Raw genomic sequence first — 288358 nt, forward strand, 5'->3', positions numbered from 1 at the left:
ATGGAGGAGATAGGAAGCACTTGACAGACTCATGGAATCAGCGTCTCTTGGCTCCAAAGTCAGCAGGGGGACAGAAAGGCAAAGTGTCTTTGCTTGGCAAAGCACCGTGCGAACCCCCCAGCGCCGATGGAGGATGTGGAGCTTGGCAGGGAGCTCCTGCAGGCACTTGAGCATCTAGGCCACTAGGAGTGTGACTGCACTTTAACAATGATGAAGGCATTTTTAGCACCTGCATTAGCTTTGTAGGCACTCGTACCAGTAGCTCCAACCCAAACTGTTGGTTCCACGTGACTGCAGTACAGGAACCGAGACCATAGCCCTTTAGAGGCTCAATGGGAGAAACTTTCGCCTGACAGATTACAGCAGCACGATTCTTGCCAGCCCATTATCTTTGCTGGCAAATACCATGGAATGGGCCGGTTGAGATTTTACTGCCAAACTATTTAATCTCTGAGCCTAAGGTCTCTAAGGCTCGTCTGGAAACTGTGAATATGGTCCAGAGGTTCTGCAAAGCTTTATAAAGGGTGGCCTAAGAAAACTTTCCTTCCTGTTTGGTGTACCTGAGCAACAGACTTTTTTCTAGAAAGGTGTCAGAAACAGACCAGAGTCAACAGTTACTGATGTAAAGCTGGTACTTGAGAACAGCTCTTGAGCTATTATGACAGAATCCAAACCTAAGAACCCAAGGTTCTCAAGCCTCTCTTCTTCCCACTGTCAGCAGGAATATAAAGGAAGACACATGAAGGAGTTAAACAATCCCATTACCTGGGTATATCTGGGTAGTTTTAAAGTCCTGTAGAAGTTAGTGGCCTTGCAGAAAGGAAGTGTTGCTGGTGAAGGGAACTGTCCACATCACTGGTGAGGAGCAAAGGCCTAGACTTAAGGATGATGAGGAAAAAAGGAACAATTCACAAGCAAAACTGCCTGTAAAGAGCCCCAAACCAGTCTCTCCTGGATGAAAGGGAGAGATTTCTACATAAGATCTGGCCAAGGATTGAGAGGGCAGAAGGGGGCACCTCGGGAGATCAGGGTGCAAAATCTTTCCATAAAGCGTAAGACTGAGAACAACATTTTGGTTTTTTTGTTGACAGCTGCTGAGGAAAAGCAATGAAGATGCTTCAAGAAAATCTGTGGAACTGAAGCGAAAAACACTGAGGCCGAAGTCGCAGGAACGGAGACCGTGTCCATGAAGGGTAAACGGCGTCAGGACCTCAGGGATCTATCCAGATACCCGCCTCCCCACCCTGCTAGGGTTTCAGTGTGTCTTGCTCTTCTATCCCATAGCAACGGACGCGTGGTTTTTGGTTTTCTCTCAAAGGCTTTAAACTCTGCTACTGTATTATTGATTCCTAGATACCCAACTAGCCAACACACCGAGGACGCGAAGAGCCCACGCCTCAGGCGCACCTGGCCTGGCAGCGCCTCCCCGCCCACCCACCCGAGAGCTCCTCCCACCCACCCAAGAGCTCCTCCCACACCAGGCATCACGTTTCCTCCCCTGGTTTCCGGGAGGCGAGGTGTCCGGCTTCTCGTGATGGCAGTGGAGCCGGAACAGCAGCTTCAGGTGTCCCCCCAGCAGACCCTCTCCCCATCCCGCTCCTTCCGGCTAAAGAAACTACAATTTTGAAATCCTATCTCTCGAGTTTCCTGTCTGGCTCTGGGGGACGCAGCAGCGTCTCAGTAGAAGGATCCCAAGGCCTCGGGCGCAGCCTGGGCTCCCGGCTGCCGATGGCGGGCGCCGGCTGCTGGGCGCGGGCTGCTCCTCCCGGGCCACGTGGCGCGCCCGGCTCTTGTCTGGGGGAGGCGCTGGCCGCGGCTCTGAGGTCCGGTGTGTCCTCTCCCTCACACAGGAACACGTGGTCCTTGGGTTCGTTGGGTGTGCCATGGGTGAAGCAGCAGCGACTGGGGAGCCAAAAATGTCACTGGTCTTCCCACCAGCGGGGTTCAGACGCTGTCGAGTCTGCACAGGCGTGGATTCGTCAAATATACCACTTCCTTTCCCCTCACGGGGCTTGGTCCCTTTGGGTATGTTCTGAGGTTCTTCAGCGGGTCCAAAAATATTAGATGCCATCCTGTTAGGTCTGCGTGGAGGGGCGGCTGCTTCTGGACGATCGCTCGGCTCTCCTCCCGGGGGCCTCATAGCCCTGGAGCCGGCCCCGCCTCTCTCGCTCTCCGGCGCCCGGAACGTGTCGCCCGCCACCGGAGCCTCCCGCCCCTGTGGTTTTCATTTTAATTTGTGTGTCCCTGATCGCAAATGATTTTGAGTGCCTTTTCATGTGCTTTTTGTTCACTTGAATATCTTTTTTTTGGAAATTGCCTGTTGTAATAATTTATCCATTAAAAAAAATTAGACTATTCATAATTTTATTGTTTATTGTAGGAGTTTTTATATAACCTGAATATGTGTTTTTGTCATATAAATGTCATGAATATTTTTCCTTGCATTTGGTTTATCTCTTCATTTTTAAGGGAAATCTTTTCATGAGCAGAAAATTTCCAATTAATCCATTTCACTTCTGTTAAAAGTTGCGTGGTTTTGTTTTTTTGTTTTTGTCCTTACCAAGAAATCTTTGCTTACTCTAAGGTTATTAGGATATTACAGTATGGATCCTTTTAGAAGTTTTACGGTTCTGAATTTTCAATTTAGGCCTATGACTTATCTCAAATTAATCTTTGTGTATGGTTTGAAATTGGGGTCTACTTTCATATTTCATATAGATATTTAGTTGTTTAATCAACATTTGTCAGAAGAACCTTTCCCAATTTATTTATCAAATGGCTAGATATGTGAGTCTGTTTCTAGACTCTATTCTGTTCATGAATCTCTCTATCTTACACCAAAATCACACTTAGTTATGTAAATTTTGAAATCAGTTCGTGTAATTTCTTCAACTCTATTTTTTTTTCAAGATATTTTCTAGGTTCTTTGCATTTCCATAAGAATTTTAGAATTTTCTCACCAATTTCTACTAGAAATCCTTTTAGGATTTTATTATGGATTGTGTTGAATCCATGGGGCAAATTAGAGAAGGAACATCTTAAAAATATTGAACCTTCCAATACATAAAATGGTAAATCTATCCCTTTGGGTCTTCATTAATTCCTTTGGGCAATGTATTCTATTTTTCAATATACAGGTTGTGCATATATTTCATTGGATTTAATAAAGTACGTTGAAATGTTACTTTTAATGGTATTGTTTATTGCTAGTAGATAAAAATACAAATCATTTTTATATATTTATTTTGAATCCTGTGATCCTGATCAATTCACATATGAATTTTAGCCATTTTTTTGTAGACTACATAGAGTTTTATACATAATCATGGCATTTTCACATAAGGACAGTTTTACTTATTTTTAGATTTTAGGTTTTTAATTTATTTTTAAATATTTTTACTTTATTGCACTGGCTTGGGCATTCAATACAGTGCTAAATAGAAGTGGTAAAAGTGAATATCTTGACCTTTTTTCCTATCTCAGGAGAAAAGGGCTCAATATTTTATTAAGTGCCATGTCAGCATTAGACTTTTCTTAAATTCCCCTTCTTGGATTAAGGGGAAGTTTCTTTCTATTCTTAGTTTGATGTGTTGTTTTTTTAAAATCATGAATGGGTGTTGAATTTTGCCTTTTTTGGTTTTTGGTGTTTTTTGTCCTCTTAAGAAAGTCATATGGCTTTCTCTTTTATTCTGTTAATGTATTGGGTTACACTGATTTTTGAATGAAACACTAGACTAGATTTCTGGACTAAATTACATTTGCCATAGCATATTATCCTTTTTATACATAGATTGATTGAATTCATTAATATTTTGTTATGAATTTTTGCATCTGTGTTTGTGAGAGATATTGGTCTGATTTTTTTCTTATATTTCACCACAAAGTTATTCTGGTTTTATAAAATGTATTGGGAAGTGTTCTCTCTTCCACTAATTTCTGAAAGTTTGTGTATAATAGGTATTATTTCTTCCTTAAATACTTGGTAGAGTTCAACAGTGAAGCTATCTGAGTCCACGGTTCTTTGTGGGAAAAAAAGGATATTAATTTCCTTTACAGTTATTGGTATTTTGTGCTGTCTATTTTTTGTGTGTATGTGTCTGATGAAATTGTCCATTTACCTAAGTTGTCAAATTTATTGGCATGAAGTTGTTCAAAATATTCACTTACAGTCATTTTAATGGTTACAGTGTCTCCATGATTTCTTCCTTTTTATTCCTGCTGTGGTTGTGTTTTCCTTTCATGAAACTACGGCAGGCCAACATTTTAGCTTGCAAGGAGGGAAAGCTCTCACAGTCCTTGACAGTAACCTGGACAAAGTTTTCAGCAGTCCAAGATTTGACTGATTTAAAGTTAATAATGATTCATTTGTTATTTTACCAGCTTTTTTCCCCCAGCTATCTCAATCCCTTAATACTTGTACAATATTTGTAAATTCCTTGGTGCAAAGTAGTCCTCCCAGCTAGTATTTAAAGAAGCAAATGTGTTCATTTCATTGATAACTAAAAATTAAATACACGATACACTGGGAGGTACTTCAGTATTTCCACGTTGAGATTACCTACCCCATTACTTAAAAGTAGATTTTAATTTATTGAGCTATTCAAGAATTATTGAGAGCCCTATTAAGCCAACTCTTGTGGAAGGTGCTGTAAATATAATGAGGAGTAAGACACAGTTCTTGCCCTGAAGGAGCTTACAATTGAGTATTGAGAAAGACGTGTTACCATGACATGATGGCTTAGTCTAACAAGTGATATGATAAAAGTGGGCACAAGAGACAGAAAGAGAGGACTTAACTCAGTCTTATCTAGGACAGGCTTCTAGGAGGAAATGTCATATAAATTCAATTCTGAGGAATGAGTAAGAGCTAGCTAAGCCATTCTCAGATTCCTGTCCCTCAGAGACTGCAAAAATACAATCTGTCTTCATTATTCACAGTTCTCTATTTGCAAATTCGCCTACTTGCTAAAATATGTTCATAACCACAAAATCAACATCATGGCATTTTTACAGTCATTCACCGCCATGTGCAGAGCAGTGAAAAATCTGAGTGGCCCAATGATTGTGCCTCTTCCCAGTTAAGATCAAACAAGGTGATCTCTGCCATCTTCTACAAGGTCTCATACTGTAAACAAGTGTCCTTTTCATTGTCTATTTGGTGCTGAATTTTTCACATTTTGGTGTTCTTTGATGGTGATTTCGTTGTTTACAATGGCCCCAAGCAAAGTGCCTCTAGTGTTCCTAAGTACAAGAAGGCTGTGATGTGCGTTTTGGAGAAAATATATGTGTTAGACAAACTTCTCTCAGGCATGAATTATAGAGCTGTTGGCCACGAGTTCAATATTAATGAATCAACAATATATATTAAACAAGGTGTTTTTAATGAGTAATACACATAAAACAAATTTATGTATTGAGTGGTTGATAAAAAGTCTGTGGCCAGAGGCTTGCAGGAGCCTAAGCCTGTGTTTCCCCAGGAGCAATGGTTCAGTATTCACTACTGTGTTTGCAGTGACTTTATAAAATATAACTACTGTAAATAGTGAGAAGCAACTCTAAATGTTTTCTGTTTTAAGCACTAAGTTTTGAGATAATTGGCTGTGCAGCAATAGATAACTAAAAGAATATATAAAGTCCAATGATGTAGCCTTTTTATAAGGCCTACATGATCTGACAACTAATACACCCTTCAGGAGTGTGTCTAATGTCTAGCCAAAAATATTTTAGTACAGAATGAATGTGTACATTTGTAGGTGAATATTCATTCTTTTTTGTTGGAATTGGCATAGCTCTGTAGACTATTTGGAGCTACTGTGTTCTGAGATATTCTGAATTGTTTTCTATTTGTAAGTAACTTAATGTATCAACAGTTGGTCACATCCAGTGCCTTCCCACTTAACTTTGTTTTCAGGATCTCTTTTAGCAATGTATTGTGAACAACATACCAGTATTAGAAAATACCAGTTTTGTGGCTTTTCCATTGTATAAATCAATTTTAAAAATCAACCAAACAAGGTTACACTGGCTATGTGTGAAAAGGAATGTCTTGACAACCTAAGATCCCTGCTTGGTTTGCATTCTCCATGATTATACTTGTTTCATACTTGGTAAGACAATGATTATTACTTAAGCTACAGAAGAACTTTGCCTAGCTCTGATGAACACACACAGGTGTAGGGTGAGCCACTAGAGAAAGATTAAATTGTTACCTCCTTATTAGAAAGTCCCGTTTATTTTGTTAAAAGGTACCAGATTATGTATAAAAATAGAAAATAGCTGAATTGGGCACAGGCATTCTGCTGGGATTAGATGAATGGCAGCTGCAAAACCATTGTGAGATGCAAAAGCACATTTTAGCTTTCGCTAAAAAGACTGTGGCTCTCACTTTCCTTGCAGCTCTGGCCCATGTCTTGCTGCCAGCTCAGCTGTTAAATTACTGCGATATTGGAAAACAGGCTGGAGCTGGCTGTGTTGATAAGGAAAATATTTAGGAAGTCCCTGTGCTCACTCCTAAGAATGGCGCCTTAAATGGATAAAGAATAATAATCATAATATTCAAGTATATGAGGTGCATAATCAATATCTTAAAAGATGTATGAAAAATAAAGTATCTTACCTGTGATATTCAATATTTACTGAAAATTTATAAAATGTTCATTTCATAGACAACACTGGTTCTGATGCTGGTTTTCTGTGGGGACAGGGATAATAGGAATCAAGTTGTTATTTGACCCAGAAGAGATATGAATACACAACATATATTCTTTTCAATCTAAGAGATAACTCAAAAATCTATACATCAGATCTTCTGGGATTCTTTTTGTGGGGTTCACTAATATTCAGAGATTTTAGAACTTGAACACAGCACCAGGAATCTCCACACTGACTCACATCCTTTGTAGTCTCCAATATTGCTCTGAGAATCACAAGAGATGTAACTTATTTGAAATTTAGTTCTGCTTAGACACAAAGTCACAATTCTTGCCTTCTTCTCCTGTGGAAATGGGAAGAAGGGCCGGAGAAGAAATTAATCAAGTACTTTACTTCTATTCCCTTCCTGGCCACCACCCCCCCCAACACCCCCCCCCCTCCCCCCCCGCTCCCTTAACTCAGGTTAATAATTCCCATTGGGGGTAAGGGGTTATGGCAAAGAGACATTCAGTTCATTAATTCAGAAAAATAAATGAACCAATGTTTATGAAAATAGTCAATTTTGGAATTGGGGAGGGGCAACTCTTAGGTGTACCCATTTCAAATTTCTATGTTTTAAGTTTCAATAATGTTCATATTTCTTTTAAGCATTGTACTTTTTTTTTTAAAATTATTTATTTATTTATTTATTTATTTATTTATTTATTTATGCTTTGTTGGGTCTTCGTTTCTGTGCGAGGGCTTTCTCTAGTTGCGGCAAGTGAGGGCCACTCTTCATCGCGGTGCGCGGGCCTCTCATTATCGCGGCCTCTCTTGTTGCGGAGCACAGGCTCCAGACGCGCAGGCTCAGTAATTGTGGCTCACGGGCCTAGATGCTCCATGGCATGTGGAATCTTCCCAGACCAGGGCTCGAACCCATGTCCCCTGCATTAGCAGGCAGATTCTCAACCACTGCGCCACCAGGGAAGCCCTAAGCATTGTACTTTTGAGCGCAAAATGGTTTAAATAAGATTTTAATTTCTCTAAATAATCCTCAAGGAGCCTAAAATAGAACGGTATTCTGTGCATTACAGTTTAATAGATGTGTTATTATTTAAACTGACTGCAGTTGTATTTGATTTTTTTCATATAATTAGATTCAATCTAGCCTTTTTGTCTAGCCTACTGGTAATTTTCTTCATTGAAAAATCTGTTAAAAACTTTGATCTCTTTTTGAACCTCCCCATTAATCAGTTCAGTTCACTGATCTGATTCTAAAATATAAGCATATGAAAAGACTGAAATAATTGGTTTGCTCTGAATTACACAAGTTCATCTGGATAGAATCTATGGAGACAATAGGAAAGCTGAAAAGAGTGTGAAAACATTTCCTTTAGTGGTTTCTTTATGCTGGAAAGAACGATACATTTATATTTATCTCTGAAACAAAAAGTCACCAACACAAGATTAGGAATTAATATTTTCTTATGAGAAAGATGTATAATTTACATATAGGTTAGTTTACCTTAACAAAAATGAATTTTAACTTTCACTTTTTAAAAGATGAGAAATATTTGGTGAAATGCCTTAAACTCCATTTTAATTTACTGTTATGACCAGATATATACATAAATAGTTCATTAAATACAGGGAAAAAAGAAAAAGAATTAATGATGTTAACAATTAATTATTTGTGTTTTAAGGATAAAATCCATTGACAGATTTTTTTAAATTAATAAGCTTAATTTTTTTAGAGTAGTTTTAAGTTCACAGCAAAATTGTGTGGAAAGTACAGAGAATTCCATGTATTTCCTATTTCCACACACCCACAACCTTCCCTGCTATGGACATCCCACACCATAGTGGTACATTTGTTACAATCAATGAACCTATATTGACACATGATTTTCAACCAAGGTTCATAGTTTACGTTACAGCAAGACAAACATTTTCCAACATATATAAATATATATATATAACATATACACCTTCATACATGCATTTCTTTATTCATGTGATATCCAAAATTTTAGAAGAATGTGCACAATTTATTATAAAATTGTAACAAAGACTGGAGAGTGTTTTGATCATTCTGGAAAGATGAAGCTCAGTATAAATACAACCTTGGAAATCGTCCAGAGATTGTGGCAATATCTTTCTTCTAAATAGTTAGATATCCTTTCATTAAAGATCCCAAGTACTCTTAAAGGGATCTTGTGACAAGTATAGTACAAATGGTAGACAGGGACCAGAGGGGGTATGTTTTTCCATATTGAAGTGGTCCTCACCCACTTTGACCTTATGTCTTGCAGGAAGCATAGCCTATGTGGTGGTAGTGTGGGGGAGGGTCTGGAAACTGTGCTGTACATGTGGTGAGACAGCCTGAAGCAACTGCTATTTGGCTGTGTCTTGAGTCCCTGCTCACATTATTTAAAGTTATGTAAACTGGTGTTGGGGAATATTGTGTGGCAGAAATCTTTTAGTTAATTCCTAACTTAGGACCAGTTGATACTGAGTCTATGTTGTGAAGCAGTCAGTCAGATCCCTGAGTCTAATTAACTCTGGTGGACCTGACAAAATAGTTCCATGAACCTTCCAATGAAGAGCCAGACCGTGGATCATTATGAGGTCTGACTCTGTTATGAACTGAATGTTTGTGTTTTTCCTAAATTCATGATGAAATCCCAATGCCCAGTGTGACAGTGTTAGGAGACCGGCATTTGGGAGATGATTAGGTCATGAGGGTGGAGCCCTCATGAATGGGATGAGTGCCCTTATACAAGAAACCCCAGAGGACTCTCCAGCACCTTCTGCCATGTGAGGACACAGTGAGAAGGTAGCCATCTGCAAATCAGAAAACAGGTCCTCACCAGACACTGAATCTGCTGGCACCTTGATCCTGGACTTCTCACCCTCCAGAACTGTGAGAAATAAATGTTTATTGTTTAAGTTTTCAGTCTATGGTATTTTTGTTATAGTACCCCAAAGGACTGAGACATTTCACCTACACAAACAACCAGTAATCCTAGATCAACTTTCTGTTTTTAAAATCTCAAGCTGCAACCTTAAACCAGGGCATATATAACTCCTCCAGTGCTCAATGGATGTTTCATAAATGTAGTAACATAATGTACACAAGTGGTTAAGCAAACAGGTTTGGAGTCATATACATCTGGGCTTTAATCAGAGCGCTTCTTTTATTAACTGCACAACCTGGGGAAAATTGCCTAAAATACTCTGGTTCTCAACTTATCTATAGGATAATTTCTACTTGATAGATTATAATGCAAATAAATTATTTGTATGTTAAATGAAAGAATGAATATTGCCCTTGATTAGTTAATATCAAAAAGTGGGCACTTTGTAAGAGTTATTTTCCCTTTAACCCATCTTTCAGGTTACTAGTTTATTTTGGAATAGTTATCTTTATGGCACAATGAAAGAGATCCCTGTGGGCAGTGCATTTCTGAACATTTCCTACATCATATCTACAAAATATAAATAATAATATAAAGTGGCCCAATATGACATCATGAGGAGGAGTCTTTTTATCTCGATATTACTACTGCAATTACCTCAGTCATTTGAAAAATTAATTCCTAAATTCAACAAGGCCCCTACTTCATGACAGATTTCAAGGCAGATTGCTCTTTAGGAGTGAATGGGGTGATTTTACTACCTTTCATGCTATTTCAACCATCGATATGAAGCACCATAATTTTTCAAACTTTATATATTTACTCTTGATGATACTTTCAAAAATTTCCAAGTTGCATTTCTATGTATTCAGTTCACGATGTGATTTTTAATATGGGACATAAATTCTTCCATTTTATCCCCCAGGATACTGAATATTGACAGGGATGACAAGTTGTTTTGCCAGTGACTTGATGAGTTCAAATAAAATAAAGGTTTTTTTGGCCAGTTGCCATTATACTGCACCATCACTATAACTGAATTAATCCCCCTAAAGGATTATAGGCTTGATTTTGCATGGAAAAATTTTAAAAAGTCAATAACTTTGTGCATAGCACTTCTTTCCATTTCATCTGTTTTTTAAATTTTTATTATAGAAATTTTAAGCATAAAAATGGGAGGGAATAGTATAAATGAATCCTTATGTTCCATCACCCACCTTCAACAAATATCGACACTTTACTAATCTCATTTTATCTCTCTTCTCTACTTTTTTTTCCTGGAATATTTTTTGAAATCCAAGATATTATATCTCATGTCATTTTCCAGTAAATACATTATCTCTAATAAGTAAGGACTTAAAAAAATCATGATGCCATTATCATGAACCTAGCAAAATTAAAATCATTTATATCATCTAGTATCCAGTCTGTGTTTACATTTTTTCTATTGTCCCCAGATTGCCTGTTTTATGGTTTTGTCCAAATCAATATCAAACAAGTTTCACACATCACATTTGTATCTATGTGTTAAGACTCATAAACTATAGCCCCCCCTTTTGTATTTTAATTTTTAATTTGTTTTTCTATCTTCAAATTGACTCTGTAGAAAGCAAGTGAAAAATCTTCAAAGGATTATATTTCCCATAAGACAGTGTAATTAGTTGGAGCACACAAATATTAGGATTTCTCTGTAAGATAAAGCTCTGAATACAGAAAACGCTCATTTATTCAAAAAGTAGTTTTGGGTGTTTACTATGTGCCAGGTAGTATGCATAACTGGGATAGAATGTTGAGCAAAACTGATACAGCTTGTGCTCTTCTGAACTTAAGTATCAAGCAGAGAGACATGGAATCAGACATGTAAAATGTGGAGTGTAATAGACTAGTGTGTAATGGTGTGTAGCAGGGCACTATGGGAGCATATAAGAGAGAACCTGACCCAGTCTAGAGCGGAGGAGTATTAGGACAGAATTGTGTCCCACTAACTTGATATGTTGAAGCTCTAACCCCCCCGTGTGACAATATTTGGATATAGGGCCTTTAAGGAAAGATAAAATGTGGTCATGTGGTTGGAGCCCTTATTGATAGGACTGGTGTCCTTACAATAAGAGGAAGAGACACAGAGCCCTCCTTCTGTGTGAGCCTGTGCAGAGAAAAGGTCATGTGAGGACACAGCAAGAAGATACTGTCTGCATACTGAGGGGAGATTTCTCACCAGAAGCCAACTCGGCTGGCACCTTGATCTTGGACTTCCACCCTCCAGAACTGTGAGAAAACGAATTCTCGTTGTTTAAGTCACCCAGGGTGTGGCATTCTTTCATGGCAGCCTGAGCAGAACAATGCAAGGAGTAACAGAAAGCAGCAGTGGGGCTCCTAGCTTACCTCTCAACCATAAAATGCATGAGATCTGAGAGAATTCCTTAATTCATTCACCAGTAAATCCTGATTACAAATCTACTATATCAAGGGCTATGCCGGGATGTGTGTTGGTGGAACAAACTGTACGTGGACTCTGCCCTCATGAGGTGCATCCTTCAGTAGCCATCTAGACATTAAACAAATGACGTCAGGTATAAATGCATCATTATGTTGAACCCGGGGAAGGGGAAGGGCAGAGTCCTAGAGGAAAAATTAATGGGTTGCTGTGTGGGTAGGAGGAGGTATGGAGGGGGAGGAGGCGAATATTCATAAGGCTGGGGAAAGCCTCCAAGAGGAAGGGGCATTTTAAACAGAGCTTGAGAAATGAGCAGGAATTTAGGTAAGATTCAGAAGAAGAGCATTCCAAGCAGAGGACAGAATAAGCTTTGATACATTCGAGAAACAGAAACAGGATCAGAATGCATGGAGGGTAATAACAAGAGAATAAAGAGCTGCGAGATGAGGCAACGGAGGGAGGATCCGGCTCCTGCAAGGCCCAGGGAGGCATGCTTGGAATATGGCACATGATGCAGCGGAGACCCTGAAGGGGAGAACGCAGGCAACTGCTGGTCCGAGAGAGGGATTAAGAAAATCACTCAGGCTGCTGAACGGAGAAGGATGCTCAACCATACAAAAGAAAGCACAAGATGAAAGGAATGAAAAGAGAGGGGAGGTTAAGTGACTAGAGCAGCTCACATCTTGGCAGAAACTAAGGATAAAAGAGGCATGTCTTTTTCAACATTTTCTTTAGCACAGGTACCTCTGCCCACAAGCACCTAGAACGTGATTAAAGAAAAACCACTCCATCCTGGCTAGTCCCACTTTATATTTATGATTATACCCTCAAAGCAGCCTTGAGAGCTTTCTGAAAACTCTATTGCATTTCTCTTGTCCATTCATTTTTTTTTTTCACTCTTCTAGATCAAGGGTCAGCAAGCTACCTTCTGTGAGCCAAATACATCTCTGCTTGCTTTTATAAATAAAATTTTATTGACACAGTCATGCTTATTTGTTTATGTATTGTCTGTGGCTGCTTTTACAATGTAACACAGAAGTTGTAGCTGTGACAGAGACTTTATCTTTCACAAAGCCTAACGTATTTGATATCTGGCTCTTTGGGACAAATGTTTGCTGACCTCTGTCTGAGATGGCTATTACATATATTTCTGTGTCTGCAAAACTTCAACCCTCCTTCCCCTCTTTACTCTCAGCTGAAAACCTTGCTTTTTATTTAAAAAAGAGAGTAGAAAAATGCATAGGAAAAATTTCACATTCTTCTAACACCAAGTATATATCTTCCTTTGGATACTATCCAATTTCCCCTTTTTCTGTTCCCTTTTGATCTTGTTGACCTTGATGAGAATCCCTTGAAAGAGTAATCTACATTTACTGTCTATATTTCTCCTTCTTCCATTTCATAATGAAGTCTTGCCATCACAATATTTTTGTCAAGCCCCATAATGACTTCCTTGCAACCCAATTCATTGGTCAATTGTAACTTGCCTTCTAAGCAGCATTTGACAAAATTCATCATTCTCTCTCTTGAAGCAATTTTTTTATGTACTTCTCAAAATCTGTCGATTATTCTCTTACTCCACTGTCTTCTGGCTTTTGTACTTTTCCAGGGTTTATTTTTCTTCCAACCTTTGCCCCAAAACATCATTGTCCCAAGACTTAGTTCTCTCACCTTCCCTTTTTACACACAATGTTATCAGTTTTATCTAGTCTCTTACAGTAAATGCTGTCTCTATATTGATTTTTCCCATGTTTACTCCTTGAAAGCCCAGATTTATATTTTCCTATAGGGCCGTCTAGTTGATATTGAAAAATTAAAATTTTTCCAAATGCAAATTCTTGATTTTTTTCCTAAAATCTACTCGTCTTTATTTTGGTGAAGACACTTCCATTCTTCAAGTTGCTCAGACCAAAAGCTCTGAAGTTTTGGAGGGGGGGGGGCTCTCTCTTTCTCTCATATCCTAAAATCAATCCATCAGAAAATCCTATCAGATTTGTTAAAAAATGTATCTAGTATTCAACCACTTCCCTACATCTACTTTGACCACTTCATGCGAGCCGCCATCATCTCGTATCTGGATTGTTATAATATCTACCTCGATGGTCTCTCTGCTACCAACTCTTTCTCTCTGTCATCTGTTCTCCATTCAGCTGCCAAAATGATACTATTTATATATTCGAACCTCTCTTAGAGGCTCCACGGGCATCCATATAAGAACCAAATCCTTACCTTGTAAAATACAACTACAACAGCAAACAAATAGCTTATTCAAATTAACAATTATTGGAAATAATCAAGGGTCTTTTACAAAGATAAAGGCAAGATAAAAAGGGAACTTCAGGAGATAGTGGAAATAGTGCAGGATCATGGGATTAGTGACAGCAGAGGTCATTACCATCCTTAAACCTGAAGGAATGAGGGAAGGAAATTATTATTGGCAGCTGGAGGCATAGGATTACCTGTCAGGAGCCGTGACCTGCAGTGTAGAGACAGAGCCAGCCTGAGGTAACCAAGCACAGAGAGGTCTGGGAGATTAAATACCTCACCTTCACTCTTCTCCTTTCCTCTGATTTTCTCTCATGCCTCTTACTGGCCAAATCCAACCTAAAGCCAAAGGGTAAGGCAGCCCACTGATATGATTCATAAAAGGGCATAGATAATGGAACAGAAGTGGTATATATGCTGAGATGAAATCTCTCTAAAAAATGTTAGTATACGAAAAAAGTAAGAAATAGAACAATGTACATGAGTGAGCTATTTCATAAAATTTGCTAAAGAAGATAATTACGTGGATATACATGGATATTCAGAGAGGTGTATGTGTGTATGTATGCAAGTATCAATATTTAGGATTTACATTTTATTTTTTTCTGGAGAGGCCTGTAGTAACTATTTAACGGTGGTAAATAGAAAAAAAAATGTTTGGAATTAGTATACGAGGTAAAAAGTATTTTATTTTTAATTTGACATCTCTAGGATTTTTAATTTACTAACCACATGCATATTTTTCTTTCTAAAAGCCATAAACTTTAATGATGTCCTCAAATATTATAAATGAGAAATGGATTCTATATTAACTTAATTTTTTAAGACTCTAGTTATGTGAATGACAATGTATGAATTTATATAGTTCTAGAGAGAGTTGCAGAATGACACATATAAATACTTTAAAATATATTTTTAAAAAACAAGCTTACAGTGACAGAACTTTCTAGAATAATTTAGAGAATTATAAGCAGGTGAGGAAATCATTATTAATATGCTCTTTTGAGAAAACCAATGGAAATTCTAAACTGCTGATTGTGGCACTTCAGCAGAGAGATTGGTGGGGAAATATCTAACTTACATTTAATTTTTGAAGAAAAACTTAAGAAATATATGCAACACTTGTGGCTACAACTGGCATTCACATTTGGAATACTGCAAAGTTCCATTATTTCAGCAGATTTCACCTCAGCCTATCACTGAAATCAACAAGACCTCATGTGCTACCAGGCAATAGAAGATTTAGTAATTAGTTAATATTTATAAGTGGAATACTGTCATGAAAAAGACAATACTCTTGGAAAATGATAAAAAAAAATAATTGGATGTTGCATAGTGGTGCAGAAAAATTGACACAATTTTTCTTGAGAACCCTAAGTAAGTATGCACCAAACTGCTGCAAATCTAGACCATTTTGGCCCTGATAAATGGGAAGGGAATTTGAAGTGGTCTTTAGGTTCAAACTGAGTAGTTTGTCTATGAGCTTATTGAACAATTTCAGTTCATTTTAGAGTGATGATGTAAGAGAAGAAGGAGAAAAAGCAATTCAAATGAAGAAGAATATTAACTCCAGAGGTAATCTCTAAAGACCCAGTCTTGGTTGGAGCTCCAACCTATTTCATGTGGAAGACTTACGGGTGATAGAGAAATACTGAACCCTTAAACTCTGGACACTTTCCTTTAAAGGTTTATTGAAGGGTCTATTCTTGTAGATATATATCTCTATATAGATATAGGTGCAGATAGAGATATGAAACATCCTTTTCATAAAGCACTATTACTCTGTGATCCTCCAAATTACCCCAAGTCAAATAATGCTTTTACGATGAAAAAACTGAGGGGGTTATTTTCATATATTTCTCTGCAGTGCAGAATTTTGTGTGAAGACATATTTTAAAGCAAGATGGGAAACATCAACATCAGCATGCAATAGGATATTTTTCTTTGTTGAATATGTATGTAGTATGAATCCTTGAAATGCTAAACCAGAAAACTATATTAATTATGTTAAATATCAAGTAGCAGTAAACTATTTGCTTTTATATTCATTTGTTTTCTGCTTATGAAATGAGTTGATTAAATAATCTGAGGTTATATGGTTTTGGTATAATCAAATTGATCTTGTAATGAACTGCTGTGCATTCAAAATTATACTCTATTGTTTCCCTGAGCACAAAGCAGAAGAAATCCCTCAAGCCCAAGGTTGGCTTGAGCTGAGAATTACCTGGCAAAAGTGTGAAATGGAATTTAGGCTACTGCATAAAAAATAAGTAAAAAATAAAAATAACAGTCTTAGTTACATTCTGTGTGAGTAAGCAAAACATATGATGAAACTTAATTATTTCTCCAAAGCTCAAAAAATTTGTAGAGGAAGGTAATTTCAGTTTTCAAATTGAATATATTTTCTTACCCTAATAAGACTGGATTTTAGTTCTGTGCCAGTGATTTCTATTTTACTCTTTGTTTACAACCCATCTTTTCCAAGTACTGTTGTGGCAGTCCACTAGAAATATCTTTTCATATTTAGAACTAGAAACCCTCCCTTTCTGGAAGTTAAGTTCTGAAAAATAAAATACAGCTCTAGAATTACAAGCATGTTCAATGCTATTTAATGAAATATAAGGAATAGATTTAAATAATGGATGTGCTTTTGTTTCCCTGAAGAACACATGCAAAGGTGAAAGCCATACTTATATTAAAATGCCTACATACTTTATACTTTATATTGAATTATGAAAAACTATCATATATACTAATATAATGAGATACAATAATTAATTGAGATAAAATAGTACTTACCCTAATATAATTTTTGGTTCTGTGAACACCCCCAAAAAGTAGAAAATATTGCAATTAAGTTAGATTAAAAAGTGTCTTACTTTTAAAAATTACATGCTTTTAAAATATATAATATTGCCAATAGCCTAAGAAATCTGTTATTTTGGTTCTGACACCAATACACATTCTGCTCTTTTGTTCCACTTTAATGAAAGGCAAGTGAACTTCTAAACACAAATTCACCCTAAGAATTCTTATACCATTTATGCTCTATTTGGTTTTGTCACTCAACTCAAGCGCCCATATTCTATCTGTCAAAGGATTGTCTCATGGGGCACTAAGTTTCCCACAGTTGTGTGTTGCATGTATGTGGGAACCCTGGATAGAAAGAAATGAGAAATGCGTTTTTAGTTTAGATTCCCATATCTTTATCCTTTTCAGTTTGTATTTCATAAACTACATTTAAAATAAATGAGGCAAAGTTTTTAATAAAAATAACATGTTGCAGAGAAAATCGAAAGAAGAGAAATGTATGTTTCTCCAACCAGTGATATCAATGGACCCAGAAGATCTTCCCACACAAACATGTGACTATAAACGAGATAATGTGTTGTTTGCCAGGGTGACGGCAGCATCCATAGCCTTCCTGATGGAGTGAAAATACTAACATTAGGTGTCAGTCATGCTGCTGAACATTAAACTTTATCAGAAGCCTATGTTAGAAGTATTGATACTATTTTAAGCTTCTTTTACAGAAGATAATGAGTCCAGGGAAGTTCATTAACTTGCTCAAAGTCATACAGCTAGTCTGGAGCCGAGTATGGGAAATAATAGAAAAAACTTATAAGCAACACCTTATCTACAAGACTCAATTCTCAAAACAACTTGAGTGTAGATGTCCACAGGTAACCGTGTAAGTGAAGGCTGACTGATACTCTCTGAGCTTCAGCACCTGGTCCAGGCCAGTACATGGTAAATTCCCAATGATTTGTGTTGAAGAAATGAAAAAAATAAATGTAATTGCATTTGACAGATCATGAGTGTTGTCTACTGATGATGTTCTAATTAAACCCTTATTTTCTATTTTTGTAAGCTTGAAACTCCATTTTTCTACTAAAAATATTTGATGTATCCTACGGAGATACAGAGTTGGATTAAGCCAAGTAAACCTTGCTTTTGCCTCATGTCTTCTTGAGACCTGGTGAGAAAGAAAGTTGAGGAGCTTCAGCTAAAGAGGGGGGTTAAAAGTGTCTATTTCTCATCACTCCAGGCTGGGTTTGGAATGAGCTGATGCAGGAGAAGGGTGGGCAAGATCATTCTGGTGACTAATGTCCTCAAGAAAACTGGATGCAACATTTTCTAGTCAGAAGAGGATCATACCCTTCATCAGAGGATCTCATCAGACACAACTGCCATAGTATGGGCACATGATGGACACATGACCTGTGCTTGCCTTTTTATCTTCTGCAGCTCTGGAGATGGTCATTGGTTCTTTCATTTTATAGGCCAGCTAGGGATACTCTGACTCTTAAGGCAGGTGGGCAGGTAACAGCAGTTGTGTGGCCTAATTCTTCAACAGTGACCAAGCAGAAAGTAAGCCACCAATTATTTTAAAACGTCTCACCTAATGGCCAATTGCTTTTTTATTTTAAACATGGCATTTGTACCTATATTCAAACTCATGATATAGTCGCATATCAGCCAGATTAGTACTTCAGAAGATCATTCTGTGACCAAAGAGATGAAACCTCATAATAAAGTGGTGATTCCATGGCACATTTTTATGCGCTACTTCGACTCTTATTATACTCATCTGTAAATTGTTCTTCCAGCTACAACAGCAGCTGCAACTTGACAATGCCTCACCTCAGCCCCTGCTGCATGCCTTTCACCTCCTGGTCTGTGGCTTTCCTGTTGACACTGAGGTGTGGGATGTCACACGTCCTCAATGGGTTCTCACATTTGAGCAACCCAGATATATGGGAGACTTAATGTCCCATGGGACAATCCTTTGACAAATGAGAGATGGGAGCTAGTATATAAATCTTTTTTCCCTTCCTTCATTCACACTCTACCCCCAAAAGGCTTCCTAAGATCAATGGATCTATCTATCTATCTATCTATCTATCTATCTATCTATCTATCTATATATCTATCTTGATAACACAGCTTTCTGTGCTGTGTTTCCCTCATCTCTCATTCCTTCTCCCTCAGCTTCTGTTACCTAATCAAACAGTAGTACCAAGCTCTTTGCCTCAAGTTTTATTTTCTGATGACCTGGGATAAAACAGTTGGTAACAGGATTGCAGTGTTAACATCTAGCATGTAGTGGCATTATCATTACTGAGGCTTTTACCTACTGACTGATGAGAATGAGATATGGGAAATAGGTGAAATGGTAGAATATATGTTGGCCATGGTTCTATTTAAGGATCATGTAGGGCTACGATACTTTTACGAATTGTAATGTGGAGGGGGTTGGCTTCTGTTAACTTCATCAGAAGACCTGGGAAACAAGTGATAGGCTCAGGCCAGCCAACTGCCAATGAAAGGTATGCTGTCTCCTGTAACTGCAAGGCAAATTGTTCTAATTATCAGGCCCAGAATCTAATTGTAAGGGCGGCAGAGCACTGAATGCACAGCTTCAAAGGAATTTGTATGTCAAAATCAGGGAACTGATAGAATAGAATGAGACCCTTAGACCAGGATGGTGACATTTCCGTAGGTGAACCTGAAAATCTTGAAGACTCAAATTTCCCTAATGACTCTAAGCTAGTAAAAGCAGCCCTCTCCCCTTTCCAGAGACGAGAAGCTTGGAGACCATGCCTCAGATCTAATCTGAAGCAAATGACTTGCAAGGTGACATCTATCCTCCTAAACATCTGCCCCTATCACTTCTCATTTCCACCAGGTTGATGATCACGATCAGGTCTCTGCAGAACCTGAGTGGGGAACTATAGTGCCTGCCCCAGGAGAGAATGGTTTATAGGAAAGAATTGTTGAACTTCACTAATATGTACCAGCAGGAAACAGGACGGTGTGTTGAGGTGGATCTTAAGGATGTTAGATCAGGTGGGAAAGACTACAAAGCTGGACAGGAGAAGATTTATTTTCACGAGAGTCCTCACTCATGAATCAGGTTTTAATATTTGGTAAGGACACCTGGAGATGGTCCTAACAGTTAGTATGGCTTCTTGAAGCATGATGACAGCCTACAGTAAATTGGGAGAAGACATCAGGATTTCCTTGGCATATTATTGAGGAAGGGATCTGCAAGTTCAAGGAGATGGAAATGTTAGAATAGATTTACTTAAAAATACCCAAAAACCACCATCTGACTGTTCATAAAGGTAATAAGGAATGCACTGGTGATAAGGGTATGCAACATCCATAGAAAGCCTGATAATAGTTTGTTGGAACTGCTGCCACGGAACAGAACTTCCTAGTGTCAATGGGGATGATGATTCTGGAATGGTAAAGGCCAGATGGTGGCACTTAATCATCAGAATTAAGGTCTTTATAATCACCAGAATGGGCAGTAAGTCTATAATGTGAATCTGGGTCCCTTGACCACTGTGGCAGTGACTATTGTTTCAGTGTTTCTAGAAGTAAGATAGAATACCACTAATTAGGGTATACTTAGGAACTGGCAGACCCTCATATTAGTTCCTGATCTGTGGAGTAAGAAACTATTATGGAAAAAAAATTTAGCCATTTCCCTTCCTCCCTTGCCCAACCACGATGGTAAATAAGAAGAAATACCATATACTGGGAGGAGTTTCAGAGATTACTGCTGTCCTCAAACACTAAAATGATGCAGGTGTATAGGTCCCCTTCCTATTCATTCCACCTGTGTGGTCACCATAAAATGAAATTGATTATGGTAATGATAGTGGATTACTGTAAAATTGGCCATGCAATAACCTCAGTTGTAGCTGCTATTTGAAGGTCTATCCTACACCTTAACTGAAATGTATTTACACACTTAGAATATAATTATTTATCTGATTTATACTAACATATGTTCTTCCTAATTACTAAGCAATTCACTTTTATATGATTCACTTTTATATGGCAGAGACAACGATATACACTTGCTGTCTTGCCTCTGGGATCATGTGAAAAATCTTACTCTCTAACACAGTATAGGCTTCAGAGACTTCAATTGCCTTCATTCTTCTGGAAAAGTTCTCTGAATATTCTCTATTAATGACATAATGTTGTATGCAACTGATAAGTAAGAAGTGAGAGTATCTCAAAAGTCCTACTATACAACAAAACACCCAGGAGCAGTTGTCCTACTAGAACAGGTGAATAACCTATTGGGACTCTAGCTAATGTTCCAACTTAGGGTCAACATCATGTTAGGATAGGGTGCTGTCCTTTAAGATGTGGTACAAATATGTAACAATGGCCTCGATATGGTACAGTGTTTCAATAGTTAAAATGCACAGGTCTGGAAATCAAGAACTAGAAGTATGATTGGCCCCCCTCACCATCACTTCAAGTGTTCCACTTACAGAATTTGTGTTTACTCGTCTGTCACATTAGAGATCCTGGTTTCCAAGGAGGAAATATTTCTTCCAGAGACACAAAAAAGGTCACCGTGTCCATAGAACAGGAAGCAGCAGCCTACCACTTTACTACTTTGAGTTCTTCATGTCAACAGTCCAAAGGGCAGAAAATAAATACTTGTGAAAGTAATCAACTCTGATCACCATGAAAATGTTGGGGTGCTGTTACACAGTATGGGGTAGGGTGAGTGTGTATGGGCCCCACAAGATTCTGGTGCTTTCATTCCCAATGATAGTGTCAAATGGGCACTTATAGCAATGATAACACAGCAAAGACAATATAACTAAGGGCATTTTAGTTATCCCTCTGGGCTAAAGGTCTGTGTCATCCTACTAGGCAGGTATCCAAGACCAGCTTGGCTGAAAGAGTGGGAAGTGGAGGAGGGAGATGGTGATGCAGTTAAGATCTCAAGGTCAATGGTTATAGTGAGTCTTGCAGCATGTTTCACTAACCCTCTGGAAATTAAGATTTTTCAAAGACTGTGGCTGGCTTCTACTTGGAAGGAAACTCTGACTTATTAAACTTGTATCACCTCTCTTTGGGAAAAAATTAAGATCACCATATTCTCACAGAATTGGAGGCCCCATCGTGTTTTTTGGAGCCAGTTAAAATGGAGGCTACAAGTTTACCTGAGGGGCAAATATGCAATCAATACTTGGTAAGAGCCAGCGAATTAATTCTTCTTTTCTTCTCAAAGATATTCTTACCTGAGATGAACTTTATATAGCTTCCAGGTGAATGTTCCCCAAAACTGATTGATTGCTGCTCTTAGCAGCCATCTCAATAATTACGGGATTTTGTAACGTGTCATCTTGGCGCAGCTCAACAATATTTTCCAAAATTCCCTTCCCTTTCTGTTTCTGGTTCGAGCTAGCCAAAAGAGAAATTTGGGCAAGAATTGTTCAGATGTTCTATATGCTTATAATTTATTTACTTATATATATATATACCTTTATGTATTCTATCCATTACTGAGGAGGCAGGGGTATTAAAATCCTCAACTATAATTATGACTTTATTTCACTTTAATTCTGTAAGATTCTGCTTTATCTATTTTAAAATCATTACTTGGTACATACACATTTATAATTGTTATGCATTTCTAATAAACTGCTTTTTAAAACATTTTAGCAATTCTGATAGGTATGTAGTCATATCACATTGTGCCTTTAATTTGTATTTTCGTAATGACTAATGATGTTGACCATCTTCTCATGTGTTTATTTGCCATCTGTATGTCCTCTTCAATGAAATATCTGTCATGCCTTTTGCACATTTCTAATTGGATTTTTTTTTTTTTTTCATTTTTAGTCTGACCCAGGTCTTAGTAAATGCCTTGTGATCCTGTCTGTAATATAGCAAGGCAGGTAGCCCTGTGAGGAACTGTCACAAGACTGTTTCTCATCCACCTCTCTACCTTTCAGGGGGCTCCCTGTCTAGCAGGAGGGGCTACCACAAGGCAGTTTCTCATTCATCTCCTTGCTTATGGTGAGACATGGGACCTCCCACCTCACCACCAGCTCCCCAACATAGGCTATAAAAACCACCACTTAACTGCAGTCTGGAGAGGGCTTCTCCACAGCAGAGTAATGCACTAATTGTGCTGTCATCTGGCACCTTAAGTCCTGTGTCATTCTGCAGAATTGGGGTCATAGGTAGCTGAAACCATGCTGATCTTGCTTCTGCTTTACTTTGTGTAAGTAATAAACTGTCAAAATCCATTCAGGTTCATTGTCTTTTGCTGACTGAACCTATGGAAACATAGCAAGCCAACCTAGCAGCTGCCACCATGCTGCTAGTCAGGAACTGCTTGACCACTTGACAATATTCATTAACCTTTTACTCAAACACCATTTCTTTGACCTATAACTTCATTTGCTTAACATATCTCCCTGCCAGTGTTCTGGCCTCCTGCAAATCTCTATCTTACATGAAACTACAGTAGCTTTTCTAAATGCAAATCTAATATTGTTTCCCCACTTAAAATCTTTCGACTGATAGGTAAAGTGAAACATTTTACCATGTCTTAGCCAATTCAGGCTGCTATAACAGAATATCATAGACTGGGTGGCTTATAAAAACAACAGAAATTTATGTCTTAGGTTTTGGAGGCTGGGAAGTCCAAGATTAAGATGCTGGCAGATCAACAGTGTCTGTTGAGGGCCCACTTCCTGGTTCAGTCTTCTTGCTTGGTCCCCAGTTGGCAAAAGGAATGAGAGAGTTCAATGGGGTCTTTGACGAGGGCACTAATCTCATTCATGAGGGCTCCAACCTCGTGACTTAATCACCTCTCAAAGGCCACATCTCCAAATACCATCACATTGGGCATTAGGATTGCAACATATGAATTTGTGGGGGGGACACATTCAGTCCATAATACTGTGGCTTACAGTGGCTTCCAGGATTTGCCTTTTGACTACCTCTGCCACCTCATATCTTCCTTTAACAGTGTAAGTTCTAGTGGGATTGAATATATTCTCAGTTTTGGAGGCAAGATACCCATGTCAGATTTTAGGCTTTGAACATGTTTAGTCCTGACCAATCCTGAGCACAGAATATGGCAGCAAGACATGAAGCTGAGGAGAAAGGCACAGCACTATTGGATTTGTGTGGAACACTGCAGTCTTGCCTTATTAATCTGACTTAATGAGGTGATTGTATATTTATAAAATATATCCAACAACTCATGATTTTCATGCAACAAATACCACACTTATCATGTATTAATGGGCTACAGGAGACTGCAAGTCCAGAGTCACATCTTATTCCCTGTATTCCTATATTTCCAGGAAAACAATGATGTTAATTTCTTCAATTTTATAAAATCTCAGGGGTGATTACAGGGAGCTGATTTAGAAACATTTTTGATTGAGTAGTATGTGCAACATTATGTAAATGGCTTTAGGATTAATTAGGACCTATTTGATCCAGCATTTTGCTGCAGTATTTGAAAAGCTAGCAAATGGCTCATGTTATGTGTCAGCATAAAATTTTAGACTGCAAAAAAGTGTCTCTTGGGCTTCCCTGGTGGCGCAGTGGTTGAGAATCTGCCTGCCAATGCAGGGGACACGGGTTCGAGCCCTGGTCTGGGAAGATCCCACATGCCGGGGAGCAACTGGGCCCGTGAGCCACAACTGCTGAGCCTGCGCGTCTGGAGCCTGTGCTCCGCAACAAGAGAGGCCCGCGCACCGCGATGAGGAGTGACCCCCGCTTGCCGCAACTAGGGAAAGCCCTCGCACAGAAATGAAGACCCAACACAGCTAAAATAAATAAATAAATTTATTTAAAAAAAAAAAAAAGTGTCTCTTTTGTCTTTGACACTATATTCTTTGCCTCCTCCACCTTCCTTAAACTCTAAGAAACTAAGTAGGCCTTTGTAAATATTTTCTAATTTTTTTCAATTCATGATATCCAAAAACAAAAATGGGTTTACCAACTAATTCCCCCCCCCCACCCCGATAGACTATCCCTCAGTAGGAAACTCACAAGGAAAGGAAGAATAATGTTCCATAAAAGTACAAAAGATCTTGAGGAGAGATGTTTAGAGGTTAAGATGTTATTTTAACACTTATGAGGGAAAATATGATCCTTCTCCTTAGTGATAAGGAAGACATTTGTGAATCACCCACTTTAATACCTTTAATGTGCATCTGGTACTTGGCAGCGTTGGTAGCAGTAAAAATAAGAGTTCACAGAGCATAAATGTGTAAGAATGAATGCAGTATGCTTTGAATTGCAAAAACCCCTTGATATGAAATGGAAATGCATTTGAATTATCACTTTAGAAATACTGCTTTCATGCTGGTGTTATTTGTTGCAAACAGATTCCCTTCAGGTAACAGAGTTATGTTAATGACTATTAAAATTCAGCAGATATTTCTGGGTACTCCTCTCACTGTATTCATGATGCTGAGTTATGGTTTAGTGATATCATATGTTTAGGGACAAAAAATGGGATTAGGAAAATTGCTCTCAGCCACCCTAGTAAATTTTCACCAGAACAATCAAGTAGGCAGCTATGGTAGATGATATTTACTTTGACTTCTGAATACATCATTAGAATGGAAATGACTTAATGTCATATCCCCAAATATATGTTCTGCTGATGAGATATGTTACCTAAGATTAGTATATCCTGTGCCAGTATATTACAGTTTAAAAAAGTCAAAACTTTTAACATTCTCTATTTTTAAATTTTGGGATTTAGTGACATTGGTACACAGGCAAATGCTTATTCATGAAATGACGTATTTAAATTGCCATTGTGTGGGAATAAAGGTGACATATAATTTTTAATCTCTATACTTAATTTTGCACGTTCTCTGCAGATTCCATATTTTTTTTTCAAATCCCCCAAACCACTCATCAACAGAAATTGTAGTTAAAAGTGACAGCTAACACTGTAAAGAAATAATTACATGACCACAAGGAAGTCCAGTTCAACTCTGTATAAAATATGGCACTAATTCCATGCATATATTTTATCCATTTAACTTTAGAGAAAATATTTGTAGGAAAAGTACATTGCTAATCGTCATGTCATAACCCAAACTGTAACAGTAATCAACTGGCTTGGAGCTTGTATTTTATAATACATGCCTCGTCTACAGTGAATGTTCCTGATTGCAATCTGCCATGAGGTTCATCAACTCAGGCTGTTGTCTGGGTTGCTTCTCTTAGAGGACCTGGCTGAATAATTGCACTTCAAATTTTATGGTAAAAATAATTTTGTCTTGTGGCCAGGTTTTAATGTCAAAGGCCAAAATATAGCTTAGAAAAACCATACTCATATTCTATAGAATTTTCTCTTGCAATATTATAATATTGTGCAATTCCTTTTCTATTATGGAAATTAGAAATGTGTGAGACTTTATTTCTCTTCCAGTAATTTTGCATTAAAATTTTGACATAGGGAAGTAAGAGATTGGTATGTCAGTTTTGACTTTGTCACTTTGTAAATTCGTTACTTTGGTCAAATCATATTAATGCTTCCAGACCTTTGTTTTCCCATTTATAATAGGAAGGAGCTGGATAAGATCATCAATAAGATTTATTTAGTTCTCAAAACTTGTAATATTATAATAAGGAACTTGCTTAGGTAGCAAATTTTAAAAAGTTGTACCATAAAATTCGGTATTACTTACCATGTGATTTTAAAGTGAGATTTCATAAAAATTTTGTTGATGTAATGAAATCAATGCTACTTTCTTAAATTTTAATTACAATTATCCCATATGCTATATTTTCATTAAATAATAATAAAACATTACTTTTTCTGTGGAAGTACATTTTAAGGAGAAATATATAATTTTTCTTTTTTTCTGAAAGACTTGATATGTCACAAAGATTTACCTTTTTGAATGGTATCTATCTAGAATTGTTATTTTGTAAAACAGAATAACGTCTTGGAATAAGGACAATAATGTCAACAATTGAATATGTCATTAGATTTGACATGTGTGGAATGTGACGCTCATTTTTGTCAACTTCAGGTCACTGTGACACAGGGTCAGGATGACACTAGGTCAGAAGAGAGATAAGATAAGCAATTTAATGCCCAAAGGGTTCTTTGTGCTCAATCAAACCTCTTTGTGCTAACTCAAATATAGAGCTTGATTTTACTCTAGAAAATGCAAAACCACCTAATCATCTAAAAGTAAAATGTCTTTAGAAGTGAAAGCATTCTTTAATCTGATAATTATAAAAATGCCAGTCACTGATTACTCCATATACTTTGAAGTATTCTTTGGCTCATGTAACGTGAAGTTTGTTTATTTTGCTATTTTTGTTCTATTTTGTTCACATTTTTATTTCAAACATCATTCAATGGAGGAATGATTTCAATGACCTCAGCTGTCTACATGGCAGAGCAATTTGCTTCTGCTTTTATCCATGTTGAGTTAGAGTGAGGACAGAGTTTCTCTTTGGATCTATGAGAGATTATTTATGTACAATCCTAGAAGAGGGGCATTATTAACTGCAAAAGAAATCCATGAAAGCCCCTAACATGGCGTTCCAGTCATTGTCAGATTTACTACACACTCAGGGTTTTTAAGTTTAATGAGCTTATTTCAAGAGTAAGTCTAAATATTTTTCAGAAAATGAAAGTGATTACACAGAGACTATTAACCTGTTTTCCATTATCTTTGGTGATTTTGTAGACAGTCTTATTTAGCATCATTTGAACCAAGACAAGTGGTTAATTTTCTATTGTTTCAAATCATGTTGAAATCATATACATGGGCATGCGTGTGCATATATATACATATAATAACTATTGAAACCGAGTGAGGCCCTTTTTTCCCCTGTTTCTTGTAAGCAAGGCTCCAGCCTCCATGACCTTCCCTGAGTTCCAAAGGGCAGATTCCAACAGTTGCTAATCAAGGGAGGAGCAGCCATGAAACCATCTGAGGCAAGATTAAAGGGACCAGAGAAGCTCATCAAGATTAAGAGACCACCTGAGATGAGATTAAGGCAGTGCAGGCCCTGCTCAACCCTAATCTTGTCAGAGACTCCACCTTTGAACCACTGTTATAAAACCCTCATCAAATCCTCCCGGGTTGGGACACATAGTTTCTCAAGGCAGGAGCCCTATGTGTTCCCCTTTGCCTGGCAAAGTAATAAAGCTATCCTTTTCTACTTCACCCAAAACTCTGTTTCCGAGATTTGATTTGGTACCAGTGTACAGAGAGGCCAAGCTTTTGGTAACACTATTAAACAATATTTTGATGACTATTAATCATTTAAAGATTGGAAGCAGAAAAGTTGATTTTATAGATTTATGAATATAGTTCCTTCTTAGGTTTAATTCTTATATTTAGATTCATATAATACTTTTCTTTAAGATTTAAAATCCTTGCAGAATTATTGTCCTTTCTTATTATAGATTTGCAGACTATTTTATAGAGTATCTATACTGTTAATCAAAAACAGTGTTTGATAGTATATATGTGTTTATCATGTAATTTCAGTTTCTCTATGTAATTTTATAAATGCAATGGGAGAGTGCAAATAAATAAATAAATAGAGATTGGAAGTAATTTCTAATTACAAAGTCTCAGAAGACATAACACTTAAAAAGCCAAAATTAACTTATTCTAGTGACCTTTGAGATCATATTAGAATAACAATTTAGCAAATCACATGCCTCTTAATTCTGACTGAAGATATGAAATCAAAAAGTAGAATAAAACATGTTGAAGTTGCGGAGAGTGCCAACTTTGGAAAATATTCTGTTTTATATCCTGATCATCCCTAATTTTGGCTTCAGGTCTCCGACTGTCTTCTAAATCATTTAAGATCAAAGAATCTGAGAAACAGCCACATTTATATTAGAGACCTCTGCTTCCAGTTTTCTGATTGACTGGATATTCTACAAACAAACAAACAAACAAAACGCTTCTTTCTTTGATATAACTTGATCCTGGGTAAATTTTAACAAGCTTATATTTAAATGAGTGACTGAGCTTGTGATGAAGTAAGAAAAATTAACAGGGATACCAAAATAAGAATAGCTTGCTAAAACCAAAGCAGTGAGTATTAAGTAATCAAAAGCTAGGGGATATTCCTAAAAAGCAGTGCATATATCAGGTACGTAGATCTTAAAAATAAATGATATAGTATACAACATTGTAAATCAACTATATTTCAATAAAAATTTAAAAAATAAATGATATAGCATGTAGGAAATTAGACATTATCCTTAGGCCCATTGAATTAGAGAGATAAAGGGACACAACTGCAGTAATGCTATGTATTAGTGAAATGGTAGGTTACCAACATTTTTCTTTTTTTTTAATTGAAGTATAGTTGATTTACAATATTGTACCAAAAATTTTATGAACAACAAAAGGAACATACAAGGATACCTGTCTGTCTCCATCTCAAAAAAGAGGAAAATATGATAAAAATAATGATGATCATCAAAATGATAGGCTTATCTGATAACTTACAAACATAAAGCTCTCTCAGGTGACTCTCGATTTCAAATTTTTACAACCCATGTCAATGGAGAGTATCAAGCCAAGAAATTAACTTAAATTGGTCCCAAGTTAGTAGTTCTCCTGATGACATATAAGTACTCTCAGGAGGAAAAAAAGACCCAAGAAAATGTCCTCAGGATTTCAACAGACTAAATCCTGTCAAATATTAACTCAGATTAAAAAATACTGGATATTTCAAGAAAGAAGCCATTATGTCTGAGGTCCAGCACAAACAACACAATAAAGACATACAAGAACTTCAGATACTGGAATTATAAGATTTAGAATATAAAATAATTATATCCTAATTGTTTAAAAAATGGGATAAAAAAATAGCAATGTGCAAGAAGTTATCAAAAACACCAGAAATATCTGATATTCAATTAAAAAAGAGAATTAAGAGCAAAAAAATATAATAAATTAAATTTAAAGTGAAGATTAAACTGCAGATTAAATAAATCTGTAGAGATTATTAATGAACTAAAGGAGACATTAAGAAATTATTTAGTCTGTAGCAGAGAGAAAAGAAGATGTACAGCATGAATGAGAGGTAAAAGATATGTAGGATAGATAAACATGGTCCATTAATATAATTAGAGTTCCAGAAATAAAGAAGAAAAATAATGACTAAGAATTAATGCTAGAAGAGATAATAATTAATAATTTTCAAGAACTTTATATGGTATGAAAATCTACATGAATACTAATAGAATAAATAAAAAGTTCACAACTCAATATTTTGTAGTGAAATAACTGTGACATAGTCAAACAAAAACAAACAAAAAACTACAGCAAATATTTTAAAAAGCCACAAATTATCTTCTCATGAACAGTAATTATACTGACCGCTGATATTTCAAGAGTAACACTGTAATCCTGACAATAATGGAAAATATCTTCTAAGTGTGAAGAGAATTTATGCACCCAGCAAAACTATTTTTTATGAGTGAGGGAATAGAAAAGTAATTTGCAAGTAAACAAAATGGAGTTTACTATCAACAGATCCTTATTTAAAGAACTTGCAAGTAATGCATATATCTCAAGAAGAAGGAAGGTGATCCTAGAAGAAAGTCTGAAATATAAGAAAAAATGGTGAGGAAATAAATTGGTAAATATGTGTATAAATACACACATAAATAAAACTATAAAATATATCTTCCAGATGGGAGGCATCCAAAAAATCAGAGTCTCCTTTCTAGGAAATTTCTATCTGTGGTTAACAGTTTAAGCAGACAATTTAAACAATTTCACATGCATGTTATTCTGAGTCATGTATAACCTAACACTGGCTTTACTGCCAATCAAAATGACAACTGCAAATTCATTCATGAACTTGATCTGAGAAGAGAAATCCCTACAAATGATTTAAGTAAAGGGAGAGTAGAGACGAAAATAAAATTTGTAGAAACTAGGTGTTATTGTCCATTATGGTTGCTAAAATTACTAGCAGGTCCTCAGAGAAGTGAGTGAAATGTTTCCCAAACACTGGCTAATAATTTGGAAGGATGTAAATTGAGATTAGAAAGAGAGTTTGAGGTCCATATGACAAATATGTGTGAGCTAGAGTGGCACATTTTCTCATCTAGAAACAAACAAATAAATAAAAAACACCTGAATAGAAATTTTAATAGAAAACCTTGAACTTTTGGAAAATTGGTCTGTCTGTCACACTTCATATATGATTTAAGGTAGGAGTATTTTGCTTGCCTCAGGGAGTAAAAGTGCTATTGGGTTTACCTAATGAGATTTCATGGAAATAGATGAATTCAAAGGAGAATAATTGCTCTAATATTTTTACCCTTTTCAATGCTTAAGATTAAGGAAATTACCTATCCATATATACATGTTCCTCAGTGTGGTCCTTTTAAAAATTTAGAATGCTAGTAAAAGACTGCACCTTCAAAGAAATGTATCCATTTCTGAAGCACAGTACTTGGAACCCAGTAAGGAGTGAGTCAATATATGCTGGAGTGAGGGAAAAAGAAGGAAAAGATGAAGGGGTATGAGGATAAGAGAAAATGAGGAGAGAAAGAAAATAGGAGACTCTCTTACGGTACCAGTTCTGAAGTTGCTAGATAATATATTACTGAATTTTAGGTTTAAATTTTAGCATTTGATACATCCAAAGGGATATAAAGAATATTATATCAAGTACCCATGTAATTACCAACTAGCTCAAGAAAATACTTGACAATACTGTTAAATCTCCTTCACAAACCTTTCCTGTACACAACCCAGCTATGCTCTAGAAGTAACCATTATCCTAACATTGTTATTTAGCATTATAATGAATTTCTTTATAGTTTTCTAAATATATATGTATGCCTAAGTAATACATAGCGTTGTTTTGAATACTTAAATCTTTGTATATAATTGGTTTCAATGTGCAACATCATTTTTCTTTCCTTTCAACATAGTTTGTGAGATTTATCTATATTCATTCCTTCCTGCATGGTATGAATATACCATCTATTTCTCCATTCTCCTGCTATAGACATTTAAATGGTTTTTCTCTCCCTTCCTTCCGCCCTTCCTTTCTTCTTTCCTTCCTTCCTTCCTTCGTTCCTTTGTTCCTTCCTTCCTTCCCTCCTTTCCTTCCTTCCTTCCTCCCTCCCTGTTTCCTTCCTTCCTTCCTTCCTTCCTTCCTTCCTTCCTTCCTTCCTTCAGAATGCTATTTTACGCATTATCCCAAGTGATGACACCAATTCCCAATTCCACTGTAATGTATAGACATTCCTGATGCTTCCCTACTTTTCCAATATTTGAAATATGGCAGCTTAATATAGCAGCTTTAAAAATTTTTGCCAACTTGATTATAATGAAATGGTATTTCATTGTGACCCTAATCTATTTTTTCTTAATTATTAGTAAAGTGGAGTATCTTTTCATGTGTTTATTGGCTTCTTTTTGTGAATCGTTAATGCATTGTTTTTACTTTTTACTGTTTTAGGAAGTTTAAAAATATATTTTAGATATATGTACAGTGTATTATACATATGTATGTGTGAATATAAAAAATAATTTTCCCCCGAATTTTCAGGCTCTTTTTCCACTTTTGTGATGTGCTTTAATGAAAATAATTTTACATTTTAATGCAATCAACATACAGATAAACTCATCACCCAGATTCTCATCCCTGTTATGCTCTGTACATCCTACTGAGATCTACAGTCTGTTCAATCTATAACATTTTTACTGTCTCTCCTTCTTATGCCTTGCCTACAGCTTTCATTGTCTTGCCCTTTAGAGTACAAGTCTGAAAAATCTGAACTCTAAATGAATTCAATTTTCTTTGTACTCAGCATTTATACTGGGACTCTTAACACAGTGGAGAAAAAAAGCACACAGCCATGATGCCTAACCCACTAGAACTCATAATTCTTTCCCTCTTCTGCTCTCCTACGTAGCTATTTCCTGCTGCTTCTTAAATTCAAAGCACTCTCTTATCCATCTTCACTCTCAGCCTATGGCCTTGCTTATTTCACCAAGAAAATAGAAAAAAATTGGAATAAAGATGCCACATACTTCCTCCAGCCCAGTACCCAGTTAACATAAACTATGTCCATAGAGCCTACATCACTCCTATAACTATGCCACTCCCCTATCTAAAGCTAAACCCTCCACTGGGTTCCCTCCCAGCTCATCTGCTCAGTTTTCTTCCCAGGATTCGTCCCGTTTTCCTTCTGTGCACAACAGTCTCCTCTCTCTATTGGATAATTACTATCATCGTACAAATAAGTAATAAGTTTTAGAAAGAAACCTCTCTGGCCTCCACTTCCTTTCCAGCTCACACCCCTGTAGCCCTCCATTTCTTATCTCCCTCTTCTAACTAAACACTCAGAAAAGTTGTGTACAATTGCTTCTCCGATTCTCTGCTTTTATTCTCCTCTTTTAAGACTTTTATTTTGAAAAATTCAAACACACAAATATATAGAGAATAGGATAATGAAATCCTATATTCTTATCACCCAGATTTAACAATTATTTGCCTTACTATCTACATCTACACTTTTCTCCTTCTTTCTTCCCTTCTTTCTTTCTTTTCTTTCTTCTTTCTTTCTTTCTTTCTTTCTTTCTTTCTTTCTTTCTTTCTTCCTTCCTTCCTTCCTTCCTTCCTTCCTTTCTTTCTTTCTCTCTCTCTCTTTCTTTCTTTCTTCTTTCCTTCCTTTCTTCCTTCCTTCCATCCTTCCTTCATTCATTCCTTCCTTCCTCGCTTCCTTCCTTCACTGAAGTATATAAAAGCAAATTTCAGACACCATGTTATTTTTCTTCTCTAGTCAGTCTTTGGAGTTCAATACTTCACCATATCAGCTATTGTCAAGGTCAACTATGACCTCTACTTGGCTAAGTCCAATGGTCCGTTCTCACTTCCTCTCATACTTGGCTCATCAGCACCATTTCGTAAACTTGATCACCTGCCTCATTGAAACATTTCCCTCACTTGCCCTGCAGTGTACCCTACTGCTTTGGTTTTTCTCCTATTACACTGAACACTTCTCTTCAGTTTCATTTGGTGGCCTCTCTATCTATAAATGGTAGAGGCCTTGAGATTTACTTTTTTGGCTTCTTTTGTTCTTTGCATAGATTCATTCCTGGGTAATCTAATCCAATATTCTGGGTTTAAGTGCTGTCTAAATATATAATGATTTTCATAGTTACATCCCCAGATGAGTCCTCTTCTAAGCCTGACTCATATATGTCCAACTACTTTCTTGCCGGTATCACTAAGGTGTCTAACAGGCATGTTGACTTTAATGTCCCGAACTGGACCTAGAATCTTTTCACCTCCTCTTAGCAAACCTCATCCTCTAAACTGGATCACTATAGCAGATAAAGTGATCCTAGAATATAAAAGAATATGTATATTCTCTCTATATAATCTATAAGCTGTATCACATCACTCTTTAGCTCTACATGTTTTTTTTTATTCCCATCAGAGTAAAAGACAAAGTCTTACAACGTTTATAAGTAACGTGAGCATATGTTTATCTTCCAAACCAGAACACTTTAAGGAGTGAAAGAGGATTAAAACTAATTAAGGTAATATGATTTTAAAATACTCACTTATGAGTAAACAAATTAATTTCATTTGTAGACATAAAATGATCATATTCAAGAATTATTTCAAAACAAAAATGTTCTCCCCAAACAGTATTTGTTAAAGCAATATTTAAAAACTAAATATCTCACTTAAAAATGAACATAATGTGAATAATTATTCTTGGTACATTTTCACATACTTTAGTCATGGTTTAGTCATAATTATCTCTAATATTATGTCACTGGTACTTTTTTAAGTATACATTTTACCATGGGTTTATTAACTTTATTTAAAAACTTTTTTTCAAATGTTCTTCTAATTTGCATTATATGGCTAATTTAAAAGTAATTAATCTTTCAATGTGTTCTAGTTTGCAAGCGGTCAATAATTTCAATTTGCTAAAATCTTTAGATATGAAATTTGGAAGGGACTCCATTTGTTGAATAATTTAACTATTTCTATTTTCTTGTTTTGAAAAAATACATCAACATTTAGAGGATTCTTTAAAAAAATGTTCAATACCATTGTAGCACATTTAGCTAGATTGACAAAGCAGTTGTTCAAAGAGCCAACATTTTCAAAATATTATTGACGTCGGCAGCAAAAGAATAAGTTAGTCTCAGAGAGAATGTATTTTTTTAAATTTAACATTAACTTAATCAGAAAAGGTTTTATAGTTAATCTATATACATGTATATGTTTGTAAATTTTGACAACTATAGCTATTGTTTTTATTTATAGGACAGTGCTGTTTGTTTAGATGCAAATGAAAATTATACATTCATGATAACCAATTTAAGAATATCTTTATATATTTTTAACTTATAAGAACACTGGTAGAATTATGTTGTTATTCTTCAATATTTGTATTTGTTTTATCACTGTAGTGCTAAACTTTCTAACTTAATTAAGAAAAGTGTTCATAAGAATGTCAGATATCTAACTTTTGACAGAATCAACTTTCAATAATTTTATTTTTACCCCACGAGTTGTACAAAAAATTCAAATCATTATTGGAGATAAATTAAAATTTTTTGAAACATCAGATGACACTAATATGAAACTGGGATCTTTTAACTATTTCTGAAATTCTTCTACTAAAGGAGGCAATATATCACTTCACTCTTCATATGTGCACAAGAGAAGTAAATAATTAAAAAAAAAACTTGGATCTAAAAGAAAAGCCACACTTAGAGTGACATGTAAATGTATCTTCTACAGTTACAAGCTCTAAGTCATCATCTTGTGTGAAGTTTTTTTAAAAAAAGAAAAACACTTATGTTTAAAGTAAAGGATCTCCAGCAGATTTTTCTTCTGATTTTCATGTGGTCAGTGATATTATGGCCCCATGGAAGATGGAAAATATTGACAAAGAGTAATAAGAGCAGGGTTGCTGTACAAATATTACAAATGTTTATAAATGTGGTAGCTTCAGAGATAGTGTAAGTCAGTCTATGAATGAATGCCCAAATGAAACTTTGTATTTAGGATCTAAAAATGTGGCTGTCATTGAATACCATGTTCTTCTATAAGGCCATCATTATAAGAAGAACCATTTTATTCTACTGGACTGAACATTAAAAAAAGAAAAGAAAAAGAAACCAGGGTCAAATCAAGGTTTCTGTATGTCCTGATAATTATAATTATAGCTCATTCTTATGCGGCATATGCTGTGTGTAAGGCACTGTTCAAAATAATTTAGATATATGAATACATGTAATTTTTACAGCAACCCTGTGAAGGGGGAGTTTTTATTATTACCATTTACAAAGAAGAAAACTGACAGCAGAGAAGTTAAATAACATGTCTAAGATTACATGGCTAAAAGGTGGAAGACTTGCATTAAACCTTGGTGCTATGGATTGAACTCTGGCTTCCCCAAATTCATATGTTGTAGCCCTAACCCCCAATGTGACCATATTTGGATGTACGGCCTTTAGGAGGTAATTAAGATTAAAGGAGGTCATAAGAATAGGGCTCTAATCTAATGGGATTGGTATCCTTATAAGAGGAGGAGATACCAGAGAGCATTCTCTCTCTCTTTCTCTGCCATGTGAGGACATAGCAAGAAGGTGGTCTTCTGCAAGACAGGAGGAGAGCTCTCACCAGGAACTGAATTGGCCAGCACCTTGATCTTAGATTTCTGAGCCTCCAGACTATGAGAAATACATTTCTGTTGTTTAAGCCACTCAGTCCGTATTATTTTGCTAGGGCAGCCTGAGCTGACGAGTCCACCAGACAACTTGGCACCAGAATCTGTACCTCTTAATGATTAAAACTCCAGGTGAAAAAATGACTTATCCAAGGCTTCTCAAACTTGTGTTCTGGTGTGCCCAGAGCAGCAGCATTAAATGAATATTCCCATACGTATTTGTTTCCTAGGGCTGCCATAACAAAGTATCACAGACTGGGTGGCTTAAAATAAAAGAAGTGTATTCTCTCACATTTTGGCGGGGCTAGAATTCTGAAATCAAGTTGTCACCAGGGCCATGATTCCTCTGAAAGCTCTAGGGAAGAATTCTTCCTTGTCTTTTCCAGTTTCTGTTTACCTTGACTTGTGGCAGTGTAACTCTAATTTCTGCCTCTGTCTTCACATGATCTTCTTATACGCTTTTCTGTGTGCCCTCTCCTCGTCTTACAAAGACACCAGTCACTGAGGTTAGGGCCCACCCTAATCCAGTATGACCTTATCTGAATTTAGTTACATCTGCAAAGACACTATTTCCAAAAAAGTTCATGTTATGAGGTTCTGGTTGGACATGAATTTGTGGGGACTCTAGTCAACCCATCACCAGATTTCTGGGAAGCCTAGATTTAGGTTAAAAAATCACTTGAAATCTTCTCTCTAGGAAACCAGGAAAGGGACAGCTGTAAACGAGCCATTTCCCTCTCTTTCTTCCTCCCTCTGGATTAGCCATTTTGAAGGATTAAGCTAAATTGTAGGCTCCCCGCCGTCCCCCCCACCCCCACCGCAAACAAGAAATTAACTTCTTTCAAATTTCCTGTCTTTTGAAGAAGGGGTTGTAGGATTTAGAGCTATGTATGTGGTCTGAAGAGAGCTCATTTCAGAGTTAATTTAGAATTCAAATTCCAGACTTAATTTAGAATCTAGTACATGTGAACCTCAGACTATTCTAACTCTTAAGCAATTAGTGTTGGAAAAGCTGACTAAGCTTTAGAAAACTGTAGTATTTAAGCTTGTTACTGAGTTTTTCTCTTCCTGATGAATAATTAAAACTGTAACTGTTATTTATGGGAAATCATTCTGAAAGAGTTGTCATCTATACTTTTCATAATTGGAGTGGAATAAACACATATATGTTGCTATGAAGGATAGTTTACACGTCTTTTATTTATTTTGTTAGTTCCTAGATATAGAAAGAGCAAAGTACAAGAAACTAACTTTAGAACAATTAAGAATTTTAAAAGATTTTGAAAAAATAAAGGATGCTTAGGGGCTGAGGGAAAAGATCTTCTGTAATTTATGGACATTGAATTATAGATTTGAACATAATACTTCAAAATATCTGTGTTGGTTAATATTCTGAATTTTGGAATGTGGTGAGGATGGATAAAAGTCACAATGGCAGACCAAAAAAATCTCAAAGCAAAATGTAATAGTAAATTGTTCCGGATGGGCAAGGCCAAGGCATAGGTCCATTAGTAGATGATGTTAGGTAATAGCCTTCTTTGAACAGCTTGCTTGGTAAAACTGGGAAGCACTTTCCACTGTACGGGGCTGTGGTTTACATGAAAGTTCAAAGAAGACTTCTGGAAGTGGAGCATGGAGAATTATTAGAACCTTGACCTCTTTTGCTCCACTGAAGTTTAGTATTAAAAGAAAAAAGCTTGATTTTCTACAGTGAATCCAGACAGTGACAGAATATTGGAAAGAAAGAGAGAAGGCTCTAAGAGGAGCCCAGTCTGAAGAGAGGAAGAGTGTGGACGGGTGGCCGGACAGCAGCAGTGCTGGCCCATCAGAGGGGAGTGCCAGGGTGGGGCACAGGGAGTAGCTGATGTGGGAGCCTCTTCAGATCCAGGTTTTTCTCCGGGGAAATGGACAGGTGTGTGAACTGAAAGTGCTGTGCCGCTGAAGAGTATAATTTCAGGTCCAGGTAGCTTTGTTGTGGTTAGTCTCTGATTGGATGTAAGTGAGGAGAGCACATCCTTCTCTTTGACCTATGAATCCTTGGAGACAGAACGTTTTGCATCTGGGAGGACTGCTGGCACTTTTAGATGGGCTCTCAAAGACTCTAAATATCTGGCTCCACTCTTAGCAATGACAGTCCACTGCGGGTAATGGTGGCAGGCTATGAGGCTGCAGGCAATCGAACCACCTGGGGGAGGGTGGGACGCCATCAATTATAAGTACATTGTGGAGTTCAGCCTTGAGTGATGCCATTGGCAACAGGGGAGCTCTGAAAGGGACTTATTTATGGACAGAATGTAAGCAGCTCTGAGGATTTGTGTAAATATTTATATGGAGAGTGAATTCTGGAAAAAATGGAAATTATTACAAGTAAAGGGATAGTGGCTTCAAGATACTATAATCTAAATATAACTATAAATGGCCTCTCACTTTTGCCATTGGGCTAGGGAGACATGGGGAGGTTCTCAGTGACAAAACTGCCCATATTAAGGGAATGCCAAGGTGGTTAAGAGCTCAGAAGTTGGAAATAGGTTTCTTGTGTTTTGAGCCTGTCTGTACTATATACTAGCTTTGTCTTTGTTACTTTAGAAAGGTAAATTAATCTCTCTATGCCTCATTTTCCTTATCTGCAAAAAGTAATGCCTCACTCAGCAGATTGTAAGTTTCAGGGTCCCAAATTATTTAAGTACTTAACACAGTGCCTGGCTCACATGCTATATGTGTAGTTAGATAAGAGTCAATCGAGGAAATGGAAGTGAACAAGGAGAGTTATATTTGTGTTTCTAAAAATAACAGGGTGAGAGGCTGAATTTGTTAGCATTTCAGGGGCACTGTTCATCTCAGTGAACATGATTGAATACCTCCCGTGGGTCAGACAATTGCTTAATTGTGGCCCTCAAGCAATAAGCTCCAGCAATGGATGAGCCAATCAAAGAGGGGCACTGGATATCTATTGTCTTCCATTAATCAGAAGGATTGTCACTGGACCTCAGGCAAGCCTGAATATTTATCCACCAAGGTAAAAACATGCAGTCTAACGGCTGTCCCAGACCCTCCTCTGAGGATGCTTAGGGCATTGCTAGATACTGAGAAGCAGTAGTGTAGTGATATTAGAAATCGGACATAGTGCCAGACAAAAGAAATGCCTGTGTTATAGGGTCATTGTGAGTATTAAGTAAAGAGACATGTGTACAAAGTCTAATAAATAGGCACATTGTGGGCTCCTGTTACTCGGAAGTTGCATTTCTCAAATAATTCTCTGCTGTTTCTCCAAGAACCTCAGCATCAATCCAATACACACCATCATCGACAAAGGCTTTGGGGATGCAGCAAAGCATGATGACTTGATATTAAGGCTCTGGACATATTCCTGTATTCAAATCCCAGCTCCTTTACTTACTAGCTGTGTGACTGAGGGCAGAGTCTGTGCTCCAGGTTCATCATCTGTAAGTGGGAACAATGACAGTTCTTACTCCACCGCATCATTGCAAAGATTCAATGTATTAAGACATGGGAAATCCCCAGGACATTACCTGGTACACAGTAAGTGACCTTAGTAGATATTAAGCACTGTCATTAATATAAGAGTGCAAAAAAAACACCGGAAAAAGAAATAGTATCAGGAAAAATTCCACAGAAGGAATAAGAAAGTGATGAAGTCAGATTTGCCTTTTCTGTAAAAGCATAGTTAGAAGAGTCTTTTCTCCACTGATCATCGCTACCAATGGCTCTAGTGCAACAAGATGCAGGAAAAGGCTAGAGTAAGGATTCTGATGGCAGCAGTAAAGTTAAAGCAGGAAGCTCGTGAAGGATCTCCTAAATATATGAGATTCTGTGTTAAGGGCAGCGAGCTCATTTAAAGCCCTCCTAGCTGGTGGGTCTAAAATCCAGCCTCCTTACCAAGGCCCATGATGTCCTATTTGATCTGCTGGCCTGCCCAGTCCTCCAACCTCATTTCCCACTCTCCCCACCCCCATTCCTCATTGCACTCCTGCCTTTTCTTTTCCTCAAATATCCCAAGTTCTCAACTCATTCCAGTCCCCGACTTTTGTATTTGAAATTGCCTCTGCCTAAAATGCTCTAGGCTCTCCTGACTGTCTTCAGATCACCACTCAGGTCAGCATTCCCTGGTCACTGACTTGAAGGTACCCAGCAGACTCTAGTCAGTTTTCATCTCCCCACTTGTTTTCTTCTTTGTACTTAGCACTGTATAAAATTATGCTGTGTACTTGCTTCCTTGTGTAGTAAGAGCATGGACTTGGTCTCAACCACTATTTTTTTTCCTGTTCCTGGAACAGTGCATGTCATACAGTAGGAGATCAATAACTATTTGTTCTGTATGAAAAATATTCTGGCTGCTCAGCAGAACGGGGCTGGAATTTAAAGACAGAATATCTTTAGAGCCTGTGGCTGAATGGGGCTGACAAAGTCAGGGAGAGGCATTTTCAGGTCTTCTCACTTCCAAAGAAGTTTCCTGTCTATTCATGAGGTTGTTTTGGTTCATCTTAAAATGTCAGTGCAAACCTGTAATCTTCCAGGTATACTTTGGACTGAACGTGGCAGGTTTATCTCCATTCTTTCTCTGCTTTCCATTCATATTTTAAAATTCAAGACTAAAGCAGCATTAATTAAGTAGGTGAATTAAAAAAATAAGAATTTGGAACCTGTCTGAGTTTTATGGATTTTTAGCATTTTTTTAATGCAGTATTTCAAATTCATGGATAGCAGATTGGCCTATTCAACAAATGATGCTGAGAAAACTAGTTAGCCTTTGGGGGTAAAATGTAATGAAAATCCATACCTCACTGAAATCAATTTCAGATAGAGCAATGCATGTAATATTAAAAAGTAAGATTTTGACAACAGTTGAAGAAAATAGAAGTGACTATTTCAGAGTTTCTGATAGAGGACAACTTTTCTATGCATGCCGTAAAGCCAGAAACTATAAAGGAAACAGTTGACCTACAAAACATTAAAAGTTTCTATAAGGAACAATAAGTCCTATAAACAAAATTAAGAGACATTTGACAAACTGGAAAGATTTACTATATTTCCTTAATGTATTTAGAGATGTATTTACACACACACACACACACACATCACTTACAAGGACACCTAATCTTCCTAAGGCAGATGGCACTGGTGGCCCCATCCATTAGTCATCTTTCTTCCCTCTCATTTCTTCTTTGCCAGTGTAGTCAAATTCTCACCATAGAGGCTGAACTGTCCCCCAAACCATGCTTTGAAGCATCCCTACAGCTAGGCCAGGATCATGTGAGCATGTGACTCAGTTATGGTTAGTGGGATTTGAGCTGACGTCTGCTGGCCTCCTAAGATGTACTTTTCTCTGTGAAAGAGGCTCAGGATAAGAAACTGTTCTTTTTAACTAGATATTGTTATGTCTACCTGGGAGCAGGATTTTGCTACATTTGAGGGATAAGCCAAAAGCTTCAAGTCTGAAGACCAACCTCATATGCTAAGAAATTTAGCTTCATATTTAATTTGAAAAGTAATTAATCATGCCAAAAGTTGAACATGATTTTATAATTTATCATTTTTTAAAATGTCCATATCATCTCTCTTTTCGAATCTAGAAGCCTAGGCAGGTTACATCTATCAATAGCCTTTGAAGTTTTTTTTTTTTAAATCATGAATCTGCCAAATATTTGAATTAACTCTCATTCTGAAGGCTTAGCAACTGAGTCAGCTGTCTGTGGATCCGTGCAGTGTGTGTATAGTTGACAGTCTTAGCATTTTGTAACAGCCAAGCCACATAATATGCAGTGTTCCAGGCATCTGGGGTCCCTACTAACCAGGGTAAATGATAAAATAAGACCCATTGTCTTCAGCAAGATTGTTGTTGTATCTAACTCTGCACACTTCTGGTCTCTGTTTTAATCAGTTAGAGATCCCAGTTGTCTGCTTCTGTGGCCCATCTGTGCTCTGATGGTCCATATTTTCTATAATACTCTGTACTACTTTGTCCTTGGGCTGCAGTTCTGCACCTTCTAAACCATCCATATCCTCTGGAGTTGCTCCTCTGTAATTGGCAACCCCTACCGTATCCTCAGTGGATATCTCAGTGTTCCCTCCATCGTCTTGTCTTAACAGAGAATGGCCTCCTTCCTGCGGACATTACTTCTGTCCTTTTCTGTTTACTCTCCCTCACCCATTATAACTCATGACCAGGAATTAGGCTTTGATATCCCCATTTATCTCCATTATTACTTCCAGTCCATTGTTCTTCTACTCTCTTGTAACGAAATTCTTTTTCCTCAAGTCAATGTATTGAAGACTGTGTTGCCTAGTTTACTGTCATCATTTTATGTATCTTTGCTGCTCACAGGATGAACCTTCAGTGTTCTGGCTTCTCAGTGTTCTGACCTCTTCAGCTCCAATGACTTTCTCTTTTACTTCACTTTAACAATCCACTCCAGGGGTTGTCCCTAACATCATGCCATCACCTCCGATTTCTTTTTCTCTAAAATAAATAATTCAAGCCTTACATTCTTTACCATGTCCTCTTATATGTTCAGCTTATTAATTCAACATTCCTTTTGTTAAACTATTCAATACCATCCGTATCACTTATCCATTCTTATCCATTCATTCCTTCATTTGTCAACAGCTACCTTTCATGCCTTGTCATCTGGGTTAAATTTTATGATTCATCATTTCAACAACACTCTTGCCAGTGTCTTAAACTTCTTTTTTCTCTGTTTTTTTTCCCCCTCATGATATTCACCTGGAAAAGCCCTCAATTCCAACCAGCTTGACTGTTTAACTTTTCCTGTTTTCACTGTATTAGCCATTAGCTGCTCCTAGTTTCATACCTTCTCTTACTTCCCATCTTAAAAGTTTATTATCCAAATTTCTCAACATAATCACCTAAAATTTCCCATTTACTTCCCTCCAATTTACTTATTTATTTAGTTCTGTCAGTATTCTGACCTCATCCTTCCACCAAAACGATACATATTAAGACCACAAATGATACCCATCTTCCTAAATTTTTCAGACAATTATCAGTAATTTACTTGAACTTCCATCAGGATCCTGTGCTTTAGACTCACCCTTCCTGAAATAACTCTCTTTTTTGGTTTCCATGTCACAATGTGTTTTCACTTCATTCTTCTCAGGTCACTTATCCTGTTTCTTTTTGGGGGTTCATTCTTCTCTACTTACCCAATGAACACTGACATTGCCAGGGTCAGTATTAAGTAATCTTCTCTTCTAATTTTACACTATACACCATAACCTATATCACTAAAACCTATGGATTGAATTTTTCTCAATATGCAAATGACTCAGAAATATATGTCTCTTACATATATTTAAGATTTACTTACCTCCCATAGTTGCTTACAAGTATATGCAACTGCTAGTTGATATTTCTTTCAGATGTGGTAAAAGCACCTTAAATGAAACATGGCTAAAACTAAACAAATGATTTCTACCCATCTCTCCAAGAAAACAAACAAAAATGCATACAACACAGGTCCTCGTCTAGTGACACAACCATCTGTTTAGTTGTATGCATTAGAAACTCTCCAAGTCCCATACATAATCAAATCCTATCAGTTTCAATTTCCACAAATCTAGGATACCAGCATTTCTCTCCAGGAATGTTATTCTGGTGTCATAACTACCTCCCTCCTTCTATCTTGCAACCATCCCACCCAACATAGTTTCCACATAAACCCAATTATGTAAACTCACTCTTTAAAGCAATGGCTTTCTCTTACTCTAATTAAAAAAATATTTAAGTGATCTACAATTATATTGTGTGTCTATCCAATATCTCCTTTTCAGCTTCATTGTACACCTGTCTTCCAAAAAGAATGAGTCAAGATTGACTGAAAGATTTGTCCTGAGAAAATTCTACGATGGCATTGACATTTCCTGAGATAGAGAAGAGGGTACAAAGGGCAGGGGTTATCATTATTATTTTTTGGTTGTTGTTATTGTTTGTAGTGGTGGAAAATTTTGGGGAAATACCTATTAAACATCAAAATGGAGTTGTTAGGCAATTTGATAGCGGATTTGGGCAATTAAGGAAGAAGGTGACAGTGGATATATTAATTTGGGAGTCATTTCATGAAATTACCTATGAAGTGAATATTAATAGAGGATAAGCTCAAAGACTGAGCTCTCAAACAGGGAAACAGTTTGGAATATGGATGAAAGGAAGGATCCAGCAAAGAATCAAAAATAAAGAGTGGTCAGTGTGATAGGAGAAAAAAAAGAGTGGTGGAGTCCCAGAAGCTAAGTGAAGAAAGAGTGAGTAACTGTGCCAAAAGATGCTGATTCAAGTAAGTTGAGGACTGGGTTTCCCAATATGAGGGTCACTGATGACCTCTATAATTGCAGTTTCAAGGGAATGGTAGCGGTAATACCTAGGTTAGATGGGTTCAAGAGAAGTGAGACGTGAGGATGTAAAATAAACATATAGTGAATTTCTACTAAAGAAGAGCTATGATTGACTTTTCTCAACCACCTATGTTCGTAATAACAAGATACAACAGAATCAATAATTATTTGTTGAAAAAATTAAGTGGACAAAATAAATGAAGAAAATGTTATTATAAACAAAATTATGTAAATTCATGGTTGTTTCTTATCAATGACTTAAGTCATAAATTTTAAATTCCAGTTTTCTTTATGTCTAGTACATAGGTAGATAGGATCCTTTTTTAAATTATTATAAAGGAAAATTGACTTTTTACTTTGGCTTACAGTTATATGAATTTTTAAGACATGTATAGTTTCCACCCATACCAGGATACAAAACAGGTACTTCATCCCAAACAACTCCATTGTGTTATCACATTGTAGTCACACCTTCCCTTCATCCATTTCCATTGGCAACTACTGATCTGTTCTCTATCACTATCATTTTGTTTCTTTAACAATGTTATTGTATAAGGAATCATTCAGTATGCAACCATTTAAGACTGGCTTCTCTCTTCAGTTATTGAGAGTCACCTGAATTATTGTGTGTAACAATAGTTTGCTCGTATTTGTGGCTGAGTAGTACTCCATTGTATAACCTCTGTACCATGGTTTGTTTACCCATTCACCAGTTGAGGACGTTTGGGTTATTTACAGATTTTGGCTTGTTAGTTAGTACAGAGTCTCTTTTGTATAACTTCTATAGCATTAAGTTCCATATAGTATCACTAAGAAATATTATTATAGGAAAGAATAATTAAAGGAAGGTTTTTTATACTTTAATAAATATTTTATAAAGCTATATAAAAATGGCACTGTTTTTCTCCTAAAAGAAAAGCTATTTTAAATTCTGTCAGTTTGCACCATGATCATAATTCACGATTTGCAACTCTGCAGGCACAAAATGATCTTGAGGTTAAGATAGTGTTTTAAGACCAATAGAGAGAAAACAATAAATATTCTGCATTACAGATGATACCTAAAATATTATTTCTTTACCTCCCTTCAAAGCCTTTAAGACTTTTTGCATGAGTACATATGTAATTCTTTTCACATAAAAAAATTGCTTCAAGAATCAGCTCATATTCAGAGTCCTAAAAACAGCGGGTTGTTTCTTCATGAATCTTACATTTTTTTTTGTAGTTGCGATAGCTTTTTATTTAATTGTATTTCATACACCTTAGAAAAGGTGTAAAATATAACTTATTGAAATACAAATAAAACCCAAACTATTTTGGAAGAATTTTTTCAATGTCAAGATAACACTGGAGGTTGAAAGCTGTTGGGATACAGCAGAGTGGAAATCAATCATTCATTCAACTCAATATAATAATATCCTCTTGTGATTTTGCTTACAAGTTGATATGGAGACTTAGTGATATCCACCTAGGATCCTCACTTTTCCAGTCAGTTTCAGAAATGACTATGGGAGAACTGGAGAGACATGCTACAGCTAGATGACATGGAAGAAAAGTAGGCTTTATCTATTAAAGTGGCTTTGTTTGTACCCAATGGATCATAAGGCTAGGCAAACATATATAATCACACTCTCACACACAATAAAGACCAGTGTTGTATAATGATAGAGATGTATAATGTAGGCACATCCACTGGGCATTAAACCACTGCTCTTACTTTCTCTAAAACCAGTTTGAATTGGTAATGGCTTGAAGTCCGTCTCCTTGTTCTTCATCCATAAAAGTTGAAGACAGGACAATCTGTTTTCATGAGGCGCATTAGTGGAAATATAATCCATTTTAATGCATGGCTAAAGCACATCAAGAAAACCATATCCCCACATTCCTATGTGTGATGTAAAAGCTGCTCAGGGCTACCGTGTCCTCAGGATGTGTGTGTGGAACCACCATTAGTATTTAATAGAAGCTGGGCATGTGCATCAAGAAGATAATATTATAGTATCTGAGAATGTGGTAAGAGCTATATAATATTAGGGCTTTTTTTGGACAATAGACATAAAAATGATTGAAATCCTGGTTTAAGGAAAAGAATGTATTCACTTTAACTGTCTTCTTTGGTGGTATTTATAGAAATAGCTTTTATTCTTCTCCAACAGCTTTCCTAACTGTGGAAAAAATAAGTCATTTCAGTATGATGCAGCCTAATCTATAAACCCTTAGCCTGTAACTCTTCCATGTACCATTGAAATACAAATAATCACCTGGCTGGAATTTGGAAGAGCAGTCAAGGGGGCCTACCTAAAATTTGCTTTAAATTGAGGACACAATTAAAAGATTCTTTCATGTGTCTTTGTGCATATGGTTGTGCATATATGTGTGGAATGATTCTATGGTACATTACAATATGGAAGTAAAACAATCAATGATCTAATTCAAATAAGAAATGTTTCATTTTCTAAGTGTTGATTGGCTCAAAGAGACTGCCTTTTCAAGGTTGTTGGCTTAAAAAAATTAAAACATTGCTTCAAGCCTCTCTTAAATTTCCTCTTTCCGGTCCTAGGGAGATAAAAATACTTTATTTTAAAAAACATCCTAATAAACCTGTGATTGATGAAAATGTGGAGATTTTTTAAAATTTGAATTATCTTTCCCCAATTATCGTTAAGCTTTGTGTGATGAGGCTTAGCGGCCTCCATTAAATTTTTTAAGTCAACTTTCCCAGATCCTAACATTCAAATTCAATAAGCACTTCTTGTTTGAAGTAGAGCTGTATTTCCCATGGACTGTTTCTTTAAATGAGATCTTTAAATAAAAAAGAGTGTTTTCCCTTGTTTTTTCTCTTAGGAAGTAGTGGGTGGGGAGTCCGGGCTGGAAGGCCTTATAAGCCGTAATGTCCTGACGCTGAACTGCTTATTGGAGAATTCATTATACTCAACTGAGAGGGCACGACCTTTCAGCAATCGTGTCTTTAGATACTCCACATGCTTTGTTAGCAGCTGTATTGTTAAATTTAGATAAATCATCCCTTGCTTGTACTGAGCATTGTGTCTTTGCAGTTTACTCTATATCAAGTTCAAGGTAATTAAATTTTTAAAATTTAATTTTCTTTCTTAAATACCATATGGGCTCTTTTTTTTAAAAATTTATTTTTATTTTTATTTAAAAAAAAAATTTTAACATCTTTATTGGAGTATAATTGCTTTACAATGGTGTGTTAGTTTCTGCTTTATAACAAAGTGAATCAGTTATACATATACATATGTCCCCATATCTCTGCCCTCTTGCATCTCCCTCCCTCCCACCCTCCCTATTCCACCCCTCTAGGTGGTCACAAAGCACCAAGCTGATCTCCCTGTGCTATGTGGCTGCTTCCCACTAGTTATCTATTTTACATTTAGTAGTGTATATATGTCCATGCCACTCTCTCACTTTGTCCCAGCTTACCCTTCCCCCCCCATGTCCTCAAGTCCATTCTCTAGTAGGTCTGCATTTTTATTCCCGTCTTGCCCCTAGGTTCTTCATGACCATTTTTTTGGTTTGTTTTTTAGATTCCATATATGTGTGTTAGCATACGGTATTTGTTTTTGTCTTTCTGACTTACTTCACTCTGTATGACAGACTCTAGGTCCATCCACCTCACTACAATTAACTCAATTTTGTTCCTTTTTATGGCTGAGCAATATTCCATTGTAGATATGTGCCACATCTTCTTTATCCATTCATCTGTTGATGGACACTTAGGTTGCTTCCATGTCCTGGCTATTGTAAATAGAGCTGCAATGAACACTGCAGTGCATTACTCTTTTTGAATTATGGTTTTCTCAGGGTATATGCCCAGTAGTGGGATTGCTGGGTCGTATGGTAGTTCTATTTTTAGTTTTTGAAGGACCCTCCATCCTGTTCTCCATAGTGGCTGTATCAATTTACATTCCCACCAACAGTGCAAGAGGGTTCCCTTTCCTCCACACCCTCCCCAGCATTTATTGTTTGTAGATTTTTTGATGATGGCCATTCTGATCGGTGTGAGGTGAAAACATGTCCATCAAAAATATGCTAAATTTTAAGTGTAACAACAACAACAGCAACAAAACCACATCTGCATCAGTCTCACATCTATTCATTCTTCCTATGGTTGGTTCCTTCCGATTTTGTTCTCCCTTTATCCTTACAAACAAACAACAAACAAAAACCTTTTTTTCTTTGACCGGCTCTCTTTTCTTCTTCTTCTTCTTCATTAAAAAAAGAAATTGTTTTATTTTCCTTTGTGACTATTAGTAGACTCCCTCAGCTAATTGTTTCTTGGCTTGGAAAACATAGGTTCCTTCGATTTCGGAATCTCTTGCTTTTAAAGATTTTCCCAGGAGGTGGCACTAAAACACTGTAAAAAGATTGTCACAACTCTCAGTTTTAAAATATCACCTGGAAAAAAATCTCTGATGGGTCGTGAGGTTGGTACATGTAAAGAGGGTATGGTTGCAAAAAAAGAACATTTTACACTTGAAAAATCTTAACACTGCATAGATTTAAACTACTACCAACAATTTAGCCAAGCCTCCTCATCTGTATGAAAGAAATCAATATTCATAAAGAAATAATAGGAGTTTGTATGAATGTGTTTGTCTCTTTTGGGGAGAATTAATTGAGACAATCTTTGTCTCCAAAGAGTCTGCTAAGTGTTGTATAAAATACTATGTTAAATCTGCATAAAATCAGAATTAAAAATTTATTTATTAGTATCCATATGATTATGTTCGCATTTCGACACAAGGGAATCCGTGCGCATACTCTAACGCCTATTAGTATTAATGCGAATTATATGTGTAAATCCCCAAGTCCCAGTGCATTGAGATGAAAATCTTCAGAAGGATTTTAAAATCTGTATTTGTATTGCTTTTGGTTGTGAAGAAACTCAAAGTGTGGAAGTTGGTCTTATATCTTTAAACTTAGTAGGGATAAGTTGCACCTGAAACAACAGACTGAAATGTTGTTTATTCCAGTTAAACATTCAGTTTTAGTGGGATGCTCAATTCAGAGCCAAAAACTAGAGAGGTTTCTCGGATTGCCAACCCGGAATTCTGGAACTCAGCCATCCCCAAAGAGCTACCACAGCTGTTCCCATAGTAGCAGAGGTTGCTCCTGGGTCTGGCTTCCAAGAAGAAATATCTTCCTTTCCATGCCAGTGCGAGCATGAAAAATAGCATCGCTTTCCTGTCCCGCCCAAAGCCTATCTCTGCAGTCCCTTCTGCCTCACCCAGGGGGGCTGCTCAGTCTCTCTGGCACCTGTGGCTCCCAGGATCTTCAGAACACCACCTGGATTTGTGCTGGTCCCCAGTGACCCTGTAGAAGTAGGTTCTCTCCAGAACGTTCCAGGTCCGGGCAGCCGAGGAGGAATGTCAGCTGCACTGCTGCAACCAAGCTCTGCCTGACTGACACTTCTGGTTTGGCACTGAACCAGGAAATTGAGGAGAGGGTTTTGACAGCTGGGAGATCTCCAGCCCTACAGATCTAGAAGATTCTTGTGCCCGGAAAGAAGCCCTTCCATGCAGGAATGCAAAGAGATAGCCAGTCTTTTTCTCAACTGACTGTCTTTCCCCGCTCTTCTTTTCTGAGCTTTGCCCCGCCTAGATGACTAATAATAAGACCAATCGCTTGAAGAATCTGTGTGGTCTGCACGCAGCTGCATTCTCTACCTCCCGTGGTCCCAGAGACTTTCTGGTCTTAGTAAAAAGCCCTTCTGTTCTTGAGAATATACTTCCAGTAGCGGAAGACTTCAGTTTTCCCTCACTGGATGAGTTGATTAGCCGATATTTAGTGAGTACTGACGAAGTGGCCAGCACTGTTTTATGCTGATTATGTGAGGGACAGGGGAAAAGATTCTTTTTCCATTTTTTCAACAGTCTTGCTTCTGACTACCTGTTCTTGAAGTAAAATAGCCTTTTCTTTTCCTTCCTTCTTCTAGGTTGGCTGTGTCTACCATTCCTAGCTCTGCTTGCTGTATTTGCCAAGGTGATAGCTGTCACAAATCTACTGGCCTTTTGTATTTAATGAGTGGGTTTTAAAAGGCATCATTAGAGACAGTGTATACTATAGACAGATAATTCCCTCTGGTTTTAGGAAAAGATGAAAATGAGTCTTTTATGTTAGCCTGAAAACTCACTCTCCTTTATATCTTGGTGGGTTTTAATTCCTAATGTAAAAGAAAATACGTTTTTTTCGTTTCCATTTTCTTGCTCAGGGCACGATGGAGAATTGTAACACGGGTACCTGGTGTTTAGTAATGATTTACTTCACTGATAGAGCAAATTGGTTGTTGACAATAGTTGACTGTTACTGCCTAATAAGGGAAAGAGGCATTTTATTGATTAAAAGACAGAAGTACCCAAACTGGGTTTTGTCCCTTTAAATGTATTGACTGTAAAATGAAGACCTTGCACTTTTTAAATTTGAATTTAGTCTGATATTACAATTACTTTTACTATCACTCTATTCATGTTTTCTGAAAGGGCATACACATTTACTCACAGGAAAAAAAATGCTACCACTTAGCAGATTCATTGTTGAGGAATACTTACACACACCCACATGCAAAGAAAAATTCAAAGCAAGAGATAAATGCACTCTAATTTTAAAGGGCATTCCGAGGTCATTGCTAAAAATATTAGATTTGAAGTCAGTTCTTCCAAGTTGACTATAACAATATTTCTTTAGCACAGGATCCTCCGTCCACATCTCATTTACAGTAGTTAAATCCCTAATCCTCTAACACCAATTCAAATAACTGTCCACTTACTAGCTTTAAGCTTTGGGTCACTATTCAGTGAGAAGTGAAAGGCAGTGAATCAGAGGGCTTAATGGCAGGTAGGTAATGGATGTCAAAGAAAGCCTGCATGACTTGTAAATAGCCAGAGTTTATAAATTATCTATTAAACAATTATTTTCTGAGCACTGTGCAAGGCAATGGGTGCAGTGGCTGAAATAATCACCATTCTCAAAAATTGTCACTGTTCTCAAGACACTCAGGGTCTGGCAACATAGGCTGATAGAGAGGAAAGTACAGGAGCTAATAACTGCCATAAACCAGGTGATTCTAAACATCCCATACCTACTAAACAGCTAATATACACCGTCTTGCTAATCTTCACAACCACCTTATGAAATATATATTATCTGAATTTTACCAAGGAGACAATTAAGGCTCAGGGAGATTACGTTAGCTGGCTAATGTGTATACTTATATTAAGTGACATCATTTGAACCCAGGATCGTCAGGCTCCTGAAACTGAGGCCTTTCTCCCCACCTTGCTATTTTCATCTCTTGGGAATACAAACGATCAAGTCAAATTTTCTGCCAGGAACACAGGTGAGCAGGCAAGACTTCACAGAGAAGGCATCTCCTGGGACTGGGGGATATATTTTCTTGGCACACTGAATTAGCTAATTAAAAAAAAAAGAAGTGTTGGAGAGTTGCTAGGTAGTTTATAGTTTATTCCAAGTTGGGAAAATGCCTTGTTTTGAGGCTTTGTTTTTGTATGTATTCTTTGTGGGGTGGACCACATTGTAGGCAATTTGGAGAAAATGTTTATAGCTATACAGGCTGAGAATCTGGCCCTTCCCCAACACATATTTTAATGTATAGCAAAACAGCCACCTTATAGTCCTGCTGTTCATGAAGCAAAGTTTGATTCTGGGACATAAACAGGAGTGTAACTGTAGGAAACATGAGTTAAGCCTCTCACAGTTTTCAGCATTTGTAAAGCTTTTTAAAGAGCCTCCTGTTTAGAGTTGACCAAAGCAATTTAAGCAGATACGTCGAACCTGGAGAGAATCCAGAGGAGGGAGTCTGGAATAATGTAAAGATTCTCCAGTCTGCCTCGTGTAAGAAAATAATTCAATTCAACAAACACTCATGGGCAAGGGACCCCAGAGGAAAAGCATAGCCCAAGAGGGCTGGATCCACATCTGTTGTATTAATTAATATGTCCACAGTTCTTTGCCCCGTTCTGGGTACATAGTAGCACCTCGGTCCATATGTGATGAATTGAATCAAAGGCCCTTTTTCTTGTTTTTAAAGTAAACATAATAATAGCTGTACCTATTTTGTATGGTCACTAGGAGGTGTACTATTCTGGACACTATTGGTTGCAAATGATAGAAACCCAACTCAGACAAACGGAAACTGCTCTCTCATTCCACTAAAATAAGAAAGGTGGACTTATTGGAAGGGTTATGAGGTGGTTCTCAGACGGAAAGAGCATCCCTCTTGATAAGGAGAGAAACCCAACTATCTCTGGGGATCCCAGCAATTCGAGTGTCATCAAATTCTTTTTCTGCTCGTCTCTCATCCCTACATTCATCAGCATATAAAATTTGTCCTCTCCTGCAGAAGAATGTCTCCCTCCATCCATTCAGTGGGGGAACACAGTATTTTGGACTTCTTGTGCTCTTCTCTGTCACCTTCATGAGTACAAACCCATGATTTGGCCCATGGATATTTCTCAAATCTTATTTCCTTCCAGTATACCGCTGGCTCCTCCAACCAGCCATACTAAGTCTCCTTGCTGTTCCTTGGACCTACCAAGCATGCTACCATTGCAAATCCTCTTCTGGAATTCTCCACCCCAAGATAGCAATAGTAATAGTCAATTATAGAGTAATTATTGTGTTTGGGTACGGTTCCGTGGACTTTACCTATAAATTAATACTCAGTGTCAAACCTCTGAGAAAGATACTATTTTTATCCCCATTATACAGGTGAAGGAAACTAATTCATGGAAAGGTTTCTTAATGTCACACAGTGAATCAATAGCACAGCCAAATTCGAGCCCTAGAAACTTGGCTTCAGAGTCTTTTTTCTTTTTTAAAAAAAATTTATTTATTTATTTATTTTTGGCTGTGTTGGGTCTTTGTTGCTGTGTGTGGGCTTTCTGTAGTTGCGGTGAGCGGGGGCTAGTCTTCGTTGCGGTGCGCGGGCTTCTCATTGTCGTGGCTTCTCTTGTTCTGGAGCACGGGCTCTAGGCGTGCAGGCTTCAGTAGTTGTGGCACATGGTTTCAGCAGTTGTGGCTTGCGGGCTCTAGAGCGCAGGCTCAGTAGTTGTGGTGCACGGGCTTAGTTGCTCTACGCATGTGGGATCTTCCCGGGCCAGGGCTTGCACCCGTGTCCCTTGCATTGGCAGGCAAATTCTTAACCACTGCGCCACCAGGGAAGCCCGACTTCAGAGTCTTTACATTTTCATTCTCTCACTTCCTTCAGGATTCTGCTCAAAGCCCATCTCAAAGACCTGACCACCCTCTCTAATATAGTACCCCTGGTATTCTCTCTCTTTTATGTTCTATTTTCTTGTAAGCATTTTATCAGCACTTGACATTATATTATGTATTTATTGGTTGTTACCTGTATTCATCACTATCATATGTGTTCCATGAGAACAGCGGCTTGATCTGTTTGCTTAACTACCTGGCACATAGAAACATTCCAATATTGGTTGGACAAATTAAATTATTGAATTATTATGTGCTTAGTGTGTGCCAAGCATTATTCTAGATACTTAAAATGCATCAAAGATCCTTGATTTTGTGGAATTCACATTAGATGAGGATTTAGAGGAAGAAAACAAATAATAATTATAATGTAAAAGGAAGCTATAAAGTATGAAAGCAAATTATAATATAAAAGTAAATTTTATAATATAAAAGTAAATTGTAAAAGCAAAATTTTTTACTATGTTTGACGGTGAGAAATTCTATGAAATGAGAGGGAAGTAGAGCAGGGAAAAAGGAGATGAATGCTCTCAAGATAGGCAGTTGCAAGTTCCAAATGAAGACTTGAAGGTGAGGGGGTGAACCATGTTAATATGGGAGGTAGAAAGAGTATTTGGGGCAGAGAATACAGTCAGTGCAAAGGCCCTGAGGCTGGAGTTGGACTGGAGAGTTGTCTCTGCTGTGGCTGAGTGGAGTGAGGTGGAAGTCAGAGCAGTTGAGGTGAAGGGACTCAGAGGCAGGAGAGAAGGAAATGGGCCAGGTCACCAAGAGACTTGAGGTTCACTGTCAGTATTTGGTATTTGAACAGAGAAGTGACATGAGTTTACTGGATGAATAAATAAATGAGTGATTATAAAAAAGGGAAAAATGTATTACACTAGCTCCACTTAAAAAAAAAAAAAGTCCTTGACATTACTGAACAGTTCTGCTTTGGGCTTGTGTCTATTTCTGAACAAATCCCATGACATTGACCATGAACCTCGGTCACAAGGTTAGCACAAATTCAGTTGCCCACTTAAAAAAAATTACTGTGGATAGAAAGGTAAGTTTATATGAGAAGGTGGTGATTTAGTTTTGTAACATTTAGTTTGGTTGGAAGAGAGGGAACAGTTCCCCCCAAAGTCAGAGTGGGATCCCAGATATGGCTTGGGACAGTAAATTTTAGTAGGGGAATAACCTGGCAAACAGTAGATTCTAATTTGTAATGTTCTTTTATCTCTTTCAGTCATTGGGAAACATTCTGTTTGCACTTGTGGCATCAACTTTAGATTATCTTTCATTAAACTTGCTGTTCCAGGCACTGGGGACGTAAAATTAATTGACCAAGACATGCCCTCAAGAAGCTCACACTCTAGTGAGACAAAATATAAACAAATCACAGTAATACGACGTGTTCCCTGACATAATGGAGGATGCACTGCCTACTATGGGGTCGTGCTGGATGGACCGCTTAGCACATTATTTTCACAATTCAGAGTTTCACAAAGCATTGTCCAAGGACTGCCTGTATCAGAACCACCTGGGGAGTATTCATTAAAATTCAGGTATCTGGGCCCCACCCCAGACCTAATGAATCAGAATCTCTAGGGATAGGGCTTAGGAATCTGCTTTTATATTATAACAAGCCTCCTAACAATTCTTACCCACACTGAAATTTGAGAGCGACTGCCATATATTTTTCCTTTCCTCCAATGCTCCCTGGTAACAGTGCTAAGCACAAACCCAGCTGCAATGAGCTGGTTTACAGCTCAGCAGAGTCACAGGGGAATTTGCATGGTAGTCACTCTGCCACAAGGTACACAGATCTGAAAATTCAGCACAGAAAATAGAAAAGCACATGCCCCCAAAATACTCTTCAGATTTTAAGCCATTGCTGTGGTTGCCTGTGTTTAGAACCCACGTATTACCGTGGGTGATACACTTCATTATTTTTTTTTTTTATTGTCCATTGTGAGTTACTTATTTTAAAAAACACTAGGCTTTTGAGAAAGCCATTCTTTGCTGATAAGCGACTGCTGTTTTCCTCAGGACAAACAGACACAGTTATCCAAGTTAATCTGATTGCCTGATTGAGGGCTGGTGGTTCAACCAATACATTCTTTACATTACAGAAAGAAAGGAAAGGGAAAAAAGAAGGAAGGGAGGGAGGGAGGGAGGGAGAAAGGAAATCAAAGGAGGAAACCAAAGAAAACTCTCTCTCTTGTTAAAATTTTGAACATAAGCCTTACTTATTATTCCCCCTACAAATTATTTATCTATGGAACTCAATTAGAGAATTGGCTCTGATGATGGTCAGATCATCACACATTTGCATTTCTTCATTCCCATGCTCATCTCCATGACTTCAGTCTCTAGCCCTCGTGTTCCCGAGTCCAGCTTGCTTACATGTTGCAATATATTCCTAGTGGTTCCCTTTGTTTTTCTGTTACCTAGCTTCAAGATTCAGCAGTGCTCCTTGATAAATATTCCTAAAGTATCACTTTCATGATGCCAATGTGTTAGTTAGGCTTCTAGAACCAAAGAATGGAGTTTTGCTCTGTTCACCTTACATACAAGGAGGTTATTGGAGGCAATTGTCTTCTCTCTTGGTCTCCCATATGGACTATATGGTTTCATGATATGCTTCTGACTACAAGTTTTGTCTTTCTAACTCTTTCTCTCCCCTGAACAGTCCTTTATGCAGTCAGTCTGATTGCCTTAACTAATAATAATTTTCATCATTCACAGTGGGCAGATTCTCTATCCCTGGGCTGCATACCCACTCTGACCCAGTTAGTTATCAGCTCAGTGCCAAGAATTGTCCATCTTTGCTTCCTGAGCCAGAGCCTCTGGTTGAGGGCACCTGTAACTTTCCAGCTCAAGAACCTAAAGTGACTCTCTGTTATGACCATAAAAATGTTTAAACTTTCTCTCTCTGGATTTCAGTTTCCCTGATAACAGGATGCTTCCTTAACTTTTCAATTTTACTGCTGACTCCTCTAATGTGTGCTCACTGCCATAGTGAGACCAGTTTCCTTCAAGTGTTTCCACATACTGTGCATGGCCCCACCTCTACACCCTAGTCCGTAATGCTTATTCCACAAAAGCCATGCACCTTCCTTCTATTGACACCTTACTCATTTAGCTACAGCTCACTCATTCTATAAGAATCATGTTCTATCACCTTTATCCAGCCTCTTCAAGGATTTTGTCCTATGTTGATCCTCCCTTTTTGTCATCTTTTTGAACATTATAAGTACTGTCCTATTATCTATGACTTATTATTCAGGTTCTTTATTTCATGTGTTTTTTACACAATACTTTGTTCTCTAATTGGCTTCTTTGTGTCATATTGGCTAGCGCTGTCCTCTGTGTGGTAGGACCATATACCACTGTGCTTGTGTGACATAGTGCCCAGCCCAGTTCCAGACACATAATCGGTGCTCATTGTTGTAAAGACAATGTGAAACAGAATAAGCAATCGTTAAACAGGAAATTCCCTAAATGATTGCTACAAGGGTGATGATTAGCAATATTACCCAGAAAATAGCACGTATTTGGTAAACGGGAAACTTCTTTTCTGTATGAATTAATCATTGAGTGATTCTTTTTAACTAAAGAAAGGGGATTTTAAAAATCTTTCTTCATAACCTCAAAAACAAACAAACAAAATCTCAATCTGATTCAAGTCCAGAAATTAGAGAGTTCTTTGAATGAAGTAGAGGACTTAGCTCATGGAAAAGAAATAGGGAGAAAAAGGCATTTAAGGCAGAGAAAATGGCTTAAATAGAAGCATGGAAACAAGGACATTCATGATGTGATCTGGAGTTCAGTTTTACTGAAGCAGTAAATTCAGCATAATTCCCACCTCTAGACTGGATGGTAAGGAATTTATCCTTCACAACTTTGCATCTTCAGTGTTTAACACAGTAGCTGGCATATGGTATGTCCTCACTAAACATTTGTTGAAAGATGACTCAGGTTAGAATGAAGAAGGATTAAAAAAATGAAGAGAAAATATTCTACAGAGCATCCTGAGAGAATGCAAAACATACATAGAAGTATAAAGGAATGTGTACATATTGTTCAATATTATAACCACCATTGACTCGTAATGAAAGTCAACTGATCATTTGAGAGCAAGCAATTAAAAAGACTTAGTAATGAAGGCACTAAAGCAAATATTGGTTCTTCTAGCACCAAATGCTATGGAGTGAGATTTCTACCAGGTATACAGAAAATGAACAGTGGATCTGTGACATGCGTAAGTAAAAAGTAACCCAGGTTTAATTGATTCAAAAAATTCAAAAATTTTATTTTGGCTTTCCTCTTGAAAAAAATTTTTTTTTTCTTACCAGTTTCTAAGTGAGCAAATTGACATTGTAATTCATGTTGTTGTACTCAAAGTTGCTTTGTTAATTTGTGCCTTGGTCATCTATATAAGAATTTCTTTTGTTCTATATGTTTCTTTTCACATTAACTTTTTCGATTGAATTTTATCCCTTGTTAAAGGTTTTCTTTCAAGTATTCTTATACATAGGTGACAGAGTAGGTGGACTTTACTCAAATCAGCAGGGCTTTTTCAGCACAGGTACTGGAAACTCAATTTAAATACCATGAGTAAAAAACTTGGGTAACCTGGAAGTCAAGGGTGGATCTAGATTCATGCACATTAAAATCTAGGGCTCTAATGACATTATCAGGCCTTTATCTTCACCCCGTGACTCTGCTTCTTGCTGTGTATCAGTTTGTATTTTTTCTACTCCAGATGAGCTTTTCACATGTGGTTGTAAGGAGGCTTCTAGTGGGTCCAATTCTCCATGTTTCCAGCTTAATAGAACTAGAGGACATAGATATTCTCTCTCTAATGTTTGTCTTCAGAAAAGACTGATTGGTCCAACAAGGCATGTAGTTCCCGTGAATGATTTGCAAAGTTGAGTTTTATGATTAGTTTGATTTTGGTCGTATCCCTTCCCTCCCTGACTCCCTCACCTTCAGTGACCAGGGTGTGCTGGGCACCCCATGTAATAGCACTGCAAGATTACAGGTATTGAAGAGAGAATTCTCAGAAAGAAAGTGATGTTGGCCATTCAACATATGAGTACAATTATGACCTAATAGTGGAGATTATGTTTTCTAGATTGGAAACAATGAGGTAAGCAGCACATATCTTGACATAAAACACCATCCTAACAAAATTTATTTTTGCCTTATGATCATTTTTAAGACTGTATTCTACAAAGATGACTGCAACAAATCTTCTATCCCATGTGTTTTCTTTTTTTTTTTTTTTTTTTTTTAAGGATTTTCTTATTTATTTATCTATTTATTTAATTTTGGCTGTGTTGGGTCTTTGGTTCGTGCGAGGGCTTTCTCCAGTTGCGGCAAGCGGGGGCCACTCTTCATCGCGGTGCGGGGACCGCCCTTCATCGCGGTGCGCGGGCCTTTCTCTATCGCGGCCCCTCCCGCTGCAGGGCACAGGCTCCAGACGCGCAAGCTCAGCAATTGTGGCTCACGGGCCCAGCTGCTCTGTGGCATGTGGGATCTTCCCAGACCAGGGCTCGAACCCGTGTCCCCTGCATTAGCAGGCAGATTCTCAACCACTGCGCCACCAGGGAAGCCCTTCCATGTGTTTTCTTCAATATGATCTTACCACTTTCTGATCAAGAGGTGAAGTCTAACTCCTTCCCTCTGCCCCCAAATCTGGACTGTAGCTAACAGAAGATGGCAGAAGTGATGCTGCAGGGCTTCTGAAGACAGGTTAAAAGCAGTATTGCAGTTTCTGCCATGGTCTCTTGGAATGCTTCTGCTTGGGATGGTCTATCTTAGAGCCCAGAAGCCACACTGGCTTGGTTGCAAGTAGATGTTCTGATCAGCAGTCCTAGCTAAGCTTGGCCTTTGAGTCATCCCAGCCCAGGCACCAGCCATGCAAGTAAATTAACTGTCTTGGAAGTGTATCCTATAGCCCAAGCTGTTTCAGCTCCCAGCCATTTGTGTCACTCACAGAGGAGACTCTAGACATAAAGGGGAAAAGATAAGCCACACCACTGTGTCCTGGTAGAATTTCTGACCCTAAATTAGGTGGCACAAAACAAACAAACAAACAAACACACCTCAGTTGTTTTATACTACTAAGTTTGGTTGGTTTGTTATGAAGCAATAAATAACTAGAGCATAATCCATGCTCTCAGTGCCCAGCCTGGGTTTTGGCAGAGGATGGAGAACATATTTTCCCCCTGACATCTGAAACACCATTACTCCAGATGAAAAACATAGTCTGAAAATAATACTATCAGAGAGGGATTTAACTGATAGTATAATGACGATCAGGTACATTCTTTAAAAGAGGTGGATTCTGAGATCTTAAAGTCACTGAAAGATATTAATTAAGGGAGAGAAATGTAAAATAAAATCCAGGGATAGAGAGTTTAGTGATCAGCACCTACTTGGGATAATAAGAAATTGATGACTGAAATGTATGGAAGGCAATACAGATGAATTTCAAAGCTGGGTAATTTATTGGGGTCTTGAATGTTCTGCTAAGTTTAGCTTTAGATAAGCACTAATAGGAGGGTGTTAAAATATATTCTGTTTGAAAATTACATACCCAAAATGGTAAACTTGTTATCATAACCGTGTTTCAGATGACTTAGAGTGAGTAACAATCCCATGATGTAGTAACGAGAGGGTCTGGTAGAAAACATGAAGAACATGTAGAAATGGTGGAAGATAAATAGGATAATTGTGTGACCAATTATAGTTAGGGGTTAATTATAAATTCTTGCTTCCTATAAATGATTAATCCCCCAAATAATTCCAGAACATGACTATAGTTTGTAGTGAGGGACAGCTGAGAAAAGAGGCTGATTTTGAGGGATTTTCAAGTGTTCGTGGTTAGTATAGAGATGTAGTTTTCAAAAATAGCAGTGGAAAAAATTTGTTTTCATTTGGCATATTTGTGATCTTAGATTTTTCACACTAGTCTTGTCAATCATAGGTCGTAAACCACACTAACAGAATGTGTTGTACCTGATGTGTGTACTTTTGGTTTAGTACTCAAAATCCCAGTCACTAGCTATGGGATTTAGAGCAAGTAACATTCCTAGAATTTACTTTTAACATTGGGAAACTGTTATTTGACTATTTCATTGAGTTTGTGGAAGAATCAGATGAATAAATATATGTGGAAGTGTTTTTGTACACTATCAAATCATATACACATAAAAATTCTTGAGATGAAACTAGAGTAGATTAAAATGTTTCAGCTGTATCAAAGGAGTATGTTATAGGGTAAAGTCCCCGAGAGGTATGTATACTGGGCTGGTGTCTTGGATTCTATGTGGGGCTACAAAGAGGAATGGTTTAGCCCAGACTGAAGACTGGGGAACACAACTCGATGTTGGATCAGAATAGACTCATACTGTAGGGCAAGGAGCCAGAAATGGGTGTGGAGGTAAGACCATCATAAGTCCAAAGGTGAGAAATGAGAAGTCAATGAGGTGAATCAGAGAAACAGATTTGAATAGACTGAAGGGAGGAAGTTAGAAAGATTTCGGTGGGTATCCGTAGGAGGGGCAGAGATACTGGTATGTCAGTTTCCTCTATCGACAGTTTCCTTTATTGATGGTCCTCTTGGTGTGGGGCTTCTTTGCCAAGGGTTTAATGGGGGCATTCTCACATAGGATTACTTAATTATTAAGGGCTTCATTCTTTCAGTTCTCAAAATAGCTATACCTGATACTTTAACTTAGACAATTCCTATTCCTGTCTCAAGCTTAGACTCTGAAAGCTAAGGAATATAAAAGCTGTTGTCCTAGTTGGCTCAGACTCCTCATCATTGATGGTGCCCTCCAAATACGAGGGCAGGTGACACTAAAGCACCCTGTATAAAGCCTCTATTTTGTATCATGACTCCCAAATGCAGCTACTATAATTTCCTTTTTTCCCTTTTGAAATCCTATTGCCTCAGAAGTTGTTCTACCACCTTGCCCTTCTTCTTTGGATTGTTCATTCTATCAGTTTGGGTCTTCACCCTTTTTCTGACCTTAGAAAATGTCCAGCATTTTTTGATTCCATGCTCCAGAGCCAGAGGCCACCCTTGCTGTACTCAAGCATTTTAATTTAGTGTTTGTTGTCAGGGTCAAAACCTTAAAGAGATTAGTCAGCCAGGGCAATTACATATGCTGTTAGGTAGGTGTTAATGTGGTCACTTTTATTTCAGGTCAAACATTGAGGTTATTTCCTGTTTTCATATGTTATTTGAGTGATGGTGCAGAACTTTATCAGTACCAAGTAACACTGTGTATTTGAAAGTAAACAGAGATTGCATGGTGGGTACAGCTTATAAATAAAGAATGCAAAACAAATCTTTTCCACTTGCAAATATAATTTCACTTTCTGACATGAGAATTGAATTATATTTCAAGGTGAATTTTTAAAAAAGATTAAATGTTTAAAATAATATTTTCTATTTTAGAAGAAAAATTTTAGATTTACAGAAAAATTGTGAAGCTAGTACAGAGTTCCTGTATACCCAAGCCTAGCACATTTGTCACAATCAATGAACAAACACTGGTGCATTATTATTAAGTAAAGTTTTTAATTTATTCAGATTTCCTTAGTTTTTATCTAATATCCTTTTTCTGTTCTAGAATTCCATTGAGGGCACCACACTATATTTAGTTATGGTCTCCTTAGCTCCAGTGACTATGATAATTTCTCAGATTTTTCCATGTTTTTGATGACTTAGTTTTGAGGAATTTTTGTAGAATGTCTTTCACTTGGGATGTGACTATATTTTTCTCATTATTAGACTGGGATTATGGCTTTGGGAGTCCCCATGGATGTGTTCTTTCAATAAGGGAGGAGATTCTTTAAATTTAGCTATCATTTCTCACTTATAAACTGGTATTATTTCTTGGTGTGTTTGTTTTTCAGTGATCAGATTACTGTATACAGGTCCCCTTATTGGTTTCCATTAGCATACAATACTTTTGGAGTGTCACCTCTTGAAAACGAATTTAACTAAAACCAAGATATCTGTCTTCATTTCAAGCATATTAGTGCCTGTAGTGCCACCAAAAGGCAATTATCACCCACTTTGAGATTTAGCTTATTAGAGACAGAGTGCTAAAGGAAGCAGGTTAATTTTTGGTCGTGGTTATTTTCCCTTTAAAAATGAGAGGTGTAGCCTGCGGCTAAGGCTTCGTAATGATGTGTTCAGTGTTCACAGGCTGTGTTGCTTGCGTGGTTTCAGAGAAAAACACTTTTTGAACATGGGATTTTTCACCCTTTCCCTATTATCTCAAGCTTCCCCTGCTGGGTCTATCGGGTGATTATGTCTGATTCAGTAGTCTGTAATACTCATTGCACTTGGAAGTGTTGCATACAAATCATCCATTAAAAGGGTAGACAAGAAGATATCATTGAATGCTGTTTTCAGATTTGGTAGATGCATTTTTAATTTTGTGTAGCTTCAGGGGAGGTATCCCTGCAAACTACTTTCCTTTAAAAATATCTTTAACTTCCTCACTAATTCATAAATTCATTTTTCCTTAAACACAACTTCATTATTTCCCTTTCTCTTTTGTACACTGTCATAGTAAATCAGAGACTCAAAATTTCTTTAATGCTATGGGTAGCACCATTTTATTTTTGAATCTGTCATTTTGTTGTGCAAAAGTTCCACAACTAGATCTGGGTGAGATGAAATAAAGTCTTAGTGTACAATATGTTTTAGGTCATAGCTTTTTGACTCAGGTTGTCACAGAAAGAGAAAATAGGATGTAGTTTAAGTTTGGTCTCACTAAATATACCAAACTTTTGAAATAAATTCCTTGTATATGTAAACTTGCTTCCTAATTTTTCTGATATTAAATATTTGTCTTCTCTTATTTCTAGTCAGAGCACTATGTAGAAATATTATTCTGTAAATAGTATCAACTTCCTAGAGCAGAGCCAGAACTGGATACCATTATATAACCTTAAAAATACTTGAATATGGATAAACAACAAGTTCCTACTGTATAGCACAGGGAACTATATTCATTATCCTATGATAAACCATAAAGGAAAAGAATATAAGAAAAGAATGCATATATATGTATAGCCGAATCACTTTGCTGTACAGCAGAAATTAACACACCATTGTAAATCAACTATACTTCAATAAAAAATTACTTGATTATGTATTCACTTACTAAATATTAGTGAATTCACATTTGTTTAGAAAATGCTACATTCTTACTAGTTACACAATGATTAAATATAGAATAATAATTGTAATACAAAATAATTTATGTGCCATTTTACAAAATGAAAATATGTTCATCTAAATTTTAGGATAATAGTTTTTTTTTGAGAGCTAAATATTTGCAAGTAGGTTCTAAACTTGAAGCTGCTTTGTAAGTTATCAAGTGAATGAAAGAAAAACAGTAGATTTTCACACTGACTTTGGATTTTACACTAATAACCTTGAAATTTAATATTAAGATCAATGTATTTGTAAAGTTCATTTAGCTTGATATTTGCCTGTATATTGGCCAGGGAGAACTTCAACTAAATTACTCTCATTATGCCACAGATCGGGAGTTGTCTGGGCTCTCCATCACCCAATCATTTGTTATGTTGTATGAGGGAGGTGTGCCCTTGGTTTGCTACTTAATAAAGCTACTGTGTCCTCTTTTGTTGTTGTTTTCACAGAAAAATTATTAACTACATTTCTGAATTAATTGAATGCAAAGGAGTTTCATTTCACAGCTGACAGGTACTTGACTTAGAGTTTATGGTCAAACAGAGTGCTACTCAATATTTCTGACCAACTCTACTGATGGAGTCAGTAATTATGGATGAGTGACAGTGGAAGGATGTGGAAACTCTGTACTGTATCACATCAGTACTTCCCAATCTATGTGCTGTGCGGTCTCTCAGATCTTGCTTAGTGTACTCAAGGGGAAGGAAGAAGGGTTCTGAGTTTAAAAAGGTATGGCAAAACTACGTTAAGTTAGCATCAATATTTTTGTGTGTTTTTTAAAACAGCAGTAATTCTTTTTTTTTAAAACATCTTTATTGGAGTATAATTGCTTTACAATGGTGTGCTAGTTTCTGCTTTATAACAAAGTGAGTCAGCTATACATATACATATATCCCCATATCTCCTCCCTCTTGCATCTCTCTCCCACCCTCCATATCCCACCCCTCTAGGTGGTCACAAACCACTGAGCTGATCAAAACAGCAGTAATTCTTAAAATATTTTATATACTAAAAGAATTGACAGGCTGACTCAGTCAGTGGTAGAATTGGGCAGTGGTTATGGGTAAACTATGCAGAATTTCTCAAAAACTTTTACTTATGGAATACCTATATTATTTTATTTTTTCAAATAGGCCCTATTAACTTTAATCAGAATACTGGTGTTTGGAATACTAGGATACAGTATGGGAAATACTGATATAGACATGGATTTTTAAAGCTACCTCTGGATTCAGATATAATAGCAAAACATAGTTACCTGGATCATATAATTTGGGGCTTTTATGGCTTTTATTGTTTTCACTGAATTGTTCTTTGGTGTGACTTCCTGGGACTATATTCAAGGACACTTCAGGAAACAGTCCTATTGACTGTCCTATTTGTCTAATGAAAGGATACGTAGACATTAGCAAGAGCATAAAACTTATGGCAGATTATGTTTTCCTAAAATTACCTCAATAATATTTCCCAATTCCATATGCTTTTATGCATGTGACTTTGCCACTCCATTAAAAGGTGGATCTATTTCTCCAACCCTATAAATCCGGGTGGGATTTGTGACTACTTTGGTAGAAGTAAACATTATGCCTTGAGAGGCCAGGTGGTAAGAAGCATTTCAGCCTCTACCAGGGTCTTTTGGAATGTTTGCTTTGGACATGCTCTCACAAAGACCCCAGAATCCATGCTGTGTGAAACCCAAATGACATGGAGAGACCATGAATGGTGTTTGGCTGGCAGCCCCTGTGAAGATGGTAGTGGATGGCCATCTCAGATGGCTGTAGACCCAGCGAACACCTGAGTGCAGTTTCACGAGAAACCCTGCGTGAGACATACCCTACTGCGTTCAATCAACCAACAACAATGTGAGAAACAATAATAAATTATTTTTCTAAGGCACTAGGTTTTGGAATGGTGTAGTTACACTGCAGCAGGTAACAGGACAGAACCTGAATGTATAAAGCACTCATGTTTTAACTCCATTTTATGGCTGTACCCTTATTTCCCCTTTGACTCAATTCTTGTATGTGTTTTGCATTAAAATATCTAGTTTATATTTTATCCATGTTTGCAAAGTGCCTTAAAGTTATTTTGTAAAAAGGTTGAATGTAGATAATGCTCCATGTATAAAATCACATCATCATGTCCAAGTCCAAAAATATATATTAATCCACTTACCTTTTCTGAGATTTAAAAAGAAAACAGAAGGATACTAAGAAACAGCATTATACTCTTGGTCTCAAGGAAATAGAGATTTGGTGAGCAAGAGTGAGCTCCTATTCTATTTGTCCCAACTAGTAGAAAAAAAAAAATATTTGGTTGTATAGAGTTATTCAGCTTATCCAAGCTATGCAAGCAAATCTACTTGAGAAAAAAAAAAATCACACAATGTTAAACAGGTCTTACACTTTAGCACATAAAAGAATAAAGAACTATGTTTCTGACCTCTGAGGCATTCTTTGTCAGAATGATGAGGTATCAGGTGACGGTGACAGATAAAGTAAAATGTCTGAATTCTTAAATTAGTAACTAATAGAATTCCTGGTTCATTTATCTCAAAAATTTGCAATATCTAGTTTACTAAATATGGAAACTAGAAATTGCCTTTATATAATAACAAAGACATCTTATTGTTCAGGAAACAATGCAGAAAATTTAAATAGCATAAAAATAGGTAAAAACAAATGCATTTTACGTATGACTACGAGGCATTTATTAAAGAATATTTCTTCCTTTCTACTGAAGATTCCTTTTTATTTTTTTCTCAAGTATTAAAATAGCTCATTTGCTTTTGCCTTTAAAGAAATCAAGACTATGTTTTAAAGGAGCATGGTTTCAGGTTTTGAATGGGGCAGGGTGGAGATGGAAAGGTAAGTTGGGAGGTGGTAGACAATAAAGTGAACCTACAATTTGACTTCATGGTGACTGATTTTTGTTTTTACTGTTTCCTCACCTCTTTCAGAAATAACTTGCTGATAAATCAACAATGTGGAAATCCTCACTTTATACAAGAAATGTATGTCTATTTTTTATTAATTTGCTTTTTACTAGTGAATTCCACCACATACCTATAACAGTCCCTGGCACTTAGTAGGTGCACAGTCAATATCTGTTCACCCAGGTTATAATAATCATAGCTAATCCTTCAATGTCAGTTGCTATGTGCTAAGCACTGTAATAATTATCTTCCATACATTAGTTGATTTAATTGTCACAACAACGTGATGAAGTAGGTCCTGTTGTTATCCCCATTTCCTAGATGAGAAACTGAGTCACAGGGCATAACTAACCTGAGATCCCATATCTCACTAGAGGTAGAAAAGGAATTCTAGCCCAGGCATTCTGACTGCAGAGAGACCCGCCACACCGCGTTGCCTTTCAGAAAGTAAAGTTCTAAGATGTGAGAGGTGGCTGTTTATTTACACATTCCTTTAGGAGAATTGGAGAGATTGATCTGAGTGGGAAGATCAAATTGGGGAGCATTTAGGTAGTTCTGCAGAGGAGTGGGGGGCACTTGAGAAACAAGAAGTGAGGTTGTTTTGAATAATTACTTTCCTTACTCGGGTCATAGAAGGTCTCTCACAAAAGCCTCCTGCATTAGATTGAGTGGAATATATAGTTGTCATGATTGCCGAGTGGGCTGAAGTGACAGAATAAATGACCTCACTGGAGCTGTGCCGCTCTCCAGGAGCCAGATGCACAGAAAACCAGGGGAATTTTAGGGTAATTTGAACAATATTTGCAGTGGTGGCAGCGCAAGGCTCTTTCTTCACAGCAGGCAGCAGTAGCGTGGGGTCTTTTTTAGGGCTCTGCTCATATCACCTAAAACTTACAAAGCCTAACTGACTGCCAGGATAATTAACCCCCCTGCATACTGGAGGTTCTTTTAGATCCACTTCCGATACATTAAGGAAAAGAAAGAAAATAATCATTTTCAGGTTGAGCAGCCTGGCCCTTGGATGCTGATATATGGCAAATTGCAACCCAATAGGAAATGAAACCACATTTCTTAAGAACAATTTTGCAAGAAGCCTATTATTTTTCCCCTTATTTTTGAGTGTATAAAATTGTAATATACTTTATAGATTTTATTATTTACAATGCCTCAAAGTGGGGGGTTGAAATTAGAATCGTGGTACATTGGCACCAGAAGAGATCCATTGCAGCTAAACTAAGCCTCTCATTTTATACTAATCATAACTACCATACAAACCTATGACGTATAATGTCTGAATGAAATACTAAGTAAACTGTTCTGTACTTTCAGATTGCCTACTGATCTTAATGCTTGCTCAAGCCTTCTATCTAGTGTAAGTAATTCAAATCCTTTTCACTTAAATGAAAATGCTCAAGGAGCTTTGTGGATCTCAAATCCATGGCATGATTTTCACTGAACAGTTACAAGAAATAACAAGCAACTTCTATATCAGTGAAAGGTTTATAGTGCTTTAGCTTATCAACATGGGTCCACATCCATCATAAGAAAAAAAATAACCGTTGGCATTGGGTATTTTTAACAACAAAACCAAGCCACATAGCATGGAGAACATTACTCCTGAAAGATACTGAAGTCTTCCAATGTATTATTGCATTAATCCAGATTGCATACCAGCTGTGCAATTTATGGTCCATCCTTATCATGGAATATTATTCAGTCACTTAAAAGGAATGCATGAAATATACCCATTAGCTTTCCACGTGATAATAAAGATGCTTTTAAAATATGATCTAATATTAATCATTTGAATATGGTGATATGAACAGGAAGAAAAAAATTGAAGAATATATACCAGCTAGTTAAAATAAATTGCCTGGTTGGGGATGTAAGTGGGCATGGGGGTTAGGAATAAATGTGCAGAGAAAGGGCAGCAAAGCAAAGAGAAAGAAGAAAAATACTTCACCTTAAAACATATGAAATACACATTTCAAATTGCATATGCGTGTAGAAGAGACATGTTAAAAAAGAACGTCATACTTCCTCTATACCCAAAAGAACATAATTGTAAACAGGAATATTATCCTTATATGATATGAGTTTATAGCTACGGAACAGTGGAATATGCTCTAGACTGAGAGGCAGAAATTTTGGATATGAATCCAGTCGCTTTAACTTCCTATCTGAGAGAGTCTGAGCAAGTTCCTCAGAGTTTCCATGGGGGAGCAGAAGGGGCTATGACTTTCAGTTTAAACACTGATTTTTCAATTTCCTAGCTGTGTGACACTGAGCACTTTTCACACTAAAAAATGAGGATAAAATTGCATATATTACTGTAAGAATTAAATGAGATCACACAATTTAACAATTGAAATCTGTATCAAATTTCAGGAAGAAGTCTTTTTTTTTCCCTTTAAATGCCATCTTCCAGTTATTTCTCTCATATCTGTAGTCTAAAACCTAAAAGTTTTAAGTTTGAACACTGCATGATGACTTAACAACCCCTATTAAGAGCTACGTTATTTCGTACACTTTGTAAGTGCTATAGTTGTAGTGACTGGGGAAATTAATATGCACCAAATTGATCTGAAAGGCTTCATACTAGGGGTCTTGAATCATGGGCAGAATTTGCACGGGAGAAGACATTCTAGGTAACAGAAAAATCTGAACAATAGGTACTCTTTCTGATCCATACTGAATCAATAATTCACGTTCTCCTCAAAGATTTCATGTTGGAAAAATTAGAGGATAATCTTGATACATAGAAAAGGCTCATATTTTATAAGTCATTGAAGATGGGTGCAATAACTTTAAATACATGGAAAATTAAGAAATGCAGGGTTATCATTTAATTGGGGGGGGCATTGAATTAAAAAGGACTGAAGAAATGATGCCATCATCAAATGAGTATATATAGACTGTTGGTTATGCCTAGCATGAAGATTGTGGAGTATTTGCTTAGAGACTTTCTCGTACGTTTTTAATTGCTATATTGTGTGTAAATATATTTTTCCTAACCACAGTGTAATCAATCAACTAACAGATTTTTTAATTAGGGGATTATAGTGCCTCCAGTTAATAACAAGTTTTTACACAGTAAGGGAATTTATCTTACACTTCTTTGGGGTCCATTCATCTCATTGTTTGAGACCCACCTTAAAGTATTAAGTTCTTTGATTGAATCCCTTGAAATACTATAACCCTTCTCCCAACCCCAGCTGCTCATGAAGAAGAGTTTGCAAATTAATATTTATTAATGAATTTGTGATACATTTTAGAGGTTGAGGCGACTGAATCTCAAATCCTAATATTTATTCCTCTCACTATCAAATGAAGAAGTGGTACGTGAGGAATAACAGCCAAGTGGAAAATAAAGCACTACTTTATTACTTCTTTGGCAACTTCCTTACAAATCCCCAAAGATCTTCCCTGGAAAAACTGAGTTGAAGCCATATGACAAGCTCAAGGCTACACTGGTAGCCTAATTCCTCTCCCTGTTCCACTTCATCAATTTGAGATTGCTGGGCCATCTCTTCTACCTAAACTGCATGACGATAGAGATAAGCATGGAGGGCTTTACCTGAGAAAACTGGCTCACTCAATACGCTTCCAGTATGGAGTACCTAAAGCAAAAGAGCAAAAGCCAGGCTGTTCAGAGGGTCCAGACTCTCTTATCACATCAACCACATGGTCACAAAACAGAAGAAGGCAGTGACATTGATTCACGAAGCAAAAAAGAAAAGGTATCTGCCTTAAAGGAAGAACGTAACTTGGTACCATGAATATCTTGAGCTCGGGATAAATAATTGCAATACAATGTGATAAATGTTAAAATAGGTAAGTACTGGATGGAATGATGACACAAAAGTAGAGCTGATTAATTCCTTGTGTGAAACCAGAAAGGCTTCATAGAGAAAGATACATTAGATATAAGCAGATGTTTGTCAGAGTAATGGTGATAACAAGGAGGAAGCTCCAGAAATAGGGGATTTGGTAAACCATAGAAAGTCTTGGGAAAGATCAACAGTTTAGCAGAACTGAAGAAACTCATAGGGCAAACGTGAGAACCAAGGGGGTAGGTTCTCTTTATCTCACAGACTTTGAGTGGCTTTAAACTTTTTTAATGTTAATTAAGTGTGTGGTGTGTGGGTGTTTGAAGGCGTGGGTGATGTCCACACCGTGGGGCAGTGTCACTTGGGGATGGGGTGAGCCCCCAGGCAGCGGGTCACCCTGGGTCCTGCTGAGGCAGAGCTGCGGGGCCTCTGGGGACACGGCTTCATTGCACTCCTCCACCTGAGGGCTCGGGACCCGCACATTGAAAGTGTGTTTCCAGCAGCTGTATGTACTTTTGTATGTACTTTTCAGTTCAGCATCTTAACACATTCCTGTCATCGTAATGTTCATTTTTGTATTTTTTAAACCGAGCCCAGTGAAAACCTTTTTTGAGCCCTTTTTCTTGTTGATTATAAAAACAGGGGGCAAGTGCTACGAGGCATTTATGCAATAAATATATATTTATACGTGTGCACACACCTGTTTTTTTCTTTTTTTAAAAAAAAGAGAGATCCTTACCTAACAAAAAGGTAAGTGAGCAGTTATGAGAAGGTCTGAAATCTCATACTAAAGAATACAGGTTTCACCCAATGATGTCTATGGGAGGGTTCGTGAAAACAAGATTCAGGATTTAAGGTTTTCCCTACTGATATGAATACTTGCTTATATCTAAAGATGTTATTATGTACATATTTCCATAGTATTAGTTCCTATAGTTGCTGTAACAAATTATCAAAAAATATCAATAATCTTGTGACAAATTAACAACAAACTTGGTGGCTTAAAACAATATACATTTATTGTTTTACAGTTTTAGAGGTTAGAAGTCCAAACTGGGTCTCCCTGGGCTAAAACAAAAGTACAGCAGGGCTGACTTCCTTCTAGGAGCTCTGCGGGAGAATCCATTTCCTTGCCTTTCTCAGCTTACAGGAGCTGCCCACGTTCCTTGGCTTGTGGACTGTTTCCATCTTCAAAGCCAGCAATGTGTGGTTGAGTATGCCTCGTATGGCACTGCTTTAACAGGCTCCCTCTTCTGCCTCCATCTTTTGTTTATAAGGAAACTTGTGATTACATGGGACCAACCTGAAAAATCCAGGATAAGTTCCTCACGTCAAAGTTAGCGGACTAGCTGTTAGCTGGTTAATTCTCCTCTCCACGTAACCTAACATATGCATGTGTTCTGAGGATTAGGGTGTGGGCATTTTGGGAAGACCATTATTCTGCCCACCACACATAATTTGTATACATTGATTGAACAGATTACTTTTTTAGTATCTTATTCCAATAGCACTGTCCTATAATGATAATGATAATAATAGGTCATATAAGAGAGCAAAAGATCAAATAAAAAGTTATCACAAATACTCTAAAATGTTTAAGACATTGGCAGGCAGCTCATCTTTCTTGAGAAATGCCTCAGCCAAGCAGTAGAAAGATTCATTTTATTTGTTAGAGTAAGATTTGACAGACTTCACTTGAACAGCTGGAGAAATTAAGTTAAAATCACAACATTTAGTGTATTGGCACACTTTTACAGGTATGTGTAGAACAATTACATATTTTTTGAAGTAAAATCACTGCTTCTACATTTTAATGAGAAAACTTGAAAATAGATAGAAGCCTTACATTTTAGCAGATATGCCTTAATAGAGGAAAACTGTCAGAAAATAGATCCAGTGGGAAAGTTTATACAGTTCTCAGTAATTTCTTTTTTATAAATAACATTTTTAAATGTGTACTTTTCTGAACAGAGAAAAATAGCAATTCACTTTATGAATACTTTCATATTTACAATGTCCTTTTAAAAATAGTAAGTTAAAAGAGAATATTGTGATGTGAACTACAATATTTCTAAAATTAAAAAAAATAAAGAACTCAGATATGCTAGTCTAATGAGATACAATATTTTTCACTACACTGAAAGGTTATGGAACAGAGTACTTCAGGTTTATATACACAATTTTTACATTTACAGGCATGAACAATATTATATTTTGACACATTTATATACTACTGAATAAGCATTTGAAGTCACAATCTGTGAAATAAGTATAGAAAGAGCATATACCTCATTCTGATGTTAACCTAAAAACAGAACAGAAATGTTTAGTTTTTTTTTTTTGTGAAGTTTTGTGTTTTTATAGAATATTAGAATAGAAAATGGATAAAACAAATACAGGTCTAAGTTGTTTCGGTAGAAATTTAAGTCCAGAACAATTCACAGAATGGTAAGATGTGTTTATTCAATTGTTTGTTTTATCTCTAATTTCCCATCTAGTTTACAAAACAATGAGCTTGCTCAAAATATGTCTCATTGTTACAACCGTCATTCCCTTTTTACTGTTTCATATTCTACCTCTTCATTCTCTTATGTTCCACTTTCTGTAACGGAGCTCATTACCAAGGTGATAGGGTACTAGTTTCAAAGGCAACATGAATCAAGAAAATATCAAGCCAGTGGTTTCCTTCAGGACATTCATATATTTTTTGTGTTAGAAAGAAAATCTTTCCTTGGGTGCAGTGATATCACTCTGAGAAACCAATTACTTTCCAAATATCTGCAATACTATTTTTGACATAGCTAACTAAGTCATGTAGGAAAGCTTACTATAGCTATATGGTACATAATTTTATCTCGTATTATCTACAGTTCTTACACAGTAAACAGAAAAATGGGCTTAAAATATTTGATTAGTATTAATAATTGGACAATTTGTTTGAGTCCTTTTTATACACTGGCCATCCACAGCTTGGCTTTTTTATTTCTGTGTAGCAATAATCATCCATAGTTCTCTCTGTTTACCTCAAACATCCGAAACAACAAGGGACATTTTTGAACAATCTATAATATTCTTCTTGGATCTAAAAAAAAAGAAAAAGAAGAAAGTAAGAAACGTGAAACATAATTGTAACAATCACATCAAATTATTTTCAAATCACAATAAACTGTTATATTTGGTTTTCTAAATTATTGTTGCTTTCTGATGATCTGTCAGAATACGCTCAAGTGAATATAAGCTGTATTTATACTCCTACTAGCAAGTTTTTTAAAAGCACATTTCCCTATGAACAGCTAAGCCTTCTGATTATTTTGACACGAAAATGTACTGCACTTAGGCAATAAAGGCACAAGTCATACATCTACGAGAATGAGAATTTTTATCAATTTGGTAACTGATGCTACATAAATATGCTCTAAGGTTGACAAAAGTAACAAGTTGCTTACCTTTCTAGATAAAACACACAGGAATAAGAAGATGAACATCCCCTGGAAGGCATTGCTGATGGTGAAGAGGTAAGCTGTCACCACCGATGCATGTACAACGTGGAGCACCCCAAAGATCCAGGTGGTGCCGAGGAGGAACAGGAGAGCAAGGGCTCCTCTGGCACAAGACCTAGAACAAGTTTGCAACGTTCCAGCTAAGAAAGCTATGCATACTTAACATATCCTCAAATTCCTCAAATTAGGTGGGAAGTCAGTTTTTGAATAACCAAGAAATCTTCGGTAAAGACCACCAACAATTTTGAAACTGACAAATTATGCTACAGTTGCATGGGATGGGCTAGGGTATACTAGTGCACCGTGGCTGGGATGTGCTTCCAAATTCAAGGCAGCATTTTTAAAATCTGGTATTTTTCAAGGAATCTCCTTAATCTTAAAATATTTTCATCTGTGTGTAGGCTTTGATCTCAAATCTAATGTTGCAGGAACTCCCAAAGGTAAGACAGATAGCTGTTAGGAAGTATTCTCCCTGAGAAACCTTGAAGAGTATACCATGTGGATTTAGGTCAGCACATGGGCAGGACATCAAAGGATACTTCTGCTTTCCTTTCAGGCTTAGTAGAGAACATGTAAAATATAAAACAAGATTTTTTTTTTTTTTTTTGCTTTTGCAATACAGTTACCTCAAAGTAAATTCATGTTAGAATGCTGATTTCTTAAAAAATACAGGCACATACTCACTTTTACACATTTTCAACTTATTGCCTGTGAGTTTGGTTAAAACAATATTCAATCCTGCTCACTGAGGACACTGCCTTGAAAATGAGGCAACTAATACTTATTTTCTCATTCATTCTTTTTTTTTTTTTAACATCTTTATTGGAGTATAATTGCTTTACAATGGTGTGTTAGTTTCTGCTTTATAACAAAGCGAGTCAGTTATACATATACATATGTTCCCATATCTCTTCCCTCTTGCGTCTCCCTCCCTCCCACCCTCCCTATCCCACCCCTCTAGGTGGTCACAGAGCACCGAGCTGATCTCCCTGTGCTATGCGGCTGCTTCCCACTAGCTATCCTCATTCATTCTTAGTGCAATCATTCTTTACTGCAGAAGATGTTTCTGCAGTGTACCACAGAAAATGAGTCATTCTCAACTTTATTAAAGCCAGCAAACTACATGTAACTATGAATGGTGAGGAGTAAAAGAAAGTAATCAATCAAACATTTGCTAAGTCCTAACTATAAATCTTGTGCAAGATATTGAAACTACAGGAGTGTTCCCAAGAGACTCAAACGTCAGTTGTTTCTAACGTTCCCTACAGTACACTTCAGTTTTTCCTGAACAAACCATTTTCAAGGTCTCAATAAATCAGTTTTAAAGGGAGGGAGCTGAGGAAAAATCATGGCAGAATGCAAACTAGAAATCACAAGGCAGAAACACAGTTGCTAAGCGCTGAGAAATGCTTTGCAAAAGAAGATCACTAAGGCCAACTTTTGTCTTAAAATGCAGTGATCATCTTTTCTTTCAAAGGGGAATATGTTCAAAAAGATTGCTTTACTTACCATTTAATCTGTGGTGATTATAGGCTTATTAAACATATTAAATACTACTTAGTATTTTAAATATGATGGGGGAAAGTGTGAAAAAATCATTTAAAAATTGTCCTTCCAAAAATTATTTCTACTTTAAGTTACTAAAGCTTTTAATCACTAAAGAAAATACAGTTGAAGAAATACTTACCTTATGTTCTCATAGCAACTAACTTCTGGTTTCAACCCCGCAGTGTGACGAAAAACTTTGTATATGATAACTCCAAATGCCAAGAGATTAACCTGAGAATATAAATTAATTTCAACAGAGATAATTTTCACAGTAAACTAGATACATATAAAGGAAATAAACAAATAGCAAAGATATCAAATAAATAGAAACCAGTAAATCATGGCATTTTTATGTATATTAAGAAGTACAAACCCTCCAGTAGACGTATGCAAACAAATATGTGGTTGATCTTTACAATATCACTGAAAATTGTCAGTACAAATCACAGTTAGTACAATTTGCCAGACTGTATTAAGCACCTGTTCAAGAACTTCTTCAGATGTTATAATCATGTCTACAGATTGATGAATTATCATCTTCTGCCAACAATATGGTTAATATACATATTAAGATAAATTTTGGTTTGAAAAACTTTATGAACACTTGAGAAATCAAATTTTTGTTCATGAAATTGTGTGCTGTTTCTTTGAAAAGAAGTTTTAGTGATACTTCTGTCAATCCTTTGAAAATTTAAACTGGAAAAGAGAAATTGAAAGGAAATTTGAAAACAACAAAACACCCTTAATTTCTACTGTTAGAAAATATTTGAATGTACTTTCTTTTTTTTTTTTTTTTTTAGATTTTTTTTTTTTAATTTTTATTTATTTATTTATTTATTTATTTATTTATTTTATTTTTGGCTGTGCTGGGTCCTTGGTTCGTGCGAGGGCTTTCTCCAGCTGCGGCAAGTGGGGGCCACTCTTCATCGCGGTGCGGGGACCGCTCTTCATCGCGGTGCGGGGACCGCTCTTCATCGCGGTGCGCGGGCCTTTCACTATCGCGGCCCCTCCCGTCGCGGGGCACAGGCTCCAGAAGCGCAGGCTCAGCAGCCGTGGCTCACGGGCCCAGCCGCTCCGCGGCATGTGGGATCCTCCCAGACCAGGGCTCGAACCCGTGTCTCCTGCATTAGCAGGCAGATTCTCAACCACTGCGCCACCAGGGAAGCCCTGAATGTACTTTCTTTTGTATGGTTCATCTAGCTATCTCTCCTAATATTATGTTGAGATTTCCTTTCCCTAAATTTAATGTCATAAACTTTCAAAATATTAATCAGTGAAATATATGTTTAAAGGCATATGCATTTTGATAAACATTTATATTCTATTATATATATTCCATAATATCGGTTATATAGAATGCACAGAATTTTTACCCCTTCTAAAATGACTGCATTACGAAAAACTTCCTCTTATTTTCTTTCCTTTTCTTATACTTTTGGAGACTTGTAAGTCATATGTGCAGTGTCAGAGGATTAATTGAGGGGTATATTTTAAATGTATATCTATTTTAACATAAGCAAACTAATAATTAAAAATATTACAATTATAGAAATAATTTGTAGGTTAATCCTTTATTGAATATATTTTATTAATCCAAATTTTTCAAAAGCCATTTTGTAACAACAGTAGCAAAGTGCAATATTTTAATTTTCAGCTAATTCTTATACTAGGATTTCAGAAATTTACAGAAAAATTCTGTTTTTTCTTCCATATTCTAAGGATTTTATATAGCTTCTAAAAATGAAATTTACTAGTTACTATTATAAAAAGCAGTATAAAATAATGGATCAGATAATTTCATGTTGTCATATCTCCATGGAGAGGTCCTTGAGAGAAACTCTTAGAGGAATATGGATCTAGTCCCTTCTTCCTGCTTCCAAATGGTTATTACTTCAATTATATGATTAATTAATTTTAATTACAGTAAGGTTTCTATACAAAGAAAGACTTCAGCAATTGCAGAGGGGAGATAAAATATATTTAAATTGATTCAGTTGACAAGTTTCACCCTATTGTATGCTCAAATAACTAACTGAAATGACAATTTAATAATATTTAATTTTATAAATAGTCTCTGCTACTTATGAAAGAGATGCATAGCATTTTCTAGGTTTCTACAGCTATAACTTCTTTAAATAAATTTGGTAACAACACTTGTATTTAATTTTATAAACATATATATGTTTTTTAAAATAATAAAAAGTATTAAAATTTGGTTAGTATAAATAATATAGTCAAAACATTATTGGTTTGAAAATCTTCAAAGAATTTTTATGAGGTGTTTATATTGAACTTGTTAACTCAACAGAAGAAGAGTTATAAGATAAAATAACTTTAAATGTTAAAATAATTGTTCACTAATGCATAAATTTTCTAAGTTAGTGATTTAAATTTATAATATTTATTAAATAAAGTTTCTTAAACTTCTGTTACTGATAAAACAAATTTGAAAAATAGTTGCTTATATTGTTATGGTTTCTCAGAAATGCATATACATTTTGGATATGCTTTTACATCATATGCTAAAATAGTGAAGAGTAAAAATGGAACATTCTTTATGGGTGATCTAGCTGTGGAAAGTACATGATTTCTACATAAAAGGGAAAATGTTTACAAACTTATAAAAACCAGGTGCTGCTAAACAAACAGGAGACAATTCTTAGTCCATAAACTTATATTTTCGCAATTGTTAGATAAAACAGATTAAAGCATTTTAATCAAAAGGTATTATGGTTTTATGCAATGAAAACAATCACAAATACATTGTATTATCAGTGACAATAATACAAATATATGGAGCTTTTTATTTGCATGTATTCAAAACATTTTATAAAGGGTCAACTAAGTGTCTGGTATATTGGTGAGGTCTGGGTATTAATGAACAAAACAGACACTGCCCTTTGTTCTCATAAACTTATTGAGAAAATAGATAGTAAAGAAAAATCATACAAATACTTACAATTCTACAAACTGTGAAAAATGCTATTAAGTCACAAATTTAGACTGTTAGGAGACGCAAAATGAAGGTGGGCTAGAATGAAGGTTTGGGAAGTATGTCTCTCAAGATTTAACATTTTAAACCAGACGTGACGACTGATAATGCATTAGCAGATCAAAAATGAGGGAGAAAAGCATTCTATGAAGCAAAATGGCATACAAAAAAGCCATGAGGCTTAAGAATATGGTATGCCTTTAAGGAATTACCAGCAGTGGCGGCTGAAGTGTAGTAAACATAGGGAAGGGTAGCGGGAGACAAGGGAGACAAAAGATGAAGAGTACTTAGATTTTATCTTAAATGCAAAGGTTTTTTCATTTATTCTTTCACTCAAGGATCACTTATGCACTATAGTCCTTTTCCTCAAGGAACTAACAGTACAGTGGAGGAGATGGCCAGTCAACAGGCAAGTACAACATTATTTAGGAAGTGTCATGCAGTTGCTTGCAGAGTAGAGTAGAAGGACACAGGTGATGATACCCTAATGCATGATTTCTAAGCCAGTCTTGAGTGACCAGTAGAGCCAAAGGAGTGAAACACAAAGAAAATAAGTGATTTGTCTGGATCTCAGTCACTGGACCTGTCTATATATACTCACTGACTCAGGCTCAGTGGCTCCAAATAATATCCTTAGGCTCCATCTAACTTTTCTGCTTGGAAATCTAATGGGCATCATGAGTTAAAATGTCAAAAATTAAACTGCTATTCTTCTCTTAAAGAACTTATTTTTGTTGTAACATATCCCACCTCACGAAAAAAAAGTTATCTCATTTTCTAGCAGATCAAGCTTATTCATCAGCAAAACTTTCATCTCTACCTTCAAAACATATTTGGAATATGACCACCACTTACCGTCTTCACAGCTCTTATCCTGGAAGAGGCCACCATCATGCCTCCCCTGGGTTATTGCAAAAGCCTCCTAATTGGTCTCTCTGCTTGCATCCTTGCCTTCCTACAATCTTTTCTCATTACAGCAGAAAGATTGAGCCTTTTAAAATGTAAATCAGATCACTTCTCTAGTCGGAACCCTCCAATGGTTTCCCATCTCAGAGTTAAACCTGAGGATGTCACAATAGATTCTAAGGTCTGAAATGATATACTTCTTCCCTCAAGTCCTACTTCTCTGTGCTTTGATCACTTCACTCCACTCACATTGGATTCTCTGTTCTTCCTCCAGCACACAAAGCATGACTTCAGGCCATTGCCCTTGCTGGACCTTTAGATATCCCCCTAGCTCATTCCCTCACCACCTCTGTTTAAATGCTCTTTACCTACCTACTGCCTCCCGGTGTACCTTTGTGAAAAACTGAAACCCAGATGATAAAATCAGACCCGAATTCAATTCCATGGAAATGCAGAGCATGATCGTACTCTTTACTGTTTTGGACAAAATGCAAATTCTGTATGTCAACATGTTCTTCCCTTGCCTTAGTCAGTAGGAAACTGACAAAGACTTTCCTTAATTAAACCGCAGTCAAGTTCCTCTGAGCCCTCTTCTCATCTAGGCCTCGACCCTGAGCTTCAGTGACATCCTTGCAGTGCTCAGTTTTAGCAAGAATCCTGCTGAATCAGCTTAGAGAGGATTTTTCCCACTCTTGATATGTGATCACTTTCAAATTCCTCATCTCCCATCCTTGATATCTGATCACCCTGGCCTGCCATTCAGTAACAAAGCTTTTAAAATAAGTTTAGCAAGAATCCTCCCTACACTTGATGTCTCCTCTTAGTAGTTTTTCATCTGCCATCCCCACCCACTCCCTCACACATAACCTGTTCCTTGGCTGTAAATCCCCAGTTGTCCTTATTGTATTCAGAGTTGAGCTCAGTCTCCCCTATTTTGATAGTTCTGACACCTCTCACAATAGTCTGGAATAAAGTCTTCCTTACCATTTTAACAAGTGTCAGAATAATTTTTTCCTTAACCAAACTCAGAGTCAAATCCAAGGTCATATTATAATATTCAGCAAATTTGGGATAACTGGAAAAACCTAAATTTACTCTTTTTACACTGCCTGCATTCTCTCTTTATCCATAAATATATAAGCTACTTTAAATTCTTTTTCTAATAGAGTAAAAAAAGAAAACAACTTAAACAAAGAATCAGTATCACCTAAAGGCACATGACTTTACTTAGAGGTGGAGATTAAGATGAAACTCTATGCATTTTACATAGTACAGAAAAGTATCTTTTGGGAGGAAATGTTTTATGAAGTAATCATGAACAATCTGAGATGAGATAAAAACAAAAGCTCAGAACAAGATTATGTAGAATTAAAAAGTATTTCTAATAATAAGAAATAGTTTGCAATTATTCCAGAAGTAATGACTTTGAGGACTGATAGAGAAATATCTGTATTTTAGGTTAAATAGTTGGGAAGATACTATTAACATTGTGTTTACAAGCAATGGCTACAGCAACAATAAAAAACTTGAATACTTCAGTAAGTCTTTAAAATATAATATAAATCATTAATATTAACCGTAATTAGGAAAATGTTGCCTTTAAAATGATTCACACTTTTGCTCATTAGTGCTTACTTATGTGTGCTGATTTTATAAGCTGTGGTTCCCTTATTACTTATCTCTAACGTTAGTGTCACAAAAAAGCACAGGGGCTAACTAATGACTTGTGAATCAACAAAGTCATTCATTATCATTTTTGTCTCAATTTTTAAAATACAGTTGTAGTTTGTCAACCAGGAGTCCATAATACTTTTCTAGGAATAAACAGGACAAGGACATTACATGGCAAACATAAGAACTCTGAAATTCATTGCTGTACTTTAGATTACAGAAGAGAATGAAAATAGCTGTCGAAAAAAAATCATTCAAAGTCCTGGAAGCTTAAAATCAGTTCCCTTGCTTCATCTTAAGGGATGTTTATCTATACAGAGATTTGTTTCTTCACTTCATTGATACATGCAGTTACTTCAAAGTTTGGCACACATGCTTGACAGAGTGCATTAAAAATTTTTAAGTGCCTTAGTTTTTTAAACTAGAAATTTAAATAGATGGGCTGGTGAAAGAGCGAGAGCTAATTCTGAAAGATTTAGACCTACAGGTACATTCAACCCAAGGGCTTCAAATTCAGACTTCAGAATAAAGCATCCCAATCAGTCATTTTTTTTCTTAGTCTTTTTCTCAATAATTGATGAAGCCATCTATATGCTGATGTCAGATCTCACCAGAAAGAATGAGAAAATTTCTCTTACAGCACTTTTAGTCTCATGCTTTAATTTTTCATATATATCAAACAGGATCTGGTTCATTTAAGAATGTGTCATGATCACAACTGCTATATCCTTTCAAATAGTTTTATTACCTTTAAATTAACTGGCCTAGAACAAAACTGCTTCTGCCATGGACAAAAGGTGGGTTTCTACTGGTTTACCAAGAGGCCATAAAAAAAGACCCATTCTCAATCCCTAGGCCACTGCAGAGATGGCTGAGTAGCTTTTAATTTAAGCTTTAAAGTGAAAAGATATAATCTATTAAATAAAAAAATTATCTACTAGCTAGATTGGAATTAAGTACTTAGAGTTTTGTCTTCTGTCTGATTTTTTAAAAATTATTTCCCAGTTGGAATCACTTCTTTACATGCCTTAGTTACAGTATATTCATATAGTATTGGGGTACATGGTAAGTGGAATAATATGCCCCTTCCAAAAAAAAATGTCTACACCCTAACATCTGGGATCCTGTGAATATAGCAAAAGGGATTTTACAGATAGAATTAAGGTTATAATTCTATCCTTAGGATAGAAAGACTTTAGGATAAGAAAGTTATCCTGGATAAAATAAGGGCTCAATGTAAATATGTGAGCCCTTAAAAATGAAAGAGGAAGGCAGAAAAGATTCAGCAGAGATGCCACAGAAGGCAGGAGAGATGAGGCATAAGTGAAGGTCTGAGAGACAGAAGACCAAGCGGACCATGTGTCAGGAAATGTGGGAGGCTTTACCGATTGAGACTGACCTCTGTCTAACAGTCAGCAAAGAAATCAATCACATGAAACTGAATTTGGCCAACAATCTGAATAAACACAGACACAAATTCTCCCCCAAAGCCTCCAGAAGAGCTGATGCCTTGATTTTAGCCCAGTGAGACTCTGAGAGGAGGAATCAGCTGAGCTGCACTGTACCCAAACCTCTGACCTACCGCACTGTGAACTCACAGAGTTGTGGTGTTTTAAGCCACTAAGTTTGCAATAATTTGTTATGACAGCATTAGAACACTAATACAGGGTGTTTCTATTGCTAATTATATAAGTATAGATATGAAACACCCTATAATTACAGTGTTTCTTATTTTTAAAATAAAAAATTTAAATCCAGCTTAAAATAAATATTAATTTATCAATAACTCATAAATATTATTGATGTTCCACATATTTGATGGGTAGTCAATTATATGAAAGCATTTATTATTTGTGGATTCTGCTTCTGTGTTTCCTAAAATAAAAAGATCAAGACAAGTTATAACTTGTAAAAGACCTCCTTTCCGGCAAGTCATAAATGCAGTTTGTACTTTCAGGTACCTGTCACATTTTCTTCATTATAATACTTGCCTTTATAGGCCTTTCTCATAGTGCTGCCAGATTAGTAAATAAAAATATAGGATGCCAGTTAAAGTTGAATTTCAGATAAACAACAAATTAATTTTTTAGTATAAGTATGTTCCATACAATATTGGGGACATGCTTATACTTAAAAAATAATTTGTTTTTTATCTGAAAGTCAAAGTATGTGGGCATTCGGAGGTTTGTTTGACAACTCTGACTTCTTAGCTTTCAAGTTATTTTCACATCTGATCTTTTTAATACTCTGAGGACACTGACTTCTTAGTAGAAAACCCCAAGGACATTATCTTCTCGATGAAGGCTGATCTATAACTGTTTGAAAAGAGATCTCAAAAGAAGAGGGGGTAAATTTTCAGAAGTTGCAACCATTGTGGAGCCTGAACATGTGTGTATGTGCTAAGACTGATAAAATACCCTTAAGGTATATAGTGGCTGAAAGCACATATAAACGGTTTGAGCCCGGTAAAGAATACACCCAGGCTCGGCAGAACTACCCCTGGAAAGCCCAAGATCTGCATGGTGAGGCTGTGCCAGGAAGCAATGGATTGGGTTGGCACCTGTTAAAAACCTTTTGCTAATAAATTAATATGTAGAAACTAAATTTCCAAAGTTTAGATGCGAAATTGCCTTAATATAAATTTAGGGAAAACCCACAGAAATTATGATGCCACCGTGTTTGTTGACCTTTTGTCAGAATTGTGGAGTGGAATAACTTTTCCCTTACATATACCTCCATGACACTGCTAGGAAGCATTTCTCTCCTAACATCACAAGCCTCATCGTGTTTAACATTCCCGAGGCTCAGAACTGAGCAGCTTGGGAATATCTACAGAGCTAAGAGATGCTCCTCTCCTGAAATTATTAGCACCTGGCTCAGGAGGGTGTAGACTACAGAGAAATGGGAATGTAGTCTACAAATTATATGAAAAAAAAGTAATCTGAAACATATTGAAACATCTGAAACAATCTGAAAACAACATATTTAAGTAGGTTCTAAATATCATGAGAGGAGAGTATCCCTCACAGATTACTCTGGGGTGTTAACAGTATTCCTGATACTTGACTAATCAATCTCTTGAGGTTTACACTTTAAAACACAGCAATACTCTCCTACCAGGCCTTGACTGCTCGGATATACAATTGGATGAATAGTTGTTCTGGTATAAAATAGCATTTTTCATGTACTCAATAACTACTATAAAACTGAGGCTCAAATCAATAACAAAAATAATAATAACTAATATTTATTGAGTGTTTTCTATGTGCCAGACACTATTCCAAGTTTTCCTTATTTATTCGTTTATTTAACCCTCACATGAACTTTATGGGGTAAGTTTTCTTAGTCTTCTTAATATTATCGTTACAGATGGTCCCTGATTTACGATGGTTTGATTTAGGATTTTTTGACTTTACGGTGGTGTGAAAGTGATATGCATTCAGTAGAAACCGTACTTCAAATTTTGAATTTTGGTTTTTCCCGGTCTTGTGATATATGGTATGATATTCTCTTGATGTTGGGCAGCAGCAGCGAGCCTCAGCTCCCAGTCAGCACCGCTGTCACCAGGGTAAACAACCAGTACACTGACAAATATCTGTACCCATACAACCACTGTTTTTCACTTTCAGTACAGTATTCAATAAATTACATGAGATATTCAACACTTTATTATAAAATAGGCTTTGTGTTAAAATATTTGCCCAATTGTAGGCTAATGTAATTGTTCTGAGCATGTTTAAGGTAGGCTAGGCTAAGCTATGATGTTCAAAGGGTTGGTTGTATTAGATGCATTTTGACTTAGGATGGGTTTACTGAGCCATAACCCCACTGTAAGTCGAGTAAGATCTGCATCATTACATTTATTTCACACTTATGGCAACAGAGGCATAGAGAAGTTAAATAATTGGCCCAAAGTGAAACAGTTAGGATGCAGCAGAGCCAAGATTCATACCTAGTAGATAAATTCTACAGTTTATGCTCCTAAGAACTCTGCAAAACTACCAAACTACAGATGAAGGATAGGTAAAGAGAAGTTAAATTGACATCTAAAAGTTTAAGAATTTGTTTGGACATTTATTTATTTTGACTACTAATAGTAACTTTATTTTAGAAACGGTTAAAAGTAGAAGAGGAAACCATTAATGAGTAGTGACTTGGTTAGCTATTAGGCGTTAGTGTTCATTGAACTTAGTCAAGAAACCAGTAACACTGAACAGGATGTAGTGTTTTATGCCAATGATCCCCTAATAGAGACACCTGCCTTCTGTTCTCTGTGGTCAAGGATCTAAGAAAGTGACAGTTTTTCCTGTGCTGGTCAATAACAAAGCTTTATATCCTTTAGAGTTCAAATATGGTTATTGGGTTCATGTCAGTGGTCTAAGTGGAATGCAAAATAATCTATTGTTGCACAGGAAAAACACATTCGAATTCCTATTGATATTTTTCCAAGGAAAAATTAAGGTTTACTACTTAAAATACAGAGGACACTGGTGCCCTCACTTTTTCTACATCACATGTCACGCGTCAGATATAAGCCATTGGGAGGGATAAGTGCTTGTTACCAAAGGTAGCAGAGTCCCCCCCTCCCCCGCCCCACCCTTTGTTACCGTTCAGCCTCCTGCAGTGTATGGTATGTGTACCTGCTAGGTGGATTTCCAGATCACATTATGTAGTTTAATAAAGTAACCCTAATAAAATGAAAAAAGTAAGATCTAATGTCTCCAAGTGCACCTTGGATTAAAATGAATACTGCTAAAGTATACACGAAGGAGAAAATGACACAACTGACTTTTTTCCTACTCCTAGAGTGAGTTATTTGCCAGACAAGTTGCAAGTCCATGTAAGTCAGTCAAGTTAAAATCCACAAATGGATTCAAATTCCAGCTCTGACATTTATTTACTTAATTCCTTGTATTGCACGTTCCTTGTCTGTAAAATATGGATAATATTAATACTTATTTCACAGGGTTTTTGCATGTATTAAATTACATAATTAATGTAAAGTACTTAGAATAGTGTTCAATATATACATTCCCAACAAACATCAATTATTATCACTAATAGTTATTAATTCATATGGAAAGATGTTATTCCAAATTGTCTCAAATATTTGAAGTGTCTAACAATAAATATAGTGAATATTTATTAACAATTGGATAAGCATTATTTTGTGTCATAGTCTCACTGGACCTATAAATAGCACCTTAAAAAAACAGAACTTTTATCTGTCAGTCTTTATTTTAGGCAATATGTCTTCAACAGAAAATTTAAGATCTTTTTTTCCACTTTCAGGATTTTCCTCTAAAATAATGTCAGGAAAATAAATACTTAGACATAATTCAACAATAAGTCAATTCTTTATTGTTCATGTAAACAATTTCTCATTTTTGTTAAAACTCCTCTAGGGTAGAATTGAAATTTCAGGGTCAAAATCTAGCTATCTTTAAGAATTTTATAGAAAAGGAAGGAGTAACTGTATTTCAAAGGGCAATCAATATATAAAATTATCAGATACCTTAATATAAGAAATATATTCTTAATAAATCCAATATGATATTCTAGGATATTTTATGGGCGAGGATAGTTATCTCTTCTTACATCACTCTAGTGTACAACAGGGATTAGCATACTTTTTCTGTAAAGGGCCAGATAGTAAATAGTTTAGATTTTGAGGGCCATATGGTCTCTATAATAACTACTCAATTCTTCCGACCATTAAAACAGCCTTACAAGAATATACAGTGAAGAAAAGACAGCCTCTTCAATAAATGGTGCTGGGAAAACTGGACAGCTACATGTAAAAGAATGAAATTAGAACACTCCCTAACATCATACACAAAAATAAACTCAAAATGGATTAAAGACCTAAATGTAAGGCCAGACACTATCAAACTCTTAGAGGAAAACATAGGCAGAACACTCTATGACATAAATCACAGCAAGATCCTTTTTGACCCACCTGCTAGAGAAATAAAAATAAAAACAAAAATAAACAAATGGGACCTAATAAAACTTAAAAGCTTTTGCACAGCAAAGAAAACCATAAACAAGACGAAAAGACAACCCTCAGAATGGGAGAAAATATTTGCAAATGAAGCAACTGACAAAGGATTAGCCTCCAAAATTTACAAGCAGCTCATGCAGTTCAATATCAAAAAAACAAAAAACCCAATCCAAAAATGGGCAGAAGACCTAAATAGACATTTCCCCAAAGAAGATATACAGATTGCCAACAAACACATGAAAGAATGCTCAACATCATTAATCATTAGAGAAATGCAAATCAAAACTACAATGAGATATCACCTCACACTGGTCAGAATGGCCATCATCAAAAAATCTAGAAACAATAAATGCTGGAGAGGGTGTGGAGAAAAGGGAACCCTCTTGTACTGTTGATGGGAATGTAAATTGATACAGCCACTATGGAGAACAGTATGGAGGGTCCTTCAAAAATTAAAAATAGAACTACCATATGACCCAGCAATCCCACTACTGGGCATATACCCTGAGAAAGCCATAATTCAAAAAGAGTCATGTATCACAGTGTTCATTGCAGCTCTATTTACAGTAATAGCCAGGACATGGAAGCAACCTAAGTGTCCATCAACAGATGAATAGATAAAGAAGATGTGGCACATATATACAATGGAATATTACTCAGCCATAAAAAGAAACGAAATTGAGTTATTTGTAGTGAGGTGGGTGGACCTAGAGTCTGTCATACAGAGTGAAGTAAGTCAGAAAGAGAAAAACAAATACCATATGCTAACACATATATATGGAATCTAAAAAACAAAAAAATGGCCATGAAGAACGTAGGGGCAAGACGACAATAAAGACACAGACCTACTAGAGAACGGACTTGAGGATATGGGGAGGGGGAAGGGTAAGCTGGGACAAAGTGAGAGAGTGGCATGGACATATATACACTACCAAATGTAAAATAGATAGCTAGTGGGAAGCAGCCGCATAGCACAGGGAGATCAGCTCAGTGCTTTGTGACCACCTAGAGGGGTGGGATAGGGAGGGTGGGAGGGAGGCAGACGCAAGAGGGAAGAGATATGGGGACATATGTATATGTATAACTGATTCACTTTGTTATAAAGCAGAAACTAACACACCATTGTAAAGTAATTATACTCCAATAAAGATGTTAAAAAAAAAAAAAACAGCCTTAGACAATACTGAAACAAATGAATGTGACTGTGTCCCCCAAAATCTTTATTTATTAAAACAGGCTATGGCTATTGTAGACTCCTGGTCTAGATTCCAAGATCCATAAGGGTAAGGACGTTTTAATATTTTATTCACTGATGTATTCCCAAGGTATAGCACAAAGTCTGACATATAAAAGATGCTCAATAAACATTTGTTGAATGAATAAGAGGATGAAGGGTGGTATACCCCAATCCCAGGTATCCTTAATGGCTTATGTAAAGGAACATTCAACCATTAATCTGACTAAACATTTAAAAAGTTATATTTTGTTACATCTTGCATCTTGCAGATTTTGACAAAACAATATCTCACTAGAAATCTATAATCTGTAGATAGATATACCAATGGAAACTGAGAGAAATAGTTACCAAAGTATAATGACCTTCTAGGAATAATTTTGAGAAAAGGGAAAGAATTAAGTTACATCTCCTTTATTTTATGAATGGATACCTTGGGATATATGCAACATTTTGCATCTAACAGAAACCACAGACCTATGGACTTTATGAGGTATATTCGTTAATCAGACTTGGGCACACAAAAGTCTTAATCAACAAGTGGGAAGAAAACTGCCTTATTAGGAAAATATCTCCCCACATCCCCCCTGAGGTAATAGTTAAATAATTGCTCTGTTTTATTATGGCTAAAATTCCATAGCAACATATAATCATCTTATGAATTAAAAAAAAAATTCACACTTCATATTTTTAACATGTTTCCATTAGGAATATTTTAATAGCTGGATATTTTCAATGTTTGAAAGAATAATTTACTAGTCTCCAAACAGAATTAAAAGGTGGAGAGAACTAGAAATTTATAAACACGAAGGGTAAAGTGGCCTCCATGGGTGTAAGTGAATTTCATGAGCTTGTTTTTATGGCTGGTTTCAACTGCAGATGGTTACAAGCCATAGAGAGATACTGGAAAACAAAGGTGAAGGAGAAAAACTATATGTGAAGAGTATTTACAACAATTGTTCGATTTAATATGACAATGAAAACTGAATAATGAAATTTAAGCTATAAGCAAGGAAAAATGTTCCTTGTATATGCTTGCTGTATAAAATGAGGATAGAGGTTAGTAACAGTTAAAAAAGTTTATACAAACATATAAATCATTAAGCTGTTACTTAGCATCTGATAGAACTTTAACAATTAAATTCAAAGATGTATCTAGTTATCACCAATATAAAAGATAAAAATAGAAGAAGGACATAAGACTGTCCCCCAAATTATTAAAAGTTTCCCCTTTTTAACTTTTAAAGGATGTTTTTATCTTTTTAATTTTGTTTCTTTTTTTTTAAACAGTAACTCTGTATATAGAGTTGGCATTGCTATCCTCATGTACATATTAGAAATCCAGGGCATAGAAAGGACTCCATAATATGTGCTTTTTACTAATCATACTACTTTTTAAAACCTCTGACATTATTTGGCTTGGACCTCATTTTATTCAGTTAAACCTAAAATGCCAATGAAGATAGATCTAGGTAGATAGATAGATATAGCCATTATTCCTAAGGTGAAAAGAAATAAAGTAAAAAAAGAATGAAATAATGCCATTTGCAGCAACATGGATGGACCTAGAGATTGTCATACTAAGCGAAGTAAGCCAGACAGAGAAAGACAAATATACGATATCGATTATATGTGGAACCTAAAAAAAATAAAAGATACAAATGAACTTATTTACAAAACAGAAAGAGACACACACACAGAAAACAAATTTCCGGGGTGGGGGGGATAAATTAGGAGATTGGGATTAACATATACACACTACTATATATAAAATAGATAATCAACAAGGACCTACTATATAGCACAGGGAACTATACTCAATGTTTTGTAACAACCTATAAAGGAAAAGAATCTGAGTATATACAAATATACATATATATATATGTATAACTGAATCACTGTGCTGTACACCTGAAACACGACATTGAAAATCAACTATATTTCAATTAAAAAAGTGATATGCTATAATGACTTCTTCACATGTTATCTCTTCTGAGAAGTCTTCCCAAAATAACCCCATTTCCACGATGATGATTTCTTTCTTTAAATTTCCTTTGGGGAAAAGAATTAACATTTTTGACTAACTACTGTACTTGGTGCATCATTTATTTATTCATCCAACAATATTACTTGAGTGATTACTACTCGGCAAACCTCAAGGATAATATACTGAGAGAAAATCCATAAGGTTTTACTCTTATAGAGCTTACAGTCTCCTGGGGGAGACAGATACGAATCAGTTATTGATCAGTCATTCAAACTAACACCCGTGTAATTATAAATGGAGGAAAGTCTTCAAAAAGAAAAAAAAAAAGGACTTCTTTGTAGGCATATAACAAAAAGATTCATTATAGACCAGTGAGTCAGGGATGACTTTCCTCAGAAAATGCTGTTTGAATTGATATCTGAAAGGAGTTAACTGGATGAAGGACAGACAGAGGAAAGCTACAAGGCGTGTTTTAGTGTGGAGGTGCTGAGATGAGCAGCTACATAGAACTTCTGAGAAGCTATAAAGCAGCCAATGTTATTGAAACACAAAAGCCTGTGGGAGGGTCATGAGAGATGAGGCTGATCAGCAGACAGGGGCCAGAGCATGCAGTGCCTGCAAGGGACAGCGTCCACTTTATCCCTGTTTGCTGAGGCCCAGTATTTGTTACTTCTGTTGCCCAGTGTTCTGCTCAGTTTAGAATTTACTTGAGCTTTTTATTTGTTTTCATCTTATTAAGATAAGCTCGGATATGTTTGGCAAGCTCCACCTCCAGCTTCTGCCACGGCTCCTGGGGTACCGTGTGAGAATCACGTGTGTAGTGACCATTCTAACTTCCAAATGTGCCTAAATATGGAAGATAACCAGCAATATGTCACCTCTTCCCGGACCTTATCCAGATATGATGCAAGCATCACCTTTCACCCAAATACGCTCAGGCACAAGTGGCTAGGGACAGCCACCTCCTTCGTGTATCGGGGTAGTGGATCAAAACGTCTATCATTGTGAATCTATTATTATCATTCAAAATGTCTATCAGGCACGTGGTGCTCTGTTCCAAATAAGTGTTACTCTGTAGAAAAAAAATTACTTTTGAAAATAGCTTTTTGAATAGAGCTGTTTTATAGGTCCACCAATACAGTGAAACCAATTTCGAGTATTTTTTTATTACCTACTTTTCACTTTCAGAAAGGTCCTGATTTTGATGATAAATAACCTAATAGGTCACTCTTATCCTCGGCTTTGTTAAAAGTTTTAGACTTGACCCCAGGAGCAATGTAAAGCCATGAAAGATGTAAACAGGGGGTGAAGAAATGTTCAGCTTTGCTTTTCCAAGATGTTACCTCAAGGTTACTGAAGTGTTGTCTTAGAGTTGTCTGTGTATACATGTCCACCTGATACACTGTTTGGGAGCCAGTTCTCTCCACTTATATCTCCTCAGTTTCTAGCACAGCCTTAACTGGGGCTTTAATATTTGATAAAATTTTGACCTATTCTGAAACATTCAAAGTATTGTACTTATTTTTTCCCAGGTTATTTTTTCTTTTCATACTCCCTGTACTTTTATTTTGATTTAATACTACCTATACTGATAGTGTTAGTTAAAAAAATCATATGGATTTTCCAAAGAATTCAAAAGAACAAATTATTTTTTCTAAAGAAAATAGATCTGCTAATTAGAAGTATGGAATTAAGGACAATTAAAAATGGCTGAAACACCAAATTTACCTGTCAGCTTTTTCTTGATGGGAGAAAACTGAAAAGGGAATTTGAGCAATTAGATGTCATACAGGACATTGAAAATTGCTTACTGATGAATATCAATTAAAAGAACAGTGAACATCCACACTATCTGTATTCCATATACTGATCTATAGTCTGATATAGTCAGGATTTCAGGTAGGATTTTTTGATTAGTTGTTAGATATGCTTGGCAAGTATTTAGATAAAGCAATACAAAATGGGGAAAGAGACATCTATAGTAGACAAGATCTCCATCACTTTCAGTGAAAAATAATTTATTTTGACATCTTCACTAAGTAAAACAAAGAATTGAAAGTTCATGAATAATTTTTAGAAGGAATGCAGTTGCTGTGTCTCTGACAACTCATCTTGAGACCATTTGTAGAATCTGGGAGATGGGAACAAGTTTTTCGTGGATCTAACAAAGATCTACTCCCTTCAGTCTCTTGGGCAAGGAAAAATGAAAGAATATATGACAGGGAAACAGCACAGAATGTAAACTTGGAAAGCATGAGCTTGCCTCTACCACTCAGTAGCTGGGTGATCCTGAGTAAATTGCTTAATCTCTATAAGCCTTAAAATAACTTTCCACTTATTTAAAATACAGTCAGAATGGTGGCTCTTACCCAAATGAGTGTGAATGAATCTCTAATGAATAAAGGCTGTGCACTAACACTGAACAACTTGGGCTCTCTTTTTGAACAGAAACCACCAGGAGGCATGTTTTTTTCATCAGAAGGAATTGTAAATGTTCCTTTCTTGGGAAGCCCTGAAACTAGACACAACATTTTTATATGAGAAATAGAAATCAAGACAGAGCCACGCAGATAGTCCATTCTCTCAGAATGAGTATTTTATATTTTGCAGAGAGTACTGAAGGGGAGAGAGGGACATGATAAATACTTACAGGGAAGATTAAATATTTTCAGACGTGTAGAACAAGAGCTCAGCAAATGCTAACAAAGACTGATTCAAATAAGGGCTCACTCTTTTTGCAGACCAGCTTGGGTAAGGACGCTGTGTTACACTAAGAGGATGAGCGGAAGTAGAAGAACAATCAGAATATGTAGCGTGTTCTTGGCTAAGGTTAAGGATTTTTACGTATTCTTACTGAGTAGTAGCTTGAAGATTTCGTCTGTTAGCTACATAAGAATGTACATAATTTGCTTTAGTTTAACCAGTTCTCAAGGAATTGGTACACTTCTTTAAAAAGCTATGAATAGTAGAACCCCCATAGGTATTTATAAATAGATAAGTCAAGATTATAGTTACTAGATCTAGTGAAAATCTAGTAAAATATTATCTCTTATTACATGCTATTACTACCTTAATTTCGATGTATTACCGAAGCTTTTGGGAAGATTAACTGAGATGCTAAAAGGGTTTTGTAAAGATTAAAAGACTATACAAACGTAAAGTGAATAATAATTCTAATTGACTGTCTTGCTCTTCCAACATCCCTAGTGTTTCCCTCTCACCATTTCATTATGTAACATCCCTCAATGTAAAGCTGCATTTATACGAAAATACCGGGGATGAATTTCACCTTGGCTGGTGAAATTCTAATTGAGCTGGTTATTTCTTATTGGGCTTGAGAGACCCAAGGGGTTTCTTTTTCAATATTTTTTTGGATCAATAATTTTTATGAAGTTATTCAAGTTTTATGAAATTGTTTAGAACAAGTCCCAAGAAGATTATCTGTGAAGGTATTTCCAGTAAGAATATAACTCCCATGAATGGGAATACATTGAAAACTACAAATGTATTATTTATGTTAAGTTCTTTTTTAGCACCACTTTTCCTTTTTTTAAATTCCAGCTACCTGTTTCAAGAAGGTCAGAATAATATGAAAAAGTAGCTAAATGTTATAGGCTCTGAAGTTCTTATTAATACATAATATGAAGAAAAGGGTAGAATACTGAAGTGCCTTGAACCACAGAGGTCACTAAAGATGCATCTAACAAATATGATGCCATTAAATTAACACATGTAATTAAAATGTTATCCATGTAATTAAAATTGTTATCCACAATTTAAAATTTACAATGAATAGTGTTTCTAATATAGCTTTAATGGGATCATCTAAAGGACACTGCCTGAACTATGATTTTAATTCTCTTCCTTATATTTATGCCACTTAAAGAAAGCTGCAAATGCACTCCTATAAAAGATACTTAAAAACCAAGTCTAGGGCTTCCCTAGCGGCGCAGTGGTTAAGAATCCGCCTGCTAGTGCAGGGGACACGGGTTCGAGCCCTGGTCTGGGAAGATCCCACATGCCGCAGAGCAACTAAGCCCGTGTGCCACAACTACTGAGCCTGCACTCTAGAGCCCGTGAGCCACAACTACTGAGCCTGCGTGCCACAACTACTGAAGCCTGCGCGCCTAGAGCCCGTGTTCTGCAACGAGAAGCCACCGCAATGAGAAGCCCGTGCACCGCAACAAAGAGTAGCCCCAGCTCGCAACTAGAGAAAGCCTGCGCGCAGCAACAAAGACCCAGTGCAGCCATAAATAAATAAATAAATAAATAAATAAATAAAAAAAAAATTGAAAACAAAAACAAAAAAACTCTTTAAAAAAACAAACAAAAACAAACAAACAAACAAAAAACAAGTCTACACTAGTAGCTACCAGTCAAGAGATTTGGGAGTATTGCCCCCCATGGGACATTTGGTTGTGTCCGGAGACAGTTTTAGTTGTCATACCTAGGTGGTGATGGTGGAGCTGGTGGTGATGGTAGAAGCCAGAGATGCGGCTAAACTTCCATACAGCACAGGCCCCGCAACAAAAATTTGGTCCTACACGTTAATGATGGCACTGTTGCAGAATCTTGGTCTATCATAATTCTTCCTTTCAGTTTATATATTCCAATTTAGCCATTAGAAACCACAGTAGATAAAATTATCTAGTGTTGGCAAAAATGTCAGAAAACGGACATTCTTATATATTGTCAATGGAAGTATCGATTGAAGTAAATATTTCAGAGGCAATTTGGAAATTTAAAAATCTGCCTCTACTTGCATTTGTAGCGTTTTTAAAAATTGAAGTTTAGTTGACTTACAATATTACATTAGTTTCAGGTGTACAACAGAGTGATTTGATATTTTTATACATTATGTACCATACAAAGTTATTACAATATTATTGACTATATTCCCTGTGCTGTACATTATACTTCTCAAAAGCACTTCATAACAAATTTATATAATGGATATATGTAACTGTATTGAAACGACTCTCTTGCAGTATTATTTGTAAGAAGAAAATCAATAAGGAAGTGGTTAAATAAATTAGATCATACTCATAATATGCAATGATAAAAAATGGTAGGATTGTATGTTCTAACAAGGAAGGATGAATATGATACATTGCAGGTTATAAATAATTTGGGTTATTTGAATTTATAATCAAATTTCTTGCTTACATTTATACATATGTATATGCATATTTATGTGTGGTATATATGTATTTGTGTGTGTGTGTGTATTCATAGCAAAGGTCTGGAAAGATACAAAGTAAATATTGAGCAAAAAAGTAGTCAGTTATGGAGAATATGAGTATGTTTTGAAATGTTCACTTTTTACTTTACATAGTCTTGTAATATTTGCATTTCTTTCAAGCTTGGGCAATGTGTGAAATTTTAAAAAATGTAATAAGAATACATCACATAATAATAAATATACATAGACATGGTCTGTCTTGTAAGGCTTATGTGAGGAATTCAGTTTTGAGTAGGTTTTAATAGTTATTTCCTAGTGAAAGGGAATTAAGAGATTGTATACATAATTTAAAACAATTAGAGGAGACCATCACAAAAAACTGAGTGGAATTCTGGGCAACCTAAAAAGACGTGGGTAAAGGAGCAATATAGAAACACTGAATTATAAGAGTTGTGATTTAAATTGAAATGAAAGCTCTCATTTTCTAAAGAAAATGCCTTATTTGGACACAGGTTAATTAGTATTTGCCTCAATCAAGCAAATTAAATTCTTCAATACTGAACATATCTATGAGAAACTTCAATTTCTACTTAAAAGTTAAATTATTTTCACAAACTCTTCTTTATATTTGTGTACTTGAATCTAATCATTTGCACAGTTTTAGTTGAAAGAATTCAGCATGAAAGATTAAAAATACTGAAGAAAGAAATAAATTATGTAAATTATCTTCAGTTTGCAGCTTGCTTTACAAAGATTTAGAAATGTCTTTCTTGTACAGCTCAATCTTTCAAAAGCATGGCTAGGTCTTTTCATGTATAGTTATAATCTTAACATTCTAAATGTAGTGATTCGTAGATAGAATCAGTGGGGTCAGTGGTTCACACTTCAGAATTCTAAGAGATCCTTAATATTAATGAGTAAACACCTGAGGAAGTACTTTTATTTGATCAATGCTGAAAATGTTGCTGCTCAAATACCTAAGTAGTTAACACTTATCAGAGTAAATTGAAAGCTTGAATCTTCCTTTGAAACAACATACCTAGGGGTAGAAAAAGCCACCAGTGCGAACTAATTCTGTGCTTATTCATTTACATATTATCTTAAAGGCATCATCACCAAACCAGACATGCCCCAGGGCTCCATTCATAAAAACAAGCAAATATCATTTACTGGGAACTGGTTCTTACTCTACAGAAGAAATGCAAGGATTCCATGTAAGAATTAAACCATTGCCAGTTGTTCTATAAAAATGTCTTTTCCAAGTACAAGTGTTCCCAGATTTATTCAGAGAAAGCTGAGAAAGCAATTTTATCTCTCATTTAAAGCCAGGCATAACAAAGTCACCACTAATTATCTATTTAAACTTGAAGGCTCACTTACTTTTTATCTTTTTTCTGGAAAATAAATACTATTTATTCTATTAAATTTCTACTGCTTTTCTTTAAGACATTTCACACTTTGTTTCATTTCAGTTAACGTTTTCCAGCAGAGTGTACTAGAGACTTTTAACAAATTCCATGTACAAGCACGGTTATCATAATAATATCTTGCTATAATTAAACAAATGCTGTCATATCTTCACCAATATTTAAGAAATTAGGACCTATGCTTATATATATGTATATATACATACACACACACACACACACACACACACACACACACAACTATATTGGCCGAACATACAGTACCTTGCATACAACATTTTGTTGTGCAAATTATGGTTTTAAAATTAGTGTTTTAAGTTAATTTTTAATACAAAAGGTAAAGCTAAGAAAGCCAAAGATTGTCCTTTTTTAATTTTTAAAGAATAGATGCTTTTTCTAAAAAAATTGTTTTGTATTTACTATATCTTTGTTGCGTTGGGCTGGCATCATTATCTTCATCTTACATGTTAGGAATCCAAACACAGAACAGTCATATAGCTTAAGAAAGATCACAGGGTGTTTCTTCTTGCCTTATTTATTACCATGGTCTTTATTAATGGATCAATTAAAATACACAGATAATTATTAAGGATTTGCTACCTTCTGTGTTCTGGGGTGATCAGTAAGAGGGCTGGTAGTTTTACAGTGTAGAGTCCACTCATGCATAGAGAATGCATTGTGAACGTGGCTGTGTAGAATACTCATTTGCGACTCATTGGGCTGTGGCCCCTAAGGTCATGCAACAAGTAGCACTGATTATTGAACAAGTTATGGTCAGTGAATCAAGAGACTCACAGCTCTATGTTGGGTATTTGCATGTGGGAGACGAGTAGTGTAATGCAGACAGAAAATTATCATGTGAAACAAAACAAAGCATTAAAAGTACTATTTCGGGTTTGACTCAAAATTCTATGGGAGCATGTTGAAGAAAGAGATTAGTTACAAATCTGGAAAGGTTTTCAGGAAGTTGTGCAGTAATTAATGATAAGATTTCAGGCAGCAGAGTTTTGCACAAGGTTGTAGGATTATTGAGTGCAAAGAACCAAGAAAATATCCAAAGCACGGCAAATATTCTAAAGAAGATAAAGTTCTTTGGTGAGTTGTTTTGTGGAGATATGCAGTGTGAGAAAAGGCTGAAAATAGGCAGGGTTCAGCTAAATTACTGAGAACCTTATACCCCAGCCTATGGTATTTGGACTATAGGCAATGGGGAACTTATCGGCAATGGGATGAAGGTAGGTCATAGACTCAACTTCACGAACTTGAGTTCCAGCTCAGGTACTTAGTAATTGTTCGGCAAACTGTGTAACCACTCTATGCCCCAATTTCTCCAACTTCAAAATAAAATAAACCACACACACACACACATTTTTGAGTTGCTGAAGGATTAAACTAAATGTGCTAACATATGGAGAATGTTTAGCTTAGCACCAGGAATATACAAGAACTTAATATTAATGTTCTTATTTTTCTTATTAAATGTTCCCATTATGTGAGCTGAGTTTGGGGCAGTTTATTCTGGATAGATTAAAATGAAATGGTACAGAATGGCAGCAGAAAGACAGATTAGAAGGCAACTGAAAGAGTGGAAAGTTAAAATGAAAAGGTGAACTTTAGATTAAGACAGAACTAGTTTAAAGTTCTAGCCTCATTATTTATTTGTAGATTTCAGTGCCTTGGGCCAATCACTTAACATTTTGAATCAAATTCTATTTTTCATTAACTATAAAATGGGATGATGACAATGTAGGTGATTTAAGGAGATTGAGTATTGAAGTATTAGCTGTCTGTTTTTAAAATTAGTAGCAGCTCAATAAACTGTAAATTAAAAAAAATTCCTATTATTGTTATTAATACTATAATCTTAGTAAGGAACAACAATGACTCAAAGGGATAACAAAGGTCTGACTGTGAAAATAGAGAAGAAACGGATAAGTTTTATGGAGGTAAAAATTTGGTAAATAGTTAATGACATGTAGACTAGGGAGTGATGAGTCTATGAAAAGATGATTCTTGAATCTTCTTAATAAAAGACAGATGATGATAATTTTTGTGATTTCTGGTACTGCCTTATTTACAATAGCAACTATTTTGTCTGTGCCCTTTGTTTTCCTTCAAAAGGAATCTGGCACGCTTATAGGGCTGCTTAGGAGACACTTAAGTTCACACTAAGAATCCACTCTATGCAAAGTATACTCTGCTTCTCTCCCCATCCACAAACGAGTTCCTCATCTCCATGATGACTTCCTCTTCCACATCTCACCGGTATCACTTATATTTTAGTGTATGATATTCTTTGTCATTTGTTTCATCTTGCTTTCTCCTCATTGACACTATAGTGGGCAGGGGATAATTCTTATATTTCCTCTGTCCTCCCATCATGCCCAGACCACCCAATTAACACGGTGACCTTAATGATATGGCTTGGCATCCTGTGCTACCAGAATATCCCCAAACATAGGACAACAATTTTCAATTCAGTAAATCTGTATAGATGACTGTTGGGGTGGCATGGTTGATTCTAGGATATGTTCCTTCATTGATAAAGCTCAGCTCCTCTGCTGCTGGGGGCTGGAAGGGTCTGATCAGCTCTTGCGGATGGAGAGAGCTTCACGACATCACTTTGGTTTAGGTTGGTTCTTATTACTGCCGGTAATCTTGGCTTATGTGATGGCTTACACTTAGATGGTGTATGTGATTTTTTTTAGTGTTTATAGTATTTCATTTCCATCTTGGCCCCTTCCATTTTTCAGAGAGGGCCAGCCACGCCACCATTCAACATCACCTGTACTCAGCCTATTTTCTTGCTGTGTATAACTTCACTTGACCTGACAACCTTCTGGGCAGCACTACAACTTTTCTTCCCCTCTCTAACTTTCCTGTGCTTATAGGACAGCTGAAGCCTTTGTGTGTTTGCCCCGTCATTTTATTCCCAGGCACACTCTATAATAATCCTTTTCCTCCCTGCTGTCAAGGGGATAGTCCAATAAGCATGCAGCCTGCAGGAAACTAAAAGCAAGTCTAGGCTCTATGTTCACACTTGACAAAAGTCAGGGGACATATGTCAAGCTGTCATAAAAATTGTTCATATATTGCTCTTGTATATCAAGGAGACATGAAAATTCCACAGTCACATCAATCCGGGATCAAGATGAGACTTTTACTCTTACTCTTTCCGATTCCATTCCCTACAGACCTTTTGGAGTACTCCTCCACAACTTGTCTTCATGGAGATGGGGGAGTACTTTTTTTTTTTCACTGTCAGGGTAAGGAAAAGCTTTTCATAGAGAACAATGCACTCCCTCAAAGGCCAAGGACTCCTAACTCCGAGACACGACCCTCTCAGCCCCACTCTTTAGTCCCCTTACTGGGCTACACCTGGTCCTACTGTCTCTTTGAAAGATCCATGGGAAGAGTCAGGTCCAAACTATTGGTGGCTCTTTTTCAAATGTCTGGGTGCTCAATATTTCTTATACTTTATCTTTGAATGCAATACTATTCTGGGACAACAGGAAAACTTTTACTTAATGTTGTATCATACAGCTGAATAATAATAATAATAATAGTAATAATAATAATATGCCAGCATTAGCACAGAAAGCCAGAGATCACTAGAGTAAAGGAATTCACTTCCATTCAATAATTATTTAAAGAATTTCTGCTGTTTTCAAAGATATAAAAAAGATAAACAGTATTCAGTTTTAGACTAAACCGAAAAGCCTTATTCATTTCTTAAATAGCCTGACCCTCTAGTTAAATGGAATGATTATCATACAGAAACCATAAGGAAGATATATTGGTTCATTAATTTCAGACTAGGACAGTGTGACATTGTTCATTTAGGCTTCTGGGAAAGTTTATAGGACTCATTTTTAGATAAACCCATCTAAAATCTGTCCATCTTACTATAAGATAATCCAAAGTTATCTTTTCCCTTATAGAAGCAAAAGTAAAAAAAAAAAAATTTCAGGGAACACTTTCTATTTCTTACTTTAGAGAAATATGTTCCTATTTTTCCTGTTTTCAGGAACTTTCTAGGCCACTACTTTCCTCTAAACTCTAAGAATCACTGATCCAAAGAACTTTCACTTATACAAAACAATATGAGAGATGGCCCACTCTGTAGAGAAGGAATCAGTAAAATTAGAAAATTTAGACAGTGCTTTCACGCAAAATACTCATATCAGGGCAGCGCATGAAAATATACGGATGGGACACATTCAGCCTCTATTCTCATGTGGGTTGAAAATTTTGGAATTCTAAATTAACTAACTCTGAAACTGTTTTAGCTGAAATCTTGCCAATGTTTTCTTTTTATATTACTAGATTCACTGTGAGAATTATAAACAATTATCTGTGATGATTAGGAAATATAGTTCCTGAATGCACTTTATTTCACCCACACCATTAAAAAGTAAACCTTGAAGAAAATTCTCTGCTTTGCATTTCAAGTCTTTCTCCATTTAGCAGCTTCCTCACACCCATAAAAACACATGGGGAGAGAATGAGAGGAAAAGAATTCGAAAAAGATAGCTAGCTATGGCCAAAACATATGGGACAAAGTTGTCCAAAATATTGTCACAACTCCTCCATTGACAATTCATTCTATTGTACAGCCTTGTCAGACCTCCCAGATTCATTGACAGACTATTATATTCAGAGAGGCTTTGAAAACTTACGGCACTTAGAAATGCTCTGAAGACATATAAAAATGTCTTTATTTAGAATGGAACATATAACACCTGCCAAATTTGTAGGTTTGAAACCACTTCCAATAAGAATTAAAAGGCCCTCTTCCCAGCTGAAATAGGGCTATCAATATATGACTTGCCTGCTCATGGGAAATAGTGGGTTCTTGTCTCTGATGTTGCAATTTAGTTTAAAATCACTTTCGTGATGACAGGGTACATAAGGATGATAAAACTATAAAGATGACAGTCTAATCTTCAAAGATCACTGATCATTGATAAAAGATTAAATAACGTAAACATCTGAAATGCCAGATTATCAGCTGGTCCGCACACTCTCAGTATTGAAGTATGCTGAGATACTACTGATAAGTGAAAAATGCTTTTCCTACATGTAGTGCAAAAATACATCCTCGCAAGAGGGGCAAATGAATTATAATAGCTTTGAGTTTAAAATGTATATTTTTTCTCAATAGTGATGCAATATATGTCCAGTATTAATAAATGCTTTGTTGTAAAGTACTCAAAATTATTTTTCCCCTCAAAGTAATGCCTGATCATTGAGAATTTTAAGCACCCTTAAACTGTAACTTTTTTTGAATTCTGGCCGCAATTTTATATATACTTACAAGAATGATTAGACATGCTGGTCCTATAAAACTCCAAATAAAGTTGTTTTCTGTGCTAAGCCAACATCTGAAAAGTAAATAAGAGATAAAATCTCTATATATGTTTGTACGTACTTCAACAAAGCAAAATTTTCAATGATGCACAAAGCTTATTCAGAATTGCATTCCAAATATTTATGAGATCATCTTAACTTACACTTTGGTGGCGCCATAATACCTATAACCTAATGATGCTGAAAATCCAACTACCACCGCTGGGCTGACATAGCCAAAGATATAAAAATTCTTGTGCAAAAATCCCTTGTTGTAGATGACTCCTACAACAATGAGATAGAGGTGAATGCCTTCAATGCACATCCATGCAAAGGCAGCTAAAAAGAAGTAATGCAGCAGCCCGGCAATGATGGAACAGAAGAGCTAGAAAGCAAAGAAAGAAGCCATAAGCAGTGTTTACTTTAACACTATTGTAACATAAAATCTTGACTTTCTCCATAAATTACGCCATTTTATATAATGCTCGGTCACATTAAAATATCCCTGTCAAGTGTCAGTTTTTTAAATTGTACCATTCCCAACCGATTTAAAAGAACCGTGCTTCATCAATGTGAAACATTCACCAGTCCTGTAATAGAACTAAGTTGCTATTCTTGTCCAGAGATTTATACTTTTTATACACTTATATTATGTGATAAATTGTGGATTAGTCACCTGATTATCTCACAGTGACTGTTATGATTTGAGTTGATTTCTGTTTTGGAGCTGCCTTTACTTTCCTTTATTTTAATCATGCTCAAAGAATGAAAATTACTGCTAATACTATGTTAAACAAAACATCGTAAATAATTAAGACAAGGCACTGAATTTACAAAACAGACAAATGATGATATATTTTACAAAAATATTCGTTATATGATCACTTGAAGTTACAAGATTATCAGGTAAATTTGAGATGGATTTCAGTTCAATATTATTTATTAGTATTGACTTCACACTTAGAACTAGAGTTAGGCTTATAAGAAATAACAGAAAATGAAATTGTTATACACTTCTGTAGTAACAGAACTAACACAATCTATTACTGGTGAGATAACATAATAACATTTACATACTTATTGCACTGAATAAAATAGAGTATAATTCAAACATAATGAGATTACCTACTAAAATATATTCGAGAGTACTATATAAGGTTGGGGATGGTGATTAAAATTTGGGAACCACTTCAGTGAGGAAGTGAGATTTGAAATACGGCTTTAAAATGGGAAGAATTTGATAAGTGAAATAGAATTGAAAATAAACACTGTAAGGAACAGTTTTGTGGTGAGGATGACGGTGGGGTGAAGCTGAAGGAGGAATTGGGCATTGGAGGATAGTGGGAGGTGCACAGAATTGACAGGTGTTATAAATACCACTGCAAAACAAACAAACAAACAAAAACATACGGAGTTTACAGTCTCGTGTAGGCTATTTAAAATAGGTGCTTTGTGGCATCTACTTCAGAAGAAAACCTTGATAACTGATGGTTACTCTCAGTACTTGAAAGATGACTAATAAGAATGGAAACATGGAGGCAATTTAATGTTTTGTGGCCATGTTGATGCACTTCTCTGGTCTCCAGCTGCAGGGCGGGCTGCAGCTGCTATACAGGAAAGCCACGGATGTGCTCACGTTTCCTGATGGCTGCTGACAGCCACTGACTGAGCACAGCAAGACATTCCTGTTCTTGAGAGACCTGCCATGTGACTTTGGCTGAGGGTCTTCTCAAAGGACTCCTTGACAGGCAAACTGGGCTTTCCTTAGAACTGCACTGCTGTGTAAAGTGCTTCTACTAACTCATCCTTTCACCTTTCTTTCTTTCACTCAGGCTCAGGCCTGCATCTTGGTCTGATGGCTCTCCAAGTCTCTCTCTTCCCGTTTTCTCTCACAGCCATTTCGCTTAATAAATTTATTGCTTGTTTTATCCCACTTTAGTGTCTGCTTCTAGGATGACCCAGACTAGCTCAAGATGGGAACTATCTGATAAGGCTCTAGATCAATAATGGTGGAAAATGGTTAGAAAAGTGCATTTACTAGGTTGAGCTAATTCATCATATTTCAACCTATGAACCTTAGCCACTTTTGTGTTCCGTCCCTGTCTTGAGATAAACATTTTTTCCAACTCCTCTCTCCCCTGTCTCTCCCCTCTGTTTTTGTTTAATGCCCATGTAAAAACAAACCACAACAAAACAAAAAACAAAACAAGGTTATTTCTTCAGTTTGCTGACAAGTTTTTGCAGTTCATCGTAATGAGGGCCACTGTGGTTAATGGAATTACTAAGCAAGTTGCTCAGATATGTAAGCATTCTCAAACTTAGAAACACCTTAAGAACAAAGTATATCGTGTATTTGCCCCATTAAGCCCTTAATTCCAATTCAATTCCAATTCATATATGTTTCTATGACATATATATTTAGGAAAGTAAAAATTTAGAAAATAAAAATAGAGAGTAAGGGAGATCTACATACCTTATTAGTATTTGTATTGATCCCAACAAGAAAAACAAGTTCAGCAAGGAATAGGCTACAGCAGAGATTTTTGTGAATTGTTGTCCTGGTGCTCTGAATTTCACTGAAGAACCAGAAGGTAAAAATGCATATGGCAAGGCAAATCAGTGAAATAATTATTCCTAGTTGAGTGATCCTTGTAAGAATATTATAATCTTTAATACCCTAAGGGAAAATAATAATACAACTGTTAAAAGAATAACTCAGTAGCTCGTCAAAGGAACTACAACATATAATGAACTTCTCTTTTTGGTGAAACATTAAACTGTTCATAAAATGTAAAAATACAAATGTGCATTTAGATGAGAAAATTTTGTACTTTTGAAAATGTTCAACATTCAGAAAATCTGATATAAATCACGTAGCACTTTAACAGTTCTGTAATTAGTGATCTTTTTCCCTAAGCATAGTATATATTAGTATATGGTTTAACAATGTTATCACCATCAGTTTCTTGATATTAGAAAGGCAATTCATTATTGTAATGTGAAAATGGTTAATTAAAGCAGCTTTATCAGTGGTAAGAACAAGTCATTTCTATGCAGTAATTCAGTTAAACACATTAAACAAAGGTATCAGAAATGCTGCATATATAGATTAACAAAACAGTATAGTTGTGAGACTTTGAAATGGGAAAGGTTGGTTTCACTCCAACCAGATGGTTTTAAGAGGCATCTTTGTTTATTTAACATTCAGAAAAAAAATCATCTTTATCACTGACATTAGGGTTAGGCAGATTTATTTAGTCATGATATGTATTTGATGGATTTTAAGTATTGTAGGGAAATGAGCCTGTAATCTATAGATTCTAATACAGGGATATAAAATAAAAACCTATATAATGTAAAAGCAAGATATTACTGATGTAAAATACATATTATGAAGCTATTCACCTTAGAAAGATTTTTCATGTTTAAAAATCTTGCGGGGTTCTACATTATTAAAACATGGTATTTGTTATGAATGTGCTAATACTTATTGACCAGGTATCAAATATTTTTAATGAATTTGTCATCAGTAAAAATAAACTTTCAATACAAAGGCAAAAGCCCTTAAAGTCCATGATACTTTAAAATGTATAAATGGTCCTTAAAAGCAGCATTAAAAACTAAGAGTCAATGGATAGATATTTAATACACAATCTACTAGATATTATAGATTAGGTAAGTCTTACACTAAAAATAACCAAAGATCCAAACTAGATATGTCATAGAAGGCAGGTAAGAAAAGAAAGACTAAACAAAAGGTAATGTTGAGATTGTATCAGTAAATTAAAAATGCTATTTACAGCCAAAGAAAACATAAAAAATTAAATATTCTCTTGAATGACATAAAGAAGAAGAAAAAAGACAGATTTATAAATATGAATTGGAAAATTGGCTTACAATAGAAGAACCAGAAGACATCAAAATTGCAAAATGTGTCAGGTGGTTACAGCGGCATGAGGTGTGGGTCTCATTCGAGTATGTCAGCTCACAGCCCTCCGAAGACCAGCTGCCATTCATGGTGTCAGGTAAGTAGTTCCAAAATGCACATTGACTCCTATACTTACCTGTGGTCTGAAAAAGAGACATTTTACTGATGGGGAAAAGAGAAAAAGTTACACATACGACATCATTTTGGTTATATTTAAAACACCATTTTGCATAGCAATATAATTAAAACCATGCCTAAAAAGTAAAGCATAAAATCAATGCTAATAAGTGAATGCTATTGTTGTGTGAAAAAATTGAAGTTTATACTGCAGCCATGCTATATTTTATCAATCCTGTGTCACGAATTTGTGAGAATTATTGTCAATTGAGATCATGTATGTCATTTAGAATGGTGCATGACATATCTCATTATCTTCAATAAATGTTTATTGAGTATGCACTAGATATTAGTCATTGATCCAGGTGCTAAAAATACACCACTGAACAAAACAGAAAAAGTGTTTGTGTTATTGACCTTACATTCTAATGAGGAGATTAGATAAGAAATTATTAAACAAAATAAATAAGCCAGGGAAAGGAGAACAGAGGTAATCTGAGGAGGCTTTTCCTAGGAAATGACATTTAAGCAAATACTTCAATTAAGTGAGAGTGTGAGCCCTAAAGACTTGGGAACAGAGGGTTCTGGACAGTTTGAATGGAAAATGGAAAAGCTCTGAAGTGAGACTGAATGAAGGTCTTCCAGAAACATCTAGAAGCCAGTGCAGTTCAAGCAAAGAATGAGGTAAAGAGTAGTGAGTGTAAGATCAGAGAAAGACAGGGGCTGATCAAATAGACTACAGGAAGGTTGTTCAATAAACAGCAGAGTTCTCCTTATCATATATTAATATTAACTAATCATAATACAATACCTAATGCACTGTAAGTTTTAATAAGTTATTCATGGAATGCTGTATACCTATGCTTGTGTCTTGTAGAAATAAAAACTGTTTACAATTATACAACAATTTATAGTTAACTAGGTGCTTTCTTACCTACTTTGTTTAATTTGATCCTCAAAAGAGCCCTGTGAGTGGGTATTGTGTTGAGAGACCAAGAGATGTCAAAAAATATATGCAAGACTAATCATTGATAAATGGAGTAAAACAGAGCCAAATGCAAATCTTCAGACAACTATTCATTAAAGAAAATATTAGTTGAGTATCAAATATAGGCACTGTGCTAGAAGCCAGGGATTCTTAGTTGAAAAGATAAAGCATCTGCCCTCAAGGATGATGGAAGCCCAGATGATTTGAATACAATTAGACAGTTGCTTTAATGGCCTATATACAAAATCCAACACTTAGATCAATGGTTGGAGCACTGGCCAATTTGATTGGAGTAAGTCTAGGAAGACAGTAATTGAACTGAAATTGGAGAGATGACAAGAAATTTTTCAAAGAGGTCAAGCTATGTGAAGAAAATTGAAACTCCACATCCAGTTCCCCCAAAACTGCCAGGAAAATACCCAATCCCACTCTTGTTAAAAAACAAACAAACAGATAAGCTAGAGGAGCCAGAAGGACCCTAGAATTGAGGAACTAGAGTCAGCTGAGAGTGCATCACTCAAAAAACAGGGGTTAAGTGAGGGTCTGTCTACATGCTGAGCACCCACCATTGCCCACCACTTTCTTTTTATTCTCCTAATCCTTTCAGTGAGCTTCTGTCTTTAGGCATGAGACTAAAAGGTTTCTGAGAAACTAAAGGCCGAAGAGAAATGACTTTTAGGTAGTGATCTTCAGGATCTTCCAGTGCAATGGCCAGAAACTAGCCTGATGATAACTCTCTAGGGAAGCACACCACTGCCACAAGCCACCTGAACACACAGTCACCTTTCAAATGTCTCATTATTAGATATGGATGGATGGCCATGAACCACCAGACCTCCGAGGACACGCTCTGCCATGAAAGACAAAGAACAAAAAGCCAACAAGACAAACAGAGGAAATCAGGAGCAACATAATGTAGGGAGTAGAACACAGATTTTTTTAAAATATAAATACTACCACAGAGAAATACTGCACCCATGAAACAAAAATAGAGTTCAAAAAATAAGGGTGTTCAGTTATAATTAAGTATAAAGTAGAAATAAAATATGTTAGCAGGAAAAAAAAATAAAAATGTAAAGGAAACTTAAAATGAAAAAAAAAAAAAGACCTTAGAGGCTCAGCTGGGGAGTCCAATATTTACATAAGAATAACAAGAGAAGAGACCAGAGATACTGGAGAGGAAGAAATTAGCAAACAAATAATAATAGAAAATTCGCTAAAACTGAAGACCACATAAATGCCTAGTACAATTAATAAAGAAAGATCTACACCAAGGTTCATCTTTGATTGAATCCTGAGAATAAAGATAAGATCTCAAAAGTTTGAGAGAGAGAAAGAGACAGATCACTTGCAAAAGAATGCAAATTTTAAGTAAAATATTAATTGCATGCAGCTTCCCCAGGTTAACCTGGAAAGCTAGAAAACAATGAGCAAGGTCTAGAAAATTCTGAAGAAAAAATTATTCACAATTTATAACTCTATACCATGGAATTTATCTAAGTGTATGGATAAGATAGAACTATAGTATATACTTAGCTAAAAAGGTAATGCAAGAGCTCAAAAACTTGACTTTCTGGGCACCTTTCTCAAGAGTCACTGGAGAATATGCCACCAAAATACAGAGATAAACCAAGAAAGAGGAATCGTTGGTTCAAGGAAACATTGAATTTGACACAGGAGAGAGGAGAGTTGCATGCCCAGGACGATGGTGACAGAGATGTCCAATCTGATAGCCGTACAGAAGGCCAAGGGTAGACCATCCAGATAGGATCAAGTTCACAGAGGCCTAAAAAGGATGTCTCCAGAACATTAATTTAGCTGATAATCTTATGTATTTGAATGTTTTATAAGGAGATTTATAGTACTGTCAGAAAGTTTGGGGACTAATTAGTAATGGATAAATAGAAATCTAAGCAAGCTAAATGAAAGGAATTTACTAACACCTGGAAAATGGTTCAGCCTCATGATTCAGCTGTGTATAACACATTGAAAACTGATTTAACCCAAAATTTGATGAAGCATGGGAGGATGAATAGTTGGGGGAGTGCGTGGATCACAGGGGAAGATATGTATAAGAAAATTAAATCCATATTTTCTATAGATGAAGGCAATAGATCATACTTATTTTTTAAAAGCTTACAAAAATAAGAGGAGTTATTAAGTTTGGGGTGAAGGAGATAGAGGATCAATGGAAAATGCTTTCCCATTTTGTAGGAAGCCAGAAACTTCAGCCTATTTGTTAGCTGAGACACTGGGACCAATGTGGAGAGATCCAGGAAAGTTGAGGTAATGGACAAAGCTTAATTTCTTGTGAGGTAGGTGGGGGAAGGATTCAGAGAATAGCATCGGGCAGGAGAGTATCTTAGCTGCGGAAGAATGGATTCTGGAGAAAGACTGTGGGTATGAAACTTTGTTCTACCAGTTGTTGCTGAGCGACCACGGGCAAGGCATTTAATCTTTCAGAGTCTCAGTTTCCTCATCTGTGAAATGGAGATAACAGTACATACCTCACAGGGTTCTTGTGAGAATTAAAGTAAATAATTTAGAACAAAGCGTGTTTCCATATAAGCATTATTAAAGTATTGGTTGCTATAACTATTATCATTATTATTATCTGTATTATTATAACAACTATAATTAATATTCCTCTAAAGTAATGAAGTATATACTAGTTGGTGAAGTTGCAAGTAAATTATCAGGGAATCAGGAAGTGGAAGGTGTTATATATGAAATAACTTTGATTTTCCTAGAGAATAAAATGGGATCCAAATTTTATTCTCAGAGGGAAGCAATGGATTGGTTAAATGTATTGTCAGAGGAAAGAGATGAAATTTCAGAGTGGTCATTACTTTGAATGGGAAAAGAATTTGAACAGAGAAGACAATTAAGGACAATCAAGTTTTCTCATTAACTATGGTGAAGAACTCTTGTGTAAATGTGTGTTTTGTTTTGTTGCTGTGTCAAACAGAGATGCACGAAGTGGGTTGCCCTTGGCACTCTTCAGCTGCCAAAACATTCCACTGATAAAAACTATAGGGCTTCCCTGGTGGCGCAGTGGTTGAGAGTCTGCCTGCCAACGCAGGGGACACGGGTTCGAGCCCTGGTCTGGGAAGATCCCACATGCCGCGGAGCAACTGGGCCCGTGAGCCACAACTACTGAGCCTGCGCGTTTGGAGCCTCTGCTCTGCAACAAGAGAGGCCGCGATAGTGAAAGGCCCGCGCACCGCGATGAAGAGTGGCCCCCGCTTGCCACAACTAGAGAAAGCCCTCGCACAGAAACGAAGACCCAACACAGCCATAAATAAATAAATAAATAAAAGTTAAAAAAAAAAAAAAAAACTGTAGAGAGACCATGCAAAAGAACAATGTTTGTTTTCTAGTATCAAAAGGTCATTTGCATTTAGCATTTGAAAATATCTAAATTTAGTTTCCATTCTTAAAACATTTCACACCTTCTTTTTCCCTCAACAGAATGCCCACCATTGTTTAGGTTTGAGCTACCATTTACTTGCATTTTCTATACATTTAGTTTCTCTCTACATCAGATGTCTGTCTTTACAGTGACACATTTGTACTGTATGGAAGCATATAGAGTGGCCCCTTGATATTCACAGGGGATTGATTCCAGGACCCCTGCGCATTCCGAAATCCACGGATACTCAAGTTACTTTCGTAAAATGGAGTAGTATTTGCATATAACCTATGCACATCCTCCTGTATACTTTAAATCATCTCTAGATTACTTATAAAACTCAATACAATGTAAATGCTATGTAAATAGTTGATGGGCTGCAGTAAATTCAAGTTTTGCTTTTTGGAACTTTCTGGAATTTTTCCCTTGAATATTTTCCATTTGTGTTTGGTTGAATTCATGGATGTGGAACCTGTGGATACGGAGGGCTGACTATATGTTCTTTTAATCCCCTGTTTCCCATAAACATGCAAATACAATTGCCCAGCTTCAAGATTCTCTAAATAGAGTTTCTGAGGCAATTTAATCATGCATTAGGATTGAAATTCAATTGAAAGCCCAAGAAACCATTAACTGTAAAAATGCAGCAAACAATATGATTTTGAGTTTCCCTGGTCACTTTTAGGTCTATAAAAACCCTAAATACTTAGTTATTTCTAATCATTTTTTTTATTGTATAGTTTTAATTATACATGGGTTTGAAAAAAGGTTTAGAATAACAATAAAAGAGTAAAGTGGTCTCAGATGATTTCTTTATGAAATATTATGAACTTCTCTATGATTTTATTTTAATCAGCACCCAAATCAGTATTATTTTATATGACAATTAACCAAACACCTCCCTCATTATACAAGTAACATTTATCTCTTTAATACTTTTTTATAACTTCTTCCTTGAAGGGCCGGAGACTTCCAAAATGAACAATGTACTTAAAAATAAAACTAAAACGTAGCTTAATTTCAGAGAATCAAATACATAAAATTCTTTGGTATTTATTATAAAATTTAAAGAGCACTGAAAGTACAAAAATATTTTATAGAAAAATTAATTGAAACCACTTTACTCTTTTATTTCAATTTTGAATTTTTAAACTCAAGAACTCACATACAATTAAAGTGACACTACACAAAAATGCTCATTTCTCTGAATGCTTCACAATTATAATCAATAGTCAACAGAAACACAACTTACCTTTATGTGATTTAATGTAAATGTTATTTTTTCAAGTTCATACAATGTGGGTGGGTTTGAGCTAATTGAGACTGAAATTACTGAAGAGATGACTCTTCCCTCCTCTTCAGCTTTATCATAACTTTGAGGTTCCAATAAGATGTTGTCAGACGATGAAAATAGAGGACCAATACTCTTATAATATAAAAATGCAACTGCAACACTGCCTGTCAATCAAATAAGTGTATTCAGTGAAATTCTTAAAATAAACATAAAAATTGACCAGACAAAGGGAGTCATACAAATTCCCAGATACTGAAATGTGGGTCATAATATATCTATGCTTACATCATCGAACCATATTAAGACATATTCTCTGACCTCTGTGACTCTGAAACTGATTGTGGACTGTAGCATCCCCTTGGCACAGACTATATATAGGAGAAAAATAGTCCCAGATAAATTTACATCCAAGTGCTGACTAAGAACCAAGGAGTAAGTATATTCACTTGAAAAATAAAATTTTGACTTACTACTTTGCTGGGCAAATATATGAATTAGAAAGATACTGGGAGAAAATTATCACAGATTTACAGTATTAAGAAAGTTCAGAATTGAAAGAGTTGTGAGATGCCACTGAGTTCAACCTCATGCCCACTGAAATGCTTCCTTTTAAAATTGATGACATATAGTTATGCCGACGCAGCATAGGGAATTTATTGCCTTTCGAGGCAGCCATTTATCTGAACCCCTGACACTCCGCAAATGCAGCACATCAGCACATAACCAGATACTAGAAATGTTACCTGATCAGTACAGACTATCACATGACTATTTTTCCCTTAGCCTGGACACTACACCTATTTTAACGGATCTCAAATTGCCTTGGTTTATGAGATCATTATCAGCAGCTCATTATCACTGATATTAAGTGTGTGAACAACTCAACATCGACAACTATTATCTTTTAAAATTCCTGTTGTCACTTAGGTCACATTCCTTCTCTGTTGTACAGACTTATGGACAGTAAATTGAGGAATTTATATTCAGAATTTACTCTTGGAATTAGAAGTTCTGGTTTCAGTCATTTCTCCTACTTGTGTGTCCCTGGGTAAACTTGAGCTTTCTCATGTATAACATGATGGTAGTGATATTCCCTCTGGCTATTTACTAGGATAAGGTGGAGACCAAATGAAATTATACGAGAGAGTCTTCTGTAAAATTTAAGATGTTATATTAATATGATTATTGTTATACTTATTAACTAGAAATGTTATATGTTTGCTTTAGATACTTGGACAAATTAGGAAGAACTCTTATCATATTCATTTTCCCTCAAATTTGTGACACCAGCAAATAATTTGAAAAGCATAAATGAATCAAAATCATTAATACAAATGTTGATAATGTCATCAAAAACAAATGTCTGTGATATAATGTTGGAACCCTCCACATCTCAATATCACACTAATAACTAATATTCTTTGGATATGGTTATGTGAGCTAGAAGTTGCAAAAATGTGTCACTATTCACGTTTTCTATCTTAGTATAAAAAGGCACCCCAAGATACTGCTAAGAGCCTTGCTAAAATTCAGATACATTACATATTTTCCTAAACTGCCAGCCCAGAAAACTTACGTCAAAAAAATAATGTTAGTATAACATGGTTGGGCTAGTGAAATTGTGATGGCTCCAGATGACAACTAGCCCAGCATTTGCTATGGACACACCAGGGATGGAAGCAGAACCTGGAAACCTCTTAGGGGAACTTGACCTAGTCCAGCTGATGAACCAGTTCATGCAACAGCAACTTCTCAGAGGTTGTAGTAGTGGGCGGTACAAAATCAAATGAAGCACCAAAGAGATAACATGGGTTTAAAAATCTATTAATCATTCCGATACTTTCTAAAGGAAAATATTTATTTAACATCAATTTTTGACTTTGGGTAAAAGGAGAGTCATGCCACGTAGAATGGTCCAAAATCCCTTTTTATGAATATTGATCCAGTATTTGTTCATTTTTTTTTAAATCATTTGGAACCTATTTTAATTCCCATGATTTCTCACTAATTCTAGGTCTGATCTAGCTTTTAACTCTCATATCAGATCTGTACCTATTTTCAGTAAACTAGGGGTTCATTCACTAATGATAGGCACTAAAATTCAGTATATAAAAAAGATTAAAAATCCATCTGTGCCACCCTTATTTTCCTCCTAATGACACTATGCAGCTTTTAACTAATGAATGTTTTTATTAAGGAATTTTGTCAATAAATGAATAATCACATGTAGACATCATTGAGTGGGTTTGATCAGTTTCTTACACTTGTCCTTATTTTGAAGATTCAACCATGAGGAAAATAAATTTTCTCCCTCTGCTCTCTTGAGAGCTGATATTACTGTCCCTTTCAAATGTCAGCGTTTGCATGTGTGATTATGAAATGTAACAAAACTACCATACACTAAGACAGGATCTCTTCGAGATATTAATTCCATGACAATTTCATCATCTGTCACTATGATAAGTATTTTCAATGTCTTTATTCTAAACTTCCAAATACTACTCAAATTGTCTTTGAAAATACAACAGTTTAACACATTCTTTGGATCTGCTCCTAAATATTACGTGTGCTTGGTTAATTAGAATATGATGTAACGGGATAAGAGCCATGGGTTCAATGGCAGTATGGCTTAGTTATTTTTGCTTTTTATGGCCATCTGTTTCTTACTTTTGAATAAAAAATGACAAGAAAAAATGGAAAGGGTAATATCAATGGATTAGAAAAAAAAATTCCCACATTAGCGCTGTAAAAATTTTTTTTAAAAGATGGTCTTCTGAGAATGAATGTGCAACATGCTTTTTAACAATAAAGACAACATATTTTTTAATAAAGTGATGTCTGTAAAAGTGACATATGTGTGTTATTGTATATATTTTCCATTTGTACGTATGACCACCCACAATGCTTTGAGAAAATATTATAATTCATGTTTTATAGGTAATATATTTTGACCTATATGTGAACAGCAACAATTCTATTATCAACAGAGATTTTTTTTTTCTAAGTGCATTGCACTACGAGAGCAGATAAATGGTTAAATTAAAATAGCAGCTGCTAGTTTGCCTGTGGTTAGGTGACAAGGGAAAGCTGGTCAGGGCTGATTTCTTTGTTAACTCCTTCTCTTCAAGTCTTAGTTCTGTATTATCTGTTGATGTACATAGAGACAAACCCGTTAGCTTCTTGTGCCTTAGTTCCATTATCCATAAAATGAGGACATTAGGTTAGATAATCATAAAGTCACTTGCTAGTACTAGCATTCTCGGGTCCCATTTCTTAAGAAATCCTGCCTTTAGTTTAGTTGAAGAGTTTAGTGTACAAAAACTAAGAAATGAGTGGAAGAGAAATTCACGCTTAAACAATAACTTTCTACCTTTTTGAACACTACCTCTATTCGTCTTCCTCATACAATCCCAAATTCAGTCTCACAATGAGGAATATGAAGGATTACTGAAGAAGAAATATTAGAAGAACTCTATGAAAATTATAGCACCTGACTGCTGCAAAATGAGGAATAAAATCACAGTTCCTTTGTATATTTCCACTGGGATCTTAACATTATTAGACAATTACAGAGTTGGAGGATCAAGGACAAGAAGGATCTAGGTATCACCCGCTAAAATTCTACCCAGGTATTTTTATCATAATGAAAATCTAAAATATAAATATGGAAATTCTGTGTATAAACATAAAATATTTTTCTATAGAAAACCACACAAGTTATATGCACATATGATACAATCAAATGTATGGTATTTATTGCAAAACATTGAAATATTGTATATAAGATTGTCAAAGTCCTACCATTTGAATCATATGCAGCTTTTCTATTTGGAAATATCTTTATATTATCTCCGTCCATATTCATATGGGGATGAATATGTTTCATGTGATATGAATCAAAAAAGAAAGCTTTGAGAGCTGAAACAAAATCATGAAAATAATAAATTCTCTGAAATTAGTTTAATCAATATATTTATTTAGTTAGAGACAATTTCATCCATCATTGTTATATTTCAACTTCTTAATTACGGCAGGTAGAATGAACATATTCTGAACATGATGTTTGGACATTATAATTTGTATTTAAAAATCTGATTCATGTTTATTTGTTTGATTTCACTATAGCATTCATGGTTTAATTCTATCTTTATTGAATAAAATAAAAGAAAATATGTATGTACACAAAGAAGCTATGAATCATAATTACTAAAGCAGACAAGCAACTACAATGTATTAGAGGATGATATCTACAATATAATATATTATATACAGAGTGATTGACTTAAATTCTTGAGTAATAATTTCCTTACCTGGTGCACTTTCACCTTTTTCATGCAGGAACATCATAGAAATTTAGGCTCCTATATATGGTCACAATGCTTGCTACCTTAATTTTGAGTAACTGGTGAATCCCGATGAGATAATGATTTTTGTATATCTATAGGTGCACAGCAGGATAACAACCAGAAAATATAATAGGGGTGTATATGCAATGATTACTGCAGAAAGTGTACTTTGTTTCCTCAGAACAACTTTACAGGCAGCCTCAGTTTGATACAGATTCTTAATGTGTTAAATATGAGATTTCATAAAGCAGGAAACATTCCAATTTGCTATGCTAATTGCTTTATATTATCGAAAGGCAAAGGATTCCTAATGAGAAATTTAAATATACTACATTCAGGACAAAGATATACGCCCAAAGGATTTCAACGTTAAAAATAAACATCTTCAAGGTTCAACATTAGAAAAATAGGGAATGGTTACATAAAATATGATCTATCCATAACTATTGCAGAGACACTAAAAATTATGCTCATGGTGTGGTTTTAGAAGTCAGGATGGTATAACCTGTACGGGGCAGGGAGTGGCTGCCGGGGGGATGAGGGGTCTTCTGGGGTGCTGTTTATACAGACGTGTTCACTTTGTGAAAATTTGTCAAGTTATATTCATTTCATATGTGCACTTTTCTGTCTGTGTGTTATACTTCAATAAAAATTAAACTTAAAAAAATGAAATATACTACACTCAGAAAATCTGTCTGTACTATGATCGGTCAAGACAGATCCTACCAAGGCATAAGATGACAAGGGAGTAATGGTCTCTGAGCATTTAAATGCTAAACAGTTCAGAGAAAGGAAAAGGTGGAGGCTATAAGTAGGTGGCAAGTCTTAGGCACTCATCCTTTTTATTCACACTTCATTCGCAACTACTCTTGTGATATGCATCACCATTCATGTCTACATTGATAAAACAACTGCCAGTTTAATTAACAATATTTTAAAGACTTTTCTTCTCTTTTGAGAATGGCTTGTTTGGAAAACTCGATTGCTTTGAAATTGACCTTGGCTTCTTACCTATATCACTTGAATTAGTATCAAATTGAGTGGTCTTTTGAAAGTTCTGAGATAGCCTTAAGGTAGCTTGCTCAGCAGCATGTAACAGTTTTGTAAGATGAGTTCTTCTATGGTTTGTAGATAACTTGTCCCAAACTATAAATGTATCCTTTTGAACAAAATTATTCACAGTTTTTACAAATTCCTGTTGAAAAAAAAAAAGTATATCTTTTAAAAATGTTGGACTTTTACATTAATCACAAATGTAAGGAAAATTTTAAGCCTAAATTATATTGAGTTAAAGCTCAACATACTTACAGTAAGAGTTGAATTAGAAAGGGTGTCCTTGGCCGAATTCGTGCTATTCATATAACCCAGTAACGGGGATGATTCAGCTAATATTTCTATATATGTAATTATATCCGTCGGTGAAAGATCTTTCACAGAATTTCTATAGACTTCTTGTAGCAAAGCCACAGGTTCTTCTATGTGCCTAATCTGAACAAAAATGAGTCCAGAGAAAGGAAACCAGTTTAAAGCACTACTAGATCTTTTCAAGAATAAATGTTGCATGATAAATATGTTCTGAGTTTTTTCTCTTATACATTAATAAGTTATCAGACTACATCTAAACCATAACACAAAGCAATGAAACCTGAAATTATTTACAAAGGATTAGCAAATAGCTTAAAAAGTATAGAAGTTACTTCAGAAAGGCAATACATGTTTGAATTTATCATTTTAAAATTAATTAAAATAAATTATAACTTAATTTGAATTAGATTTTAATTAACCAGAGACATTTTTTTACATGATAAAATGGCAATTTGCTTTTACCTCATTGTTAATGAGTCATGTGAGACTCACACTTCTAATCTCAGGACAGTAATTTTATGAATGTCCTACTCTGTTTACTCTTTGAAATAGTATTTACTTTGGTGTACAAAATCTAGTTGCATTCAGTTATGTCTCCTTAGAATTTGAAAATGGCCTGGGGTCAAAGTGTGTTTTTACTATTTTATCCATCCAATTTCTTTACATGTTGAAAATAACTTTCCAGTCTACCGAATAGTGAAAAAGTAACTTAAATTAAATACGTAAGTCTTCTTCAGTACTTGGGGGATTTTCAAATTAATCCTATCAGATACTTAGATCTCTATAAGTAAACAGTTTCAACTCTACATGAAGATCAACTGCTTGTTACTCTTTTAAAAAAAGCGACTTTGGAAAGATTTAAGCTGAAACCAAAATGTCAAAATAGAGTGTATTTTTAATTCAATACCTTTACTCACTTTTGTTAAAGTTTTATTAATATTCGCCGCAATACAGATATCATCTAAATGGCAGTCTGGATTCACAATTTCTGTAGAAAAAAACAGATTATATATTAAGTCTTAAAAAATATTTTTCCTAAGATAATTATATTGATTCCAGTGATTTTGCTCACCTATTTAGACATTAAAAACATTCTTATCATTTGAGTTTCATTTTCGTTTATTTTATTCATGAAAATTCATTTATTTAAAATTTTTTTCATTATTCGTTATTTTAAAATTTTATTCATAATAAAAATTCATTTATTTTTATTCATTAAAATGCAATATTTTATGGAAAATAGAAAATTGTAGTTACCCTAAGGAAACAGGGTATGGTAATTACATAAAACATGTGGTCTACATCTTTCATTAAATAAAACTGTAACTTTTCTTATGTCATTTTATAGATAAAGGACTACCAGCACATTTCTTGGAAGATGTAGCTCTTTGCTACTTCACAACCGTGTAGTACATATTTTACATAGTGCTTTGATAATACATAAAATTTAATAAAATAATTTACCTTGGCAATAAGTGCCATCATTAGGTGTGAACTGTGAGTTTCCTGTGGATGTATGATAACCTTCCTTGCAGGAGCAGTTATATCCACCATCCACATTTTTACACATTGCATGATCACCACAGGCAAATGATTCACTGCATTCATCTATATCTGGGGATATTTGAAAAATTAAAATTTTAATTTAGTGCTCATATAGTTGCTACCTTGTTGATAATAGTATTACATACAGTTAGTGATTTCATATCAAATTTTAAAAGAAAGCAAGAAAAATTCCATCATTTGGAAAATGACAGAGCAAACTTAGCTGCAAATATATTTTTAACTTTGATTTGGTCAATCCATTTTGACAATATATTGAAAATGTTATTCATAGACCAACCCTTGAATTGTTTTCTGAATAGCATGATTCATCAACAAAGTCATTAGAGTAATTTCAATCATTGATGATGTAATATTTATTCCTAATTAAAGACCTAATTTAAAAAATACATTTAGAATTCTTTGTTTTCTAGTATTAAATTAAACTGATTGTAACAACTCAGTTTAGAGTAATCTGGAGGGCAAAAAGGAGTAGCCCATTTTCTTTCCAAAGCCTCATTTTTCCATATAAGTAAACCTAAAAATTAAGATGTAGCAGAATGTATGATTCCACTCCCTTAAAATTTTACCAGAATTTATTACTTTTGTTCAGGTTATATTTTACTATGATTCTTAATACATGGTCATCAAAGGTAAAGTAACAAACTGTACAGAATTAAGTCTTAGATTTTCAGTAGCAATATATCAAAGCTACAATAAAAATGGTAAGTTATAAACTCACATAATTTATATTCTTAATTTAAAATTTTACGTACTATAATGAATAGTGAAATATGTCTGAAAGTTATAAATACAGAATAAATACTCTGCCAGTAGGCAGAGTTCCAATAGGGAATGATTCCAAGGAACTGAAGAGTCCAGATCATTAACTTAAACTAATGTAAAGATTTTTGTGCTCCTAGCCTAGCCCTGACATCTTAGAGCTTCTCTATGTTAGATTAATGCATTAATCTGTAATCTTGCACATATAATTTGATTTTTTAAAGACTCATAGAGTGGCACAACCCTGTTTGCCATAATAAGGGGGAGTAATCAAAGTCCAATTAAGATGTCATCTAGCGAGTTATCTGAAATGTAGCTGATCCTCATTTCTCATTTTAAAAATGCAATAATGGCACACACACACAAAAAAACCCATTAAACCTCACACCACCAGAAACTGGAACTGACAGTAAGTCTCTTGCCAATTCTTGAAGAAATTTCCATTAGCTAAGAAGGTGAGGGTACTGGACTTAGGAAGACTATTAACTACCTGAAAAAGAGGTAGAAAACCCCTTGTTCTTCTGCCAAGTCTTCATAGTCACGATCTGTACAACCTAGAAGTCCAAGTTCTCTACTTTTAAATAAACAAATGCTGCCCTAGCACCCTCACCCTCTTCCTCAAATTTCTATATATATGTGTTCATAAACTGCCACTCCACACAAAAAAAGGACAGAAATAAAGGAGGGGGTGATAGCAGGTTGGCTCTTGGGATCTGGAGAATCATGAACAAAAACATTCCAGGTTGGGCTGAAGTGAAGAAGTCAGGTGGGAGGGCAGACTAGAATTATTATTTTTCATGAGATCAATGAAGTGAGAAAAAAATATGAGAAAGCAAAAGACTAGTCTTTTTTGGAGCAGTGTTGAAGAAGTCATTTGTGCAGTTCCCAAATGTGGATAATACCTCAGTGAAGGTGTGAAGAGATCCATGAAGTATCATAAATAGAACAACTTATTTCATGGGAAAGAAAGCTATGTTCTCTGAATATCCCCACTTCATATTTTCAGATACCTTCTATGGCTAACTGAAAATGAAGTGTTGATTTCTCCCAATTTCAAAATCATTCAAAAGTGCAACTTTTCTTGGGAACTTTGTCCTAAGCCCAATCTCTCAGCAGCATACCTATCTTAGCTTTACAAACTCCATTTGCATTCTTCCTCGTGCACTTTGGGCACAGGTGTACGTACACAGTCTTGGTGTTCTTGACGGTTTCAGTTTTCCCCTGTGCATCTTCCATACCCTGAGGTCCTTATGTTGGGGTCTCTTCTCTGGTTCCAGCCCTCCCAGCACCCACTCAGCTGTCTGCTATCCCAGCACGTCAGCTTTGGACCAACTAGGGTATTTCAGCTTCTGAATTCACCAAGTGACAGAATGTTAATCTGTAAAAATAATGAGGTCATACCCTGGGAGATAAACATTTGAGATTAAGACTATGCAAATTTTTATATTCTGACTCCAAATATTCTAAAAGAATATTAATCACCCTACCAAAGTAATGTTTTTCAAACCTTAATCATCCCGTCAAAGACATGTTTTCTAAATTGTTTGTACTTTCCTTGTTTACATTATTGTTTCTCTAACTTTTTACTAAAATGTAGACATGAGGTTTGCTGAATTTGATATCCTTCTCACTCTGGGCCTCAGCAGTAGAACTTACTGAGTTTAACCTAGTAACAGGTACAGAGTGTGTGACAACCACAACTGGCTGTGTTTCAGGGTAGTCAAAGAGCTTCCACTATCCTTAGCATATCATTCTATGCCTCCTTGCTACCTAGTAATACAAAGAGATTCATAAAATACTGAAAGAGTATCCATGCCCAAAAGGGATGAAACTGGCTCAGCCAAAATGAATGTGACTGCTATTTTACATCGAGATCCATACTAACATCTCTTGCAATTTCTTGTAGGGCCTAATTGAATCTAATAAAACCACTATGTATCCTCCTTCCTACAGGCAAAGGCCCTGTAGAAGACCTTAATTCAAATCTTGATTCTAATACTCATTAGCTCTGTGACCTTGGGTAGTATTATAAAAATACTCTTAACTCAGAAGAGTTCTTTTTCATAACAAACAAGGAAATGTATGTAAAGGTGTTTGGAGGGGTGCCTAAGATATAGTAGGTACCTGATATTGTAATTGGGAATCAGGTCCAGTGATTCTACTCATATTGCGTGTTTTCTTAATAGCAGGAGCCCTGTGAGTATGTAGGTTTGGAGAAAACACATTGATAATGAGTGTCTCATTAAATTGCCATGTTTTGGTACTCCCTAGAGCTGTAAAAGAGAAAAAGAACCCCTTCCCCCATATTCATGAAAGCTAAATTGCTGCTGTATAATTATTTCAGTCAGGCTAGAATTGACAAACTATATTTAATAACTGATCCACTTTTTCCACTACCAACCAAACACTCAACACTAATAACTCGATTTTGCTAAATGTAAGCACATCATAACACGCATTTCCTTGTTTTGCATGTCAAAACATTCATTTGCTACTTTTTCATTAATAAGGTTATGCTTGTTTTTCCTGTCTACAATGAGCCAACCCAGCAGTATTTTATCATAATCTTCTTTCAAAACATGATCATATGATTGTTTTGATTCTTATAATTTTCACCAATAACTGAATTTTCTAATGTTGTTTAACTCATAGACTGCAAAGAAAAGATACAATGCTCAATTAGTGGAAGCAATTTGCAAAAACAAAATTGAATGTTAATATTATTCAAAGCCAGAAAAAAAATCTGTACTTATCAGGGTACCGAAGACAATAGGACATAAAAAATTACAAGTAGTAAACACTGCTCTTAAGCACACAGAAAACGTGAAGAAGTTCTTGGGTTCTACTCATTTGGTTTTGGGAGAGTCACTTTACCATTGGATGCCTCAGTTTGCCCACTTGTGAAATGCGAGTCTAGAACAACGGCTCTTGGGAGCTGGGCACCAGAAGTTCTGTTTTACTCTGATTGCAAGGAGAAGAAAAATAGGCAGGATGCTAAATCTCACTCAAGGCCTTCTGCAATGAAATTACCTCATCCATGGAAAATAGTATTTGAATATAGACTAAAGATATAGAATTTTGCTAGGGTCATTTCTTGCCCTGTACCAGAGTTTTTCATTATGTTTTGTTCATATTGTCTGTTTCTTCCTGGTTCAGTTTTGGAAGGTTATACCTTTCTAAGAATTTGTCCATTTCTTCCAAGTTGTCCATTTTGTTGGCATAGAGTTGCTTGTAGTAGTCTCTTAGGATGCTTTGTATTTCTGCGGTGTCTGTTGTAACTTCTTTTTCATTTCTGATTTTATTGATTTGAGTCCTCTCCTTCTTTTACTTGATGACTCTGGCTAATGGCTTATCAATTTTGTTTATCTTCTCAAAGAACCAACTTTTAGTTTTATTGATCTTTGCTATTGTTTTCTTTGTTTCTATTTCATTTATTTCTGCTCTGATCTTTATGATTTCTTTCCTTCTGCTAACTTTGGGGTTTTTTTGTTCTTCTTTCTCTAGTTCCTTTAGGTGTAAGGTTAGATTGTTTACTTGAGATTTTTCTTGTTTCTTGAGGTAGGCTTGTATAGCTATAAACTTCCCTCTTAGAACTAACTGCTTTTGCTGCATCCCATAGGTTTTGGATCATCGTGTTTTCATTGTCATTTGTCTCAAGGTAATTTTTGATTTCCTCTTTGATTTCTTCAGTGATCTCTTGGTTATTTAGTAACGTATTGTTTAGCCTCCATGTGTTTGTGTTTTTTACGTTTTTTTCCCTGTAATTCATTTCTAATCTCATAGCATTGTGGTCAGAAAAGATGCTTGATATGATTTCAATTTTCTTAAATTTACTGAGGCTTGATTTGTGACCCAAGATGTGATCTATCCTAGAGAATGTTCTGTGCGCACTCGAGAAGAAAGTGTAATCTGCTGTTTTTGGATGGAATGTCCTATAAATATCAATTAAATCTATCTGGTCTATTGTGTCATTTAAAGCTTCTGTTTCCTTATTTATTTTCATTTTGGATGATCTGTCCATTGGTGTAAGTGAGGTGTTAAAGTCCCCCACTATTATTGTGTTACTGTCGATTTCCTCTTTTATAGCTGTTAGCAGTTGCTTTATGTATTGAGGTGCTCCTATGTTGGGTGCATATATATTTATAATTGTTATATCTTCTTCTTGGATTGATCCCTTGATCATTATGTAGTGTCCTTCCTTGTCTCTTGTAACATTCTTTATTTTAAAGTCTATTTTACCTGATATGAGTATAGCTAGTCCAGCTTTCTTTTGATTTCCATTTGCATGGAATATCTTTTTCCATCCCCTCACTTTCAGTCTGTATGTGTCCCTAGGTCTGAAGTGGATCTCTTGTAGACAGCATATATATGGGTCTTGTTTTTGTAACCATTCAGCAAGCCTGTGTCTTTTTGTTGGAGCATTTAATCCATTCACGTTTAAGGTAATTATCGATATGTATGTTCCTATGACCATTTTCTTAATTGTTTTGGGTTTGTTTTTGTAGGTCCTTTTCTTCTCTTGTGTTTCCCACTTAGAGAAGTTCCTTTGGCATTTGTTGTAGAGCTGGTTTGGTGGTGCTGAATTCTCTTAGCCTTTGCTTGTCTGTAAAGCTTTTGATTTCTCCATCGAATCTGAATGAGATCCTTGCCAGGTAGAGTAATCTTGGTTGTAGGTTCTTCCCTTTCATCACTTTAAGTATATCATGCCACTCCCCCTTCTGGCTTGTAGAGTTTCTGCTGAGAAATCAGCTGTTAACCTTATGGGAGTTCCCTTGTATGTTATTTGTCATTTTTGCCTTGCTGCTTTCAATAATTTTTCTTTGTCTTTAATTTTTGCCAATTTGATTATTATGTGTCTTGGCATGTTTCTCCTTGGGTTTATCCTGTATGGGACTCGCTGCGCTTCCTGGACTTGGGTGGCTATTTCCTTTCCCATGTTAGGAAAATTTTCGACTATAATCTCTTCAAATATTTTCTCCGGTCCTTTCTCTCTCTCTTCTCCTTCTGGGACCCCTATAATGCGAATGTTGTTGCGTTTAATGTTGTCCCAGAGGTCTCTTAGGCTGTCTTCATTTCTTCTCATTCTTTTTTCTTTATTCTGTTCTGCAGCAGTGAATTCCACCATTCTGTCTTCCAAGTCACTTATCCGTTCTTCTGCCTCAGTTATTCTGCTATTGATTCCTTCTAGTGTAGGTTTCATTTCAGTTATTGTATTGTTTATCTCTGTTTGTTTGTTCTTTAATTCTTCTAGGTCTTTGTTAAACATTTCTTGCATTTTCTCGATCTTTGCCTCCATTCTTTTTCCGAGGTCCTGGATCATCTTCACTATCATTATTCTGAATTCTTTTTCTGGAAGGTTGCCTATCTCCACTTCATTTAGTTGTTTTTCTGGGGTTTTATCTTGTTCCTTTATCTGGTATATAGCCCTCTACCTTTTCATCTTGTCTATCTTTCCGTGAATGTGGTTTTTGTTCCACAGGCCGCAGGATTGTAGTTCTTCTTGCTTCTTCTGTCTGCCCTCTGCTGGATGAGGCTATCTAAGAGGCCTGATGGGAGGGACTGGTGGTGGGTAGAGCTGACTGTTGCTCTGGTGGGCAGAGCTCAGTAAAACTTTAATCCACTTGACTGTTGATGGGTGGGGCTGGGTTCCCTCCCTGTTGGTTGTTTTGCCTGAGGCAACCCAACACTGGAGCCTACCTGGGCTCTTTGGTGGGGCTAATGACAGACTCTGGGAGGGCTCACGCCAAGGAGTACTTCCCAGAACTTCTGCTGTCAGTGTCCTTTTCCCCACGGTGAGCCACAGCCACCCCCTTGCCTCTGCAGGAGACCCTCCAACACTAGCAGGTAGGTCTGGTTCAGTCTCCCCTGGGGTCCTTCCCCTGGGTCCCGATGCGCACACTACTTTGTGTGTCCCTTCCAAGAGTGGAGTCTCTGTTTCCCCCAGTCCTGTTGAAGTCCTGCAATCAATTCTCACTAGGCTTCAAAGTCTGATTCTCTACGAATTCCTCCTCCTGTTGCCGGACCCCCAGGTTGGTAAGTCTGATGTGGGGGTCAGAACCTTCACTCCAGTGGGTGGACTTCTGTGGTATAAGTGTTTGCCAGTCTGTGAGTCACCCACCCAGCAGGTATAGGATTTAATTTTACTGTGATTGCGCCCCTCCTACCGTCTCATTGTGGCTTCTCCTTTGTCTTTGGATGTGGGGTATCTTTTTTGGTGAGTTCCAGTGTCTTCCTGTAGATGATTGTCTGGCAGCTAGTTGTGATTCTGGTGTTCTCGCAAGAGGGAGTGAGAGCACGTCCTTCTACTCCACCATCTTGGTTCCTCCTCATTATGTTTTTATAGAGGTTCTTAATGACTATAATTACCAGACATGTCGAATTTAAGGATCAGCTAAACTTTCAAATCAGAAGCAATATACTACAAGGTGATACACTAATATAAAAAGGAAACAGAATTATGATTCTCTGTTCAAATTCCCTGAGGATTATCACAGTGCACAAGGAAAATTACTATAGGACTGGGGGAAAAAAAGGAAAATAAATAGCTGTTCTGCTTCTGAAAAAAGCTTAATCTTTAAGGACAACAAAACTGGTGAGAAATAACAATTTTCCAGAGAATGACTTTTTTCACTGAATAATCCATCAAACAAAACAGGTAGAAATTGAAGGACTCAATATTGGGTATTGGGTTTTAATCTAAGTTATTGTTTACTGATTACTTAAAATAGCTAAAAGGGGAATTAGCAAAAATGTAGGGCCCTTCCACAGTATCTCAATAATAATTGAGTACTGGGAGAAAGAGTCTTACATTACAAATGTATTACACCCCCGTAAAATGTTGGCTTTCAATTATCTTTGTGTGTGTGTTTTCTCTGTATCTGTGATTAATTTTTTTCTAAACAGGAATTCTTTACTTTTAAGGAATACAGAGAGAGAAATATATATCCCTTTGTGAACTGAGGCATATTAAAAGTAAACATGATCAGATGAAAAGACAGATGTCTTCTAGAGACAAGAGGGAATGGAGAGCACAGTTAAAATTGTATTAAATTCCAGTGATTAAGATGTTATAAGTTGCATTTCTTCATTAACTAGAACTTTTCTAGTAAAGCTTATATAGCTACATAGTTCGAACTTATCTACTAAAGATAAAATAGGCACACATTATATAACATTCTAAAACTAGAGACAAGAGTTTAGGTTTGAGAAGAACAAAGAGTGGGGTACTATGTTTTCTGGGAAAATTCTAATTTCTCACATATATTGTAATGCTATAATCCAATAAAAATTTTTGCTGCAAACAATAAAGACAAAATTATAATTCAACAGAAATAGCATTATTTTCTCATATTTTAAATCATTTATGCCCTTGCAAAGTTGATCCACTGCATTTGCATGATCCAGATTCATGTGAGATTTAAATGGCCACCCATTTAAGACTCTTGTGGAAATACCAATGGCTTTCTAGATACAAGACTGTGATTCTAATCTTCCCTTTATCCTAAATGTGTGAATCTGGAATAGCTCTTCACTTCCCTTGGCTATAATATGAGAATAAAATCTACCTGGTTTACGTAGCAGAGAAAATGCTGTGAACCATAAGTACACAAGACAGGATAATTTCTTTGATACAGACATTTCAATGATACATTCTCTTCGAACATTATCTCCTGACTATCATGTGTGTTAATAATAACATTGCCAGACTTCTCCTTAGCTCACTGATGAGAACCTCACTAGAAGCTCATCAAAGGCTTTAGTGTGATCTATATTGATTTAGACATCTCTCGTTTATCTAACTACGGAAAGTAGAAGCAGCACCTTACTCCTGCCTATGTTGCATGTACGGTCCTGAGTTCAAGTCTCATATCTACCCCTGGTTATGTAATTAACTCTCAGGGCCTTGGTTCATCTGTTAATTCTGTAGATTATTATCAATCATAATTATACTAGCTGTTGGTAAACTGGACAATTTCTTAGAAACCATGATTAAGATGATTCATAATGTATTTTCAAAGTTAAAGTCTTTGGCTCCAGAGAATTTGTCTCTGAAAATTGTTCATCTTCTGAAATTTCTATGCAATTATTTTTCTCAGACTATAGGAACTGATAAATCAAGTGTGTGACCAAAATACAACAGAAGGACATTAAAAAAAATCTAGATACTCTCTTCAGACTCACAATATTTCACTTAGGGATTGAATTGAAATTAATATCCCTCCAGAAGACATTTTAGTGAATCTGAGGTGATTTTCTAAATAGGACTCTAGTGTTTAGAAAAACAGAATGCAGATCTTAAGTGTGACAAACTTTCAGCAGGCAGCAGTAAAAGCACTAGGACAATTTTTTCACAAGTAATGCTTTCTTGAACACTTTCTAGGAAAATGTAGGGCCCATCTCAGAGTTCATATTTATATAAGCATCAATATCTGGTGATACCAATGATAATTTTCTGGAGTGAATATATTACTTTAAAGTGTAAACATTTATTCTGTTGTTTGCCACCAATGCTAGATCTCATAACTTCACAATTTTTTTTTTTTTTTTTTTTTTGGTAAACTGGTTGATATTCTCAAAAAAAAAAATCTATTTTTCTTATACCCTTGGATAAATATATCATAGTAACTGACACCATACTGGAGAATTAAGGGAATTAATGAAGTTTTTGATAGTATTAACAACGGGGTACAATCAAGGATTGACAGAATTTGATTTGAATATTATTTAATCTCTGGAGGTATAAGCAATAAGAGATAGGTACAAATTTTAAGTTAGATAGTTGAATTTACCTATGCAGATGGTTCCATCATTAGTAATAAACTTGTCTTGGTTACTGCTGGATCTGAAACCAGGTGCACACATACAGTAGTAACTTCCTTCTGTGTTCGTGCAGTTAGCATTTTCACCACAGGACTGCGTTAAATTTCCACACTCATTATCATCTGTGGACATATCAATTTAAAACATTATTTTTATACAATTGAGATGAATTCCTAGTTTCCATCAGTTTTTGGGAATTTTGCCCGTTAAATAGTTTAAGGTATGTGATGTTTATTTCTAAGAAAAGTTAATAATAAGAATCCACATTCCAGGTACTTCCTCGGTGGTCCAGTGGTTAAGAGTCTGCCTTCCAATGCAGGGGACGTGGGTTTGATCCCTGGTTGGGGAACTAAGCTCCCACATGCCACGGGGCAACTAAGCCCACACACTCTAGAGCCCGAGTGCCACAACTAGAGAGAAGCCTGCATGTTGCAATGAAGAGCCAGCGTGCTGCAACTAAGACCTGACGCAGCCAAATAAATAAATAAATTAATTAATTAATTAAAAAAAAAGAATTCACATTCCATACTTGGTTATTCTTGTTTAAATGTGAAACCTTTGCAGTTGCAAAGCAAAATAGAATCTCTTACTTCAAAAACACTAAACATAGCTATTGAATCTATATTGGATTATTTTTCAAATTTTTACATATAAGTTAATTATTATAATGTCAATGAATATCTTATTTGTGAAATTATAATACTCTTTATAATCAGTCAAAAGCATACCATAAATTAAAAATGAAAAATCAGAGATTACACATTGATATACTCTAATCATGTGACATTTATTTTTGTCACTTACTCCCCAGAAGAATATTGTGTTACCTGGTTTGCATCCCTTCATTTATTCATTAATGTATTTATTCATTATCATATGTATTGTACTGTATATGGAAGGGTACACAAATACAAAAAAATTACATGATGATCCATGGTCCTTACCCTTATACTCTTATACTGTAATTTACCAGAAAAGATATATATATAGGTTCATAAACCCTTTTTAAAAATCAGAAAGCAGATTTATATTATCTGTCAAATAAATGAAATAGAAAACAAGTGTTTCTCAGAAGTGATTATGAGGGGCTGGAGGAGACATTAGATCCTCCTGTGGGCTGAACTGTGTCTCCCAAAAAGATATACTCAAGTCCAAATCCCCAGTGTCTGTGAGTGTGAGCTTATTGGGAAATAGGACCTTTGCAGATATAATCAAGTTAAGATGAGGTCATTCTAAATTAGCAGGGCCCCAAGAGTGGTGTCCTTATACTACGTAGGAAATTCAGACATGGAGACACAGAGGAGAAGACGATGTGAAGACAGAGCCAGAAACTGAAGTGATGCAGCTACAAGCCAAGGAATGCCAAGGACAGCTAACAACCACTAGAAGCTAGAAAGGCATAAGCAAAGATTCTTTCCTAGACCCTTCGAAGGGAGCATGGACCTTCCAACCCCTGGATTTCAGACTTCTGGCCTCTAGAACTGTGAGAGGACAAATCTGTGTTGTTTCCAGCCACCAAGTTTGTGCTAGTTTCTTAGCGCAGCCCTAGGAAACTAACAGACCCAAACTGGCTAATTTAAGGTAGATAAGTATTGGTTAGACAAAGAGAAGGAAATCACTAAGAGGAAAGCAAAATTTTGGGCAAACATGCAAGCCTAAGGGTGATTGAGATGTTTCTGGAGGTAGAGGGAACCCTAATCAGGGACACAGGGAGAAATCATAGGGGGATAGTGCTACGAGTTGAGTTTGGAAAATGTCTTGAATTTCTATTCTCCATTTTAATCAAACCAAGGTTTGAGTTGGTTAAAAATTTTAAAAATTTGGTTTGATTTGGTTTAAAATTTAAAAAAAATTATTTTAAAAGGATGATTTGTATAACATTTAATTTAAGCACAGCTTACTGAACATGTATATTGATGACTAAGAGTTGGAGATTTTCCTAAATGTTATATAAATACTAATTCACTCAATCCTTACATAAGTTCTAGGAAGCAGGTACCATTATTATTCTCTTAAGTGATGAGGACAAGAAGCCATAGAGAGGAAATGTAACTTGTCAAGGTCAAACAGCCATTTAGTTACAGAGCCAAATAGTTTGGTCCAAAGCCTGTTTTCTTAACTGTTGCATCCTGCTGCCTCTGTGAGAATCATTTTAAGCAAATATATAAGATAAGAATGTATCTAATGGATTATGGGTCTATTTTGAGAGAAGAAAAGATATTGAGGTAGAGATTTCAGAAGGAAAATAGAAAATTTATTTGTATTCTATCTCTAATGTAAAATTTATTTCCACTTAATCATTTTCAAACATTATAGATTTAAGTATAGAAGTTAATATATGACAGACAACTAGAGGTGAATTCCTCTTTTTTTTTTTTTTAAATGATTACTATGGACAGTCAGGTAAGATTTGCAAATCCTATCCTTTCAATATATTCAACCTATACAGCTCTATTCCATAATTTTATTTTAATATTTATATGTTTTATCACTTTCACTTATTACATTAATTATAATAGGCCAACTGCTACAAATATATCTCAACATGTAGTGATTCAGCACAATAAAAGATTATTTGCTGCTCTAGTCAGAGGCCAAGGTTAGTGTTCAGGTCGATGGTGTGGCTTCTCCCACAATGGTTCAGGGACCCAGACTCTACTTTTGGCACAAGACCGTTTCAATTTCTTGGAAAAACCAGTTCATGAGAAAACTGGTCAGTCCACAAGAAGCAAGATCATTTTCTCCAATGTCTAGAGCAAAGCTAGGCCAGGCCTCTCACCTAATATTTTTTCATGTTATGGCATCAGGTCTCTTTTCACACTCCCACTGGCACCTCTTTTGGGTTCAATCCCTTGTCCCTTTGGAAGTTCTAATTCCCAGCATGTGACCTGATTTATTCTTGGGTGAGTGGAAAGGTAAAGCAGCAAGAGAAGAGTTTTGAGGTCCCCTTAGAGGCCAACGACTTGGAGACATGTAAGTGCAAAGGTTGAGCTCTCAAAAAGCTTGTTTAGGCCAGGCAGGAGGGTAACGTAAAGTTTGACTCCACCAAGTGTCAGACAATAGAAGGTGGTGTGGCTTATGATATAAGGAAGTACACACCTCACTTAGAGGATTTAAAATTTTTAAAATTTGAAAAGCATATTTAAAACTGTTTTTCACATTTAGCATTTGGTTAGGCATTTGTCACCCCTAAGTTAAAGTGTATAAATGCTGGAGGAGTTAAGGAAAATTGCTGAAAATATGATAATCAAGTAAGAGAAATTATGAATGGCCGTTATATTAAAATGTTGAAGAGTTAATACTTTATTAACATGTGTGTATTATTAATTGATCTATTCTGTATACAGAGATATTATGCAACTCTATATGACTATATGCACATATATACTCAGAAAGCAAACGTATATGTCTATGTATGCATTCAAAATAAATTAGACTAGTTTATTATAATTACCTGAGAGTATCTCACAAATTGACACACAAGAACCTAAATCAAGTTAAAGAAAAATATTTCACACACTTTGGGTTTGATTCAATCATTCAGTTACTCAAATATTTATGGAGTTTCCCAGTTCCCAAATGTGAGTATGTCTACACTGGGAAATAAGTAAAAATTAATCAAAAAGTCAGGATCTGTGCCCTGCTGTCCGAGTTCACATTCTAAAGCAAGTTAACATAGGAGCATGTAATTGAGTTCTTATTAAAATAAAAGTTTCAATTTTTATTTCAAAATTTGACTCCCTTCACTGCATACTGGGAGAAGTTTATATTAATTTTAAAAGAAATTGTGCTCTCAGATCAGTTATTGGTAATACAGAGAATGATGAAGATTGTATCCCTGTGGTCTATAGCTGCAAAAATGATATGCAAAAATACTGAGGAAAAGAATTCACTATGTCTGAGTTATTGGTCAAGTCTAAGAAAATGAGCCACTTTATATCACCTGATTGTGTTTCTAAAAACAAATTAATGTATCAATATGGTATTTGACTCCAACATATTTTTAAGTCTTGGGTAATACATTAACTGGAAGAAAAAAACAAAGATTGACACTGATTTTTGTGTTTCTCTCTACTATGTAGTTTTGAACACTTGACCTCTTAGCTTCCTTATCAAGAATTTGGAAATAAAAACATTTTCTTATCTATGTCCCAATCTTTTGGACTGGATATACAATATAGGCAAATTCCCTAAATGGTCTGACTCCAATCTTGTTCCTTGAAATACCACTTATCTGAAAGTAACTTCCTCTCTCCCCCCAAGATAGTGGAGATAGGCAAAAAAATTATCTTTGTGAAGTAATATATAAATCTGAATTATTTAAATAGCTTTAAACTTCCCAGTGTCTAACTCCATAATAATTAACTTTCAAGGAGAAAGTTTCTTTGAATGGGTACAATATAGGAAAATATATGTCTGCTTCTTTTGTGGTCTTACTTCCATTGTTTAAATCAATTTATCAGTTATGTTACCCACTCTCTGTGTCTCTATATTTAATACTTCTTGTGGGATTATAAAATAAATATTTAGATTAGGATGTCACTTGAAAAATTCATTATAACACCATTAAAGAGAAGGTAAATTATTTAAAAATTATCAAAAAATGTTAATAAGGAGAAATATTCAGCATTCTTTCAGCAAAACTTCTTACTGGCTCAAGCCTAACACACCAGGTTGAGCACTACAGGAACAAAGGCATACACACAGCCTGTAACATAACAGGATCCATGGCTGCTGAAGAAGACAGACAAAAACCCAAATTATTAGGATGTGGTGTGTATAACAAATAAATGAGGTGTTTAGCGGTACACTGGTAACTCAGAGAAGAGATGGTTTCCTCAGCAAGTTTTCAGGATAAAAGGGAGAAGCTTATTCGCACAGAAGGTTTAGAAGAGGAAGAGATGCTTGAGCCAGGCACTGAAGTATAAGAAGAATTCAGACGAACAAAAGGGGTCCCAATGATCCATTCAGACAAGGGAAAGAACTCACCCAAATGCTTGAAGCCTGCAGAAGCATCATACTTTAGAGGAGAACTATATTGTGGAACACCGGGCATGAAGGTAGAGGCTGTAGGGCCAGAATCTATGCAGACAGATATGGTCTAAACCGGGAAAACACTTGCTAAGAATTTCAGACTAAATTCAGTGGGTAAAGGATGGCCATCATCAGATTTTATGTAGTGGAGAAATCTGATTGGACTTGAATTTCAAAACAATTTTTGAAATATAAGGAAAATTAGCTAAGATCCAGGTAGACCTGCTAAAACAGTGTAAGACATGAAAAGCTAACAAAACAGAGTCAAGGAGAAAGGAGGGGAGGTGGGGTAGATCAGAAATATTTTCATGTTAGAAGTCAGAGATCTGGGGAGAGAAAGGAAAGTGGGTAGGATTCAACTAGATTAGTCATGAACTGAAAACCGTGTCATCTGGGTAATGACTGACATGTGGATCTTTATATATATTTTTTAAGGTTGTATTTTTCCTTTACAAAGTTACATTTATTTATTTATTTTGGCCACGCTGCACGGCACGTGGGGTCTTAGTTCCCCGACCAGGGATTGAACCCACACCCACTGCACTGGAAGGCGAAGTCTCAACCACTGGACCGCCAGGGAAGTCCCTGGGTCTTTATATTCTTGTTTGTATTTTTGTGACTTTGAAATTTTTCATAATAAAATGATTTTAAAATATTAGTGTGGCTTGGAGACTAACTGGATATGAGTTAGTTGGAGAGGAAGTGGAGATGACTCCCAGGTTCTGACTTGGAGGGATTTGTTGGGTACATTGACTCATGAGGACAGAGAGAAGCAGAGGAGGAGCTTACTTTGGGGCTAAGAGAGTGAGCTCACTTTTGAGCATGGAGAGACTGAGGTGCCTTTAGGACATTGAGATGCGAGTATCCACAGCTGGATAGTCAACCATGAAGCCATAACTTGTTTAAACACAAGGTGGAGCTCAAGACTCCCTTCTTTTCCAGAGGCTGAGTCAGAAGCAAGAGGCTGGCATTTACTAGGCTCCAGGGCAGGGAACAAGCCTGCTGTCTTCCTTTGCCCTTATCTCTAGATGGACCCTTTCTCCTGACTCCTCCTGCTTTGATCTCAGTAGTTTAAATGAACTTTGCCTTGGGCATTATCACACTCTCTTGTTTTTCCTTTTTCTTTTCTTTCTTCCTTTTTTTTTTTTTTTTTTTGTTGTTGTTCTTTGTATACTTCTACTTACTTGAGTTTGCCTCTTCCTACCAACTGAGTGATAAAGTCCAGAGGTTAGGATGTGAGGGTAGAGAAAAAGGACAAACGAAGCCCCTTAACCTGTGTTTGGTCTCAGTGTTGACCAGAAAATTCCTTGGGGTTCCACACGCTTCCGTCCAGCCTATTGGAAAACTACACAAAACTTTAAAATAATACACAGATGAATATACCAGAAATATCTTCTCTCAATATGTTTTTGGGCAGCTTGTTCCTATGGTTGATGGTTAGTTACTGATTTAGTTATTGGCTTATATTTAGTTATTGGCTTACATTAAAAACTAGATCAGCATGATTTATACCGAATAATCTGAAAGAAGAGAGGAAAGATTTTTCAGGCATTCTGCTAGATGGCTCATTTTAGTTTATTTAATCACTACAATAACACAATAATTGATATTATCCCCATTCTATTTATTAGGAAATTAAAGCTCAGATGCATTACATCATGCTAGTTTAGAGAATCTGTTGGATGTGGTTTTTATATTTAAGACTGCCTGGCTCTAAAGACCAAGTTATATCTTTGTATTGTAGAGTGAGGTGTATTTTGTAAAGTGTGCTTCTAAACAAGGTATAAGTAGTGGGTATATAATTCTCCAAATTCAAGAGTGATATTGAGTACCCTAGTAATGACATGTTTTTGGCAACAAAGTATATAATTATATTACTTCCTGTATAATAATGTAGAATTTTACTAGCTTTATAGGTCACTGGCATTCCAGAATCTGAACAAGATTTTAGTTTTTATTCCATTTTTCAATCTATTGACCACAGATGGGGAAAAATAATTAAAAAAGAGAAAATATTCCCCTTTCTTTTTCTAGCACTTGAAATATTATTGGCTGGGCTCAAATTGATTGTAACAACTTGAAAGCCAGAGAACTTTAACAGCAGCGTCACTCTTACACACATTTTCCCTCTGGACACGATTGCCAGTATTGCTCCGTAAATTTGAACACTAAAATGACTATAACCATTGTGTGATTATATGTGAAACAAGCCCTCTAAGTCAAAGGTGGAGCAACTCACAAGCTTTTTTTCCTATTTCTCCCCAAGGCAGCCTCCTGGGCTCATTTGTTTTCAGTAACACTGGTAATTCTCTTCTCATATCCAGCACTCTTTAATGAACTTAGAAAAATCATCCTTACGAGCCCCCTCAATCATGGACTTCCTATGGTTTATATTTTTCTGGGTAATATGAAGGTAAACACATAGTTATGGAGGTAAGGGGGAGAAAAAGGTCAGCAGAAGGGAAAGAAAAAAAGGAGAACTGCAATGAAACCAGAATGGGTTCAGTCAGTCAAGAAAAGTAATGGAGTTATTGTTTCCACGCTGGAACTGTCATTACCAACCGCTATACAAGACAAGGAAAGGTATCAAAGGAGACACGTGGAATTATATCTTTCTTCCCCTCTGGGAATTTCTTCTGCACCTGACTCTTCAAGTGCAGCCCAGAATATGAGTATGATACACACATAACCCACCCCTCCACATAAACATACTGACATATGCAGAATTATTAAGAAGACAGAGAAAAAAATAAACCCAGTGCTGAAGATATACTTCCTATGTTACCACTGTTGATTATAAAACACATAGTATAAAATGTATGTTTCCCATAACTATAAAATAAGTCCAATTTAGTAAAGGAAAAGTCAGACACATCAAATGCAAAATGTTAGAATTTACCATGGTAAAGAAAGTAGAATTACATAAGAATAAATTGTTCATGCTGGGTATTTATTATTTGAAAAACAATTATTTAGTGGAAACGTGTGTTTTATTAATTGTTTGAAACAACAAGTATCACTTGAAAATTTTATGAAAGAAGTGTGCCTTTGACTATGGATCAGATTTTGCAAAGGCTATATAAGCCAGGAAAAAAAAAAAATGTATAGGATGGTCTCTGTTGCTGCTTTTGCATTTACTTATTTTCCAAGGGAAATGTAGCACTTAAGAAAATATTCTCATTTTATACTACTGTCACTTTTTTGGTCCATTCTTGGTAGGAATTATTAACACACACATTTTAGAGCAAACAAGCAAAACCAAGTGTAAGCAGAGTAGGCAAACAGGAGAAAAATAAATCACTAGACACTGGAAACCACTTCCCTTGTTCGTTTGATACAAACGGTAGGATAAAAATCCTCATACATTTATTTCACATTATAAATTAATTATTCTGAAGTTTTTTCATTTCATTGTATCTATCAACTGTAACAGTAAAAATGAATAATACTCTTATATATAGTCCTTCTGGTGCTCGAGTGATGGCTATGAAATAGTTTTTGAGAAACTAGTTTTATTGATTTTTGTTTCTAATCATTAAATAATACATATTCCAGGGGAAAGTCAAATCCATGATAGAAAAATCTTACAAACTTGAAACCGAGTCCCCCTAAAAAACTGAGTTCCCCTGCTGAATTTACAATTAATTTCTCTATCCCCTTCTTGTCCTACCCCTGTTCCCCTCAGGATTGATGAGTATCAAAGAAAAGAGGGGACGTAAACCAAGCAGGACTGTGCGGGGGGGCCTTTCTGGGTACAAAAGCCCTGATCATGCATCGTACGACCCTCTTCTCTAACACTGTCTTTAAAAACCCTTGCCTAAAAGCCATCAGAGAGTTCAGGTCTTTCGAGCATGAGATGCCTGTTCTCCTTGCTTGCAATAAATGCTGTACTTCCCTTCACTACAACCTGGTGTCAGCAGATTGGATTTGCTGCACTTCAGGCAAGCAGACCCAAGTTTGGTTCAGTAACAAGCTCTCAGTTGTGAAAGAATTTGCCAGTTTACAAAGGAAAAACAATCAGAATAGTATCAGATTCTTGCTAACATAACTGAGAGACAGTAGGGTACCATGTGTAAGTCACTGAGATAAAATGACTATGAGACCAGTTCTGTAGTTCTCTAACCAGCCAAAGAAATCTTTTACTCATCAGGATGAAAAACATTTGTAGAAATATATGGATTCAATGAGTAGATCACCCATGCACTCTGTGAAGAAAACATTCGAGATACCTTTGAATCAAATAATATTGAATTTAGAAGACAGAGCTCAACAAGGGAAAATGAGATGGAGGTGTAACAATGGTAGACAGCAAATCCTGCAATATGTAAATTCAAATGAATGATGACTGTATGATTATGAATGTGCAATATAAAAGATAATTAGGATTCTTATAAAAATTTACTGGAAGGAAAACTTAATAGTCTGGATATAGTGGGTTCATATTACTTTGGTCAGGCTGAGGATAGAGTACAGTGGCAAGTAAAGCACACTGTAGAAAGGAAAGTACAAAATGTGTACCTAATTTTGGTAAAGTACAAAAATGTGAGTTTGATTATGAATAGAAAAAGTAAATGGACTGAGAATTTACAATTTAATTTTTAAAAAAAACAAGAGGAAAGGGGATGAAAAGTAAACTGATTAAGAAAAAAATAAAAGAAAAAAGTGAAACTATAAGTAAAAATAAAATAGCTAACATGAAATAATTTTGATGGAATAAAAATATCAATCAAATATATCAACTAAGTGGAAAAGACTCATATTTCCCCATTATAAGACACAGCGTGTTAGATTAGTTTACAGATACAATCCAACTATTTTGTTAATAATAAAAACACTTAAACTTTAAATTAAAGCAAGCTTGAAAATAAATCGGAGGACAACGAAAATAGGGATGACACATTTATTATCAAAAATACCCACGTTACTGCCAGCCTGATTTAATTATTAATGAAACCTTGTTTCCTTAATTTTAAGATGTCATAAATTTTGTCACTTCATCAATGTGATAAAATATTTTGGGAAAAAAACCATATCCAATCTACACTTATTAAAAGTTTAAACATTTACCCTACAAATACATAGTACTTTCTTTATCATAAAATTGACTCTAATCCTTTTTCACATTATATTCTAATATAATTTGGAATTACCTTTGGTATCCAACAGTACATATATTATGATAATATGATGACTTCCCTAACTTGTGATCATAACCTTCACCTCTATATTCACTACATTTAGATGTGGCAGATGTTACTGAAATGCAAAAGCTATCAGAGTTTTGCTTGCATTTTCTTTTTAGCTAAACTAGGATTTTGCTTGCTTTTGTTGCATTGTATAGCCCTGAAAATTTATATAACTTCTCAGCACTCAGTTTTAGGCTCTGACAGATTTCCCATGCCTGAGTAATATTTGTTCCTGATGCCCACATTGGTAATACCAACTTCTCCTAGGTTTGCTCATTTTATTATCCATTCCTAAATGTGTTAATATCTGAGCAAGAAATGGCAACAGACTTGAAACTTATTTCTCTATCAGCCAACAAGTTCATCTTGATATCAAACTAACAATGAAAAGCAGTATTTGTCTAATGTTCAATTCTGTTACCTTTTTATTTTGGGGAAGGCAAGAGTTTAACGCTCATTTTTCAAATTCCTCAATCTAATTTACTTTTTCCTTATTTTTCAATTCTTACATGCTAAATTAGGTTTCCCCATTATTATTTTTCAAAATATATAATATAAAATAGTATTGCTGACAACAGTGAATTAAATTAGTTATCAACAGCATTAAAAGTTAATGAAATTTTTTAATTAAAATTATCCAAAGTTTTAGACAAAACAACAACAAAAACCCAAAAACTTCTAAATAATGCACAGGACAGAAGAAATCAGAAATTATAATGGAAATTTTGTAGCTTTCTGACACTAGAAATGAGTATATAATTCACAAAACAAACTCGAGATATAAAATTGCAAATAAATATTTATCCTTACTAATAAAGAAACTCAAAGAGCAAATGAAGGTCAATTATCATCTATAAATTTAGCACGATACCTTTAAAAATTCTTGCCACCATTTTTGTTAAAGCTAGAGATTTGCTGTTATTTCGTGATCAATAAATAGTCCATGGTCATTGGTTACGACACTATCCCACACTGTATTCCTTATTTGCTACTGCTAAAGTTTTAAAACCAGACTGGGGCATAGGGCAGAAAAAGCAAAGACGCATGAACATCTTCCATAACATCTTACTCCGATTTTGCCTCCACTCTGATTTTTGGGTTTGTTTTTCCCTTGGGGAAAGTGTTAGAACAGTGTATGGACTGGTGGGCAACCTGGTATCATGACCTTTTTTTTTTTTTTTTTTTTTCCCCAAAAAATAGCAATTTACAGAAGTAATGGAGTTCAACTTGTATTTCCTTTGATTTTATTGGTCTGAACTCTTATTACTTTAACACTTCAACATTTTAATTTCCCGTAACTGTAAAGAAGAAAATGGAGGAACTCAAGAGAATAATGAACCAGAGTTGGTGTTATAAGAGTACTCACATATCTTGCTAACAGAAGTATATTCACTGTTAAATCAAGAGCCTGAAAAAATGGCCACATCTTTTTCCCCAGGAATTTCCTTTCTAGGTAATAATTCTAAGGTTCAAAGATACAACAAAATTTAGTTCAAGAATTTTCATTGAAGTTATATAATGGTAAGAATAAGCAAGCACCTAAATACCCATTACAAATATTTTGAATTATGTGATAATTTACAGCCATTCAAAATCATATTTTGAAGAATACTGGCTAACTTTAGATAACATCCATAGTTTAATAAGTGAGACATCCTGAAAAACACAAGAAGAATCCCACCTCCTATTGCTTACAAATTATTTGAAATATCTCTGACACCTTTTAAGAAAGATTCTTACTTGGTGGCATATCCTCATATGAATTATTTCACTGAAATAAAAATGTGGCTTTTTTTTAAAGCATCTGCTTGCACCATGATATTTCTAAAGCTATTAAATTTTACAACAGTTATTCAGATTTTTTTAACTATATCTGTGCCCATGGGCAGTTTATGATTTTATATATGTTGTAAATAATATCTAGAGTTTAAAATTATCACACAAATGCCATAGTAAATATTTAAATCAGGTTTCTGGCAACCATAAGCCTTTGGAATAGACCATAAATCTGACAATGACCCTTTGCTCTTGAAGCATTAACTATACCTTGACACCCATATTGAGTGATCTAACATAATTACCTCTATCCCAGACCATATAGATTGCAAAGCCAACTGTGATCTGGATGCGGAGTTAGAAAATTTGATACTGTCATAACTCTTCTACTTTACTATGTATTTCCTAGGTTAAGGTTTGCAAACTTTTTTTTGTACAGTTGCCTATGGTAGGAAATGCATACATTCCCATGACTGGATATATTTATAAACACAGTGAAACAACTTTTTCATAAAAAATATTTACCCTTCTGTCATTTACTGTCGTTTGATATTTCCAATTCTATATTATTTCAGTATGTTTTAAAAAGCTGGTCATGATCCACTCCATCGACTGTTTGGCATTTTAACTACATAAACTACATTTTGAACAAGCACAGATGGCTAGAGTCACTTGATTCTGTTTAGTGTCAGTTCCACATTTTATGACACCATGTGTTGATGACCTACCGTATGCCAAAGGCCAAGCAATGTTTTTTTTTACTGGCAGTCACAACAACCCTGGAGCCAGGCCATCAGGGCTGCGTGTATAACCTTTATGTGGCACCACTGTATATATGTCCTTGACATGGCGCCATTGTACGTATTAGAAAAATGTGCCCTCTCTGAGTGGGCACAGCTTTGTAGGCATGGGAGTAAGTGAGCATATGAAACTTTTGCACCAATTTGTAAGAAGCATCCCCTCCTCCGTGTGAAAGCAGCCCTGCATCTTGGAACAGGGCCTGGAGAGCAGAGCATGGGCAAGACTTCAGGCTATGCTGTAATCAACATTTAATGCATCCCTAAAGTGCCTCAGTCAGCAAGCAGCCTTTGTGCTTCTCCTTAGACATCATTCACTCTCTGTGTTCAACTATTACCCCTGGGGACTTACATTTTTTTCCCTACATCCTTGATCTCTCTCTGCATTTTAATTCAACAGCTACTAGATACTCCCACTTATCTCTCTCAGCATTTCCCTATACTAAACACGGGAAGTTTTCATATGTTACCTCCTTCTTCAAAGATGACAGCCATTCTGCCTCTCTCAAGCTCTTTGCATCCACACCATCATTTCATGAGTCCTCCTGCAGTCCTATGTTGAAGACATCTTTGATTCCTTTCTCTTCCCTGTCTTCTCCAACCGAGAATAAACTTTATCTTGACAATGTCAGGATGACATCTTTTTCTTTAAACATTTCCCATAAATCATATCGATCTGTCCTCAAAAATATGTCATTTATGTATTTTGTTTTATAACTAATATATATGTATATATGTATGTGTGAATATATAATATACATAGTTTTTATTTTTTAAAAGAAAGGAATACAGAAATTTAATTTCAATAATATTTCCATTTTTCTGGTAACATATCCTTTCATATCTGACAGGTATCTCACTATGTACAAAATAAAGTGCAATAATGGTGAGGACATTCATAAAACCTATGGCTAATAGAACTAATCAAATAAATTTTAAGTAACACAAGATACGGTGCCAATCTATTTGAGAAAAATGGCCATGGAAGCTTACCTTTTCTTAGGAATACTTGATATGCAAAATTATAGCATGCATAAAAGCTTGTTTTCATATTTTATTATTAATAAAATATGGTTTCTGTATTTTATCATTGTAAGTTGATGAACTATCTACAAATATGCCACCTACTTTAAATTGTGAGATTCTCAAGGAAAGAGACCATAAGTTATTGATATTTGTATTTTCAGTCAAGTGTACATATCTGGCACATAGCAGATGCACAGGAAATGCTTGCTCAATGAGGAGACCATGATATTGAATCTTCTTGCTTGCACCCAGATCAGAGTATGTCCTGCACTTTTTATTGACAAACTGTTGAAAACTTAGTATAGGATTTGTAAGAGGTATAAATCGTACCAGTGTTCCCACTGCAACACAGAGGCCGTGCTGCTTGCTAGGCAACTCGTGCTCCATATTTCCTTTGCTCCAACCTTTCTCTGCTGCTTTGTATACCTGTCTGCCTTTCCTACCTGATCCCAAACTCCTCTGCGCCCAGAAAAAAAGTTAATACACCCTGCCTAGTTAGGAGGATTCGGACTCCCAGAGTGCTGCCAAGATTATCTTTCTCTGCGTTCTGAAGTCTCTAGCGAAACGGAAAGCTCTAATTGGATTTGGATATTTGAGGTCTCCTTTGGGACTGTGTAAAATGAACCTGGTACTCCTAGTTTTCATATTAGCAGGATTAAATATGACATTTGTTCATATTTTAAGACAACTCTACCTTTATCTTAAAGCATGCCACAAAACGATTATTTTATCATTTATGTCTGGCTGGTCTTAAATCATAGTCACTTGACTGCTTTATAGGATTTCTTAGTAAAAAAGATAAAAATTAATTTACACATAATAAAATCAAGGCCCCAAGAAATAATTAAAGCAGGTAAAGAAACTGTTTTATGGGGCATATAATAAACATATGGACATTTCTTCAATTCTTAGAAGAGTTCACTGATTTAAAAAATCGTTGCTATTCAAAAAAAGGTATGAGTAATATATAGCTATTTAAATTGAAAATGATACTAGGTGTAATCAAACATCACGCTTCTAGTCCTAACATAATTGCCTTAAGGGTCAGTTAGAAATTGCTTTCCACCATCAGTTTTGCAGCCTTATACCACTGTTTAGGTACACTGAGCTGTGTGAGGATGATTTAGCTAATAGTTCAGACCCTGGGAAAAGACATGATGCCTTATTTTCCGGACCAGTGATCTGACTGGTCCGGAAAATAAATATGGGATGGTAAAACTGATTATATAACTTGAAATGTGAATACTTAAGAGCAAAGGAGACTGATTCAAAAACTTTGTTCAACTTGAAAATGAATGTTCAAGATCAGAGTGATCCTGATATTACTGTATAATGTACATTTATCACTCTAGTGCCTTTCTAGCTCAGAGTATGCAGTTACTGCATTTTTTTATGTTTAATAACGTCTTTTTATGACAAGCCACTGAAGTCTTAGAGGTATCTCATTTTTAGTTCAGACACTATTTCTGATCAAAGTACAAAGCAGAAAAGGTTGCAACAATAACCTTAGAATTAAGTTGTTTACATCCCCATATATGATGCAAAAGTGAGTGAAAACAGCAAGGACATTCTAGGTTGTTGGTATTAGGTTGCATCCCTACTATCTACTTAAAATGTATTCATGTTTATTTTTCCCCTAGCACTATTGTTAGCAATGTCATTTCAAAACCTAATAAAATTCTTCCATTTAAGTCCTTTTTGTCTATCTAAAATATTTCATCAGTCGGTACAACTGTGTTTTGTCATGGGATAATTGCAAATTGGCATGTCAAGAAAAGCATCTGCATATGTCCTCATCCCCCTTATCTCCACACAGGGCAAGGATGACAGCTAATTTATTAGTTCAGATATTGTTAAACTCATCAAATAAAATACTGTTTTCTGCTTCTGTGATGTTTTCTGTTACAGTATCAAAACTGTCTCTTTCAAAGCCCATTTAACGATGCCTGTGATGATAGCAGTTAGTTATGCCTAATGCCTTTGTTGTACAGACATTGAAAATGGGAACTCCTTGGTTCTGGCTAAATGATTTGTACCAGATATTCTGGAAGAGAAAAGATGTGTAATCAGAATACAGTTCTGCTTGTTGGTGTGTTAAAAAGTATGAAGACTTTAAATCAGGAAGATAAACATTTATTTACCACCAGTGGCTGTTTTTCCAGGCAAGTCACTTAGTACTACTTTGTGTCTCTGTATTCTCACCTACAAAGGGGTGATATTAATATTGCTCCTTTTACAATTTCTGTAGAATCGCTTTCAGCAATAAATCAGGTAGTGACTGTAATGGATTTGAATAAGCTAAACTGTGAAGCTATTTTATTCCTAGTATTTTAATCTTTAAAAACAGAAATTCACCTAAGTCATAGTATAGAAATCTAATTGATGCTTATAATAGTATAGTCCACAGTTCTGATAAAATGCAAATATATATTTTTGGAGGTTCCTTTTTTAATGTAAAGGCTAAAATTCTAAATTTCTAAAAATAATCACACTTAAATATGACTAAAAACCCCTATAATCTGAATAATATTGACTACTTTGTTATAAGAATAAAATGTAAGTGAAATATTAACTGATGATTCAATTTTAACTGTGCTAGAAAAGGAGATATTTGGAAACTGAAACGAACTCCTTGTACTTTCTTGTTCATAGCCGGCAAAACTTGTAGGCTAACATAAAAATAAATAATATAGAACAACGTGCTAACATTTCAGTTTTTATAGTATTCTTGGAGATACCCAAACCATAAAGTGTTCATTTAAGGAAAAAAATGGATCACTTCCTTATCTCACAACCCAACATTTCTGTAGCAAACAATAAAATGATTTCCCAATAACAAGTAAAACCAGAATCCTCTTTTAAATAACCTACCCTAAAAACTAATAGCTGGAAAGAACAAGATACTGTAAGCATTAAAACTACTATACCCATTTCCATCTATCTCTTATAATAATGTTTACACAATGATATATATAATGATATATAATGATAATGATACTATAATAATGATTGAGCACTTACTATGTGCTAAGCAGTTACATTAACTGTGTCATTTAAATATTAAAACACACCTTTGAAAACTATTGCCCCCATTTTACAGATGCAAATACTGAAAGCACAGAGACAGACGTTAAGCAGCAGGCTGAAGGGCACAGCACTGGAGGGTCAGAGCTGGGTTATAAATCTGACAGCTGAGCTGGCACTCTAAAATATTAAGCAAGATTTACATTATCTCCAATGAACGCAGTGCCAAAAAAACTATTCTCCAATGAGAAAGTAAAGTTCATTTCAGTTTAACAGTGAAGACAGCACAGAACCAAAAAAAGAAAAACAAACAAAACAATGAAGCTCTTATTTGGAATCCTGGTTGAAAAGAGCCATAAGAGATTGAGAGAAAACACAGACTGAAGAGTCATGTAGAATAAAGTTTGAATCTTATGTGACTTGTCCACGTTTTAAATTCCCCATCAGCAAAACAGAATTAATAATGTCCACTGAAGAGTTACTGTAAGCATTAAAAATCCATTGAAGTTGGGAGGGAGGGATGAATAGGCAGAGCACAGAGGATTTTTAGGGCAGTTAAAATGGTCTATATGATAATATAGTGGTGGCTACATTTCATTACTTATTTTTTCAAACGCATAAAATGCACAACATCAAGAGTGAACCTTAATATAAGCTATGGACTCTGGGTGGTAATGATGTGTCAGTGCAGGTTCACCAATTGTAAGAAGCATCCCGCTCTGGTGGGGGGTGTTGATAATGGAGGAGGCTGTGCAAGTGTTGGCTTAGGGGGTGGACAGGACATCTCTGTATCTTCCTCTCAATCTGCTATGAACCTAAAGCTGCTTTAAAAGTAAAGACTTTAAAAATAAAACAGCAAATGTCCTCAGGGAGTAACCAGTACATTGAAGGTTCTGTACAAATACTATGGATAACAAAGCGTACTAACTGTTGAGTAAATATGTAGGAAAGTAAATAATTATTTTTAGCCCACTGCTTAGGTTATGGAATCCTACCTCTGTTTCTGTAAAGCATGTATTTATCACCATACTGTATCAATAGGATGACAAGTCTGACTGGATTTTATATCAGTATGAATGCTAAAGTCTAATATTTATGGCCAAATCTTCATTAAGACAGTAAACAGAAACACATTACTGCATAATTCTAAGATCAGAATTAGTAAGTTTCATTGTAAATCTTACTGACTCATAAGTTTTCTAATGTAGCATATTTAGAACAAATGGAAATTATAAATATGTTAAAAAGAATAAAATCCAGAACAAGGAACTTATATAAAAAATAGTTTCGTTCCTATAGCAACCTTTATCATGTAAGAACTGTACATATTCACAACTAGCACACCGATAGGAGTTTGTTGAAGTAGAAAGGGAACATGCTGGGAAATAAAATTTATTATTTGAAGATGAGGAGGATGGTATTGGCTATTTGGTTTCATGAATGTAATCTTAGTGCCAAATCTTTTTCAAATTCTCTGCAAGCGTTCTGTTTTCTGATTAATGTCTCAAATTGTAAGACCTTTTGCATAGTTTCATGGCCAGCATACATCTGCACATGTTTTCCCCCAAATGTTTTTTGTTCCACAACGACACTCCATCTGTTGTTGCCACCTCACTTGTTCACCAAAAGTATGGGAAGTCTGGTTGAGGAGTAAGATTGCTCCTGGATCCTGTTGCCACCAGGTGTGGGCCTCTCAGCTTTGAATGTCAGACTGAATTCATCTGCAAAGCACATATTTCTGTGGTTTTAAAAGAAGCCAGACAGGTCGCATCCTTAGATTGTTAGCATTTGCATTTTCATATATCCAGTTTGCTCCACTTTATTCCTTTGATTTACTTCCAAATTTAGTCTTCTTTTCTTTCTTTATGAGCTGGTTTCAAAGCATTTTAAAAAACAGGTTCTTTAATTTTGTTTCAGATCTTAGAGTTAAACCAAGAACTCTTTTTATCCCCTAATTTATAAACTCATTTTAAAAAGAAATGAGTTTATTTTTGCTCCATGTAACAGAGCAAATATCTAGTAACTCCTTTCATATATGTGTAGGTATTATAGATCAGCTATATATAGAGAGAGACGGCCTTCATTTCTAAAGAAATGAAAGATTCTGAGTGACTGTTCTACTTATAATTAAAAATATTATTTTAAAACCTATCATGTAAATGTATATGGCTTTAAAAGGTATTCTTATGACTATACTTAAAGTTTCAAATAGGGGGTATTTTATGAGCAAGTACAACATATGGAAACTATAATTTGAATAAAATGTAACATATCGGGCTTCCCTGGTGGTGCAGTGGTTGAGAATCTGCCTGCCAATGCAGGGCACATGGGTTTGAGCCCTGGTCTGGGAAGATCCCACATGCCGCGGAGCAACTGGGCCCGTGAGCCACAACTACTGAGCCTGCGCGTCTGGAGCCTGTGCTCCACAACAAGAGAGGCCGTGACGGTGAGAGGCCTGCGCACCGTGATGAAGAGTGGCCCCCGCTTGCCACAACTAGAGAAAGCCCTCGCACAGAAACGAAGACCCAACACAGCCAAAAATAAATAAATAAATAAATTAAAAAAAAAAAAAAAATGTAACATATCAATTTCTCCTAAGTGATGTGAGATGTATCATATATGAAAATAGTTAAATGTCAAAAGAAATAAGTAAGGAAGGAAGTCTATTTATATAATGTTAAACACATAAAACACATTTTTCAACAAATTTTGCCATCTAAAATCTTTATGAGAAATTGACCTGCTTGTTATCCGTCTCCACTTGTAAAATGTGCTAAAATATCCATTACTGCTAAAGGGTTTTTGTTTTATGTTGTTTTCCTCATATATGTTCATATTCTATAATTCTCCTTTTCAACAACTCCAAGAAGACTTTTGACTAATTTAATTAAAAATTAAGCTTAGGGCAACTGACAAAATCTTTAGATAGTTATCCATGAGCATTAACTTTGATTTCTTTATTTAATTATTGAAGTATATTGACAATAATTTTTAGAGAAAAATACACTCTCGTTTCTTGCTCAATCAGCATATTGAACACACACACACACACACACACACACACACACACGCACTCTTGGGGTAAGTACTCTGATTTAAATTATTATTTAATAATTACCTACAAAATTGGGGCTAAAAATCACAACCCTGTGTTATGTCTCCCTGTAGATACAGGTGAATTTTAATACCATGATCTATTTTCTTCTACTTTTCCAGGTATTTCTTGGCAATCCAATTGTGCCATTTGGCTTTAAAAAAATTTTTATAGTGTCTCTTTTAAAAATATGACTCCAAAATCCTGTGAGGTTAAAAAAAAGAAAAAATGTACTCAGTTATGCTTTTCACTTTTATGTAATATTATACCCAAGGAAACATGCTCAGCTACTGTATTAATTTCCTATTGCTGCTATAACAAATTACCACAGACTTGGTGGTAATGGCACAAATGGCAATGGATCTCACTGGGCTAAAGTAATTTGCTGGGGCTGAGTTCCCCTTAGGAAGCCTTAGCAGAGAATCTATTTTCTTGCCTTTTCTGACTTCTGGAGGCTACCAGCATTTCTTAGCTCATGCCCCCCATCCATTGTCAAAGCCAGAAATGACTAGTTGAGTCTTTCTCATCTCATTACTCTGACACTGATCTTTCTGCCTTCCTCTTCCACATTTTGGGGCACTTGTGAGATTACATTGGGCCCACTCAGATAATACAGGATAATTGTCCTACTTTAAGGTCACATGATCAGCAACCTTAATTTCACCTGCAACCTTACTTTCTTCTTGCCATGTAATATAATATACTTACAGGTTTCAAGGATTAGGGCATGGATACCTTTGCAGGCCATTATTCTGCCTACCAGTAGTCACCTACTTAATATGTTGAAGAAACACTAACAAGACTAGAAAATAGACTGCAGTGGGCAGGTGAAAACATTTGTTTTTCAGATGCTATTACAATCATACAATCACAGAGAGAAAAAAAATGAATAAATAGATCAACTTTTCTCTCTAGCACCAAATTGAAATTGGGAGTTTCTTTATATGATTATAAAGTAATCTTAACTCTTGACTACTATGTTTCTGGATATCTCTCATCAACAGGACCAAAATGGTTTCTGAGTTGTAACTATGATGAAGGAAACACTAATGATTGCTTAGAATAAATATCTCATGATAAATTAATGATATGACAATTATAATATAGAAACTATGGTGAAAATTATTCCGTTATATGAATATTCCTCAACTGAGTTATACATTCTACTGATAATGGTCAAATGGACTGTTTGCAGTTTTAACTATTAGAAATATTGCTCTATGAATATTTTTATGTCTTTTGGTGCATAAGTAGTAGAACTGTTGAGTTACAGGGCATGCTTATCTTCAAGCGTACTAGAAAATGCCAAACTGTTTTCCAAGGTAGTTATATCAATTTATTTTCATACTAGCACCGCTGAGCATTCCCACTGTCCAAAAATTTCACTAAAATTTGATATTGACAATCTTTAAACATTTTACCCATCCTCGTAGGTGTGTAGTATTGACTTGTTTACTTTTAATCTCTGTGATTATTAATAAGTGTGATCATATTTTCTTATGCTCACAATGCATTTGAATATCTTCTTTCATGGACTGCTTACTCAAGTCTGTTGCTCATTTTCTATTGGGTTCTTTGCCTTATTATTATTTTGTAGAAGTTCTTTACATACCCTATGTAACAGTCATTGATAGATTATATGTGTTGCATGTATTTTCTCCCACTATATGGCTTGCCTTTTCATAATGATGTCATTTGAAGAAAAAAATATATTTAATTTTCATCTAATCCCATTTATATTTACTTTTATTTTTACTACTATTTTGTCCTGTTGAAGACATCATTTCTTAACATCCTCTTAATCTTCTACAAGCTGTTCTGATTTTCATTTCTTATAAAGGTTTACAATTCAACTAGAGCTAACTATTAGATATGATGTAAATAGAGGGTATGCTTTTCATTTTTCCATATGGATCTTTAATTGTTTCATCACCATTTACTGAAAAGACCATTCTTTCTCCATTTTCTGTAATACCTGTGTTATTATAAACCAAAATAAGTATAAAAATATAAAATTAACTATTAAAGAAATTGAATCTGTAATTAAAAATAAACAAAACACCAGGCCTGTATGGTGCACCATCTGGATAATATAATGAAATAATGCCATTTCAAAAATTCTTTCAGAGAACAGAAGAGATGGAATACTATCCAACTAATTCTAAGAAGCCAGAAAAATATAAAAATCTGAAAAACTGAGAAGGACATTATGAGAAAGAAAAATTACAGATCAACTTCATTCATAAATAATAATGCCAAAATGCTAAAAAAAATAGCAGCAAATCTAATCTAGTAAAATACAAAAATGGATAAACACATGATGGCTAACTCTGACTTGTTACAAGAATACAAAGATGGTTTAACATTTGAAAATCAATGTAATTTACCACACTAGTAATGTAAAGAAAAAATAGCATGGTCATCTTAATAGATAAAGCATAAAGACTTTATTGAATTCAACATCTATTCCTGATGAAAATTTCTATAAGCAAGTAATAAAAGGGATAATACAGTAAACACAAAATTTAATGGTGAAAAGAAAGTTTTCCTTTGACAAGAGAAATGAGATAAAGATGTCTGCTTTTACCACATCTATTCATCATTGTACTGGTGATACAGTGAGGCAATAAAACTAAATGAAAGGTATAAGTATTAAAAGAAAAAAATAAAATAGTAGATGATTTGATAAATTATCAGAAATACAAATAAATGTATCAAGCTCATCAGATAAAACATCAAGGTAACAAAAAATTTGCATTTCGTTTTTACAGAAATAGGCAATAAAATCAAAATATAATTTAAAATACAAAAAAGTAACAGATATCTAGAAATAAATCTAAAAAAATTTGCAAGCTCACTACAAATATCATTAATCACTACTGAGAAATGTTAAATTATTGTAAAGCAGGCATATACCATGTCCATGGATTGGTTACATCAACATTACCAAAATATTCATTTCAAAAACTGTATAGATTCACTGCATTTTGAAACAAAATCCCAACCACAGAAAATTAGCTTTTGTGGAACTAGTTATGCTGGTTCTTTCAATCTACATAAAAACACAAAGAGCTAGAAATGAATATCAGAGATCATATTACTCTCCTGCCAGAAATAACCAACATTAATAACAATACAACAACAACAACAAAACAGGAAAAACATATGAATAAATGGTTTTCAAGGCACTGGACAACAGATATCAAAAGACAGTAATCCCTGTGAGATGAGTAAAAAAAGTGAAGCAAGCTTACTGCCTTGAAAATTTATTGGCCATGACCCAGAGGCAGCCTCATGAATTCCCTGAATTGAGCAGATGGAGCTAATAGTGCCAGAAGACCAAGGTGGCTAGAGTTTGCAGAACAGGAAAAAAAAAAAAAAAAGAGAGAAAGAGAGAGAAAGAGAGAGAAAGAATCCTAAAGAACTGCAAAGTTCATGTTGAGGATTCAGCAAAATACTGAATAGTGCTTCATGTGAAGAACAAACCATCTGAAAGAGCAAGAGAACAGTACCCCTTGCTCACATAGCAACAGTTCTGTTCCCACAAGCCAGATGGAAAACAGGACATTAGGTAGTATGTTTAATAGTGCTGGGCTTCAGCAGTTTCTCCCATATGTGCAAAAATTACATACAGATATAGAATATTTTAAAAATTCTCAAAATAAAATCTTCAGTATCTGAGGTGAAAAATACACTTCACGTCTGTTCTCATTTTAATTTAGTTTAGTTTTGTTTGTATTGCCCATGAGCTAAGGATGGTTTTTATAATCTAAAGTGAGTACATGTTAAATAATTACGTAAATACTATTCATACATAAAAGTCTCGATTTTGTCCTGTGTAGTTTAAAATATTTACTTTCTGGTCTTTATGAAAAAGTTTGCCAATCCTTGACCTAGATAAAATGGAAAAATTCCTTAAAAAACACAAACTATCAAAATTCACTAAAGAATATAATCTGAGTAGCCTTATAACTATTGGTAAAGGTGAATTTGTAATTAAAAGCTTTCCCAGAAAGACAACTCCAGGCCTAAATGGCTTCAATGGTAAAATCTTCCAAAAACTTAAGAAATAAATACCAATGCTACACAAGCTCTTTCAGAAAATCCAAGAAAATACTTTCCAATTAATTCTATGAGGTCACCATTACCCAGATACCAAAATCAGATAAAGGCATTACAAGAAAACTGCATGTCAATATCCCTCATGAACACAGATATAAAAATTCTAAACACCACTGTAGCAAATTTAATCCAATAATGCATAAAAAGCATAACACATCATGACCAGCTGGCTTTATCCTAGCAATGTAAGTGTGGTTTAACTTTTGAAAACAATCAATATAATTCACTATATTAACCAACTAAAAAAGAAAAATAATCTGATTATCTCTATTAATGCAGATAAAGCATTTGACAAAATTCAAAATCTATTCCTAATTTAACTAAACTAACCTTCAGCAAACTGGAAATTGAAGGAAACTTCCTCAATCTCATAAAGGACTTTACAAAAAAATCTTAAATTATATTTAATGGTGAAAGACTGAATTTTCTTCTTTAAGGTGAATAACAAAATAAGGATATCTGCTCTCATTACTTTTATTCAACATTAAATTAGAGGTTTTAGCCAGTGTAACAAGGCAGGAAAAAGAAAAAAGGGCATTTATGTTGGAATAAAAAGAAGTAAAAGGAAGTAAAGTAAGGGGAAGAAGTTACACTTTTTATTTGTAGGATAGTTTTTTAAGAAAATGGTGACAAAATAGTTGGATATTGATATGTTAAAAAAAAGAACTTTAATCCCTACTTCACACCATATAAAAAAAAAACTCAAAATAGACCACAATGTAAAACATAGGATGAATTTTTGTGGCTTGAATTATAAGAATATTTTTTAGATACAGCATAAAAAGCAAAATCAATAAATGATCAAACTGATAAACTAAAGTTCACCAAAAAGTTAAATGTTTGATTTTTGAAAGACACTGTTAAGATAATGCAAAGTCATAAATTGGGAGAAAATATTTGCAAAGAATATATCTCAGAAAAGACTTCAATCCATAATATATTTTAAAAACTCTCAAAATGCAATAATAAGGAAAAACCAATAATATTGGGTAAAAGAGTTGAACAGACACTTCAGCAAAGATAGTGATTGCCAAGAAGCATGTAAAAAGATGTGCAACATTTCTAGTATCTTGGGAAATGCAAATTAAAACCACAATGAGCTACCATTACATACCTAATAGAAAAGCTAAAATTAAAGTGATGGACCACAGCAAATGTTGATGAGGATGTGGAACAACTGGATCTCTCATTATCTATGGGAAAGTCAAATGGTTCAATCATTTTGCAAAACATCTTGTCAACTTCTTATAAACATATACTTACCAAATGAACCAGCAATTCAATTTCTAGGCGCTCACGAGAAATGTATACATATGTCCATACTAAGACTAGTATATGGATTTTCATAGCAGTTTTATTCATACCCCAAACTATAAACAACCCAAATGTCCATCAAGTGAATGATTAATAAATTATAAATACTGCTCAGAAAGAAAAAGAAATAAACTACTGATACTTGAATAAATCTCAATCATTATGCTAAAAAAAGCAGTCATATTCAAAAAAGTATGTATTTATGACTGCATGTATTTGAGATAAATCAGATCTAAAGTGACAGAAAGTCAATCAGTGGTTGCCTCAGGTCTGGTTTGTGGGTGGGGACAAGATTGACTATGATAGATTATATGGGAACTTTTGGGGGTGATAAAATATTTTATATACTGATTGTGGTGTTGGTTATGTGGCTTTATAAATTTATCAAAGTTATCAAATATAAATTTAAAATGGGTGACTATTACTGTATGCAAATTATACCTCAGTAAAGTTGATTTTTAAAAATGCAAAAGGCTAAATGCTTCTAAGATACTCTTGAAGAGAAGAAAATGACTTTATCAGTAGAGACTTACAGTAATTAAGTTACAGTAATTAAGACCATGTGGTGCTAATACAAGAATAGACAAAGAGACCAAAGAAATAGAGAACCCAGAAACAGATCCATGTACAAATATATGTGTGGGTACTAGCAGTAATAGTAATAGTAGTAATACTATGTGTGTGGATTGGTGAGTAGTTTGGAGAATAAGTACTATTTTTCCTGTGGTACTACTAGAATTTGGCTATAGACTATTTATACTAGTAATTACATTTTACAACACAGGTATAACCTTTACTTGGAATTAATTAGCAAAGACTAACATAATCAAAATAGTAGACAGTCACCCCTATCTTGTATTTGTGGTAGAAAATATTACCTAAGAAGTATAAGCCACTAGACCAGAAAATAAACTCATTAAATAAATCAGACATTAACAAATAACTAACATTTCTAAATTAATAGTATTCCCCCCACCAAATTTTGCAACCATATAAATTTCCATAACCAATTCCCACTCTGCTCCACATCCTCTATTACAATGGCCATGTGAAAAAGGTTTGGGATCAGTTTCTTTGCCATCCAAAATGGTAAGACTTCCACTTGGTTCTTGGACCCTAAATCACATATCATCAGCATTCCAGTTCTCTTCAAGTTTAAAAGTACCCATTGTGATCTATATTCCTGACTCTAATCTCTGTGCTATTAATCAGGTTCTAGATTTCTGGAGCTTGGGGTACTCTTGGGGAATTTTCTTGCCCTCTACAAAGGATCAGTGCAGACCATCTATTGGCATCACTGGTTCTGTTACCTACACAACTATTTCTGTATTAAAAATGTGTTGCCTACCCTACAGCTGACACTGTAAAAGTGAAAGGCACTATCTTTGCCCACAAGAACATGGAAGATGAAAAGCTACCATTTCCAAGTAGAAAATTGCCTGCAATAATCAATGCCTCAATTCCTCTCCCGTGTAATTCTTCAGGCCATTGTTGCCAGATATTTCTGTTTTTATTATCATCTTTTTCTTATAACTTTCCTCTTCAACATATATGATATATTCTTCCCTTTGAGAAGGATTTCCTAAGAAACCTTAGAGTATTTTACAAATATGCACAAGAGCAGACTAACATTTATCAAGTACTTTCCAGGTACTGAAATCTGTAAGTGCTTTACATGTGTTGTTTCAATTGATCCTCACAAAAATTCCTGTGGGTTAGATTTTATTAGTTTTATTTTACCTGTTGGAAAATTAGAATCAAAGAGGTTGACTTTTCAAAGTTTACAAACCTGGAAAGCTTGGAGTTAGGACTAAATTAATCGAATGCCAAAGATCTTATTCTTTTTTTCATCTCTATCTTAACATATTCTATTCTATATATTAGATTGATAATCTAATGTTGATGTTCTACATTTTAATGTTTTAACATTAATATTTTTAAATGAATAAATTAATATTTATTTTACAATGTTTAATATTTTAAGTATTTTAATATAAATTTTGGACTGTCAATACTTATCATTTACCACTAGCAGCAGCAGCAATTTTTAGAGTCAGTTATGTGTAAAATTTAACAAAAACACAGGTCCAAATACACCTAAAACTTAAACCAAGAAAACACCATAGTCTTATCTATAGCTCACATAATTATCTCTCAAATGTGGCTGGCCTTCCTAAGAAAGTAGAAACAAAATTTTATGATAATTTAAATGGTTGCATAACCCTCAAAAATAAACATCGTTCACACAGTCGTGAGAGCCACAGACCCAAAATATAAATGTCATCATGGCCTTTCACTGCTTAAAAAGCCTTGTTTTCAAAACTAACTTCAAATCCCATAGCTTGATATTTAAGTCCATTCCCCATCGTTTGATACTGATGTTCCTTCATGATCCAGCCCTTGGCTATGTCTCTCGTCTCACCTTACCCTTGCAGCCAGTATTTCAGATCTACGAAATACTTGAAGATTTTCAAACTCATATTTTTCATTTTCAGAACCATTTAACATATTACTTCTGACATATTATTCTCTCTTAACCTCACTTTAACAAAAAATACTAATATTTTCGGACATAAATCAGATTTAATCTTTTCCGAGCCTTGCTAATTTCTCAACTACGCATGGGCACACACTCCCCAGTTGGAAGGCATTCCCTTCTCCCATGTGCTCTATCTTCTCCCAATGCTTATTCATAGTGAGTTTCAATCCTTTTTTTATTTACTGTAGACTTTTTCACTTGGCCTTTCTTCTGAAGAGTAAGGACATCTTTGTTTCTTTCCAACTTTTTCAGATAAGAACACAATAAATATTTAGTTTAAAAAACACTGCTTTTTACAATATAATGGTCTCCAATAGAGACCTATAAATCAAGTCCATTTGAGTGTTCCACTGAAAAAGAGCTCTAACTTCTACAATTAAAAAAGTTTTACTTAATATTCTTAAAACAGAAAATTTTATAGCCACTGAGGAGTTAAAGCTTTATTTATATAGTAAAGTCAGAAAATTTAGATGAAATCTTTAGTAGTTTACCATTGAGAGTACTAACTGCAGCCTAATGGAATTTATGAGAGGTTCTGAAGAAATATTTTATTTCTTTAAAGAATTACAAAGCTGGAAATGAACTAGAAGCGTCACTTAGTTCATCGCTCATGTTTAAATCATCCCAGATAAATGAGGAGTTATATTATTTGTAAAAACCTCCAGAAAAGTAGATATGACAACTTCTCTTTGTACTCATTCTAGTACATAACATCTCTTACCCTGACAACCTCTCCCTTAATGTAACCTAAATTTCTGTTGCTAGAGTTTAAACCCCTTTCTTCTTGCACCATCACTGTTTAAGCCTGAGAACAGTAGGTTAATCTCCTCCATGTAAGCAGCTTATACACTGTAGCCTATTACTGAAGCCCTGAGAACTCCTTTTGTCTCTGGTTGAATAGTCATTTTCCAAAATTGTGTTGATCTTTGTGACACCTCTCAGAATTCTTGCCAAAGGCATCAGCCTTCTAATTTTCACTCCTGCCCCTCAACAAGCCCTTCCTCCAAAAGCAGTCACATTATCATGCAAACTTCGAAGAAGGCAGTATAAAAAATGTCTATTGAAAGTAAAAAAGGTGAATATGAAGTGACTAATACAGACAAAGACTGGTTACAAGGAAGCCATGATTATATCGTGCCCATTCCCTTCAAGATGTTTCAAATTATTTTGTGTCTACTTACTCCACTGCTGCTTCAGGTGTAAAAGTTAAATTATAACTATTTTTTCACTTATAAAAGGGTTACAATAAGAACACCTACTTCACATGACTGATAAGGATGATATGAGTGAAATGAAAGTTACTGTATTGAGTAGGTGCTCAGTAATTGTTAGCGGTTATTATTAGTAATATTCACAGTACTATTGATGATCTTTTAATCTCTTTAAACATATGAACCATATAATATAATTTTAATTCTCATAAAAGCCCTGAAAGACTAGGGATATTGTCTTAGAGGAACAAATAAAAGTCTATTTGATATCCTAGTTTTCCCTGGTTTTATAAAAGTGGCTAAAAATTATTAAAATGTCTCTTTCTTGTGTTATGAATTATGTTCATATAATAATTAATGTAAAACAAAAATTAATAAAATTGAATTATTTAAATCATTACATAAACATTCTTTTATGTCCCTTAATGTCCTTAATGTAATTACAGAAGATTTCACTATTTTCACTTCGTGTTGTACATATCTTATAATTCATTTTGGACTTTCATCTTTTAACTCTATTTTCAGTCTTCTTTGCAATCTACCTCACCTGTCTATTTTGCTTTCTCTTGAGTTCAGGGTCTTCTAAGAAAATGATGGCATAATTTTCTTCTTTAAGCTTTATACAATTTTTGCATTCATATATTCTAATTAAATATTATTTTTTGAATATTTTTCCGATTCATTTTGCAATTCTAAACTTAAGCAGTTTACCTTGAAAATCTCACTTATATTTCCCATATTTGCAAGCACCATTTCAAAATATGTGTGCATTTCTGTTAGAGCCAGACAACACCTTGCTTTAACATTCTTCTATGAAAGGTAAGGCAACAGCTCACACCAATACGGCTTTACAATCAAGGTCAGGAGGGTTGAGAAATCAAAGCAAACAAACTGATTATAGATTGTGTAAGGTGCTTCTGACTATAAGTAACAGAAAACCCATTTCGAAGTGACTTAAACCATGAGGCAATTAATTATCTCACCAAAGAAAAAGCGCAGCAGTAGAGTGACTACAGGGTTGATTAATTTACCAGCACAACCATGTCATCAAGGTTATTTCCTCTTTCTGCTCTGTCATTCCCAGAATTGATGCTTTTTCCCTCAGGCTGGATTTCTTCATAGTCATAAGATGACTTACAAAGAATTTTGAATTTTTATTGTAACTATATAAAGACTAGATAATCTTAACATCTTTCTCCAACAATAGAAATACTAGATAAAATATGACAAATAAAACAAAGGTACTCTTAAAGGTAAAACTGAGAATACTAGAAAGTACAAGAAATCCTCAGAGACAAAAATGAAGAGAAAGATAAAAACTAGGATGTAAAATTAAGCCTCAAAAGACTTTTTAGGGGTGATAATTTTCAATGACTTCTCTGGGAAGAAAGGACTGAGCCAGCACAAGGGGAGGCCAGGACTAAAACCATTGCATAAAGTCAGGATCGTCAAAGGACTGCACACTCAGTGATAGGATGGATTTACCAAGGTCTTCACCAAGGAAAAGAGGGGACAAAAAATTATCTGTCTTGGCCTAGGCAATATGTGGGGGGCAAAAACACATTTCAGAATCTGTAGCTACATGCCTGTGTCTGCAGGAACCCCAAGCTGACAAAGTAGTAGAAAGTGACTCTGAGGTGGCAGTGATGGGGGCATGGGAGCTGCAAGGAGCAAAAATGAATATTCTTCCTCCACAGAAAGATCCTTGACACAGGCATCAGAGGACCCCACACATAATGACTGTGGCTAAAATAAGTCCTATAACTAAAACTAAACACACACACACACACACACACACACACACACACACACACACGCACACACACACACACACACATGCCATTTCTGAGGATCAGCACCAACAAGTAAGAAATTTAGGATCTTTTACAAATGGAATTATTGAATACATATATAAAATAACTATGTTTAAAACAAAGTGATAAGTGATGAAATTTAAAATAACTGAAAGCAATAAAAATATTTCTATTAAGGATTCAAGAGAGTTTAAAAGAATCAAGTAGAAGTTCTAGAATAAATAATACTAGTTGGAGTTAATAATCTAGCAGACTGTTACACAACAGATTAGCTCTACCTGTAAAAAATACTGATGTACAGCTAGATCTGATGAAGTTACCTAACAGGTGGTGTATATAGACAAAGAGACGGGTAATGAAAAATAGTTTAAGAGACATGAAGGATAGAAACAGAACATTCGACTGGAATTCCAATGAGGTTAAATGAGGAAGAGCCATTATTTTAAGAGTTAGTAAATAAAATGTTACAGAATTGAAGATAAGAATGTTTAAATACAGGAAATAAAATTCCAAGCCAGATAAATGAAAGAAATCTAAGCCTGGACACATCACTGTGAAACACGAGAGGTGATCTTATAAACAGATGCTCTTATAAACAGTGTTATAAATTGAATGTTTGTGTCCCCCTAAATTCGTATGTTGAGGCCCTGACCCCTAATGTGATGATGTTTGGAGATGGGGTTTTGGGAGGTAATTAGGGTTGGGTGAGGTCATGACAGTGGGACCCTGGTCCAATGGAATTAGACCCCTATAAGAAGGGACATCAGAGAGCTCTCTCTCTCTCTCTCTCTTTCTACCAGGTGAATGTGAGGACAAAGCAAGAAGGTGACCATCGGCAAGCCAGGAACAGAGCTCTCACCAGAACGTGACCATACTGACACCCTGATCTCTGATTTTCAGCCTCCAGAGCTGTGAGAAAATAAATTTCTGTTGTTTAGACCACCCGGTATATGATATTTTGTTGTGGCAGCCTGAGTTGACTCACACATACAACTATAGAGAAAAGATAGATGACCTACAAAGATAAATGACAACAGACTTGTAAAACAGTGACATCAAACAAATACTATACCATATACCTTCAAAGTTCTTAAAGAAAATTATGTTAACTCAGAATGTTACATTAAAGTACAAGAAAAAATTCAGACATTTTCAAATAAATATTGTAAAATGTAACACCAATGGTGAACCTCAGGGCAAAGAATATTGAACCCAGAAAGAAGGAATGGTAAACATGACAGAATGGTGAGAAAGAAATGGATAAATAACCAGGTAAATTTAAAACAACATTATTATGTAAATAGAATAGTACACTCAAAGAGACAGCAGAGCAGTGGTTCAGGACATTTCAGAAGCTGGCCTGCCTGTGTTTTGAATTCCATTCAGTCATTAGTTAGCTGGGTCATCCTTGGCAATATATTAGTTTCCACATCTGAAAGATAGGTATCATGAGGATTATATGAGTTAATATAAGCTAAGATCTTAGAAAAGTTCCAGGCACAAAGTAAGCAAGTTATAGCTCTTAATATTTCTATGAATATGACCACTATTATTTCAAAATAATAGTGCTTAATTTAAGGGACAAAAAATATCAAACTAAAACATAGGACTATAGTAATAATTCAGATAAGAGTGAGTGACAGGTGTTGAAATATTTAAGTCATATATATATATTTTTTAAATGTAGTTGTTTAAAAAAAATTTTTTTTTATTGGAGTAAAATTGCTTTACAATGTTGTGTTAGTTTCTGCTGTACAATGAAGTGAATCACCTGTGTGTAAAACTATATCCCCTCCCCCTTGGACCTCTCTCCCACCCGCCCCATCCCACCCATCTAGGTTGTCACAGAGCACTGAACTGCGCTCCCTGTGCTATACAGCAGGTTCCCACTAGCTATCTATTTTACACATGGTAGTGTATTTATGTCAAACCTAATCTCCCAATTTGTCCCACCCTCCCCTTCCCACCTGTGTCCACATGTCTGTCCTCTATGTCTGTAGAGATAATGATTATCTTTGTCTCGTTTTGTTAATTATGCAAGCTAAAGATTAAGGATACTACTAAAGGAAAATACATAGAAAAAGAAAATGTCTTCTAGCAAATAGTATGGATACATTTTGAATGTATCCATCTGGACAGAAAAGGCATGTCATCTATGGGAAGTTAAAAGTCACACTAGCCTGAATCTTTGACATGAGAGCAGTCAGTGTCAGAAGATATAAAAAATGGTGTACAACGTTCTAAAGAAAAGACTGTTTGGTTTAAAGATAGTATGTCCAGACAAGATTTTCAAGTATGAAAGGAGCTATTAAACCTTTTCAAATATACAGGAGCATAAAGGACACAGCGGTCAGAAACCTTCTTGAAAAAACATATTCAATGATGAAATTCAGCTAATTAGAGAAGATATTTTTTTAATCCCCAGAAATGCAGCATCAATAGTGAAAATTCCTCAAGGGAAGCACTAAAAGCTTTTAAACATAAAAGCAAGACTAAACTTCTATGGGAATCGTAATAGAACAGAATATCAATAGTATAAGGCCTGATAGGATAAGCAACAAAAACCAGGTAAAAAGGGAAAGTAAGGGAGAAGTGTTACTGTGATAATCAATTAATCTTTTATAGCAACAGGCAAACCAGTACTGTTTGAAATTAAAATGAGTAGTTAAAAAGTTATCTCAGCACGCTGATTCTATTTATATTTTTTCTTATATTTACACAGTTATTTTAAAATTTATTTCTCTTGTGGTTAAAAAAAGAAATCTGCAGTCAGCAATTCCTTCAGTTTCATTTCAATTTCTTTTTCTTCTGTTAACTTCTAGTAAAATGAGTCAGCATCTTTCAGTATATAGTATATACTTTCAGTTATAACAGTCTATTCTTTTTCTTCTGTTAAATCTAGTACAATGAGAGTGGACACCTTTCACTAAAATAATAATCCAACTGTTATAATTGTCCATCTATCTATCTACCTATCTATCGATCTATCACTTATCAATCACTTCCCTTATCTATCATGTCCTTTTATAGGTACCTAAAGAACGATCTCCAGAGTAGTGTTCATTAAATACATAAAAGCTGACCTGGGGGGCTGGGGATTTTAGTGATGTTTTGCTTTCTCCTTTGTACTTGTTAAATGGCTTGAAATTTTTATAATGAGTATATATATATATATCACTTTTATAAAACAAAAATAATATTTATAAACAAAAGATTAGAGTTTGTTCCTGATTTGATAAATTTAACAGCAGTATCTTATTTTTGATTTTTTAGTTGTTTTGCACAACTAACATAATATGCTTCCTCCAATGGTAATTTCAGATGGTTAGTAGCTATCATATATAATCTCTCATTGCCCATGTAAATGAGGATGAAAAACAAAAATTACATATAATAACATCCTCAGACAGCAGAAGACATGAGTGGCAAAGCTGAAGCAATATGTGAAAAATATGGTTCATATTTAAGTTTTTATATGACAGAAATATGACTAAGTGTCTTTTGGGCAATGAAATCTGCAACAAAGATATCATTTTTTTAAAAAAAAAACAGTATTCATCATTTTTTCTTCTCTTATTCAGAATTTCAAAAGATGTGATATGAAATAATATTTGCAACTAATAAAATACAATTGAAATCCAAATGCGAACTAGGTTTCTACTCAAATTCAAACATTTTCCAAGTTATAAAAGCAGCTGGTATCCTTTTCAAAATGACTATTAACAATTTAACACCTCAAAAAATTATCAAAACAGAAAAAAATGTATTTTGCAAAAGAGATTGGATAGAAAATCTAAAAATGTATTTGACCGTAAGGGAGGTATTCTGTAGCAATAAGATGCTTTGAAGGCACTTTAATCTCAATATATGTGTCACAGGACAAAAACAGATAAATCACGGTGGCATGATGGTATAATTTAAAAGGGATATTTTGGAAGGAGCTGTCAGTGCTATTTTTATTAGTAAATTTTCAATCTCAGATGAATTTTTTTACTACCAAGGACATGAGTTAAAAGTAGCTTCAAGTCTCAATATCTAAATCAATATCTAACAGAAAGTACAATAATTACAATTTCCATGCATGACTTCAGATAGTTACATGGCATATATAAGACAGGCTATCATGGTATACTTGTCAAAGAGGACCTCATCAGTACCAGTTGTTTCCAAATTACAGTGGGGGAAATGCACCGCAAAGCACGTGCAAAACAATCCATTGATATACAGGGAAACTGTTAACATTTATTCACTTGTAAATACCTTTTCCTTCTTACAGTTCAGTAGTTATTGATCATAACGTAGAAGGCTATAATTTATAAGTAAATGTATATATATTGGATGTGCAGTCTAAAAATTCTAATTTATAGCATGAGCATAGAGTCAAAAAAATCACCATCAGTAATTAGAATGTGATTGATGTCCATGTCAATTCTAATTATCTGGTAGTTAGTGATCAGTACACTGTTTTGAGAAAATTCCAAGGCAATGTTCAGTCAGTGTTGGTAAGGGATACTGCTATGGATTGAATGTTTGTATCTCCCCAAAATTCATATATTGAAGCACCAATCCCAATGTGATGGTATGTGAATGTGTGGCTTTGGGGAGGTAATTAGGTCATGAGGGTGGAGCCCTCATGAATGGGATTAGCACCCTTTTAATTGGATGAAGGGACTAGAGTGTCCCTTCTCTACCAAGTGAGAGTATCAACAAAAAATGGCCATCTGTAAACCAGGAAGAGTGTTCTCTCCAGACATCTACTCTGCTGGCACACTGATCTTGAATTTTCCAGCCTCCGGCATAAATGTTTGATATTTAAGCCACTCAGTATATGGTATTTGTTATGGCAGCCAGAATTGATTAAGACAGAAATCATGACGGTTATCTATGGGAGAAGACAGGAAGCATGGCATCATTGGAATGTAATCTGGCATCCTGCTCTAGGCACTGGCAAATAATACTGCTTGGTTAATTTATGTGGATAATTTATTTGTTTCTATCATTTCCTTTTCAATATTCCAAGACTCCTGTCATTTTCCTAGACAAGCCACATTTATTCCCTCTTCCGTCCCCCACCACTCAAGGATTTGAAATAGCAAATGAGGATGCTCTAGATGACAAACCTGTGCCTGTGTCTACAAGTAAGCCAGAATCTTTTGTTCTAAACCCTCATTCAGCCTCACTTTTTCTCTGCTCAAAATCCCATCCATTTTTGTCTTCATTGAACCTATTCTTTCTTCTAGTCTTTTCTCTCATCTTCTACTCTTTTTCTGCTCAATTCTTTCCAACAGCCTTTATATTTGGTCAATTTCCACACTGGTTTTTTTTTGTTTACTTTCATAGCTATACTACTTAAAATAATTTCTTTACTTCTCAGGCATTACTCAACCCATTCTCGATTGGATTCAGTCACCAAAATTTCACCAAAGTAGTTCTTGCTAATGCCACCATTGATCTCTATATTAAAACAGTTATTGAGTGTTTTTTTAATTTTCATTGGGCCTTTCGGTAGCATTTGAAACTGTGAACTCTTCTTCTTTCTTGCAATACCCATTCCCTTAGCTTTAACGATAACACACAAGTTCTCCCTTCCTTTAAGGCCACATTTCTAAATTCCTTACGTCAATTTTTCTTTCTCTGCTGACTAAAGATTTGAGCTTAGTTCTTCTTTATTTTCTCGATGATCTCTTTTATGTCATCTCTATAGGTAATCATATTTACTTCCATGGCTTCCATTAACACCAACATTCTGCTAATGATTCCAAAAAATTTCTGTCTATTCAAGACTTCTCTAAGTTCCAGACCAACATGTACTGTTGTCTCTACTTAGATGTATGAATAGCATGACAGTGATACCATACAAAACAAAACTAATGATTTTTCTCCATGTATATTACCTTTTCTCATCAAATGCATCAATATCCACCCAACTGTTCATGCTACAAACCTAAGCGATATCCTTCACATCTCCCTGTCTCTCAACTGGAACATCCAATTCATCATCAAGAGCTATAGATCTCTACATTTTAAATATCACTCCTATCTGTTTTCTTCCGTCTTTTTGGTCACTAATTTTGACTAAGCCAAAATTCACTATCCCCGACCCATGAGACATCCTCCACTTGCTGAGCCTGCTTCCACACTTTGCTGTCTTCAATTCATTTACTTTGTAGAAGAAAAGGTGAATATCTGAAAATAGAATCCATTTTTTTCTATGGATAACATCAGGGCCCTACATAATATGACCACTGACCTACATTTTAGATACATGTTCTACAACTACAGCATTTCACTAACTACTTCAGCAACTTATATTTGTTCTTAGAATTTGTATTTCTTTATCATTCATTAGAGCTTTCATATGTGCATACAATGCTCATTCCTACCTGCCATTTCTATCCTCAAGCACATGCTTCATCAAACTAATTCCCAGCTCAACCCTCAGTTTAAACATTATCTCCTTATGAAGCTTCCATGATCACTGGAACCACTCAAATGATTAAGTAATCATTGTGTAATTGTGGTTTAAATGTTTCTCTATCCTTCTAGAATCCATAACAGCTACATATACTTATTCACTGCTTTATATTTAACCCTGCAAAGTGCCTATCACATCATAGGTGCTCAACACGTATTTTTTGAGTGAATGAATGCATGAATTAATGAATGGCAAACTACACAAAAGAGCACCTGATTTGATTCAACCTTATTGCTCTATCATTAAAAAAGGTAATCTACACTAATTACAGTATGGATTTTTAAATTTATGATAAGGTATTATCATATTCTTTAAAATATTTTTAATAGCAGCGTGTCTGTAATTTTGTGTGTCTGTAATTTAGGAATATTGAAAAATTAGAATGAAAGTTATAAATGTATTAGAATTAAAAATTTTTAAAAATTTAAAAGTGAAGAATTATGACATAACCTGATACTTTCTTGCCAAGTTACAAAATAAAAGTAATGAAAAGCAAATAAATGTTATTATATTAAGGGTTTAAACTCTTTATCCCATTTTTCAAAAGTTAAATTCATCATCAGCTCCTTGACAATAATTTTTTTTTTTTAAAGTGAATCCTTCCCATATTATTTATTTATTTATTTATTTTTGGCTGCATTGGGTCTTCGTTTCTGTGCGAGGGCTTTCTCTAGTTGCGGCAAGCGGGGGCCACTCTTCATCGCGGTGCGCAGGCCTCTCACTATCGCGGCATCTCTTGTTGTGGAGCACAGGCTCCAGACGCACAGGCTCAGTAGTTGTGGCTCACGGGCCTAGTTGCTCCGTGACATGTGGGATCTTCCCAGACCAGGGGTCGAACCCGTGTCCCCTGCATCAGCAGGCAGATTCTCAACCACTGCACCACCTGGGAAGCCCCTCCTTGACAATAATTTTGAAATGACAAGTTTAAAAAAAATAGAGAGGAGTAAATTTAGACTTAGGGGAGACTGATAGGAATTTTCACCACTGGCCAAGTGCTACGATGTTTGTTTTGACTTTTAAAAAATATTAAGTTGAGATTTAGTTTCAGAAAGATGACTTTTCATTCTTAATCAAATGAATTTGTATTTAGCTTACTTTTCATTTATTGGAAAGGTTTCCAAGAAAGTACAGATGGTTCAAATGCAGTGAGTAAATATTTGATCATCTTGGGGTGACATAAGTTAAACCATAACTCAGAAATGTTGCTGAACTGAATAAAGGTGTCTTGACACATTTTCACTCAAATCTGTCTTCATTCAGAATGAGATGTTACATTGATGAATGCTTGAACAGCCTTGGAAGAGCAGAATCATAATAGAGTAATTCCAATCATTCCTCTCAATGAGTTCTTGTCAATGAACACATCTCATTTCTCCAAGACACTGAAAATCCTGATGGGTGCTGCCCTAGGGGGTTATTCTATGGATCCTTGATTTGTCTCAGAGTTTAAGACTCTACCTAGAGATTATATTGAAATTCCCATCCTTGAAACAAAGTTGTGCCAAATATTTCATCCTTCCATTCTGCAAAATTATTTTCTTTATATTTTTTCTCAGAATGATCTTATTAAATGGCAAATGAATCTTATTATTATATATAAGCAACATATATATGTGATCTTGTTATTATATATAATGATCTTATTCTTTATATACACACATATATATATTTCTCTATTCAAATAAGTTTTAAGTTAAAGTATCCTGCAAGTCTTTTTTAAAAATTGCATAATAATAATTAAAAGAAACCTCACATATTGGGACTTCCCTGGTGGCACAGTGGATAAGACTCCATGCTCGCAATGCAGGGGGCCCGGGTTCAATCCCTGGTCAGGGAATTAGGTCCCACATGCATGTCTCAACTAAGAGTCCACATGCCGTAACTAAGATTCCGCATGCTGCAACTAAGAAGTCTGCATGCCGCAATGAAGACTGTGTGTGCCACAACTAAGACCTGGTGCAGCCAAAATAAATTAAATAAATAAATAAATATTTAAATAAAAAAAGAAACCATATAGAGAAATATCTATTTTTCTGTGTATCTGTTTATCAATCTTCATTTTTTTGTTTTGTTTTTAAAATTTGTATTGAAATACAGTTGATTTACAATCCTCATATACTTTTTTTTAATATAAGCATTTGTTTTAATATAAGCATTCTTTTTTTTAATTTTTTTTTTAATTTTTGTTTTTTTTTTTTTTTTAATATTTATTTTTGGCTGTGTTGAGTCTTCGTCTCTGTGCGAGGGCTTTCTCTAGTTGCGGCAAGCAGGGGCCACTCTTCATTGCGGTGCGTGGGCCTCTTCACTATCGCAGCCTCTCTTGTTGCGGAGCACAGGCTCCATACGCGCAGGCTCAGTTGTTGTGGCTCACGGGCCTAGTTGCTCCACGGCATGTGGGATCCTCCCAGACCAGGGCTCGAACCCGTGTCCCCTGCATTAGCAGGCAGATTCTCAACCACTGTGCCACCAGGGAAGCCCCTAATATAAGCATTCTTAAGGTCACTCTTCCATAAGATATGAGAATGTCCCCAGAGCATTTTCTCTGGTTCTCTTATATGCTTGTGGGGTTTTTTTTTTTTGTTTCCATTTTATTTTTCTCTTTTAATTGAAAGTTGCAAAAGCTTAACATTAGGATCAGGCAAAATCCTATATTCATTTCCCATACCAGCAGCTTCAGTTCCAGAAGGTTAAGGGTCATAGGGGTTTAAAGCTTCATCTACCACAAAGGTTCTCAATTCTTCATGCACTTTAGAATGACCTGGGGAGTTTAAACAATTCCCAATGCTTGTGTGCCACTGTCACCAGAGATTCTGATTGGCCATGGATGGGGCCCAGGAATGGCAATTTAGAAGCTCCAGAGTGGATTCTAATATGTTAGCAGGGTTGAGAAGCTCTCTCTTTACTCTTTTTTTTGGGGGGGGGGGTCTTTTAACATCCTTTACTTTTTATACAATCTTCATATACTTTTAAATAGCTAATTTCAATGGGAGATTTGTTAAGCCAAAGAAAAATATTTAGTTTCATAATATGTAGATTTGTTCAAGTTTTCATGTAAATCCTGTGCTTTCAAGCAATATTAATATATTTATTACTCAATTATGATAAATATTCACATTAAGTGGACTAAACTGTTTTCTCAGAATTTATACTTTTTAAATGTTTCCTACTGTACTTTACATCCTCCACTAGGTACCACGTCTTCAATGCTAAACATTTAAAAAAATAATTTATTGGCATATATATACATATATATATATAAATTTGGAAGAAATTAGTTCCTAAATATTCTTTTTAAACGTGCTTCTACTTTAAATTCAGTCTTCCACCAAGCTGACCAGGTGATTGGTACAAAGGTAATTTAATGAAAATCGCTCTTTAAAGAAAGCTTACTTCACAAAGGCCAGCGGTGGGTGTTGACGCGATGTGATTTCTGCCCAGTGCTCTGAATGTCAAAGTGAAGAAATTCAATGAAGCTTGGGTAAATGGCGGGAGTAACTACTACTCTCTTCAGGTAGCCAAATACCTCGTCATCTAATTAGTGGTGCACATGAATGGATGAATGAGATTCCCACTGTCCCTACCTACTATCCAGCGAAAACACAGCCAAGGGAACAGGCTTGGTGGAATCAGAGGAGAAAGAAGACCCTGTTGAGCTAAACTCTAGTCTGGCATGGTGAAGAGAATGAGAAATGTAGAATAAGTGGGAGGCCCCTGGCACACCCTGCTCCCTGTGAGAGGGTGGGGCGGGGTCCACCGGACTTGCAGGCTGCCAGTGAAATACCACTACTCTGATCGTTTTTTCACTGACCTGGTGAGGTGGGGGGCGGCTAGCCCCGAGGGCCTCTTGCTTCTGGAACCAAGTGCCCAGTCACACTCTGGCCAGGGGTGACCCACTCCAGGGACAGTGCCAGGTGGGGAGTTTGACAGGGGTGGTACACCTGTCAAATGGTAATGTAGGTGTCCTAAGGGGAGTTCAGGGAGGACAGAAACTTCTTGTGGAGCAGAAGGGCAAAAGCTCACTTGATCTTGATTTTCAGTACGAATACAGAGTGTGGAGGCGGGGCCTCAAAATTCTTCTGACCTTTGGGGTTTTAAGCAGGAGGTGTCTGAAAAATTACCACAAGGATAATCGACAGTAACACAATAATAGTAGGGGACTTTAACACCCCACTTACACCAATGGACAGATTATCCAAACAGAAAATAAATAAGGAAACACAAAGTTTAAATGACACATTAGAACAGATGGACTTAATTGATATTTATAGGACATTCCATCCAAAAACAACAGAATACACTTTCTTCTCAAGTGCATGTGGAACATTATGCAGGATAGATCACATCTTGGATCACACATTAAGCATAGGTAAATTTAAGAAAACTGAAATTGCATCAAGCATCTTTTCCGACCACAACGCTATGAGACTAGATATCAATTACAGGAAAAAAAAACTGTAAAAAATACAAACACATGGAGGCTAAACAACATGCTACTAAATAACCAAGAGATCACTGAAGAAATCAAAGAGGAAATCAAAAACTACCCAGAAACAAATGACAATGAAATATGACGACCCAAAAACTATGGGATGCAGCAAAAGCAGCTCTAAGAGGGAAGTTTATAGCAATACAATCCTACCTCAAGAAACAATAAAAAATCTTAAATAACCTAACCTTACACCTAAAGCAATTAGAGAAAGAAGAACAAAAACCCCCAAAGTTAACAGAAGGAAAGAAATCATAAAGATCAGACCAGAAATAAATGAAAAAGAAATGAAAGAAACAATAGCAAAGATCAATAAAACTATAAACTGGTTCCTTGAGAAGATAAGAAAAATTGGTAAACCATTAGCCAGACTCATCAGGAAAAAAAGGGAGAAGACTCAAATCAACAGAATTAGAAACGAAAAAGGAGAAGTAACAACTGACAATGCAGAAATGCAAAAGATCATGAGAGACTACTACAAGCAACTATATGCCAGTAAAATGGACAACCTGGAAGAAATGGACAAATTCTTAGAAAAGTACCACCTTCCAGACTGAATCAGGAAGAAATAGAAAATATGAACAGACCGATCACAAGCACTGAAATTGAAACGGTGATTAAGAATCCTCCAACAAACAAAAGTCCATGGCCAGATGTCTTCACGGGCGAATTTCTATCAAACATTTAGAAAAGAGCTAACACCTATCCTTTTCAAAATCTTCCAAAACATAGCAGAGGGAGGAATACTCCCAAACACATTCCACGAGTCCACCATCACCCTGATACCAAAACCAGAAAAAGATGTTACAAAAAAAGAAAATTACAGACCAATATCCCTGATGAACATAGATGCAAAAATACTCAACAAAATACTAGCAAACAGAATCCAACAGCACATCAAAAGGATCATACACCATGATCAAGTGGAGTTTATCCCAGGAATGCAAGGTTTCTTCAATATACGCAAATCAATCAATGTGATACACCATATTAACAAATTGAAGGAGAAAAACCATATGATAATCTCAATAGATGCAGAAAAACTTTTGCCAAAATTCAACACCCATTTATGATAAAAACCCTCCAGAAAGTGGGCATAGAGGGAACCTACCTCAACATACTAAAGGTCATATATGACAAACCCACTGCCATCATTCTCAATGGTGAAAAACTGAAAGCATTTCCTCTAAGATCAGGAAAAGACAAGACTGCCCACTCTCACCACTATTATTCAACATAGTTTTGGATGTTTTAGCCATGGCAATCATAGAAGAAAAAGAAATAAAAGGAATCCAAATTGGAAAGAAGAAGTAAAACTGTCACTGTTTGCAGATGACATACTATACATAGAAAATCCTAAAGATGCCACCAGAAAACTACTAGAGCTAATCAATGAATTTGGTAAAGTAGCAGGATACAAAATTAATGCACAGAAATCTCTTGCATTCCTTTACACTAACAATGAAAAATCTGAAAGATAAATTAAGGAAACACTCCCATTTACCACTGCAACAAAAAGAATCAAATACCTAGGAATAAACCTACCTAAAGAGGCAAAAGATCCGTATGCAGAAAACTATAAGACACTGGCGAAAGAAAATAAATATCATACAAACAGATGGAGAGGTATACCATGTTCTTGGATTGGAAGAATCAACACTGTGAAAATGACCTTACTCCCCAAAGCAATCTACAGATTCAATGCAATCCTTATCAAATTACCAATGGCAGTTTTCACAGAACTAGAACAAAAAATTTTACAATTTGTATGGGAACACAAAAGACCCCGAATAGCCAAAGCAAGCTTGAGAAAGTAAAACGGAGCTGGAGGAATCAGGCTCCCTGACTTCAGACTATACTACAAAGCTACAGTAATCAAGAGAGTATGGTACTGGCACAAAAACAGAAATATGGATCAGTGGAACAGGATAGAAAGCCCAGAGGTAAACCCACGCACATATGGTCACCTTATCTTTGACAAAGGAGGCAAGAATATACAATGGAGAAAAGACAGCCTCTTCAATAAGTGGTGCTGGGAAAACTGGACAGCTACATTAAAAGAATGAAATTAGAACACTTCCTAACACCATGCACAAAAATAAACTCAAATTGTATTAAAGACCTAAATGTAAGGCCAGACAGTATAAAACTCTTAGAGGAAAACATAGGCAGAACACTCTATGACATAAATCACAGCAAGATCCTTTTCGACCCACCTTCTAGGGTAATGGAAATAAAAACAAAACTAAACAAATGGGACCCAGTGAAACTTCAAAGCTTTTGCACTGCAAAGGAAACCATAAACAAGACAAAAAGACAACCTTCAGTATGGGAGAAAATATTTACAAATGAAGCAACTGACAAAGGATTAATCTCCAAAATATACAAGCAGCTCATGCAGCTCAATATCAAAAAAACAACAACAACAACAACAACAACCTAATCCAAAAATGGGCAGAAGACCTAAATAGACATTTCTCCAAAGAAGACATACAGATGGCCAACAAACACATGAAAAGATGTTCAACATCTCTAATCATTAGAGAAATGCAAATCAAAACCACAATGAGGTATCACCTCCCACCAGTCAGAATGGCCATCATCAAAAAAACCTAGAAAGGATAAATGCTGAAGAAGGTGTGGAGAAAAGGGAACCCTCATGCACTGTTGGTGGGAATGTAAATTGATACAGTGACTATGGAGAACTGTTTGGAGATTACTTAAAAAACTAAAAATAGAATTACCCTATGACCCAGCAATCCCACTACTGGGCATATATCTGAGAAAACCATAATTCAAAGAGATACATGTAATGCAATGTTCATTGTAGCACTATTTACAATAGCTAGGACATGGAAATAACCTAAATGTCCATCGACAGAATGGATAAAGAAGATGTGGCACATACATACAATGAAATGTTACTCAGCCATAAAAAGGAACGAAATTGAGTTATTTGTAATGAGGTGGATAGACCTAGAGTCTGTCATACACAGTAAAGTAAGTCAGAAAGAGAAAAACAAATACCGTATGCTAATGCATATACATGGAATCTAGAAAAATGGTAGTGATGAACCTAGTGGTAGGGCAGAAATAAAGATGCAGACATTGAGAATGGACTTGAGGGCACAGTGGGGAAGGGGAGGCTGGGACGTAAGTGAGAGAGTAGCACTGACATACATACACTACCAAATGTAAAATAGATAGCTAGTGGGAAGCTGCTGCATTGCAAAGGGAGATCAGCTCGGTGCTTTGTGACCACCTAGAGGCATGGGATAGGGAGTGTGGGAGGAAGGCTCAAAAGGGAGGGTATATGGGGACATGCGTATACATATAGCTGATTCACTTTGTTGCTCGGCAGAAACTAACACCACATTGTGAAGCAATTATACTCCAATAAAGATGTATAAAAAAAAAAGAAAGCTTACTAATAAGTAAATGATTAATTTTTTTTCCTTCAGACACAGGAAGCCTAAAATGTAAGTTGAGGATTAATAAACTATTAGCAAGTAGGGACTAATATACCCTTATTCTAGGTATATGGTTAAGTGCTCATATGTGTTGCTGTTCGTGGAATCTGGGAAAAGCAGAAGAGCACCTTGTTGTTATAACATAACTGCCTAGATGATCTTCATCTGATTTTCTGGATAGTTTGGGAAAGTACAAAAAGAATGAACCTACCCAAAACAATGCGGCAGAAAGTGACTGACAGATTTACATTAATAACAGTTCACTTACTGAGGCTTTTCTATATGGTCAGTATCATAACTAAGTGCTATATTTTTATTATCTTCTTTTATCCTCAAAAAATATTTTGAAGTTGATAAGACTATTTATATACCAAAGACATAGAAACTGGTCCAAATATGACAGCTAGCAAATGATGGAACCAGGATTCGATCCCAGGGATGCCTTCCTCAGAAGCTCTGCTTCTTCTATAGCTCTGCTTCTTTTGATCGATCTTGGTTCAAAGTGTCAACAGTGTCTGAATCTAAACAGTTGAGGTACAGATTTTCAAAGCGGGTCTCCATTACAATGCTTCATCTGCTGAAATCTACTTTGAAATAAACTATAGCCATTTTTTCCCTCCTATATTTATTATTTGTACTTGGTATTCCAGATTTGAATACTTACCGTATGTCAAAATTTTATTTTAAATTCTATTCTCTAAGTGTGTCATATTTGTAAGTGTGCCATTCGGTTTTAATATTGTTGTAAGGACAATTTTTTTCTATTAATAAAGGAATTGATCTGCAAATATTAAGGCATTAGTAGTAGTAAGTCCTTGGATCATAATTTATGAATCGCTGGAATCTTTTTTTGAAAACTTTATCTCCAGTAATCAGTAAGACTTAAGTTTTCTTTTCTAAACACAATAATGAAAGTGTATTATGAGTTATAATCTAAAACCTTGCTTAAATTCATATTAACTTCATACTTCTTTATTCTTAAAGCAACCATCTGATTGTTTAAAAGGATAAGTATAAAGAGATTATTGACTATAAAACAACAATTAATGCCTCTATTGAAAATTTTCTGACATATTTGTCTACTAATAAACTGAAATTCAAAGTCCAAAACATATTTAAAGAAAATTCTTCTCCACATGGTATTCCATTATGAAACTGCTGCAGGGAACATCACATTTGTTAAACAAACACAACACTATAATCAAGCATCTGCTTGCTTTCCTGCATTGCATATACAACAGAGATTTGTTGTACTTTTTTTAGTATTCTCAATAGGTTTCTGTGTTTATAAAGGTTCAGAAATTATCTTCAGAACAGATCCTCCATATGGTACCAGGAAACCTAGCTAGCGTAAGAACCTTTCTGACACAAAGGATATAGAACTCTCTTATTTCAAAATATCAAAATTTTTCCACAAATACAAAACTATCAAACAAGTGTTAGAAACACCTCAACTTCTGTTCAATCTCATCAAAATTGATTTAGTTGTCTGCACATGTCAACTTTAATTATCAAAAATGCACAAAAAAACAGCACATTCCTTCCCACTTAAATGTTAAACATGACTCCAATGACATTTTTAATAACAAATTCTTTAAGACTCAGTATGTGTTCTTGATCTGCAGAAGGCTAACAGCATGATGTCACTAAAGAAACATGACCCAAATTTTAGTTCTGAGGTTATATCCACAAAAGAGAAATAAAGTGGAGATGCCCACTTTCCTGCATAATTATTGCATATATAACTGACCTGGTTAGTCAACCCAAAGAATCTCAAGGAAAAAATATATATTTTGGTGTTCTTTGGTAAGACTTAACAAATTTCACAATTTGTTTGAACTCTCCTCGGCAATTCATTTTTTCCTCTGTAAATATGTCCTGAGTTAACACCTGTTAAATAAGCTAGCATGTAAGACATGTAGAACAGTGATAACCTGACTAAGTTCATTCTACTGTAAGTTCTTAAAAACTACATTCTAAAATTTACTGAATAATTTAAATAACAAATAATTTTTATGTCTATGCTCATGTGCACACACTTTCTTATTTTTGATTTTATGAATATAACCTTTAAAGTATTAGAAAATACAAAATACCATGTTAATCTATAAGGATAACACTCTTAAATGACTCCACCTTCAATATAGTGAAACAACTAAATATAATGTCAATTACATAAAACCCACTTGTTATGCCATAGGAGATTATTCAGACCCCACACAAAAAGTAGTTTCCTTCCCTGTAATGGTAACAAAGTGATTAACTAGCAAGTTCAACATGAAGGAATGATATGGTTCCAAGTGTGTATGGTTCCTTAAACCTCGTCAAGACATATTGCCAGATATTTCAATTAATGTGTAACAAGGTCACAAAATCAATTTCTTATCAGCTAAAAACACTCTTACAGTAAATTTTATTTTCAAACCATAATCTCTAAATTAAATCTGTGTCCCTAAAATATACAGTACAGAAACTCAGTCATTGGGTTTTCTCCCTGATAGCATTTTCATAAATGGCACAAGGCTTTGTATGCTATATATAGCCTACAATGTTTGGCTGGATTCTAATCTTCCTAGAGAATGTCTTTATTTTTTTCCATGGCAAATGAAGGACCAAAGTGTTAATTTCCTCCTTAAAATAAGTACAGGCTTTGAACAGTCTGGCATTCTATCTTCTAGCAATTTGTTTGGGAACTTTTAAACAGCTATTAAGAGAATCTCTGATACTGTATACTAATCCAGATTTCTTGGTAATATAAATTATCAGAACATAACATTGTGGGAAAAATCACGTTAATATGGGAAATACCATTACCATGTAGTAAATTCCATTTAAAGGGACTTTGCAGGAATCGAGCTTTTCAGGCCAATGACACTCAAAATAATCACATTCTTAATGATAACTCTTTGACTTGAATATAAAATACCATCGTCTATTACATTCAGGTGCTGGAGTTCTTTCTCTATATTCCAATTTCTTTAAACAGAATGTTTTTTTCTCCTAAAATCCTTATTCTCACTCTACCCACAATTACACATGAGACTACAGTAATTTAAGTCCTGGTACCTTTTCCCTCAATGGCAATGGACCAAAATAGTTAAAGGAGCTGAAATGTATCAATAATACTGCCTTAATGTTTTAATATCCAGAAAATCACAACTTTCATGGCAGACAAAAATGATTTGTTCTGTTTTTTAACATTCAAAATGCTTGATACATTTATACAGATGCTGTATAATGTTCACTACATAGTGGTATTATCTCATACAGCTGACCAACGAATTAAAAAACCTATTTATTATAAATTCAGATTTCATTTAATTTCAATGTTTTTTGTTATTAATGATGTTGTAAACTTACTCAATTTGACCATTTTATTTATTTATTTATAAATTGTCCTTTGCCCATTTGTATTGGGATATATATTTTGATTTTACTGATGAAGATGTAAAGAGGTTTAACTTTTAAACTATCTTTTGAAACACAGATTAGTGCTATTAAAATAGTTAATAATAAAAAAAGTAAATAAATAAAAAAAATAAATTCAGATTCTTGGCACCAGTTTGATGGTTGGTAAAATATGGGATATAAAATCATATCTCAAGAAGACAAGAAGAAGAAATTATCTGAGATGATACACTAGAGTTTTTCAAAGCATTTTTCCCACATCCTCCTAAACATATACTCTTTTAGTTGATTTCAGCACTGCTAGATAGCATGAAAGGAATGTTTCCTAAAGCAAGGAAGTGAATAACTCTCAGGAAGGGTTACAACACATTTTTAAAAATTAAACACAACATTTTTGTAGATGAAGACTATTTTCTTCATAATCTTTATATATTGGAAGTATTAAAATTCTAATGAAGTAATTTAAAGTTACAGAGAGTAAGAATATTTTTTTCTTCCCAATTCATTCATGTGATAATTTATTCTATTTAATCAAATTTAGAGTTTGATAAAAAACAAAATAAAATTTGTCCTTCACTTTGTACATACTAATGCAAAAAAAGATAAAACTTCACCTTAAGTAGGTAACTGAAGTATAAATACAGCTTCATGTAATGTTGTATTTAAAAAGATTAGTTCATGGGAAAGAGTGATAAATGTGAGACAGATATTTTCAACAACACGGAATAAAATTCTGTTTTGAAATTAAAGAAAGAACAAAGTACTAATATGCTTAGAAGTGGAAATATCATTTTTCTAAGTGCTAATAATTTCACAATTACTAGGATTTCTATGAAAACAGCATATGTGACACATCAGATGCAGAAAAAAAATACCGTACTCAATGTGACTCCTGGGACTCTGAAGATTAGGGCCAGGGTGCTTCAAAAACAGGAGGTCATCACAAGGTATTAGTGCCAATATCGCAAATGGCCCTGCTTTAGGACATACTGCTTCCTAATTCATGAAAATGTTCAAAAGAGCAATAGATAAGTTAATGGAAATTCAGTCTTGCACAGTTGATCACTCAAAATGAAATAGGGAAAGACAGTTTGGAGAAAACCAATGTGAAGTTTATTAAGCAAACTGATCATTCATGCACACTTTCTATCTGGCTATAATGGATAGTCTTTATTTACAGCAAAATATTTGGGATGGGATTATACCTAATGTAATCTTGCTATATGGGTCTCTTACAATGTATAGAATTCAAGCAAATCTAGGTGCTGATCCATGCAAGCAGGAATACCATCCACAGTGTCTTAATAAATTCAGCATAGGCAAGGAACAATAAGAATGGGGCACCAATCAATCAGAGTAACCACTCAAAAACAATCCATAGTATTTTACAGATTGGATCCAAGGAATTTTGGTAGTTTCCAAGGACCCACTCAAGAATAAGAATTAGTTACTCTCCTCAAACAGCAGTCACTGTTGGGATTCCCCAGGCACTATTAAAAAGCAGGCATTCTCTATGTCTGTGTCTTTATTCCTGTCCTTGGGGACATGGGAGGGGGAAGGGCAAGATGGGATGAAGTGAGAGAGTAACATTGACATATATACACTACCAAATGTAAAATCGAGAGCTAGTGGGAAGCAGCTGCATAGCACAGGGAGATCAGCTCAGTTCTTTGCGACCACCTAGAGGGGTGGGATAAGGAGGGTGAGAGGGAGACGCAAGAGGGAAGGGATATGGGGATAGACGTATGCATATAGCGGATTCACTTTGTTATACAGAGGAAACTAACACAACATTGTAAAGCAATTATACTCCAATAAAGATGTTAAAAAAAAAAAAGCAGGCAGACTCCATCAACACTTATTCCAATATCATGAACTGATGCAAAAATAGAAAAGGAATTATGAGAAGATGAAAAAGCAAACAATTTTTCTTAACATATAGAAATAAGGCCTTGCAAAGAAAGTGACATGTGTATTGAGTTTTAGACAATGAATCTCAGTTTATAATTTTTCCAACATTGAAAGTGCCTGATTTCTTTCCTGAGCACACACACAGCTGATTATCCTGTCCCATTTATTGAGTCTGACACAAAGCATTTTGATGCCTGGAACTATATGAAATCCTCAGGATGGAGAAATTTAGCTACAGGTTTCCAGCTGAGAAGACTGCCCCTCTGATGAAGTCCACTCTCAACATCCCTGGCCCATCACAGTTATAAATAAACAATCATCAATGTTCTTTTGAAATTGCAACACAAGGACAAGTTCTATTTTGTAGCATTTGGTTCCAGATTGTTCATGAAATGGTACTTATAAAATCACATGAATCATAACCCTCCTCCCCACATAATGAATGTGTATCATTTTATTCAAAAGGGGTTCTCTCAACCACATACAACAGTGACTAAACCTTTCCCAGAGGGGAGCAAATATAAAAATCAAGGTTTATATCCTTCTTGTTTCTTTTTTTATGATTCAGGTGACTCTGATATAGAACTCCTCTTGCTGATCATATCCTATTTAATACCTTACTTTTTAGCACTGTAATACAGGGGGGTTCACTGAAGATTCGTCCAGAAGTTCCTTTCAAAGGAGGAAATCACCAGAGAAAACAGTCATAGAAATAATGGAAAATAAGTTTTATTTATGTGCCTGCCTCTACTGATTTGTAACATCTGCCTGGAGAAGAACTTTGATGTCACATCCTGGTTCAGCAGAAAAGAGTATCATGATGGTGTTACGGCATGAATAGGGAGAAGGGAGAACAAGCAGTAGATGAAAGCCTCACCTGCGTCGGTCATGCCAGCTCCAGAGATCGCAGTAAAAAGCAGGGTAGTAGAGTGGAAAGTGCACTGAGTTTAGAGGCAAGAGACCAAAATCCATATCTGTTTCACTTTCATGTTTTAAATTGAGCCGAAAATCCATTAGTTACCCAAAAAGTAGATGAACTGTATATTGACTACAGTCCAAATAAAAGTCTCACAATAACAGAATCAAAGAATTTTAAAGCTGAGAGAGACATTAATAACCATTACCATAACAGTCCCAGTTGAACAGGACTAGAATATATATAACAAGCTTGGAGACCTCATCACAGTCATATGAGAATTTATTATCAGAGAATTTAGTTACTCGGGCATGGCATACTAGGAGGGTTCAAATTACAGGGCTGGCTCTCAGTTACTGAGATACAAGGATATAACAAAGGGATCCAATAATGGGAACCTGGAAGATAAGACTTTGGTGTAGTAATTATTTTATTTTTTAGATGATGGGGTAATATCACAGTATTTCTAAAATATACCCCTCCTTTCTTAAACTAGAATTAGTCTCAGAGAAGGGTTAAATGAAAGTAGATGGATGTAGAAATGGAGGCCCAAAGGATTGATAGAAACTCTTCTTGTAGTGGTCATTGTTGATTTTTGGCTGTTTGGCATCTATTCACTCTCCTGATGGTAAGAGTCACTCAACTGTTGTTTTGAAAAGCACTTTTTCTCACTCTGTCCCCATGATTTGAGTAGGTTTTCACCTATGCTACAGGAATGAAGCAGCCTATATATTCTATTATTTAGGTACATAAAGGTAATAAACATCTTGAATGTATATATAAAAATGACAGGTTATGGAGTAAACTATACTCTTCTTTTATTGCAAGATATCAATAGGTATTCCTTAAACATAAGCTGAGAAGCAAGGCACAAACATATTATGCAAAAGACAGTTGAATATTAGAGGACTCTTTTAACTGAAGATTCATGTGTTTCTTAAGCTTTGGGAAATTGTCTTATATCTTTTGTTATTTCCTTTGCTAAATCTTGTCTGATCCTACTTTAATAAGACTTCTATTAGATGAATATTAGGTTCTCCATGTTGTTCTCGTATTTTTCCATCTTTGCCTTTTAGTTCTGCAGTCTCTGGGTATTATTTTTCTGCTGCTTTATTGCACATTATTGCCTCAATTTGGGAATAACATAGATCAGAAGACAAATATATTTTATTGGAGGAGAAAAATAGATCTTTTTGTATGAACTATCAAGAGTATTAGCCAGTGAATTCAGGAAATTACTCAGGGAAAACAAACAACATAGGTTGGAAATTGCAGATAATTACAATATTATAACCACAGAATTTGTAAGTAAGTCAAAAACAAAGTTTGAGTTCAATCAATGGAGCAGAAGTTCTTCAACAACAATGCACTATTCCTGGGTACCAAGTATGGGCTCTCTCCCCATATTAATGACATTATATGTGAAAAATTACCAGCAAATCATGGAATTAGGGCCAAAAGACACATTGACTATCCTGTTTCACCTTTGAGATAAACTAGGGGAGGAATTTGGGAGAGGTGAAGGCAGAGATAATGGAAAAGATCACAAGGGGGTGAAATTGGGTTATTATAAAAAGGGGGATTGTACTCAGCTGATGCACTTAAGAATATCCTGACTTATGCAGTCCAAGGGTATCTTCTACTGATGTGTAAGAAAATTTGAAATTTGTAGTTTCCCTGTTCGGTGTGTGATCATTTTCATAGGAGAGAAAACCCAGGAATAGAGACTTTAGTCTCAATCTTCTGGTGATTTTTAAGAATTGCTTGCATTACTGACAATTTTACCAGCTTACTGTCTTGATGGATTTCTAAGAAAGGAGATGAATAAAAGGATAAAGGAGGTACAAGGAATTGAGTAGCACAAAGGTTATGGGATATACCAAAGAAGAAAGTATTTTTTTCTGGTATAATAGCTCTTTCACACACAGAAGCCTATTCTATTTGTTTTGTTTGTTAGGATGCAAAAGTTTTGAGAATCTCTTTGAGGGTATCAACTGGAGTTTTTCCTTCAACCTCTTTTCTCTCCTTAGAAAGTATCTTTTTCAGGCCAGTTCTATTTATTCATCTTTGTGTTGTATTTTTGGCTTTTCTCCAATGACTGGTTATCCTTAAAAGACCCTTATGTTTATAACTAAAGAACAATGTTGATTATCACAGGTACCATGACCCAGGTTTTGCCTGGCAATTACAACCTCTTTAGCGCAAGAGTTCTGGGTTTGCTGCATACGTGGGTGGGGCAAGTTTCAGGCATTATTCCAGGTAGCATAGGTGGGGAGTGGGCAGAAAGGTAGTATTAATTTGCACCTTAGGTGATGACAGGCAGATGACAAAGTTTCCTTTGAGAGTATTTTCTTGGCTTTATTTGGGAGCAAACACCAATGGGAAATAGGGAGATCAATCTGTACAGTTTTAGGAAAATAATGTCCCAACCAGTCATCTATATTTCCACTCCCTTTCTGGGAAGGGTAAAGAATATGACCACCACAGGGAAAAGACACCATCTTCACTGAAGCCTTCCCTGTGTACATTGAACTACCCCCATTTGTAGCACTGGATTCTGCTTTGAGAAGTTCACTCTTAATTTGTAGACTTCTCATGAGCCTCCTTTGATTTCACTGATTTTATTTTCAATTCACTGGGCTTGAAAGAGATAGATAAACAGGAGTTAAACAATTGTTCCTGGCCTATGATTTTCATCAAGCTATTAAAACTTGTAAATAGTTTTAACTTCTCTGCACTTATTCCTAAGGTATCATAAATATACACACCACACTTTTTTTTTCTTTTTATCAGTTGTTTTGATAATGTAGCACAAAAAAAGCAAAATTGAGGTAGGAGGGGTAGAACCAAAATAATTCATTTTTTTCTTAATGAGATTCAATTTCATTATTTGCAGACAATTCACATAGTAGTTTGAGGATCATATGAGAAGATTGTTTGAAGCTACTTTCTCTGGGAAAATTATTTAACCTATAAATTGAGAATAATACTAGCTTTTACTTCAGAGTTGTTATGAGGATTAAATTTATAAATTCATGTAAAGTGCTTAGAATAGACGGTAGCTCAGAGAAAGCACTCAAATTAATACCAATATTATTACTCTTTTTTGGGAATAAGCTGTAAATCTGAAGTTCCTTATTTAAGCATTAAAGAGACTAAGTAAGGAAGAAGAGAAATAATGTGAAAATGGATAATCAGAAGACTGGTTAATTTGCTTCCAAAATAACTGGGAGTTGGCTATGAAGTATGCTAATGCCCTATTAAAACTGGGACTGTAGAAAACTGACATTCCAACAACAAAAGAAATATCATCAATTTTGCAAAATGAAGGTAGCAATCTTAAAATATTGACAAAATAATAGAATTTTAATAAGCAAAGCGAAAAAATTGAGACTCAGTGAGTCACTTTATGGTGTTAAAGGTGCTATCTCCAAATTCCTTTGTTCTTCTTTATGCCAATATTTTCTTGAAAAGCAACAGAGGTTTAAAATGTATGAAAATTCCACATTTAGAGCACAATTTTCACTTAACTTAAATTTCCTAGCAGTTCCTAAAGATATGACTGAACATAAAATATAAGATGGTACAACTGCCATGTTCACTTTGCATGCCAAAAATGAAAACTAATGCTAGAAAAATGATATACAATTTTATTGCTATTGATGCTTTATCATCAGCAACACATATTATATGACGTACGTATATAAATATATATATATATGATGAATCAACATTTTAGCCTGCAGTAAAAACAAATTGATAGTCTTCACTTGAAAAAAAAACCCAGCACTCTGATAATGTCAAATCAGATAGTAAGTCTTATCTAGGATTGATTTAACACAGAAATTTGAATAAGTGTTTTTGATTATTGATATTAGAACTCAGAATTTCTGTGTTGATATTTACCATTTCTGTTTAATGCTCTGTGCCATTAGTTATCTGATATTACTTTTCTGATTCTAAATATGCAATGAATCCATGTAGATAATACTGATTAAAAAGTAATCAAAAATAAATGAGATTTCTACATGGAGAAACATTTTCACGTTTCATTATAGATTAGTTGGGAAAATCCAAAATCATAGATTCATATTACACCTTTCTTTAAGATCTCAGGATACTTCTTAGTTTGTATCTCATTCATTGTCATAACTGTCCAGTGAGATAAACATGAAACAGGATGACTTAGAAAAATGATTCCTGAAACTTAGTCTGCAAAAAATGACCTTGTCCAGTTAGACAAGAGAAGTTTTTAGTTTTTAGTTTTTTAACATTGTTATTGGACTATAATTGCTTTACAATGGTGTGTTAGTTTCTGCTTTATAACAAAGTGAATCAGCTATACAAATAGAGGGAGGAGATATGGAGAAGTTTTTAGTTTTAAAACTGTGGAGCTGATCAGCAAAACTCAAATGACACAAGTTCTTTTTTCCTTTTCTTTTTAAAAATAAAATACTAATAAGCTCTCATGGGACACTGTCCATACTGTTGCAGGTCATGTTCCCTGAAAAGTTGATTCTGAGACAAGGACAGACTTTCAGGAAGTTTCTTTGGGTGTGTTTTTTGGGATAAACATAGAATTACCATATGACTCAGCAATTCCACTCCTAAATCATTGAAAACAAACACTCAAACAGGGCTTCCCTGGTGGCGCAGTGGTTGAGAATCTGCCTGCCAATGCAGGGGACACGGGTTCGAGCCCTGGTCTGGGAAGATCCCACATGCCACGGAGCAACTGGGCCCGTGAGCCACAACTACTGAGCCTGCGTGTCTGGAGCCTGTGCTCCGCAACGAGAGGCCGCGACAGTGAGAGGCCTGCGCACCGCAATGAAGAGTGGCCCCCGCTCGCTGCAACTGGAGAAAGCCCTCGCACAGAAATAAAGACCCAACATAGCCAAAAATAAAATAAATAAATAAATAAATTAAAAAAAAAAAAAAAAAAAAAACACTCAAACAAACCTATGTACACACATGTTTATAGCAGCACTATTCACAATAGAAAAATCATGGAAATAACCCAAAAGTCCATCAATGGATGAATGAATAAACAAATTGTGGTATATACCTACAGTGGAATAGCAATTCAGTCATAAAAAGGAATGGAGCAATTAAATATCAAACAATTACACGGCCAAAAACATTTTTTTAAGGAATGAAATACTAATATATATTACAGTGTGGATGATTCTCACAAACATCATGCTAAGTGAAAGATGCCAGACACAAAGGTCACACATTGTATGATTCCATTTATCTGAAATATCCAGAATAAGTAAATCCATAGAGAAAGAAAGCAGATTGGTGGTCTCCAGGGCCTGATAGAGAGAGAGAAGTAGTATCTTCTCAATGGGTACAGTGTTTCCTTTTGGGGTGATAGACAATGACTATCAGTTGTGGCCTTGAGGCCACCTACAGTAACAGAGGCTATAGTTCGACACACTGACCCTCCTTTCACTAGTAGTTCATCTCACTCACCCTCTCCCCTAAAAACGATCCATGGAAACTATGAAAGAGTTGTTTCCAGAACTTATGCAAAGACGTTGATCTAAGTAAAGGCAACAAAATCAAAAATAAACAAGTGGGGCTACATCCAACTAAAAAGCACAACAAAGGAAACCAACAACAAAATGAAAAGGCAACGTACCGAATGGGAGAAAATTTTTACAAATCATATATCTTATAAGGGGTTAGTATTCAAATTATATGAATAACTCATAGCAAAAAAATAGAAAAAAAATCCAACTAAAAAATGGGCAGAGGACCTGAATAGACATTTTTACAAAGAAGATACAGAGATGGCCAGCATGTAATTAAAAAGGCACCTAAAATCACTAACCAGTAGAGAAATGTAAATCAAACCACAAAGAGATATCACCTCATACAGGTTAGAATGGCTAATATCAAAAAGACACGATCTAACAAGTGTTGGCAAGGGTGTGGAGAAAAGGGAAGCCTTGTGCACTGTTGGTAGGAATGTAAATTGGTGCAGCCACTATGGAAAACAGTATGGAGGTCCTCAAAAAATTAAAAATAGAACTATCATATGATCCAGCAATTCCACTACTTGGTATTTGTATGAAGGAAACAGAAACTCTAATTCAAAATGAAATCTGTACCCCTGTATTCACTGCAGCATTATTTACAACAGCCAAGACTTGGAAACCCCTGTGTTCATTGATGGATAAATGGATAAAGGACATTTGGCATAATATGCCAAATTATTTATTTATATATATATATAAAATTATATATATATATATAATTATAAATATATATATATATATATATATATATATATATATATATATATATAATTCAGCCATGAGAAAGAAGCAAATCCTGCCATTTGTGACAGCATGAATGGACCGTGAGGGCGTTATGGTAGGTAAAATATGTCAGACAGAGAAAGAAAAATCCTGTATGATCTTATTTTATATGGAATTTTTAAAAAAGCTCATAGATACATAGAATGGTGGTTACCAGAGGCAGGGGGTGGAGGGTGGGTGAAATGGGTAAAGATGGTCAATATGTACAAACTGCCAGTTATTTGTGATGCCTGGGGGTCTGGAGTTGGGAAGGGCTTCCCTTAGGAAGTGGCAGCTAGACTGAGGGCAAATTCAATGTTTTTTCCTTCTTTCCTTCCTTGCTTCCTTCCTTCCTTTCTTCCCTCCTTCTTTCCTTCAGAGGGATGACACAGATGTTTTACACAGTATATCCTTTTAAAACTTTTGCATTTGAACCCTGAACTTATTCATAAGACAAATAAATGATTATTTTAAGCAGGGTATTAGGGCTCAAATTATTAATATCATAGAACCATTATAGTGACAACTTGGATTGGAAACAATTTATTTGGAAAAAATATGGAAGCTTTTTTTATAACAATTTTGATAAATAAAAAAGTTGAGAAATCAAAAATAAATAAATAAATAAAATACTAGCATAAAGATGGTTTCTATAATGGTTTATTCTTTTATTTTTCTCTTTTTATCTGGTAAAAGAATTTGTAATCTTATAGAGTGGATTTTTTGAGGAGGTTCTACTTAATTATTGTGCTTGAGTTTGTTCTCTCTATTGTGTAATCCTTCTTGTCAACAGACGAAAGAGGTCATATTTCTAGTTACAAGGAAAAGAATTTCTGAAATTGGCAAAGGTATTTTATTTATTTGGATGAAGTTCACAGAAATCATGCATCCTGGAATGTAAGCCTTGGGTTAATTTAGACTATCATTTTTTAAACAGGTTACATTTTCCATTCAGTACAAGAATGCCCATGGAAATATGCACCTCACTTTAAAAAAAGTTGATACACAGCTATCTAGAAGCACGTTAGAGTTCATACTTTTTCAAGTTTGTGTTAGTATTCATTTTCCTAAGAAATTCCTCTGGAGTATGTAAAAATACACTTGTTTTACAAAAAAAATTTTGCTTCCTCAAGAGTTTTTAGTAACATATTACATATGAAGGAAGATGTGGATGTAATGTTATTGAGACATAGATTTCTAAATCTTCAAATATTCCTTAAATACTATTTAAAAACCAGAAGACACCTCCTTCTATGGACTGGAATAAGAAGAAAAGAGAGAAAGACATAGAGGGGGGGCAGAGAGAAAAAGAGAGAGAGAGAAAGGGAAAAATTAAAGAAAATGCTAGCCCTGGATGCTACTCAATGCTGTACTCCTAAGTTGCAATACTACAAAATGTAATAAATGTAAAAGGATAAGAAAAGTTGTAGATGAACTACTAGGAGAGCTGATGATGCCAGATGAGAAATGAAAACAAATATTCAAAAGATACCCATTTGCAGCCTTAAGACAAAAAAGATTCAGAAGCTGCTGTGAAAAATCACTTTTCTAGAGGGACCTGATGCAGGAAGTTTTGATCCACTCTATCTTCTGGGTATGTAACTCCACAGAAGTTAAATATCAGTACAATTTAAAGACGATTATAAACTTTAACTTTCCTTGTTTTTGTTCCAACTGTCTCACTCAATAAATAGACTAACTTTGGTAACCAGACTATTTAATTTGCCATGTTCATGACAGAACTAAACTGATGGACCATCTTTTTTGGTAACAGAAATAAAATGTTGGTATGCTAAATTATTAAGGGTACCATATTTTAAATTTTCAAAGCTAGAATAGGTTTCAAAAATGACAGGGCCAAAATGAATATTCCAATTGTTGAAATAAGTAAAGGTAATGATGATGTTTATCATATAAGAAAATGCTTGACCTGTTCCCCAAAATGCACTGATACATTTTATGACATTTTTGTCCTACATTGTAAGGTTTATTTCATAAAATATTTGTATTAACGAAAATATTTCTAAGTAAGCTGGTATACACTTAGAATCTAGTTCAACAATGTGTTGGGTTTATCTTTGTTACTTTTAGAGCTAGAGATATTAACAATGCCCTTTGGAATTGGATTCATGATGAACAGATAATGTTTATGAAATGAATGCATGAAAATAATACAACTATCTTTAAACAAATATCAGAACATAAGCATCCCAATGAGAATTAACAACTTGAAAGTCAGTACATTTATTCTAGTGATCTCGCTATTATATGCAATATCAAAACATTTCAAAACTTAAAAATCTGTCTCTGTTCCATGCTACTCATGAAAAGTATTTCACCTCATATTACTTTATAACCACACACCATTTTCTTAAAACCATTTTGGCAATTAATCTTCCACTTCACCCATCAGATTTGGTTAAAAGTTTCTCTTAGTTGTTTCTGAAGATTAAATCCACTCTCAAAATCTCACTGTCATTGAGGATAGGAAAAAATATATATATACTTAAATAATTTATTTAAATTTATTATATTACACATATAAATTATAAAGTAAGAGTTCTAATAAAATTTTAAGCACTGATAGCATCATTTTCATAATTAAACCATCTTACACAATGATATTTAATTGAGTGAGAAATGGGTGACACCAATTAGTTTGTTATTCTGGCATGTTTGTTCTGAAAAATCATTCACATACAGAATGTGACTATACCTCATAAAAGTGAAAAGGTATATGTATGTTATATAGCTTTGACTATATGTATATGGCATTATTAAATATGAAATATCATTGAGATGTGATGGAAAGAAGAGTATGTAAGAGTTATTTTTCTGTTCACATTTCTATTACGGATATTATCATTTCGTTAAATATTTACAGCTACGGTTATTATTTGTAGGACATAGTTTAGATAGTATATCTAATTGTGTTAACTGATGTGTATATTCATGACATATACATTTTGTATGCTTTGCGTCTGTTCTGATGACTATTGGTTTGCCTATTTTGATGAGCATCCTCTTTATTACTAAAGAAAAAATTGTTATGGAAGCAATCACATGCCCTCAGCACTTTTATTTTATCCTGGGCTGATTCATGCTAGTGGACTATTTTAATTAATACTTCTCCCACATTCTGCTCTTTAGATAGCTATTGTGACACTGTTCTCTTTACCTTTACCAGCCTCATACTGCTCTCTAGTTTATTATGATATTCTTCCAGTTGAATTTTACAAGCATACATATGGTTATTAGATAATAATGAAAAACTACTTTTTAATCATACAGTATGTCTCCCTGAGTCAGGCACCAAGACTTCATTATTTTCTGTAAAGTGCTTGTGATGTTGTTCGTAATAGTCATGTCTCGACCTCTGAAAAGATTTTTATACATGCGTACTGGTAGTCAATTACATCCTTCCTGACCCTTCCTCTCCTTACCTGGGGCAGTTGTTTTCTTCCTACCTATTCTTGTTCCATGAAACTTCCCAAAAAACAGCCCCACTTACTGAGCTGATATGAGAGTAGGGAGACTATTTTCTCACCACCCCCCATCCTTACACCCAAACATGCACTGCACTGCATCCTTCCCCTGGTTCCTGCTTCTTGCTTCTCACAGCTCAGTTTATTCCAACTCAAGCAATATAGTGTTTTAGGTGTAGCCAAAGATTCTTTCAGCCATTCTAACCTTCCTTCCCTTTTTTAACACTTTCATAATTACCTGGGGGAGGAGGGATCTTTAACTTCCTATATTTGTAACTACTGTGCACTAGAAGGTAGCCAAAAATGTACTGAGAACCATAAGGAATGGCAATAGTAATATATGTCTAAAGAACTAAAATAACCTACATTTTATAGTTAAACATCATCAACAATTTCAAAAGCCTTTAAATGTACCCCAAAATTTCTCCACACTTTTTCACCTCCTATCTTAAAATACACTTACATGTCAGCATAAAGATAAGTGTGTAATAAATTCCCATTAATACCTCAATAAAGTGGTAATAAATAAATTCCTATTAATATGATACTGTTACACCAATTTTGGTTTAAAAATCTGTACTAAACTAATTATGTCAGGTGACTGGTAATACGCTGACATTTTTGGTAATTTAGAGAAGGCTGAGATTCCAGGGTTTGAGTCCTACCTTTATCACTTTAGCCTGGGACACTGGGGAACTCACTTAAGCTTTCAGAGTCCTGCTTCTCTCATATGCAAAAGGCTGTAGTGTGGAGTTCAACAGAAGCTAGTTATAACCAGCAATAATACTGTTTGTAAGTAAAATACAGCATCTGTAGTTTTTATTTCAACTGCTTGATATGAAGATTAAAGTACATTGGGTAGATGGAGCATAAAGTATAATGAACTGTACTATTGGTTTTACAGGTTGGGTAAATGGCCTTTGTGAGTTGACCCTTGCTAATCTACCTAATGGGGTCATCTTTCTAATACATACAATCTATCATGTAACTTAGCTACTTAATACCTGCCAAAGGCTTTCTTTTGTTAACAGAATAAAGTCCATACCTTTGACATCTTGACTTAATTGCCATTGACCCCTCAACTAAGATACCTGTGATATATATCCAGCGTGAAATACTTGGAGCTCCTTAAAAAAAAAAACACACATGTTCAACTTCTAGGCTTTTGTTACTGCTGATTCCTTTTGCCTGACTTCTCTCTGTCACTTTGTTGGTCTTAATAAAACCTATTTATTCTCAATTCTGAGCATAAATGTCACCTCCACTTGGAAAGCTTCCTTGCTGTTGACTGCACATCTCAAACTTACCTCTTTTAATACCTTTTATAACATTGTATCAAATTATTAACATAGTTCTGTAACTGTCCTCAGATATATTAGAAGTCAAGGTCAATTTCTTATTGATTATTTTAACCCAAGGGCATAGCAGTATCTGTTAAGCAGAGGCCTTATGGTCAAACACAGTGAGTAATAATACAGGCACTGGAATTAGACAGACTTGGGCTCAAATCTTGGCTCCACTACTTATTTGTTGTGTCACTTGAGATTTTCACTTAACCTTTTTAACACTCTATTTCCTTATAGATAAAATGGGAATAATAACGGATGAAGATGTTATGCTAATTAATATCTTGGACTAAGTGAACAATACATCTTAACTATCCTGATGATGATCGTGATAATGATAATGATGTGATGAAAGTGCTCAACAAATACTTGTTCAATAAAAAGATAATTAAGTGAAATAAATTCACTACTATTAAAACTTGTTTCTGTGGGACCACGTAATCCAAAGTCTAAATAACTTGTTCAAAACTAGCTCTTGGAACAGAATACATTTAGTAAGGTTGGGTTATTATCATGACATTTATTTGGCATGCCTTGGAGGGAGCCAGATTTTATGAAGATGATGAAGATGATGCTAATGATGCCAAAAAGCAACAATTTTCACTCCTCAAAAAGCAGGCATCTTCTGTAACAAAAATTCTGTCCAATGATTTCTTAGAGACCTACTAACAATCTTAGAGAAAGATAAGGAAAGATGGGGAATCTCTTTAGAGATGAAAAAAGCCAACAAGATTCTTCAAACCCAAAATATAACCTAGACGAGTCAGCAGTTGAAAACACAGTGTTCTGATTCCAAAAATCATATTAAATATATTTACGGAAAAAAGTGTCCCAAATTTGTCAGTGGATTAATAAAATGTGAAAAAGATGAAAACCACTGTTTGAACAGTTTTAAGAGGATATTGTAAACCTCAGATAGTGAATATTAACACAAGTGTATATGTACCATTCTTTAAATAAGGGAATTTAAGAAGAACTTGAAAAGAAAAGAAATTCCCATTACAAACTGTGTTCTGTATGAAAAGAAATTGCAGGGCCAAAGCTCTTGAAATATTGTTATTTTCAACAGAAAATATTTTCTGCCCTTCAGCTGACTATTTACTAAACAGCAGGCAGAAAAACAATTGCATTGGATAATGGAAGATGTGTTTTTAAAAAAAAATCATTAAAAACATGACTATGAACTGCTTGGCTGCTGAAGGTCCAAATCGTGAAAAATTATTGATGTTAATGATGGTAATCATGACACTTGAAAAGTATCTAAATAACAAAAAGGCAACACTGCTTATGAAGTACTCTGGTACAATTTGCAATGATTAGTGGAAAAGCGCACTAATATGTTTGATGCCATATTTTGAAGGTCACTCAGCTATCAACTTGCCATAATGCCATTCAATTAAATACACAATAAAAATCTAAGATTATTTATGGAAAGAATTTTGTAATGCTTGTAGAATAGTAAATTACAAATCCCGGCTGCATGTACAAGCAGAAATGCCTGATCTAATGCACCATTAAGCAACTGTAGCTTTGCTCCACATTTTTAAGCATTAAACTAATTATGATGAGGTCTGGTCTTACTATATACTGCGTATTTAATCTTTTTTAAGAGCCTATCAAATTGAATCACGAGACGCAACTTGTTTATGCTATAAGCAAACACATGCAATATTAACAATGTACAATATCCTGGCTTAATTAGAAAAAGTCCATGTTATCTTAAATACATTTAGGAGTGTAATACCACACAGTCCCAGTCTGAAACTGCCATTTAATCATATTTTAAAACTAATTTACATAGCTTGGAACTTTTTTTTTTTCTTGCTCTCTCCTACACAGAATGTTGTTCTATTGACCTAGTAAAACTAGATTCTACTAAAAATGAAAGAGAGAATAAAGACTGGGTGAAGCTTGAGAAAAGAAGAAGCATGGTGGTGATGGAGACCACAGGCAAGAAATCACTTAAATTTGATTATGGGATAGTGTTCTGTTCATCAAGTCAATGGGCTAAATTGTAGCCTAGAAGGAACTTTCCTGGCATTCTTGCTCTGGGCTCTAGCCTAAAGTTCCATAAATGGGATCTACTTTTTCAGAAAAGAATATATTTCAAAATTTTCTTTCTCTCTCTCTCTCTTTCTCCGGGGTATATATCCAGGGTATGCAGGAGAAAACCTTGAATCTCTTAATGGTATTCTCAAATTTAGATAGGCAAGTACTAAGGAAGGTATCTGAGGGCAACACATACGGGTATAGCCTGGACTTCATGAATTCTCTGTTCTTTTGTTCCTGAAGGTACTGACTCTGCTCTCAGAACCTAGTTTTCCAGCTTAAGTTCAAGGGCAATCTTTACCCAAAATAAGATATGCATGGAGTCATCAAAAGTCCATAATCAAGTATAAATTTTGACCTGGGAAGTTTAAACTTATCGTTTCGTTAATTAAACTTTTTAATCAATAGCATGAAACCAAACAGTATAAAGTAAGACAACTTAACTTCTCGATAAGAAAAAAGCAATCATATCAGAATTTAATCTTACAATATACTCCAAAAGAGGTAATAAAGATTGTTTACCTTCACAAATTGTGACACCATTTCCTGAAAATCCAATGTTGCAATAGCAGCCTTCAGCTCCATTCCGTATTTCACATTTTGCATTTGGGAGACAAGGTGTCCTGGTACAATTCTGAGTGTAGCAACAATTCAGCAAAGTGGAAAAACCCACTAAAGAAAATAGAGAATACACCTTTTCAAAAAGAAAAAGAAAAACCTTCTCCCACTGTTGAGTTAGACGATATATACATTACTATCCTTCTTTCTTTCCATTTAGATAAATGCATTATGAGAATTTCCCAAAGGAGAATTTAGGTAAATAACAGGACATGAGCAAGTGAGTAAAAAATGTAACGCTTTTCTTCAGTCTCAGTGTTTATCAAGTAAACCTCAACCAAGCTAAAATGTAGTAAGCAACCTGGCTTTATAAAGAAAGCAGCATTCTTACATCACTGGACCCTTCACCTTGAGGTGAGATACTTTTAAAGGTAGCTGCATGATTGTAAAGTAATATCCCTCCCCTGGGAATGATTCTGTGCAGAAAGAAATCAAGGTGAACTGAGTATTTGTGTCTTTTCAAAGTCAAACCTGTGTTATTTTAAGATGAAGAGCAACATATCATACCATTCAGAAGGACAAATGCAATTATTTTTTTTTTCTGTGTCCTAATTATCTTCTAAAATTCTGCCTTTTCCATAATAAAGTTTCTTTTACATTTTCTCCCATTAGAGGGGAAAAAAATCGACTCAACTGGTCAAAGATCGATCTTCCAGAAATGGAACACCAGACAAACATGACCAATAACATGTAGCATAAGCGAGAACAAGCCTTTACTTCAGAGTTTTTGAAAACAAAGTTGGCAATGGTATTTTGTGAGCTGTTAGGAAAAGATAAGGAAAAGGGTAGGACGTTCCTTTTTTACTGTTGTCCTAGGCCTTCTCAAGACAAACCCGCTTGGGATGGACAGTTATGAATCATGCAAGTCATTACTCTGAAAACAGTCATCCGAGATAAATTGTCCTTATCTGGTAACAAGAGATTCTTAAACATTCATTTCTAAATCCCAGCCTCACATAGGGCTGTATATACTGTCTAAACCAGAATTAATTCGGCTTCAAAGATGTGATTTGTTATCTTTCTGCACAGTATCATCGAAATGGTATTTTAAAGGAACCCAAAGTCTGGGCCAGCAGTCCCCTTGAAAGGCCAGGAAACCTCCCACAAGTGTTAATGGTTTGGATTTCCCAAATGTCTTGGGGGAAGATGAGAAGAAAGGTCAAAGTCTGGGACTTTGAGGACTTTGTCAGCAGGAATAAAAAGATGACTTGGTCCCAGCAGGAATAAAAAGATGACTTGGCCCCTGGGTACTGAATATCGAACTCCAGAGTTGAAAGGCCAAGGAGAAAAACATCCTGAGAAGGACTGTGTCAATTCCCCCTGGAGTCTTGGCCAAACGCACTCGGCATGTGAGTTCCACCTTGGAAATAGCCTGTCCCCTACAGGTGCTGGCCCGGGGCAGCCCGGGCGACCGGGGCGCGGGCACTCACCTAGGAGCGGGAGGAGTCTCATTGGCGGCGCCGCGGTCGTGGCGGTGGCGGTGGCGGAGCGGCGGGGCGAGCGGGCCGTGTACCTGGGACGCGGCGGGGCGGGCGCGCCAGGCTCCCGGCTGCGGCCCCCGTGACGCGCCCGCTTCCTCCCGCCACTTTCCGGCCTCTTTTGTGTGAGTGCGCGCGTCCAGCGCTGAGTCTGCAGGCCACGTCCGGGCCCGGCCCCCAAGCCACCCTGAACTCACCCCCGGCCTCGGGGCTGCCAGGCCGCTGCGCTCCGCGCACCCCTCGGGGGGATGTTGTCCCCTTCCCGGGGCAGCGTTCAGGGTGCCGCCCTCAAAGCCAATGCGTTCCGGAGTCCCGTGGAGCGTCCCCCGGCCCGAGAGAACCTACCGAACTGCCTATCAGGGGTCCTTCCTACAACCTCAATTCCGAGACACAGCTTTTCTTTTTTTTTTTTTTCTTCTTCACTAACGCGTTTCCCTAAGGAACTCTGGGCCCAGAAGTAGGCTGGAAACTTGGATCCAAACAACAGGGCCTTGGTTTCCAGCACTGAGGCCGCACCTTGTGGGGCCTCCGGGTTCCAGAGTGTAGAATAAAGATACTCTGTCTTGCCTACAGAGCCTACAGGTTAGGATCGTGTCTAAAATGACCGAGTAAAAAACAAGCAAACAGAGAAGCCAAGTGTCGAGGATTAAATGGCTATGAAGTACAAGATGCTGTTTTCCACTTTCAACTAACCTTCACCCCTCTCCTCACCAGCCCCCTCCCCAGAACACCTGGTGCATCGTGTATAGCTTTCCTTTCATGTTACTACATATGAGTTGATTACATAGATACGGATCGTTCAGGTTGAAACACGGAAACATTTTTAGTGTAAAAATTAAAAATAACTGGCAGGCAAGGCTGATCTATAAGACAGAAAGCAGACCAGTGGTTACTTGAGGTTGGAGTGGGGAGTGATGATTCACTGCAGAGAGACACAGAGGGAAACGTGGGGTAATGGGAATACTATTCATTTTGATTGGGAGGCTGGTTACCTAAATGCATGCATTTGGCAGAACTCATCTCTTAAAATTGTGCCTTTTATCACATGGAAATTATACCTCAATAAAGCTGATTTAAAGAAAAGAAATAACGGATGTTTGTGTCACTGACACAAGTCATTCCACCTAAAAACGGTTGGGCACACCTTTGTCACATTTCATATACATTCTGTTTAATTGAACAAACTTCTGCTAAGAATCTACTTTGTACAGAGAGTACCCTCACAAAGATTATCAAGCCATGGCCCTTGGACTCCAAAAACATTATAAATAGTGGGGCAACAGCTAAAACTTGTCACAATGACACAAGTCACAATGATACAAGTACTTATATATAGACGTATTTCCTTGGCTCTCTGTTGCATTTTCCTGGACCCTTTCTAGCTTAATTTAATTCATACAAAAAGCTCCTGAGTGTGGTCCCACAATAAATGAGGGAAATGAGGAACAGAGGTGTTGTGTGATTTGCCCAGAGTCACACAGCTAGTCTAGCTGACTGGTTTGATTCAAACCCAGGCTATTTTGCTTCTCAGTTGGTGCTCTCAGTCACCCTGCTATATTCCCTCTATAGTGGTACCACCCTGAGAAGGGTATTGCAAAAATGAGCAGTCATCAGTTATTGCTACCCAGGAAGTCTGGAAAGGTGATTTAAATGCCCTAAATTCCTTTTTTTTTTTTTTTTTAAATAAGCTAGACAGTGATTCAGTGAATAAAACTCTCTGGCAGCAGTCTAAATGAGGGATGTTATGGAGACATCAAAGGCAGGGAAGCCAGAATAGTCCAGGAAATAAGACTACAAATGCCTGAACCAGGATAGGAGTATTGGGATGGGGGAGATAGGGACAGATTGGAGAAAGGATTAGATAAAGAAAATTGACATCAGGTTGACTTGCTAAGGTTGAGGGATAGGTTTAAAACAGAGTGTGAAGATTTTCTCATTGTGTGAGCAGAAGGTTGGAACCATTCACGAAAAGAGGAAAGATAGGATGAAGAGTGGCTTCGAAGGGGAAAAAGTAACAAGCCCAGTTTTATAATATAAAATTCGAGGTGTTCTGAAGACCTGGCTCCATTTATGGGAAGCTAGTTTTTCCAAAGTCATTGCACTGTACTTATCATATGAAGTCACTGTGTATACTCATCATTCAAAAGACATAAATATAGAAATATATTATTTCCTAAGACACATGATAAACTGAAACACTGTACCTATGTTTAAAATCACTGTCATAAAATAGTTTACACCATAGATCTGCCACACATGCTTACTCTTGATTTTTATACTAAAGATAATAAAAGACAACCAATTTAAAAAAATATTATTTTTCTCCATGCATTGCTTAAAAATAACAAAAATGAGGTAAAATGCAATTTTAAAATATTTTCCAAACTTTCTTTTTGCATGTGTGTTCTTATTAAAAAGTAAAAGTTTATTCACATATATATATATATTTTTTTTAACATCTTTATTGGAGTATAATTGCTTTACAATGGTGTGTTAGTTTCTGCTTTATAACGAAGTGAATCAGTTATACATATACATATGTCCCCATATCTCTTCCCTCTTGCATCTCCCTCCCTCCCACCCTCCCTATCCCACCCCTCTAGGTGGTCACAAAGCACAGAGCTGATCTCCCTGTGCTGTGCGGTTGCTTCCCACTAGCTATCTATTTTACGTTTGGTAGTGTATATATGTGCATGCCACTCTCTCACTTTGTCACATATTCATATATTTTTATCAAGAAAATACAGGAGAGTAAAATGTGAGCATGAAGTGTTTAATGATGCTTATAGTTTTAAGATTGTTCTTTGTAAAAATCAAAATTACTTAATTTATTACTCAAAGTCATTTTCATGAGAAATAAATATAATAACTGAATAATTTTGGATATGCTTTCTTTACATTAATGAAAAAAATATATTGAATTTTCATTCCAAATATTTTACTTGTGAGAGAAAAGTATATGTTAAAGAAGTATTCTCAAAGAAATATAGAACTTTAAATTTAAAATGTTATCAACGATCTTCATTTGGGTACCACTGAGACATTTCTAGTCTTTTGAAGATATAACAATCCTTTAGAGCTTGATTTTGGCCTAAATATAACACATGGAAGTAAAATCCTTTTAAGCTGGCCTACCTAATTGCAGTTTTAATACACTAGTATAAACATTCATCCTGCAATGCGAGATCTTATCAAATCCATGATTAGTTCTATGTTGGGTCTGTCTGTAAGGTGCCAGGATTTAAACAGGTTTCCTTGAAAGGTTCTTGGTCAGGTTGAAGTTTGCTATGGAAAGTATTTACTGTGAAGACCTGGGTTTAGCTCTAACTTTTATTATGAATAGATTCTTTAGCCTCTTCGGGGACCAGTTTACCCACTGTAACATGGAAATAACAATGCCTGCCTTAGTAGATCATTGTGGGTTGTTAAGGTCATTAACATACATTTCAGAACTATTGAGCATTTAGTACCTTTAATATTTAAAACATCAAATATAGGAAATTAGTACACAGTTGAAATGAAGACCTTATCCATGGATGTATTTATGGTGCCCCAGAGACTGGCACGAGAAACACATGCAGCTTCTGGACCCCCTTCATGAGGCCTCTATGAGACTGTCTGATTCCTCACCTGAGCGTTGGTAGTGTGACTGAATTCTAAGTGTTTGGCCAGCTCTGTGACTATATCTTTAAATATTATCATTACTCACACATCATTTGAATTTTCTCAACTATGGAAACTTTGTCACCAATTTCTTAATTTAGGTAGCTCCTGATTTCTTCATATTGTCTCTATTCCCATAAGACCCTCAAAAGGATTACAGTTTACCAAACATGTTTTCCCACCACAAGTCAATTTTAGTCAAACCTAGAATTAACAATGTACAATTGGCAAAAGGATGGCAAAAGGTTAAAAAAAAAAAAGAAAAAGAAAAAGAGAATTGAGTTATGTGGAAGGTTGGGAAGAGTAATTGGATGGCAACACACTCAATGTTCACACCAAGAAGAGTTTTACCAAAGTGGGACATCAGTTCCTCATTGTAAGGGAAGTTCCACGAATGGATAAGGATTGAGGTTCCACAAGGTGAACTTCTCTATTAATGGTTCTTAACCTGGTCTCTTAGAACTTGAAGGTAAGAAATCTAATTATTTTTTCCTTCATGACACCTCACACAGTGTCTCGAGGATAATAGGCATGTAATTTTAAAGGTGCTGATTGAAGGAATAAATAAATTAATAAATACCTAGAATAGTGTGTAGTCAAGTTTATCAGAAATGAAAAATCTTTCATTTTAGAGATTAACTGTTTGCCTCAAATGTCTTTTAGGTTTCTAGATACATTTCATGTCATTGGGATATAGCCAATCTCAATCTTTTGCATTTCAATTTAAAGAAAAAACCAGGAAAACTCTTAGTTAACTGTAGAGTAATCTATAGTTCCCAAACAGTAGGGAACCATTTTTTTGTCTACTGTTAAACTAATGATCTTAAATAGTCAGCGTAGAGATGCTGCAATTCCTGAACCAAGTTACCTGGTAAGTTGTGACTCTCAATCTATGTTGAGTCTATATGTCTGTCGACATCTTGTATCAAACAATTTTAATGTTTTAATACACAGTTCCATTGAGGCACTTTTAACAACTTAATTTTCTAATTATAAAACTCAAGTTAGTATTTAAAAGAACAATTTAAAAATTGAGTTTCCAAAGCTACAAACAGAAACACTTAAATAACTTTTATGGTACTAATTGTTTTTAGTGAAAGGGGATGCAAAAAGCATCTGGTAATTTTCAACCTTGGCTGGCAGAGAGGAGATCCGAGTTCCTTCCCAGCCTGCTTTGTTCAATTGTTTTGTGTCCTTCATAAAACCCACTAAATATTTCCATTATTCTGTTTAACATTTGCAAATCTCTCTGTTTTGTATGTTTTTTTCTGTTCTATGGTTCCTGTTCATAAAGATTTATAAATTAGCACCCACACTTAGGAAATGATGTTTTTAAGCCAGGCATTGGCCAAAAAAAGAGAAGTATGTGTATTATGCTAATTGTTTTCATTATAACTGACTTCTATGCTATTTTATTAATGTATTTTCCTTTGTTTGAACCTTTCCATGTTACAAAAATATGAAACTGACCTCACTTTTTAAAAATGGCAATATTTCTAAAATAGAAACCATGCTAAAATCACCATCTATTTAATATTGTTGTACTTTTTAGCTATGCTTTTAACATGTTATAGCATTGATTCATTTATAGTTGATTGCTCTTCTTTATTGAGTTGTCCAAAATAATATCCTGAGAGGTTACAGAATCCATCAGGATGTACAAGTAATTTAAATTATTTCTTTAAGTATGTAATACTTTGTGCTTTATATTGCATTTCATCTACCTTTGTGTTCTTCAATCACTAGTTTATTATACCTTCTTACAATTCTCCATATGGCTCAATTTTTTTAGCAAAGTTAAACATTGTAATTACAAACTGTCAGCATATTTCAGCTGCTTGTTCTTGATTATCATCCATTATTATTAACATGCATATTGAAGACACAAGCTTCTGGTTCAAATCTCCAGGGGTCATCATTATTAACTTCCTACCACTTTGAGAATTATCTTTTTATTCTTACTCTTTACTTACTACTTTGTCACAAACTTTTAATCTCAGACAAGATTTAGTTTTCCTATTGTAATCTGTTTTATTAATAGCCTTCTGTAAGAAGGGATTGACTTAAAAAACAGAAAGCTATTTGGAGGTCTAAATAAAATACATTAGCTTATAGCCATTTGTAACTGATCTCATTTTAAAAAATCTTATTACAGGTGGACATCAGACCATGAGTTGTCCCCTCATCTCCATCTACAACCATAAATAAATATAAAAGTACTGTCTCTAGCCAACCAATTGCTAAAATAATCTTGCCTATCCAGAAATAATTAAAAAAATTTAAAGGTAACATTTACTCTTCTCAAAGTCACGGTAATATAAAGGCATCATTGACATATAACTTGTACATTAACATAGTCAAACAAGGAGGGCTAAGATAACAGAGTTTAGTTCTCATATGTGTCAAAAATTATTCACAAACCAGTTGCACTAGTTTCTCTTTCAAAATTCTGAAATAGTTATTGATTTTTCCAAATTTTAGTTATACTACTACTTTTCTAGTAACATAGTATAATGACATTTTAAAAATGTATGAATAAAAATAGGTTTCTTTGTCATATGAAATTACATAAACACATTTGTTTTATTCAATGACTTACAAGAAAGTGATGGAAACCTAAAATGATGATCAGTTAGTGATAATTCCAAGAACATTTTTTTCTGTGAATGGAGTTCCACAGAGGGAAAATGTATTTAAAATGATGTCTTTTGGAAATGAATCTCGTTTGTAAAATGTAAACAAAATTATTTATGGTGCAAAGAGCAATGATATGAAAAAAATTCTCACATTATTTTATTTTTGTGACAAATATGATTGCTGAGTCCAGAACATTGAATGATCAAGAGGTTTTTGTTGTTTTAAAAATTTCTTTTCATTAGTGGGTATTCAGGTATTTATAAGTAACTTTCCTGATATAAACACATAGTTTTAAAATTAAAAGAATTCTAAACTATAATTGTAATGACATTGTTTAGGTGTGAAATTGTCTAGCTGTGAAAGATAGAAGCTGCAGTTAAATTATTATCACTTAATTGACCCTTTAATCCTGAGGTTGATATCCTATTTCAAGGTGTTTTTTTCACTTTGCCTCTTTAAATCAGAAAATAAAAATAAGATTTCTATGTAAGCAGTTGACATTTTTGTTAACTTAGGCACTTCCTCTCCTTAAAAAAAAATGAGCTACATGTTAAACACTTTTCAGTAGTTTTTATTTGACTTCTAGGATACTACTTTTTACTATTGGCCAGATTTCTTTTTAATGATTATTCTTCATTTATTTTTAATAATTTCAGTATTCTCTCATTAGCAATGAATTTTGTGATATGTCCCCCATTACCCTCATATTTATGAGAATTAAAGAGTTTTATTTATACTTGCAAGAAAGTACTTTTAAAAACTTTTAAACAATGCATATTACTTTAAAATCATGAATCCTCTGTTGACTGTCTTCTTTTTGTTTTTGAAGGCTGAAATTAACTTTATGTATTGTTTATACTTTCAGTGCTAAGATTGTTAAGGTCGAGGTGTAAAATTTTTAAGTGATGTGTCTTGTTTACAATGTCCTGTGGTCCATTACCAAAGCATTTGAGAGGAACCACATAATTATGGTCTTAGAGGTTGTCCTATAAATATACTGATTTCATTCCATTTCCCTACTATCCTTGTCAATAGAATGGCTAAATATCATCTTTCTCTTTTTGTTTTTATTTCTTTTAAAGGACTTATAAGGCTGTCAACAAAAATGGATTAATTTTGTACTTCTGTCATCATAAAATGTTCAGTCCTAACAGAATTATCCTTGAATTGTAACTCATACTTTCACTGTGCAAAAAATTTACTGAGAGATAATGTGCCAACAAATTATTCTAGTCTTAGCAAATCTTTAAAAGTAAATTTCCTGGTTCATGGGGAGTGCTACAGAGCACTGAAGAAGTATGTATATGGTAAAGTAACTTGCCCAGATGCAACTTTTAATGTGTATTATGTGTCTCAATCTAATAATCTGTACTTAGGGTATCAAATCACTCTAACACTGAATCATCTCCAAATATTATTACCCAATAAAAGCAGTAGTCTGTACAGTGTGTCTGATAATTAACTAAAGCACTAGGAGCAATAGAATATAAACCATTTCTGAAGTGCTCTGCTTTATCTGGAGAACTGTGCTCCAGATCATATTTATCACTGCTAAGACCACATTCTCATTGGCTTCCAGTGACATCATATACCCAAGTGATGTCAAATTTCTTTAATCATCTGAAGCCAAAGGTATTGTTTCACCTACCTGGCCTGATATCTCTATCAGAAAAGGAAACTCAGCACTGACTATGCCTGGCCTTCCTGCTCTTCCATGTGCCTTCAAACCAGTTGCAATGGCCTATTTATCCCTCTTGTCCTCAGTGAGAAATTGTTTTATAATGAATATTTTTTTCTTTTACGATTAAAGGAACTATTCAATAAGGTGACTGGAATTAGACTGAAAGAAATATAATAAGTTAAAAAGAACTTTCTGATGAGCAATTCCCAAGATAAAGTTTCTTAGCATTACTGCAATCAGGCTCACTCTGTATCTCCCTTGATAGGGTCATAGAAAGGTTTGCTCTTTCATGAGAAAACACACACTGACGGGTCAGCAAATCTATACAAAGGTGGCTTTATTTATTTTTTTCATTTAAATAAAAGAACAAATAATTCAAGTATTAGTGTATTTTTCAATGTTGCTTTCAGGTGTAGCATCAGATATCCTCTATTCATTCATTCATTCTCCAGCCAGCATAACTGAGTATCTACTGAATAGCAAATTCTGTGTGATAGTCTGGAGATTCGAAAGTACAATGTATCAATCAGAAACATTCCAGGATGGCCCTAGGGGCTAATTCCGGGTTTCCTGAGCCGGGACTGGAGATGCCCGTCTGCTTTCTTTATCAGGAGAGGCTGTGCCAAACCTGACTTCTCATGGGGACCCAAGGTGCCCAGGTACTTTCCCAGACAGCTCTCATCAACAGCTGATATCAAAGTTCAGACTTCTTGGCACCCAAATTGACCAATAATTCCTTCCTATACAACTGACAAGACTGGTCTCCTATTGACCCTACCAAAAGGGAAGGCAGGGCTCTCTCCACTAAAGGCATGTCTGTACTTCATGTACAGCAGAAAAGCCTTGACCAGCAGCCCTCCCCTGGGGATGATGGGAAGACTGCAAGACCTGTACTTGCTTTTCTATTTCTGACCTTGGGCTTGCAAATTTCCCTGCATAGGTGAACACACCTTTGCTGAACACACCTTGTATGTTTGGAGCCCAGTGAAGGGGACTTGTCCCTCTGTTCTCCATTATTATAAGGCAAACCTAAGAAAATGACTTTTTCAGAGGGTAACAGACTCCTGGGAACCAAGAAATCTGGCTTCATGGACCAGCTGCCTAACATCGGGGACTATAAGGCCGTTGGGAGGTTGTAACTCCTCCTGTGAGTGACTGTTGTAGGAGAGAAAACTGCCTCTTAATGCAGAAAAGAGAATTCCTAATCTAAGATATCTTGACGGGCAACCTAGAATGAATCCTCAGGGTTACTTTCAGGCAGTTCCTGCTCCTCATATCACACAAGTTGATATGGCATGTTCCTGACTTCAGTAATGGTATAGTTAAGCAAGGATAAATTTAAAAAAACATTATACTAAGAAATAATTGTCAATAATGGTACAAAGAACATAGCCTGTCATGAGGGGTGTGGCAGGGATTGTTGGTGGCTTCTTAACAAATATTTTTTTCTGTCTTTCCTAATAATGGTACCTTGTGTTTGAGGCTGTGAACTTGGCCTATTCTTTTTCTAGTCTACTTTACAGCTGGGAGTGCTGAGACTAAGTACTGGCCATTGAGGTATAAGCACAAGTTTGGATTTCACTTCTAGAAACCTCCTTTCAATAGACTAATTTTTCTCACTGCTTCTTCCATCCTGCTGCTTTTGACACAGTGGTAAAAATCACAACTTAGCCATTATCTTAGGCTAGGAGGAAGAGCTGCAGCCTCTTTTGGTGGAGTAATAACGTAGAATCGTCAATGAGGACCGTGGATCCAGGCTGCATCCCGGAGCTGGCAGTTTTGGCTGCCCTAGTCTTCTTTAATGTAAGGAAAATAACCTGCTATCTTGTTTGAGCCACTGCTATTTGGGGATTTACTCTTAAGCATAAATAAACCTAATCTCGACTGACAATGTTTTTCTGAACTAGCAATGATTTAGATTTGGGAGAGGTGGAGATGAGGACAGAGTTGTGATTGATACACCAGGACAAAGCCATGGATACCATGGCGGTCTGCAAGTGGACTCTGTACCAACATAATGCCAGGCCTCCACCTAATTTGTTCTTGACTCCCAGTAGGTATTGATCAGACGCTGTCAGCAAAGGGAAACTGAGGCTCAGGCAAGAAGTAAGAACGTTAGGATAAGTCAGGGCTACCACATGGCCCTGAAATTCAGTTGAGGGAATTACACATACACATACCCATATTAATATCTATGTATGTGTATATTTATACATGTGTATAAATATATATGTATCTATGTGCATATATGTGAGTGTATTTCTACATAGACACAAATATAGTAACTTTTTAAAAGTATGACTGCCTTTCATACATCAATACAACAAAAATATCTGAAATTAAAATTTTTATTTTCAGATTATTATTTTTTTTTCACTTATTTATTGAGTCCAGGGATTAAAACAAAATTAGGGCAAAATAAATGTTTTCTCAATATTTATTATGAGATAATATCTTTCAATGTTAGATCTCTCTTTATCCCAATTCTTTGAGCATAATTCGCTTATGATAATTGATCTTTAAATTGTAAATTAAAGAGATTGTCCCTGATTAAAATAAGAATGCTACACAAAAGCACCTCAGTGTGGCAAGCCCAAATCCAAGTAATTTAACTGCTCATGTCTCCATCCTCTGAGTATTTTGCTTAGTCTATTAAAAATAATGGCAAACCTTCAAGATTTCAAAGAAATCCATAAGGATTTTGTTCAATCAAAGGGTTACTGAAACATTTCTAGAGGGTCGACATGGTGACTTTAATAGATTATGAAGACAGTCATTAAAAAATAAGACAGTGTTTATCAGAGTAACATGAAAAAAGCATCCCAGTGTGCTGTAAGTGATAATGGGAAATTTTATTAATTTATAACTATAGCATGTGTTTCTGTAACATGATCCTGGGCTTTGAGAGTGAAGTAAATGTGGCTTATTGATAACGTCCTGTGGTTTCTAAGTGGTTGACATCTTAAGCGACATATTTAGAACTAATAGCTTTGTTAGTAAAATTGTCAGTTCTGCTTTGCCTCTCAAGTGCAATTATTAGATAATATTCTCTTGCAGATACTGGTGGATTTTCATGCAAGAGGATAACATTTTGATCTTGATAAGATCTTGATAAGAAGTCGTTTTAATCAAGCATCTTAAATCTTTTGCTATATATCAAAATTTATTTTGCATGATCATAAATAAACTGTTTTATTTTACAATTCCTATTATCTGAGAAATGTGTTGATACTGATGAGATTCAATCAAAAATAAGTTTTGGGAGAAAACATGAAGAAAAATTTGAAGTACATTTTTCAGTTATAAATAAAATAGAGATTCAATATAATGGTCCATTAAGGAACAAAATAAGAATAGTTTAAAGTTTTTTCACATTATAAGTACACATTAGTGATGAGGGCCACCCTTCACTTTGTGATTTGTGATTGTTTATGAAATTTGATTTCTTCATTCTCCATGTAGTTTGACTTTACTTCCTTACTTTGACTCTTACCATGGTCTGCTTCAATGCTGCTACTTACGTATAAGTAGAATGCCCCACATCAGACCATAAGTTCCCTCAGGGACAAACCCTGTCTTGTTCAGCTATAAGTATGGAATTTTGAATCACATACTATGCTTACTCATTGCTGCCCACTGTGAAAATCTATCCTGTAAAATCCATCCTGTGATTATTGTTACAGCAACAATGCCTAAGAATGTCTTTACACGAGTGACCTCCTACTGCAAATTCTCTGCAATTGTTAATTAATTAGTTAAACAAACAAAACAAAAACAAACACCTAAACTGATTTGGAGTGCAATTTCTAAGTGTTTATCAACAGCCTTAAGAGTATTCTCACCTTTGACTCAGTTGTTCCTGTCCTTTACATATATTCTAAAAAAACAAAAACAAACACTCCTCCATTTTGACAAATTTTATGCACCAAAATATGTACAGCCACTTTATTATAGCATTCATATATTGAAAACAATTTAAAAAACTCAACCAAAAGAAAATAATTAAGGAAACTATGCCACAACTAGTCAATGTTGTATGGTCATATAAAATTAGTGATAGTAATAATAGGGCAAAATGGATATTTTGTGGGGTTTTTGGCTAATTTCAAAGTGCTGATATCAGTGCTATTCTTTTATTTAAAACCAACACAATTTTGAATTCACAAAATGAAATGAGAGTAAATATATGATATATTTCAAATGCAATAAACTATAAATATATAATAAGTCATGGAGTAGAATTGTAAATTTATACTTTTCACTCAAATATAAATTAATATAATAAAGTACTTTTGGTGAACCAAAATACTATAAAGTAAAAAAATAGTTTTAATTATGAAATATTTAAAGCAAAATGATATTTGATCTCTTTTTAAACAGCACTATCTTTAAAAAAGTGTCGATAGTGTCAATGTTAACTCACAAGTATATTTTTTTGTAGATTATTGCCTGCTGCTGCAGAAGCTCCTCCGGACTCTACACTATTCAAAAGAATGATGCAGAGATAGGCTATAAAATAACTCCAGATACTTCATTCTTTATCTTTCATCTTCAAATAATACATCCTTTAGATAACTTTGAGGAGATCACTTAAAATAAGATTTTAGTGTTTTATTCCTGGCTTTGCAAACTTGTTATTTATTATTTATTTAATTTTTTACGTTTGATTGTTATTTTATATTGGGATATAGTTGATTTACAATGCTGTGTTAGTTTCAGGTGTACAGCAAAGTGATTCAGTTATACATATACATATATCCATTCTTTTTCAGATTCTTTTCTGAATATATAGGTTAATACAGAATATTGAGTGGAGTTCCCTGTGCTATACTGTAGGTCCCTGTTGATTATCTATTTTATAAATAGTAGTGTGTATATGTTAATCCCAAACTCCTAATTTATCCCTCCCCCTGACCTTTCATCCTTGGCAACCATAAGTTTATTTTCTAAGTCTGTGAGTCTGTTTCTGTTTTGTAAATAAATTCATTTATATCATCTTTTTAGATTGATGACAAAGTATATATTTTGGTTTTGTTACAAAAAGTAGTTTCCTGGTTTGTCCTTTTCTTTCATTTTATCATTGATAAATGGAAGTGTTGATGCAGACTTACCAAATAACAGTTACAATACTGTTATGTTCATATTTCATTTATTTGGAATGTCTTTGAAGTAGAGTAAGAATTGTTATTGAAAAAGAAGATTTGCAATATCACAATACATTTGCTTATTTGGACTCACTGGCACAGAACTGGCTAGACTGATAGATTAGCAATTGATTTGTCTTTTCACATTAACTATATAGTAGTTATCTTCATTTGGATAAAATAATGATACAGATCTCAGATTTTTAAAATACCAACATGATGACATAATGGTAACAAAAGATACTAGTGTATTGATTCTTAAAAACAGCCTTGAATACTGGAAAAACTGAACACAATAAGCATGACAAATGCTATTTTAAATGTTACTTATAAAGACTATTCAATGATATGGAAGATTAGTATAATATAAGTCTAAGTAGAGAACAGAAAGAAAATTTCTACACTTTCTATGCAATTTACAAATTTTCATACACAATAGTATTAACAGTAAAACTAATAACTACTGAATAGTATATGTTTGTTATGCACCAGCCACTTTAAAGCATTTGGTGGATAAAAGTTCATGTATATTCGAGATAACTTCATGAGCTAAAGGTGCGTTACCATTTTAGAAGTTAAGATCTCAGGCTTAGCAAGAATAAAATGTGTCCTATGTTATCTACTGGTGAGTAGCAGTATTTGGATCCCATCTCATATCCCATGGTTTCACCTGTCACATAAGCATTTTAAAGTCAGTCTGCCTGCAACCCATAATAAGAGATTTGTTTATAGCATTGCAAACTCAGCAAACACACATAAACATACACATAACTTTGTATATACAGATACATAATTTTTTAAAGAGTACCTTATACTAACTTAGTCATTCTTTTTTGCTTGTGTCCTAACAATTTGGTTCTGCATTTTGATGATGTAGATCCACCTCTTCCTGTCAGAGCAACAGGAAAACAAACTTCCTCTTTTCAGGAGTGGCTACAAGAGGTAGCCAAATACCTTGGCCAATTATTGTCAGAAAAACATCTGAATATCAGTTTTGGAAAAATCACAGTTATTGCTTTACACAAAATGACCTGGTGTTCTAATAGATAAAACTAAACTGTGTTCAAATTAACTCGTTCACTTATCTGGAGGTCTATTTTCTGACTAACGTCCTAGTCGACTCACGTGGATATCTCTCTTCAAAATCAAACATGTTACAGGAAGCAAGTTGCTTGAAGGATAGAGATCAGAAACAAATAGATCTGGCTTTGCCTTCTGAGGAAACTCCTGGCCCTATCCTCAAGTACTCTTACTGCACAGCTCCCATAAAGGCAAATTCATGGCAGGATTTTAGATGTTTTTAATAAAACATTTGTTCCTTCATGTCTTAAATATTTGTTAATATTGCACTTAAGAGCAATGTACTATGCATGGTAGTGAAGATGTAACAAAATGAACACAATGAAGCCTGACGAGACTAATGTCTTTGTTGTTTACACTTGCCATATTTAAACTATATCCCTAGCACCTAGAACTACTTACTTGAATGCCTAAAACATTTTCAAAAATTAAACTTTCCACTTCTCCTTCGTCTCCCCAAACAAAATATCTGAAACTGTGTTTACTTCCACATTTAAGTTAAGGACAATGCCATCCTAATTGTTACTTGAGACACAGTCCTTGGAATCACTCTTGACTCTGCTCCTGCACACCTAAAATCTAACCCATCAGCAAATTCTGTGAGCTCTACCTTCAGAATCTATTTAGAATCACTTCACTTTTCACTGCCACCACCACCTTGATCCTGGTCCTAGCCACCATTATCTCTCTCTCCTAGATTTCTTCATAAGTACCTTAACTGGACTTCATATTCTCACTTTTGACCCTAAAGCAATCTGCACTCAATACTGCAGTCAGAGTGATCTTTTTAAAATGTAAGTTGTACCATGACACTCCTCTGTCAAAACCATCTTATGACAACTTATGGTCATTCAGAATTGAAGCCCAAGTTCTTCCACTGACCACAGGACTTTACATAATCTGTACTCTTACTTCTCTAACTTCACCTCCTATAATTCCTCTCTCACACTCCCCCATTCAACTCCATTAGTACTGTCCTCATTGGGGGATTTATTCTTACAGGTTCCCCATCTGAAAAGTTTGCCTCCTTGTTTTTCCATGCTTTGTCCATCTCAGTGTCCTGCTTAGCATTGTCACATTGCTTTTGCACTTCAGGCATTGGCTGAAATGCTACCTTATAAATGAGACCCTTCCTAATAACTCTAAAACCACAGCCCTAAACTTATCACGGCTTTTTCCACTTTCTCTTCTTTATTTTTCTCCACAGCATTTACCACCATCTGAGAAACTATATATTTTAATTATTTATTCTGTTTATATATATTTTTTCCTGATAGACTGTAAGATCCATGAGAGTAGAGACTTTGGTCTAATTTGAACTCTTTACTGTTGGGCCCACAGTATGTAGGACAGTACCTGACATATAACAAACAATAAATATTCATTGAATGATTAAATCAATTAAACAATAAATTCATCAAATTTGAATAGTAAATGAATAAAGACCCTGTGAATGAATAAGGCAGACAAGATTATTGTCTTCTGGAATTCACAGTTTAGAAGGAGAGATCATTAAACAAGCAATTTTATTTTTATGTTATATATTATATACATAATATGTACACAGATAGACATATTAGGAAGAATGAATTAGATCCACTATAAAAAATTGAGGATATTAGTTTCTCTGTTCAGGCTGCTTGCCATAAACATCTTTGTATTAGGGACCAAGGCACTTTCTGAAAGAGGATCTATCCTAAGAGAACAGGGCATGAGACATGCAAATTTGTGCCATTACCAAACTTATGAAACAGCCCACAAGACCACTCTTATTTCTGAAATCACCTATAGAGTTCAGGGTTTGCCAAGATAAGCCTCAGTTTGATAATTCATTAAAAGGACTCACAGAACTCACTGAAAACTGTTAAACTCATGGTTATAGTTTATTACAATGCAAGGATACAGATTAAAATCATCCAAAGGAAAAGAGACCTGAGGCTGAGTTCAGGAGAGTTCCAAACACAAGACTTCTAGTTGTCTTCTTCCAGTGGAGTCATGGAGAGTGTTAACTGTTTCCAGCAATGGTATGAAAATATGGATGGAGCATAACCAACCAGGGAGGTTTACACAAGCCTTAGTGTCCAGAGGTTTTGGTCACATAGAGATGGTTGGCCACTTATATGGCTAAATTTACTCTCCAGTCCCTTTGATGGTTAAGCTGATACTGCATGACCCAGAGTCTACACAATAAATCATATTATTAGCATGGTCTATTCGATGTGGACCAAAGCCTCCAGGTAAAAGAATACTTTCAGCAAGCAAGACATTCCAAGAGCTTAGGGATTACCACTCTGGAACCAAAGGCAAAGACCAGACCTCTCTTTGGACAAGGTGAAATTCCTTACTACACACAAAACTCCATTTGTAAAAGGAAAAGATTCCTTCTGAGTATAGCATGGTTCCTGTTATTCTGATAATTTTCCTAGTCCAATTCCTCTGTCTGCCCAGAATCTTGACCATCTTTTATAAATACAGGTCTCTTTATTTGGGGAAGTATAATTAATTCTGCTTCAACCATATGGTGAGTATGGGAGCAGCCATGTTTCTACAGACTCTGACATCTTGACCATTGCTGAGTAGAGGGTAACATAATCCAATTGAATACTTTTCTCAGAATTTTTAAATTGGAAAAAGCTAAAGCCATAACCTTTGTGATGAAAGGCAAAAGATATGAAATAAAGGACTACAGTGGACAGTTTTCATGGAGACAGGCCCTGGAGCAAATGTCTAGATGTGATTAAGACTTTGCCATTTATGAGCTGAGCAATCTTTTCTGTGCCTCTGTTTCTTCATCTTTAAAATGGGGATAATGATAATAGATTGCCTCTAAGATTGTTGCAAGTATTATACAAGTTATATGCAGAGCAATTAGAACTTATAGTAAGCACCTTGTTTAACTCTTGCTGTTTTTGCCAAGAAAGGTGATTTTTCAGTAGAAAAAGATAAATGCAGTATTATAAATAATTTTATTGCAATTGATTTGTAACATTTGCCCAAAAAGACATATTTCATAAGAAAAATAATTTTTCTTGACTGATTAAAGAAATATAAAATTGGAATAGTCCTATAACAATTTTCATAGTATTTAGAAGTCTTTTCATAGAAAAAACTTCAAATCCAGATAATTTTACAGATGAGTTTTTTCAAATTTTCGAGGAACATATAATTTTAATAAATCTTATGCAACTGTTTAGAGAATAAAGAAAAAAGAGGCAAACATGTTCATAAGCCCTGTATCACATTGAAACCAAAAGTAAGCCAGGATAGTACAGAAAAGAATAGGGCTTCCCTGGTGGCGCAGTGGTTGAGAATCTTCCTGCCAATACAGGGGACACGGGTTCGAGCCCTGGTCTGGGAAGCTCCCACATGCCGCGGAGCAACTGGGCCCGTGAGCCACAACTACTGAGCCTGTGTGTCTGGAGCCTGTGCTCCGCAACAAGAGAGGCCTTGATGGTGAGAGGCCTGCGCACCGCGATGAAGAGCGGCCCCCGCTTGCCGCAACTAGAGAAAGCCCTCGCACAGAAACGAAGACCCAACACAGCCATAAATAAATAAATAAATTTATATTAAAAAAAAAAAAAGAATAATAACAGTCGAATACACTGATGTGTAAGAAAATACCAGTTTAAGTTTATCCCAAGAATGCAACTTTAGAAAACCTTTAAGTGAATTTATCGCATTAACTGGACAATGAAGACAGAAGTAATACAATGGCACCAACATGTAGAGAAAAGAATCAGTAGATACAACTTAATACTCGTTCCTGATTTTAAATATGCATATTGGAATAAAATATGTTTAGATTATGGCAAATATCACTCTTAATGGGAAGCATTAGTAATATTTGCTTTAAAATTAGGAAAAAAAGGCCAGAATGACTTTTCACTTCTTTGAGACATTGTGCTGAAAGCCTGGTGAACAGAGTAAGAAAGAGAAATACAATGAATTAGGATTGAAAAGAACAAACAAAGCTGCTATTATAACATATTGTCTTATATATATTGGAAATAATGAAGATCAACAAAGTGGTCAGATAGATGATAAATATATAAAAATTAACTGCATTTTGAAACAATTAAAAAATACCACTTACACTGTAAACAAAAAATACAAAGTATGTGGGAATATATAATCTGATTTGGAGGACCTGTAGGAGAATATTATTAAATTTTAGTGGAAGTCTTTATAGAAATTTAAATGAATTGAGAGATGTAAGCGGTCATTTCTCCATAAACTAACCTATAGATTGAATTAAACTGGAAGAAAATCTTAATAGAGTTTTAAAAAAACAAAATATTGCTGTCCCAACTTTATTGGGATAAGTGTAGGTTGGCAATAAGTAAGTTACCTGACAATATCAAGTGTTGGTGTGGATGTAGATCAAGTGAAGTTTTATATTTTAGTGTATTTATTCAGGAAAAAATTCTAATATCTACCTTTGAGCAATTCTATGCCTAGGTATATAATCTGAGAAACTGCTGCACATGAGGCTTGGGAGACATACACAAAAATGTTCATAGCAGCTCTGTTTATAATACCAAAAACAAACAAGCAGAAACCAGAAATCTGGAAAAAACCTACCTGAACGTAGGGAAGAAAACTGATAAATAACTAAAGTATATTCATGTAATAGAATATTATTTATTAATGAAAATAAATAAAACCAAAAATGAAACAAATGGATACATCTTAGAAACATAATGAGGTGAGAAAAAAAAAAAAAAACAAGTCACAGAAGCTGATGTAAAGTGTGATGGCATTTTTATAAATCTCAAACAGAAGTAAACTAATTTATTTTTTATTTTGTGCTAAAACCATTAAAAGCAAGGGAATATACTAAAAAAAAAAATTCAGGGTAGTGTTTACTTCTCGATGAGAGACAAAAATAAAAGATACAGGAGGAGTAGACAATGTATACGGTGGTATCTGATTTGTTATTTTGCTTTATACTTTGTATATACCTATAGGTGGCCTTTCATCTGTATCGAATAGTTCATATGAAATAATGAATAACATATAAGCAAAAGAATAAACTTCTGAGTGAATAATGCTTGATGTAAGTGAAAGAAGATCTAAAGAAGATTCTAGAACTATTTAGATCATATCATATAACTTATTTTTCCTATGCTGTTGACCCTTGATGTTCTCCCTGTCTTTAAAGCTCTTAAAGCATTTATCCTAGCTATATCCACTCAGCAGGCAGCCAGCAAATATCAGATGATGGCAATCATACATCTATGCTTATGTTAAGTTCTGTTTTGTCCTTCAGACTGATGTTACTTGGACACAATTTTAAATTTTTTCTCCATTTAACTCTCCAAGGGAGGTTGACTCACAATGAACCATACTTTTTCAGTCCACATCAATACAAGTTCCAGGATTAATTACACACAAAGAACAACTGGCTTTCAGTTCAATACATTTCACACCTGACCTTTTTATTAGAGTCCATATATTTCTTAAATTAAGTACCTTTAAGCTAGGAATTACAATGCACTTTATGAATATTAACTCTTGGTTCCTATAAAATTTCAAGAGCATCTATCACTATCCTAACATAACTTTTAAAATATTCATTTTTATAAATGCGTATAGTTGGAAGAAAATTAGTCGTCAGGTATTATAGGAGTGTTTTCAGGTTTTTAAAAAAAATGAATTATTAATCCTTGCAAATACTTAGTCTGTATTCAGTTTAGAAAGCAGTGTCAACATTTTTTGGCAAGGAAATTTGATATGATTGTGTAATAAAGATTTTAGAAACACCGCCATAAATTCCTTCAACCTTCAAAAATAAAACACTGGCATAATTACCTCTAGAGCAAAGAGGTGTCATACCCCATGGCTAATTACTGACATGTTTCTTCCTAGGAGCCGCACATCAAGCCTAGTGGTTAAGAGCCCTGGCTTTGAGTTCAGAAAGCCTGGGTTTGAATCTTGCTTGTGCTACTGACAAGTTCTGTGGTTCTGGTCAACTGAGTTTTGCTTTTATCTAGGAGTTTAAAGACTGCAGCAGCCTTGAGATTTTGCTATGAGCATTAAATGAGATAATACACATCAAGCAAAATTCCTGCATGTAGTAATTTTTAATAACAGCAGCAATTTGTGATCATTATTTCATAATAGACCTGCAAATACTACTGTGAAATTCTTCTAACTGTCCCCCTGTTGGCAGTAGACTTGATTAATAAGTAAATAGAAAAGCAATTTTAGATGTAAAAATACATCCTTCTGGAATGAAATATATAGAATTTATCTCGAAGACTGTGTTTAGGAGGAGAGCTAGACAAAATTATGACTCAGGCAAATTTGGACTCTATTCTAACTTCACTTCCACTTTTGCCATTCCTTTGGTTTGTACCCTTGACTAGGTCCCCTGTTCTAGTCCTCTCCCAAACGTTGACCACCTTCTCCAAATCTGACCCATTATATTATTACATCATGTAATTATAGCATCATGTAACAATGTACAGAATGTGCATTGCTATGTTAGCTAATAATAACTTAGCTTATGCAAGGATGTTTAAGCTTTTATATCAAGACCTAAGGGAGTGAATCACTTAAGATGGAATTTTAGGACTAAATAGATCAATCAGCACGGGATACGTTCTTCAAACTGCCTGTTCTGTTTCCCCCTTTGGCTGCCTATATGCCGATGGTGAGGTAACTAGTATACATATCTATAATATCTATACCTATATTTGACTCTTTTGGATTTTCTTGATGGGTTAGGAAAGCTGTTTAAGTCATTGTTCTTTCAGATGCAAAATGTAACTGAATAAGTTTCAGACTGTGTTCAGTTCAATTGACCTCCCCCAATTTTCCTTTCTTATTTCTCCTTAGAGTGGTAACAAACCTGTGGCAGATTTCAGCATCATCCCTTCTCACAGTATGCACAAAGGCTGGAAGAGGAAATATCAGTCTTTGTGTGCCCATTTTTAGGTTTCTCCTAAACTTCTCTAGAACTCTACTGCCTACAGATTCCCCCCTAATGCTGCCTCATATCACTTCATGGAGCAGTTCCTAAAGCCATGACTGCTCAGAAGACTGGAAGTATCCTGTCTGGCTGGATGTACCCTTCCAGATAGACAGAGGTAAAGCTGACTTCCACTATGGGAGACCTTCTATGTCCTGCCACCATCTCATCTCCAGATCACCTGCTTTGGGAAGCATTTTCTGGGGATTTCTCACAGATTGAAATACTCTGTTCATGTTTCTTTGATGATATATTAAACACAATTTATGACATCATGTCTACACTGTATTTGAATTGAATATTAACTGCCTTAATAAACTGTTGTTCCTGAGGGTTTGGGCTATGTCTTTCACATTTCTGCACCCCCAGAGCCTGACAGAATATGTTCATAATGTCTAATGAAATAAGTGAGAAACTTAGGGATTGAATGTTTCTCCCTGACCAAAGTATGTTTCCTTTCTGGAATTTTGTCATTTATTAAAATTTACTATGGGGGGCTTCCCTGGTGGCGCAGTGGTTGAGAATCTGCCTGCCAATGCAGGGGACACGGGTTCGAGCTCTGGTCTGGGAAGATCCCACATGCCGCGGAGCGACTAGGCCCGTGAGCCACAATTGCTGAGCCTGCGTGTCTGGAGCCTGTGCTCTGCAACAAGAGAGGCCGCGATAGTAAGAGGCCCGCGCACCGCGATGAAGAGTGGCCCCCACTTGCCGCAATTAGAGAAAGCCCTCGCACAGAAACGAAGACCCAACACAGCCATAAATAAATAAATAAATAAATAAATAAATAAATAAATAAAAATTAAAAAAAAAAATTTACTACGTATAATTATCTGCAGAGGTCTTTTTGGATACACATGGCCTTCAAAGAATTCTTCCTGAATGTCAACAGATATAATAAGAATAATGAAATAAAACCAAATAGAACTAATACAAAATTCTCTGCTGTTTAAACATTTGGATTTTGAACTTAGATATTGTATTTATTTCTAGGATGCTTGAGCAGAAATCATGGAAGTTTTAACCAGTGACTCAGGCAGTGGGAACAATCAGTACTTCCCACAAAATCAGTCAAGTGATCCCCAAAAACGTAGGTGGACAAATGCAGAGTGAAAAATGCAAGAAATTACTGACTAAATCATCATTAAACTGCCTTCCTCTCTAACTCTTACCTGAAGTATTCTGATAACTGTGTATTTTTTCCTCTTCTTCACCTTTGAAATGATGCCATTTAATTTCAAAATATTAAAATAAGTAATGAAAGTTCTTACCAGTTGTATAGTCATAATTTCAAATTTGCTAACTTACTTTGCAATATATACTGTAGTTCAAACATCTCCTCTTAAATCACTATCTGGTTTATGATAAATTGCTGTGATAAAAGCTCTTCATCTGGTGGGAAGAAGTGACTATTTATTTTGCTAATGTACCTCACATCTGTCATTTTCACTCCCAAAATACCTTGTCATGGTACAGAATATAAACCTTACCGAGTAGGTCTATGAAATATGTTTTCTTTTAAGAATCACTATCTCTGATGTAATTTGGAATTCTGAAATGATTAGATCAGTCTTTTTTTTTTTCTTTTTTTTTTACCAGTAAAGAAATAAGCATGCTAACTTTAGAAAAGTCAACTTTCATATTCCCTGATAAAACTATTTCCAGGATTTATTCTAAACTCAGATTTCGAGGGTGGAGACTGATTCTTATGTGACCATTTATACAGAGTTAAGTTATTCTTTGTGGTTGATAAGCACTACCTATTTTCTACTGTTTAGGAAGTGTGCATCTGAGTAGGAAAAAAAAAAAAACTGTCAGAGGAAATTTGGGTGGTACCCTGTTAATTCAATTAATTTAAAACTGAGAGTTATTATATAAAGGAAGGAAACACATATCAACTGTTGAAAAAGGAATCTGCAGTACCTTGCAGAATACTGTATGAATAAATAATATAACATGTATTCAAATATATTTTTAATGAGTGAATTTGAGAAATGGGTGACATAAAGTGTTTTTTCACAGAAGATAACATTTCTCATCACAGTAAAAACATATTTGGCAGTGAAAATCCAAAAGAGAATATATTTGTTGAAAAATGCATTTTCTTTTATTCTTTCTATAAAATGACACAGCCAAAGAAAAGATCTAAACAAGATGTGTGAGTGTAGAAATATGAGTCAGAAAATCCCCTTAAATATTTTCAGTGAAGTGCATATTTAGAGTACTTAAGCTAGGGAAGATTTAAATAAGTTAAGATGGAAGCATTTAAACATTTACTTAAAGTTGACCATGACACAACTAAAGATATTTAAATATATGTATATAGAAGTACACATGTAAGGATATTTTTGTTTTCAGCATCTCTCTGAGAAATTCCTGTTTAGACAAGATTCTACCCATTAAAAATTTGATTGGTTGATGAGCCATCTTCATGAGATACAAAATAATAACCCAGTATGAAATATGTACATATGTGTGTGTATATATATATACATATATATAAAACCAGTATGTATATAAATAAATATTGTAATACATAGACTGCCAGTTTTGAAAGTGAGATATTGATACTTGTACTATGAGTCATTTTAAGAAGTAAAAACAGTGACATATACAATCTGACAAAAATTTAGCCAAAAAATTAAAGAATTTTTCGAAGCAAAGTTTTACGTAATATATTATCATTAATTATGAATCATAACCAAGAATATAGGTAATGATACTCTGAAGCCATATCAAGAAGGATGCAGTAAAATATTATTAATTGCATCTTTATTTCGTCCTTTCAAAATCTACTTTTGAATATGTTAATACATATGTACGTATATGGGGAATACTAAAAATGTAATGGATATGTGAGTTTAATGATAAAATTTTGGAGGCAACTGGTAAACTATAGAGATCTGATGGAGCTGCAGATTCTGGGAGGGTTTTGTGAAGAGATATCAGGAAGCCTCAAAACTTCCTGAAATTGTATGCAAATCTAAGTGCCATGTGCTGACTTGTATGTTTCTAAAGATAGCTTGCAGGGCTATCATGACATTATCATGGAAACGGAGACTCATTTTAACTTAAAAACAACCACATGTTATCAATCCCTTATGGATTCAGACTGAAGAATATTTAAATATATTGGAAACAAATATTTGGTATGTGTTAAGATGTTTGAATACATTTTTAATAAATTGGGTTTATTGCAAAAAAATACTCTTTCATAGAATGATATAGGTTGCAAAAATATATAATTATGTCAATTGACTGAAATGCATCAAATAACAGGTGTGTTACAACTGATAGCTAAAATGATATTTAATAGAAATTCATATGGTAGAATTTCGTTTTTTCTTTTCCATTTAGTAATCAAAAATACATGCTAGACACTATAAAATGAAAACGGATGAAATGAATTTTCACTTGGGTCCTGCCAAATTTCATCTTCTCCGTGAGTTCTTAGGAAGTCCAGAATCCATTCCTGTAAGTATAACTGGAATCTGCAGAATCTGTGAATTGCTTCATTCTGCCACTGACAAACTGCTAAATGTGATGGAATACGAGGCAATGGAAGGCAAGTGTGTTTATTAGGGAATCAGGATTATTTTTTTCCTCACTTCTCCCTTCTCCTCCCCTCCACTCCCATTTTCTTTCCCTTCCCTGTTCCTACCAGGACTCCCTCCTTCCTTCCCTTATTTTTCAGTTCACTTCATGATCGAAAAAATTACAATGCTCTCCAAAGCTATTATTATATTTTATTTTCATAAATTTTGCAAAAAAGTAGATATCAAAATTCAATAGATACGTCACTCTGTTCTGAGTTAAAAGACAATTTCTGTCTACTGAAATATGGAATGGAATCCACCCAGAAATAAGATTTAAAGTTGGACTACAAAAATGTATTTTTTTTTAGCAAATCAAAGATAGTCTCTCCTTAGTCTATACGCTAATAACCTTTTGGCAGTTATATACTTTTACTTACTGTCACTGAACTAAAAAAAGAAAAACTGCAAGTTGTCATGAACTTTCTACCAAAATGAACTGACTGAAGGAAGTGTATAGGTTTCACTGTCTTAATTTGTCATATTCATTCATCTACCTGCAATTCATTCAAATATATTATTCTTCACCAGGAAATCAGTACTAGAAATGAAAGAACATTTTCTAGAGTTAATATTCAAATATTTTTGACATATAAATGATACACATCTCTATCTCTGCATTTCAAATTTTTTGAACTGCAACAAAACTGATGACATATTATTTAAAGGATAATCATTTCTTGAGGTTGCTTTAAGATACCATGTAAGTAAATATTTTAGGAACATGATCATGTTTGAATCAGAGGAATCTTAATATTAGGTATCTAAAAGCAATTGGTATTAATAGTTTGTGCACATTTATATTTACTGAATTAATTGGCTTTAAAATTAATGTGATTAAACTTGATTCTAATCAGCTCTAGAGGTTTTAAATATAATTTATTTACTCATACTTAAACCCAGAGAAAAATGAGTACTTTTAAACATCATAATAATTGTATGTATTTTTCAGTTCTGATATACTGTTTGAAATGCAAGTAAAACTTACTAAGGTGAAGTACCTAATACCTAAAAACTTAAATGATCATTTTCCCACTATTTCCTAAAAATATTTAATGAAGAATAAAGAAATAGGGTTAGTTTTCTTGCTTTTACATATTATTACATATGTGGAATAGAACATTTCAATCTTTGTATATTTTAATCTATCCCTTAGCCCATGAAAAATTTAATTTTTAATATAAATCAAAATGCTCTGTAATCAGAGATTTTCAAAAAATTTTTGAGACAATATTTCATAAGAATTCTAAAATACTTTCATTCTCCCGGGATGAAAAATAATCTGAACTCTATCCCCAGTGGAAGATTTTATGTTTCCATCCATGGCACATTACACAATCTCATTTAGTATTAGTTTGTAAAATGGGGACAGTAATAATAGCAATGTCTATCCTGGCTCCCTCATAGCATTTTTTTGAAGGTGGGGTGAGAATCATCTGAAGTAATGGATATGAAATAATGTTTGACTCACAAAAGTACAATTTAGTATCAGTGTTGACATGTTATTAGTGATCTATAAAACAATATTGATTTCTGATTCTGACCATTAACATAGAACTTTATTCCTGGGTAGACATTTGGGAACGTATAATTCAATCCATATATTTTACAGACCAAGAGAAACCCAGTCCATGATTTGTTGAGTGACTATATCTCAAAATTCCTGACTTACTTCAATGTACTATCATTTTTTTATAACAAGTTGACTTGTATATTAATTCATTATCTTATTATTGTCAACAGATTTCCATTAAGGTTCAGTTCTCTAATAAAATATATCTAGTTTATGCAGGCTGGTTTAACTACCAATAGTACATTAAGTGTGGATGAAAATGAGTCTAGCTAAATTGGCCAAAAATATTAACCATCACCATCAGCATAGTAATCCATTTATTTGATAGCGTACAAATTTTTATCTTGTACTATTTTTGCTAAATAGTACATAGCAAAAATAGTACAAGATAGAAATTTCATTGCATTTTAGACAGTGTTAATGTTTTGTCCAAAATCCTTCATCCAGAAAAATGTTTTCTGGTGTTGAATTTACTGATCTACAAAAAAATGATAAATTAGAAGCTTTGTAGTTTCCACATAAATTAATTTAAATTGTTGTTTTAAAATGTTAGAACATTATTTAACAGGAACACTGTATTCTAATTAAAATATGACTTACTCCTGCCCAGAATCCAGTAGTGACTTGTCTAACTTAATTTCCTAGAAGTTGTTCTTAATTCCTAACCTGTGATCCATTCTGGCATGCCATGTTGGACCCTTAAGTCAGGATTATGGGTAGTTCCTAAAGAAAATGACAATATAGAAACAAAGATACTATTTGGAACCCACGGAGACTTAATTTTTGGAAAAGCCTCGAAATTTGAATCTTTTTATTCTTTTATTAAATCAATAATATCTATCAAATAGCCTGGATAGAGTTCTCTAATGTTGCTTTTGAATCATGTTTTATAAAGGGTTGGCTTTAGAGCAAGTGGAGTGGTATTAGGAAAATTCTATTGGTTCTTTTTGTGATTTATTAGGACAACTGAAAATCTGCTGCCCATTTTAAAGTACACACCATTTGTGGTTTTCTGCTACCAGGAATCATTTTGGCTGTGTAATAAGAGATATGCAATTGTTCTTCTTTATCCATGGGGAAAAAAGCCAAACAAATGACAGTTATGACACTAAATAAATATTCACAGCATTTGAATCATAAATTATTTATTTTTGAGTAGCAATCAAATTACGTTGTCAAAAGAAATGTCATTCTGCAATGATGAATTCTTAATCTTCGATTCTCTTTTAAATTCCTCCCTTTTCAACCTGAATTTAAACTTAAAGAGATTTTTGAATGTGAATAAAAAAGTGTTCAAATTTCTTATCAGGGCACTACGTTTCACACATGACTTTCTGAGCATAAATTGTTATTAGAATTTGAAATGCTGGTGGAAAATAAATTTCTCTTTTCTATTGCATAGTGAAGTAAAAATATTTGTTATGACAAAGTCCCAGGAGTATAACCAATAACATTACTTTATATTTAATTGTTTTGCTCTCCTGTGAATAAGTCTTGGGGTTGTGGATAATTGCTTAATTAACTCTTTAAAAAAAATAAAACCAAAACCAAAATCAACTATCTTCTTTATAAAACTTCTCTTTTATGATTTTTTACATGAGTTTGGTCACTAATTATTTCATAAAATGTATTTGAGATAGTAAGCACTTTTAAAACTGGATATAAAATGTTTATGAGAAATTATTTCATGTATATCCATGAAGGAACTAGATACATTTACAATAATAATTAAGTAGTTTTCTTTAGTCAAGTTTCACAGTGTGTTGTAGTAAAAACAAAATATATTTTGATCATTTGCCTAGGTTATAGACTGTAATTTTGTTTTGTTTGTTTTTATAAAACTCAACTTACTAGCAGCTATTGAAGGATCGGAGAGAACACATTTTTAGAATAAAGTACAATGTAGGTATTCTTTATTAAAAAAGACACTAATTTTACTCAAAGTTTCAATAGTTTCAAAAGAAAACAACACAATATATTTTTGCAGAGATGAAACAGAGTCTCTGAGCAAGAAGATGCTGCATATGGCAGCGTCTTAAACGGGAAAAACTCGTTGTCAGGAGATGTTTCTAAAAAGGAGCCACAGCTTACATCTAAAAGTGTTTTCAGACACAGCTGAGAATATTCTAGAAATATCTCATTCTTACAGTTCTGAGAAAGTGTTGTTACTAGTTCTTTGGGAGAGCTACCATCCTAACACCACATGGAATTAAATTTGTCAAATTACTCTTGTAGAAAACACACACATACACACAATTTCAAAAACTTTAAACACTGATTATCGTCAAAAGGTATGTTAGGAAAAAGACTATTGAGTTATGCAAAAACTCATGGTCTTTTCTGTGGAATACAGCCTAGAAAGATAAGAACACTCTGAGGATTTTAAAACAGTTTTGAGGAACAGCAAGGATTGACTATATTAATTTTTAAAAAGTTTACAGCCAGAACAAGCAATAGATGGTATAATTTATTATATAATTATAAGAACTTATGCTTATATACTCAATTACGGTTTTCTTGCTTTGTTTTCCAATTTGGGGTCTCACAACATTGTTGTAAAACAGACAAGGCATTTTTTGCCTGTTTCAGATGAGGAAACTATGTTCAAAAATTAGCCTATGGGTTAAACTGAAATTTAAACCCAGATCAGAGCTGAGTATTTTTACTTATTTTTTTTCTCATAGTATACTCATTCACACACATGATTCAGTTCCTTTTCAGGAAGAATGAGCTAGTGGAGTGGCCCCAGGTCCCAGCCCTCTGTTCACTGAACACCCTGTGCTTGACCTCAGGGCCCTCATCTATACAAGAGAGGACTGAATTCACATTCTTCTTTAGCTACTCCCCATCCTACATCCTAAAATGTGAAAATGATTTTCAAACTGAAAGGCATGCAACATGTATAATCAAGGGGAATTATACATACAAGGCAGAGAGAAGACTCTAAGATCTCCTAAAGGGCTCTGTGTAAATTAGGGAACATAGTGTTGAAGAATAACATTGCCTAAGACTGGGCAAGCATAGATCCTTTCCCAGTAAGGCATGTTAACTTTTTTATTACAATACTAGACTGGTATAAACTTATGTGTGTACGTCACCATAGAATGAGTTCTTGATATTTTTGTGGTCAAGATAAAGAAGTCAGTGCAGACTAGATCAAAATCAGGTTGGATGGATTTTTAGGAGAATAAACAACCCGAAAGAGTTTGACTGATAGTTCAAATTAGCCTGGCAAGTGGTCTCTAAGGATTGGCCATATGCTTCTATGATTAACCTTTTTTTTTTTTTTGTATATATTTTTATCTATTACTTAGAGATCTGCTTTAATAGTGCCATATGTCTTTCAAAAATTCAGACTTCTGTTAGACTTTCTGTTTAAGAAATAAAATCCTAAAATGTTGGTCTATATATCCTAACGTTCTGATCAGTAGTTTTTGCTATTAAATCAGTAGATCCTCTTTAAAAGAACCAGTAAATTGTACTACCTACATCATTGCCTCCATGCAGCTCAGTGTCAGAAGATGAAGCAGGAACTGAGAGACCTTTGGTTAATGTTGTTAAATGTCTCCATGGTACAACTGTGTTGTCACTAACCATGACTTTAATTTGGTAGTAAAATTACTGCTCCCTTCCCCAAAACAAACAAATAAAATATTCCATTTATTTAAGGATAATTTCCTTTTCCTTCTCACAAAATATCTGTTTTTGATTTTTTCTAAATAATAATGTTACTTTATTTTAGCAACTTTTCCAAATGGAGTTGTATTTTGCATATTTGAATTGCATGTCTGAAGACTTAAAATTGGGATATAGACTTCCCACAGAGAGGTGGTATGAACAGACAACTTGTAGTGTTTCAGTAGAGTAATGTGAGACTATAAGATGTATCCCCCTCCACTACAAAAAAAGTTTTCCACCAGACCAAGAATTTCCCTTTTGCAATACTATATATCTGGCATTGGAAACTTTATTTCTCACAAAGCTAGCATATATTACTTTTAAGGATATTTGTATGAATGTTTTACTGACATTCTTATCAGGAATAGTCAGGAGCTACATTAATAATGCTAAGTTCACATAAATGTGCTATATCCTATGCTATTTGCTATTTGTAACATTGAATCCAAATAACAGTAACTGAAAAGTAAAATATTTTGAAATATTCAAAATTTGAAAAAATATTTTAGTTGCAATAAATAACAACTAAGAAAACTAATTAGAAAAGTAAAATGTGAAGTTTACTGCTCTAGAAAACCTTATGCAACTCAATGATTTAAATTTCACATCAATTTTGCCACTGTTGATAAACCTTGAATCCCTAACTAAACTGTATGTTGTTTCTGAAACATTCTTAACATACAAAGGTACAAAAGCACAAAGTGACTATTATTTCATTTGTGTTATTATATTTTAGATTAGAGTACATTTCATAATACTTTATTTTATGTAGTGGTGACTTTTTTATAAACATGAACTTGATAGCCATCTGCTATTTCAATATCAGCGTCTACCAATATAGTACCTCAGTATTAGTCTAGTTTATATCACCATATCTTTTGTTGTATGAGCTTCTATTTTAAGTTGTTGATCAAAATTAATGTGGTTCTTCTACCCAATGGCATTTATTTTGGTTATAAGATTAGAAATGTAAATTTGCAATAAAAGAAGAAAATAGGAAGCTGGTTTTAATGAATATTTTACACATGACTAATTAACAAAATCCCCTACAGGAATTTGGAAGAAATAAGGAATTGACTGAAAATAAATTAAAAATTAATAAAGGAGTCTCCAAACAACTTTGTTTATGAACATTTAACAGTTTCTTTCTTAGTTATGAATATTTCAAGCTGTTTTGTTATTCAGCATGTATTATTCTTGTAGAGTTCATAATTTTAGAGGTGATTAGACAAAAAGGGAGTAACACACAAAAATGTCTTAAAATGATAAAAACCCACCTTGGGAAATCTTGCTAATGTAAAAATAATGGCTTAATATTCATGGTTTTTGTCTAACAATGTCTGCACAACAGAGTCTGAATCCATAGAAGGATCAAAAACCCTTAGAAGGATCAAGAGAAAACCCAGCAGCTTAATTTTCACGAGCAATATAAATGCTTTTAGGGAAGAAAATTTTGAGCTGAAGATAATGCTGCTCTTTGTCAAACATTTTGAAAATTAGTTTAAATGATATAGATTCATTCTTGCATGTAAATTGGTGAGATACTCTTTCCAAAAGGGATATTATCATATCATCCTTTTTCAAGTATATTTGATCTTAATTTATTCAGGCAGCTGAATATTTATGGGCACTTTCCTTCAGTGTTTGCAAACGCAAGACATAAGTTAAAGAACTTTAGCTGCAATATGTCAAGAGCCAAGTTTTTAAGCAACTTCAATTTTTTCCCAAAATTAAAATGGAATAATCAGACAGATTGAGTGACAATTATTCTTTTTACTTATCTACTCTCAGTGGAAGCAGCACTGATAACTTCAGTTGTGATCTGTACATAAATGGTGAAATATGTTTGGAAAAATATGTTACCTAAAGAAAAATTTGAAATACATTTGAATATATAGGAAGTACCAATTTGTTTCATATGAACAGAAAACATTTAGAATAAATGAACTGACACTTACAAATGATAATAGATTTCAGTATTTAGTAAAAAGAAGCAACTATAAAATTACTCAAGGATAGGTCATAAATATTTTGCAATATTAAATCTCTTAATATACTTAAAAATCTGCAGATATACCAGAAGTATTTAATAGGGAAATAATAGACATATAAGAGCATCATAGTCTTGAAAGCATTTCAAAAGAAAAAAAAAGTCAGGTTCCCAAAGTTAGGTTTATTAATATTCTTTAATGTTCTCTCAAATCAGAAATGCATTAATAAAAAAAGTTTATGTTCTTAAAATACTACAAACCTTTTAATAGGAAAGAAATGTTTCCCATGTCACCTACAAATTCTAGAACCAAATTTAACTGTAAATGTTCTGATATAAAGTGTCCTCGTTACTATCAGTTCTCCTATCTGCAAGATAAACTTTTCACTTTAAGGAAGAAAAGAAGTCCATTACTTGGTATTGGTGATCAAAGTCAGAATCACTAATGCCTTGTGTATTTCTTACTGTAATTTGGGTTTTCAACTGTAGAATGTGTTTTTTTTCTGAAAGATAAAGAAGCATAAAGACTTAAGTCAGCATGCTATTGTGTTTCAGGTGGATAGATTGCATTTAGTTAGAAAGCGAGGAAAGGGAGATGTTGAAGGAAAAGAGAAAACCAAGAGAAACAAAGACAGTGATATGAGACAGGGAGGGAAGGAGGAAGGGTCTGTGGCCTTCATCTAACAGTAGTTAGGTATTTATGTGTTATGTGCAGAGTTCCTTGTAAATACATTCCGTAAAACTACATAACCATACTTTGCTTAGCCTTCCTTCCTTTAGCCAAAACAGGATATATCAGGAGGAGACACTGGGCTCTCTCTAGTGATCTTCTCTCCCCACTCCTCTTCCCCCTCCTCCTCCCCTGTCTCCTCCTCTTTCTCCTCCTTCTCCTTCTTCTCTCTCTCTCTTTCTCTCATTCCGTTCCTCACCCTCCCTCCCTCATTCCCTCATTCTCCTTATCTTTCCTATGGGATATTCCTCAAACTCAGAGATGTACAATTTATAAATAAAACTTTAGAAAAAATGTTATATTTGGAACTAGCTGGCCATGATTACAGGCCCTGTGGTCTTAGTAGTATTACCATTATGAATTGTTTTTGTCTAAACCTTTAAAAAAACAGCTAAGACATTTTACTTTATTTTTCATCTTGTCATATGCAAAACAAATTTTTGACTTTATCAGAATATCAGCAACACATGGATAAAATTTGCTTCAAGAGTCTAAACAGGGGACTTTCCTGGTGGCGAAGTGGTTAAGAATCCTCCTGCCAATGCAGGGGACACGAGTTCGAGCCCTGGTCCGGGAAGATCCCACATGCTGTGGAGCAACTAAGCCCGTGGGCCACAACTACGGAGCCTGCACTCTAGGGCCTGTGAGCCACAACTACTGAGCCCACATGCCACAACTACTGGAACCCATGCGCCTAGAGCCTGTGCTCTGCAACAAGAGAAGCCACTGCAGTGAGAAGCCCGTGCACCACAACAAAGAGTAGCCCCTGCTCACCGCAACTAGAGAAAGCCCGAACCCAGCAACGAAGACCCAACACAGCCAAAAATAAAAATAAATAAATTTATAAAAAAAAAAAGAGTCTAAACAGTTGCAACTGAGTCATTTAAGTAATAGTACTAAAGTTGAGTTCAGATGTTCATTCTGATTTCAAAAACAGTAACAATATAGGAATATATTTACCTGCCAACTTTTTATTAGCTCTACTACCAGGCATTCCAATTTTATTATTTACAGAGAAGATTTGAATATTGAGAGTTAGTCTTTATTAATAGATACATAATGTAATCTAAAGTAAAAAGATTGAAACTCTGAAATTGCAAGTTTATCATTGCTGTCACTTTCATGTTATTCCTTCTTTGAAAATTCATACGGATAAGCAAGAGAGTATATGGAACAAACAAGGTTACAATTATTTGCCTGGACTCCCAAACAAACAACAAACAAATACATAAATTCAATTAAAGTTAAGTTTATTTTAAAAGGTAAAAAGTTAAAGACAACTTCTGATTCTAGAATGAGCCAAGGTCTATAAAATACTTGATGGGTGTAAACTCTCCATTCTATTAACTGTTTCAGGGAGTTGATGTCACAGTTGACAAATTGTTTCTTCCTGAGTATTTAAATGATACCCTTGTGCCCTGAAAGAATTACTGATCATTTCCAGTTACCAAAACATTAGGAACCCTGGCAAAAGAATTGTCCAAACACAGGCTCAGGAGTCAGGAAATTCGGATTATAGTTTTAACACCATTTCTAAGGCAAATCTATCATACTGAGTAATTCAGTTAAGAGAGAGCATCTCAGTACCTCAGTCCCCTCACTGGAAAAGCAACTGTTTGATATTTTAAAATAATATCCTTCAATAATTATTGTATAATAATGAGAACCTAAAAAGGATTACACCAGTTTTTTTTAATGATTTTTCTTTAAAGACACTACTGGAGAATTCCCTGTGGACCAGTGGAAACTGCTCTGTCTTTAATATTTTGAAATTTCTGTTCCAAGTGGTGAAAACTGGGTAAATGGCTTTGACTGCTTATACTAGTCTCAAATGGACTGAAAAAAAATTGAACAATTAATATTTTTTCCCATGCTTCCAACAATATCAAAGACCAGGGAATACAAAATTAACCATTTCCCAGGCAGCCTACTTATGAAACTTATGATTGGTGCTCTATGGGCAGAAATTTTCCCATTCTGCCTATAGGTATTTATATTCTGAAAGAGCTACTAAATTACCAAACTATACTCCTTTAACATAGAGTCTTTTTAAAAGTACTACTTGAACACCTTCCAACTAAACTATTTATATGCATACTATATATAGCAGGTATGTACGTGCCTATTTCATTTTAAACTAAATACGGAAGTAGCTAGTCTTCTTAATTTACATATAACAGATTGCCATTTATGAAATGCTGCATTTTAGAAATTAAATTGAGATGTTATAAAGTCAATAGTAATAATAATCTTTCATTCATCTATAGTATTACAGAAGTTGAATTAAAAATACCTTTCTTAGTCTCTGAAACATTTATATGTGTGATAGCTGGTGGAGTTTTTAGCATGTAGTGCTTGATCAAAATTATGCTGTGCCCTACATTTCTGTTACTGGTGGGGATTGGCCGTGGAAGGAAGAGGATGGCGAGGTGATAGGAATTATTACCTCTACAGAAAAGGAAGTGTTAGACTTCAACTATTAGAATTCTTTCAAATCAAAACAATGTGATAACAGGGAAAATCCTCTGATGCTACATGGTAATTCTTCAGAACAAAAATTTAAATAACCATTGACACAATTAACTGAAAATAGTAAAGACTTTTTCTGTGAGAATTTAAAACAGAAGTGTTTGTTTCATAAGTTTGGTCTACATAAGTCAAAGTTGCTATTTAATTGAACTTCAGTTAAGCCGATATTCTTTCACTGAGGAACTATTTATAACACACGTTCTCCGTGACTAGGAGATTGAAGACTCCGTAAGTCGTTCAGTGGAGACTGGGTTTGAGAAAGAGGTGTATAAAGTAATGATATGAATGGGAATAATAAATGGAAAAAAGAATGGTTATATCTTTAGAGAAATATTGCTTAGTGGGGGTAACCAGGCCACACATCAGAGGCTGATGAGCTTAGCCCACTATCCTTTATCACTGGCATACACAATACATACTGTCAGTCACTCTTCTACTTATGAACTGGTAATGTGTTACTTTTAATGTAAGCAGGCAGAAGGTATTTGACTTATTTCCTTTCTTGGAGTACAGAGCCAAATATATTATTTCCCATTTGAAAGTGGCCTCTATAACAGGAATTTTATTTTAAAAAGTACATCATATTTGTGTTCATTTATGAGTACAAACAAATCTAATAAATAGCTAAAATCTAAAAATGATTGTCAATATCTGAAATTTAAAAATCACACCAAGATCCAAATGGAATCTAGACATGCACACAGAAGTGAAACTCTATTGATACTGCTTTGTTAATGAGTGACATATCAGATTAAAGCTATTTCACTTGATACTATATTCTTATTAAACAGAATCTATATTTTTTAGATCCAAAGAAACATACATCCAGAGAAAAACAAACGTTAGGTATTGGAAAGAGTACTCAATTTGACGTCAGGAAATGGAGAACTGCTGATGTGGAAGAAATGGCAAGCTGCTGCTGAGAGGGTTCGTGTATTACCTCAGTTAACATGATCTTACTGAAATTTGGGGGCTATAAAACAAAATATAATAATCAACAAACTTGCAGAAGTTTGTTGAATTACTAAATCTTGTAATCATTCATTTACCGTAATTATTAGTCAGTGTTTAAGTTAAATAAATGTTCTTTGCAAATTTAAACATTATATATTATTGTTTTGTTTTTAATATGAAAGTTTACTCCTTTTCCATTTCCTGAAGTAAAGCTGTTAAATACCCTTTACCAAATAATTTATACATACAATTTGTCTTGAAATAAAAGTACATTAGTGCAATGATACAAATTAGTATCACTAAAGCTTTTAATTAAAGCCTAAAATATGTGTGTCACTGTTAAAGAAATTACAATTTCAAGAGCCTTAAAAAGAAAAGCTATTTGTTAAGGGGTCCTGAAGCAATTGTGCTTTTGAAGGTAACTCCTAAAACAACTCCAGTCTGGTATTTTGTTTTTATTCTATTTAGCCTTTGAATCTTGCTTTCATGGACATTTTCTCTATTTGTGCAAGAAAGCACCAAGAATGCATCTGCCTGGAAGGGAGGACCCTTTGCAAAAAATTTAGGAAACAAACAGGGGTTCAGATGAAAATGTGGAGAGTTGCCCCAGAAACTCTGGTAGTAATTCCAAAAAGACGTTTTTATAAAGAACCTTAAGGGATTTATCTGGAGAGATTTCATACATTAAACTGCAGTATAAAAGGAATGATTTTGTATGGACTCATTAGGGGCGCAGGGTAACCGGCGGTATTAATAGGGGCGTTATGCTATAAGAACCCGCAGGTAGTGGATGAACAGCTGGGGAACGGTTTGACTCACAGATGCTTCCATGTTGGTAGAAAGCCTGTGGTGAAATTCATGGATGTTTTACAAATAACAAATCCATTGCCATTCCAGCTGTGCATTCTCAAGCTGCAGGTAATAGTGGAGGGTCCTTATGCCCCCAGAACTAAAACAGAATTGCTTGTATAACACAGAGCCCTTACGGGATAATAACTCTTCCTCAAGAGTCAGATCATTCATCTGTCAATATTGAAAGCCAAGGTTCTTATTTAACATCACGGTGAACTGGCAAACTACCTGGGAAGCAAATAGGAACCTTTCTTTCACTTAAATTTCTGCTTTACCCTCCATATTTATCAGGTTAGGCTCCTGAATATTTAAATATGCAGAGATCTGCAGTCATCTTTAGCCTCATCCCTTGGCAATTTGTTAAGGCTTAAGGTCTCCTTATAGATTTTCTTCACTGAATAAAGCTGTGAGGAAACGTGGGCTCTGCCAGTTAAGTGAGTCCAGCAAGAAATAACCAGGCAGTATGAAAACCATTACGATGTTAAGGTTCTGGCGGCAGTTCTGAATTATTCATCACCCTTCCTCCCTCTACCTAGCCAACATATGGTGCTGTCTGGGTGCTACTTTTATTGAAAACTGGAAAATTCTACTAAAATACAAGGCTTGCTTTGGTCTTTTTCATCTTTTTCAAGTATCTATGTTAATTTTAAAAATATGCTCAGTTCATAATCAAAAATATAAGGTATCTTATTGCTATTTGTCATTAAGAAATTTCTGATGATTTCTTTGTAATGAAGGCAAAAAAAAAAAAGAAAAAAATGGAGGAGTTGGACCTCTGGCCTGGTTGAGTTGAGTCAGTGACTTGTAAAGGAAAATTCTGCAAAATATTGTTAATTTTAAAAGCATGCTAAAGTTTGTGTTCCCTCTCATAAAGGATATTAAAATTTTATAAAAATTATAAAGGTGATGATGGTTTTTAAAGGTTATGAATAATCTTAAAAGCATATCTTATTGTTTACTGCAATTGAACTTGCAAAAAAATTATTTCTTTTTGAAACATTTGTTGTTTGTTTTTACCCATGTACTCACAGGTGCATTCATCAATGAATGTTATTACATGTATCCAGGAAGGCAATTCAATCATTTGAGGGTGACTTATTTTACTTGAGGTTAATTTGCAGGCAGCTCTGGAGCTATATAGCTTTAAGAAGTTACTGAAGGTGACAAAATGAAAGTTAACAGCTTTAGCCCTGTATTACTATATATTACATGGCTGAAATTGAACAAAGTAGAAATAAGAGGCCATTGCAATCCCCAAGATGGACTTGGCTTGAAGCATGTCAGTGTGCTTTGGGTTTTAGTGTCACCACTGGAGGCTATTTTTATGCAAGCAAATCACAGGAAGCCTGTGAAACTAAAACATATGGGTAAAATGATTTTCCTGGAAGCAGTTGTTTGCTATTGGCTGTGTCTAGCAAGTAATTATGCCTTAGCATTTAAAAGTGCAAACACTTCACTGATTCCAAGATTGTATATAATTTGTGTCTCACTGTTACTTTGTAATTATTCCCGTTTTACAGTTGAAGACATTGTGGTCCAGAAGAGTTAAGTGGTTACCAAATGATGAAATGAGTCACTTCTAGCCAATTCACAGAGGGAGACCCAAATAAGTTAGCTTTTCCTTCTCAGACATAGAAATAGGGAGATTAATGTGCAGGTCATTGCAATGATCCAACTAGAACTAATGGGAACTTGAGCGAAGAGTGTGTTGCAGAAGACAAAAGATAGTGCAGAGATAAAAATCAAGCTTCGGTGACTGATTGGATCAGGGAGTAGAATGAAAATGACTCTGACATTTCAAGTCATTTGCTGTGATAATAACAATGTAGGGAAAATTTTTTTTTTTTAATTAACTATTTTACTTTGAGATGAATTTAAATTTACAGAGGAGTTGCAAACTTAGTACAAAGAGTTTCTGTATTCCCTTCACCTAACTTCCCCTAGTTAACATCTTACCTAACCATAGTGAAGTTATCAAAATTAAGAAATTTACATTGTTCCAAAACTACTAGCTAAACTATAAATGCTATTCACAAATGTACATAAGTGATAATCAGTTTTACTTATTTGAATAAGTATCTCTCCATCCCCATTTCATTATTTTTGTTTGCATTTCAATGAAACACTAAGGAATGCTTAACAGACTCTAGACATAAGCCATCAGTTTACTAATGATTGGATCTTCTGGGGGAACACTCCATTTTTGAAATCTTAGTTAACCTTTTAAAGGAGGCAATCTCCTGGCAAGGTGTAACACTAGGCTGTTGGATGTGTCCGCTCATCTTCCCGCTGTGCCCCACTGACACTGCTCCCACACTCATGGGAGCAGTCATTATGGAGAGGACACCAGTGTGACACATTTTTTGATCTTGTACTTTGATGTACTCCAGTTTATTACATTTGACTGCACGTCAGCAATGCTGGATACTGTGACCACTTTTGCTCAACTCAAAGCCATCTTTTCAAAAAGTTTGATAATTATTTTAAAAGATTTATTTCAGGCTTCTGCTTCCAGCCTGAAATAAATGGATGGAGTAACAGTGACTAAGTTTACCTTTCTGCATGAAATGCCCCCAAACTGGATAAAATATACAAAACACTGGTTTTCAAGATACTATATTTCAGGGGAAGTGTTGTTCCACCCCAAATCCCTGCCCACAGAAGCCAATTCCAGTATTGGCAGGCACAGCAGGGAGGTGATCAACCTGTCTAGCAGATGCACGTGCCACGCCCATTCCTCCACCAGGATAATATCAGTGTGATTTAGGGGCCAGCTAGCCTCCATGCCACACCCAGAAGCAAAGAGATGTAAAGAGGCAGTGCAGGTATGGCTGATTATCCCTAGAATTCACATCCCCTTCCTCCATGGTGGTGGGGAGATGAGTTTCTACCCCACCTTACATCAATAAAATAAAACAAGGTGGTACAAGTAAATGCTAGTGGGTATTTCACTTCCTTCCCACCCCTGGTGTCTCGGAAACCCAGTGGGGAGCTGAACTTCCTATCCACCCGGCAGCCATGAGACTGAATAAGCTGTTTGGAGCAAGGCCGACCACACTCCTGTTTCTGCACACAGCTCCTCCATTGTCAGCATGGGTTGCAGATTTAGTGGGTTGCTGAGCACCTACCCCAGGAGGCACAAGGAGGTGATGGGAATGGGATTGGTTGACATGCTCCTTGCCCCACCTCCCTCCTCCTGGTGTCTGGGGACCCCAGTGGAGAGTTAAGCTTCTGACTCCAGCCTGTAGCAATAAGGCAGTTTGGGCTTGAGTCCATCACTTTCCACCTTCTTGGGGGCAGCAAGATCAATGGAAAGCTGATCTTACCCCCCACCCCTGTTCAGAGGTAATGAGGTGGGGTGAATAGGTGCCCTATTTTTAATGAGGAGGTGTCATCAGTGTCAAGGAGAAGCTGATCTTCCAATCCAGCTGTCTGCAATTCAGCAGTGTGAGTCAGTGCCCATGAGTGTGGGAGCAGTGTCAGCAGGGCATGGTGGGAAGGTGAGTGGACACACCCAACAGCCTAGTGTTACACCTTCCCAGGGGACTGCCTCCTTTAAAAAGTTTAATAACATTGAGAGTCTCATAATATAATGTCAACTCTATGTAGAACCAGTTAAATCACAACATGAGAAAATATAATCAACAGATGCCAACATTAAGATGCATCAGATGCTGATTTTATCTGACAAGATTTTTAAAGCAGCCATCCAAAAATGCTTCAACAAGCAATTACAAATTCTTCTGAGCAAATGAAAAAATTGAAAAATATCAGCAAAGAAATAGAAGTTGTAAAAAAGGACCAAATAGAAATTATAGAACTGAAAAATCCAATAACTGAAAAATGTCACTGAATAGTTTCAACACTAGAATGAAGATGACAGGGATAGAATCAGTGAATTTAAAGACAGATCAATGGAATTTACCTAATCTCAACAAAAGAAAGCAAATAGACTTAAAAAAAATGACATGTAGACAGATGAATGGATAAAGAAGATGTGGCACATAAATACAATGGAATACTACTCAGCCATAAAAAGAAACGAAATTGAGTTATTTGTAGTGAGGTGGATGGACCTAGAGTCTGTCATACAGAGTGAAGTAAGTCAGAAAGAGAAAAACAAATACTGTATGCTAACACATATATATATGGAATCTAAGAAAAAAAAAAAAAGTCATGAAGAACCTAGGGGCAAGACGGGAATAAAGACACAGACCTACTAGAGAATTGACTTGAGGATATGGGGAGGGGGAAGGGTAAGCTGTGACAAAGTGAGAGAGTGGCATGGACATATATACACTACCAAACGTAAAATAGATGGCTAGTGGGAAGCAGCCGCATAGCACAGGGAGATCAGCTCGGTGCTTTGTGACCACCTAGAGGGGTGGGATAGGGAGGGTGGGAGGGAGGGAGGCGCAAGAGGGAAGAGATATGGGAACATATGTATATGTATAACTGATTCACTTTGTTATAAAGCAGAAACTAACACACCATTGTAAAGCAATTATACTCCAATAAAGATGTTAAAAAAAAAAATGACATGTAGGACAATAACAAAGAGCTAGTATCCATATCACTGTAGTCCGAGAGGAGAGGAGAGTACTTGAAGTATTTGAAAAAGTATTTGAATGAATAATAGCTAAAATCTTCCCAAATTTGAGGAAAGACATAAACCTGCAGTTTCAAAAAATTGAGCAAAACCCAAAATGGACAAACTCAAATAGATCCATGCCAATACACATAATCAAACTTCTGAAAACTAAGAACAACAACAAATATATATATAAAGCAACTATAGACAAATGACACATTACTTAAAGAGGAAAATCAATGCATATCAGCGTGTTTTCTCATGTGAAATCACTGAGGCCAGAAGGAAGTGACACAATATTTTTCAAATAATGAAAGAAGCAAACTGCTAACCTCAAATTTTAAATCCTGCAAAAATATCCTTCAGGAATGAAGAGGAAATAAATATATTCTGAGCAAAGAAAAGTTAAAAGAATTTGTTGCTAGCAAAACTATCCTTAAAGAATGGCTAAAGGAAGTTCTTTAAACAGAAAGCAAACGTTAACAGAAGAAAGCTTGGAACTTTTAAAAGGAAAGACATTAGAGTGGATAAAAATAGGATAAGTAACAGAATATCCAGCTTTTTATGAGTTCTTAAATCATAATTTATGGTTGAAGCAAAAATAACACCGTTACATGTGGTACCCAATATATACTTAAGATAATTATTTTTCAAAGGTGGGAAGGGTAAAAAGACCTAAATTGAAGTAAGATTTCTACACTTCACTCAAAGCAGTAAAACAGTGATTGCTATCTACTGTAATAAAGTATGTATGTATGTTGTGATACTTGGAATGACCACTCTACCCACTTTATCATATAAAGTGATACACACTATTACACTCCAATACACGATAAATAAATCCAGGTATAATCTTAAAAAATGTTCACATTACCCACAGAAAGCTAAGGAAAGAGAAGCAGAGGAACAAGAAGCAAAGAAAACAAATAAAAAACAATAAAATGGAGGTAGATGTGACTGTAAAAAGACAGAGGGATCCTTGTGGTGATGGAAGAGTTCTGTACCTTGACTGTATCAATGTCAATATCTTGATTGTCCTATAGTTTTCAAGATGTTATTATTGGGGAACCTCGGCAATGGGTATATGGCATTTCTTTGTATTATTTCTTACAGCTGCATGTGAATTAGTAGTTATTTCCAAATAAAAAGTTTAGTTAAAAATGTACACAACCACAGTGAGATACTACTGTATACCTATTAGAATGTCTAAAATTTAAGAAGACCGATCATACCAAGTGTCAGCAATGATTTGAAGTAGTTGTAACTCTCATACTGCTGGTCAGAGTGTAAAATTATGCAGCCACTTTGGGAAAGAGTGTTTGCTCATTTCCTGAAAACGTTTAACCATACATCTGCCAAACGACCTAGCCATTCCATACCTAGATATTTATTCCAGCGTATATCCATAGGATGGTTTGTTCAAGAATGCTCATAGCAGTACAATCCAGATGTCCTTCCACAGGTGAAAGGACAAACAGATTTGGAAATAATAACACACTAGAATACTGCTCTGCAGTAAAAGAGAAGGAACTATCAATGTTCACAATAACATAGATGAATCAAAATGATGATTAACTGAATGAATAAAAAAGAAGACTACACGCTGTATGATTGCATTTATATAAACCTTTAGAAAATGCAAAGTAATCTATTGAGACAAAAAGCAGATTAGTGGTTGCACGGGCACTGGGAGGGGCAGGATAGGAGGGGAGGGATTACAAAAGAGCATGAAGAAACCTTGGTGGTGAAGATATAGATGAATATGTTCACTACCTTGATTATGGTGATGTTTTCTCAAGAATATAAATATGTCAAAACTTATTAAATTGTAACTTTAAGTACATTTGTTAAATTGTAACTTTAAGTATGTCTAGTTTATTATTTCAAATTTACCTCAATGAAACTGTTTAAAGCAAAAACATTCCTGCAAATTCCTTGCTTTGGGTTATGAGAAGAAAGAAAGAAAGAAAGAAGGAAGGAAAGAAAGAAAGAGAAAGAAAGAAAGAAAAAGAAAAAGAAAGAAAAAGAAAGAAAGAAAAGAAAGAAAGAAAAAGAAAGAAAAGAAAGAAAGAAAAAAAGAAAAAGAAAGAAAGAAAAAGAAAGAGGAGGCAGGGAGGGAGAGAGGCAGGGAAGGAAGGAAGAAAGAGAAAGAAAGTTGAACAGATTATAAGATTATATGTTATTATCCTTGTTGTACAGATTAAGAAATTGGATTACTGAATTCTGCAGGGAAAAAAATCATGTAAAGGTGTCAAAGGCACAAGAAATATTCCCACAATGGGAAACGAGAACTCCCCCTCCTCTTCTTGTGCACCACAAGTTTCACTCCTTGTGCCTGAGATCATATATCTATAATATTAAAAAACAAAGACATTAATTTTATACTATGTTACCATGCTAAATAGTGGGTAGATTAAAAGATATGCTCAGGTCATCTAAATCATTGTAACTAAACAAGGACATGACTTCAGTTTAAGAGTACATTCTCTTTTCTGATAATTTAAAATATTACCTGGCCATGACCAAAAACATAAAACAAGTATTAAATGTTTAGAACTATTATAATTTCAAATGTCTGAAGAGAGAATACTTACATTTACTGAGGGTTTTACACATGCTAGATTTGTGCCAGGAATTTTATGTATATTATTTTATTTGACCTACACAGAAACCTGAGGTAGGTATTATTTGCTACAAAATGCTGAGAACAACACAGATGAAGAAATGCAACCAAGTTAATAAAGACAGATTTTCTTTTTTATTTTTAAAACAATGTTTTTCTGAATTTATCCTGCCAAGAGATTGCTACCTTGTCAATAGTTTTATGTGAATTATGCATATAAATTGATATTTCACTGTATATATACATATACATATATATACATACATATATATTTCATAGTCAATTTAAATATTTACTTATTTTGTAATGTCTGTGAATTTTCTTAATTTAACTACATTTAATATATACTCAACCTTACTTAATCAACTTTCATATAAAAAGTAAAATAATAAGTTTAGTACTCATTTTGAATGTAATGCTCATGAAAACATTGAAAAGACACAAAGCTTGAGCTAAAAAAGAATCCATACATTTTCCTTTCACATTTCAAACATTTAACTTTATAAATCACAAAACTGTAAAGGATAAATAGAAAATCATGCAGATGGAAAGAACTTCAAACTCTCTCCCTCTCTTCCTCCTTCTCTCCCTCCTTCCCCCAACCCCTTTCTCTCTCCCCCTCTGTCTGTCTGTCTGTCTGTCTCTCTCTAACATAAGGAAGTGAAACAGGAAGAGGAAACCAATTCCTTGAAATCAGCACATGATTTCTGTGAAAGACGAGGGGTCAGGTCTCGTGTCTCTCGCAAACCACAGCGACTTCCGTGGAGAGATTCCTTTGGGTTCCCTTAATGCAGGAAAATGCTACTCTGGTTGGAATATTGTCTTTGTAGTTCTAAAAAAGCAGGAAGCACCTCACATCATTTTTGAAGCTTTTAAAGCTTTTATCTCAAAAACCAATAAATTAGAGCTACAAAAAAAAAAAAAAAAAATAGCCCTGGAAGCTGAATGTTTTTATAGTTCCTGTAGGCTTCATGATACCATTAGAAGGGTTTTATTACAAACGTTTCATTATTAAATTAAAACAAAACCACAACCCTCAGTGTGCTCTTGTGGTGTCTGGATTTTCTTTCACACTGAAACTGGAACAGGAATGAAATATTGAATAGCAAACAAAACTACAAATAATGGAAAAATTGTATTCTTTCTAACCATTTTGAATTTTGGAATTGTTCTAACCAAATCTGATTTTCCTTATTTCAGTAAAGATAATGAACATACAATATGAAACATTTATATTTGATCATAGGGCGCTATGAAAGTATCAAACCCTGGAGAACTGAGCAAGAGGTAAGAATGAGTGAGGAGAATCTTTCTAGAGGAATTGACAGGCAATTCTTAAAGATAAATAAGAGTTAGCTACATTCCCGAAGGAAAAATAGTAATCTAAGCAGGGGGAAAATGTACACAAAGGGTCAGCTATTTGTGGAGAATAGGAGATGTGCAATATGGTTGGAGGGGAGGGTGAATGTGGGGATGGAGGAGGACAACAGAAAAATATGGGACAATATTTTGAAGACAGTTAAATAGTTCATTGAAAGACTTTCAGCAAAAAAATTAACTTGACCAGCTGTGTGTTTTGGGGAAAAAAATGTATCTTTTTGAGGGGTTGAGTATAGACAGAGGCCAGACAAGTTCTGAGGATATTTCAAGACAGATTGAATGTTGGGTTTTGCAAATGGAGAAGAGGAAGTTTCAGAAGCACAACTTAATGACTGTGGATGAGCAGAGGGAAGGGAGTGGGAAGTGGAGAATGATTCCCTGGGTGACCGAGTGTAAGTAGAGAGATAGATGCTCATTGCTCAGATAGAGACAGATTCTCAGGAAGGTTTTGGCGAGAGATTAAGGAGCTGAATCTGGACATTTTGAGTCTGATGTACCTGTGTGAATATAAGAAAATATCTGGTAGGTACTGGGTCCAGTTTACTGTATGATAGGAAATGGGATAAAATGGTGAAAATAAGAGAAACAAAACAGATGGCATATTCTTGCCTTCATGGAGTTTTTATCTATGGGAAAAAATAGAGCTAACACTTATAAAAATTAATATTAATTAGTGCCATGTTAGTGTTTTACAGGGTGGCGGAGTATGTAATAAGAGGTTCTGAACAGGTGGATTTAACCACAGCATCTCCAAACACTTTACAGTGACAGTTATGTTTCATTTGGTCCCGGAGACGAATGGAGGTTGGCAAGGTTATGAAGGATGTGGGGATATAGCTCTGCATGCAATAGAGGAGGAACAGAGACAGAAGAAACTTTGACCTATTTACAAAATGCAGATGGAAAAGTTGATCACTGAAGCCTTATAGAAACGTGGACTAAATTCTGTGAGCTGTGAGAAAAGTCCGGGGGAGTATAAAAAGGGAGTGACATGACATAGAGGTCTAGCGCTCAGAAGTATTAATTAACAGTCCAAAGTCATGGACTATTATTTTTATTTTCAAAATAAGAATATTAAAGGTAGCTTTGTCATGTGGTAGTGTGAAGTTAAATACCATACACAGTACATAAAAATGGCTTAGAAAAGTGCCTGTTAACACAGGAAGTGCTCAGTATATACTTTCTGTTATTATTATTTTTAACATATACATATTCTTCAGAGAAGTTTACACATTAGACTATCATTTAATATCACCTTAAAGGAAACTAGTTTATCAGATCACTTCTCATTTTCAAGATGGTTTCAAGATGGGAAGCAGAGTCTTAGGTAAATTTGCTAAGAAGATGAAGAGATATTCAGGATTTGCTTCCCGTGTTGTCACAGGAACTGGCAGGGGTAGTTTTACCCAGTTCACTGTTACTGTTACAGTAAAATCCACACCAAAGGTCGGGCATGGAGAGTTTTCTCATGGAAGGAGTATATATAGCAGGTAGTCAAGGTCACCACCTGGTTCTCTATAGCAGTGTCCTTAACTTTTATTCCAAGAAATATCCTCATTAATACTGGAGAGAGTCAAAGAGGGAGGGATAGCATTTTAACATTCATTTAACTCATAGAGGACAGAAAGGCATAAGGAGGCTACTGTACATTGAGTATATCCATATAACCATCATTGGTCATACATATATTTTTTTCGTATTCAATCTAGACAACAATCTCTCAAGGTGGAGGTGAACATCCTCCTCAACTACGCCTGATGAATCAGTGTCTCAGAATGGAAAAAGAACTTTCCCAAGATCACACCACTTATAACTGCAAGATCCTAGATTTGCATCTGTTTCTAAGGCCTCGTAGTGATGCACACGTGTACGAGGCCGTTTCAGTTCTGATTTCTGCCTGTCTCCACCTGTCTTGTCTCCTTTTCCATGTTATCATATACCTGATGCTGTCTCAATTCTTAATCCCTCCCCATAGTACCACTACCATAAGAGCATGTATGTATTTGGGGGTGTGGAAGGGGGTGAAGGCTTTACTAAAGTTCAAAGATATGCAGGTGTTTCAATAAAGTGTGCTAGAATTACACAATTTTCAAAAGTTCCTCAGACGTTTCCCCAACCAGAAACTTGTCACTAACTTGCCTTGAATCAAAGCCTAATTGGGATCCTGCATCTTGTTTTTCAGTCTCACCTTTCAGCACCTCCCTTGGTTCCCAGTTCCCAGCCTTTAACAACAGGGCAATTCAGCCTAATTTTTCTTTTTCTTTTTTCTTTTTTTCTAGAATATTGAAACCATGTCCACTGGGGCTTTAAAAAATTTCATTCCCAGAAGGAATTTTTCTTTTTTTCTTTTTGAAACATATATAAAGCATTTAAATTAGTCCCTGGCACAGAGTAAGAGCCTGATTCTTGATAGCTTTAAAAACTGCAGGGGTGGTACAAATTAACCTATATACAAAACAGAAATAGAGTCACAGATGTAGAAAACAAACTTTTGGTTACCAAGGGGGAAAGATTGGGGGGAGGAATAAATTGGGAGATTGGGATTGACATATACACACTACTGTATACAAAATAGATAACTAATAAGAACCTACTGTATAGCCCAGGAAACTCTACTCAATACTCTGTAATGGCCTATATGGATATAGAATCTAAAAAGGAGAGGATATATGTATATGTATAACTGATTCACTTTGCTGTTCACCTGAAACTAACAAAACATTGCAAATCCACTATACTCCAATAAAAATTAACTTAAAAAAAGAAAAAAAAAACTGCAGGGAAGAAGCTTAAGGATACTGACTATCCTAATAATCTATAATTCCATCCTTCCACCCTACCTCAGCTCCTTCTTATAGGAGCTCTTGTATATAGGAATGCATTAGAAAGTGATAGTGACTTTGTTATAGGAACAAAGTTCAAGTGGCTCTAATTTGCATTTTAAAAATTTAATTATGTGAAAAATTGAAGGTCGTTTTTGTGTACCTTTGCAAGAGATTCTAGTACCTGATATTTGAATAGCACTTTGAAACACAGAGGCAATTTTCACGTCTATCTTCATGTGTGGACTTTGGCCATTATTATCTCCAGTTGATTTTAATACCAAGGTTTAAAATCAGTAGAGTGAGATGCCCATCTTTGAATAGCTGGTAATCAACGGAGAAGAGTCAGAAGCCAGGCTTTCTGCTGTCTGGCTAGATGTTCTCTCTCCTACATAATGGGGACCCAGTTGGAACTGGAGGGAATACATTGTTGGAAAGTTTCAATGAGATAATTTGTAAACGTGTCTAGCAGTCTTTATTTTAGGAAGAGTTGAATACAGATGGTCTCCAAGTTAAGAAGTTTCAATTTAGGATTTTTCTACTCTACAATGATGCAAAAGCCATATGTAGTCAGTAGAAACCACACTTCAAATTGTGAATTTTGATCTTTTCCTGGGCTAGCAATATGCCATGCGGATACTCTGGTGATGCTGGGCCGGCAGCAACCCCAACTCCCAGTCAGCCCCGCAGTCACGAGGATAAACAACTGACACACTGACAACCATTCTGTATCTATACAATCATTCTGTTTTTTCACTTTCTGTACAGTATTCAATAAATTACATGAGACATTCAGCACTTTATTATAAAATTGGCTTTGTGTCAGATGATTTTGCCCAACTGTAGGCTAATGTAAGTTCTGAGCACATTTAAGGTAGGTTGGGCTTAGCTATGATGTTCAGTAGGTAAGGTGTATTAAATGTATTTCTACTTAATGATATTTTCAATTTACAATGAGTTTATCGGGATGTAACCCATCATAAGTCAAGGAACATCTGTATGTGAGATCTTGATCTCATTTCTGTGAGGCTCCTTATTTAAAGGGTAAGTTTAATGTTGTGTTGAATGTATACATGAATATAAGAAAATGGCTAACTGATTGATCAAAAGTTGTAATTAACATTTTAAAATTTTTAGACAATTACCAAGAGCACAGTATATAAAGGAAGAGAATGTAACCCCTAAAAACAAAACAGATTTATGACACTGCTTCTAGCACAATACTAGAAGGAAGGGGGAAGAAGAAGAAAGGGGAAAGCAGACAGGAAGGCAGAGAGACAGCGAAGGACTGGGAAGATTTTTTCAACAGGGTAATGGGGGGAGAGTGATCTTTCAGTTGAATCCTTGAATGATGGACAGACATGGGTAGGCAATGGACATTCCAGCGGAGGAGAGGAATAAGACTGAAGGCATGAATACTGCAGTTAACATGGATACTCAGGAGGCAAATGGAGTCAGCCTGAAATAAGTGTAATGTAAATGTAAGAAAAAAAATGAAGTGTACAGCCATTGTAGAGACTCTTGATCCATATTTACCTTGTAAGCCATGTTATATACTGTATTTCTCCCCCTATGATTCCATAGATGACGTGCCTTCTTTATCATGGATAATTCATTACCTACACTTCAACACTTTCTGAGAGAGTTTTGAGAAGTGACCTCACAAGAGAAACCAATTTTAATACCATGTAAGTAAATCTCCTAGGATTGCACTTCTCAACAGTCATGAGGACTTGATTGCTATTCTCTAAACTCATTGCAACCCAAACTTTCCTTTCTAAGAGACGTTCTAAACGCTGACACTGCGGGATGCTGACCCCTTATGGAATTCTTATTAAGAGGTAAAATTGCCATCCTAAGCCCACTTCCTGCTAACCAGACATAAGATATTTAAAAATACTTTCATTTATGCTGTTTACCCAACCAAATACATTCACACGGGTTCTAGATAGACTTTCTGTACCTGAAATAACACCCAGACAAGGGTTCTGCTATTAATAAAACACATAAGGAATATCCCAGAAAAACTAACATTAAAGAGGTATAAAATGTAGGCTTTTCTATTACAATGACCTAATACGTTCCTATTACAAGTCTTCCTATTATTTAAACAGCTGAATTAGCAGCTTTAATACCCTTTACAAGTTAATAGTGGAATTTCAGTGAGACTCTTAAGTCCATATGGCTTTTTTTAAAAATTAATTAATTAATTAATTAATTTTTGGCTGTGTTGGGTCTTCGTTTCTGCGCGAGGACTTTCTCTAGTTGCGGCGAGCGGGGACCACTCTTCATCGCGGTGCGCGGGCCTCTCACTGTCGCGGCCTCTCTTGTTGCGAAGCACAGGCTCCAGACGCGCAGGCTCAGTAGTTGTGGCTCACGGGCCCAGTTGCTCTGCGGCATGTGGGATCTTCCCAGACCAGGGCTCGAACCCGTGTCCCTTGCATTGGCAGGCAGATTCTCAACCACTGCGCCACCAGGGAAGCCCCCATATGTATTTTAATGGATGTATTCGTTACAGTATTTTATACTTGTTCCTATATGTGCCTAGAATTATGTGTTTATAACTCTCCCTATACGTTACATTATTGTAAATCCTTATATTTAACTTTCTGTGATTGAAATAGCATTGTATTTCACTTTGTTATTTTTCAGGCTGTCTATAATGTTTTCAGTGATACAACATACAATATTTTCACAGTTTTCTGAACTCACATAAAGAGTCCTTCCAAATACTATGGGCAAAGTGACTTGCCAAATTGTTTAAAATAAAATGGTCACTTCCTTTCTCTTTCCTTTATGGACTAATGCTTTCCATCTCATGTATTTTGGCTTGAAAGAGAAAAAAAAAAGAAATCTATTTTAGAAATGTCTCAGCCATTTAATCTGTTTTTTAATACATTCATTCACTATCTATTGCATGTAAAGCTATGTTTTCATATCCGATTGACTTTAACGAAATTGTTTTCGATTAGGGATAGTTTCTGTACTATACAGTTTTTAAATTTTGGTTTTTTAGAGGTAGATTTAAACAACATATGTAATCATACTACTAAAAATATATGGGAAATCTCTAAGCAATTTTTGCTTTGTTTCTCCCTTCCTCCCTTTCTTCTTTCCTCCCTTCCATCCTCTCTTCCCTCCTTTCTTCATTTTCTTCTTTCTTCTTTGTTCCTTCATTCCCTTCTTTCTTCCTTCTTGGTTTGAAATAACAGTTAATAAAATTGACCGTATATTCTTAAGGTTTATTTATCCATGTATCTGGAAGTCAAATCAGAAACTTTCTGATTCAATCTTCAGAAAATTTGAACGCTACTATCACCATAAAGTAATAGATAGAAGAATAGTTTTAGCAAAGGTCTGTAAAATAACATATATCTTTTAAAAATATAAGCTTAGCCTATAAATTCTTATCATGGTGATCATTATCAAAAACATTTAATGAGTGATGATCTGATGTTGATATAATTATAGGCATCATGCATTGGAAAAGCTGTGGTTAAAAGAAACAACCTTTTTAAGTATTTTAACTACATATAAGTAAGCACTTTAAGTGCATTTGGTCAGTTGCTCTATTATGAAATCCTACAAAATACATTTTAACAAATGTATAAAATATAAATATGTCTTTTTAGTCACATAGGTCAAGGACTAGAAACCATCTCTCATGTAGGGAGAAACCAAAAGCTGTGGTGATGAGAGGATGGGATATGTTCACTAGATGTTGAAAGAAAGTACTTGACATACTTTTGCAAAATAATTTGTAGAATACGAAACAGAGAACAATTAAGAATGTGTTCAAATTACCTTAAGTAAACTTGGAATCTAGTCACTGAGATTTAAATGCTAATGTACTTGAAACCAGACATGCATCCAATTGTATTTATTATCCTCTAAAAGAAAATTTTTTTAGAAGAATAACTCAGATTTCAAATAACAAAAGTTCTATGGAGAGCATTGGGCTCTGGGCTTCATTTTCTGAGAAATGATGTAACTATTACATGTCAGTGTGCCAAGGGAAAGGGGTCAGTGGAGGGGCCTGGGAGATGTTGATGAAGAGGGTGCTGACTTAAACCTTATCAGCTTCTAAAGATTGCTTGGCCTGTTCTTCTGGTTCCTTCCTCAGGAAGCTGAGATATGCATGGCTGCCTCTTGGGTGAATCATCACCAAATTCTGTAGTGGAGTGGTCTGGAAGGAGACTGTGTCAGGAACTCTGGGACACTTAATGACACTCCTGCTTGTCTATGGCTGGTAAGCACAGTTGATCCGGATCTACACTGGATCTACAGGTCCAGGGTTTGATCCCTGTGTGGGCTAATTAGCTTTTTTATTACACATGATCACTGCATAGCTAACCCTGGCCAGTCAGGTGTCTTGCACATATGAACCACTCATGAGAGAATGGGCAAGTTATTATATATATATACATGTAGTTTATATATAGAGAAATTTATATGTATATATAAATTTCTCTCAGTCCTAGAAGAACAACTCAACCATATTATCGTCACTTTGTTAGCACCAATTCCATTTATTAGTAGATCTGATCAGATTCTTTAGATAATTAAAGTCATTTTTCAGATGGAATTATTTTCAATAAAATAAATATTTTAAAAAATCATGTTGTTAAACTTGTTCTCAAAATAGTGGCTTGGGAGCCTAATTTCAGGGATAATTATGATAATAACTAATACTTTCTTCCCATAAACTACTCCTTTAAATTAGACAAAATTAAAGTACTAAAAGGTTAAAATAATAACCTTCAAAACTACAAGTGACCATTAGAAATAGATTAGACACTCCTTGCAGAATTGTAATGCTGGTGACATTCCATGACTGAAATATATTCTAAAAAGTTGGTTGGGAGTTCCCTGGTGGTTTAGTGGTTAGGATTCAGCGCTTTCACTGCCGTGGCCTGGGTTCAACCCCTGGTCGGGGAACTGAAATCCTGCAAGCCACGAGACATGGCAAAAAAAAAGAAAAAAAAAGAAAGTGTTGGATTCTCAGGTGAGATTGTGTAGAAGATGCATGTTGTGTAAATAATGCTTGTGTTTTCCTTTGGGAAATCACTTCTTCTTCACTCTTAATCCACACCTTTAATGTAAGATGATGTCACTTCTGAGATCTAGGAGAAGCTACAGAATTCATGCCTGGCCAGTGAAATATAAACAGTGACTTTTTTTGAGAATTATTGGAAAAGAGAGCTTTTCCACTGCCTTGTTTACTTTTATAGTAAGATGGAATTTGGGAGCTGCCAGGACCATTAGAAAGAAAGGACTTACCTTAAAATCAGGCTAATATGGAGAAAAGCAGGGCCATGGTGGATGGTGGGGGGTTGGGGGGACTTGCGGGTCAAACAAAACAAGAACAAAACAAAACAAAACAGAGTCCTGATGACTTTTTGAGCCCCTGGATATAACCATACCTGAAGGTAAAATTTGGGACTTCGGAGTTTTATTAAGTCAATAATTTCCACCCCCTTATTTCTGCTTGAATCTATGTGACTATATTTCTATAACTTGCAAACTTAAAATAGCTAGTTAATAGAAATAATAATCAGAACTTTTAGTTAATCTAACACATGTTTATTGAGCACCTACTTTGGGCTTTAGACTTAATCACTAAGATCTGGTTTTTACAGAATCTGATAGGACAATATTTTCATATTACGTTTGATGTAAGTTATAGTAAGATATAAAAAAGATTGTATGTTCAAACAAATGACAAAATTTGAATTCATTTAAATAGTTAGCACTTTCTATTAATTAGATTAATTTTCCTTCTGTTCTCAAAACAATAGTTGTGCTATTTTTGTTTTAAAGACCTAAAATGTTAACAGATGCAGTAGAGTGTTTTAAAATTGAAAGGTAAAATTATGCAATGAATACTGAAACAATGAAGCTGGAGGACTGGGTGCTTTTGAAAAAATATCTTCTTCTGTAACACTGAATCTGCCATGTCAGCCAAGCTTAAATGAAGCAGCAAACTTCAGTGCATTCAATCACATTGAATATCACATCTGTTGCAAACATATTACATATCATCAATGGTACTTCATATTCCACTGATTTTCACTGTGTTGCATGAATCCATAGGTTAGTTCAGAGACAGAGGTCATGCTATGGAAAATGACATTTTTTTTCTTTAAACGCTTCCTTTTTATTTTTTTAATTAATTAATTAATTTATTTATTTTTGGCTGTGTTGGGTCTTCATTTCTGTGCGAGGGTTTTCTCTAGTTGCGGCAAGCGGCGACCACTCTTCATCGCGGTGCGCGGGCCTCTCACTATCACGGCCTCTCTTGTTGCGGAGCACAGGCTCCAGACGCGCAGGCTCAGTAGTTGTGGCTCACGGGCCTAGTTGCTCCGTGGCATGTGGGATCTTCCCAGGCCAGGGCTCGAACCCGTGTCGCCTGCATTGGCAGGCAGAGTCTCAACTACTGCGCCACCAGGGAAGCCTCGGAAAATGACATTTTAATTTAAGAAATAAATCATGTAATGTCTTTCGTGTTGTCCAATTGTACAATACCAACATTATCTGGAAATTGTAATGGGTCAATAATGTTGAAGACCATCAGGATTAACTATCAAAATCAACTCAAACTTAAGGGGGAAATACAAGTATTTCCTTTATGAGGCATTAACATCCACATAGATGTTAAGAAAGAGTAAGTCTCAACTCTAGTTTCTCTCCCCTTTTTACACTGGCTTTCTAAAACACATCAAATTTGTTATGAAAACCACAAAAAAAACTTTAAGGGATGAGGAACAGTGCAAACAGGTGAATGGCTAAAATATAGTCAGAATTGAGTATACTTTTGATGTTGCCTTTTACAGTGTTATTGTTTCTTCAACCTCTCCTCCTACGAATGAGAACTCTAAATAGAGAATAAAGTGCCATCCTTTTTTTTCTTTTTGTCTCTTCCTTCCAACTTTTACATTATGGCATTATGTCACATTCCCTTTCAAACTTTCCCTGTCAACTCGAATAGTTAGTAATGCAGAAGGTTCTTTCATGTGGCTACTGGTGGGGGGAGAGGGGTCATAATTCAGATGTTATGTTTTCCTTTGGGTCAGTGCACAACTTTCTTTCCTATCTAACAAAAAAACGACAACTCTAGATCACAAGGATTAAGATCAAACTCAAACACTCTAAATGGATGGGTTTCCTTTCTCCTCTTACAAAAGAGGAAATACCAGTTCCCCTCCCCTTCCTCTGAAATTGCATGACCTGCTCCTTTCCTCCTGGGATTTGGAGAGAATATGGAGGAGAGAACAGATAGCTCATCCACCTGGTCATGGTGTTTTATTAACATGCTTCTTGTTCTCATTGATAACCCTTAAAGGAAGATTTAAATCCATTCCCTCAAGTTTCAAATCAGGTGATTTTTGTCTAGAATAAATTCCAAAGTCTTAAGTGACAAAAAAGAAAATTCTCATATACAAACAAAAAACAACACCAAGTACAAAAGCTTATAAACAGAATGAACTTTTGTCCAAATATCAAGGGTGTGTGTGCGTGTGTGTTTGTTAGTCTTGATACCTTCCTATCTCTTGACTGATGGATGATACTTGCCTACTATAGCTAACTATAGTGATATTACAAAACTATCACCTCACAAATCTTATATATTGCTAACTGCTTGGTTCATTTTGTTTAGATGGAGTAATAATTAGTGTAAACACAAATTCCAGTCACCACGTTTGTTTTTTCTTCCACATGAACTTTGTTTCACGAGAGTATGAGTATGACTGTAAAATGACAGCTCACTATTTCCTGTTAAATAAAGCCTTCTCATTTCTTCAAACAATCATTATCACCACAACAATAAAAACTAAACTGTACTAAAAGCAACTCAATGAACAAAAGACAGACATCTCTGATATACAGTTTAGAAGCTGAAAATCAATTTGGAATTAAACAAGTCTGTAGTTTACTCCTAGATTCCCCATTTACTGAATGTATGAGTTTCTTCATTTCTAAAAAGAAATTGTGCATAGTCAATAAGGTAGAGTTATGAAAACCTATGACACATACTATATACATACAGAAAATGTTAGTTCTTTCCAATTTAATTTGAAAAGATTTTTGGAAGTCTCCTATGTGCCAGATACAAAGCCTTGCAGAAAGTGTTGGATGGGTCAGAAGTTGAATGTAGTCCTCTTAGAGCAGCTGGCCTAATCAGAAGTCTGCCCTAAGAGGGCATAACCAACTCTTAGGAAACAATAGCAACCATGCCTACTCCTTCTCTGAGGCTACTTTCTGTTCTAAATGAAGACTTTCCTCAAGATTCTGTTCTTTATCATCTTCTCTCTCACACTTTGCCCCTTCTATGGTAATCTCATTTATTCCAATCTCAGCACTATAAAGTTAATTTCCAAATCAAAATTGGAATTTTTTCCACCTCTCTAAACCAATTCCATGAGTATCGTTTGAAATATAGAAATATAAACTCATCTTCTTCTCTGCCCAGAGAAGTTCCTCCTTCTGACATCTATGCTTTTGTTAATGACTGTACCATTCACGCCATTCTCCCAGTGAGACAGTTAGAAGAAGTGAGAGAAGTGTGGTTCAGTCTTTAAGAGCAAGCTTTGTCTTCACACAGAGACTACCTCTCCAGGAAACAACTCTCACCAGACAAGTGCTGCCCCCTTGATCTTGGACTCCCCAGCCTCCAGACTGTGAGAAATAAATGTTTGTTGTCAAAAAAAAAAAAAGAGCAAGCTTTGTGGGGTAAGGCTGCCCAGGTCCAACCCAGCTCTGTCATTGGAATAATAAAAACATCTTAACACCTTACCCTCACTTTGTTGTTGTATGGATTATATTTTATTAAATTTTCAGTAATACTGTATTGTGTATTTGAAAGAGAGTGACTATTGCTAAGAGAATAACTCAAAATTTCTCATCAAAAGAAAAGGTTCATAAGTATGTATGGTGACAGATGTTAACTAGACTTATTATGATGATTATTTCACAATACATACATATATTGAGTCACAGTGTTGTACACATGAAAGTAATATGAGTTTATATATCAATTATATCTCAATAAAAATAATAAATTTTGTAATAGATGTACAGTTATTAGGATAGGGCATAGCATAGAGTTAGCACTGTAGAAAATAGTTTATATTTCAGCAAACATATTTATTTGCTGTTTTATAAGTACACTAAGTATTTGTACCAGGATGGAATTAGACCCCGTCCCCTGTATCCATGCCTGTCTCTAATCTTCATTCTAAAACATCTAACGATCTGTCCAACTAAATATAAGCTTTTTCTCCTTTTACTCCCATAAGATTTAATACTTCCTTTCTGAAATGTATTTTCTGCTTTATATTAATACTATTTGCATGCTAATAGTATCCCTCATTTGATTAGTAAGGTCAAGAAACTGTTTCTTATCCACTTTTGAATTCTCAAAACAAAAGGTTATTCATTGGCAAGGGCTGGATTGTAAAACTACTTTGAACTGAATTATAAATATATTTCACAAAATATTAGAATTGTTAGCACTGTACAAAGTACTAGTCACATTTCTAGGTTCTGTTGAAGCTGTGTGTCTTTCTCGTTTCCAAGTTTCTTTTTCTCTATAGGTTTAACTGAGGAAAAGAACACCCTGAAATAATCATTGGTTACTAAGTTGTGTTAGCAATGTGTAGGTTGGATGTCCTGCAACTTCCTTTACTTTAGTTGCATAATTTATGTGGAAAAAAAAAACTATTGGGGATTTTACTATGCTATTGTGTGTGAATATCACTTATCTGAGAATGTGTAATAAATGGACACAGTGAGTTATTGAGGTAGGGTTCTGGGCCATTCATGTGGAGGAGTTGATGAGTTACTTACCCCATCAGTTTTACAGCCCTCCCCCCCTCCCAGACCCTAGAATAAGAATGCTTAATGACAACTGGTGACTTGGATTCATTGATTAAGGAATTTGAGTGTGTATTTAAGAAGGAGATCCTAAGATGACTGATGTGCTTTGCCTTGGTATAACCTTTATAATATGAAGTTTTTTTGTTTTTTTTTTTTAAAGTAATACAAGATTGTTAGGGCAGGGGAACTTAGGAATATTGCAATGTATGCTCTACAGTCAGGGTGACATTAGGAAAAATGGGAGAGTGACCAACAGGGGGAAGACAGAAGACATAAACCACAATCTGGCCGAGATACAACTTTTCTGGGGTTGGAACATAGGAAATGAGTACTAACAAAGTTTTCACTAATGCCTTCACTTAGGATTGTATATCATCATAGACAGTAGTAGGCAAATTGGAAAAAAAGCTATTTATTTTGTAGTGTCTTCACCTTCCTTCTTAGTTTCCGACATAGCTTCTTATCCTATGTTGGAGTCATGTAACATTTTTTTTCCTTTTTTTTTTTCCTGCCTGTGGCCACTATCAAGTCATCCATTCATAGTTTCACTAATTCCTTTTTCCAATATATTTTATTAAGCACCACATCATTCATATATAAGAGTAGGTATTACGGGTAGAATGATTAATGAGATGAGGTCCCCGCCTTCATAGACTCCGATATAGGATTAATTTTAATTAATTAACTAAAGACAAGATTAATTTTAATACTCTGAGATAGTCTCCCTCCTATTTCCAAAGTAATTACACTTTTTATTCATCCAGAAATGTGAAAACTAATGACTCTTGCTTTATGATTGAGCCTCATGGTTCTGTAGATGCTGTGTTGGCCTTTAGCTCTAGACTTCACAAATGTCGTTAGAGATTCTTAGATTTTTGGAGAATGTTTCATATCATCTCATTTTCCATTAACAGGTTTTAAATCCAATAGCTTTTGAAAACCAATAATATAGTTTGCGGCATTCAAAAATCTTCTAAAAATCTCAATTTAGTAATGAGAGCACTTTGTTTTTCTTTGATTTGGGTAATAAGTGTCTCAGGATCTACCCATGGGAATGAGGTCTTGGTGCCGGCTTTGGCAGGTTTTGAAGTAGCATATTCAGCCTCAGCTTGGTGGAGGTGCTCCTCCCTTGACAAGAGGCAGCTGTTCGGGTACAGGGACTGATTATTCCTGAAGTGGCTCTTAATAGCATGCTGGTTATTTTGCTAAAAGTTCCCAAAGATTATAATAACTTAGCTTTCATGTGGAAAGAAATGTTCCATAGTAGATTTCCTGCACCATGGAAGCTACCTTGATGTTGTAATTGGCACTTCGTAGCCACAGATCTGGTCATACAAATCTGTTGTACTCATGATTCAATCAGTATCTTTGCTTAAGCAATAGCATCCCCTAATCCAGAAGATGAAACAGAAAGGATACTTCAACCAAATGGAAGAAGCAGAAAAATCAAAAACATAATAGCTGAGCTACTTAAAGGGAAGCCGAGAAAAACACCCAGCCTTATTTTCCACACTTTTTAAACAACCAGTTGAAAAAAAACCACATAATTTACCCAAAGTAGTAGGCATGTAAGGTAGAACAACTGCACAGTGTAGTATAAAGAACATAAAATTTGGAGTGGAACATAATCAGGTTTAAATTTTTTTTTTGCTGCTGGCTCTACTTATGTTGGATGTTGCTTAAGGACTTTCAATTTCCTCAACTATAAAGTTATAAAATATAATATACTTCTTTGTAATAAGCCTTAAATAAGGTCTATGGTATACTTACCACAGCACCAAATGCACTTGATCAATAAATGTAGTCCTCACCCCCCAATAAATGAAAAAAGTATATATACAAACTAAAAGAAAATATCTTTACCAAATATAATATTTTTTTCTATTGAGAGAAATAAAATTGTTATTTCTGGAGAGATAGCTTTTAAAAACTCCACCAAGTAACTAAATAAGGAAAACAGTCTTTCTTATTTATTTCTAACTCTGTTCAAGATTGGACTTTTGAGCAGCAACATAGCATTTATTCTCTCCTTTTCTCCACTGGAATAAGCACACCTTTAAATGTATCTTGGTGATCAGGAATTGTGTCTTCACTTCCATGAGCAATAAAGGTTGCTGTTTTTATATAAGCAAACAACACAAAGAATTACAAAATTCTTTTAGTTATTAGGTCATATCCAAGAGCTTTCTGGTTTATATTTTCAACTAATATACATCCCTGGTGAATTACAGAAGGAGCATCCAGGTTAAATATAGCTGTCTCTATAAAGAGCTCACCTGAAGAATTGAACACATTGTGGTTAATGGTGACTCTCCTTGCACTTTGCTATTGGGTGTGAATTTCAGTGAAACTTCATATCCAGTAAGACCTCCCTGGGGAAATCAGTTCTGGACATTGGAATTCTGCCCTCAGTTATATGGAGCCATCTTTACAGATATAATCCATCAAGACTTTCCCAATGATGATCCCTATTTGAAAAGCTGAAGAGATATGTCTTCAGATTATACAGTCTAGAGAGCAAAAGAAGAAAATAATAGTAGATATTTGTTATATTGGGGAAAAGTACACATATGTGCCTCATGTCATGTAATCTTGACAAGAAATCTTTTAAAAAGGCTTTACTAGATATATAAATATAAATATATAATTGTATTTGTCATGTTAGAATAGCTTCTGAAATTGCATCATTTGTTTCTAGATTGGAGCATCATTACCAGCATCTTCATGACACTAAATGCTTTTATAGCCTTTACTATCTGCCATACCCTGAATATACAAAACACTTTATACATATTAATTCATTTAATTCTTTCTCTAACCCTATGAAATTGATATTATCAGTTACATCATTTTTTGAATGAAGAGTCAACAGAGACACAGAGAAGTAGCTGTTTTAAGGTCATTGAGCTGGTCTGAGTCTTTAATTACTCTCCTGTTTCAAACCATCTTCTCTAAAAGTTACTTGATTCCAAAATTGAAACCAAAAAACGCTAAGTGAAGGACTCCTCTAACTTAACAGTCAGAATGTGGTACCCAGGAAGTCTCTTCTGTATACATTCAACTGATTTTGGAAGTGTTGAAAGACCAGATTGCTGTTATTTGGGGAGCATTAAACAAAGTCTATAATTGTCACCTTTTTGGTTAGATGCAGTTTGCAGATTGGCTACCAAAAGTTTTAAATCCTCCCTAAATTACTTTAAAATAGTTAAAGAAACACTTATATTAAATATTAGGACACTGAAGCATCTGTGTATTCAGCACATAGTGATTCAGTTTATTTTCCGTATATACATGTACGAATTTATCAAATGGGTACAAATTGGTTAACCTAGAAGTGTTTTAAGAAAATACACTGGTGACTAATAGAAAAAATATCTGCAGTCCTTGAGGGGTGTGATGACAGACCGGAAGCGCTTCTGTGGACATAGCAGCACCTATCTACTCTATTCTGATGGCAGAGGGGGTTATGAACAGGGGTTTTGTATCTTTTTTTTTTTTTTTTTAATTTTTTTTAATTATTATTATTATTTATTTTATTTTATTTATTTATGGCTGTGTTGGGTCTTCATTTCTGTGCGAGGGCTGTCTCTAGTTGTGGCAAGCGGGGACCACTCTTCATCGCCGTGCGCGGGTCCCTCACTATCGCGGCCTCTCGTTGCGGAGCACAGGCTCCAGACGCACAGGCTCAGCAATTGTGGCTCACGGGCCCAGTTGCTCCGTGGCATGTGGGATCTTCCCAGACCAGGGCTCGAACCCGTGTCCCCTGCATTGGCAGGCAGATTCTCAACCACTGCGCCACCAGGGAAGCCCTGAACAGGGGTTTTGGCTTAGGGTACACTTCAGAATGCAAGGAGGGAAAATAAATTGGAAGGAGAGCAGATGCAAATACTTTCAGAGAACACTAATAAAGGGAAAATGACTTAAAATATGACAAAGCAGGGATGAGAGAATTCCAGACAGTGTTACCAAAAGGTTAACATTCTCTCCAAGTCTTCCTACACGTTGTATGTTGTAATTTTGAGTTTGACAACAGTGAGAGCTATGATTGAACCATGGTCTGCGATGCTAAAGTGACAAGTCTTTGATTATTTTCCTTCTCTTGTTACTTTTAAAAAATATTCTTGCAAATATCTAAAAATCATACATATCATTTACTTTTTTTTTCATTTATAAATACTTATTTCCCCCTAAGTTTTTAAGCATCTGATCTCCTGTTCCATATGCCATTCTGAGACTCCCTATACCAGAGCCAATTTTTGGTTCTACTTTATTTCCTCTGATGGGAATATTTTTATGTATTTCTACATTGGAAACCGTAGTTCATTTCCACTCCCATTAACTATTTTTAGAGAATTAATTAAGGGTCTGTTCCTAGTTGGGACTTTCAATTAATCTTTGAAGTTGGTTTGAGTTATTTCTTTTTCTTGTAAAAGTTGGATTTCCCTTTAAAAAGACAAAACCTAGTAGCAATCAGAACCGGGGAAAATTGTTTTGGGGTGTCATTGAGAGGTGTACTGTGATTTGCCCATACAATTCAAGACAGTATTTAAATATTGCATTTGTAAGCTTGTTTTATATTTTTTGAGGAATTGTTCTTTACAATGAATATAAGGTTAATTCACGTCATTTTACTGTCATATGTACATATTTTATATTCAAATTGTTTTGTCATTTTGAATCTTTGTGCTTTCCAACAAAATGCATGCCGTGGAGTACTGTTACTGTTGCAGTTGTATGCCACGTCAACCCACATCGACATATCACTGCAATGAAGGCAAACCTTTACAGACAAGCCAATTTAATGATGCCATGAATGTTTTATAGACTCTTAAATGTTTTCTGTTCTGATTTCATAGGAAAATTATATAATGAAGGAACCCTTTTTTGAATACACTTCTAACAATTTTTGACCTTTATGTATATAAACATTACTTTCCTTTTCTTCCCTTTCAATGTCTAGAAAGGAACTTCTCCAAATGAAAAACTTTCATTGTCATAGAAAAAATATGCTTAAAACACAACAAGATTATTATGTAGTTTGATTTCTATGATAAATATATAGTAAATGGCGATTCAATGTTATAAAAAAAAAAGATTTTGGAGATTGTTTTAAAGGGATAATTTCCATACAAATTTGATGCTGTTTTTAATTTCAGCAGTTATGGGCCATGATAACTCATGGATCATGAGTTGGATCATGTCTGACAGAGAACCACTGAAAGTTGACAGGTTTGGACAATTATGATAAAAGGTGAAAGAACTTGTTCAAGAAGAGAGAGTAGCCATAGCAACAGTATCAAGATGAGTGAATTCAAGCCAAGCTGTTTTCTCAAATCTTATATATAATTCATTTATTAATTTATTTCTTTAACAACCATTATCATACACCTTCTAGGTTTTAGGCACTGTGCTAGGAGATAAAGTGCTAACTAGAACAAACACATTATCTGCCCTCAGAGAACTTATAACCTGCACCACTACAATTTCTGATCCATGAGATTTCCGGACTTCCTACGTATCTATAAATTCACTGTGCTAGAGTGTATCAGAGGAATAAAAATGTTCATTGGACAATTTAATTAAAACTGCAAAAGCGGAGGACCAAGATTTATAAGTAGAAACACAATGTGCCAGTGCATATTCTGGAAGACTCCATAAGTCTAAAATCAGAGCCATCTCCAAGACCAGCAAGCTGAGAGTAACTTCCACAGGACCTATGCATTAGGGGCTTCAGATATTATCTTAGAAAAACAGTGGTAATTTGAGGAGGCAGCTGATAGAGAAGAAGGGAGTAACTTCATCATCTGACATTAAAAATAAATAATAATAACAACAAGCTCTACAGTTTTTAGACAGACTAGTTTATAACTATCCCTTTCCCTTCTTTTACCCACGTGCGCCAGAAAGAGTATACCATATGTAGCTACGCACAAGGACTCTGGCACCAGATGGCCAGATTACCAGATGACAGGTTTCCAATCTTGCTCTACCACTTTCTGGCTGTGTGGCTTTAGGCTGTGCCTCAGTTTTCTCATTTTCCTCATCTATAAATGGGAATGATAACACCTTCCTCATAGGGTCATGAGAATGAAATGCGTTAATACGTATCACACGGCTTAGTGCAGTGCCTGGCACAGGAGTCAGCAGCCCCTGGAACTTTTAGCCTTTGTTACTGATGTCACACTATTTAATGGGGTAAGTTTAGGCTCATGCTTTATGATTACACATAAACCTCAAACAGGGCTAGTTGCCCTCGGAAAAACTGAATTAAAAAAACATGATTGTCCTGGGCAAGACATTTGGGCCCAGTAATAGCAGGCACTCCCCTCTCTGATGTCAGAGACAGTGGACTATGAGTACAGGAGCTGCTTCTCTCCACTCTGTTCAAGGCTCTTAGGCTAAAAGCAAGAGAAAAGTAAGAAGGTACAGGGATTCTTTTTTACGGTGACTTAACTTTGTTGTTATAGTTGTTTAGACCAATGTTTTGCCTGTAGTAGCAAACAGACATAGTGTAGTTTATTTAGAACAGTGGTTCTTAACTGGATGTACAATCCCCTAGAGGTTCTTTGGGAAATGGAAATGTGTTGGGGCATTTGCTGTCATGACCAGTGGAGAGACACTGCTGTCATTTAATGGGCAATCGCTAGGGATGCTGGGTGCCCTGACTGTGTAGAAAGTCTTGTACAATGACTGATTCTATAGCTCTGCATGACCTGTTTATCAATAACCGAGCCTAGTAAAATCAAGTATTTTTGCGAATAGTTTTAGTATATGAAGATTTTTTCCGGTAATGCAACTACTGTGCAAATTTAGGAAAGATTGTATTTTGTTTTTGTTAAGAACTTTACCAAGAGTGACTCATCATTTCTCACAATCACACTGTGATTTCTTTGATTTTTGAGGCAACAATACAGTGAATTTGCATTTTTGTCTGTACATTCACAGTGATGATATTTATAGGAGTGAGCATCTATACAATTCATTATGGTTACTAGCATAGTCATGTCTAAAATGTAAATATCAATGTAGAGTATTTTGTTATAAATCAATTTCTTTATTTTCTCCTTCATAGAACAGTTAATGATTACTTTTTAAAATTGTTCATTGATACATGATATTACCTGTGAATTTTGTATTGGGAGAATAAAAGTGACATTATAAAAATATTTGTTGCATAAAGGAGGTATTGAGTCTCATGGGATTGAGAACCAATGGCCTGGAGTCTTGTACCCAAAAGAATAGTTCCAGATACTAAAAGTTTCTAGGAATAGTTCTGCTTGCAACATTTTTTTTTTTTCCCTGCAGGATAATATGTTCCAGACTTTTCTTATCACTAATTCTCATCTCATTTGTTTGTGTGTGTGTTTGTGTATGTGTTTCCAATGATGGAAAATCAGTGCGGCAATTACTTAAAGATTTCATCAATTTAATTTATTGCATACATTGTTTCTTTTTTGTCTTTTAGCAAAAAAATAAACTAATAAAAATGTCAAGTACTAGAGTAATTTGTTGACTGATATCTCCTTAATTTTTTAGATAATTTAAGAATACCATTAAATGCTCAGGTTTGTTGACTAGTCCCAGTAGTCAATGATGATACTGGGAGAGTCAGAAACCTGCTTATTAACCAGAAATATAATCACTCAGGTCATTCAGTATCCAGTTATAAGTTTGCTTTACAAAAACAATACTCCTTCAGAAAATCACTATCCTTTAACTCTCTGATTATATTGTTATGTTTTTACAAACTGCCCTGCAAAAATTCTAAATTTAAATCTTTGCAGTGGTATGGAAAACTGCACACATGCATTTATATTTTCAATTCCTATATTAGTTTTATAAATGAAAACAAAGAAAATAATACCAGCCATAGAATGTTATGAAGCAATCATTATAGAACTATGGAAATTGATTATATAGAACACCAAAACATTTTAGATTTGACTTTATAAGGAAAATCTTATTAAAAAAACACTATTGGCAAAAGGAGGAATATGAAAACAATAAGAATATACATGACAACTAGTGAAATAGAAAATGGAATACAAAAGTCATATTAGAACGTGAATTAATAAAATGCAATATCACTTGTTTATATTACTATATGAGTATCTTAATGGAGAGAAAAATCTTGAAATGGCAAGGAGATGAACTGGATGCCTCAGATTCATTTTCTGTGATTATTAATGAATAATTCTATTTCATTTCAGACCATATCTTCCCAAATACTCACGTGTGATCTCCAGTAAGGTATTTTCTCCAGTAAGGTATTTCCCAGCGACGCTGCACTGTGTGTGTGTGTGTGTGTGTGTGTGTGTGTGTGTGTGTGTGTGTGTGTGTGTTGGGGTGGGGGGTTGTGGTGTGTGTTATGGAGTATGGGGGGAGGGGGCTGCAGTCTTCTGGAATTACAATGCAAAATAATGTAGAACTCCAGGTAGTACATGGTATTGTATCTATGGACAGCACACATCAGTTTATTTCAAGAACTTGGGATAGAATTTGAAACAATTCTACTTTGAACTTTTTGTAAGTGATACTTTTATAGATTCAGGTAGAGATTTAAAAAAAAAAAAACAAAACAGGTTATATTTGTTTCATGAACTCCTAGCATGCATTGGAAAGCAATTTGCATTTTGAGGGAATCATGAAGACAATGGAGAAGGACAGACCCATGGTTGTCAAGAAAGGAATCCTATTTAAAGTGGATATTCTGTCTCTTGGATTTCTTGGGTCTAGTTGTAGTTCTTCATTTTTCACAGGCTGAGGAAATGGAAAAAACCAAATTGGTTTTTGGTGTCCTGTCCTCTCTTCCCTTCTTGGATATTCGGGCCTTACTTCAAGTTATTCTAAGCTTTTCTATATTTTCATTTTCTTTCTCCCTTCTCCATGGATTTTTATAGTATTTTATTGAAATATAATTTATGTAGAATAAAAAGCACAAAGCTTAAGTATTGCATAGTGATTTTGAATATATATAACCTGGTGAACACCCCAAGATCCAGATACTAAACATATCCATCACCAAGTTTCCTCATTTTCTTTTCCAGTCAGACTTCACCTCTGTCTTCACCCTCCCCACCCACCCTGCAGCAACCATCCTTCTGATTCACTACTGATTAGTTTTGTCTGTTCGTAAAAATTATGTCATGGAGTATACATTTTTTTGCATCTGGCTTGTTTTGCTTAATAGATGCTTTTGACATTTATCCATGTTTGTTGTGTATCAATAGTTAACTGTGTATCAAGAGAAGAATGGTTTTAACAACCTCCACTCCAACCCTGAATTCCCCAAATCCTATAGCTAGTAAATGAACAAACTAGGTTTCAAGTTGATGCCTTCTGATTCCAAATTCAGTATGGGTTTTTGTACCTTAATTGCCTCCATAGTGAGTGTCCATTGGAACTGGAAGTCATATGAAAATGCAGGGAAAAGAATAATTCTATAATTAGATTTTCAGTCACTGAATCTCATTTTTGTTTAATTTTACCATAAGGTGCATCAAGTCTCAAAAACAACAGGCTTCAGAATCATAGACTTGGGGCTGGCAAACCACAAAATCTAACAAAATTCAAATTGATTGAACCAGTCCTGAAGTTAAGAGAGAGTGCCCATATTTTCTGACCTCTTCAATCTTGGCCCCCACAGTATTTTAATTGTTTTAATCAACAGTTGTTTTCTTTAGTGTTTCTCTATCCTTATTCAAACCTCTGTCAAGATTTCAGCCTTAGATTCCACATAAAAGTGATATCATATGATATCTGTGTTTCTCTTACTTCACTTAGTATGATAATCTCCAGGTCCATCCATGCTGTTGCAAATGGCATTATTTCATTCATTTTTCTGCTTGAGTATTCCATTGTATATACGTACCACATCTTCTTTATCCATTCATCTATTGATGGACATTTAGGTTGCTAAATGTTACAAATGAACTTATTTACAAAACAGAAATAGACCCCCAGACATAGAAAACAAATTTACGATTACCAAAGGGGAAAGGGGGCAAGGGGAATAAACTAGGAATTGGGGATTAACAGATACACACTACTACATATAAAATAGATAAACAGCAAGGACCTACTGTATAGCACAGGGAACTATATTAATATCTTGTAATAACCTATAATGGAAAAGAATCTGAAAAAGAATATATATATATAATATATGTATAAAACTGAATCACTGCTGTACACCTGAAATATTGTAAATCAACTATATTTCAGTAAATACTTATAGAAAAAAGAGATGTCATTGTTATTGTCAAATACAATAAAGCTGAATTGAAAAAAATAAAGACTTCAGCCTTAAAAAAAGAAAAAAATCCTGCAATATGTGACAACATGAATGAATCTTGAGGACATTATGTTAAGTGAAATGAGCCATTTATAAAAGGACAAATACTTTTAAGTACATACAAGTCCACTTATATGAGATGTCTGCAGTAGCCAAACTCATAGAAGCAAAGCATTGAAAAATGGCTGCCAGAGGCTGGGATAAGTGCAAGACATGGAGCTACTAATCAACAGGAATGAAATTTCAGTTATGCAGGGTGAATAAATTTTAGAGATTTGTTTTTCAACATTGTACCTGTAGTTAAAAATACTGTATTGTACACTTAAAAGTCTGTTAAGAGGGTAGATCTCATGTTAAGTGTTGTTTCCACAATAAGAAATAAAATTCCATGAACCACTTACATTTCACTAGAAACTCATTAAAAATGTAAATTTAAGCATGGTCTTTTAGTGAAAGATGACACCTCAGAGGAAAATATCAACCAAAAGTCCTGTCAATAAATAACAATTTCTGTAATGCATAGTGAATAAAGTATCTTCAATCAATGAATCAAAAAATGTATATATATATAATAATGAGAAAGAAAGGTTTCAGTCTTAGAATACTTCATAGTCAAGTTGCTCCTGACTATACATGACTAAAGTGAAATGACTCAAGCGATAATTCAGATATTATATTCTGTGTTCTAGTAAATATTTTTGTTTTGTAATAGCATAAGGTAAGGAAAAATCATATAGGCTTACTTTACTGACTTTGAAAATATTAAAAATGCTTTAGGGATTAAAAACATAATTTACTAGGTTATGTTGTTGTAGTTTCTCTGTTGTATTGATTGTTGTAATTATGGATCCTCTGAAAAAATAGTCATGGAAAGTTATTTTTCATCCCCCCATGTAATTTCTCATCTGGTCCAATACTCTTCCTTCTCCTCCCTTCTCTTCCTCTTACCAACTTCATCATCCCTACTTCTACCCTCACAAACTCAGCTAGCCAAGTATCTGAATTTAATCCCCATGATAGAACTTATAAGAAATTTTTAAATGGCTGCAGAAATACCTAAAGAAAAGGGACACAGGATTTTTCCAAAGCAGGCCTCTCCTCCTGATGCTCTGTTGCTCAAATTTAAGGTCAGCAGCCCAGCGGGAGTTAGAGGAACTCAAATGCTCCTGTGTTTGAGCAATCTATGGTGACCAAACAGCCCTTGTATTTGCTCACATTTTCTCCTGCACTGGGACCCAACTGCACTCTCCTTAGGTCAGAAGGAAAGCTCTGATTGACCACAGTGGGAGTTTTGCCAGTGAAAGGGCAATAGTGTTGGGCTCCTGACATGAAACTAATTTTTTACAGGATAGCCAAGAATCAAATTACATCTTCAGCCACATACTGTAGACTAGGGAGAGAATAAAAACAAGGTGGGTATAAAAACAAAAAAAAACAACAACAAAAAATCCCCAAGTTGGGTACCTATTTGAGATGGGTGATTTTCTATGTGATTATTCAATTGCTGTAAAGAATCGATCCTCCTTTATATTACCCAAAAGTAAATGTCTTAAGAAAATGAAAAGTTAAGGGAGAATCAAGCAATACTTTAAAAATTTTATATTTAAAAAACCACTAAGTTTTTGGAGACAATTTTATTTCTAGAGTAAAGGTGTGTGTGTGTGTGTGTGTGTGTGTGTGTGTGTCCAGGACATGGTTAGAAACTTTTATCTTTCACATTTGTACTATGGATGTGTGAACATCTCCATTCTTCATCCCTATTGGGAAAGTGTCCCCCACTCCCTCTGCTCTTGGCCATTATTTGGTAGAGTTGGTTCCACCATAAAGCCTCTTGTTCATAGCCCATGACACATCACACTACCTTATTGTCCTTACGAAGTGTAAAGAGGAATAATGAGAAGGAAGGAGACTGTTGGGCCCCCAAATTAGAATAATGTCTGACATTTTGTTGGTTCCAATAAAGGTATCATAACAATTAATGGCTGTTCAGATATTTATTTGTTCAGGAATTAACATGAAAAGAGTATAGAGGTAACTTTTACTTTTTTCAAGAATCAGTATTTCACACTACCCGAGGTTCTTCAAATTTTTGTCATTACATGTACACACACATAATCTTATAAAAATACAGCATTCAAATTGAATAATACACATGCTTGCGACTTTTAAAAAGAAGTTTCTTTTTTGTATTTTTTAAAATTTCATCTCTTCTTCTCTCCTCTGTCCTTTTCTGTATCACTTCTGAATCTCTACCTATCTATCTATCATCTGTTAGTCATTTATCAGCAGTCATATAGAGGCTATTTTGCCATTACTTTACAAAAATGGGGTCTCCTTACACAAACGTTTCAGTATCTTATTCTCTCAGTGCTGTGTGAAACCTCCCATTTCAAACCACACCATGTAAGTGGGAGCAGGTGAGTATAAAGACACAGTGGCTCTGCAGAGGAAAGCTCTCATCTACTCTTTTTTACTGATGTCCTTGGCAGGAGATGCTGGGCCATTTGAGATGATTCTAATTAGTAAATTTGGCTCCAAGTTATCTACCACTCACTGTGCTCTTTTTGGGGTCTGAGCTCACTGCTTTATTTGTACATCCAGAAACCAGTTAATCTTGTTTTGACTATACTTTCCCCAAAATGCCTGGGTCTGGGTGTTTGGGCTTCTCCTCATCTCATGGCAGAGTCTCCATCCTTTCTTCCTGGGCTTCTACACTATGCTGGACTCTGGCAGACCTCTTTTGTAATCACCACTTTGGAAGAAGAGGTTTAATTAACATAACGCAGCCTGGCAGTAGTGAATAGCATATGGAAAGCTGAAAATTCCCACTAAGCCCAGCTTGTTCCATGTCCTCAGACTCACTCACGCTCAGTGTAGGGGCAGGAAGGAGTGAGTCCTTCTGTCTGAAGCTGCGGGGGACCCTGTCTCACGCCTGCGTTCAGTACTGTGAGATCCACACTTCTGGCAATCTGGCCTCTCCCGGGTTTCTTCGCCCCTTTCCAGTAATGGGTTTTCTTCTCTTTGGTGCACTCTCAGCAGAATGATCCAATCCCTCAATTACCCTGAAGTTGGAAACAGACATCACGACTCTTCTTTCCTCTTTCACTGTGTCTTTTTCAAGTGGAAAAACTGCAATAACAACAAAGACCTCCAGCTCTTGTTGGAAGATACCGGGAAAGCTCCTGCGGTTCTCAGTTACTAAACTTTTTTACTCCCTCCTACAGATAGGTCCAGCAAAGTTTCTACAACTATCACAGTTTACAACAACATATATTACGTCAATTTCCTTTCTGCTAAACACATGGTTGGATCTTGTACAGATAAGATGAAGGCAGCAATTATAAGGGCCAAACCCACCTACACTCCTACACGATTTTAGACATCAGAAAAGGAAGACAATGCAAATTTAGAATCAGAATGTAGAGAAGCTGTAACAGAATGTCAGTGAAAGATCAGAATTGATGGAAAGAATTAGGACCCATTGCCTTTATAGGAAAGGTTGCATTTAAATAGAAGTTAAAATCAGAAGACAGTATTAAAATAATGCCGAAAACATCCAAGTGTTGGTGGGAACATGAACTGAATCTCTCAACATGATAAAAGAGCCTTTCATTGCTAATCATAGCCCAGTGACCTTAGCACTGCTGCTCTAAGAACATGGGTGGCCCACAGTGAAAATGACAGCACCCCAGATTTTTTCCCTTTCTTTCCTTGATTTAAAGATTTTGGTTTACAAAATCTTTCTTTGTCCTCTTTAAAGCAAACTAGTCCCTTTTAACTACAGGTCAGAAATGTGTGTTCACAGCCTGATCTATTTTGCACACTTGGAGGCTAATTCTCATTTGAGCTATACAGAACTTTGGTGCTTTACAAAGGCTTACACTGCATCTGGAGATTAATACACAGTTCTGTTTTTTTGAAATGGAACAGCTCCATACACACCCATCCAGATGCATTTGTTCATAGTAAATTACCTGGCAGAGATCTCTATATAATGTAATAAACAACCTGGAGATCCCGTAATATCCCTTTTCTTTCCAAATATACTTTTCCAAATATATATGTTAGATTGAAAAATCTGTAGATTATTACTAATGCTTTTCATTTATTCATTTTCAATCTTTTCTCCTGTTTAAATTCTGGTGACATCTATGATGACAGATGGTAACTAGAATTATCATGGTGATCATTTTCTAATGTGTAGAAATATTGAATTACTATATTGTACACTAGGAACTGACATAGTATTGGAGGTCAATTATACTTCAAAAACCAGCCAACCAAATAAACAAACTCATAGAAAAAGAGATCAGATTTGTGGTTACCGGAGGTGAGCAGGTAGGGGGAGGGGAAATTAGATGAAGGTGGTCAAAAGGCACAAATTTAAAAAATCAAATTCTGAAATTAAGTAAACAAGATTGGATATAGCAAAGTGTATTTGATTTTATGTATTTTTTTCTCTGATTTTATTTTATTTTATTTTTTTAACATCTTTATTGAAGTATAATTCCTTTACATTGTTGTGTTAGTTTCTGCTGGATAACAAAGTGAATCAGCTATACGTATACATATATCCCCATATCCCCTCCCTCTTGTGTCTCCCTCCCACCCTCCTTATCCCACCCCTCTAGGTGGACACAAATCGCCGAGCTAATCTCCCTGTGCTATGCAGCTGCTTCCCACTAGCTATCTATTTTACATTTGGTAGTGTATATATGTCAATGCCACTCTCTCACTTCATCCCAGCTTCCCCTTCTCCTTCCCCATGTGATTTTATTAAATAATTTAAGTTTTTAAAGATTATGTTTTGAAAGGGAGAAAATGCCGAGAGTGGTTAGATGATTTAAGAAGGGACAGAATTAAAACATCTCTTGTAATAGATTGAAAAATATGATCACAAATTCTTCCCATCCAGGTCCACCCCTTTGAATATGCACTGGCCTTAGACTTGTGTTAACCCATAGAATCTGGCAGGTGTGAAGTTGTGTGACTGAAGATCCAGGGCTTCAGGAAATTCTGTAGCTTCCACACTTACCCTTTTTTAGGGCTGGCGTCTGGGCATGCAGCCTGTGAAGTCTCACAGAGCCCCAGACTTAGAAGGACCTACGTTGGTTAAATACTCTGTTGTTAACATCACGAATTATGGAGTTGGCCTAGCCCTTTTTAATACCCTGAGATGACCAGGATCTAAAGAAATCAATGGAGCCTCCTTAGAAATGAAAAACTACCTGGGGAAAAAGATCCAACTGTCTCAGCCATCCTGGCTGAGCTTAGCCAGTGGTTGACCCAGAGTTGAATGCAACTGCATGAGTGAGTCCAGGTGAGGCCAACAGAAAAATTGCTCAGGCTACCCATGGGATTGTGAGAAATAAAAAATTGAGCTTGTGTTAAGCCAATATGTTTTGCTGTGATTTGTCGCATAGAAATATATAACTGAAAAAGCCTCAAATACAGTAGAAATATCTCTAGAAGAATAGATTTGAATTAAAATATGAAGACTATTGTTCACTGCATTAAACCCTTAGATTTTGTTTTGCTAATGACTATTAACTCATTGATTATGAAAGTGATTTAAGTTTAGTTTTTAAATGGAGAAGATTGCTTAAAAATATGTAAAGACTTTAGCTTGAGGATTTATGGCTGACTTAATACAATTCAGACACATTATTATATTGAAATTTGTAGATGACACCTTATTTCCTAATGTTGGTTATTTAGAATTTTTAACATAAAGTTTATAGAAATAGGAATTCAAGATAAAACTAGGAAAATCTTTATAAAAATATTTAATACCTAGATGAGTGAAAGGAAATGGATTGCTCTAAAAGTGTGATAATTTGAAAAGACAAAGTGTAGCATGTTGGCACAATTAAACATTACTCAAGCAGTGTAAAATCTAAATGTTTATAAAGGCTTTTTGGCAAAAAGTGAATAGATCATTGTTATTTTTAAAATGTTTTCTAAGAAAATTTTTTGATAATTACTTAATGTAAACTCTTTACTCTGTTCTGTGGACCCTGAAGTGTTATAAATCATATTAACATGATAAGAAATAGGAAATGTTCTTACTATTTTAAATACTGTTAAATTAGGTCAGTCTTTCACTTGTTAAAAAATAATTACGAGTCTCAATTTTTTCTAATAGTATTATTTGAGACATAAGAAGCAATCTATATGATTCTTTAATATGTATCTGTCTAGACATTTAGATTTCCTCATGTTTGAAAATCAAGCTCCTCTTAATAGTGAATGTAGTGGAGCATAGAGATTTTCAACATAAGTATTTCGGTACTGAAATAAGGTCAACATTTTGCAGCACCGACATCAGCGGGAGCAGAGGTCACAAAATTCCATTTGAATATATTGCCTTTAATGTTTCTGAGCTTATCTAAATAATGGCTTCTTCAGTGCCCATGCATTGCTTTGAAAAATAATATTTTGTGTCTACTTAGGAGAAGCAAGCCCCATGTAAAATCACTAAGAGATATTCTGAATAATAAAATAAATGTTTAATTTAATTTTATTTACAGTTCTTCATTACTATCCTTTTAAGAGGCGTTTGCTGTACACTTAAAACTCTCAGTACTGCCTTCTCACTACAGAATGTTAATCAATCACACATAAAATGCTTTTCTGTATTCTAATTCACACTTAGAGCAGTGATCCCCAGGTCAAGACTAAAAAGCGAATTGCTAAGGAGTCTGTTTTGACTCCTCTAAAATGTGAGCAAGTAATGCAAATTGTTTTCTAGGATTGATAGTATATTGAATAAGTCTATACAAAATAGTTAAATATGTATTATTTTAAAAAATTCTTAATGTTCCTGGCGGTTAAGCCAATCTATGTTTATGTGAACTTTGCTAGTTTTGCGGAGTTGTGAAGTATGGAATATGTCAACATGAATAGTATTACATTTGGTGTTTCTTAGCTGAATACATGAGACAAATCCTGAAACATGAATAAAATATATGCTTGTTTAAGGACTTTTCATTGCTTTTAGTAACTCAGAACAGTAAGATATAAAATTTAAAACCGAATTCTTATATGCAGCCAATATACAAAATGGTGTCTGATGGCATAACATGATGACATAATGTCCATATAGAGGAAATGCTTTAATAAAAGCATTAGTGGCATGGCCATATAAAGTAATGCAACACAATAGTGAAAATGATTGAACTGGAATAACGCGTTTTAAAATGGTAAGAACTAAAAATATATAGTACTGAGTATTAAAAGCTATTGCAGATGATAAAGAATGTTACTAACATTTTTTTTAAATGAAAAGTAATGCTATATTTTGTTTGCAGAAAAAATACCTACATAGTAGAATTATGATAATGCTTGAGGATAATAAAAAAAAATTAAACTGTTGTTATCTCTGACATAAAAGAAAGAAAGAGAATTTGATGGTAAGTTGCACAGAGAAGCTTCAAATATATTTAGAAAGTTTATTTCTTATCCTGGCTAGATATACAGTTCTTAATTTTAGGATTACCAATACTTTTATGTTTACCAGAAATATTTCAGAAAAGGAAGATAATGCAAATTTAGAATCAGAAAGTTATACGGTTAACATATCAAATATCACTGCCATAAAATACTAAATAAAAACCCTAAATTGCAATGTCTTCAAACAGTAAGCATTTACTAAGTGGACAAGTGCAGGAGGTCATTTTCATTAGACTCCTGTAGGTAATTTTCAGATCTTGCCTGGGCTGATTCAGCTGTCTGTGGATGAGCTTGGCATGTTCTCAGTTTGGAAGATTGAGGGGGCCTGATTCAGCTATCCTCCATGTGGCTCTGATCCTACTGGGCATATCATCAGGGTGATGGCAGACGTTCAAAAGAAAGAAAATAGAAACCTGTAAATCTTCTTGGGTTCTGAGTTCACAATTCTATTAGTCAAATAGGTCACATGGATGAGCCAAGAGTTAGAGATAAAGAACACTACAAATATATGTCAAAGAGTGTGAATCTAGAGAGATGAAGAATTTGAGCAATTTTGCAAGACCCCTGTCTGCTCGTAAGGGCACAGTTTTTCATTTCCTCCCTAATGAGAAATATACTCATTTCTCATCCAATCAAACATAAGCTCCAACTCCAGGATACTGTGATATACATGAATTTGAATGTAGCTACTTCTAAAGTCCTATGAAACAAAGAAGACAAGTTTTCTGTCCCACTCAAACCCAACACACAGTGGCAAAACTGCAGCAGTATAATAACAATCAGTGCTACTGTTTGTTAAGACAAAGAACCCAAGGCTCTTTAGAAGTCATTCATCTAGAAATTCTGAAATTGCACTTGGCAATTATAACCAGGTCCTCTATTCTGGTGATGGAGAATGTTCTTAGGTCCAACTCTGATACCAAAGAAGGGTTTCTCATTTTGTTATTCTCTACAGCTTTTAGCTCATATCTCTGGGATATCTTTCCCTTTCAAGAGTGCCTTTTGCCCCATCCAAAAACAGCACTGGAAATTTTGTTCTGTAAAGATCATTCAAAGCTTGTTTCCCAGTCATATAAATTTGGGGTCCTAATGGTCTATTTACATTTTGAAAAGTCTCAATCCATTTTTGATCAGCTTGTTTGTTCTTTTGCCAATGCATCTCTTTTAAAAACTTTAAGTGTATTTTAAATATTTGATTTAGCAGTCTTCAAGTTTCAAAGCCACACTTGCTATTCTTTTTGAGAATTTCATCTCTCTCTAGGCTTGGTGATGGTGCTTAGATTGTTCAGGCTGCTATAGAGCCATGACATTCAGTTCCCAGAAGTCCTTTTGTCCAGGTGAAGGGTACTATTAACTGCTTAATTCTTTCTGAGATCATAATAAAGTGACCCATAGCCACACCCTTGATTTGTCCTTATCCCTTATGTCATGTCTTAGCAGCGTGAGAAGCTGGAGATGAGAAAGAGCTTTAACTTCCAATTTAGCAGGTACTGGACCCTCTGTTTTCTTTCTATTTGCACCTAGCCACTATTCTGAGCTCATCTCTTGAGTGTATTACATTTTCCTATATAGTGAATAAGAAACAACTGCTGTTTTCAACTTTTTGCCTGGAAATCTCTGTGCTCAAGATAAAATATTTGTTAGTTATATTTATCTTATAAGTTAAAGCAAGTAATAGTTTTACCAAATGTTTTGCAACTACATAATAAGGTCATTATATTTTAGCTTCCTTTGGCAGCTCCCCTGCCATTTTTCCAACCTCCTTTTAATACCTCTTCACTGTACTTCCAGCCTTCTGCTGCAACCTTGTCCCCAAACCGTGCCATGTAGCTTAGATTTTTGTTACAACACACTACTCTTAGTATCAATTTCTGTATCAGTTACTTCTTGCTACGATAACGCCCAATGAGCAACCATTCCAAAAGTAAGTGACTTAAAACAATGAACACTATTCAGCCGATGAGTGTGTGCTGGTGATTTAGGCTTCGCTTTGCTTGGGCTTCTTTAGATTTTAGAGTCACTCACGTGTCTGAGAGGGTACTGACTATTGGCTAATCTAGGCTGGCTCTCGGTGGAGTGACTTGGGCAACCAGCTACGATCCCCTTATCACTTCTTCTACAACAAGCTGGTCTGAGAGCATTGTTAATGGCAATTACAGAAGTACAAGCATGCAAAGACTCATGAAACCCAGATTCACAACTGATACACTGTCAATTCTAAGTGTATTGGCCAAGACCCAGCATCAGAGTAGGGGGAATTGTAATTATAAAGTAACTATGAAGTTACTTGGCAAGGGCAGGGATTTGGGAAAGGTAAAATTTGGGCTGGTTTTACTATCTAGTCTACAACAAATAACAGTATTTTCATCAAAACTAATTTATAGATTTACCTTTGCAAGGCTTAATACATTGCTTATGTGAATTGCTTTTGTAATGGGGAAAACTTTCCCAAATTTAATTTTAAACAAAACCATTACATCACCCCTACATAACATTTTATCTTCCCAAAGAAATATCTGTACTTTAGAAAAGAATCATAACTGCATACACTTGTAACATTTAAATAGTTAGGATTTTAAACATACATTTGCAGACTAGTTACCTCACTAATCAAAGAATTTCCTCATGAAAACTAATGATACGAATCTTAAACACAACAAAATTATTTACCTGAGAATAAACTACCAGTTTCCAAACAACCTTCACATAGAACATACCCAAAAGCCCATATCAAAATATGTTTTTTATAAAAATGATTCTATATAGTTGAAATATTCAGTACATTTGAAAATGGCTGCAAGTTATTTGCTACTCCTGTCATTAAGAGATAGAGTATAATTTTCCTCACCTTAAATCTGGGTTGTGTTGACTTGCTGGACCAATTGAATGAAGTTGAAGTGACAATCTGGGATTTCCAAGACCAAGTCATTAGATCCTTCAATGTCCACCCAGATCTTATATAACACTCTCTTTGGAGCTCTGTGATACTACATAAGATGTCCTTTTATCCTAAGACTGTTAAGCTAAATAAGTCACTTGTAGGCACTCTAGTGGACAGCCCCAGAAGAGACCAGGCTTCCAGATATCCCTGGGGAAGACTCCAGACACATAAGTCGCCATATTTGACCATTTTTACGAGCCTCTGACAGCTGAATACCACCGAATAACCTCAGGCAATGTAACAGAAGAGTTCCCTAAGTCCTGATCTAATTTTTGACCCAGAAAGCCCTGAGATATAATAAAATGATTATTGTTTTAATATGCTAAATTGGAGTCATTTGTTTTGCAGTGGTAGATAACCAGAACAGAAATTGGCAGCAGGAAGTGGGAACTTGCCTTTGCCCAAACTTTAAACATGTGGCACTGGCTTTGAGCACAGATGACAGGTACAAACTGGACAAAAATTTGAGGAAATTTTTTGTAAGTTGTAAGGGCCTTGAAAAGACTATAGGTGAGGGATCAAAAGACCAGATGTAAAACATTTAGAGGTTACAGAAAAGGACCCTTTTTATATAGTGGCAAAATTTTGGCAGCTCAGTTATCTGCAGTAATAGGGAAAATAAAAAGGTTACCAAATGAACTCATCGATCTCACTGGGGAGATTTCCAGGAAGAATATGGAAAGTGCCAACTGACATCTTACAGGTCCTTAAGATAAAATATGAAAAGAGAGGTAACCTAAAGATAAAACATTTCAGTCTCCCCACATAACTTACAGAAAACATAAAGGAGCCAAGACATACTAGACCTGAAATTAAAACTGTCTCTCATCCTCCATCTCTCCTAGTAAAATATTCTCAAGATAAAACATGGTCTCAAGGAAAAGACCAACTCTAAGGCAGTAAAATGTGGATTTTGGGTAAAGAAAAAACCAAGAGTATGGATGAAAGCCTCTTTTTAAGTCCTCAGAAGATTTAAGGTCATGACTTGTAGACCCTCTTTTCTAGATAAAAGGATTTCTAATAAACTTAAAGATGTTATTTCACAACAGTTTTCTAGGTGGCCAGCGATGGAGAGGGGCTTGTCTCAAGGCAATTTGTGAGTGTGTTTTCTATTTGAGTGAATTCCTACAAGGCTTACAGAAAACTCACAAAGTTTTTAAGAGAATTGTACCACCAGCTTAGCCTAAAAGGGATAAAGAGAGTACACACAAGAAAAGTGGCTTTAGGACTCCACACTTCTACAACCAGGAAGCAGAATGAAAAGGTTATATAGTGTCAAATACTGGTAGTTTTTTATGAAAAAGGAAAGGTGAATTCAAGGGCATAACAAAAAACCCCAGAGAGCAGAGCCAAGGAGTCACTTCTGAGGATTAGAGGAGGTCCCTAATGGATGCGTTGTCAACATGTGCCCAGCTGTATTTAAGAATTTCTATGGACCGTAATGACTGCTATGTGGGTCTTGTTTTCCCCCGACCTTCATGAAAAGGAGTGTCTATTGTGGTTACCCTAAGACCATCTCATCAATGTTTGCTGGATGTGTGTGTGTGGGGGGGGGGGGGGTCAGATAACTTGTCTCATATTTCTCAAGTCTTCAGACCTAATGAAATTCTACCAGGGAATGTACTAGGGGAACCACCACCAGGAGCCTCATCTACACTTGAAGCTCCACTGGGTGACAAGATCCTAAAAGTGAGCCTGAGCCTGATAGTATAATTGGATAAGACTTTGGGAGGTCTTTGGAGGGCATGAGTATGTTTTGGTTTTTGGAGAACTGTAAATAATTTGTGGTTGGCTACAACTGTGGCAGATTAGATGTGGCTACAAGTTGTTTGGCATTTGTCTCATGAATGTTGGGTATATGTCTCTTCATTGAATCTGGGCAGTTTCTGGGCAATAAATTATGGTGGGTGTGGCATTGTACCAGTCTTCAGTTCTGAGTCTTTAACGACTAGAATCTTCTTCTCCCTGTATCTTGGAACACTCGTTCTAGGTGATGTCAGAGGTCCAGCTATCCTGCTGTGAGAAAACCCAACTGCCATTTGAAGAGGTTACATGGGGGAATATGGGTGACCATATCCCAGTTTTTATCAAAGCTTCCCAGCCCAGGCATCAGATGGAGTAAAAAAGTCTTTAGGTAATTCTAGTCGCAGGTCCTGCCTGAAGGTAACAGCATGAGAGATACTAAATGAGAACATACATGGGTTCAGTAAATCCACAGAATCATAAGAACTAATGATAAATATATTTTAAGCCATTATATTTTGGGATAGTTTTGTGCAGAAAAATATGTAGTTGTATTTTCTAAGCTGGAGCTGATTCAGATGTCAAAAATCTGGAATTTGAATTTGAGCCAAGGGTTGTAATGAGATGATGCTTTGGGAGGCTTTAAAAAGGCATTGAGTATATTTTTCAAATGGGAGAAATGTAAATAATTGATGACCACACATCAGACTGTGATAGACTAAAGATGGTTGCAATTTTTTGCTACTCCTCCCATTGAGAGGAGGTGAATAACTCCATAATAGAATGTGGCAGAAGTGACAATCTGTGATTTCTAGGGCTATGTTGTAAAGACTATTTTCCACTCATTTCTCATAGAACAGTTTCTTTGGGGCCAAGCGCCATATGGGAAATTTGACTACTCTGAGAATATGTAGATGGGGCCATGTGTAATTTCTCTGGTGGAAAGTCTCAGCTAAACTCAACCTTCCCATCATCCCTGCAAAGGCTCCAGACATGTGAGTGAAACTATCTTGGAAATTCAAGATCAGTCCATCTGTCAACTGAATAACATCAGGTAACCTCATTCAGCACTTCTTGGGGTAGAAGAGTCATGCAATTGAGTCTTGACCAAACTGCTGAACCACCAAAATTATAATAAAATTGGTTATTTTTGTAAGCTTCTAAATTTGGGGCTGATTTTTAAGTAAGTAATAAATGACTGGTACAGAATACAAATTATGCAAAAGTGTGGGTCAATTTGAACCCGCACATATGTTTAAAGATGAAATAAGAAAAGAAAACCAACTCCAGGAAATTATAAAATTTTTCAACAGATCCTTGTGGATATCTCTATGTTTTGGAAAGAATAAAGGAACACAGAATCATATCCTAGAGAGTAAAGTGTCTTCCATTTTGAAAAAGAAAAAAAGATACTGCATTATATTTCACATCCATTTTGGCCTGAAGCTCTCAATTCTACAAGTTTTCTTCAACATAACTCAGCTAAACTTAATTCCTTAGGTATATACTCTCCACAGGATCCCTGGATTATAAAAATTAGCACATTTAGAACTCTAATTCACATTCCATTATATTAAATCGTCATGTGCAGTATAACCAAGAGCAAGAATGCCCTATTAAAAGTCCTTCGGAATTAAACTGTTCATACCTCTCCGAAATTAAAATCACCCTTTAAATCATTTGAACTCTTTGGACTTTTCACCTTCTAACTCCTGTATTTTACAGGTTACAAAATCCCATTCAGATTAGGAAATTTACCTGCTTTCAGGATGGTATCACTTGCAAATTCCTCAGGAGGAGTAACTTGCTCCCATCTCTGTGTTCCCCTGGAAAAACCAACATTTCAAATCTCTGCCATTATAGCACTTATTATTGATACATGGTATCACAGTTATTGGTTTTTGTGCCCTTCCTAAAATATATGTTTTTGGAGTACATGTACCAATGCTTGCAATAAAAGGGGAGATCATTATATAAATTAATCTGTGAACATATTTTTCTCTTCCCAATATTAAATATTTTTGTTAAAATTAGGAGAGCATCTTATTCATACGTATATAGCCCAGAATGCTAGGATTTGGGCACATAGAAAGCTAGAAAAATAACTTAAAGCAGGAATTTCTTCATAGGCATTTTGAAGAAAGAGAGAAAAATGAGAAAAATAATAAGCAAAGATTTTGAGTTTCCTGAGTTACCTGAGATGGAGGGAAGGGGAATAAGAGGGTATAGAGGAGACAACAGGATGATCCTTTTGAGTTCCTGTATAAACTGGTTGCTGGCTACCTGAGAGCACTTCAGGGATCATAATGAGTTTTGTTTGCAAGTAAGTCCTATAGGCTTTTATCTTCTATCTTAAATAACTAAGCAAAGTCACAGTAGACAAATGTATGTTTTCCAAATTACTTTTTTAAGTAGACGGACTTGTTTTAAGACTACCATGACCAAAAACCCCTTTTTTAAAGGAAACTTCATTCTATTGTTAAACAAACTAAAGGTAAAACAACTTCAATAGTCTATCCTGAACAGAAGCAACGAGGGGCTGTCCTTCTGTTAGTCAGAATGTGGATATATCAACTAGATAACTACTCTGTGATATTATTGCTGAAACTCCTAATGTTGCTTTGGGATGATGCTTTCCTCTAATAGAATGTGCAAAAATAAATACATAACAAATTTGAGACATTAAATATTCAAAGAGGAATCGAGACAATTCCTAATATAATTTCAGTAGTCGAGACTGGATTATGAGGAACAACTTCTGCAATATATGTGAAGTTAAACTCAGGTCTCTGCCATCAGATTGCTGCTATGCAGCTGAAATACTGCTGAGTTTAGTTAAATAGTTTGTGTTAATTATTATTTCTTTTTAATACCTTCTGAACTTCAGTCCTAGATAAGAGCAATGTGATATTGTACAATCCACATTTTTTTTTTTTTTTGGTTTGAAAGCTGAAAGCGTGTGGATTCAGGCACTATATCTTCAAAGTCCACAGCACATGACATTACGTGCTAAAAAGGCTAACAGTGACTGTGAATTCAAAGTTAGTTCTGCTCTGCATTCTATATTATCTCTGCCTTTGAATGGAAAGCCAGTATAACCCCTTAACTACAGTGTCCTGGGGAACCTAACTGAATAATCAGTGTACATCTAGTATGTGACCCATCAAGATCGTGCTCACAGATATTTAAGTGAACTGCGGAGAAATGGCTGGCCCTTTGAAGAAATCTGCTTGCAAAATTAAAAAGAGCCATTTGGGAAACCCTCTGAGAAATTGAAATTTCGAAAACCACTCTCTGGACATTGTTGGCTGCCATTTGGTGTTCCTAAGTTCTGATCAGAGACAAATTTGTCCTCATCTTTATCTTCATCCATGTAAAAAACTTTTCATGAAATCAGCATAGAAAAGTTTTTATTGACTGAATATATTTCATTGTCATAGAAATATGTTCAGTTTCTGTTATGAAAATAAGAATGAATTCCATAGAGAACACATTTGGAATTTGGTATTTAACATGCTAGTTTCTTCTGGTGATGGAAGCATTTGAGGTGATTTTGCTTAACAATAGATTTTGACATTTAGAAGTTGTAGTTATTAATTAGTAGATTAGGTTTCTTCTATAGAAACTAGATAACTCTATCATCTTTTATTCTTTTTTGTTGTTGTTGTTCCTAATTTTATTTTATTTATTTATTTATTTCCTTTGGCCATGCCGTGTGGCATGTGGGATCTTAATTTCCCGACCAGGGATAAAATCTGTGCCCCCTGCATTGGCAGCATGGAGTATTAACCACTGGACAGCCAGGGAAATCCCAATCATCTTTTATTCTTTTAGATTTCTTTTAGATGAACTCTAATTTTGAATTTTTATAAGTTAAACATCATATTAATAGTACCTAAGGTAACAAAGTATCTTGATTTTTATCTGCATGAGTATATATTTGCAATAAAAATATTCTTGGGAAAGAGGAGGCTATTAATATGTATTGTAGAAAGAAAATTTGTTCTTACTTGGCTTCCGGGGTACTTGGAAGGAAAGATAACTTGAAAAAGGGCCAAGATATGTTAAAGAATGAAATATTGGTTTAAAATAACTGATTATTTTACGAATTTACTGAAATCAAATTGAACTAGGGACATTTCTCCTTTAATTTGTAGGAGTCCAGACTCCAAGCTATAGCAGTTGAATTTAATTATGATATTTTCTCTCCAATTATTTGTCATGTTTAGTATATTGAAATATGCCATCTTGAGAATTCACCTTGATTTAAGCAAAGCCAGGATAAACCTCTGGACAATTTTTGGTAAGAGATTCATAATTTCCCTTAATAAAAAGCATTAGTACATGATTTAATTAGACAAATTCAATTTGCATATAACTTCCAGGACACATCTATTGCATAAAAGGAAGGTAAACTTTATTTTATTAATGAATCTATTCCCAATACTTGATAATAGTTTGATATGATTTGTGTTTTTATTCAGATTCCAATTATAGAGAATCTAAGTATTTCAGAAATATAATCTGCTTTGATTTTGTTACTGCTTTGCTCTTTAATTGGGCAGTTAGGTACTTGATTCTATTTATTTATTTTTTATGACCTATTACTATCTGGCAAACCTGACTAGTCTATGAAGTCCAGTAATATAAAACATAAGTTATTTCATTTCACAAGAGATAAGGTAACATTCTGGTAATTTATAATCATGGCCCAGACAATAGGAGAACAGGAGAAGTTTTCTCTGAATTTCAAAGACTAGAATGTGAACAGGAAGTACAAATGCTTTAATTTAATCTTGAAATTATACATCCTGGTTGTTCTTAAGACAACCATATGGGTGCACAGTAGTTCTCAAATATTTATTAAATAATTGAATAACCCGCAGATTTCAAACTTATCCCAATTAAATTCCTGGTGCTTTATATTTTAATAGCCTCAAATAAGAGCTGTTGTTTGTTGCAAATTTGGGTTAGAAGCAGATGCCAAGATGGAATTGAAAGTGAAAGAGATTTGGGGGATGGGAGAGGATGGCTGTGAAGGATATAAGGGAGATGAAACAGGAGTAGGCAGAGAGAGTCTTCAGACTGTGGGCCTGATACCTGTGAAGGAGTGATGGAAGAAAGCAAGATTGGGTATGAGGAGACCCAAACTACAGTGAGCTCTGAGAAAATCTTGACCAACCTATTGGGGAGGCCCAAACAAGGAGTTGAACTCTTTCATTAGAGTTTAGCTGCATTTGGCAGGAATACCTCAGCTCTAGTACCACGCTGTGGTCAGTCAATTTATGGGGGCAGCTAAGAGAGAAGGTACGTCAAGCTGGACATGGTGGTAGATCCCAAAAATGTGGCAGGTGGAGGCTGTTGGCTGACTGTATTCCTCATAACTGCTTTCCCCTTGAAGGGAGACTGAGTGACACACCTCCATGACTGCCACCATTTGTGTCCTCCAAAATATTTAATTACTCAGAAGAGGGTTCCTGATCCCTTGAATTTCCTCAATTTATGTCCATTTTGTTCTCCAATGTCTTGAAGATTGTATGTATCTATTATACTCTCTATTCATTCCCTTTTCTCCCAGAGGGCAAACTCAACATTCAATCACACACTCTTAATTCCAAAACTCTTAGAATATACCAGTTTAACAAGTGGTTAAAAAGCGAGACCTCTCAGCAAAAATAAAGGATAGAAGGGGAGGAAGTAATGCTTAGGAGTCAGAGGTCAAAATAGCAAGCTTTACTTTTATGGAACTAATAGGAAAACAAATGATGATGAAAGTTCTTTAAAAACATGACAGATGAATGGATAAAGAAGATAGGGTATATATATATAATATATGTTATAATGTATGTAATATATATAATATATATTTATATATATCACTATATATCCATTTATACACACACACACACACACACACACACAATGGAATATTACTCAGCCATAAAAAAGAATGAAATATTGTCATTTGCAGCAACATGGATGGACCTAGAGATTATCATACTAAGTGAAGTAAGTCAGACAGAGAAAGACAGATATCATATGGTATTGCATATATGTGGAATCTAAAATATGACACAAATGAACTTATTTACAGAACAGAAACAGATTCACAGACATAGAAAATAAACTTATGGTTAAAGGGGAGGGGGAGAAATAAATTAGGAGTTTGGGATCAGCAGATACAAACTACTATATATAAAATAGATAACAAGGTCCTACTGTATACCACAGGGAACTATATCCAATATCTTATAACAAACCATAATGGAAAAGAATATGGAAAATAGTATACATGTATATGTATAACTAAATCACTTTGTTGTACACCAGAAACTAACACAAAATTGTAAATCAACTATACTTCAATTAAAAAAAAAAAACACATACACACAAAAAAACAGGGTAAAGGCCAGAGACATGATGTGTGTTAGGGAGTGTTAATTTGATGTAAGTTTTCCAATAAGGGATATGAGTGAAGCAAATGAGTAAGCCGTGCAGTTGTGTGTGGGAGGAGTCATCCAAGCACAGGCAATAGGAAATCAAAGCCTTGGACTAAGCACGTGTTTGGCCTGGTCAGAAAAATGCAAAGAAGCTACCACAACTGGGGAGGAGTGAGAAGGGGGGAGGCTGGTAAGAGATGAGATAAATGGGGCAGCTATTGTCAGGATAAGTGGGGAGTAACATCGTGAACTTTATTCTGAGTCAAAGGGCAAACCTTATAATTTTCAGTGGATGAGTAACATACACTCACTTATGTTTTAAAGGGTCACTCTGGCTGCTAGGCAGTAAATGGACCTGAGGGGATATTATTAAGGATAGAGCATTACAAGCATCAGGGAGGGTCACTACTTGAGAATGCAATATTCACTTCACCAGGAAGATATAGAAATTCTAAACATATATGCAATTAATAAAATGGCCTTGGAGTATATGAAGCAAAACTGCAAGGAGAAATTAGAAAAATTACCATAATCAGAGGGCATTTCAACACAAAATAGTTTCAAACACAAAAAAAGGCCAAAAATATCAGTACAACAAAATTTATCTGATAGATATTTAAAAAAATTCTGTATCCAACAAATAGAAAATGTTTCTCAGACTTACATGGAATATTTACAAATATTGATCATGTAGAAAGGCCCCAAAACAAGCTTCAAAAACCTTTGAAGTAGGATAGGTATGGAATAGGTATAAGCAGATCATATTCCCTAATTGCAAAATGATTAGGTTAGAAGAACATAGCAAGAGATATATGAAAATGTCCTAAATAATTAGAAATTAAATAATCATACTCTCATAACTAAATCATAATTGAAGAAGATTTTCTAACTGGAATTCAAAACTACCCAGAAGTAAATAACATACTACATATAAAATTTAGATCTTGAGGTAGACATAGCTTTTAATAATCAGAACAAAAATATCTAGCTGTGAAAGAAATGCTACATTTTACTATTTTAAAATTATTTTTTATCTTTTTTTGTTTAAAAATACTAAAGAGAGTAAAACTGACAAGTTAAAACTGGGAAATACAATGCCTACAAATAACAAAGGATTATTAATTTTAGTAATGTATAAAAAAACCTGTTATGATTTGATTTTAAAAGCTCAAAAACTAATTAAAAATGAGTGAAAAAGACATGAACCAGCATATTATAAAAAACACATATGGTCAATAAGCATGAAGAAATATTCAACTCTATTAGTGATTATAAAAACCATATCAAGATTACAATGAGACGCTAGTTTATTCTATTGGAAAAATTTCTAAAAATATGACAATACTTAGTGATGGAGATGTGGGTCCACAGACTCACTTATGTATCACTGGTGGGAATGTAAATTAATACAGTTCTTTGTAAAACAGACACTGTACTGTAAAATTGTATTTTCTTATACCTTACAACTGTAGGTTTGCTTTGGGTCAAATTCCCTGGAAGGGATACAGGGATTCTTGAGCAATGATTTGTAGAGGCAGTGCAGGCAGCAGAAAGTTACAAGGGAGGTAGGAAGCAGGTTAGAGAAAGCAGTGGAACTAAGCAAGGATGTGATTTCAGGTGATCCCTCTGCAGAATTGTCCTTGCCCTGAGGCAAGGGAGCAGGGCTTCTGACTGCTTTCATTGACTCCCAGCTGCCTCCCAGCTGTGGGAAGGGTGGGGAGGAAGGGGAACAGTGCAGGCAACTCAAGTGAGACTGCACCTATTTCCCAAGAGCAATCCTCCAAGGAATGTTACAGGTCTAAGCTTTTAGCAGCAGCACCAGTAGCAACCTGTAAAAGGAATCCCCAAGAATCTGGGTAAGAAGCTAACAACATCTTTTACAACCTGAGAGAAACTTTTCACATGTGCAAGATTGTTCATAGATGCACTGTTCACAGTGGCCAAAACCTAGAAGCAATCTTTGGGTTTATTGACATGGGAGTGAATATATCAACTGCAGGATAGTCACATAATGGAATATTATGCAGCAGTCAGAATGAATTAACCTCAGCTACATGCAACAATCAAGATGAATCCCAACAATATAATATTAAGTAAAAAACAAGTTTGCATACACCACGGAAGTCATTTTATGAAGTTAATAAACAATTAAAATATATAGGGATACATATAGATGAGTTTAAAAATGTATAAAAGTATAGAAAGGAAATGATGAACAATGCATCTTAATGGTTGTTACTTTGGGTTAGGAGTGGTAGGGGATGGAGTGGAGAGTGGGGAACATATATATAAATTATCCATTGAGTATAACAGTTTTTATATTAAATGGTGGGTTCATGAATCCTTATTACTTTCTTAGAAACACACAAATGGATAAAATATGAATAAATAAGTCTGTGAACAAATGAGTGTGTAATGAATTGATAAGTAGGATTAATAAAATTATGTTCACCTATAAAGTAATATTAGAGAAATAAGATTTTCTAATTATAGGATAGAGTTTCTGTTCAAGAGATGACTTAGGGAAGGTCTTAAAGTTTTGGTTAAACCACCGGAAAAATGTGGTTTAACTTTACTTAGGTGGGGAGATTAAAAGGAAAGAAAATATGAAAGCAGGTAGATAGTGGGCATCAAGATATTGGTTTGGGACAGGTTAAGTCTGAAATGCCTATCAATACCCAAAAAAAGACATCAAGTAGGCAGTTGGATTTTGAGATTGTAGTTAAAGGGATAGCTCTTGACCAGCGATGCTCTTATAGTTGCTACTCTATATTTAAAGCCATAGAACTGGATAAGATCATCTACCTTATCCAGTGAGTGTAGGTGAAGAAGTGATAAGATCTGAGAATGGTTGCTTGAGGTACTTCAACCAGTTGAGGTCAAGAAAAAGAGGATCAAGCAAAAGTGTATGAGGAGTAACATATTGATATAGGAAGACATTTTAGACAGAATGATCTTCCAGGAACCAGATGAAGAAAGTGTTTCAAGAAAAAGCAGGTAATTCATTGTGTCCAGTGCTGCTGAAAGGTATAGTAAGATAAGGACAAAGAACTGGTCATTGCATTGTCAACATGGAAGTCATTCATGACTTTGAATGGACAGATTTAGTAGAGTGGTGGGGTATGTGCAAGAAAGAATAGAGGGAGAGAAAGGGGATGGGCAACAACCATAGAAACATATTGTTTATTGTGTGTCTAGTGGAAACAAGTTGAAGAAATAGTGCTCTGGCCCATTTTCCCTCCCTGAGAGAGTCAGCTTCAGTGTTAGAATTATAGATATACTGATTTTAAAATCTGAAAGCACCTTAGAGATGGCTTAATGAAATTTCATCATTTTACACATGAAATACAGGAGGTCTAGAAAGGTAACACTAGTTGCATGAGAACATAAAGCTTATGAGTTAATAAGAGAGCCAGGACCAAAATGGAAATTTTCTTAATCTTAATTCAGGGTTATTTACATCCCACTGGAAAATTCAGCTAGTTTATAATTCTAATTTTTCATGGGAGAAGGAATAAAATGTATTTCATTTAGCTATCAACATAACAGAAAGCTATGCTATTATACTTTACACAAGATTTATTGAACTACTTCATTTCCAGCTGGCACATTCCCATGTGCCACCACTTTAACCTGTCCAAGTCCTACTCATCATTCTGGTTGCAGCTTACATGTCAGAAGGTAGAGTCTCTGCCCCCCAAGTTATGTAGCGCAAAGCCAAATATAATACAATTTGTTGTTATTTATGCTTTTGAATTATGTATGAATTTACCTCTTCTATTTGCAGGAATAATTGAGACTTTATAAATATATGCGAGCAAATGACTCCTAGCTTCTCTGAGAACAAAGAAGAGCCCTTTTCTCCTACCAGTATTTTTTCTTAGTTATAAAAATTCAAATATGGGTTGAAAAACTTAGAATTGTATTATTGATTACTTATACATTTGACTTGACAACTGATGCAGTGCTTGTCAAGGGGCTTTTGCAATGAAAAATGTAATATTCCAAACAAATTACAGAAAAGATATATGTTTTCAGAAAATATTCATTTTTATATGAGTTCAGGTCAGGATACATATCCACTTATGAGGAATTAAAGATGATTTCTCTGGTATGTCAGTTGAAGGCAAAAAGAAAGCTTCTTTGAAGAAATAATGTGTCATGTTCTTTGGGTGCTTTCCTTCAGGAGAAATCTAAGACTCCTAGTAATATTAAAATCCCCTAGAGTGTGTGATATGGCTGATGCTTTATTTTTTTTTTTCTTTCTCTTTCTCTCTTTCTCTCTCTCTCTTTCTTTCTGACTCAGAAGTCATCCAGTGAGAAAAGTATGGACTTGTTCCTTTCACTGCAAGAAAGAAACAACTACATCTTTTCCATTATGGAATTGGAAGTTAATGTGGTAATCCTTCGTAATACTAAGGGCTAGAAATCAGTATAGGTCTTGGGTT

General features: G+C 35.3%; 1 protein-coding gene and 1 pseudogene across 5 annotated transcripts; both read right to left on the minus strand.

The window, feature by feature from the left end:
- Positions 1 to 1631: 1631 nt before the first annotated feature.
- On the minus strand, positions 1632 to 2179 carry LOC130708377 (jupiter microtubule associated homolog 2-like; annotated as a pseudogene).
- Positions 2180 to 72392: 70213 nt separating this feature from the next.
- On the minus strand, positions 72393 to 197048 carry ADGRL4 (adhesion G protein-coupled receptor L4). 5 transcript variants are annotated; one of them, XM_057530958.1, is made up of 18 exons: positions 196627 to 197048; positions 195101 to 195250; positions 129760 to 129912; positions 120110 to 120259; positions 119563 to 119633; positions 118589 to 118768; positions 118292 to 118475; positions 116736 to 116852; positions 112893 to 113098; positions 107093 to 107266; positions 105669 to 105872; positions 103360 to 103580; positions 103164 to 103230; positions 76583 to 76674; positions 74842 to 75010; positions 74419 to 74477; positions 73684 to 73700; positions 72393 to 72698 (listed from the first exon to the last, which is right to left on the minus strand). In XM_057530958.1, the coding sequence occupies exons 1-17, from the start codon at positions 196646 to 196648 to the stop codon at positions 73685 to 73687; spliced, it is 2235 nt and encodes a 744-aa protein (XP_057386941.1). In that variant the 5' UTR covers positions 196649 to 197048; the 3' UTR covers positions 72393 to 72698; position 73684. The 5 variants fall into 5 exon arrangements, with proteins under 5 accessions (XP_057386941.1, XP_057386926.1, XP_028024731.1 ...); XM_057530943.1 differs by lacking the exon at positions 73684 to 73700; XM_028168930.2 differs by having other exon boundaries at positions 72393 to 73700.
- Between the last annotated feature and the right edge of the window lie 91310 nt (positions 197049 to 288358).

The sequence above is a fragment of the Balaenoptera acutorostrata genome, chromosome 1 (assembly GCF_949987535.1).
Source record: "Balaenoptera acutorostrata chromosome 1, mBalAcu1.1, whole genome shotgun sequence".
NCBI classification, from domain to species: Eukaryota; Metazoa; Chordata; class Mammalia; order Artiodactyla; family Balaenopteridae; genus Balaenoptera; species Balaenoptera acutorostrata.

Coding starts and splice junctions, on each gene's coding strand:
- ADGRL4 (XM_057530943.1), bottom strand. CDS start 196,648: ATGAGACTCCTCCCGCTCCTAG. Junction 107,267..112,892: donor TTACATTAAATCACATAAAG/GTAAGTTGTGTT, acceptor TCTCTTTTTCAG/ACCACAGGTAAGTATAGGAG. Junction 75,011..76,582: donor AGTTGCTATGAGAACATAAG/GTAAGTATTTCT, acceptor AACTTGTTCTAG/GTCTTGTGCCAGAGGAGCCC.